Genomic DNA, 288358 nt, shown 5'->3' with positions numbered 1-288358 from the left:
AGCCACCCTCTGGCATTCTGGGGGACACCCAGTCATGTTATCCAGGTACCACTATTTCCCAGGTTGGTGGCAGACAACTGATTTTAAGAAAGTTGAAAGTGGTTTGAGAGGTGCATCACTTCCCATGGTGTATACTCACATTTCCTTTTCTCCCACTGTAAACACTGTGCAAAGCTTTTAAAGTTTTTGAAACAATACAAACTCCTGCAAAACCTGTTTATCAGAGAGTGTGTGATGATTGTATGAGCAGCGATCCCTCTTTCAAATCATCTTCAACTCTTTGGAAAAAATATCTGGCTGTTCTTCCTGTTCAGTTTGGCAACGCATATATTTTGCCATGACAATAAAGTACAGTTGATGGAACATAAGTGACTTTAGAGCAATAAGCATGGTTAAATGGAACTGTAGATTCCCAAGCTCAGTGCCTAGCTAGATGTGATGTCAGAAACCAAGCATGGGGAGTGCAGTTTGGAGGCTTCTTTGGATCAGGACCACAGTGCAGAGGGATGCTAGGTTTAACTCTTCCCTTCCCCACCACAATCCTGAAACAAATCCCCCCACCCCACTAAAAATGGTGGTAGAATAAGGCTCCTGTTGGTGCTAATGGGAGCTTTTTTTCCCTATCACTCTTTTCAGTGTGTGAAAGCAATATTTTTCAGGATCACAGCAGGGGAGAGAAAGGTTAAACCTAACATCCCTGTGCACTGTGATTCTACTCCAGATTAGAATTCTTCCATGTTTGTTTGTTTGTTTTAAAATTCTGACATCACTGCAAGCAACACATTTAATGTCCCGTGGAGTTAGGTGCTGGGTCTCCATCCTGGTGGAGACACATCTCCTGAACTTGCGTGTTTCTTTATTTGGGTGGGGGTGGAGAGATTCCGAGCAGCTGAGAACAGTGAAGGGGTGCCAGGAAGAAATCCCTGCAGCTGTTACACCACTAGAAGAACCCTGCGTCAAGCAGCCACCATGGCTCTGGCTGCACTGGACTGATAGCAGCTATTCTCTATTGGCTGTGAATTAGCTGTTTCCTCTACGCTCACACTCGCCCCTCAAGGCTACATTCTCAGCTGGTTAGGCTAGCTATGTGCCAGCTGCTGATGCCCTTTCCAGGCCTTTCTGTTCTTGGCAGCAGGCTGCTGTGTGAGTAACATCTACCTTTGTCTGGTGTTTGCTCATCCCCACACATGAGTGCAGACATATTGGCTGGAGGCTGGCTGCTCCAGGGACCATATGCTGCTTCACACATTGAGGAGGACAAGTGGGAGTCTTCTTCTGTCAGGGAAGGCAAGCTTATGGGTGGATAAAAGGAAGCAGGGTTTGCACTAAGTGTCTTGAGTTCAATAGTACATTCATTTCTTGCTCACTTTTGGTGCCTTCTGTGAATGCAGTTTTGGTGTCCAAGAGAGTCTGTGTTTATCTGTGTGCATACACATCTATATGCAGATTTTTACCTGGACTCATTTCTGGCCTCAGGTAAACACACATGGGTGTGAGTGCAAATCCCAACAGCAGCTTTGATAGTTTATCTGTGGAGACAGTGTTCTGAATAAATGTTTAAAGATTCTGCTTTTACACAGCTCAGATGGAACTCTTTATGTGGGCATCAATGCTGCCTCCTACAAAAAGGGAAACTCTACTGAATACCCCTAATATGGTTTTGCACTAGATGGAATGGCAGAAAATATATTTCCCCATGATTCCTATGTCTCTTTAAATGTCTTGCAAAATCATGCTTCATACTGTAACCATGTCATGTTAGCTTCAGGTGTACTTTCTACCATCCTGACCTGGTAAGGAGCCTGCAGTCTTTCCCCTCAGGTTAGGGGTGCTTCCAGACAAGACTTTTATTGTCCAAGCACCCTGCCTCAAACACAGAAATCTAACAGAGGTCCAGACATTGTTGTCTTCCATTTGTAAACCTCCAATGCTTTCCCACCACTTTGCCTGTCTTCTTTCTTACCACAAAAAAATCTGTCAAGGAGGGAAAGGCAGAATGGCTGCACAATGCCTTTTGACTGGTAGTACTAGGACCTGTCTTTTTAGAAGCACCCGAGGAACCAGATACCATCACTTTGTTGTTGTTGTTCAGTAGTTAAGTCATGTCCAACTCTTCGTGACCCCATGGACCATAGCACGGCAGGCGTTCCTGTCCTCCACTCTCTCCCGGAGCGTGCTGAAGTCCATATTCACTTACACCATTGTAAAATCAAGGCTCAGTTACTGTAATGTTCACTATGTAGAGATTTCCTTTAATGGCTATTGGGGCCTAGAGCACAATGGCCTATCTACTGAGGGGAAGTAGTTAAGAGTACTAGTGTCTACACTGGCTACCCCTAGTGTTTTCCACCAAGATGCTGGTGTTGACCTAAAAAGTCATATACATGTGTGATCTGTGCTTAATTTGACCAGCACGAGTGTAACCCCAGGGGCAATGCAAAATGTTGCACTGCCTGAGGTGGGAGGACCTGCCTCCTCTTCTCCGCTCCCTATTTATGTTGGTGTGTGAGTGGGGGTTGCTGTGGTGGTACTGTTGGCCTCACCCATCAATATCTTTACACCACCCCTCCTGATCCACCACCAGAGGCAAGGAACTCACCCTTCCTCATGAGATGGCCAGTCCTCTGTAACCCTATGCGATGAATCCCCCTGTGGGATGCCTGGAGCACAGCCCCTTCTGGCCTTGAGGAGCCGCCGTAGCAGGCTGAAGGGTGCTGAAGAGATGCTGAGGAGATTGGGAGCAAGATGGAAGAGATTCTGAGGGGCGTTGAAGGCTGGAGAGAGAACAGAGTTCTCAAGAAAGAACTTGAGATTTAGAAAATGTCATTGTGGAAGAAACCAGAACTGAGGGATTCATCCATCCAGGCGGTGGGCCTTGGGTGCTGAGCTCTTAAAGTCTGGGTTTGAATCCCTGTGTCTTCAGCCCTGTTTGTGGTGCTCAGTTAGGGTTGCCATCACTTTTTTCTGACAGGCTGCTCATCTTTAGCAGCTACATAGCAAGAAGGTAGAACATGGTCCTCTTCGTGCTAGGAGTAGCTGCACCTATTGAATTTGGCTGATGCAGATGAGTGAGAACATCGTTCAGTTCATTGAGTGTACCAAACATTGCAAATTTCTTCATAGGATGAGAAGTTGAGATTTTAAAAATTCAAATGTAGGAGGCAGCAAAACGGACAGATTTGCCCATTACTAGCGGAAAGTGGACTGAACATCTGTATAGTGAGCTATTGTGCAGTTTCAAAGGAGGGGGCTTTCCACTGCTTGCTTTATCTTGACATCATCCTTATTCCTAGCAGCCTCTTTTTTTCTTCTTGTCCTATCCTACTTTGCTCCCTTAATTTCCCCCCAGCCCTGCTTATCAGCTCACTTATAGACCATCTGAACTAAGCAACTTGCTTACTTTTGTCTGCTATGGTACATGTTTTTGACTCTTAGGGCATCTCTACACCAGCCTAAAATCCTGCATTTAAAATGGGGCTTTCTGCTTCTGTTTTAAATGCAGGATCACAATGATTCCCTTTTTCACGTGCTTCCTTTTCCCCCAGCCCTTTCCCCCTCCTTTTCCCTGTATCTGAGTCTTCCATTACCTTTCATTGATCTCATTCCTCTTCTTGCCGCTTTTACTTTTTCACAGAGGAAACTGAAGCGGAACACAATGGGGTAATTTGATAGCTCATTATCTGTGATCTATTTAAAAATGGAGCAAAGGGCATTTAGTGCAGGAGACGCCCTGGATGGTCACAGCGTCATGTAAACAGCCCGCAAACTTCCATGAAGGAGCAATCTCAATCACAGGATAAAAGTTCAGTGTGAAGAAAGCCTTATTCTGATGCCCCTAAACTTATCTTAGGGTGCAATCCTATGCATGTTTAGACAGAAAAAAGTCCTACAGTTTCCAGCATTCTCCAGCCAGCCATGCTGGCTGGGGAAATGCTGGTAGGTGTAGGACTTTTTCTGTCTAAACATGCATAGGATTGCACCCAAAAGACTTAAACTGGTATCTGGATCTCCCTGTGCTTTGTGTCCAGAACAATTCCAGTAAGCTCTTACTGTTGCTCCCAGATGCCTAGGATAATTGGTCTTTCCAAATGTAGCTAAAGAACGAACATATTCACTAGACTAGCTAGGAGAGTTTCTCACACCCACAACCAAAATGTTCTTGAGGATAGTTTTTTTAGGTACTTTTTTGCTCAGATTGAAGCAGCATTAGATATACACTCACTGCATGTAGCACTTGCCAAAGACACATCCAAATTGCATGCATCTGGGTCCTTGTGGTAATATGCAGAAAGGTAACCCATCACTGAAAAAGGACTGATGTGGATCTTCATCAGTCACCATGGAGACATATGGAAAGAAGGGGATCTTCACAATCAACCTCCCACCTGTGCAGAGAGGCGCTGTAATCAGCATTCATTAGCCATCTCCAGCATTATAGCATGTCTAATGTGCTTATCAGTGGGACATTAAGGTGCTAGACATATGATCCAAGTTCCTCATCCAGACTCTGCCATGGATACACTCTATAAATAAGATGTGGATTTACATCTCACCTATGCATGGGGCCTTTCTGTCCCATTAACTGGAATAGATCCCACACAAGAAGAAGATGGCAAGAAGGTGACTGCAGTTTTGTCTCTTGGTAGTGACCCCTTAGTGTTGACTAGCAGACTGGGATTTGCACATGGCTGGCCATGTGGCTAACAAGATCAAACACTTTGCTGAGGCAGAATGGAAAGAGGGCATGCTGCGGATCCTGGAAGAAAATGCCTCCATTAACAGATGCTGGTATGACTGGAGTGAAAAGAGAGATTGCTGTGGTGTAACCTAGTTTGCCTTCCTTCTCCTTCCCTCTTCTCTCCCTCCCTCTATTTAATCATCTTTGAATTAATTGTCCTTTAGAGAGTGTATGCTTCTGGTGCCTGATTGGACATAGCCAGGAAACTGCATCTCTTTTAGTGGCTTATCGTGAATTGGCTGTGGGCTGCCCTATATCACTCTGTTTATCTAGTTGCCTTCAAGCCCACATTATAGGATCAAAGTAATTGGTCACACTGCCAGCTGTTTTAATTTCTTAATCCGCCCTAAGCAAGCACAAGAACACTCTTCCATGCACTTTTCAAGTCAATCAAAATTTATGTAAATACCTAGTCACAGGCCACTTTACAATGGAATACAAAACAATAGAAGAGAAGAAAACCCTCCTGCAATACAAAAAAAGTAGATTCAAGAGCAAAGGGCTGGATGTGCCTGATCTCATCTGATCTCGGAAGCTAAGCAGGGTCAGCCCTGGTTAGTACTTGGATGGAAGACAGCCTGGGAATCAGGCTTCCTGCACTGAGCAGCAGGTTGGACTAGATGGTCTTGTAGGCCGCTTCCAACCCTGTGATTCTATGATTCTATGATCCAAGATATATTACAGTCTACCAATAATATATGGACCTCCAGTCCTTTGACTATGTGACCATTTCATAGAAAAAATAGAAAGAGAGAAACGGTATTACCAAACAACATCAAATTTTGCTAGGTTTTAATAAGGAAAAATCAAGTATTATATACAGGATCTGCTGAAACTTTTTATTTTCTTTTGGTGCCGATGAACATTGGCTAAGTAAGCAAAAAAGCAACAGTATCTCACAATAGAAGTATAGATGAATGCAGAGACATCTACACATCAAATGAAGCTGGACAGCGTCTGAGTGATTAATTATATAAATGATGTAGTAGGGACCTCTGTTATTGGTTTGAGGCTCAGACTGCTAAACAAAGAGCATTGACCTATTTAATTCCTCTGCTGCTGGGAGGGTGGCAGCTAATTACAGTGTGTAAGCAAGTGCACCAGCTTACACCTACATTCCTGGGGAGCCTCCTATGGTGTGATGGAGGAAAGCCCTGTATAGACATCTCAACAATGGGGTTAAATCAACCTTCGCTCTTGGGTGAGTGTTGCAATAGCCCAGTCTCTCGAGTTTACTAGGGAAAGGGCTGTAGTTTAGTTGCTTAACCTAGACCTGCAAATTCCATCATGGTTAGGCCAGCTGATAGAAACCCCCAAATCCCTCTCTGAAATGTGCCTTGAGCCAGGATTCCAAATGATTCTACTCAGCTCTCCAAAACTCCCCATATTTTACTGTTGTCCTTTAATCACAGACCAGGGCCATACCAAGGGTGGAGTGCTGATCCAAACCACCAAAGATTAAAAACAAACAGGCTTTAAAATCAGTGACATTTCTATTTAAAGAATGAGAGGGTGTGTGTTTGTTAGAATAGGGGAGGAAAATCAGCTTTAAAAATCAGTGGCAGCTGGTGCCCCCCCCCCCAAGTGGTGATGTCCTCTAGGACTCATGCATCTGACTGACCTGCCCAGCTCTTCCCACCCAGGATTACCCCACCCCCGGTGGATTTTTTAAAGGCTCCTCCCATGGTTATCATGCTTAAGTGATCCTGCACAAGTATCTCCTTTAGCTACAATGACTATGAGCACAGCAAGCAGGGCCAGCCCTACTGTTAGGCAGAGTGAAGCCTCAGGTAGTAGTTGCTTGAGGTGCAGTGGCAACAGCACCCCCCTCCAGCCACTGCCCCTGAGCCCCCAGCCATTCCCATCCTCCTGAGCTGGTGTCCCGAGTGGCAGCAATGGTTGCTACTTACTGGCTTGGATGGCCAGCCATCCGCCCTAGTTGCCTTCTCCCAGCACGTCACAGTTAGCACCAGTGGGCAAGGCTCCTGACCAAGCAAGCAGGCAGAGAAGCAGTCAGCCCAAGCCAGGCATTGCAGCAGACTTTGCACATCTGCACGCGTTGGTCTGCTCACAGGATCCACTCTGGAGTGGTGCCGCTGCATTGCAGCATTTGTTTCAGTGGACAGTGAGCAGGTGCCAGGCGGAACTGGCAGTGACCAGAGCTGGGGTATTGGAGACAAACCTATGTACACCCCCAGTGCTAGTCTGCTCCCCTCAGGTGCAGCGGAGGCTGCTGTCCCGGCACCAGTGTTGAGATAAGATCCAAAGCCTGTCCAGCCAGCTTCGGTATGTGGAATGGATGGGGAAGGGTTACCATCTTGTCCTTCACCTCAAGCAGCAAAATATCTCTGGCTGACCCTGATGACAGGGTGTTTGAAGAAGGTAGGGGATAGGGCAAGGAAATTATTATTAGTAGTAGTAGTATTGTTATTATTATCATCATTACTGTGTATTTATCCTGGCTTTCCAAGGCATCCAAGGCATCCAAGGCACATGATCCTCCTCCTCTCCATTTCACCCTCACAATGACCCTGTGAGGTAGGTTAGGCCAAGAGTCAGCAACTGGCCCAAAGTCACCCAGTGAGCTTTACGGCCAAGTGGTGACTTGAACCCGAGTCTCCCCAGTCCTGGCCCGACACTCTAACCACACTGGCTCTCATTTAAAGAAACTGTTCATTGTAAGTGGATAAAAGCTTCTGAACGTAAAAATAATGGTCCTTATTAAAGTTACATTTCTGACACTAAGAATTTCTAGACACAGCCTGGGTGGGAGGCTTATCGAAGTTTTAGCTGGTTATGAAGAGACCATTCAGTGCTTGAAGCCCCACCTGGAAACCTGGCAGCCCTGCCTAGGGAGGGCGGTTGGCTGTGGGCCTGCCTCAGAGTTCTGCCCTGCTGCACCCAGGATGAAAGTCTGCCAGCCTGTAGGAGCCCATTCACTTGTAAAACCCACAGTGCCACTTATTCCCTGGCCTTGGCAACTGCCACACCATGTGGATTTTTCTGAGAGGATGATTTACAGGCCAATTACTGCAGGAAATGTGCAGAGATTAATGTGATTAATCATTCGTTTGCTCCCATCATCACATGAAAGCAGTGGGAGGAGCAGTTACGAAGGTGGGTATAGACTGCATGGAGTGGGTGCTCACTCAATAAGCCAGTTTGGAGGCTGTCAAATCAATTACTACCTTGCTGGCAGTTTCCTGGTCATTTGTGTACTATTATGATGCCAACCCATTGCTGGTATGCAGGCACCAGGTGTATAGACTAGAATGCACTGCCATGCTCCAGCCCATACCTAAGACAACCTTCCATGGCGCAGATACTCCCATCAACATCCTCACATGTTCTGTGTCCCATCCATTGAAACACACCTGCTTCTTTTGCCCTCAAACTGCATTGCAAGGCAAGCTGACGTGCATTGCATACATCGTGGCAATGCTGCCAGTGCACAAAGATTGTTTTGCATTCCTATCATATCACTCACCTGTGCTTTCTCAAAGCACTTCACAAAAATTAATTACAGGTAGTTAATTATATCAAGCTGCTCTGTACCCCTGTGAGAGCAGATAACTCAAAGATGCCAACACATCACCCAGGGACAAAATTATAAAGCAGGGTGCCTGTGGGGTGGTCTTACAATTATGTGTTCCTAATGGTGATCTATAGCTTCCAATTTGCTCCACCCTGAAGTACCGGAGTGGGCACAGGGCTGAAATGTATGAGAGTGGTCAATAAAAGGCGGGCAGTGGCTGGAAATTAAAAGGACTGGTTGGTTGGTTTGTGTGTTTATGTAATGGATTTTTAAACTGCCTTTCAGGACAAATTATCTTTGCATGGCGGTTTACAAGAGTCAGATGGAAAAGGTGGTCATAATAGTATACAGTGGTTTCCTCCTATACCTGTACCTCACACTCCATCTGCTACACATTGTCTTCAGCAGAGCTTGACATACTTTAACTTACACCCACTTGCCTGAATTGTATCCAGTTCAATGCATGTGGTCATACTGGCTAAGTGATGCAATTCCCATGCAACCACCCAGTATACAATTTTTTCTCTCTTTTAAGTCTGTTTTTGGCCTGTTCTGATTCCTCCTTTAAACTAGTTTGTGCTTTCTCTCTCTCTTTCTCTCTTCTCTAAATTACACTTCTAGACTAGTTCGGCTTTCTCCAGCCTGGGGCCCTCCCAATGTGTTGAACTACAACTCCGACCATTCCCAGCCTGCCCAGCCATTGTCCCTGCTGGGTTGCATGATGGGAGTTGTAGTCCAGCACATTTGGAGGGCACCAGCTTGGGGAAGGCGGCGCTAGTTGATTCATTGATTAAGACACTCAGCGGCTGCTTTCATCACACCCATAAGCATGTTTATAGATCTCTGTTAATGAGAACCACTTCTGTCTACTGCTGTGGTGGCTTGTAAATGCTTTATATCATGCATTTAGGAGATTCTCATATGCTGCATTTGTACTAGACCAAGCGATTTAAGGCAGACGTCATGCCTCTAGGTCAGTAAATATGCATATGATGTAAGACACTTCCTCCATTTCAGAACTCAGGTCTGCTGCCTCTGGCATTCTGGGTGCTGTTCCGCATGCTGTACTGTGTGATTCTACCTAATGGTTAACAGCTCCACTCATTCTGAATGTTGCAGGAAATGCTGGAATTATACCAGGTATTTCTGCAGGAAACACATAGAAGTGTAGATGTCACAAGCGCATCTTTAAACACCCATGTACAGATGTCCTGGAAAGCTGATTGGGCCAGGGTGTAAAGATGTGGATATATATGCAGGTATGGGTATGATCCCGCTGTTTTATGTGTTTGATGTAGGTATTTCCTTCCAGTGGAGTAGCTGTATTAGTCTGCTGTATCAACCAATGCAGAGTCCTAATGTATGAAGCTGCCAAAATTCTTGGCACAGAGTAGTGTCAACTTACCACAGACCACTCTTCTTTCAAAATGTAACCTATCATTTCATCAAAGAGATTATCACTCATAAATGCAACAGGACACAGTAAATTACCACAAGGTCTCGTGCAGCCGCAGGTTAATGAACACCGCAAGATACAGAACCAGATACAGAACCTCAGGCCATTGTGCTACAAAGCGTAACATCTGAACAAGCCGTGACTGTGATATCTGTACTCTCTTTTGCATTTTATGAAGCATCTACAATATGCTTACAGGAAAATACAGTGTAGTGGCATTAGGCCTAGTTCAATATTTTTGTGCATGTAGCAATAATCCCTTAAATCTTTCAGTCTTTCATTCTCCCAGTGGCCTCCAATGCTACAAGGTACAGATTGCTCCTCCACCAATCTCAGTTGCCTCTAAGACAGAACACAGCAGTCCTTAGTCAGGAAGGAGAAAAGAGCACAGAATACAGCAGGGCTTGCTGAGAAGGTGTTTGCTGAAGTACATGACCAAGTGACAGCCAGAGACCTTCAGCTTCCGCTTGTCTTCTACAGAAGCACCACCTTACCTCATGTCCTGCTCTTGTAGGGTCAGGTCTGATACAGGGGAAGAAAGTGTGTGCCACCGGCCTAGTCTAGAATTGTGCTATATATTGTATACATTTTCTTTCCTTGGCACTTGGAAAATGCAAGCCAAAGAGGCAGACAGGGCCCTGAGGCAGCAGTATCATCATTTATTGTTGTGGTTAAACTGTGGAAAAGGAACATTTCCAGCACATTAAATCCATAGCAAAGCTTTGTATGGGGATATTGCAAGATGAAAGATGCTATTATCCCCTTGACATTTCCCTCTGACTACTGAGCATGCTTAGCTTTTGCATGTGAGACCTGAAAACCCACAATCCGTGTTTCTGATGGCCAGAAAAGCTGACATTACAATACATTCACAGAATGTGGCAAACCTTCCCTATGGCAACTATTTTTGCCCAGGCGTTGCCATGTAAATTCATGCCATCCTGTTGCAAGCATCTCCTCCATCCTTAACCTGCATTATTCTGGTGGCCACTGATGAGGCCCTGGAAATCCACATTACACGAATCCATTCGTGTAATCCATTCAGTCAATAGCACTAGATCAGGGGTGGGCAACTTCAGAGGTTCCAGGGGGGTTGAAATTAGCTGCACCCTTCTGAAATCAGAGGCGGCAACAGCAAAACAATTGGTGATTTGCTGCCAGATTTCAAAGGCACCTGCAATGGTGGCCTAAAACAAGACACATACCTTGGTTTAAAGCTAAATTTGGCCCATGGGCCTCCCCTGTTCTAAATGTTGTGGGCCAGAATGGGGATCACTTTCCACAGGGAAGCCATTTTGGTGGCATCTCATGTATGTTTTGTCCCTAATTCTGTAAAGGGGGTTCCCAGTTGACTCCTAGAGCTGTGATGTGCCTTAAAGTAAACTGTGGCTGAATTGGCTTGTGACGCACCCCTGTCTTCTGTTCTCCCTGTGCTTAGTCATCAGTGTGAACAGCCATGACTTAAGCAAGGACTTGCAAATGCAACAAACTCCACTGGCTAAACCATCCTACATTAGAGTCTCTGGAATTATGGTATCCCATGTGGCCCTTTGCATTGTTGTAAAGAGTACACTGATGCATTAATTAGGGTGATGTGAACTGGGCTTCAATTTCTTGGTAAGTAAGCAAGTAAGCACTTCAGGCAGGAGTGAACCAGTGTGAGATTAAGGCATTCCACTTGCTTTTCCCTTGACTGCCCGCCCCGGGTTTTCCTCTGATTGCTGCATCTCAGCCTATAAATTTCCTAATGCTACTTACATTATTACTGGATTATTTGGGCATAATGAGCTTTGCCCTGATCGGCTGTCCCTCTGTAAAGGGGTAATGCAATGTGTAATGCTCCCATGCAGAGGCAAGAGGGAACAGTAAGCTTCTGGAAAACAGCTGAAGACAGAGGAAAACAATGCAAGACACCTATATGAGGGGAAATTCCCTCAGGAGCCGAGGGTTAACCCTGAACTTGGGAAAGACTGTTTATTGCTGAGCGAAGACAACAAGCAGGAAAGTCCAGTTCCCGTGGGCAGATCCCGACCTGACTAAATTACTTCTGGAGGAATAGGGTTTTCTGTTGTGGGATAAGAGTCTCCTCACACCCTGCCATTTAATTTACATCTCCAGCCCATGCTGCTCACACACCCCTTATACCTCTCCTTATCATGCTCATTCTCTCCTATTATCAGACTCTGAGCTCACCAGCTTGGTGACAGGTTGCTATGGACACCAAGAACTTTCCCCTAGAGACCAGAAGCCCATAATAATTGATAGATAAATCATCCAACACAGATTTATTTATTTAGTTATTTAGTTATTTATTGCTGGTATGAATGTTTGTTTGAACACTGATTAATTCCTTGACACAAACCACCCCTCATCTTTGCTTGCAAAAGGTTCTGATGCAGCCTAATTCTGTCTGAATGTTTGTCTGATTCTTTGTTCTTGATGCGGGAAGGAGGAAAAGGAGAAGAGGTTTGCCGCTGTGCTTCAATCACCCTGAAATCCTATTTTAAAAAATGTAGCAATGATATCTAATTTTACCACATCAGACCTTGTACAGTACTTTTTATCTGTCTATATGTGCCAAACTTCCTCATCCCAGTGCTCTCCAGATGGACTGCAACTCCCACCATTCCCAGTCCAAGAGGGCACTAGGCTGGGGAAGGCTGATGTGAATAGGATTGCATAAGTGACAGAGCTTTATAGACTTGCACAGACAAAATGACAAACCCCCACCCTGGAAAACGTGTAACCAAAATTTCAACCGTATGGACACAACAGAGAGACAAGAGGAAAGGGTAACAAGGGCTGGATGCGAAAAGTGCAGTTACATTTATTTAGGCGTTGTTTTGTTGAGAGTGAGGCCGAAGTAGTTAGGCAAAAAGGTAGGATCTAAATGTAATAAAATAAACAAAAGACTTCCTGGACAAAGTCGTCTCTAAGGAAGGATCGGAAGGAAGAGAGAGGCGGCATCATGAGAATGTTTTGCCTCTGGGAGGGAGTTCTAGGCAAAAGGGGAAGGAAGAGAGAATGAGCAGCAGAGCCATTTAAGAAAACAGGAGACCATTGATTAGTGGCAGTTGGTGGAGCTGGAGGAATGAAGGTTACAGGCAGTAGTGACTGGTGGCCAATCTGGCTGGGGGGAGGGATGGGTCACCAGAGGCGGAGCCATGGGGGTCACTGGAGGCGGAGCCAATGAGGCCACCGGAGGCAGAGCTAAGAAGGTCACCAGAGGCTGAGCAGTGTTTTGAATCCCCAACAGCCAGCAACCCATACCACAGAAAGGGAAAACTGAGGCATGTAAACTTTACGGTCATACATAAAACGGAGGGGGTGGGGAAATCATACAGCCACACAAAACCACTCATTTGGACCCACATTCTCCTGTTCCAGCAACTCCTTCCATTCCACAAAGAATCAAGTGACTTTAACACCATGAGTGCACAGTGGGGGTGGGGGGAGAATTCACACAACCACACAAAACTATGATGCTGCCGCTGCTAATGATGATAACCTATGACAATATTCTTGGAGCCACCCAGCCAGGTCTGGATCAAGGATATGATTGGCCCCAGGGCTGTGTGTAGTGGGCTTCCTACTCTGTCCTAAATACTGAACTCACACAGGACATTTGTGCATACACACAGTCAACAATGTACAATAATGATGCAAAAACATTTTTCATTATGTATTTTAGTGAATGATCATCTTCCATGCTTTCTCAGAAGCAAAAGACTAATACCTCTCCCATGGTAGACAACTCAAATACAAACACAAACTTCACCTTTTACAGCATATAGCACACAGACTCAGAAAACAGAAATGCACATTGAAGCACATATACACACACACGCACACATGGAAGAGACACTGACTGACTCACTGACTCATTCAAACACAACAGCCAAACAGGACAATGCTGACCCAGGATATTTTGCTGCCTGAGGAGGACCAGTAAATGCCTCTCATTTCTCATGGGATGATCTGGGCCAGTCACAGGCTTGTTGTGAGGGTAACGATGGGGAAGTCTTTAGTTCCTAGAGGAAAGGCAAAGCATAGCTATAATAAAATGAGGTAAATAATTCTATATTAAAAAAACATAATTTTCTTACACTATGTTCATAATAAGCCTCCCTAGCATGTAAAATGGCCACCTGTGCATTGCATTACTCTATGCACTCATTTACATGCATGTGCAGTAGAGACAAGATGCAGCAAATACCCCATTTGGAAATTTATCTTCTAGAACTCCTGGGGAGGGAGCCTGAAGACTGACACCAACTCATAACTCATATTAAACAATCAAAATTTGAAAAACATCATTTTGCTTCTCATATGCCCCATCCATGTGCCTCCATCTTCTGCATGAACATCAACTCAAAGGAACTTTATTAGATCAGCCCTGGGCATTTAAAAATAAATGAAACTTTGGCACCACGCAAATAAGAATGGTTGTAAATACATACCTGTTGTACCAGATGGCTGGCTGAAGATTTTTGCAATGCCCAGGCTGGCTGGCTCTATCTCTCCATCCCTGTCCTTTAGAAAAATATTCAAGCAAGCAAAGCAAAGAACAAATATTTATTTATTTATTTATTTATTTATTTTCATTTCTATACCGCCCAATAGCCGAAGCTCTCTGGGCGGTTCACAAAAATTAATAGATTAATAAATAGAAGAAACTGGATTCTTGTACTGAGCAGGCGATTAGACTCAATGACCTAAATGGTCCCTTCCAATTCTAGGATTCTCTATGATAAAATACAGCCAGTGGAGGCTTGGAAGGGAGCTGCTGCTACTACTTTCGTCACAAGCGCCGCAACTGATTCTGGGATGGCTGCTCAGTGGCCAGCTATTGTGGCTGCTCAAACAAGTGGTAGGGTTCACCCAGACTGGCCAACAAAGGATGGGGGTTGGGTCCCACTCCTCATCAGCCTGTGGCTTGAATAGCCGCATCACCAAAACAAGTTTTGGGGGAGTGCTTCCCCCAGTCGCCCTTCCAGATATTTCCAGGATGGAATGTTCTGTACTCTCGTGGGATTGGGCAATTGGCATGCATGTGCTAGTGTTCAAGTGAGGGTGCTGGAGTAATGAAGTCACAGCTGGCGCAGCACGCAAATTGGTTTTTTATTCACTTGTGGCGGCGTGGTAGTGACAGGGGCATGGTGCCGAACCCCGAGCCCTGATTGGCACCACTGCCACTGGTTACAGGCAGGAACGTATCAGGTGATAAGAAGGACATAAAGATAAGGGTGGGGCAAGTCCATGAGGGGATTTGGAAGCAAGGACAAGGAGTCTGTGAAGGGAAGGGTCCGGAAAATCATCAAAATGATTTGAGGAAATGCCTTAAGTCAGCTCATAGTCTGTTTTAAAGGACTATGCATCTTTTCTCAAGGAAGTGTTTCTGTTGTGTGCATCTTAGCACTCATGCCACAATAAGTTGTCACTGGAACAATACAGTAATTTCCCAAGAAAGCACTTCTGTTGCAGTTGCTGGCACTGCATGGTTTATGCTGCCATGGTGAATGCCAATGACATTGCTGGTGATCCACTCCCAAACCCCCACCTCCACCGCCACTGTTGTTTCATGAACCATTGTCTTGTTCCTAGTCTTTTGAAGGCTGTGCACCCTCACCCCCTCTCTAGCATGGGACTGCACATCCCATTGAGAGGGGGCTTGTGGGGGGGGGGGTTCTAAAGCTGCAGACAGGCTCTCTGTCCACAGGAAGGCAATCTCCCCTGGCCACAAGCTTATCCTCCCCAGATGCTGCTGGCACTGTAAACTCTGTAATAACAGCACACCACTAAAGAATATTCTTGATAGGCCTCAGCGGTCTGCAGAATAGATAGTTTTGCTGAACAAGCATCAAAGAAAGAGAAACAGATGTAGGGAAATCTCTTTCCTTTGCAAAAGTGCTCAAGAGGACTCAAAAGGACTAGAAAGCCCTCATCTCACAACCAATTCTCCTGGGGCTCTCTACAATCTATGACCTGCTTTGAGAGGGCTCAGAGATGTGCGCTTCAGATGTTTCCCTGGAGAATTCTCCAGGTCTAGTGAAACTAACCCTGACAAATCTGACCTTCACTTCTGATGTGAGAATTCCCCTGAGAACTCAGGTTCTCTTTGGAAAGGCAACCCTCACCAAGAATATCTTGCGTTTCTGATGTGTGAGTGTGTTTTCTTTCATTTTCCCAAGCAGCCGTGTGTGTCAAACGGTGGCACTTTAAGTAGCACACAGATAAATATCAAGAGTTTTACACACATTGGTTCATGAAGAGATGGATGTGGGAGTCGAGGGGGAAGGCATGGCCAAAAGATAAGTTCACCCAATGTTTCTTTACTGAATGTTCAAATTTGGAATGAATGGAGGTTTAGAACAGGCCTTTATTTTTCATAGATACACCATGTCTCTGTGGTCTTTACAGGTTAGGTGTTACAGTGTTTTATAAGGTATTTTATATGAATATATAAGAAGCTTCCTTTATACGGAGTCAGGCTATTGGTCATTCATATTTATTTATTTAGAAATGTCCTATACTATCCTTTGCCCACAAAAGTAAAAACAAAATATTGTAAAACATCAATACAAAAATGTGGGGGATAAAAACAACAACTTGTCAACCAGCTAAAACCATAACACAATGTGAAAAGCCAATTAAAATGCCCAGGCAAATAAAAACACTTTTACCCAGTGCCTAAAAAAATACAAAATTGGCATTTAGGCAACTATCCCTTGGAAGGGCATCCCAGAGTCGGGTGCCGACACAGGAAAGACCCTCTGCTTTATGCTTTCATGTCTCTTACTGAAGGCGCTTGGAGAAGGGCATCCCCCAATTTACCTCAGTTCTTACCCATTCTTATGATCTACTCAGACTGGCAGCACTTCTCCAAGGCAGGGTACAGAACAGTGTTAGGGTGGAGGGAGGGAGAATCAGATGGTGTCAGTGGGTGTGGCCACATCCACTGATGTCATTGCCCTCCTCACCCCCCAACGCACACACCAGCCACTTTGCCTTTCTCCATTCTGGGAGAGCACAGGGAAAGGGACTCGGCCAGCACTGAGAGGAGCAGCCACGAGTCCATGGCTTTGCACAGTACACACCGTCCCCATAGAGGAACCAAAGAAGCTCCGTGGGCTGAATGTGGGAGCTCCAGAGGCCGGGTTAGGCCTGTGGGTCAGAAGTTCCTCATCCCTGCGCCAAGGCCTCAGGGATGTGTCTTTCCCAGCCCTGTTACCATAGGTGCCAGCTCTGAGCCTGGGCCCTTCCACACACAAAGCATGTGCTCTGCCACTCTTCTCTGCCCTCTGCATTTTGCATTTTTCTGTTTGCCTTCTCTAAGAGAGAAGGTGGCCAGCGCATGAACAGAATGTCTAACACTCTGCTTGCTAGTCTCTCTCTTCTGCTTAGCCCACCAGAGCACATGGCCTCTCACAACTCTGGCCTGGGCAGCAATATCTTGCACAAGACACTAGAAAGACGGAAAATGAACTAATGGATTTTACTCAGCTGGCTGGTCTTGAACACCCGTTTCTCTGCCCTGCTAACAAGCGGTACCTTTCCTTTTCACCAGCAGTTCCTTTTCAACAAAACCCATACAACTCCGGGGGTCGTCCCACCATAATCCAGTGCTATCGCTGTGGAGATACCTGTAAAGGGGAGGTGGTGCGTGTCCAGAGCAATCACTTCCACATCAGATGCTTCACCTGCCAAGGTAAGTGCTCTCAGGGATCTGTAGGTGTCTTGCTTAGAAAGCTTAGAGCCAGGCATTACTTCCATTCCTGCCTTGTTCCAAGCTGAAGCAGTGCTCAGCTTAGCCTTTAAGAGGCCTGCAACATCTGTCTGAAGCCTATGGACTCAATGTGTCCATTTACTGATCAAGGCAATGAGGGAAGGCAAGGAACACTAGCGTCTCTCAGTTCCATATCTTTGCCTCCTCCCCCAGTACTGCAATGCTGTGGGTTAAGGCTAGAGGTAAAACTAGTATTTGCAAACATTTCAAGTTGTCAGATTTTTCCATTCTGCTATTTAAACAAATTAATGAGAAATTTTGAATCAAAATCTGCACTTCATTTTGAATGTTTTACTTCAACATTCAAATGCTTCAGACTTCTTAGAATCTTTTGTTTGTTTATTTGTTGTTGTTTTTGGCATGCTTCAAACTATGAAATCTCATAAGCTGTTAATTGTCAAATCTTAATTACTATTGCATGTTATCTAAGAAATGCTGACAGATACCAACTATTATTGTGTGTTATCTATCAAATTCTATAAGATAGAACATTGCATGTCAACTTATCAAGCACTATCTACTATTAAATATTATTGCATACCACTGACCAAATACTCTCAGATATGATAGACCAGTGGTTATGAAACTATTTTCCATGGACCTTTGGGTCTGTAAGCTTATCAGAGTTTCCCCAATAAGGAGAATAGGTGAAAGACAGCTTGGCTACCACTACTAATCTTTTGAGAGACACAGCAACACTGAAATGTTGACAATGGTAGCAACAGGATAGATCCTCTCACCAGAATCAAGCTGGAGGTTGTGACAAGCATAGTATAGGGCAAGGATGGGAAATATCCAGCCCACGAGCCTAATCTGGCCTGCAGAGGTTCCCAATTCGGCCTGCTGAGCCTCCTTGGTTTCCTCCTTGGGTTTCTCCAGGGGGTGGGACTTGGCCTCCAAGCCCTGCCTCCTGGAGGAATCACTGCTGTTATCTCCAGTCACAGATTGGAGTTAACAGCAGGGATGCAAGTGGTGGGGGGAGGAGTTGCTGAGAGAAGCACCCCAGCTGCCTCTTGGTTGGGGTGGCTTCGCCAGCACTGCACCTTTCCCCATTGGGGAGGGTGTGGCACAGGCGAAGCAGCCCTGACTGAGCCAGGGCAGCTTTGCTGCGTTTGAGCTTTCCCCACCTGAGGAAGGCCTACATGTAGTGAAACCAGACCCCAGCTGAAGCGCCAGTTGGAACTTCAGACAGTGCTTTGGGTAGGAACCAGATGACACCAGGGGTGTGGCCACACACATTATTTAGGTATGTATTTATGTGTGTACCTATCATTTGATTATTTTAATACCTAGCTTGGTAGATTTGTTGTTGCTGCTGCTACTGCTGTTTCATTTGAATTCTTGTTTTAATGCATTTTCTACACCACCCTGTGATTGAAGGGTGGGTATATCAATATTTTAAATGAATGAATGAATTAAAATTCTTTTGAAATATTTAAACTCCACCTTATCTCTTAGGAGTTCACATTGGCTTACAACAAAAATAAGCAACTTAAAGATCCTTTTGATTTACAAGACAAACCCTAAGCATGAAAACATGGGAACAGCAGCAAAAAATAACTCTGCACAAGCCCTCAAAATATTTTATATATTCAAAAAATGAAGGCAGATTAAAAACAGCAAGTTAAAGATACATACAAAATGCTTTCCTGAAAAGGAAGGAGGTCATTCATGAAGAAGTGAGATGGCCTCCCTCAGAAAGGAATTCCAAAGCCTTGGCACAGCCACACCGAAAAGGCCCTCTCCCTAATCCCAAATAAGTGCATCTCTGGGTGTGTCAAGACATACAAGAGGGCCTTCTAAGATTACCTCAATAGGCGGGCAGGGTCATATGGGAGAAGGTCGTCCTTCAGACACCCTGGTCCTTAAACTATCCAGGGCTTTAAAGGTCATCAACCAGCACTTTGAATTGTACCCAGAAACAAATTGGAAGGCGGTGCAGCTGTTTCAACAAGGGAACTACATGTTCCTTGTACGCAGCCCTGTTAACAATCAGACAGCAGCATTCTGGACCAACTGTAATTTCCAAATACTCTTCAAAGGCAGCCCTATGTAGAGCGCATTGCAGTAATCCAGATGTGATGTGATTAAGGCAGGTATCACTCTGGCCAGATCTGCATTCTCCAGGAGTGGACATCCTTGGTGCACCAGCCTCAGCTGGGCAAAGGCGCTGCTGGCCATAGCGGAGACCTGGGCATCCAAGGCATCGAGTAGAAGTCCTCCAGGACTACTTTCTGAAGCCAGCCCTCCAGGAAGTACTGAAGCCACCATAATTCCATGCCCTCAAGTCCCATTCCTGTGAGCTGGTCTAGAAAGACACTGTGATGTTCCTGCCTGTGGTTATACCTTTTCCAGGTTCCACCTGTTGAAACTGAAAAACCCCTCAGGACGTCTCCCTCCACTTTTGTCAGTTGTCTTCACTGACACACAAAGCTTCAGCCCTTTTTACTCTCTGGGTTAAAGGAGACACCCAATATATCTGTCTGTCTGTCTATTTATTTATTTCTATGCCACCCAATAGCCGAAGCTCCCTGGACAGTTCACAAAAATTAATACAGAAGAAGTAACAAGGAAATATGTTTTCCAATGGCAGAGCAATAAGACAAACCAACATGTGGGATTTTGAAGTTAAAAACAAACTAATAAAAATATATTTAACACAAGAAGAGTTCTATATTATTATTAATCACTCTATGCCTGGTCTTAACGTACCTGTCTGCTCTACCCCTTCTAAACCCTATTCCTAAAATCCCACTAACTAGACGTAGCTTCTTCAATCCCTGAGGCCCTAACTGTCTAACTAACTGTCAGCTCTCTCCTTTTAAAACCTCAGAATCCACATGCGCACTCATGCACACGTGTGCGCAGAAGCCCCTCCCACCTTTCACTCACTCCCAAATGTTCTTTTAACCCTAACTTACCTGGGTTACACTTAACAATGCAAGCATATACATTAATATAACAAGCATATGTTACAGATACCATGATAGACAATAGTATTCAGAACCACTGAGAGGTCCAGCAAAAGCAACAGGGATGTTCTCCAGTTGTCCAGTTCCTGGTGTAGGTCCTGCACCAAGGTTGTCTCAATCCCAAAACTGGGCCTGAAGCCAGGATGCAATGAATCTAAATAATCTATTTCATTCAGGAAAAACCTAGAGCTGAGAAGCCACCATAATTTGTCATTTTCATACTGTCTCACAATCTGTTCCTTATATTGAAGCTTATTTTGGCAACCCTAATGGCTCTCTTTCCTGGCTCTATTCCAAACCTGGAGGAAAGAAGGATGGAGAAATTAGGAGATTCAAGGGATGCCACTGCATGGGGCCTTTCACTCCTGGACCTTTCTTACCCACTCTGACAAGGGTCATAAGGGGAAATTGTGAATACAGAATGCAAGAGAAACACAAATCCCCTTAACCTGAAGGTGGAATTGCAGCTGTATTGAGAACACAATTGAATCCATGAGGGACAGCTGAATTTGTGTAAGGGCAAAAGGTTCTTGCAGTGATGGGAGGTGTGGGTATATGTGTATCACAGATTTAAGCTCATTTAATCGTCATTCTTTCTCCCCAAAGCTGTAATTCCATGAAGTGATCTACAGAACATTAACAGATCTAGAGATCCCTAAGGATCTAGGTATGATTAACAGAATTATCAGCATCCTTATCAAACTACAGTTCCCAGGGTTCTTTGGGGAAAGCCATGGCTGTTAAACTAATATAAACCATAATGTGTGTGGTCCGTCTGTACCCTAATAGGCAGGGTGTGTGTGTGTATACCAATAGTGTAGTGGCAAATTCAGAAGTGCAGGGTCCCTTCGTGACAGCCACAGCCACACCCCCTTCTAAGAGTGTACAACATTGTAAGATGTACAGCCTTCAACTGGGATCCAGAAAGAGTGCAGCTGAGAGCAAGGCAGGGGTATTTCAACTGGAGTCTGAGAAAAAAATGCAGGGGTGTTAATCTTTTTCACTCGCTCATTCACTCACTCACTCACTCACTCATACACAAACATTTTAGATTTTCAAAATATGATACTCCAGGGAAGCTTCACCCTCTCAACTCAGCCCTCATGGACAGATCTCTTCTCATTTAAACAGCCCCCTTGCTCACGCCCTTGGCACCCCAACATTACCCATTAGCCTTTCCTAAACGCCTTCATTATATCTCTCCCATCCCACAACAGAAATGTCTACACACCCAGCTGGATTGAAACACACATACATACACACGCACACCTACCTTCTTTCTCCTCTCCCCCCAACCGATTCTTTTCTGTTTCCCTCCGCCAGGGTTTGTTTGCCCAGATACATGCCAACCTTGTACCAAAAATTGTAGCTGACAGAGCAGGTTGCATCTGGTAATTCTGTTTACTGTAGAAAGTAATGTTCAAGAATTAACAGTGCAGTCCAATGGATCTTTATTTCGAATTAAATTTACTTTAATTTACTCTATAGATTAAGAGATCTTGGGAAGACAGCTAAGGCTGCAGTCCTACGCACACTTACCTGGGAGAAAGCCCAATTAACAATTGAACATAGAGGGACTGACTTCTGAGTAAACATGCGTAGGACTGTGTGATAAATCCTAAAAACAGGCACAAATCAGCCATCTGCCCTGCCCCATAAGTAAATAATGGTGGCAGCAGCACCCCCATCCCCCGCTGTTGCCATGGCCAGCAGCAGCAGCCCTGAACGGTTGGCCGGAGTTGCAGGAGATGAGGGCAGCGCCGGGCGCGCAGGCACGGAGCAGGGGCGGCAGGAGAAGCCAAGAGCTGGCGGGGGAGGCTGCAGAGCTCCCTCAGGCTCCCTCTCTCACTTGCTTGCTCCCTTTGTCTGGCCAGCAGCCAAGAGGCAGCCACCCACACCCCCTCTGTCCCCTCCTCCTTCCCTTGCAGACTGCGGCCCGGCTGGGGGCTTGTTTCAAAAAAAAGTGCCGGAGCAACGCCCCGGTGTGACCCGCCACCACTACACCGCTGGTGTGTACAGTATTTAAATAGCAGCCTTGCCATACAGGGCCTTGTGTGCTGTGATGACAGACATAAACACAGTGAAGTACAGGACACAGCAAGAAAAACTTGCTCACTGCTTAGTGTGAAATGATGAGAGTGGGAATTAACGGGCAGCAGTACCAATCTCTGGTAATTCACATGGTACAATTTATAGATCTGGTTAGGAGCAGCTGTTTCCATAAATGTATTAAGGAGCCCTTTCACATCCGTTCCGGGCCATTAGCTTTTACAGCATCTCTGCTTTGCTCCTCCCCATTCACCTTTTCATCAGTAGGGCAGGGATGAACTTCAGTAATTCGTGAGAGTCAATTCTCTGCGAAACGCAACGTGTTCTCAGAAGACGCCCAACAGTGCGTGTGGCAGTTAAGAAGCCACAGGAATGACAGGAGGGCTTAGGAAACAAAGGATGATGGGAAACAGCTCTAAAGTTGGCAAACTCACTGTAGGTGAAGATTGGGTCACCCTGTAGGTCAAAGGCTGGTGGGAGGGGCAACAAAGCAGTTTAAACTGATGGGCAGAAAAATGAGAACATAACCATCATCATTAAGACAACCAGTTGGGACTAAGTGGAAATAACACATGATGGACAATACATAAATTTAAAGTGTTAACACTAATATGTTGATTCCTAAAGGGAACAGGTACAGCAACGTTATTGCCCTGAAATAAGCAAGGTGGAGCGGTATGGTTCACCAGTCTAGATGTTCGCTAGGAAAAATACAAACCAAAGAAATGGGGCATGCTTAACTCTTCAAACCCTAAGGAAAGGTCTTCAGACTCTATGGACTATGATCCATAGTCTTCCTTACCTCCTGTCTGACTCCAGCTCCTACTTACCTCTCAGCAGTTTTGTGTCCACTGCAATTCAGGACAGCAGCAGCTTAAGTTGCTCTTCACTGCGGGTAGAACTCCAGCCGCTCTTCTTCTACTCAGGCAGCTGATCACAAGAAATGCCACCATGTCTTCCACTGCAGATATCACTATACCAGTTTGATCCCCACTCCACCCTGCACCATGCTTCCTCCCTCTCCTATTTGCTGGTGAGGGCAGGAAAGATGGGCCAGCATGTACATCTCTGTCCTGAGATGTATGGCAGTTAGTTTGGCCCACACTATAGTCAGGTACATTTTTCTGACCAGTGTCCCTGTCCTTTCCCTTTGGACAGAGGTGCCCTTCACTGGGTTCTTGCAGGCCATATTCTTGGCCTCCAGGGTACTAAAAACAGAGTTTCCCTGGATGTGTCTACCCCTTGAAGCAGAATCATGCTACTTCTTGTTTGTACAGTGCAGGAAGATCTACATCCTACACAGCACTGCGCATGCAGGAACTGGTTTGACCTTAACGATCCTGAGTAGCCATTGTTACTGCAGCACAACTAACCCAGCCCTAAATCTAAATGGATGGTCTTGGCAAACAGCAATGAGTGAGTATAAGGCTCCTTTCTTGAATGCTGAGGGCCATGCGATGAAAGCTGATCCACGAGAAGGGCCTTGAGTAGGGTTGCAAAGCATGTTGCTTGAAATACAACAGGAGAGAGTGCCAAAATCAGCAAAGTGCCAAAGGATGAATGGATTGAATTGTGATGCCTTCGGATCGTGAAAGCCGACCATGCCCCATGGCTTAGACTAAAACTCTTGAGTATTTGCATGGAGAGGCAATGTAGAAAATGGCTTCTAAGAACATTTGTTCATGTGCCAAGCCAATTGTCTCGCACCTTTCTGAAAAACAGATGCCCTTATACTACAACTACAAATGTATTTCTAAGAATTTACTAGATGGTGTACCAAACTTGGAAGTGTTGTGATCTCTGCCAGAGGGTTCCTGCAAGCCCCAACCAAGTTGGGCCAAGCGACACAGGAAGGAACTCAGTCAGGACTTGCAGGAGCTGGCTCCTGCAAGCCCTGGCTGAGTCAAGCTCCTTCTTCCCATGCCATTCACATCCCAATCTGGGTGCAAGCACTGCAGGAAGTGGTGCAGGGGAACTCCCATCTTATTTCCGATCTGTCTGATGGGATGTCTCTGATCAGAGATAACAAAGGGATTCCCCCTTGCACGGCATACCCTCAGAGGGTGGGGCTTAGGGAGGGGGAAGTCTTAGGGAAGGCAAGGGGCAGGGCCCACACAGGCTGCTCAACCCTTCACGGACTGGATTGGTCCCCAGCATGGGCTGGATTAGGCTTGCAGGCTGGAGATTGCCCTCCCCTGATCTAAGTAGTGACCACAGCGGGGAACAGGAAGTACTTAATAGAATAAATCCTTCCTGTTACAGGGGGTATAGCATTACTGTGACTGCTCTGGCATGATCGCAGCACAGCTGTAACACTCATGGTGAATGACCCCCCTAGTCCAAGGGTGGGGCACCTCTTTCAGCCCAAAAGCTGAATTCAGTTTCAGAGATACTCTCAGGAGCTGCATTCCAGGGGTGGAGCGGGGTCGAAAGCAAAGGGAGTGAGGTCAAAGGCAAAAGGGAGGAGGGCCAAAATACAAAAATAAATCCCTATATTAGCATATTTTAGATTAAAGCTGTTGTTGCCAGTAACTAAGCCTTTGGAGAGGCATTTCAACCTTTTACAATGGGGAAAAACTGCTGATCCGTGTTTGGGAAAAAGAGGTTGAGGCCATCTAGGCCATGATAGAAGGCCAGATTTGGCCCCCAGGCCTAAGGTTCCCCATTCCTGTGCTAGTCCATGTGGACTAATCAACACAGACGTCAGTGATGTGAATGTGTGGGGACCAAGGCTTACATTTAGAGAAATAGTCTTTTGCAAATATTTTGCAGGTCATAACCCAGAGAACCTGACTAACCATTTTACCTTCAAGATGAACAACTCCCACATCTTCTTTCCCAGTTCTCCCACTTACACTCCTCCCTTTCCTGCTGTGGGGCAATATTAAAGTCCTGCTTACAAAGCAGGCCAAGGAGGGAGATGAACAGAGGGCCAGGGAAGGAACGAGCAGGGTTTTCAGCACCTAGACAATCTCCTGGTGCATCAGTCATGCTCAAGGCTGCATCTGGATCGGTTCAGTGGGCTACAACCTGGCAACCCTATAAAAGACACCATATCTGGAAGCACCTGCATGCTTCTACAAAGAAAGAACCTAGCAAGACGCATATGCTGCTATGTCCACCTGTCACACTCTGCTCACCCCCTTGCTGGCTCCCAGAACTCCACAGGGGAAACCTGCGTCTCCAGCCCCCTGGAGTTTTGTGTAGACTATGCCGCCAGACAAAGAGCTCAGAGTGTCTCTAGCTTCAAAAGGAATGCAGAACCACCAGAACTTGGCTGTGTTCTCCATCTGCTTCCAAAGTGAAAGGAAATCCTTGTTCCAATCTTTCTCCTCATAGTTCCCCACCCCATGCAGCCTCATCTTCTCTCTGTGTGTGTGTTCACACAACCCAATTTGATTTCAACCCCTCTGTCTCGTGGATAACCCAGTCCTATGTAGGCTTAGGCACACCTAAGTCCGTCAAAATCGATAGGTGCAGCTGCACATAACTTTGCATCAGATTAGGCTGTATGTCTCTCATGGCTCTTGCTGCTTCACTCTCACAGACCTGCTATAGTTAAGTCTGACCACGATTACCCAGGGCCACAGCAATTCACAATTTGGACTAAAATGCTGTGATGATTTGTGCATGATGAGACCTAAAAGGCAGTGATGGGCAAGGCAACCTCAGTGGACCCCTCCCTCAGTGAGGCTACCTTCTCACCACCATTGTCGCCAGATGCTCTTGCTCTGCCTCCTCTTTCTCATCATGGCCACCACTTGCTTGCTTGACAGGCAGAGAACCAGAGAGCAGCCAGGCAGTGGCATCTCCTGCTCCTCCTCCTCACCACCGCCTCTGCCTGGGCCAGAGCAAGAGGCAGGTGAAAAAGCAGGTTGCAGTGGTGAAGAGGAGGAGCGACTCCAGGGGGCTCTTGTCAATGGGGCCCTGCTGGGGTGTGGGCCCTGGCAGTTGCCCAACCATGCCTAGCCTTGATGCCAGCCCTGCTAAAAGACCCACCCCTTGCTTGGCAGCTCTACAGAAAGGGGCTCAGAATGAGATCCCTGTTATCTCACTACCATGTTCCCTCATCACTTGATCGAAAGCTTCAGCCCAAGCAGTTTATAACAATACATATTTTAATGCCCCCCTTGTATCTCCCTGATCCTGCCCTGGCTGCACCCAAAGCCTACCCACGGGATGGTTCTACATGTCAGCTGATCGGGTCACATGATTGGCTCCTGTAGGTCAGCTGACCACCTTGCTAAGGCACATAACACTCTGGTAGGTCAGCTGACCACCTTGCTAAGGCACATAACACTCTGGTAGGTCAGCTGACCACCTTGCTAAGGCACAAAACACTCTGGTAGGTCTGCTGCCTACAGAGCTGCCTCAAAAGGGGCAGACCAATTCAAAAGCTGCAGTTCAGACCTTCCCTTCTTTTAGTGGGTCTGTAAGTGAGCCGTTTGTCCACCTCATGTCAAAATGAGTTTTATTTCAGTTGCCTCACTGAGGCATTTCAGGCACTGTTGTGTCAGAAGAAGAGGAACCCCGCTGCCTATGTTTTCTGTTCTTTCCTGTGGCGGCAGCAACCACTAATGATATGATGCACCAGTGTCGGCCTGGGAAGCAGAATGGATGACATTGCTGTGACTCAACCATTGCCTCAGCAGAGGGCAGGCTTCCCTCTGCCAGGCCACTCTGTCCAGGTAGCATCTTGTGGCCTGCTAATACTCAGTCCAAGAGGGCACAGTCTGTTGCCTCCATGCACCAAGGCTCACAGACAATTCCCCTAAGCAGCAGCCAAGCTTTTTCTCAGCAGAGCCCAAATCTTCCCAAAAGGGAGCTGTGCCTTACTTTGTTTTTGCTGCACCTTGCCAGCAACCCAACAGTGACATCTTGTGGGGCTGAAAGAAGCGATCTGCCCTCTAGTTTCTTTTGTTTGTTTTTAAGGGCAGGACTAGTGGACATCATGAAGAAGGAAGGGATCCATCCTAACTGTCCACGGAAGAAGTTCTCAGTCTTACATTCCCAGTGAAGGGGTTTAGACAGTTGTGACAGAGAGATTCAAGCCTGGTTCAGGCACGTGTATGTTCGTCAATATCTAGTGATGACTTGCGTGCGAGTGTGTAAATGGAGCAACACAGTTCTGATGCCACTGACAGAGCTCTCCTAGTGCCTTGCACACAAAGCTTTTCAGAGGAGTCCATTCATCCAGCTGCCAGTCATCTTCCAATATTGTAGAATCAGGCTTACAGAAGGATCCGCCTACTGCCACTATTACTGTGTGTGGACTCCTCTACAATACGTTTTCTCAGGGCTGGTTCACACGGAACCCTTCTCCTATACACAAGCCCTTCTCTATACAATTAGCTGGAGTAACGTATGAATAAAATGGTGCTCTACAAACACAATCAGTAGCTATTCCTTCCTGTGAGGCAGTGCACAACACACAATTTTTTTACAAAACTCTTCATAAAATATATAGGCTAAAAACTAAAAGAAAAGAAAAGAACAAGACATGGGATAATATAAATAAAATAGCAGTGAGGGAGCAGATAAAAGAAATAAGGAGACAGAAATCAAATGGACTGAAGGCAAACCAGAACAAAAAAGCGTTCAGTCTTGAGCAGGATGTCATCAGGGAGGGAGCCAAACGTATCTCCTAGGGAAGGGCATACCAAAGCCTAGACAAGACAGTAGGAAAGACAATCCCCTTCCCACTATCAAGCCTTAGTTATTGGTTAGATAAGCAACAGGGCATCTTCAGAGAATAAGCAGACTCATATGGTGAGAGAGCCCTTTAGGTACCCTAGTTCCTAAGCCAAGTAGTGTAGTGATGACAGTGCTGGACTGGGAGCCGGGAGATCCGGGTTCTAGTCCCTACTTGGCCATGGAAGCTCACTGGGTGACTTTGGGCCAGTCCCAGACTCTCAGCCCAACCTACCTCACAGGGTTGTTGTTGTGAGGATACAACGGAGAGGAGGAGGATAATGTAAGCCGCCTTGGGTTCCTTGCAAGAGGAAAAAAGGTGGGGTATAAATGCAATAAATAAATAAATAAATAAATAAATGTGGGGCACAAACTTATGCATGTTTAGACAGAAAAAAAGTCCCACAACTCCAAGCATTCCCCTAGCCAGCCATGCTGGCTGGGGGAATGCTGGGAGCCGTGAGAGTATCTTTCTGTCTAAACATGCATAAGATAGCGCCCTTAGGGGGTAATGTTAATGACAACCCTTTGAATTGAGCCTGGAAACAAGCCGGAAGCCAGTGAAAACGCTACAACAGTGGAGTCACGTTGCTGAATGGCAGGCGCACACACAGGGCATACAGGTCAGGGATACTTGGCCAAATGGGCCTCCCTGGCCCGTATGTGCAGGGATGCATGACCGCTATTGAAGCCCTGTCTTTTTTGTGGGAAACCCAATTCAGATGACCGAAGGACTGACGCGTCTATCTCTGTGTGTGCTTGCACCCCTCTGCAGTGTGTGGCTGTGACCTAGCTCAGTCTGGCTTCTTCTTCAAAAATGGGGAATACCTCTGCACCCGCGACTATCAGCAGCTCTACGGCACCCGCTGCGACAGTTGCCGGGACTTCATCACTGGAGAGGTTATCTCAGCCTTGGGCCGGACTTACCACCCTAAATGCTTTGTGTGCAGCATGTGCAGGTGAGTCGGCCGTCCGATGGGGAGGCGTGAACCTGCTGCAAGCCGGGGAGGCTGAACAGGATGCTCCAGGCACTTGAACCCATGCTGGGATGGTGGAAACCTGCAGCATATCCACCACGCTCTCTTCTATTTCCTGTCACTTTATGGGGCACCAGGAGGGGTGTCTCAAACCAGGGGGGCTTAGCACTCAACTGAACTCTGTGTTTGGAAGGCACCATCTGGATGGGGGTAGGAACAGACAGGTGAATCCGCCAAGCATGATTCCGCTGGGGTTTGCTCATTTATTACTTAAGAAGTGTATATCCCACCTTTCCACCAAAAATAGCATTCCAGAGGGCTAACAATAATAAAACAGAGATTAAAACAAAACCCCGGTTAAAACATAATATAAAAACAATCAATTAAAAATACAATTAAAATGCAGCAATAAAAGACATAGCTAGCACCCAACCAGTCAAACCCCATTAAACAGCAGACCAGCTGACATGCCAAAGACCTGTATGAATAAAAATGCATTTGCCTGCTGGCAGAAGGACAGCATTATGGGTTCACCCTCAGTAGTGGGGAAGGGGAAATAGTCTTGCTTTGATGAAAAGCCTGTGTGTGTGTGTGTGTGTGTGTGTGTGTGTGTGTCCATCCGTCCATGTCCCTGGGTTAAGCTGTCACTCTGGAAAGGATTTTTAAAAATCCCCACTATAAAACAAATCTGGGGGGGGGGGATCGGAAATTGCGAAGGCATGAGGGGAGGGACACATGGTGGCCCTTATCACCAGTGATGTCAAGTTAATATCCAATAGGCTCCCATGACAACTGTACAATGACAGAAGTCCTTGAGGCAATGGAGACAGTTGCCAGGGAGGATGACCATTAACCAGCAACTCCAAATTGCTACTTGAGTGCTGGAAAAATGAGGCTTTCCCACAACATGAGGTATCGTGGCCTGGTGGGAAGATGCCTCCATCCTTGGCAACAAAGAAAAGTGACATGTGTGCTATTGTTCCTCTAAAACAGGGTTTAGGAACCTCTTTCAGCCCAGGACCCAAATTCTATTTCAGAGAAGCTCTTGGGCTGCATTCCAGTGGTGGGCAGGACCAAAAGCAAAGGGGGGGGGATACAAACTAATGCCAGCATACTGTAGCTTAAAGCTCTCACTGCCAGTACCTAAGCCTTAGGAGAGGCATTTTGGCCTTTTGGAATGGAGAAAAAGCCGCATAAAAGCCAGGGAACTGCCCCACTGTCAGTGGTTGGGGGAAAGGGGGTAGGGCCAGGAGAAGGAGTGGCCATCTGGGAAGCCCCAGAGGGCCAGATTGGGACCCCAGGAGAGCTGGATTTGGCCCAGGGGCCTGATGTTCCCCACCCTTGCTCTAAAATAATATGAAATGTCTGTACACATTCTTGGAATGGTGAATGTCTGTGCAATCAAAAGCACACACGTGTGGATATCATTATGCAGGCTCTATGACAATTATTGTGCCACAGTAATGGGGTTAAGAGCATGTTAAGGAAGGGTAGGGTTAATTCTGGTAGACAGATGTCACATTGTGTGACAATCTTATCATTAATCTGAGAGTGGATGGACTTCCCCTGCAAATGTGCAGGGGGGCAGGATTAGTAATATCTCAAGGGAGTAGTGAAGGTTTTGTCAGCTATGAGCTTCTCTAGGCCTCAGAAATATTCTGGCAGCACAGGTCTATTATTTTGTCATTCAGAGCCTTGGGAGTGCATTAGGGGAGCACTAAAATGAAAGATGGGTGTACGTGAGTGACAAGAAAAGCCAGTCTGAAATTAGCCCATGAGCTTTAGAGCAAATGCATACACACACCCACACAGCCCTGCCCCCACCACTGTTGGAACATTGTAGCTATATTATGGAGTTTGTTCCACCCACGCTGCACCAAGTCTGGTGCCCTTCTGGTTGCTCTAATGGTCTTTGTTAGTGCAGTGTCACCAGCCTCTCGGGTAGGGTGGAACTGGTGTGGGAAGTAACCCCATACCCTTCGCCCCACCTGCAGACAGATTCCTTCCAGCATTAAGAAAGCTATGCAAGCAGCTATGACACTGCGGGTAGTGCATGAGCCAGCCCCCCGTTGTTCCAGTATTGTGTGAGGCAATAGCTGAGCAAGCCAAAGTGAGGCACACATGCAGGTCAAGATGGATGCTGGGCAAGACGGAGACACAGATGCACGTTGAGCAAGGTGGATTTGTTGCTCAGGTTACAACTCTGAGGAGATCAAGGAAGCATGTACAGTTTGGAGAGTCCTTTCAGCAGTGATGCAGCTGGGGAGGGAATCAGCTGTCTAAATAAGAATGAAACCACGGTAAAACAGTGCCTCCCGCTCCCAATTCAGACTGCCTCCTCCGAAAGGATACATAGTCAACAGTACTGAAAGCTGCTAGGGGAACCAACAGGGATGCACCCCTGCCACCTTTCTCCCGGCAAAGTTCATCCCACTGGGCGACCAAGGCAGTCTCCACTCTGAAACCAGGCCTAAAACCTGATTGAAACGGATCCAGATAATCAGTTCCATCCAGAAGTGCCTGACGTTGACCAGCAACCACCTGCTCAGGCACCATGCCCCCAAAGTGGAAGATCCAGATCCAGCCGCTCCTTCTTCAGAAGAGGCTGAACCCTTCTCTCTTTTAAAGAGATTGGTAGTTGGCCAATCGCTTCCTGGATCTGTGTCCTCGGGCCAAACCTACGGGCGGTAATCCGCCAAGATGGGCAAGGGCCAAGAGCGCACTTGGTTAGATGCAGAGATTCTAGGGCTCTGTCCACGTCACCTGGCCTCAGCAACTGAAACTCACCCCATAGAACTGGACAAGACAGTGTACTAGATACCTCCATCATCAGGGAGTCTCATTCTGCTGCTAAACACATTTATTTGGGAATAAGCGCCATCATGTTGTAGAAAAGGATAATATTTTTTTTAAAGTACAAATGATGAAATGAGCATCTGGCTGGCCACCCCACCCCACCCCCACTATAAAATGTTTCTAAAAATAAGAAGAAAGGATGCTGTGGCCAGCAGCATTGGCCCCAGCATGCCTATGCCAGCCAGGCCTGTTTGCTGCTGCCCCCCATCACCTGCTGTTTGGATGGCCATTTGGGCCCCTCTGGACTGCAGAGCCCTGGGCTTCAGCCCTGAGATCCGGGCCTAGCTGCATCACTGCCTGTCATTGTAGCCTGTGGGTCACTTTCCAAAGGCTGCTTCAGCCTGGACTGATCAGCTGTCATGATGGCATAAGGGATGGAGCTGGTGTTTGTCCAGGATTTGAGACCTCGCTTGTAACTTCATTTCTTTCTATATATACAGCCTCCTTTGCTTAAAGCTTCTTGGGATGGGGACCATTGTCTCCGCCCAGTAGAAAACAGAAGGAAGTGAGCAACCAAACTAGATCACAAAGAAGAGAATCAAGTTCTCAGGATGCAAAATTGAATGTATTGTACGAAGTCCAACGCACTTTGGCCTTTTTTTCTTAATTTAGGCCTTCTTCGGGAGGTAAAGAAAAAAGTCTACAGAACGTTTTCAGCAAAGGATTGTCTCCTGTGTCAATCACCAGCAGTTTGACACAGGAGACAATCCTTTGCTGAAAACATTCTGCAGACTTTTTTCTTTAGCCCTGAAGAAGGCCTAAAATAATAATTAAAAAAGAGGCCAAAACGTGTTGGGCTTCTTACAACAAATTCAATCTTGCATCCTGAGAACTTGTTTCTCTTCTCTGTGATCTCCACCCAGTAGAAACAAATCAGCTGTTTCCCAGGTTGCAAAGTTGGCATTCAATACAAGTCCCACTACCCTGCCTAATATGTTTGTTACATTGAACTGAAAATCCTGCAGGCATATATGTTCAGGGTGTGTTCACATATGCCCCCTTTTGTAGATGAGGGATACAGATCTTTCTCTTCTCCTCAATGGCATCACCTTGGCTGCAAGCTATATCACCTCTTCCCCCAGTTAATGTTTCCAAATACCCCAATTAACTTCTCCAGTAACCTGTTTTATGAACAGGAGTAGGTACTTTGCATTCCTCAATATACAAAAGAGCATCCAACCCCAGTGTAATGCATTTGGAATAATCACCACTTTGTTCTTACTGTCACAAACCCAGATTAAAATCCTCAGTCCACACATTTACTATGGGGTGTAGAACTATTATTATAAATAACCATGATGGTAATGGTGATGCTATCTTGCTAGTCTTTAACCAGTTTGATTGAAAGTAGAAAGAGGTGGTTCAAGTGCGCTGATCAGTATTAAATGATTCTGAATTTGTATCCCCAAGAAAATTTTTCATTGTAGTACTTCCCCACAGCCTTTCATGGGATGCTCAGAAATGTAGTATCTTCCTTACATAATCAAATTGGGATGGGGAGCAGCAGGGAGGGAGGAGAGAGTAGAGCTGCTGCTTGAGATGTCAAATCCTACTGTGATGAGGTAGTTGATTCCCACAGGAACTAAACTGATTATACAAGCATGCACCTAGGCCATGTATCCACAGGCAAATAGCAGTGTGTGTGTGTGTGTGTGTGAGAGAGAGAGAGAGAAAGAAAGAATCTTCCCATGGCTGAAAAACAGTAGTATATACTGTAGTATATACCTGGGCATGAAAACTTGCCTATTGACAGCCATTGCTAAAATTATAGGGGTCCTCACACAATAGTTCTTCCCCCCCACCACCATTTTCCTTGTATTTGTAGGTGTCAGGGAAAAGGAGCCCAAGAAAAATCCCACTGTCCTTTTAACTCATATCTTCCAACAATCCTTGCATGACATACCTGACACCTTCGAAGCACAGGGAAGACAGGTTTTCACATGCCCTGGTGTCTATGTGGGGGTCTCCAAAGATATAGTGGTTGTTGATGCCTTTGGGTGTGCGTTCCTGCTCACTTGCCCTTGTGTCTAGTTTTGCACACACACATATCAGTCTTGTGTGCGTGCAAAAAGCAGCACTGTTAGCTCTCACAATATTAGGTGTTTTTCTACTTTTAAAAAACATAATCCTTCATAACTGTGAAGCAAACATTGATGTGTGCATCAAAATGTTCAAGTCCGTGGTAAGGAATCACAAGGTCTTCACCACAAACCATAATATTTGATGCTAAATGATAAATTCTGAAGATTTGCTCAACTGCAAAAAATCAGGAGTGCCATCCATAACTGTACTGCCTTCCTGTGTGGATTTAGACTTCCTGTTTTTAGAAGGGATTGGGACGTGGGGCAATGAAATGACAGAAATGTCAAAAGGAAAAATGGGGCAATCCCATGACAGGGTGGGGGGCAGGGACCATGCACTGGAATGGAAATGAAAGAAGGGATCATCTGCACTACATGTTTGAATTAGGCTCCAAATTATTTTCCAAGGACTCCTGGGAACTATTATTTCAGCACACTTCATTAGCGATCTTTGTTAGAGATCTCTAACCCCTCCATAGAACTTCATTTCCCAATGTTTCTTTCGCTCAAGGGCCTTGACATTTACACAGATTAGGAACTGACTCTGCTGGTACTGGGAAGAGCGGGTGCTCCTCCTAGCACTAGCCACGTCCCCAGGTTCGTACACCACGCGCCTTCCCCTTGCAGGCAGCACGTGGTGCTCAAACAGACTTGGCTGACATGAGAAAGAGCACCCAATCCTCCCAACACGCCAAGGGCCCCACTTTTTGCATCCCTTCGTTATCTCCAATCTGTGACTGGAGATAACTGAGAATTCCCCTGCTCGTTCTGCCAGCTGGGAGGGGGAGGCACACAGAGGAATCACAGATAACAGTAAGGATTCCTCCAGGCAATCCAAGGAGTCTGCACAGGCTGGATGGGGAACCTTCACAGGCTGGAGTAGACCTGTGGGCTGGAGGCTTTCATTCCTGGGCTAGGTCTAGAATCCTACCAGCCACCATGAGTAGGAGATGCCTGGGGCAGCAAAACAAGGTCATCTGTCCCATAGTTTTATAAACATTAAAACAGGGTGCCACAGTGGGAGATTGGGGAATAGAGCATTGGTAGATGTTCCTTTAAAGCAGCCTGACCCATGAGTTCTATCCACTACACACAGGATATTCTCAGTAAAAGAAAGAACATTACTTTCCCTCTGCTTAGTTAAAATTTTCAATATACGGTTTAAAAGCAATATATGAGGATGCGGTGGGGTGGGGATAAGACTTTAAAAATAAAAGGTGAAGAAAACAGACGACAATGTCATGGAATCCTTATACAACGTCTAGTCTATTCAACAAATAATGAAGTTTATGTCATGCATCATATCTTACTCTCAATGCAACCAGAAAGAATGGAATTTAGGAATTGTCCACATGTGTGTCATCAGAACCCATAAAAGTAACAAAGGAGAACCAGGTTGCCAGCAAATTCTTGGGTTTCCATTTCCCCAAGCAAACCAGCTTCTGATGCATCGATCTTTCCATAAAAATAAATAAATCCCAAACTTTAGCCAGCCACTGGTTTTCCATTAGTGGCTTGTTTAGAATGATAGCTAGCTGCAATGATAGCTAGCTGCAATTACAGCTTTTGCCACCATAAGCAGAAAGACGGCAAGGTCCCTGGAATGAATCAGGATAGTTGAGTCAATGTAAAAATTCAGCAAACCAATTAGGGGACCTGTAGGTATCTAAAGCCTTCCCACAGTGGTTTGAATCAATGTGTTTCTGATGTTTTCCTGTTTTTTCCCTTTGTTTCAGGAAGCCATTCCCCATTGGAGACAAAGTTACATTCAGTGGCAAGGACTGTGTTTGTCAAACCTGTTCCCATTCGCTGATCACTAACAAACCCATCAAGATTCATGGACCAAGCCGTAAGTCAAGCAGATCTCATCTCTTTATGTAACTTCTAGAATGGGTTAAGGAATAGAATTGGTTTGGATATCCTGATGGAGAGAGAGAGACAGAGACAGAAATGTCACTGGAGCTAGAAATCAATTCGGATTCTTGCCCTCTACTAGTTTCCTCTTAAGTAATTATGATTATAGAATTTCCATACCCACATGTTCCAAAATTACAAGCCCCAAGATAATAATAGTGGTTTTGAAATCCTAAGATTCTCTTTTTAATATGCCTCAAGGTTTCTCCCCCCATTGTCTTCTGGGTCATGCTGTGTCCCTTCAGGTTTACATAGGATTCTTGAGCAGAAACACCTGCCCCCCAAATCTGAGCATTTCACAAGGCTATAAATACATCTGAAATGGGGAGATGTGATCATATATTTTAACAATAACATGGTACTTATCTTCCAGTTATACTGGGCATCTGATGGGCACACGCACACTAGAACACTCAAAGTGGCTGGGGGATGGAGGAGCCACAGTGCCTCCTTTGTCAGGGCTCCTTGGGCAGGTCTTTGATCTTACAAGAACTGGCTGGAGCTGTCATCACTCCCTCCTGACAGGGGGCAGAGGAGGAAAACCCAGGTTCTTCTAGGTGGTGCAGTTACCTGATAGGCCATGGGCCTTGCTCCTTTCTTTCCCATTGGCCCATCCTTGGCCTGAAGAAGAGCTGAGCCAATGGAAAGTCCATGACCCACAAGAGTGCTGGTCCCAGGTTTTGGGGGGCCCTTGAGCAAGGTGCCCTAAGTGGGCCCTCCTCCTCTCCAAGGCACCTCTGCTCTCTCACTTGCCCTCTCCGTCTGCACAACTGCCCAGAGGGAGAGCACAAGGAAATGGATGCTGTTGCTCCCTCTCCTCACTTTGGTCATTGCTTGCATGATTGGAGGGGGCAGCAGGTGACCAGGCAGTGGCGGTAAAGGAGAGGGGCTGGAAGACCAGAAGGCTCCAGAGAATGGCAACGGGCCCCCTGCATGGGGTGTGGGCCTCAGCAGGTGCCCAAGCATGCCTACCCCTGACACCCACCCTGACTCACAAGGTCAGTGAGTGGCCTGGTGGGACATGGCTGCGTGCACTGTGGGCCCTGCCCTCAGCTTGCATAATGGAAGGTTTTTAAATGAAAGGTGCTGGGGTGGGTATATGGAGGCTCTTCTGCTTCTGGTCTATTCCTTCATCTTTTCATCTGAGCCAGGAGTGGGCAACCTGTGACCCTCCTAATATTTTGGCCTACAACTCCCATGATCCCTCACCATTGGCTGTGCTGGCTAGGGCTGATGGGAGTTGTAGGACAAAACATCTGGGGGGCCACAAGCCACCCACCACCCCTGATCTACACCTTGATGCAAGGGTTAAGGCTGGGCCTTTGGAGCGGCCCCCCTGCTAACATAGCACAACAGTGAACAGGTGGGGGAGGGAAACTCCCAGCCTGCAGCCAGTTCAGTCACGCTGAGGTTGGTTGCTGCAGGAGGAACCAAAAAGGGAAGGGACCAGGTGAAGTCATCTTCCATGTGCTACATAATGTCACCCCTGCTTACCTGCCCCTTCTGATAGGCTCTTTGCTGCTGAAGTTTATAAATGGTGACCTGCCTTTAAAAGGCCTTGTGGTGAGCAATCCACACTGGGATGCAAACCAGCTGGATGGAATTGCAGTGCAGGCCCTGTGATCTCGGAGTGGAGGCAACAGATGTTGCTGTTCCCTAGTGTTTATTCAGACTCATTGATGGCTGAGAGAGGAACAGTACAGTATTCCTCGCTATGATTACAAAGCAGTGTTTTCCTGTGACAGCCTGCTCCTGGCCAGGCTGCCGGGAGCTGCCAAACAAGACCAACACTGTGGCCACAATTCAAAGGAGTGTTAAGAGCACTTAAGCCTATTGATTTCAGCAGGCTTATGCATGCATTACACTGTGTTGGACTGTATCCTGCATGTATCAAGGCTGCAAAAGGGAGTCAACATCCACAGGAACCCAGCTTTTGTAGTACAGCAGTGTTTGGAAACATAATTCCTTTTCTGCTCTTCTTCTAAAGCATGCTTGAATATAGGACATTATGCTATGGTTGCAGGAAAGTCAAAGTCAAAAGGAATTTAACAGTATTGGCTCATCCAGTCCTCCAGGAACGTGTGTGTGTGTGTACGCGCTCACGCATGCGTGCACTATGACACTATTTCCTCATGTGATGACTAGGATGGCCACCTTTTGATACTATAGATACCTATGTTTTGTGTCCTCTTATCAGCTGAAAATCAGGACATGCTCCCTCTGTCTCGTTTACTGAATCAGCCGACTACAGCTGAGCTCCAGGCTAGCTGGCTGGCCGGCTGGCTCCCATTGATAACCTGCAGATTGGCTAGCACACCCATTCCTTAGCACAACAGGAAAGAGCTGTGAAGGTCAGCAAGGACAATATGCAGAAAGAGATGCTCTGTATAGGGAGACAAGAGTGGGAATTCACGGTAGAGTTAATTTTCATGGCCTCTTATTAATATACTTGTCTTTCCATGTCAATGAAGGGTGGAGACCACCTTGAGTTGGGAGGTGCTCTCTAGGGCAGGGCTTCTTTGCTTTTAATATTTGCATGAAAAGCAGGAGCTTGGCAGCTGCCATTTCACCCATCGCAATGGAGGGAGAAGCTGCACCTCTTGATCTTCCCTGTGCCATTAAAGGAATAGGAGGCTGTGTACAGTTCTGGTCACCACACCTTTAACAGGATATTGTAGAGCTGGATAAGATGCAGAAAAGGGCAATGAAAAGGATCAAGGGGCTGGAGCATGTCCCCTATAAGGAAAGGTTACTGTACACTGTTTGCGGCTTTTTAGCTTACTCCAAACCACAATAAACTACCAGCAGTCATGCATCCAGACTTGTTTCTGGTCTTTTCCTGATGGGTTCCAGCTCAGGTTATCAGTGGCATTGCAGCATACTCTCATTTGTGACTGAAACTGCCATTTTATGCCAAAACATTTCACATTTTAAAATCTTATTCTAAATTTTTTCTTTTTTCTTTTTTAAACTGGATCTGCAATGCCTGGTTGTCTGTTGTGGTTTGGAGTGGTTTTTTATTCTATGTGCTATGTATTCTTTTTACATACAAAAAATGTGAGTAGGAGGGGTGGGACATAATAGAGGTGTATAACATTATGCACAGTGTAGAGAAAATGGATAGGGAGAAAGATTTCTCTCACAATACTAGAACCCGGGGTCATCCACTGAAACTGGCGGGAGATTCAGAACAGCATTTCGTCACACTGTGAATAATGAAGCTATGGAATTCGATACCACAAGACGTGGTGATGGCTACCAACTTGGATAACTTTACAAGGGGATTAGATAATTTCATGGAGGGTAAGGCTATCAGTGGCTACCAGTCCTGATGAATATATGCTACCTGCAGTATCTGAGTTAGTATGCCTCTCAATACCAGTTGCTGGGGAACCTGAGCAGGAGGGTGCTATTGCATTCATGTTCTGTTATGGGCTTCCCATTGGCATCTGGTTGGCCACCATCGTAACAGAGTGCTGGATAGGCCTTTGATCTGATCCAGCATGACTCTTCTTATGTTCTCTCTTGGCTTGGAATCTTACCAATCTATGTCCACTGAAGTAAGAGGGAGGTAGCAGAAATGTGTACTTGGTGACAACACATCTTTTCTTCATCAGCTTTTGCATCACCCACATGCCTAGTCCAGGATCCAGGCATCACAGTGCCTAGCCCTCCTTGTTATGCGCTGCCTCATTAGATCATGTGGTGTCATAGAATGTGATAAAATCTTGGACGACATTCCATCTACATTTTTGGTTGAAGTTTTTGTCCCTGGCATTTTGTGGAATGATGAAATTGGCAACTTCCCTTTCAGTGTCAAATTTTCAGAGTTTCCACCTCTGAAGGAAGGTGAAATGGCCTCTTGAGTAGGCACATTTTGTGTTCCATTTGTATGGTGTCAGACATAGAAATGGTGAGATGTGGGGTGCAATCCACAGAGAAGTGCCAAGGTTCTTCAAATTAAATGGGTATGGGTAGAAGTCATTTCAAGCATGACTTCTATGGGAAAGTTTTTTGGTGGATTGTGTCCCATGTTATTTACCAGAAAAGGGATATCATTTAGATTTTCTGTCCTAGGCACCAAAATATCTTTGGCTGCTTTTGCTTCCATTCTTGAGATACCCATAACACCAAGGTACTATGTAATACTACTCACAGCACTTGAGGAAATCCCATTCCTCTCTTAGGGCACAATCTATGCTGGCTGGGGTATGCTGGGAGTTGTGAGATTTTTTCTGTCTAAACATGCATAGGATTGCACCCTTAAGGTACTTCTTGTAGGTCAATATTGTGGGTTCTGATTGTTGTCAGATGTATAAAATTCAGTTCTCAAATGAAACGGATCTCTCAGAATCCAACTTGCTAGCCAACCGTTCCTGCTGCAGGAAACACAGAAACAAGGTGCAGTGAATACAGCAGGTAGCACTGAGTCTGCTGAATAAGCACAAAGATGCTAATCTCTTCCCTCCCTGCTCGATTTCCAGGAACCTGTTTAGAGAGCCCTAAAAAAAAAAAAAACCAATGTGAAGACCACTATATGGTTTTCCCCCCCTCTTCCCTCCCTATGCACTGTACCATTGTCAGGTCACCGGAAGACCACATCCTCCCCTGAAATGCACTCCTACTCCTAGATAGATTCCTCTCCTTGGCTGCATGGCTCAGGTTACTCGAGGGCACCATAGATTATTCATAACCAGCTGCAAGCAGCATTCGGGATGTGAATGGCCAAAGGACAGCATCTCTCTGCCATTCTGTCTGCACCTTTATTAGCCACTGCTTTTAATGCACCTCCACCATTGCTGCTCATATGGCATCTAGCAGTGATTTCAGAAAGGGAGGCAGGAAGTGTGGAAAGGCTCCAGGATGAAAATGTCCATATATATATATGCTGGAAGTTTCCCTAAGCCACCCTAGCAGTGCAATGTACTGAAAGGATGAGCAGCAAACCTGGACTGGTGTTGACAAATGGGTGACGAAGGAGAAAATAAGTCACAAATAGAAGAAGCTTGCAAATCTGCCTTATGGGTTTTCAACGATCCCTCCAGTGCTTCTGCTAGGTGTGTCAGAATAAAATGTGTGTCGGTCAGGACTGCCCCCCTACGGACCTTCAGCAGCAGCTGGTATTGTTTTGTTTCATTCTGTTTGTTGGGGTGGCCAGCTGGCCTGGATTAACCTTCCAAAACCATCAGCTGGTCCTACACGCAGCCCTTGCATCAAAGTGACTGGTGGAAATCTAAGGGATTCTCAGTGCTGAAGGGACAGGAGAAAAGAAGTTGTCAGAGCAGAGTCAATGTCACAGCTTCCAGGGGCCATGTGCTTCCTGCTGCTGGTCTCAACAGGTAGCAAGGGAAATGGGAATGGAAGAGAGGCCAGTAAATACCTCCCCAGTCCAGACATGGCCAAGGTGGACAGAGGTTAGGGAACAGCTCTTTGTACATTAGCCTGTATCCAAACACATCCTTCCATTCTGCATTTGCCAGTGGGGGACAGAGAAAAGATGGGGGCTGCCCACACTAGTTAAGCCACCATGTGGCCCTGATCTTTGATCAAAATAGTGCAGCATGGCATGGAGATTAAACAGAGTGGCCCTGGATACCCTCAAACCTTGGTGGCATGTAGGAGTTCCACATGCTTTGTTTCCTTTTGCATCTGTGCCAAGATTTCCCTGCATCTTGGTTAGTTATTTCAAAGTGAATGTACTGCTGCAGAAACAGGGAAGGTATGGCCCTCCAGATGTTGTTGGGCTGCAACTCCCATCATCCCTCACCATTAGCTATTCTGGCTAGGGCTGATGGGAGCTGCAGACCAACAACAGTGTGGAGAGCCAGTGTGGTGAGGTGGTCAGGGTGTTGGACTAAGAGATCCAGGTTCTAGTCCTCACTCGGCCATGAAGCTCACTGGGTAACTTTGGGCCAGTCACTGACTCTCAGCCTGACCTACCTCACAAGGATGTTGTGAGGATAACAGGGAGAGGAGGAGGAGGATCATGTATATTGCATGTGGCTCCTTGGGGGAAAGGCGGGATAGCAAAGTAACAAATAAATAAATAATAATAAATAACATCTGGAGGGCCACACATCCCCAATCTCTGTATTACTGTAATGTCATATCAGAACTGGTTCAAACAGCTAGATCAAGAGTTTAAATGACAATATGCAATTCACCAAGAGGAGATGGCAATTAGAATCATAGAATCACAGAAGAGTACAGTTGGAAGGGGCCTATAAGACCATCGAGTCCAACCCCCCGATTAACAGCCATTTGGATTGTTGCAGTTCTGTGCACAGACATATTTCATACTACAGGCATCACTTGCCAAGAGTAAAAAATGGAAAATATGCAAAACCAAGGCAGACTCAACAAATGTGACTTATAACAGGAAGTCCCATTCCATCCTACACTCTCAATTTAATGTAGGGCTGAGTGGAATATCTGTAACTTTCATCTTGAAATATACTTTTTTTTTTTAATGGTGAAGGAAGAAATTTTTTTGGTGACTATCTTTCAAATCAATAAAAAAGTGCCATTTCTCACTACCTGTTGCTGACCTCAGCAGTGACTTTCCTCGGATAAGATCTGGTTATGAGTATACTACACACCCAATTCATTTTACAGACAGACAAGATGGTGGCCTATAATGTGGACACTCTAATGAACAACTTAAATGCTCCCCCGGGTTTCCTCACTCCATGGGCATCTTTGCTGCTGTTGCTGCTGAAAGCAGTGGTTTAATAGCTGCTTGAATCAGTGGCGATGTGTCAACACCACCAATATCAGACCCAGAGTAAGTAAGGATCCCCAGGAAGAGCATTCAAGTTGCTCCCTAGAGCGTCCGTACTATGGGCACCACCATCTTGGATGATTTGGATGTGTAGAATACCTCTTAAAATCATGCAATTGTAATTTTCCAGATTCACTCATATGGATGGTAGAGCTCTTTTCCTGTCAGACAAATAGCTATTACTTACCTGGACGGGATCCTGAATGTGGCACATGGCATCTGGAACATTGGAGTGCTTTGCTGCATTCTTGCATTCAAGCTATTTTTGTGGCTCCAGAAGGCATGCCATTTGTGGGCACAGCTGTCCTTCACTGTCAGAGTCTCAAACCAATTGGGATGCTGCTGCTGTTGCTGTGTTGCTAATTCTCTGTGTTTCCCTTGTTTCCTAGAATGTGCAGGTTGCAAGGAGGAGATCAAGCAAGGTCAGTCACTCCTGGCCCTAGAGAAACAGTGGCATGTCAGCTGCTTCAAGTGTCAAACCTGTGGAATCATCCTGACTGGAGAATACATTAGCAAGTGCGTGTTCCCCGCCCCCCTGTTCCTCCTCCTGACCCACATCCCTCATCTGTCTGCTGGGTGGGTGGGGATTGCATCAAAGCTGAGCATTTGAATGGTGCCCTTGAAGGACTCCAGGCTGCACCATCTGAATTACCCAGTTCAACTTTGCACATTACAGACAAGCAAGCAGGGCAATAGGAAATGCAAGTGAGTCATCCCTCCTCTTTTGCACTTCCTGTGTAATGTGCAAAAAGGGGAGTTTTGCATCTCTTGCTGTGGCGAGATCTGTGTGCTCTGCTTGCATCTGGAATGCATGGCTGTCAATGCAAGAGAGTGAGATGGGCCTTCTTTCACACATCACAAAGGAAGCAGGAGTTACTTGCACTTCTTTTCACCCTGTCTCTTTGTGTGAAACTGCTGCAAGATTGAAGCTGTAACCTCTTGAGGGACCTTGCCTTCTAAGGGATGGTTCAGCACCCTCAAGTTTCATTTTCAAAAGTAATTCTCTGGCTGTTGAACTTATGGATAATGCGCAACCGATATTCTTCCCAACCTGCTTAGCAAGAAGTAAAGCTGTTCTCCCCTTCCACTCTTCTTGCCAACGTGTATGAAGGTACGCAGATGTCATGGCTGAAAGCACTTGGGCACCTAGATTCATAGAGCAGGAAGGGGCATCAAAGGCATCTAGTCCCACCCCCACCGATAAGGAGATCCATGGCTCTAGCATCCCTGATAGCACTGGCATTTCTTAGGAAACCAATTAATTAATTAATTAACTTCAATAATTTTAAGTGTTATTTAGGTTTTTACCCTGATTTACAATGCTTCTCCTTCAGTGTACTATTACATCAGGGGTGGAGAATGTGTGGCCCTCCAGATGTTGGTGGATTGCAACTCCCATCAGCCCTAACCAGCATAGCCAATGGTGAGGGATAATGGGAGTTGTAGTCCAGCAAGATCTGGAGGGCCACACATTTCCCGTCCTTGTCTTAGGATCATCCACCATAACACTATGTTTGACTATGGGCCTTGTAGATATAAAGTGCAGTGGGCAATCAGGTAATGTTGGTGCCAGAAAGCAACCCTCTTTGGAGGAGCCCAGCAGGTCAGCTTTTATGCAGGTGTCATTCAACAGGGCACAGGAATGCTGCAGTGTATACTGCATATACCTCCAATGAGTGGATGGATAAGAGTTAGATACAACACTATTACAGAAGCCCAGTGCCAGGTAATATTTGAGGCTATTTAATGAGAATAACATTCTCTCTCAACTAAGTAACATGGAGAAATCACTTTTATTGGGGGTTAAACTATCTTTAATTCACTCAAGATAACTGTTGGTAAAACTGCCATCAGCTACTGAAAGTGACTGGGCAGCTTCTGCTAAAATCCAATTTAAAAGCCACATTACGTTTTCACTGTTCAATTAATGATTTAATTACTTGATCACACTGATTAATCAATGAATATGTTCAGCCCTTGAGCAATCCCTGAATGTTAGGGCAAATGGCCCTCTGGGTCATTTCACACAGACATTAATCCTTGTGCTGGGAAAGGCTTGGAAAGCATAACATGTGAATGTCTATATGAGTAAGTGCTAAGCTTCATTCCTGTATACATGCATTAGGTAACAGGCAAAAAAAATAGCATAGCAATTCAAACACAAGCATTGCATGTTTTTACATGCTTTTCTCCCTGAAACAAATATTCGTGACTCTGTAGAACAGCCTTTCCCTGCCTGGCACCTTCCAGATGTTTTGGACTGCGATTCCCATCAGCCCTAGCCAGCATGGCCAATGGTCAGGAATGCTGAGACTTGTAGTCCCAAACATCTGGTGGGCATCAGGTTGGAGAAGGCTGTTGAGGGAAATGTAATATGTGAAGCAGCTTTTCTTAGACTTGCCTGCTACTCAAAGAGCGTTCCGCTATTTGAATACATGCTTGCTTCCTTTTGAGTCCTTTACCACCTTTAACCATGTATACTTCTTTCTCGGGATACAACGTCAGGCCTCATTCCAGCCTGCATCAGGGACCTGCCCTCCCTTAGGCTCAGCAGGGTCACAGTTCTGTCCTGCCCTTTGTTAGGCCACAGCACAAGGCCTAACTTTTCCTCATCATGTGTATTTACCCATTCTGTGCATTTCTGAATTCATCTAAGCCTACTGAGAGCAGGAAAAGCGTTTCTCAAAGAGCTCACTCATTGCCCCATCCCTGACGCAGGCCCCGGTTCATGAAGAACCATCAAGCTCAAGCAGCTGCACGCTGTACTGAATGGACCCAAGCGGACTGTGAGCAGATTTACATAAGCGGGCAATAGTAGCTCCACTGTATGCCGTACATAATGACACTCCATTTCAAAATCTAGTTGTCCTATTTACACACACACACACACACACACACATTAAAGTTACATCCTACCCCCAGTAGTGACACACTTCTTAGAACTGGTGTGGTTGCAGTGAAAGATAACAAGATCAGGGAATCTTAGCCTAAATCCCTGAATGCTTTTTGAGAGAAATTCATGATACTAGGGTAATGTACCTGTTGACTGAGGGCACATTCCCTGCCACGGGGCATCTTCATGCCCTTGAAACTGCCCTCCTGCTTCTGCCTGAGCAGTGCCAGCCCCAGGTTTTTGAGGGTCTTTGGGCAAGGGACCCTCACTGCCCCCCCCCTCGGTGAGCCTACCTCTTCACTGCCATTGTCACCAGCTGCAATTGTTCCTCATCCTCTTTCTCATCATGGCCACCACCGGCTTGCCTGACAGACAGAGAGCCAGGGAACAAGCAGGCAGTGGCATCTACAGCTCCTCTTTCTCACCAGCACCATTGTCCGGGCCAAAGTGAGGGGCAGGTGAACAAGTAGGTTGCAATGATGAAAAGGAGCAACTCCGGGGGTCTCTGTCAGTGGGCCCCTGCTGGGGTGTGGCCCTGTGCCTCAGGAACAGAGGTGAAATCTGTAATATAATCCTTGCCTCCCCCCATCCTGAGCAGAGCAATAATGAACAGAAGCCAGTCTTGTGGTGGTGGAAAGACACACCACAGCATGAGAAACCAGAGGGGGAGAGAAGGAAAAGAGAAGCTGAGGTGGGAGGAAGCGCACCCCCCCCCCCAGGGTAAACACAGCCCTCATGAAGTTCCCTGGGTTTAATGAGAGCTACTAACTCACTCTCCCTTCTGAACACCAGCATACATAGCCCAAAGGCAGTTTTTCCCCTTGGTGCCCTTCACTTTCGCTTGGGTGACCTTACAACATCCTGCTGTGCAAAACAACACTGAATTTGTGCTTGGTGAAGTGGGGCGGGGATGAGGGGAGAATCTTTACTGCCCAGATCCCTCTTCTAAGCCTCACAGCCTGAATCTTTTCCCACAGGGACGGCATTCCATACTGTGAATCTGACTATCACGCCCAATTTGGCATTAAATGTGAGACCTGCAACCGGTACATCAGTGGCAGGGTCCTGGAGGTGAGTCCAGCACAGACAGGCACCCGTACGCGACATCAGTGTAATTGTTATCATGATGTCAAGGAAGTATTCAGCCTGTGCTTTGTATTCAGAAGAGGTACCCAGACCACTGTTGTCTCTCTCTAACTCCACCAATACTACACAGTGCCACTAGAACTTCTAGCACATCTCATTACAAAGGATACTTGGAAAACTATGGGATGATCTGACAAAGATAATTATTAGAGAACAAGGATCAGGGCTTCTTTTGCTCCTGCCATTTCCTAGGCTGTCTCTATGCTACAAAGGTAAAATAGAGATTGTTATTTGTATTGCTGTAAAGGAGTGGGTCCTGGGAAAGAGATGCATTATACTTCAGAATCTGAGTGACAAGAGGAGAAAAAGCAGCTGTGCATTACAAATATATAGGCAAGCCTAGAGGAAGCTAAATATAGCTGGCTATACATAGATGAAGCAGGGAGTGCTAAAAATTGGCATGGCTGCAGCTGCATTACAGAGCATGGAGTATGCATTCAAATATATAATCTGGTAGCTGCAGTGGAATCTTGCATATACCAGCAACATTGTTTTTGGAAGTATGCTTCTGGCCCTCATGACAGCAGAGAAAAACACCTGAAAATATGTGAGGACTGGAGCTACTGCTAAATATTGGGGGATGTGTGCTAATGTAGTAGTGGTGGATGTTTTCCAGTCAACACAGGTTCCACTCGCTTTCAGTGGCTCACAGGCCTTACATACCTGTTGTCCTGCCAGTGAATCTAAACCCTCAGTCTGCAACAAAGACTGGCAAAAAAATGTCCAAATGGAAACTAAATTTGTTTAATCAAAATGAAGTATGCAAATAAAGCCATGTCAGACACATGTCTCAGATTTGCACAGCACATTACATTTAGATTGTAAGCACAGAATTCCTCAGCCACTGATATGGCACCAGGCCCATATAAGAGCATAACAAAGTAGCCCTATCTAGTCCATTATCCTGTTTCACAGTCACCAACAGATGCTGTCAGGAAGCTCACAAGCAGGATATGAGGGCAATAGCCCTCTCCCACTGTTGTCTCCCAGCAACTGGTATGCATGGGCATGGTGTGTCTGATCCTGGAGGTAGCATATAGCTATGATGTCTAGTAGCCATTGTTAGCCTTATCCTCCATTAATTTGTAAACAAAAAACAACCCTTTTACAGGTGTCCAAGTTGCTGGCCGTCAGCACATCTTGTGGGAGTGAATTGCATAGTTTAACTCTGCATAAAGAAGTACTTCCTTTTTGACTGTCCTGTGTCTTTCACCATTCAGCTAGACTGGAGGACTTCATTGGGTTCTAGTAATATGAAAGAGGGAGAAAAACATCTCTCTATCCACTTTCTCCTGACCCTGCATAATTTTATAATCCTCAATCATGTCACCTTTTATTCACTTTTTTTTTTTTCCCTAAAGTAAGAAATTCTAAACATTGAGATTCATCCTCAATGGGGAATTGCCCCAGCCCCCTGTCCATTTTGGTCTCCCTTTTCTGCACCTTTTGCAGCTCTGCACCTTTTTCTTTTTGAGATGCAGCGGCCATACACAGCATTCAGAGTATGGTCACACCATAGATTTGTATAAAGGCATGATGTTCCTCTCTGGAAGAGCATGGAAAAGGACAAAACAGCTACCTTTGCCTACCATGAAGTGCTTGACCTTTTCGCCTAGACAGCACCTGAAGCCCCACTTCTGGGGTTTCTTGTTCTGTGCTTCCTAACAACCTCCAAATGCACTGGAGAAAAAGGTACTTTTCTGGCACACATTTCCTCTCCCAGTCCTAGGCATTTCAGCAACAACTGCCTCACTGGCTGCAATAACCATCAATAACTCTCCCTGCCCTCCAGGTGATACTAGCACATTTTCCAGATGCTTTCCTCAGTCCATCCACCTGAGAGAATGCTCTGTAGCCAGGTGCCACCCTGCCTTTCAATGTGGCAACAAAATCTGGCCCAGCTGCTAGCCATGCAGCAATGTGCTAGCAATGAAAGGAGCCACGGTGGTAGAAGGCTGTGACTGTAAGGGGAAACCAGAGAGCCCAGGGCAAACATTCCAGGAGCCAGCTCTCATGTAGAATGAGATAGCTAAAGTAGGGACACTCCAGGCTGCTGGGTCTAAGTGAATGACAAAACAGAAGCTTTTACTTTAATGGCGACAGTAAGTCAAGCGGATTAAAATGGAATTGGGTTTTCCTTTAAGAGGAATCAGGGAAAGTTGCTTTGTCATCCCTGCACATTTTGAGTCTTCCCCCCCCCTTTTTTTTTTAAACAGCTCAGTGGGGAATTAATGATCCCACACTTAATGCATGCAGCAGCCGCTGAGTCTGAATAGGGATTAACTTGTGCTAGGGCTCAGATTCAGCTCCAGAATCTGTTTTCAGTACCATGCCTGATTCCTGGAATATGTGAAGTCCTGTTAAAGAAAAGTGTCTCTGAGCATCTGCAGAATGTGTTCGTCCTTCACTAAGTAATTTCAACCTGCCCCAATCTATTTAGGATTAAGGAGCAGGGCAGATAGCATGAAGGCAGGCTTGAACATTGGCACAGGCTGTAAGGGAAAGAATCATACCAGCCCTGGCAGCACCACTTTTTCTTGGTTAGGTGCTTGTCAGTTTCATGTCCAGTTTTTTTTCTCCTAGACCTGCACTGGCCATCTGCTTCCAGACTTTAATAAAGGCCTGTCTCTAGAGTGAAACTGACATGAATCTGCCCTGCATCCAACCATCTGACTATTCAAAAGCCACACTGAAGGGATCTTAAGACCCATATCATGTGAAGCAGCCCTGAAAGGCCGGGAGCTTAGGCTTCAATTCAAGGCTGTAACTCAGTTGCCCCTCCATTTCCCATCTGTCTGCCCCAGGCAGTCAAGCCAAGACATGTGGTGCGGGCGGCTCTGGAACAATGTATTTGAATCATGCTGCCTGGCATAAGGAAGACAGCACTGTATACCAGAGACTGTTTTGATATTAAGCAGGGTTCACCTATGTTTTAATCTTTGTAAACTGCCCAGAGAGCTTTGGCTATTGGGTGGTATGGAAATGGAATTGAATGAATGAATGAATGAATGAATGAATGAATGAATGGTGGGTTATACGCCTTAAAATGAATAAATGATAAGCACTTGGCCAATTGAGCTGCATTAGGGATACAACCTCCTGCATGGCGTTAGAGCCCAGAGGCAGAGGTGCCCAGGTTGGAAGCTTCAGAATGTGCAGAAAGTGGATCAGAAAACATCCGATGGACTATATAGTCCAGTCAGAGGAGGCTGGTGGCTCCTATGTCAGTGGGGTGGTGAATCCACTCTGGGTTGCAGTCAGAGCCAGTGAGAACTCTAATGCTGAACCCATTTGGGGGATAGGATTCAGCACCTTGGATAGCTCCTTTGGCACTCTGGCTGGTTCACTGCCCCACTGACATAGGAGCCACCAGCCTCCACAGAGTCCAGTGCCTTGGATCTCCACTCCAACGCTACGTTCCTCAGCCGTGCATATTGGCTTAGAGCTACTTCGCTTGTGATGGGAATAATGGTGTAGTGGAGGCGGGGCTCACAGGGTCGAAATATCAGGACTTTCTGATTAGCAGGGATGATGACATCCTCTGCCACTGACCCCCACCCCCACCCCTCCCTCCCTCCCTCCCTCCCTCCGGCTTCTTGTTCCCTCTGAGCTTAGCTGCAGTCCTCACAGTAGCTGGGGTGAGGGGTGGGGAGTGGATTTCCGCAGCAACGGTATATTGTAGCGAGCTGTTGCTGTTGTAATGCAAAGTATTTTGGGGTGGCTTGGTCTAGAATGGGCGGTTAAGACCCATTGGCTTTACAAAAGAGCTGCTCCTGCTAGAACTCGTTTGGTGATATGGAGCAACACAACTGCCTGCTTTGGGGGGCGGGGGGGCGGCTACAGGGACTGTCATGATGAGCATCCGCACTTGAAGCTTTGCCACTACATCAGAGAATGGAAGGGCAAGTTCTTGTTTGCTTCATAAGAAATACTGGGGGAAGGGTTGGGGGAAGCTGCGTGTTTGAAGACTCACAGCAAACCTATGCTTCTCAGCCAATTGTGACTCCCTTGGGACACACTTTCAGACTCCTGTCTCCTGTCTACACATTATGCTGCTCAGAATGGAGATGCACAGTGGACAAACAGATTCCTTCTTTTTTTGAATTGCACCCCATTTGTCTTGGTCGGTGGGATTCCTGCAGTCTGGTCATGGGAAGCCCCTTGTACCATCAAGATAGGATTGGCTGGAAATAGGTCAGCTGGGCTTTGGCAAGATTCTCTTTGTGACCCTGGAGCTTGGCACAAGGAGGAGACCCAGGCTTGACATGTTGCGTAACGAAGGCAGCAAAGCCAACAGGCCACCCAGGAATCCCGTGGGCATGGTACGACCTCTGTTTTTGAGAAATTCAGAGCACAGTCCCTTTGCACACCCTTCCAGTCATCTCTTGGCCTGCAAGCTCAGCCTCTCAGGGTTTTCCTTGCTTGTGCTGGGAAACACCGGCAGTGTCTCTGCGACACTGAGCCAGCTAGCCACAGTGTAACAGATCAGTCAGGATGGTGAGGATGCCCAGGAGTTTGATGCCCACTGGGCAGGCCTGGGATCCTGTCACCCTCCAAGCGGCAGGCTCCCACCCTCCTCCTTGACAAAGTTTGGTCTAAGAGTGCCTTGAACAATCTTCAGCCATAATCAGCCTTCGTCTGCTTCAGCCTCTGGGTGTCCCAGATGACTTTAAGAGGTGCAGCCAGCCATAGATGATTAATGAGTCTTAAAGGAACAACACTCCCCTCCCACTTTGAATTATAATAAGCTCTTTCTTCATAAGTAGGCAGCATCAGGCTCTCACAATGACTGTAATTTTAATCAGGATAAAATACACAAGGCTGTTGTGGTTGCGTTTGTTGGGCAATTGCATCTCCTTTGTGAGAAACCTCCATTAAGAATGAGGATGAGGCCTTAGGAGCTTGCTCCACTTGTGGGCCAAACCGAAACCAAAGAGAAATCCCACAAGGTGCTTTGCCAGGTAATTGAGAGAGACCACAAGCAAAAGAGACTGCTGCTGGGCAAATGCTATTGCTGAGTGAGATGTCCACAAAGGAAAACAATTCTGTAACTACAATATCTCTATATGGAATACATTTGGTGCTTGCTTTCCATGGTTTCTTATTTTTCTTAATAAAATATGGCCAATTCTTTCCTGGAGCTGAAGGAATGTTTTTGTGCAAACTTGTCCAGATGCCCCCAGTGACAGGCATCTCTAGGTTTTTCAGTTGGAAAAATAGTGATGGCCGCCAGCTTAGAATCATTTTAAAGGTTTTAGAGCAGGGGTACGCAACCCGGTGCCCTCCATATGTTTCGGACAAAACTCCCATTTGCCCAGCCAGCATCACTAGTGGTCAGAGGTTATCAGAACTGTTGTGCAAAATGTCACCAGGTTGCCTACTCTTAGTTTAGAGGAATTTATAGAGGGTAAACCCATCACTGTCTCTTAGCCATTATAACTAAATGGCACCTCCATATTCAGTGGCAGAATATATCTGAGTACCAAGAGCTTTTGTACATGAGCCATTTATTGTGCACTGATCGTTCCCTACTTATAGTTGTTTACGGGTTCTTGAGATGACATCATGACATTCCAGTTTTGCTTCTATTATTAACCAGCTCTTCTGGCGAGTTTTTTTTAGGGTCGGGGAAATGGGGTATTATTTCTGAAAGCAAAAGAAAATGTAGTTTCCTACTTGTGTTATTGCACTATTCTGCTGTACTACAGTGCTAGCTAGAGGCTATGTTGCAAAAAAGCAGGAAAGGAAAAGCTCTTTGTGTAGAGCTTGAATCTCAATTCTGTGCTAAAACTGAAAGTAGATACAGTGGATTAACAGCCTCATGTAGAAAAGCTCCAAGTCCTGAGGCCAAACTGCAGGGAGGGCTGATGCCTCCAGATACGCTGCTTGTGAGCTTTTCAGCTGGCTGCTGTGGGATAGACATACTCTTACAGTGCAATCCTGTATGTGACTACTTGGAAGAAAGACCCACTGACATCAGTGGGACTTACTCCCAAGTAAGTGTGCATAGGATTGCAGCCTCAGTGTGATCTAGTAGGGCACTTCTTTTGCTCTAAGACAGCCTACCCCAACCTGGTGCCCTCCAGATGGACTACAACTCCCATCGTGCATGACTTTTGGCCATGCTGTCTGATGAGACCTGGAGTCCAAAATATCTGGAGGGCATCAGGTTGGGGAAAATGGCTCTAGCCACATGTTGACTCCTGCATCCCATATCTGAATACAAATGCCAAAAAATGGTATCTGCATGAGCAAACACATAAGGCTTCCAGAAGTCTTCACTGAGTGCTGACCCATCTCTAGATTAACTATAGTTCCAGTAGTGCAAGTTGTAACCTGCAGCTCTGTGGCTAAGCATAGAAAGCCTCTCTGGTGTAGTGGATAGAGTGTCAAACTAGGACCAGGGAGACCTGGGTTCAGATCCTTGGGTGACCTTGAAGCAGACTCCCTCTCTCTCTCTCTCTCTCTCTCTCTCTCTCTCTGGGCATAGCTTAGCTCTCAGGGTTGTTGTAAGGCTAAAAGTAGGGGTGAAGAGAGAGCCCTGAGTTCCTTGGAGGGACATGTGGAAGAAATTTCCTAGCTGTCAGGGCAGTCACGATGCCTAGCAAGCAGGGCGGAAGTTCTGTTTCTTAATCATATTTTATACCTCATATACACTGCTCAGGGCAGTGTATATGAGGACTCTTCCCAGACCCCCATACTTAACCTTAGATTTAGCCAGCACACATTTGCCCCAGCCTTGGAACTCCTATGAACCAGAAAAGACCATAGAAGGCCAGATGGAAGGGTGAGAGGCACCCTGATCCGCCCTTAATGAGCAGCGTAACTGCTTTTTGGTAGCACAGAACAAGGGCAGGAGGAAAGTCACTAATACCAGTGCAGTTTACAGCACCGGTGGACTCCGCACATTACTTTTGCCTTCAAAGGGGCACTGGCAGCTTAGTCCTTGATCCTATGAGCTGCTGCCTCAGTCCAGTGGCTCATAGGATTGGGCTGTAAGTCCCACAGAACCTTTTCATTCTCCTCTGAGAGTGGCATGTTGGGCTTAAGTGGCCAGCCTTCCTGACACAATTGCATTCGACAGCATCAATCTGTCATTTGGATTTACACTGGTATCGGTTCAGTGATGGGCAGATCGAGGAGAGGCTCAGCTAGCACATTCTCATAAATCTCTGTGGAGTTCTACAGGATGCATGAATTAGCAGGAAAAGTGTCTTGCTGAAGGCACCGAAATATTTATGAAAAGGGAAGGGGGAGAAAAAACATTTGTTGCTTTTGGCTGTAAGTGTCTCAATGATTCATTCCCTCCATTTGCATGATCATCATTGATTTCCAAATTTCCGCTCTTTAGAGTGAGAGAGAAACATCAGATAATGCGGCAGCGTAAGAGACCGCTGAAGCGCTGTGCTTGGATGGTTTTTGAACAGCTCAGCCTTTTTCTTTCTTTCTTTTTTAATGTGTTGAACGAGGCTTCCACTATGGAGAAATTGACTCCTGACAGTGTCTGGAATAAAAATAACCCAGCCTTTCTGGATAATGGGAAATGCAAGAATGAAGTTTCTGTCAGATCCAAGAAAACTGATGTGTGTTTTTGGCAGTGGGGATAGGGGCAGTGCTTGCATTGTCTGGAGAAAGGCAAAAACGCTATTGCATTCTTGCAGCACACAGAGATAATGGTGGCGGAAGAACAGGGGCAGGGGCCCAGTGAGTGAAAGAGTTCCTCTGTGTCTTCATTTGAAGGGGATTCCAGGGCCCACCTAGGGAAAGGTCTGCAGCTCACTGGTAGAGCACCTGCTTTGCACACAGCGGGTCTCAGGTTCCGTTCCTGGCATCTTCCGGTAGGGCTGGAAAACACTTCTGTCTGAACCCTGGAGAGCCACTACTGCTCAGTGTAGACCACCTTTCCTCAACCTAGTGCCCTCCAGATGTGTTGCAGTACAACTCTCATCTTCCCCAGTCAGCATGGCCTCTGGCCATGGTAGCTGGAGATTATGGAGTTGTAATCCAACATGTCTGGAGATGCCAGGTAGGGAAAGGTTGCCACAGGCCGGGGGGGGGGCAGATTCTGTTTTGGAGAAGCTTTCTGGGGCCACAGGCAAAAGTGGCAAGGTCACAGGCAAACGTAGGCAGGGATGAAAGATCCAACAACCCCTCCCAAATTCCATTGTTACCAATGTATAGTAGGAAGCATGTCACTCAGAAGTAAACATGAGCAGCATATCTACTCACAAACAAGCAGGACAAGCCTCTGCATGTCTACACAGAAGCAGGACTGAATCACTCAGCAGCACTTTCAAATAGCATCCCAAATATCAAATCTTATCTGGCCTGCAGGCTGGAGGTTCCCTATCCCTAGCATAGATAAGACTGAGCTAGATGGACCAATGCACTGCCTCAGTATAAAGCAGTGTCCTGTGTTCCTGTTATGCTGCCTTACAACCCCCCCCCCAAGAGCGACTAGTAAAAGAAATATGATATGACATTAGTGCATTCAGCATTTTCCCCACCCCTGCTCCAGTTCATTGGCAGCCACTTTCAAAAGGTGAGGAAACACTGAATGTCATGAAGGAGGTTACCTACAGCTCAAAATGCATTCACACTCATTTCTAGTGTTTTGTGTGCTTCACACTTCCTCCTGCCTCCTCTTGGGGAAGTGGGCTTGCCCTCAGTATAATCACAGACAACTTGGGTCTGCAGTGGCCGCTGTCAGTTTGCATCTTCTACAATGACCGCATTCACCTTGGCCAAATCTTCCGGGAGATTGGCCAAGGGAGGCAGCAACAGACAGGAAACCTGAGAGAGCACCAGGGGACCTGGCCTCAATCCTTCCTACTAGCTGGCCAAGAAATGCTGCATGAGGTGGCTGGGGCTCTGACAAATACTTAGATCACAGAACAGTGGGGCCTGATCATAGAATCATAGGGTTGGAAGGCCTACAAGACCATCAAGTCCAACCCCCTGCTCAATGCAGGAAGCCTGATTCCCAGGCAGTCTCCCACCCAAGTACTAACCAGGGCTGACCCCTTTTCCTCAAAAGTTTCAAAAAGCACAAAAGAGTGTCAAGCTGGGCAATACAAAGCCACAAAGAAGTTGCAGGAAGATTCCCAGGTGGCAACAACAGCCATCCGGGGCTGCAAACAATAGGGGAAAGCCTTGGCTAGAGCCATTGTTTACACAAAAAGGGTTGATTTGGGATGGGCAACAACCCTGAGAAATCCCCAGTCTTACATGGTGATATGGTTACATTTAGGGGAAATTACTTTGAGGCTGGCATACAGTATGTATGCATAATTACATTAGCATTCACTCATCCTATGGCTACTAAATATTTGCAGTTGTGATTAGAAGAGAGTTGCTCCTTCTGATTTTGCATACTTGACTTACAATACCATTAGGCAAGATCACTCTGCTGTCAGTTTTCCTGCCTTAGTGTCAGGAGCGCCCTTGCTGCCTTCTGAAATCCTCAAATAGCCAGAATCAACACACAGGCGATAGGGCTCTTTTCCAAGGCTTTATTTCCATTCAACCTAATGACTCTTACAGATGCTAATTGCATGAGCCTAATGAGGGAAACTTAGGAGAGCTGCCTACTTGGAGTTTCTAGCCTTAGTGAATCAGTTGATCTCCATTTGAAGGTAAAGGTGGGAAGCCTCTGAACTTAAGGGCTAGGAGGCGAAAGTCCACCCCTTTCCCGTGGGGCATCGAGGCGCAGGTATTTGACGTTGCACCAAGCGGGCGGAGTGCCTCCTCTCAGCGCCCTCCATCTCCCGCTTGTCCCTACGCCGGCGCCTAGCATCCCGAAGCTCCAGTTGTCCCTCCCCCTGCCTGTCAGGGTTGCTACCACTCTCAGGAATGTGATCAAGGAGGGGCTCTCCCTCTGGCAGTGCCTCTGAACAGTGCGCGGGTTCCTCTCCCACGGTTTCTACCTCTTCCTCAGAATCAGAACTACTTTGGGGCTCTATGGGCTCTGATCCAACCCTGACACTTAGTTCAGGCAAGGAATTCTTAAAGGAGCCACCTCCTGGTTGCCAACTCTCTATGGAGTTAGCAATGCCTGCCCTACCACTGAGCAGCCTCCTAGCATCTCTCTCTGGATTAATGTGATTGAGAGTTGAATGGGCAACAACTGCTACAATCTGTTTCAAGCAGCAGTCTTGCTGGAGATAATGTTCTCCTGCAAAGCTTGTCTGGGTAAGGAATATTGAGGGGAAGTATCCTGGGGTGCTCAGTTCCTCTCTCAAATAAAATAAACACGCAGAAGTGGAGCCCAGAAGTAATGAGGGACACTAATCACTGGAGGGGTGGACTGCACTAGGACATGTTTCAGGAAATACAAGTTGTGCAGAGACAACCCAAAATACATGCCACTCAGTTATAGGTTGTGTGGGTCAGCCTTTAATCATAGCTAAGATACAAGGTTTGTTTTGCTTCTGAGGCCCAGCAACACATTTTTCATAGGTAAACAACAGAAGAACCACTGCAGAGAAACAAACCTTAGCCCATTTTTTAATTGGGGGGGGGACAATTTTATGACAGAACTGACAAGACTGGTGCACTGTAGTTTGATACTGTGCTGACCATCTAATTATCAACTCTCTTCTTACCAGACTCAAGTCCCACCCTTCTTAGGAAAACCCTTACTAGTCTTAATTCTGACTTTTAACTTTAAAAGTTCCTCCTCTAATTAAAGGCCTTCGCTGGCCTTTGTTTCCCCACACCCTTTAATAATCCCTCATTCTCTTTTGTATTATTGTTATTATTACTGCTGTAAAAGTGTCCCTTTGGGAGCAGTGCTTTGCACGGAATGGAGCTGATTGCACTGAGGCAAGGCAGTGGCTGCATCTGAGCTCTGAAGCCCTGAAAGTGAGTCTATAATTGAATTCCTTACAGGCAGTTTTGAATGGAAGCAAGCTACCAATTAAACCTATTATCCTTGTCAAAGGGCAGGGAGGACAGCCCTGCTACATCACAAGTGGGCGAAATAGTAGGTTGCTATTTCTAATCTTGGAGCATCGTAGTCCCTGGAGCGAAGCAACAGAAAAAAGTTGTCCTCTGGTGGGGGTGTCTAAAGAGAAAACAGGGCTGGAAACTTCAACAACAGGATTGGTTTCCGTTTCTTTTTTGTAACTCTTGTTCTATGGCTGATCTCCCCACTATCGCCAAACGACAATGGTTTGCTTAGTGACAGCTTGCAAAGGAGGAACGTTGCATGGTAGTTAACAGTTCTGATGATACCCTGGGCTTGGCTGCGCTGTGACTTGTCAACCTGCCCAACTTGAGCAAAGTCACTGCACTGACATAAGCTGAAAGCTGGTGGGAAATGTGGTCCCTCTCATCGATGTGAGAGATCTGAGCTGCTGGCCTCTCCTTGGCACAGAGCTAACAGTAGGGTGGCTCCCACAACGTCTCGCTCACGAAACTTCCCCATTGATTTCAAAGGCTGCCGCAGCATTCCAACCTTGGAAAGCAAACTTTGTGTTTAGCGACTAGGCGCCATTTCAATGTCATGTTTTATTATTTTATTAAATTTGACCTATTTCTAAATTGCCCCTGCATGTAATGAGCATTCCAGGTGATTTACAATAAAATGCAACAATTCCAAACAAAAGCTGAAACAATAAAATGTTAAAATACATTACAATAGAACAGGGGAACCTGAAATCAAAGAGCAGCCTTAATCAATAAAAGCTCAATGGAGCAATATAGTTTTCACCAGCTGTCTAAAGGCCGATACCTAACTTGCACCCAGTTTACCAGGTCTAAGAGGTAACATTGGGTGCAAAGCAACAGTGGACCTTTGCCCTTTGTCTGCAGCTCAGTTCAGTCCTATTGGGAACATCCTGAGGACATGTCTGACTGACTGGTGTTACAGGAGTTTTGTGTCACAGTAGGTGCCCTGATGTAAGTCTCAGAGGAGTCCAAGAATCACGCGATCAGAGATTATATCCTTCTTGCTGGCTTTATTTGCAAAAAAACATTTCCAGAGCTGCAACTAAGCCTGGATGACATCAGGCGGGTTCTCACGTCACTTTAAGCCATGGTGGTGTATAAGCTACTCACAGTAGCTTATAAGCTTCTGTGTCCCACACAATCAGACAAATAAGCTACTTATGCATAGCTTATTTTCCCCACCCTTGCCCTCCTCCCTCTACAGTCCTCCCACTCAGCTGAGATGGTATCCCAGCTTCCTTTGTGTTGGAAACCAAATCCTAGCATCCCCTGGGCCACCACTGTGTCACCTGCATCTCTTCGATTGGCCTATCTCGCGCTAGGGGCATATTCTTCTGTCTCTGCCGGACCCCTGCCATTATCCGCGCGTTGCCAATTGTTAGCTGCTTTTCCCGCTCCTGCCTCCTCCTCCTGCCGCCCACTTCCCAGCCAGTTTTCTAAGCCCTGCCCACCTTCCCTAATCACACTATTGTGCTACCACACTACTGCAAAGTTACACAACCACAGCCTTCCCTAATTGCTTCTCTCGTGCCTGCTTGAGATTGCACAGGGTTTAGTTTGTGCCTCAGGTGCATGACTTCAAGGGGGACCTGTGTATGAAGTTGGTGGAAAGTGGGCTTTGCAGTGCCTTGGCACAGCTTGATTTTAAGAGCCCATGCTTCCCTTTGAAGTGATGCAGTTGAGGCCCAAGCCAAACCCTGTGCAACCTCAAGCAGGCACGACCGAAGCCCGCTTTGCACCACAAAGGGAGCGGGAGCTGTAACTCCTTGACAGTTTCCTGGAATGGGGCGGTGTCTCCTCATGGGGAGCCATCAAATGCTGTGCTGGATAACTGCACAACTTTGCTTTTTCAGGAAAGGTGAGCAGTTTTTCTCCCTATTCCCCTATCTTCCCCTATTTACTATTTTGTAGTTGCCTCATTCCCTCTTCACTTTTTATTTCTCCTTTGCACTATTGCGAAGTTGTGCTGTTCTGCAGTAGCAGGATAGTGCAATTAGGGAAGCATGTGCTTGTGTAACTTCACAGTAGTGTGATAAAAGAAGGCTGAGGTTGTGTAACTTGTGTAACTTTCATGGAAAAGTGACCAGAAACCAACCACTTGCTTCCCTTTCATTCCCTGTGCTGCTAGGCAGATCTCACAAACAGAGATCTGCCGGCTGGAGCCCAGTACTGGCAGCAGTTTTGTCTGCTCTTGCCAAATAACTTTGAAGGCAATCTTTAAACAACTCTTTAAGCCACTATGCAGTGCCAGATGACACAATAAGCCATGCTGGTTGAAATAAACCCCACTGTAGACCACGTCTTATCAGAGTGACTTATTTTGGCATAATAAGCCACTGTGGTACAGGAAAACCGCTCACAGATGACACAAGAAACCATGGTGGATTATAAGCTACTGTGAGTAGTTTATAAACCATCATGGCTTATCATGGCGTACAAACCCAGCCATTAAGAGGCAACAACTCCCAGGCCACAAAAGGAGGGAAACTTGAGGACATTATAATACCTTTCTGCAAAAGCATAACAAAGAACATACTATGCATAGCAAGACAATTTGAAAATATGCAAGAGAAAAAATTATGTTTTTCCAAGACCTCAGTGTAGACACACTGAAAAGAAGAAAACCCCTCTACTACCTTACCACGCAACTAAGAGAAGGCAATATTGTGTACCACTGGGGTTTCCCTTTCTGAATCATTATAATGGAGGACAACATGACACACACCATAACCATGCATAGTGAAGTGAAAAAGACCTTAGCCCCCTTCAGTCTCAACCATGGAGGGGAGGAAATAGACTCCATCAGTGAGGAGGATGAAGAAAATGAGATCAGGAATGAGGAGTCCCAAGCCTAGGGGCAGAGATTCAGAAAAAGATGGAAAGTCCCTGCCCTCCCCACAAAAAGGCACTCAGCCTGTGCAATAATGAAGATCTCCAACAGCAAATGGATCAACATACTGCCCTGAAAAGAACAAGAATAATGATGCAAGATAAGAAGAGAGTAACATAGAGATGACCAAAGGGAAATTATGAATAACAATGATTGTTTAAGGTCATTTTTATTTTGACCTTTTGACCCTTTTATTTTGGGTTAGCTACTTGTTTATGTTAAGGGAAAACTGTAGGGGGGATCCATTCTGCCAACAGTGTTTATTCCACTGGTGTTGGACACCGTTGGATACAACCCAATGAATTTAGAGATAAAAATTCAAGACCACCGGCAAGTAGATTAGGTAAATAAGAAAGAGCAATACAATTTTATTAGAAACAAAAAAGGAGACAAGCTCTACAGAAAACCAATTCGCTCTCCTTTTTTTTTATTTTTTATTGTGAGTTTTAACAAAGCAAAACAAACAGAAAACATAACAATTTATTTATTTATTTATTTATTTATTTATTTATTGCATTTATCCCACCTTTTTTCCTCTTGCAAGGAACCCAAGGTGGCTTACATTATCCTCCTCTTCTCTATATTATCCTCACAACAACAACCCTGTGAGGTAGGTTGGGCTGAGAGTCTGTGACTGGCCCAAAGTCACCCAGTGAGCTTCCATGGCTGAGTGGAGACTAAAACCTGGATCTCCTGGCTCCCAGTCCAACACTCTAGCCACTACACCACACTGGCTCTCAAACCCAAAAATAAAAATATAACAACATATTCTAAAATCCTCAGTTTCAAATATTACAATATTCTAGAAAAAAAGGGGAAAAAACATAGGTTATACATAAACATCAGTAAAAGCAGACCAGATATCCACATATAAGTCCATTCACAAGTGGCACCTATATACCACTCTTTCAAATGTTGCTAGCATTGTTAAGTCTTCAGTCCATTGCATTATAGGCGGTGAGCTTTTATCCTTCCAGTATCGTAGTATCAGTCTTTTAGCAACCAAAAGTGCACAAAAAATCCATTTACGCTGACCATGTGTTACATTCCAAGAAGCAGGTAAGTAATTTAAAAGAACATTTACATCAGTAAATATTAAAGAGCTTTCCAATACAACATTTATCCATACAATAACTTCCTCCCAAAAGGGGGCAACCATTGGGCATTTCCAAAACTTATGAATAAGAGAAGCATTGACTGCATTACACCTCCAACAATAGTTATTCCTTTAATCTGTTTGTTTATTTTTATTGTGAGCCAGATTTTGAGAGGGTGGGGCTATTGGCCAAAAGCAAGATTAAAACATTAAACAAATGTCTTATTGAATTGGTTTAACAAATATGAAGTCTGTATACAAAACAAAACAAGAACATTAAACAAACAAATTCTCATGGGAATTGTGACAAATGTGAATGGACTAATTATGTTTGTTCAACATTGTTTTCTTTTCTCTCATTGATTCTTTTAGGCAGGAGGGAAGCATTATCACCCCACTTGTGCCAGATGTGTGCGTTGCCACCAGATGTTCACAGAAGGGGAAGAGATGTACCTCACAGGTAGGAAAACCAGTTTCTGGGGTAAAAGGTCTCACTGTGGAGCAGATTGCCTACTTCCATCCAAGCCACAGGGCTGGGCAGTATTTTTGCTTCTCAGATCTACTGGGTTGTTGTTGCTGTTTACTAGAACCCCTAGATCCACCACCACAGCCAGATGCAAAAGACATTCACTTAGAATTTAAAAAAAACCCCAAAGAACGGGGTGCCTCTGAGCACATCAGTGGTGAGCAAAGCATAGATCCCCAGATGTTTGGGACTTCAACTCCCAGAAGCCCCTGCCAGCATGACCAATGGTTGGAAATTCTGGGAACTGAAGTCCAAAACATCTGGAGATCCACTCCCCCCCCCCCCGCTTACACAAATTCTATTCCTGGTTACTCCAAGTTTTCTTCTATTTCTGCAGCTGAGTTTAAGTGGGAAAAGTAATTTTGTTGGCATTATTAAATAATGGGGAGTCAGAAAATAACCCTTGCTGATCTATTGCAAATCACCCAGAGAGCTACCAGTAGATCCTGATCTACCTTCTGGCCACCCCTGATATAGACAGCCTTGTTATTCAAAACTTGCACTTAACATTTCTTAAGGCTATTATGAACATTTATTGAGAGCCATACTTTGCTTCTTTGAAGGTCACTGAGTCCTCCATTATGACAGAATCCAGATGTTCTTAGAGATACAGGGATTCATCTTCACTGCACATTGCATGATATACAGATGCATATTATCAGTCCCATTTCAAAGAGAAGAGTGTTGAGGTTTTCAGACAGAGGCCACATGATTAAGCCCCAAGTCAAACTTATTTAAATTTTCTGATTGCAACAGGCTTAACTCCCTCAGGAGGTTATGGTATATGCAGAAAGAAGAAAAGAAATTACTGGGTCTCAATGTGAGTTTAGGGTCGTTTTTCCCATTCAGGTCTATTTTCAGCTTAGGGGGAAGAGTGTTTATCATAGACAACCTCTAGGTTCTTGTCACCCTGAGTCACTAATTACCCTGTGTCTGACTGCACTAATTGCAGCTTTGGTTCCTCCCCACCCTCACACTGCAGGAACTGTGGGCTTTGGGACGGGACTGCTTTCTGTGTGGGGTAGCAATTGACAGTTGGTTCACTGTGTGGGAGTGGACGTGCCATTAGTGTCACATTGGCCCATCAGCCAGCGTGGTGCTAGCAGAAACCCCACCACTGTGATGGGGGTGTGGAGAAAGGGCAACTCCTCCAAAGTATTGCACCTGGCCATCACACTCAATGCTCTGTTGCTGGGAAGCTCCTGTTGCTATGGTGACCATGGCCTCAAAGTATGGCGCCTAAAAGTGGGAATATATTTGTGGGTAGAAGGAGGATGCTGGGGAGGGCAGTTTTCTGGCTATACAAGCTAATAATTCATACTGTGGCTGGGAGGTGACTAGCTGAATGGCCCTGTGAAAGTCAGGACTGGTTTTCACACCCAGTGCTCCAATCATATCTGAGTGGACCTGACTTTTTCATTGGTATATTCCTAGAACAGGAATAAGGTTCCTTTCCCAGCTTCACTGTAACCCTGAATTTCCCCTCTTTTGCCTCCCCTCCCTGCATCCTCTTCTTAACAAGGGCATTCTAACACTATTTACTTTACTTTTGAATCCATGCATGTGGATTCACATCCATGTCTTAAGGTTCATTTCAGTCACAACCTAGGAAGGGTAACAGATGTCTATTTCTTACGGAAAGTGGCCATTCAGAACAAGTCCCAAACCTCTATTTATAGACTATATGTCTTTCCTGGGAAATAGATGCACATATTAGCTTCCCCTGGTTACATTTATATACACATCTCAGGACACGTGTGTGCACTGATGTCTTCAAAAAAGAATGTCACAGCAACAGAAGCAGTCTATAAACGTTACTTGTTTAACAGGCATAACTTTTTCTGCAAGATTTAATGTGTTCTCTGGGAAAAGCTAGGAGGTAAACTCTGTCTTGATTCAGAGCCTGTACCTCAAAAGAATGCTTCATCTCTTGCTGTCCTGAATGCAGCACTTGGCAGGCCGCAGGGAATAGATATTGTTGGGCACCTGCTGAGGCCCACACCCATGCAGGGGGCCCGCTGCCATTCTCTGGAACCTTCTGGTCCTCCAGCCTCTCTCCTTTACCGCCACTGCCTGGTCACCTGCTGCCCCCTCCAATCATGCAAGCAATGACCAAAGTGGGAGAGGGAGCAACAGCATCCATTTCCTTGTGCTTTCCCTCTGGGCAATTGTGCAGACCGGGCCCAGAGGGAGACAGCAAGTGAGTGGACCGAGGTGCCTTGGAAAGGAGGAGAGCCCAAGCCCCCCGTAACCAGCACTGGCAGTTTGGTAAAGTCAGAGCTGACTTTTCTGCTGGAAGTTGTTGTGTTTGGTGTGTTTTGCTCTCTGCAAAGACAACTCATTCAGTTTCAGCTCAAAGCCTATAACAACTTATTATTCATATTTCAATCATCTGTCTGGCAGTTTGGATGATGTCTTTCTATGGCCAGGTAGATAAAAGCATGTCTAATTCAAACTGATTCCTAAAGGAAAAAAAGAAAAAGCCTGTGATCTTAGTTTGACCTTTACCAGCACCCAGGAGTAGCTAGCTGTCAGACCTAGGGTGATAACAGTGACCCTGGGAGGAGGATACAGCCACAAATTTGAAGCATGTGGACTCATATTACAGTGTCAGTGTTGTGTCTGTTCCTGGCATCTGTCTTTTCAGCTCCAGTTGATAGTATGTTCCTGTGACCACACCATTAAGGTGGAAGGATCTTAGGAAAGTCAATATAAACCCCTACAAATCAATGGCATGCAGGATCATCACTAAGTCTGAAAGCATGTCTCTTTCTTTCCTTCCATCAGACAATGTAACCATGAAAGGAGAGGCAAGGATGGAAAGGGGGGGGATCTGAATTTCTCTTTAAAAATGAACACCCTGCCCTGTTGAGGTCTGACTTTTATGTTTTTGTCACATTAATATACCCCCTTTCCGTCCAATCACCCAAGGTGGTTTTACCGTGCTGTGTTGTATTGGCTACCTTATTCAAAGCTGGCCCTAGATTATTAGGGCACCCTGGAGAATATCTTAGTACTGCTTCTCTATGTGATGTGTTTAGAAATCATAGAATCGTAGGGTTGGAAGGGGCCTGCAAGACCATCAAATCCAACCCCCTGCTCAGTGCAGGAAGGCTGGTTCCCAGGCGGTCCCCCATCCAAGTACTAACCACAGCTGACCCTGCTTAGCTTCCGAGATCAGATGAAATCAAACGTCTCAGTGCTGTTTGATCCACTCCTTTATCTCTTAGCATCCCATTACCGCACTCTGTTGCTACAGCTTTTGACTACCACCTGCCACAGGCAATGCTGCCAGCTATGTTACTAGTCCAAGAGAAGGGACTGGGACAAGGGTTTCATATAATCAATTAGAACGGTGATGCATTCACCCCACAACCTTGCCCCAGCTTTCCCCAACCTATCAGACCAGGGAAAACAGGAACTGCCTTGAATTGTTAAGGGAGTACCAAGCAAAGAACTCCAGAGCACTCTCTGAAGTGGTGGAATTGCACAGCACAGGAGCTAGCTGAACTGCATTCCCTTCTGTATAGGTATCCAGAAGTAATGTCCCATTTGTCCAATGAGTGGCCAATCCTTAATGTTATCTATTTCTTTTTTTAAAAAAACGTCAGTCAACATATCCAGTAGAAGATTCAGTGAATGTGAGATGAGGGTTTTTCAGAAAGGCCTGATGTTTGAACCTGCCCCCAAACATAACTCCTTTAACTCAATGGTTGAGATGCAAATTATGTTTAGGAAAATTCACACTTCTGATTTTTTTTTTTTTTAAGGGAGGCAGTGTTCCACTCCAAGAATGATCTGTCATGTTCAAACCAAGATCCACTTTTAATCCTCCTCCTAATAACCCTAGAGTCCTTGCATTTGAAGAACTGCTCACAAGGGAGGTAGAGGACCTAGAAAAAACAGAGGCGCACACTTGGCGTAACCTCACCAAAGAGGAAAATATGGCATTGTTTGCCTTTAAGGGGTTATAAAGACGTGGCATTTAAGCCAGCTGACGAAGGGGGAACAATGGCAGTCATAAATGAAGGCGATTACCTTCAAGAGGCTCGTCGCCAGCTTCATAATGCTACCCATTATGCGCTATGTCAGCACAGCACAACCTTACAAGTGAAGAAAGAAATAGGGTAGTGGATGAGGTGTTCCTCATGGGGTTCACCAGTAAGCCCAGGCATGACTTTTACTGAAGTGCAGCTGTTATCTGCCAGCTGCACACTGGGGCCTGGATTGCATAGGTTGCAGTGTGGAGCTGCACAGTCCTGACTTCTGCCAGGGGGTTAGACTAGGTGGCTTTTTAGTTCATTTCAACTCTATAATTCTGTAATGTGCCCACATACATAATCACTAGGATGGGCACCAGTATAGCATCCTTGCCTTTGAATAGTGGAGACTTGCTGCCAAATTCCAGTTTGCATTCTGGGTGAGATGGGTTTTCCTGCTAGCTAAATGATCCAAGCCCAATCAATGCTTAAATACTGGCCATGGCGTATTTATTGCGGTTTGTTGCACAAATGCAAAGTTCCCCTAGTGTTAAGAAGCTTGCAATCCAAAATATTTCTTTCCAGTCGGAGTTTCTGATGTGAAGGCAAGCAAAGTCAGGAATCAGATGGGCAGAATTAATGGGCCACCACGCAGACAGAAGAAGGTCCACCCTAGTAGCAGGGAACATCAGACCAAAGTACAACAGGAGATTTCTCCCAACCCCCTTAGAAACACAGCAACGAAACAACTGGGTTGGGCATACTGATATTCTTTTTTATAGCACAATAACAGCGTATTCTTCCTTATTGTCCTTATGTATATGTTTTAACCATATAGATAAAAAAAAATCATCAGTAGATTTTGTTCCAATTATATCTACTGTCACCTATATGCCCAACCCAGTTGTTTTGTTGCTAATATCAAGGGCCAGGCCAGGAACAAGGAGCATTGGAAGCTTTATGTAGCGTGTGTGTGTTTTAATGAACCTGGGCAAGGTATGTAAATCACATTCTCCATGGCACAGCTTGCAGTTCTGATGCATTGTCCTCTGTTTCAGGTTCGGAAGTGTGGCATCCCATTTGCAAACAAGCAGCAAGGGCAGAAAAAAAGCTAAAGGTAATACGGAGTTGGGGATGGATGGGAATGAGAACTTCAGTAATTACTTGTTGTGGTATCTAATGTAGGAATATATTTGAGACTGGAATAGAGAGTTTATTTGCTTGCTTTGAAAGTAATAACCCCTCTGCAAAGCAATTGTGGGAGGAGGAGAAGTTTGAAATGTCGCATCTGAGGGCTTTGATCCTTCAGATGGGACGTGTGCCCTTGGACTAAAATTACAGGCGCAAACATCTTTGAGGCTGAACCAGACTTCATTCCTATTTCTTAAATCTTCATACTCTACGTAGCTGTAGTGTCTGGTGCATCTGCACCAGCTTTTGTTGCAGACACATACAATGAGAAAGGGGGATCCATATCTCTAAACATTTAAGGACACAGAATGGACATTGGCTGAAGAACCACAGTTGGCCCTGGCTGTCTGGAACATGTGTACTGCATATCTGGAGATGCACAGTTGCAAACGCTGGTGTGAAATTATTCTGGCCATGGCAAACTCATTTGCTAAGTAAACTGTGAGACGTCTCTCAGCATCTTGTTTTTGCTGTGCAGCTGCCATATTTCTGGCCAGGGCCAGAAAGTAAGTAGAGCGGTTGTCCATATATCCCTGACCAAGCTTTCTTCCCAAATGGGCTATATATGTGCTTCTTACTCCTGCCCCATATTCATATTCCTATGTATTAAGTAACTATTTTTAAACCCGAGGCCCTGAATCAAGACAGAGATCACCTCTTAGTCCAGGAACTAAATCACCACTTGTATAGATTGGCCTTGCAGCCCAGAGTGATGGGGTGGGGGGCTATTAACTCTGACATGTGTGCTATTAGCACAGATTAGCTCGTGTATTGGCAAAACTGCTACATGGCTTACAGAGATCAGATGACATAATTCAGTGCATCGAAGTGCAGCAACAAAACCCTTGTGCAACTTTCCCCAAACCTGGGCCTCTCTAGGTGTCTTGGGTTACAACTCCATCAGCCTCAGCCAGCATGGCCAATTATCAGGGATGATGGGAACTGTAGTCCATCAACTTCTAGGGAAGGCTGATTTAGCATCTCAAGGCACAAGTATATATTATGGAGAATACATGGCTGCTGCCAACCCAAGTTTTTTCCCCCCCCACACACACACACACTGCATCTCCCCAGTAACGTCTAATAAAGGAAAAAGGTGAGGTCTCATCATCATCACGCTCAGCATTGCTCTTCCCCCTGCAAACAGCAGCCAGTGAAACTGAGGGAGAGGAACACTGAATGGATGACATCAAGCCATACCTTTTATTTACCAAACATTACCAGGCGGATACATTGTAGAGGGGGGGAGGTGGTGGTTGGATGGGTGGAATGAAGGTTGGTGCCAGTGCCAGCTATAGGTTTTTGAGGGCCCTTGGGCAAGGCACCTACAATGGGCCCTTTCCCTTAGTGAATCTACCTTCTCACTGCCATTGATGCCAGCTGCTATTGCCCCTCCTCCTCTTTCTCATCATGGCCACCACTTGCTTGCTTGACAGGTAGAGAGCCAGGGAGCAAGTAGGCCATGGCATCTACTGCTCCGCCTTCTTACCACCACTGCTGTCTGGGTTACAGTGAGAGGCAGGTGAGCGAGCAGGTTGCAGTGATGAAGCAGAGGAGTGGAGCCCTAGTGGGGTATGTGCCCTTGGCCGGTGCCCAGCCATGCCTACCCTTGACACCAGCCCTTGTTGGTGCCAGCTACACATTCTCTATAATGTCTCATTAGGCCCCCAGGTATATTCAGTTGGCATGCAAGTAGCTGGTGCAACACTGATGACATTTCACAGTTATTTTCTACACAGTGGCTGGTATTTGGGTCTGAAGTAAACCGTTCAGATAAACCACATGCATGGAGCAATGAGGGTCTGGATTGCGGAGTATGATCATTAGTGGCAAGTGCGACAAAACATATAGTAATTAAGGCCTTTCAGACAGAAGAACAACAGGCAGGTCGGTGACATCTTTGCCATTACCAGCGATGTGCCGCCCGCTCAGGTCAGGGTTGGTTGCCATGTTTCCTTCAGTGTCATGGATTAGGTGGAGGCCAGAAAGGTTGAATGTATAAGCCATTTTCTGTCTACACAGCACAGAAGAACATCAGAAACCTCCATCTCCCCTCCTGGCTCCAGCATCGGCTCCCCCAACCGAGTCATTTGCGTAAGTACAATTCCATGGCTGAAACAGGTGTGTGGCAGCTGGGACTGAGGCTTGCAGCCCCACAGGTACAACGTGAAAAGGCATGTCACATGGGTCCCAGGAGGGGTGAGGAGAAGAAATAATCCAAGACACCCATGTAGCTGTTGAGAACTAGATTCTTACAGACTGGGAACAGTCTTCTCAGATCCAGTGAGCAGTGCAAAGGCAAAGGTTGGACAAGTTCAGCCTGCTGTGTCTACCCCTGACCTTGAATGCCTGACTGCCCAAGGGCCCTGGTGGTTTCTTTAAGCATCATCTGACTGAAGAACGCAATGCATATTGCCAAGGCAGTTCATGATGTTTTCAGTCCCAGCCCCAATGCTCCTTTCCCGCTGTTGACTTGTCTACATAGGGAGAACCTAGTCATCTTCTCCAAGGTTCAGTGATGTAGTGATAAATTTTGAGGTGGCTCAACAACACTACAAGCGAGAAGGATCTTGGAATTGTTGTAGATCACAAGCTGAAGATGAGCCAACAATGTGATGTGGCTGCAAAAAAGGCAAATGCTCTTTTGGGCTGCATTAATAGAAGCATAGCTTCCAAATCCCGGGAAGTACTAGTTCCCCTCTACTCAGCACTGGTTAGGCCTCATCTGGAGTACTGTGTCCAGTTCTGGGCACCACATTTTAAGAAGGATGCAGACAAACTGGAGAGGGTTCAGAGGAGGGCAACAAAGATGATCAGGGGACTGGAAACAAAGCCCTATGAAGAGAGACTGAAAGAACTGGGCATGTTTAGCCTTGAGAAGAGAAGACTGAGGGGAGATATGATAGCGCTCTTCAAGTACATGAAAGGTTGTCACAGAGAGGAAGCCAGGATCTCTTCTCGATCATCCCAGAGTGCAAGACACGGAATAATGGGCTCAAGTACAGGAAGCCAGATTCCGGCTGAACATCAGGAAAAACTTCCTGACTGTTAGAGCAATACGACAGTGGAACCAGTGGGTTCTCCCACACTGGAGGCATTCAAGACGAGGCTGGACAGCCATCTGTCAGGGATGCTCTGGCTTGGATTCCTGCGTTGAGCAGGGGGTTGGCCTCGATGGTCTTATAGGCCCCTTCCAACCCTACTATTCTATGAGGTGCAGGTGGTCATCATGACAATCCTCATAGCCACAACCTAAGGAGAGTCCAAAAATGCAGGCAGCTGTGTTGATCTATATCTATAACAATATGTTGTTGCTGGGAAAATACATTTACCCCCAGCTGCTGTGAGGATTGCAGCTAAGCTCAGAGGGAACCTGGAAACCTGGGGGAGGGGGTGATGTCATCATCCCTGCCAATCAGAATGTCCTGCCACTTCAACCCTGTGAGCCCTGGCTCCGCTACACCACTGCCAAGGTTTGATCCTTCCCTCTTCTCTCCTCTGTGGTAACAATCTGGCCCCTGTTTGCTCTGATGATGCCTTCAACCTGTGTATTCCAACTTGCCCCTTCTCCCCCTGCATTCCCAGTTCCCATTTCTTTTCTCTCTGTGTTTGTTGCTCTATCTATATCTTTCCCTTTCCTTAGGCTAAAGTGGATAATGAGATCCTTAATTATAAAGACCTAGCTGCTCTTCCCAAGATTAAAGCCATCTACGAGGTGCAGCGCCCTGACCTCATTTCCTATGAGCCCTATCACAGATATACGTCGGATGAGACGCTGGAGCGATATAGCTATGGGGAGGTACAGCTTCTTGACAATTTCACCTGGGACACAGGGAGCCAGTAAGGTGGAAACAGAGCTTTATCTATCTACTATATCTGTAAACCCCATTAATTTTGATGGGATTATTTGAGATTCACAATACCTGAGATCCCTCCACACACACACACACACACACACACGTACAAAAAGCAAAAATCCAAATTGGTTACTGCTAAGCAGCCATCTTGTCAAGAGGTTGAAAGTGTCCAGGTGAGACCTGATCTGAGGTCTCACCTGCTTCCATCTTCTGCTGTTGGGGCACAGATGGAAAAAGTGGCATGCCACCTTTCAGAGACAGACTAGTGTGTTTTCTGCCCAGGGATCAGAGATGGGAATCTAGTTGTTATTAAAAATGCTGTACAAGTGGAACAAGGTGAGAGGAGGAAGAGGAGGTCTCCCTGAAAGAATTACCCTTCAGTGCCCAACATGCCCAAGGAGCTCTCTTCAGCTGGGTCCTGACAGATCCAAACCTTCTTGAGGAGCAGAAGAGAATGGGCATCTTGATAGCTCTGAAAGAGTTGTAGTTCAACACGTCTGGAGGGCGCCAGATTGGAGAAAGCTGCTTTAAGAGTGCCACAAGCCATCTGATTGATACTGCTGTAACAGACTAATGCAGCTTGGAACATGGGAAGCTGCCTTATACTGAGTCAGACCCTTGGTCCATCTAGCCCGGTATTGTCAACACTGACTGGCAGAAGCTCTTCGGGGTTTCAGGCAGGAGTTTTTCCAGCCCTACGTGGAGGTGCTGGGGATTGAACCTGGGACCTTCCATGTGCAAAGCAGCTGCTCTACTATTGAGCTATGGCCCTTCTCAGAGCTACCCCTCTAGAAAGGGTTACAGTGGAAAGTGCAAGACAGAGGTCCAGCAGATTAACCGCCTCCTTATTAACCATCAGACCAGGACACAAATATGCTAATTCCCTTAGCCCAGTGCCTCATGGAAGATACCCACTGAAATCAGGTGCAGCTGCCCCTCTGTCATAAATGTCATGGCAGACTGGAAGCATCATAGAGATAATCATGCATCAGTGGGACCTCCACTGGCCTAGGTTTCATCTTTCCGGCTTCAGTAGGAGGCCAGGCCACATTCTTCTAGTGAAGGCAGAGGCTTGTGTCTTCAGAGGTTCAAAATGTGTGTTATTAATAAGGCAGAAAATGCCTTGCAGGGGATCTCCTAGGAAGGCAACCTGTTTCCTGATGCAGGCAAGCTGACATGCTCTGGCATTTAGCAGGGACTGGCTACAAAGGAGGATGGGGCTCCTGCACCTTTAATGGTTGGGGAGAAGAGGGGCATTATGGGAAGTGCAGCTTTGTCATAAAGAGGCAAGAAAAGCTGCACCTGATGAAACTCCTCCTTCTACAAAATGTCTAAAAAACATCTCAAAGGCTTGTCCTTCTTTGCATCTGGTCACCCGAGGCAGGCAGAGGCTTGACTGGTAAGGAGAGAAGGGTGCCAAGCTTTCCTCTCAGATGTGGTAGCCAAAAAAGGAGAGCCTTGCTCTGGTTTCCTTTCCTTTATTATATTTCGATACTGCCCCATAGCTGAAGCTCTATGGGCAGTTCACAAAAATGCCTTGAATGCTTTGTACTCTCCTTTTCTCCCCTTGCTCATGCAATTCCTATGTTGCACAAAGCAGATGCATCTGTGCTGATGCATCTGGCTTGCACTGAGTTGCCCTGTGCTGTGCTTGATCCTGTATTGACTGCACTGCTACCAGGTCAGCAATGCTGTGTTGGTGCAGTCAGAAACCCCCAACAATGGTGTTGGCATGGGCTTTCTAAAAAGACACTCATTTTCTGTGGTACTTGAGACATCCCTCCTTTCCTCATGTAAATATGTGCTGAAGACACTCTTTCTGTTTTGTGGAGGAAAAGGGACAGCTCAAGATGAACCTGTAGGCTGGATCAGAACCATTTTCCCTACTGACATCTTAAAATTATGACCAAAGACTGTGGCTCAGTGCAGGCTGTTTATTGAAGGAGAGGGTAGTCAGGAGCATTTATATATTTGAGAGGGAAAGAAGTATTGGGCTCTGTTTGTTGGTTAGCTGGGTTTTTTTCCCCTCACACTAGAAGAGGAACATGTCACTAGTTTTGCCACCTTTTCATGGTCATTTTGGAGTCTCTCTCCTGGGTTTTCTCAATGCCCTGACAGCTCTAATAAGGCTGCAGTTTTGCCAAGCAGACTGTAACTTGGGGGAAGATGAACTGTGTTATGGCTCTGAGTAGTCATGTCAGCTTGTAATCACTTTTTCCTTTCTTTCTTTCCTCACTCTTCACTCCCTTGTGGCTTGTCTCTGGCCTCCTGTCACTTCTAGTCTCTTGGAACGTTGTCTCCGTATTCTCAGGTAATCATATAGAATGCCAGGCTAATGTAGGAGGACTCATTCGGCCAGGGCTTGTAGGGTTAGAGCTGACGAAGCATTTGCTAAGACCTCAGCCAAGAAGACCGCAACACTCAGTTCTGAGGAGGACTGAACTGAACTGCTACTGATCCTGGGGGTTACTCTGTAGAAGGTAGAAGTTATCCCAGAGGATATTAGATTAGGAGAGCTCATGGTAAAGCCAGTTGTTTTTGTGATTACATATGCACACACTCCCTGCCCTCCACTGTGAAAAAAAGGAGACTGCACAAAAAGTAGAGGGTAGAATTTGTGCCTTGGGCCTAATGTGCATGTACCTGCTACAGAGAGAGAGAGGGGTTGGTGTAAAGCCGTACAACACCAAAGCAACAAGGAGGCTCTGGATCCACTATGGATGCAGCCAGTCTTAAGGTAAAATATATAAGAAAGACAGAGTAACAACAGAGTATACTCTGGGCCGATCTACACTGTGCCCGCCATCGCAATGAATTCAGTGTCCCGTCAGGTTAAACGCTCTCGCATTAAAACGTGATTATTCACACTCACCCATTTTCCCCGTGGCAGTGCTTCATCGAATGCGCGAGCTTGGTTCACACTTGAGCACTGTGCTGTTTTCCTGCTGTTTTCCTGCGCATGCTTGTCTGATCTTGGATGCTAAGCGGGGTCAGCCCCGCTCAGTAGTTGGATGGGTGACCGCTTGGGAATCAGGCTTCCTGCACTGAGGAGGGGGTTGTTCTATCCCTTCAAATGAAATTAAGTTTTACCCCCTCCTATCCCCCGCTCTGGATGTTTTTTTTTAAATTAAGGCATTATCCTCGCCGAATCAGGGCTTCTCCACGATGTGTTTTTTTTTCTAATTCAGGCATGATCTTCGAAGATTCGAAGTTGTGAAGCTTCACAGCTTCGAATCTTCAAAGATCATGCCTGAATTAGAAAAAAAACACATCGCGGAGAAGCCCTGATTCGGCGAGGATAATGCCTTAATTAAAAAAAAACACACATCCAGAGCGGGGGATAGGAGGGGGCAAAACGTAATCTCATTTGAAGGGATAGAACAACCCCCTGCTCAGTGCAGGAAGCCTGATTCCCAAGCGGTTGCCCATCCAAGTACTGACCGGGGCTGACCCCGCTTAGCTTCCGAGATCAGACAAGCGCACGCACATCCAGCCCTTTGCTTGTTGCTGAGGAAACGGGGGCTGCTGAGGAAGCTATGCGATCAGTAGCCGGAAGAAGACATGGGGCCGTTGAGAACTGTGATTGGACAGGAGGGAAATACAAACACCACTGTATATGGACAGGCAGGGGAGGGGACTACGACCGGATATGGTAGCGAAGACGGAAAATCAGAGCACATTAAGGGGAAATACTGGGATATCAGGGTATTGAAAGCAGGAGCACGGAAGTGGGAAATTCCGGTTCCAATTTGAGGCGGGTACTGCGTAGTGTGAAAGGCAGGCAGTGAAACCTCATTGGAAGCGAAAAAAGGCGGTAAATGTAGATCCAGCCAGTGTTGTTAGTTTTTCTGTCTGCACTCACATACATAAAAATATAACACACACACACACACACACATGCACACACCACCTTTCCACCAAATACTAGGGCTCAAGGTGGCAAACAATTACATCCAGACTAAAAACAAAATCTTAATTACAACAGAACATAATAACAAATAATTGAAAACACAACAATAAAAGAAATAAACAGCACCAACCCATTAAAACCCCTTTCAGTAGCAGGCAGCTTATATGCCGAAGACTTGCCTGAATAAAAATATATCCGCCTGCCTACAGTTTGTGTCTTTTATTCTCAGTTCTCTTTTCCTTTTCCAGGACATTTATGAAAGCATGGACATCAGACAGAGGAGAGCCTCCAGCCCAGGCTACATTGACTCCCCCACCTACAGCCGCCAAGGCATGTCTCCGACTATCCCACGCTCTCCGCATCATTATTACCGCTCAGGTAAGGGCACGGCTCAGGATTCAGCTGAGCACACTTGCCAATCAGAAACCAGCTCCGCACCATCACCAACAGGACATACACACTTCTCTCTGAGGGGCTTTCAGTGCCAGGACATCCTTCCATGTTCCCAGAAGAGCTTGCGCCATAACATCTTCCCTCCCGGGAGAAGAAAGGAAGGGCAAAAATGACATCCCCATGGCAGGCTCCTCTGTTGCGTAGGATCACTTCTTGACAAGCAGCCAGGTACACTATGGTCTGTCCTCAGAATAGAGATCAGTTTATTACTGGGACTTCACTCCACTGTGCATACACCATTCTCCTTTTTCGGTGGCAAGTTCAAAATGATGATTCCATGCTAGACATGGAAAGGAGTGGATGATGAGGGAAGCAACCGATGCCGCAGAATTCATACGCACACCGGCAGAGGTGCTAGGGGATTCTTCTTCACCACTGGGTGTTTTCTGACATGTTGCACTAGGAAGACGGCAGAGCAGGGAAGAAAAAACACAGATAAAAGCATGTCCCGCAGAATTGTCTTATTATTCCGGTCTCCTGTAATGTATCTGCTCATCAGAACCTCGCCCTCTGCCAAAGCGAAGCCTCTGGGACAGTTGTCGCTGAACTCTGCACCACTGGTGCCAGCTAGTGCTGCTGCTGCTGGGTAAACCCTGGCATGGAGTGTCTGGTACTCCTGGAATGGGTTTAGAACTGCCACTGATGACATGCACCTGTGGAATTCCCCTCTGGCTCCTGTTCATGTGTGAACCCAACACTCTTCCCTCACCATGATGTGCAGCAGTCACCACTACATCCTCCCCTCCACCCATGCATCCCCCTCATGGATTCACAGGTGGCTTGCTACTCGTCTAACATGGCTGCTTTTAACACCAATTTTCCTCTGCCTCTCTCTTTCTTCCTCTGCTGCTCCCTCCAATCTGCTCTTTCAAGGGACAGAGAGCGGGCGCAGCTCCCCCTACTATAGCCAGTTAGATGTGAGGTCTTCTACACCAACCTCATACCAAGCTCCTAAGCATTTCCACATTCCAGGTAGGCTCTGGAGGCCTCTGGCCAGCCTGTGAAGGAGCGCCGTTATTTTTTATTTGGGGGGCATGCGTGCATGCATGTGCCAGATGTGTACCTTGCATGAGTAGTGCTATTGCCAGCCTAGAGTAAGCTAGCCAACAGCAAAAGACATCCGCATGATAGAGGCCATCCATAAACAAGATCTGTAGCCTTAGCCCCATCTCTGCCAAAGTCTGGTTTCCCCTTGCCTTCCCACTCCTCCCTCCCTCCCTCCCTCCCTCCCTCGCTGCCTCTTTCTTATGCAAGGGAAAGATTCTCCTGCTCCTTTCGTTGCTTTCTCTTCCCTCCAGGACCACAGGGCAAAGCTTGTCTGTCAGCTAAGAGCTCTTCTACACCCATCCTTGACAGATAATTTATCTTATACTCCTCCTGCTCCCCTCAGGGCCCGCTGCACCCTTCCCCCAGATTTCTCTGGGCTTGCCAGATGGCTGCTCCCCTCCAGCAGAGACTCCAGGGGCCACCAGGTAAGGGCCACTGCCCCGCCCCTCCTGCAGAGAAGGGGAGGGGGGAGTCCACACCTGTCCCTGGTCAGTATGCAAGAACATGTATGCCCTCCCCACCTGCCTGCCTGCACAGTCTTCAACCAGCTAGGCTCACACCAGGCAAATCTGGAGTCATTGGTGCACTCAAAGCACATGAGGCCCACACCTGCCCAGATGCAGGCCTGTAGGCACTGGGAGCCCTCCTCAAGCCCTCAGCCTAGAACTAGCACAAGTCAAGCCTGGGCTCCTTCCCAAGCCTTTTGAGACACACCCTCATACATGAAATGTATGAAATGAGCCTCAAACCACTTGCAAGATTTTGATCCCAGTCATCCGGCCAGAAAGGGCCAGAAAGGGAAGCACAGGTTCATTAGGGAGGAGCGTGTATGGTTCATGGTGGATGAAGTCAGGCAATAGTTTCTTTCCCCCACAACACGCACACACACCTTTGGGATTTGATTTTTCTCCCCTCCATGCTCTGTCTGTCAGAGTCGAGATTTTATTTGTCATTTGGTCCTTCTGGCAGTGGTCCAAGTTAGCACCCTGGGATAAGGCTCTTCCAGACTTGTGGGGGCTCGTCATCTCAGCAGGTTCCCCGGAGCAGTGGAGGGGGTGAAGCGGACCTGGAGTTGTGCAGTGCTGTGTTCAGCCCTCTGTGTAATCAATCCATGGCTGAAGGCATTGCCTGGACTACTTTCACCTCTCTCTGGAATCTTCCCTGACTCATTGCCCTTCTGCCATTGTCACTAGTGTTCAGATGGTTAGTCACCCCAGTAGCCTTTGCTGATGTCTTTTATGGATGGCCCTTTGCCTGCCCCACCAGTGACCAGCCCATCAGTAAGGCTTTGTGCTGATAGGATAGCTCCCGTTCCCAGCTTGCTTTGCTTCTCTCTCTCTCTGTCTCTCTCTCATCTGAAGAGACTTTGGCTGACTTGTTTTGCTCTTGGGCAAGGATGGTGTGGGGTTTACATCCCCGTATCTCTAAGGCAGCCTTCCCCAAGCTGGTGCCCTCCACGTGTGTTGGACTATGGGGTGATTATGGGAGTTGTAGTCCTACACATCCAGAGGGCACCAGGTTGGGGAAGGTTGCTCTGAGGATCCAACTCATCATTCATCTGGTGCCACTGGAAGACAAGGAGATGATGGCCATTAGGTCTTCCCTTCTCTTCAACTGAGGCAAGCTGCCAACTGGGCCAAAAGGAGAAATGTCTGCCTGACCCTGCATGCTGTTTAATGGTAAGCATGCTCACAGCATGACCTCTTGTGCACGCACACATGCTCTGTCTTATGGCTGTTTAGAGCACACATCACTCCAAAGAGAATTAATTCCTTCTTCCCCCATCAAACCAGCTCACAACCTATCTCTGTTCTGAAGATCCTTAGGATAAGGCTGCCTCATTTTATACCACAATCTTCTGGAAAAGCAGGGCACAGGGGTGGAAACAGAAGGGAATAAGCAGAGAATTTGATTATGGGTGGGTAACCTTACCTGCAAACGTGGTGGCTCCTATGACTCTTAGAATTTTACATGCTGGCTCCTATACCCTTTTCCTGTCTCCTCCTTTCCTTCATTATCTTTCTTTTTGCCTCCAGCTGCTGCAGAGAGTAACATCTACCGGAAACCTCCCATCTATAAAAGACACGGTACAGTTTGGGCATGGCTTTGGCACATATTTGGACACTCATAACCAAGTCCAGCTCTGCTTTAGCTACAGTGCTGTGCATTGAATGCGGAGTCACTCCTCCATGAGCTTTGCAAAAGTTATACAGAGGTGCCAGAATGGGACCTGATGCATCTGGAAAGAAGAGAAATGTACTGTGGGCTCTCCAGGGTAGGGATGAGAAGGACACTGTAGAAAAGTCTGGATGGACTGGACCCTTTATGGCTCATCCTAGGGGAGGGACCTTCAAGCTTTGACCTAAGGTGCATCCATATGTCAAGAACAAAACCTATGTATGCCTCCTCAATGATATTGCCTACGTAGGCAAAGCAGCAATGGGCTGTTTAGCTGACTATTCTTACCCTCTTATGAACTTAAGAAAACTAGGGGACATGAGATGAAGCAGGACCATAATGCCAATCCTGTGCATTAAGGTGCCCTTTTGAGATGATGATGATGACAGTCATCCATGCACATGGAACTTCACAGAGTACGAGAGGATAGGCCCTATGCAAAGGGGTTTAATATCTAAAGTTTGACACAGGGGAGACACAGGGTGGAATAGAAGCAGGAATGAAAAAGGGAAGACGATGTGATTGTTGCCAATACATGTACTTTGGCTTAGTTATAGCAAGTATGGGGACTACGTGGTATTATTCCAAAGGCTTTATAGAAAAAGTGGCTTTCGAGGAGGGATTTGAAGAAAGTAAGAGTAGTGGCATTACACAAGTGTTCTGGGAGGCAGCTCCAAGCATAAGGAGCAGCATGTGAAGGGGCATCACATGGTCAGAGCAATGAGAGAACTGCATGATCTTGGCAGAGATCAGATCTCTGCTGATCTTGGCAGCAGAGTGCTGGACAGATGTGAGGGCACAAAGGTGAGACAGTGCAAGACCAGAGAGGAGACAACTGCAGTAGTCAAAGTGAGAGATGAACAAGTTCTTGCTGAGGGGACGGAGAGGAAGAGCTGTAGTTTTGAAATGTTACCATATAAAGGGAGAAGTGACATGATTTGGCAATGGATTAAATATGAGGGCAAGAGAGAAGAGTCTCGGATAAAACCAGAGCTTCAGGATTGTTCGACAGGGCGGACAGTGATGTTGTTGATGGATAAGGAGGGTGTATAAGCAGAGGAGGGCTTTGAAGGGAAAGATGAAAAGCTTGGTCTTGGACATGAGATGACAACGAAGCACCCTAGTGGAAATATCAGATACGCACGTGGAGATGCAAGACTGGATGTTACATCAGTGCCATGGGAAGTGCTTTTCTGTGGGTTCATCTTACAGGACAAATACGTTTAAAGATCTGCAACCACATGGCCCAGTCACTGGCCTTTAAATGTTACTACAGCACCATGGGATGAACACTTGGAAAAGCAGCTCCCACAGCCCTGAAAGAAGATGTCAAGAGCACCTCCAACTCCTAAGAGAAGAACCCAGGAAAGTAAAAAGCCAGTTTAAAAAAAAAAGGATTGTCCCATGGGCAGCAAACTGCTCTGCTCTGTAGTGCTAAAGAGCACTACAGAGCTAAATTCATCTGTTTGAGTGCACTGTAGCCACATGCGGCCCATGGGCCACGCGTTGCCCACCTCTGCACTAGCCTTCAGCAGCATCAGTCAACATGACAAAAGAGAAGTCAGCCCACTCAGCATCCATTCTCTACTCAAACCAGGATGTATAAAAAGGGTCACCTGCTTATACATCCTCTGGGAGGCTAATACAATTCTGGGAGCCACCATTCTAGAGAAAAGATTCCTGTTTCAGGAACAAAGCTTAATGCTACGTGCTTAGCTATCAACATGCTATGCACTCAGCAAAGAGCAGAGGAGATGAAGGAATAAAAGTTGTGTCTAGGGTGGCTGCTTACATGTTGCCAAAAAAAAGGAACTGCATCACCAGAAAAAGAGGACAAAACAGGACACTGATTTGCACAATATTTGCATATGAAAATGTATGTGTATGGGTGTAAATTTAGACATTATAACTATCATTTAAACAAATACAGTACAGCTCATCATAGTGGGAAAGACTGACCAGGTGACCTGTGTGTCTGCTCAGTCTATTGTCCAGGTGATAACTGTTAATGGGCGAGGCCCCAGCTCTCCCTCCCTTCTGATAGTTCTTTGACTTTAAACCGGATTGGTCTGGACAGCCCATTATATAGAGAACACCTTCAAATAGCAGGCTGACTTCTGCCAGCTCTCCAAAACAGAGGACTCTCCTCTGTAAAGTAGAACACTTGCCCATCCTACTTGTGTCCCTAAAGCTCTAACCTGTCACACCTGAATGCCAATCTGTAACATCATTGCATTCAGTCTCACAGTCAGGTGGATTTTTAACAGGTGGAAGAAGCCAGACGTACAGTGGATCTGAATTGCAGATGAAGGAAGAGGCACTGCAAGAGGGGCAGGGCTTGACTCGCTTCAAGGCAGGATGTTCTGCACTCATGCACGGCAAGGGAAATTGCAGAAACAATTTATCTGGAGGCCTTTGGAGGCAAAGCTCCAAGGTCACAGGAGATGGCAGAGTGCCCTCTGCGAAGCAGGTCCTAGCAGTGAGGAGGAGGAGGTCTTGTTCTGTGCTCACCACTCTGCCTTTTGTTTTAGATGTCTTTTGCCTTTTCCGCTTTAATGTGGTAACTAGGTGTCTCCTCCTCTCTTTCCTTCCCCCTTCCCTATTTCGCTGTCTGCCTAACACCTTGCCCTGCTGACTATCTGCACCCCACTGCATTGTAAGTAGCTACCTTTGCCTCTCCTCTGTAGCAGCAACTGCATCGTGCATGTTTCTGAGAACCTCCCTGACTTCCCCCAACGAGCCTTGAAGGCTTTAAAACTAACATTTCTGCTCTTTTGTTAGGACATCAAATAGCTTTCTCTGAAGATTAAAAACAAACAAAACATATCCTAGTATACTTACAGTCACATAGTGCCAATGACTTCTTTCTACGTGCTCTATAAATATCCTTTTGTACACACAATCTGCAGTTTTGCCTGTTGTTTGACTGCATGTTTAAAGGCATCTCTTCAAAACAAAAATCACTAAAATCAGTTATTCCTTAATCCACTTTGTGCACTCTTGGGAGTCTTGAACCAAGGATGAGAGTTGTTTTCAGTTTCATTAAACCGCAATTAAAATGCAGGAGTGTGAGTGTGTATGTGTTGGGTAATTTAGTCTTGGTTAGTAATTGTGGGTCCAGAAGCAAGGGGTGACTGCTAGTCTGGATTCATTAATTCAGAGTTGTTGTTTTTAAATAATAGGATTTTGTGCATTTACCCATCAGGTCTACTGCTATTTGTTTTTGAAGATTTACTGCAAACAGCACCTGGGGAATAGCCAGCTGGAAGCAGGGTGGGGCTTTGGTAGGAAACTGGCACAGGGCCCAATCCAAATTGGGAGCATGTTCCGTATCAGAGCCCTGCAACTAGTTTTTCTTAAAAGTGGCCAGTTTAAGCACACTTTTGAAAAAGCATCTTTATCTTAATGTGTAGTTCGGCCCATAAAGCACCCCCAGCTTTCTTGTGAAACACTGTTTTGTGTCTCTGGAATGTGAATGCATTTAACTGTCTATTTTTTCCTTGGGCAATATCTGCTGTGGAGGCAGTCTTGGGACGACAGCATGTAGAGAGGGGGTTTAATCCTCCCAACCATGCTGTGGTCCTGTGAAAAATTATCTCCCCCATGTTGATGTTAGGACCCAGGAGGTAAGTTTCAATTGGCACTAATACAAGCTTCCCTCCCAGGGTTCATAGCAGCTTTGAGGGAAGGGCATGCAATTTTCATCAGGACTGTGGGGGTGGGCATAGGATAAAGGGTTTTAAAAACTTCCCCACATGTCACTAGGGATGTCCATTGCCCAAAATCCATTTCTTTTTTGGCTCAACAGAGCTCTGTGGAGTGCCTGACTCGTCTCACATTTGTGGGGCAAGCCATGGGTTTTTCCTGAACTCTGGGAACGTTTCGCGTATTTTTGTAATTTGCGCAAATAGAAATTTGTGTAAATTGCAGCCGAATGTGCATCATTTGGGGGCGAAATTTGTGTAATTTGTGCAGATTGCAGCCAAAATGTATGCAATTTGCAGAAAATATGCAAAATTCCGCCATAATTTTCACAAATTAAAAAAATATTGAAAATCCACAAGCTGGCCTGACTTGATGCAGATGGAGTCGGGCTCCACTGTGGAAAATGAACTGAAGTCTGGGGAGCTGAACTGAGGGAAGCTCATGAAGCTCCACCCCCCCGCAAACAGATTCCTCCAACATCCCTAAATGTCACACAGTTCTGATCCTGGTTCAGTTCTCCCCCTGCCCCACACCTACTGTTGTTAAAGGGTAAAAATAGACATGTTAAAAGCATTCAGACATTAAAGCCAGGTCTGGTTTGGCCCTTGGACACAGCTTTCTGAAGCATGGAACACGGACCCAGGGAGGATTTGTCTTTAAGGGTGCAATCCTATGCATGTTTCAACCAAAAAGTCCCCATGCTGGCTGGGGAATGCCGGGAGTTGTAGGATGTTTTTTCTATCTAAACATGCATAGGATTGTGCCCTAAATTGCTAACTAGAGGCTATGTAATCTGGCTATTTTGTGTAATACGCCCCTGCACCCCAGGCCGGTTGCCAAGCCATCCCTGAATGCAGGGGTCCCTTTCAGTATTATTTCCTGTTCCCTCTTTCTTAAGGGCCAGACTAGATGACACACCATTCAAGCCATTTGTAACTGAGTGGATGGTGCTTCAAAAGTAAAGGGTAAGCACGGAGGCCATGATCTGGACGGGGACTCTAGTGGGGGTAGGGGCTTTAACCTTCACACCCACACATACACATGCCTATGGTCCCAGTCTGGATTGGGTCCCCCGAGCCTGCCATTTGCTTGGAAGAAAAGTTTCTATTGGAGGTTTGTATTGGGTTCCAAAGTTTCTGTTGGGTTCTGTGCACTCCAAATCAGGACTGCAGCTGGGTGCAAAGAGCTAAACACATCCAGTTCTTAATCCATACTGGCCTCCTGCATCTGCTATTTAATTTTTTTAAAGGCCATCCACACAATGGCTAATTGCATGAATGGTGTCTTGTCTAGTTTGGCCCTAGAACTGAGACACTGCAGGCCCTGGAGTGCTGCACGGAGTACTGCACAGGTTGCCGAAGCTGATGCTAGGCTCTTTCAATTCACCCTGTCAGACAGAGGCTGCTCATGACTTCAGGAGGTGCCCACCCTCCTCCCCTTGCCTGGCCTCTTTCCCCTTTCCTCCACTTCTCTACCTTCCCCCACCCACTCCAGCTACCTGCAAGCGCTGCACTGTTTAAGTAGCCTGTGCCACAGACTCTCTGATTTCCTTTTGACGTAAAGAATGGGAATACAGGGCTGTATCCGGTGTTAGCCCTACTTAGAGTAGACCCACTGAAATGAATGGGACTGAAGTCAGACTAACATTGGATACAACCCATTGGAAGCTGCTGTATGTCAAATCACTGTCTATCTAGCGTAGTCGACATTGACTGGGAGAGGCTCTTCATGGTTTCAGACAGGAGTCTTTCCCAGCCCTATGTAGAGGTGCTGGGGATTGAACCGGGGACTTTCCACGTGCAAAGCAGGTGCTCTGCCACTGAGCTACAGCCCTTCCTGAACTCAGAGAATGAACAGTGTCGCGTGGAGCTGCGCTGTTTTCACCTTGGAAACTCCTGCTGGAGGGGCAGCTCTACTCCCAGCTTTACATAATGAGGGCAGGTTCCTGGATAAAGTGAGAATGCTGGGGTGCTATTACAGCTCGCCACTTGGCTGTTCACCAGGGGCGAGCATCACTGGCCTCTGCCATGCTCTGTCTAAGCTCTATGGGAGAGGCCACCAGTCATCGCTACGCCCCTTTGCCTCTGTGATAACATTGGTTGGGGAATGGATGTTTGCCACTTGATGTTTTGGAGCAAAGGCTCAAAGTACATAGCAGCAGACCCATTCATTTAAACCTGGGTCTCTCCTAATTGTGCATAAAGCGGGGAGGGGAAATTATGCTGCAAAATGGGTGGACAGGTAGGAGGTGCAAGACCCTCCCCCTGCCCTCAGCTTCCCTCCCCAAAGCCTTTCTCTCAATGTCACCTCTCCTCCCTCCCTGGGTTCTGCTACCACAGAGCAGCTATGGTGACTTAAGCAGCAGGTACAGGATGAGTTTGGCTACCCTGACCCTTGTGCCCCTCTTGCATTAAAAACTGGACCCTCCAGTCCTGTACTTGGGGCTGTCCTGGATGTGCACAAACAGATCTGTTCCCTCCCCAGGTCGTTTGAGTCAGAGCCTTTAAAAGAGCTTTTCTGTCTATCACTCTCTTTATCTGTTGCTTTTCAGATGCCCAATCTGCAGCTACAAAAAGCAAAACCAGTGAGGATATAGCCCAGACCTCCAAATATAGCCCAGCCTATTCTCCAGACCCATATTACCACTCAGAGACAGAGTACTGGACTTTTCAAGGGTCACCAAAAGGTAACATTCTCCACTCCAGGGCACTAAAACCTCTGTAGCAGGGGTGTTGAACCTTAGGCTCATGGGCCAAATCTGGCACTCCAGGAGTCCCTAGGTGATCATGCCCCCTTCTCCTCGCTCCACCCCCTTTCTACTGACCACTGATAGTTTGTTGATTTCCCAGCTTTTGTGCATTTTCCCTCATTCTAAAAGGTTGAACTGCCTCTCCTAAGTCTTAGAGCCTTTCTACATGAGACATTTGTTGTGCGCGCATGATTCCTCACTTATGGTAGTTTGTGGGTGCTTTACATGACATCATCATTCTCTAGGGCCTCTTCCATGCTTTGCAACCATTATTGTGTTCTTTTTTTCTAACAAGGAAAGTCTAGCACTTCTGTGAATGGTGCCATGAAACCCTGGTATATTTGTGCAATTCCGCTATACCACAGTGCCACCTAGTTGTTGTGTAATGGTACATATAGGACAGCAGAGGAAGAAACTCCCTGGGGGGGGGGGGGAGAACGTTTAAAGGAGCTAATCTTAGACCATTTCTACACAAGGCTTTTACTGCAGGCTTGTGATTGGTCACTCATGGAAGTTTGCAGGTCCTTTACACAACTTCGTCAACCTCCAGGGCGTCTCCTGCGCTTTCTGACCTTTATCCCGGGTTTTAAAAGATTGGGGATAATGCAGTAATAAATGTTTTTCACCTTCATGGCTGTGTGAAATTGTGCAGTTCCACTATAACACAGCACCATCTGTGTATATGTATGTATGTATTCTATATGTATAATGAAACATATAGAATTTGCAGACAAAGGGAGTCCCAGAACAAAAGCCCATGTCAGCCCATGTAAGGAGTCAATCTTAATCCCGCAAAGAATCTAGAAGCTCCAGTAAATTGCAGGATAAAAAGCCTGGTGTGGAGAAGCCCATAATTGCACAAAAAATCCGGAAGCAGAATCCTCAGGAAAATGGCCATTCGTTAAAGGCCATTAGGTACTAGCAGTAAGAGCTTTAAGCTAAAATATGCTGCTATTTTTAGAACTTTGGCCCCACCACTTTTGCCTTTGGCCCTGCCCACCACTGGAATGCATCCCCAGGAACTTCCCTGAAATTGAATTCAACCCCCTGGAGGAATCAGTGCTGAAGGAATCTCTGCTGGAGATAACAGATTGGAGATAACAGCAGGGATGTGCGGGTGGGGGACTGGGCTCCATATTTGCAGCTGTTGTCTTACTGTAATGCCATGCAGGTCTGTCCTTTGAACTGACTGCCCCTGCCTACATTCTCTTGTAGCACCACGAGTTCGGAGATTCTCCTCAGGAGGAGAAGAAGACGGGTTTGATCGAGGGATGCATAAAGTGAGTGCTCTCCTTCATTGATTCACCTTGGTCCATTTTAAGCTGAGTTTGGAAATGCTGCTCCCCAGCTTCCTTTCCCCTTGGGGTAGTGAACCTTCAAGGTCCTCATTGTGCCATCTTCCGCCACTGTACTCTAGTAGGAAACCTTTCAAGAGGAGACAGACTGCAGAGGACTTTGGCTGTTTTCTGTACACCTGCAGATGACACTCCCACTGTGAGGGATAGTCTGGCCTTCCCCAACCTGGCACCCTCCAGATGTGTTGGACTACAACCCCCATCACCTAAGGCCAGCAGGAGCTGTCTGGAATGATGGGGATTGTAGTCCAACGCGTTCGGTGGGCGCCAGGTTGGGGAAGGCTGGGATAGTCCATTGTCGGTGACTTCATGGCAGAAGATACGACATCACCAAGTTCATATCAACAAGGGCTGCTGCCTCTTGTTCCTTCTTCCTATGTTTTATTACATGTTTTACTATATTATGTTATGTTGCTGTTGTTCACCTTGGACATATTGTTTTGGAGAGATGGGATACAAATTGTTTAAACACATACATACGCACTAACCTCAGCGCCCCTGACATTGTACAAGAGAAGCTGAGTTTGTGAGAAAAGGAGAGAGGCTGCATACCTATGTGTCATATTCCTTTTCTTCACCTTTTGTGGTGGCCTAGATCCAGACAGGCATTGGCAGATTGATACTGAAGGAAGAAATGAAGGCACGATCCAATTCCTATGCCGACCCCTGGACACCACCCCGCAGCTCAGCCGGCAGTCGAGAAGCTCTTCACACCGCTGGCTACGAAAGCTCCTTGAATGGCTGTAAGTAATCCCAAGCCTTCCCCCTAGCCCCTGCCTGCCTACAGAGGGGTGGCTTCTAGGAACGCATGGCACAGGAGGGCTGCTTTTTCACAGGGCCTCAGTTGCTAGTGGGTGAGAGAGAGGATTGCTTGTGGGTGGCATCACAGACAATGCCGAATAATCCTGGCATAGTGTAAATTCAGATCAGCTGCTGAGCCTGCAGCACTGGAAAGGGCAGCTCCTCTCAACTACTACCGGAACCAATCAAGCTCTTCTATTCCCCCTGGTGGAACTGAACAGAGCTTGGCCAGATTTTCTGCGGACGTGTTGGTTCCAGCCAGATTTTATTTTTCTTGATGCAACATTCATAGCCAGGGATTGTGAGACTGAGGGAAGCAGAAGTGCAGTGAAACAAACAAAGGCATTAACAAATGGCCAGTTCAGGTTCTGATGTGCAGTGACTCTGTCTGTTTCAGAGCTACCTCATACAACCCAGCCATTAGCTCACATCTTTGCTTCTAACTCTCATGCTGCCTTCCTTTGCCTGATCAAACCACTCCCCAGCCTTTTACAGGGCAGGGAAGAGAGAGCCAGGGGCATTTGATAAGGAGTGCATGGGTATATTAATTTTAATTATTACTTTCCTGTACCACCCAATAGCCAGTGGTTCAGGATCTAGTGGTAGATCAATGGATGGTTTGCAGTAGACTAGCAAGGATTTCTGATTCTGAGTTATTTGACAATAGCAGCAAAAGAATTTTTTTCTATATTAGGCTGTGGGGGTACTTCCAGATGAGGCTTTTATCCTGCAATTCCCCTGCCTCATTCATGGAATTTTATGGAGGGTTTAGATGACATTGTCTTCCACTTGTAATCTCCTGTGTTTTCCCACTGCTTCTTCCATCTTTTTCCTTACCGCAGAAAGGGATGGAAATAGCTGCACAATGCTTTCAGATTGATAGCACTAGGAGCCCTCCGTCTAGAGGCACCCTTAGAATCCCTGGTCTCTAATGTAACTCAGATGTAAATTTGCACTTGTATATGCCAGTCACATATGGCTCATGGGATGCAGGAGGCATCTGGCTCTCTACCTGAGTCACCATTTTCCATCTGGCTCCACTGCCCACCTCAAGCCACTCCATTTCACCTACTGTGGTTAGTGAACTTTGTAGTTCCAGTAGAAAACAGATCTGAAATCTGCCCATGCCTGGGCCAAGTAGTGATGTACAGATCTTGTTTCATTTGTTCCATGTATGTTTTATGGATTGTCAGGTGTCTTTCGTTCTGTCATCTGCTCATTGGCAGAATCAGATTCCCCCCCCCCCGCTTCAGAAAAATACACAGAAACATCCACCACAATTTACATAACTTTTGCTGATGTGCAATATTTTGCTTATTTTTCTTAGTGCTACACAGTGGAAGCTGAAGAGAAATCAGAGATGTATAAAACATGGGGGGGGTTGTTGCTTTAAAAAAGGCGTATATATTAGCGTATTTTCTACCAACTTTTGTACGACTAAATTTCCGTACAATTCTGGAAAATTAAAAAAAAATGCTCCGGAAGCCTGCAGAATCTGCATGAGTCAGAAGATGCTGGTCCACTGTGGAATCTTTGGGTCAAATCCATAGAAATCTGAAGTCATCTGAACCTGTTTCAGATTTCTCTGACATCCCTAGGGCCAAGGAACATCAATAGAGAGCCTTTAGCTATATTCATTCAGTTGGTAGATGAGTGGGTGTCTGGAGAGATCCACTGTCATTTCCCCATTTGTTGTTTGTCAAGCATCTTGTACCAAGCAAGGTGTGTGTGTGTGGGTGGGTGTTTGTTTGTTTGTTTGCCAGTTCTTAACATTTCAGGGAGCCAGAATATTCAGTGTGCTGCCACCTAGCGCTTGAGCTCAGAGATAAGTCTGATGATGAAATAATGCTCATAAGAATGGTACCATGTTTCTTTCACAATCCATATAAGCCACTATTTGTGTGTGTGTGTCCATTTATCTGTGTATGTGTTCCAGGCTGAACATGTACACCTTCTAGCACACATACGCACTCCCGCTCTGGCATTCCCTGGGGCACCCTAACAGTCAGAGCCTGAAGGAGTCTTTCATGAATCTTTGATGAACTGCCACATTATTCCCACCTTCATCCCTCCCCCATGCCCCCTCAGGCAAAGGGAGTGTGGGTGAGGGGCAAGCCACAGAACTGCAGGTGTGCTCCTGCAATTGCATCAACTGGCCACCAGGTGGGACTATTGACAGTTGCGCTGTTACTCGATCAGTTTTGGTTTGGGATTTTTTTTTTTAAATACTAAAGGTTGAGGCTCAGACGAGGCATGGCATGTAATCATCTGTACCTTTTCACTGACTCTTAAGCAGCCTCAGGAGGCTGCAAGTTTGAGGAGCCCCCTGAGAATTGGGGTGGGGCGAGGGTGGGGAGCTTGTCAACTCCAGCTATTTTTCTGCTCATAGAATCATAGAACAGTAGGGTTGGAAGGGGCCTGCAAGACCATCGAGTCCAACCTCCTGCTCAATGCAGAACCCAAGTCAGAGCATCCCTGGCAGATGGCTGCCCAGCCTCGTCTTGAATGCCTCCAGTGTGGGAGAGCCCACCACCTCCCTAGGTGAAAATTGGCTCCTTCACAGTTATTTTTCTCCCCATGGGGGAAATGGTGTGAAGGGATTTTGAGCTGGAAAATCTCTAGAGGAGAAGAAAGTAAGGTTAAGCAAGCCATACTCCCACACACAGCATCACTTCTTTCTCCACAGTCAAGCATGCTGGCATATGACACATGGAAGAAAAGTTGGTGTTGTCATACGAGGCTCAGAGGACACACACCAGTCTGACAGGAAGCTAGACAAGAACTTTATTGTCTCTCTCAAACAAGAGCAGAACAGCAAGAGGACACTTCTGACCCCACCCAGATACAACAAAGTCCAGTGCCACCTAGTGACTAAACTATGCAGTGACATTATCCACACACTGTGAGCCTGGCAAAACATGGAGCTGGCTAGCAATCATTTCCACAATCCTCCCTCGTTCACACCAACTTTTCTCCCTGGGTTTGTGTATACACAGTTGTGTGGGCTTTGCATGTGTGAGGCAGCCTGAAGGATGTTTCCAGACATTTCCAGACCTGCATTCCTGTGTAAAAGTATATTCCAAGTGCATGCCCCTGACTCTTGCTTTGTCTTTCCCAACAGCACCTCGGACACATTACCTAGCCGACAGTGGTATGTAGCACCCTGTCTCCCAGCAATCTTGCTTTGAGCTCTTTCATTAATTTAGGCACAGCCAAGGCTCTGGACTTAATGAGACTCTGTGGGGCTAGAACAGCTTCCTCTTCACAAAGCTGTAGAACCTACAGTTGTGAGAGGAGAATGTAGCATCCCTGAATGCCTGGTCTCTCTCTTACTCATGAGGTGCTTTTCGGCCTTAATTGTGTTCCTTAAGGAGCAATCCTATGTATATTTAGACAGAAGAAAGTCCTACAACTCCCAGCATGCCCCTACCAGCATGGCTAGCTGGGGCATGCCGGGAGTTGTAGGACTTTCTTCTGTCTAAACATGCATAGGATTGCTCCCTTAGTTGATGTGAGGCTTCTTGTGAGTATGGTTATAATGTTCAGGGGAAGGGACTGCATGGCAGGGCCAGAACTAACATTACGCAGGGTGAGGTGGCCTACCACAGGAAGCAGATTTTGGGATACCATTAGAGAAAGATTATTGTCCATTATTTGGTTTATTATTGTATTTTCTTACCAGCTGGGGGTCGAGAATTGTTTGGATTTTCTGACCAACTTCCTTTAACATGTTTCCAGTGAAATGCTTCTACCATTCCCAGAGATGCAAACACGCTGAGAGTCAGTGTGGTGTGGTGGTCAGAATCTTGACAAGGGCCAGGTTCGAATCCCTGAAACCTCATAGGGCCACCTTGGGCCAGTCGCTATTTCTCAGCCTAACCTACCTCACCGGATTGTTGTGAGGATACAATGGGGGAGAAAAGCACCCTGAGCTCCTTAGAAGAAGGGTGGGATAAAAATGTCAAGAACAGAAATAACTACTTATGTAAAGGAATTAAGCTTTTCCTATTCATCTGCCTCACAACTAATTTTCTACTGTGCCTGGACACTAAAGATTTTTCTCACTGAAGCTTTTTATAGGCAAGTCAGTCAATCAGTCCAGCTTATGAAACCTGCTCTTTTTCTTTTTTCAGATCCCCTCATTTCCAAATCTGCCTCTCTTCCTGCATACAGAAGGAATGGACTGCACAGGGTAAGAGTGCCCATTGACTCTCAGCCACCAGGTGTTAGCATTCCAGACTATTTTATCTGCACTGGTAGGGGTCATCCCGCACACACTCTTTTGATTACTCCTTTGGGAAAAAGAAGTCCAAGGAAGAATATGGGCGATTTCCTCTCCCCAGCACTGCCACCACCTATGCAGGAACTACTCCTTCAACTAGACAATCCCACCTATGGGGTTTCTCATTTAGAGCAAATACTTCTATTTCTGGGCCTAAGGAACTCTCTGCCACTATAACTCAGAGTTCCACAAGCTGACCCTTTTCCACTGCCACCAATTCTTTTAAGATTGATATATATAGATATAGATATAGATATAGATACATACATACATACATACATATACATATATACGCGCACACACACATACACACACACACACTGCCCAATAGCCAAAGCTCTCTGGGCAGTTCACAAAAATTAAACCCTCCTAGTAGCTGGTATAAGAGGCTTAGGTATGAAATGGGCACCAGCACTAGAGGCAAGATAGACTATTAAAGAAGTGGATTTATTAAAGGGATATTTTGTACATACGTGATTATTAATATTTACTCTGGGCTTTTCAAAAGACTGCTTAGTGACAGTTCTTAAGGACTCAAGAGACACTGTTGCTGTTACAAGCCTCTAATTACTTCTTTTACCCCAGGCCAAATTGCCTAAACCTCCACCTCAGCCAAATACAGTTACAACGAGGTCCAGCTAATGGGTACAGTCTTCCTCCAACACCAGCATTCCTTCTGTTGTATTTCTGGCTACTTGGACAGTTTATCTAGGTTTTTACTGCCTGCTTTATAACTTTCTTTTGGCAAGATCTTAAGGCAGCCTCCTGGCACAACACAGCCACCTGCTCCCTAGTCCGAATCTTCACCAGCCAAGTATGGTTATCAAACAGAGAAAGAATAGCTTAATATTTAGGCCTTAGCTCTTCACCTTCTCCTCCGCTTTCTCCTAATCCTTCTAAAATACCACCCACCAACCAGCAAACCTCCTTCCTCACTCTCCACTGACTGACTGTCTAACTTAACGGTCCACAGTCAGCTCCTTTACTGTCGTTTCCTAGCTGCTCTTTTCCACCTAGCTAGAATCCCCGTCAAATCAGAATTGAATTTACCTGCTCCAGGCCCCATCTAACAATATTCAAAGTGATTGTCTCTCTCTCCTCCTTCATAACACTAAGCAACTACGATTCAGGCATCTGACAGTAACAAAATAAGACCTCAGGCCTACTCAGAGCCAGTGTGGTGTAGTGGCAAGAGTGTTGGACTAGGAGCTGGGAGATCCGGGTTCTAGTCCCCACTCGGCCATAGAAGCTCACTGGGTGACTTTGGGCCAGTCACAGACTCTCAGCCCAACCCACCTCACAGGGTTGTTGTTGTGAGGATAAAATGGAGAGAAGGAGGATCATGTAAGCCGCCTTGGGCTTACATGATCTCTTCCTTGCAAGAGGAAAAAAGGCAGGGTATAAATGCAGTAAATAAATAAATAAAATATTGTAGCCTCACAGAGGCCACACAAAGTGAACATTACATAACAACAACAGTTATAAACAGGTCATTTCTTCACAAAGGATTTTCATTATTAAGTACTGGAAGCCCTCTCAGCCGGAGTTTAGAATCCTCCTGGAACACATACACTCCCATCAAGCCAAGAGGGCAGAGAGCCAGGAGGCAGATGCTAAGGAACAGCTGTGGAGATTCCCCAAGAAGATATGAGCAGATAAGATTCCCGGTGGGAGTTAGGGACCTAGAAAGCCACAGCCACTCCTGAAAATGCAGGAGTGGCCAGTGCCTCCGAAATTTCTGAATGGTTTCCAGGCTTCTTAAGTTCAACTGAAGCAGAAGAATCTGTTCTCCTGTATAATAGTTCTGCTGTAAAGGACTGGAGAAACAGTTTCATGGCCTAGGGTTATGCTGAGGGATCACAGGTTGCTCACAGGGCAAGCAGCTGCTAAATGAGAGTAAAGTGGTCAGATGTATATGTAACTGACTAGTAATTAAATCCTGGGTAAGATTCCCCTGGAGATCAGCTGGCCCTACCATTAGGCAGATTGAGACCGCCACCTCAGGCAGCACAGATGCAGGGGGACAGGAAGTGGCAGCAACCTGTTGGAGGTCAGAGTTGTGTGTGCCATGGAGCCTGCCCTTCATTCTCTAAGCTAGACTGTTGCCCTCAGATACAGTGGAGGACACTCTGGCATTGCCAGCACTGATGTTAGATTCAACTGCCAGACCAGTCAGCTTCCATACATGGAATGGGAGGGGGAACCATCTTGTCCTTTGTCTCCGAGAGCCAGTGTCTTGGGCTAGTGAGAACCACACTTTGCATGAATATTTTTGTCACTGCACTACAATCCACAAACTATTTAACCTACTGCGTAAAGAAAATCGCCTCATACGGCTGGATGGCTTCATAAAATACAAGTAGGTACATGATCTTGGAGTGCCAGTGTGGTGATCTTCAGCCTAACCTACCTCACAGGGTTATTGTGAGAATAAAATTCAATATTCTATGCTTGCCACCCAGAACTCCTTGGAAGCAAGGTGGCATATAAATCTGATAAATAAGTAAATAACAATATTTGTCCTCTGGCAAAATGTTAGCACAATGGTTCTCACATTGGCTGGTTGTGATGCTGCTAGCATGTGGTGCTGAGGGTATTTTCCTCAAAAAGTACCTAAGGAGACTGACTTCTTGGTCTTTAGGATATAAATCTGTTGGCGCCTCCCCATCACAGACAATTTCACTGAAATTACTCCTCCTGCTCCCGCCACATGCACATTCTGGTAAATGTTTCAGAACACCTGCATCAATCTAGGCACCCATTGATGGAAGCAGCTATAAAACAGCAGAGGGTGTTTTAATAGCATTCCCTTTTGATGCCCACTCTTTCCCCTGAATTGTCATTTCTTCTGCAGCCTCCCAGTGCTGAACTCTTCCACTACGACAGCACGAATGCCGTCAACTGGGGGATGCGAGGTGAGTGGAAGGATTCAAGAACAGAAGCTTTAGGAGATCCCACTGTGGAATGTGCTCCTAGAGCCTGTACCAAAATCCTTTCCCAAGAGGATCTCATAGATTTTCTCCTACAAGAGTTAATGCTGGCTAAAGATTGTGGAGTTAGTATATAAGACAGACAAAGGTTTCTGGAAAAACGTATTCAAGAACATTAAAATAATTGGAACGAAACCATAGAATTTTTATTGCAAGCTCAGTCCCAGACCCTGGTGAAATCCATCATCGCCATCGTTGTTGTCATCATCATCATCATTATTGAAAGCAAAGGCAGGACACCACCATCATAAGCCATTTTAAGTCCCATTGATTTCAGCTTGACAGAATTAAATACATCCTTAAATCCATCCCACTGAAATCAGTGGGATTTAAAAATGCTTAATTTTGCCGGGATTGTGCTCCAGGTTTCTAGCCCTCATGGCTGTGAAGATAGGTGTGAAAGTATACACTCGGTGCCTGGTGAAATCTCTGAACCAAGAGGGGGGCTCAGTAGTGCTTTCAGCTGTCAGAGGGTGGGGCTTCAGGCCTCCATATAGTTCAATGCCCCTCCACACAGACTAACAGAAGCAGAATATATCATGCAAACTAAATACACATATGTAAAATATTACAAATATGAATATTCACTGAATTTAAGTTTCCTTGGCACAGAACTAGGATAACTCTGGTGCAGAATTTTAATTATAAATGCAGAGTACAGACTGCCCTGCGTACAGAGTGTCCTGCATCACAGTTCCATAGGACATAATGAATGAAAATACCACAGTATCAAACCCTTTCTTACATTTGAAGATTTGATCCAATAGTCTTAACTGAGTTTACAAATGCCAAAGATTCGATGATTGTAAAAGAAAAAAGAAAAGGGGTTGAGAGTCTGACCTTTGTCTATCTTCTCATCTCTTACAGAATACAAGGTAACACGTCCCCAGGAATCCTGTAGAATTCTAGAACCTTGGGTCCTCTCTGTATGGAAAGTAGGAAGCTGCCACCTCATCTGCTCTCAGATGCTGAAGCTGTATCAACTGTGGGCAAGAAGAAAATCCCATCTCCCCCTGTGGTGCTTTGGAGTGCTCCTATTGGGACAGAGCCATCCTCAGTGTTTTTTTTTCCGTATATGCCTAGGGGTAGGCCTAGGCATGCTAGCTCTTATGTTTGGGGCTTCTAAAAGTCTGCAAGCAGAAGGCACATTGTATGGTTATACATTGTGGGTTACCTTGTGAAATTCAGCACTTTGCAGGGGGAAGTAAATGGAGTCAGCAGTGGAGAGGCACTGGTTGCTGTGGGTGTTACCAGCAATGAAGCAAGAGACAGCACAAGGGGCACTGGGACATGAGTGCTTTTGAGGGACGAAGCTGTGAAAGGGGCAGAGTGGTGGGGGAGGGAGGGAGGCACAAAGGTGTTGCCACGTGCCGCCTCTAGCTTTCACCCTCATCTTTTTCTGGGAGCTTCTCTGCCTCATGCCTGGGATGTCTGCCTCCCACTCAGTGGCAACTAGAAACGAGAAATTAATCTGTTCCTGTAGATGTGGAAAGATTGTCTGCTTGGGTTCCAAAATTAGAATGCACCCACAGATTCCCGGATTCCCCTGCTCCGTGTTAGCAACAGCTATTGGGCCTTGGGCTTTCGGGCAACCTCTAACTAGAGACTGCTGTAATCACAGAGCTGTGTGAAAAGATTCCTCCAAGGCGCTATCAACCTGAAGTGAGACTGCTTATACGTTGCAATGTCTTGCTCTGCACCAAGGGGCGGTGACTGCATAGGTGATGTCAGTTTCGCTTTGGGAGAGCAGGAGGGACATAGGAAGCTGAATCAGACCATTGGTCCATCTAGCTCAGTCTTTACACTGAGTGGCAGCACCTCTCCAAGGTTTCAGACAGGGGTCTTTTCCCAGCTCTACCTGGTGATGCCAGGGATTGAACTTGGGACCTTCGGCATGCAAAGCATGTTCTTTATCGGTGAGCTACCGCCCTTCTTAGGAATTCTGTAGTGAAATTCTATACCATCTTATTCTGAAACAAATGCCATGAAATAGCTAAAACTGTTTTTGCATCCTTTGGAAGTTGAGCAAACAGGACATCACTAGTGCTGTGTGCCAGCTTGCATTGCAGTTTTGCCATGCAAATGGAAAGGGCCACTTCCCAAGAGTTAGGGTCACACTGTACATGCTCAGTGGGTAGTAACTTATATTATGTTCAGATAAAATATAAACGTGGGTGTTGTTGTTTTTAATCCTTGTTCTTCTCTTAGACGTTACAAATTGTATCTGCCTCTTCCTTCTTTTTGTGCTCATGGATCAAAACACTCTGTTTTTTTCTCCTTCCTTCTACAGATATACCCTTATGAGCTGCTTCTGGTGACAACAAGGGGGAGAAACCGCTTGCCCAAAGATGCGGACAGAACTCGGCTAGAGGTAAGTCAAATCCCCCAGCATTCCTGCCAGCACCCGGGTATGATCTGATCAGTCCGTTCCTCAAGGCCATCAGATCCTTTCCATATAAAAACATATTTCAAGCATGGGTGTGCCCATCAATTCTTGGTGTAGCCAAAGAAAGAAGTTAAATATCTCCTGCCCATTAAGGGTCATTGCACTCTGTGTGGACACTTTCATGCTTTAGGTCTCGATTGCATCTGTGTAGCACTTTTAGCGGTCAGAACATTTCACATACACGATCTCAGTAATCCTAACAATAGCAATGTATGGTGGGCTGGAATTAATATCCCCACATTACAGAAAGTGAGGCTGAGAGTGCTTCCAGATGGGGGGCTCCTAGCACCGCTAATGAGAAGCTATTGTGCAGCTACTCTGTCTTAACCTATTTTTTGTGGCAAGAAAAAGACAGAAGAAATGTTGGGGGAACATGGGAGGGTTACAAATGGAAGATATTGTCATCTGGATCCCTGTAAAATTCCATGAATGAGGCAGGGTGATTGCACAATTAAAAAGGTCATCTGGATGTCCCCTGAGAGATAGTGGCTTCTTCCCCTATGGTCACCTAGTTACTGTACTCATAGCAGAGGCAACCTATGAATGAGGGACTTCCAGGTTCACAACACGTTCTCGTAGGTACCTTGCTACAGCTCGGCCAAGCTTTATACCAGTTCGCTGCTGTGGGGAGAGCGATTAACCCAGCCACCAGCGAGGGAAGGGAGAGGACTGTGGTTCATGGCTATTCCGTACATATATATACTCCCACATGCAAACATGCTTCTGTATAAATTACCGCCATGCAATACAGTGCAGTGGTTTTAAATTACAGGGAGGTCAATTTCAGTTAGAAATATTGCATAACTATAGGGATATTTCATCAAAGGAATAGGCTACTTTAGGAGTGTATATTAGAATCTACTCTTGGACATTTTGGCAGTTAGATGCACATCTGTTGGGGTGCTTTAGGTGTAAATGGTCCATTGCACTCTTAAGGGTTTTTCTACATATGACAATTTATCAAACAAGAATTTATCGTGGTGATCATACGGTCACATAGGGAGCCAGCTCTGTATTGCAATTGGCATCCACCCTCTATGGCAGGGGATCAAAAAGTGTGATCTGTGGGCTGCAGGAACCACCATCCTGTCTGGTGGGCCTGGACCCCAGTATCTGCGGCCCCTGAAAACACAGGCGAGGGAGGAAAACACTCTACAAACAGGCTCTGTGTTGCTTGCCCTAGAGCAGAACTTCATTCCTAGAACATCCCAGGAAGCAGGGGTTGAAGATTCCTGCCTACTTCCTGCCATGCGCTAACAATAAAGTTACATAGAGCCTGTTCTAGAGCGTTTTTCCCCTCATTTTTGGTGATCGTGTTGGGGTATTGATTTTGTTGCTGTAAGATCAAGATCTGTTGCTGCTGGGGGTGGGGAGTGAGTGTGAGAAGGGTGTGTATGTGAGAGGTGTATGTACATGCGTGTATGTGTGGCCCCCACTACTGCAGCGGACACCCAATGTGGCCCTTGAGACTGAAAAGGTTGTACACCCCTGCTCTATGGTGAGCGTAATTTTTCTACATTTTACCTCACTTTTTCTGTTGTAACAGTTGGTGACTCCCAGAGATCCCTTCCCCTCCTTCCATTGGAGATCAAGAGAAGGGAGATTTATAAGTGTAAATATCATTAAATGTGTAACATTATCATTACGCAAATTGTAACCTTGCTTAGTGAAACAGATACCATAATGTGTCCTATTTTTTAATGTTTTACTTTTATTACATTGATATCCCAGCTTTCCTCTGTCCTAGAACTCAAGGTGGCATACATAGGGACATATCATAAGTCCCCTGCTTGGTAAATGATCATTGTAATCTTTCCAAATCAATTTCACTCTTCATACATGCACAAACAAAGACAAACAGATAACTGTTGTTCATGCAGCTCCTTTCTACTACACTCGGATAATTCAAGCCTCAATAATAGAGCATGAGGGTACAATGACAGAAGTTGGATGCAGCCTCAGATAGTCACAGTCGCTCATGCATTTCCCACATGGATTTGCATCCTGTCACACTTGCACATTAGCCACACTTGCACAATATTATGCCTCTTTTTTCTCCCTCCAGCGCCACCTGTCTCCAGAGGAATTTTACCAGGTATTTGGCATGACCATTGCTGAGTTTGATCGCCTGGCCTTGTGGAAGAGGAACGAGCTGAAGAAGCAGGCACGGCTCTTTTAAAAGCAGGCACGGCTCTTTTAAAAGCAGTGCATTATAAATAAATATATATACATACCTATAAATATATACATATATATAATTATATTTTATATATATATATATATATATATATATATATATATATATATATATATAAAAATAAAGATCTCTATATTGAAACTCTGTATAACTCTTTTTGTTGTACAGTAGGACCCATGGCTGCTTTCTTTCAAAGCCTATAGAGTGAATTGAAGTCTCCCAGATATTTTTATGCTCTCTGTTTCTTTTATTCCTTTTTTTTAATGTAACTGTTATTTGCAGAAAAGTTTCCAAGCGGGGGGTGGGGAGGAGATGGGATTCTGTTCTTATAACGGAACGTTTTCTTACACGAATGTCAGGCAATCTTGGGCATTATAGTATCTCACCCACAAGTCTCTCTTAAGTCCACGTCTAGCCCAAGGGAGGGAGGATGCTTGGTGGTATTGGGAAACATACTTCACAAGGAGCGAATTTCATTGCTTATGCCCAAACTATGGCATAAGACAGCCTTCCCCAACCTGGTGCCCTCCATATGTTTTGGACTTCAACACCAACCAGCCCCAGCCAGCATGGTCAATGATTAAGAATGCTGGGAGTCCAAAACATCTGGAAGACACCAGGTTGGGGAGGGTTGACTTAAGAACATTAGAAGCACTCTACTGGATCAGTCTGAGGATTTATCTTGCCTGGCCTCTTGTTCCCAACAGTGGTGAGCCAGTTACCTTATATTTCTTTGCTGTTAAGATTCCCATTACTCTGCCTTAGCCATGTCCAGGGCTGTGTATGCATTCTGCTGCTTGCTTTAAAAAAAATTAAATTCTGCACCAAGAAAAAGTGGATTATGAGACTTGTACACATTATGTAAATCAAACTTATTTGCATACCCAGCAGCCATTCAGATGCCCTGGGAAGTTAACAATCAGGGCTAGAAGGTAGTGGCCGCCCCTGTGGCTTGTCTCCAGAATCTAGTAATGAGACAGACTGCCTCTATACATGGTGCCTCTGATTAGCTACCATTGCTAGTAGCCACCGATAGACCTATCATCCATGAACATAGACTGCATTCACTTGCTTAACAGCATTGTCTTTTCCTTGTCATGGTGGCATGCACCTTGTCCCGCCTGCCCCTCAGAGACCTACTGGAAGTAGTTAACTGGAACACTTATTGAGCTCCTCTCTGGCTTCAGAGATTCTACCAGGCACTCTTGCTTTCATAAAATATGAACACTGTGATTCTTGTGATGCTGAAATCTGTGCGCATTTAAGAACCAAATTCTGTATGCCTTCTGCATTTACACAAGTTCATGGAATGTACACAGCCTGGCTGTCACCCAGGCCAACCTTCCCCAACTTGGTGCCCTCCAGATGTTTTGGTCTTCAATTCCCATCAGCCCCAGCCAGCATGGCCAATGGTCAGGCAGCACATCTAGAGGGCAGCAAATTGGGGAAGATTGGCTTAAGAACATTAGAAGCACTCTGCTGGATGAGGCTGAGGATTTATCAGAAGGCTGTGCTAGGCCCATCCATGTATGTGCCCTGTTAAAAATGGGCCTCCTTTCCATTCCTCAAGCATCACCCTCCATCAGCCAATTAGTGTGAGGTCTAGCTAGCAGCCAATTAAACCAGTAAGCACTGCCATGGGAGAACTTAATCTTACAAATCCAAGATCAACACTTTTCCTCTTTTTCTTTTTCTTTGCTAGAAATAGCCAGCACCACTATCCCATTTCCAAAAGAAACGGACATAACTCTCTCTCTCTCTCTTGACTGTGTCATTTAAATAAACTTTGTCTCTTGTTGTTAAGAAGTGATGAAACTTCACCCAGACAGGTATGATATTGGAGGCATTGCATCTGAACATTGAGGTTTGTATGAGACTTGGGTCTGTTCTAAAGAAGCATTGGACATATCTGAGGAATCAAACCCCAACATTTCAAATGGGCATCGAAAGAGGTGGATTGTAAAGAGAAAAAGAGGCAAGCTTGGAGAAGCCTTTGCACCTGCTGGAACATCATGTACATCCTTCCTTTGCATTGATTTCATTGGATGCGTCTGGCCTTTCATGGTCATTAGCAATGCCTCCAATACCAGATCAAATCAACGTGATAGCCTTCTGAATGAAGAATTGTACATGGAATGTCTTTATCTCTGTGGGAAATTGTAGGTTTGTTCTGCTTTCTTAAAAAAAAAGTTTTCTTATCTAATACACTGTTTGAACAAAACAATTGGGTATTGTCTCATGTTTTTTTCTTGATTGACATTTTTTTTTCTCTTTGGAAAGAATTGGCAAGATCATGGCCACAAAGCTCCAAACCAGGGGATTCCCTACTAGGTGAGCAGGTGTACGTCCATCCAGGCTGTATGAACTGATTCCTTTTTACAAAACAGACGATAGCAAGATACCTCTGTTTTTATCCTTTTTTGGTTGTCTCTAAAAGCTTATAAAGAGGTTGGTGGACTCTTTCCCTTGATGGAGTTCTCCAAGCAAAGCCCAAACAGCCATTGGCTGGGGATGTTCTAGCTCTGGGTTTCCTGTGCCAGGGGTGTCGTTCTAAAGAGTCCCACCTGGGCACGGGCCCTGGATCTTTTTGAGCTGTGCTCCAGATCTTTTGAGCTGTCCTAATTGCCTTTTTTTTTTTTACATTTTCCCATTGACTTGCATTGGAAAACAGAAACGGCCATATCTTTTTTAGTTTGTAAGATAAATATATGACATTTGGAGGCTTGGTAGCCCACATGGAGCTCATTGAGTCTGCCAAACTTCAGGCAGTTAGGTATAGTGGTTTTTGTGCTAGTCACAGGTAAAATTTGCTATTTTCAAGAAAATCTGTCAAAGCAAAGAGCTATATTTTTTTTATACTTCCACATACATGTATGGAATTTGGGGACCTGCCAGCCCCCATAGAGATGACTGAGCCTGCCAAATTTCAGACAGTTATGCGTAGCGGTTTTTGTGCTAGCCACAGGTAAAATTTGCTTTTTCCAAGAAAATTTGTCAAAGCAAAGAGCTATAATTTCTTTGTTCTTTCACATAAGTGTATGGAATTTGGAAAGTTGGCAGCCCCCATGGAGCTGGTGGAACCTGCCAAATTTCAGGCAGTTATGTCCAGTGACTTTTGTGCTGGTCACAGGTAAAGTTTGCTATTTTCAAGAAGATGTGTCAAAGTAAAGAGCTATAATTTTTTTGTACTTCCATATAAATTCATGAAGTTTGGGGACCTAGCAGGCCCTATGGAGCTGATTGAACCTACCAAATTTCAAACAGTTAGGTCCAGTGGCTTTTGCGCTAGCCATGCGTAAAGTTTCCTTTTCTCAAAGTCTAAAACAAAAAGTAAAAACTGTCAAGTCACCCAGGAGATTAGAGATCCTAATCAGAAGGTGTTTATGGTGACCATTAGGAGGCCACTATCCCTAATCTCTGGTGTAGGGTTTTTTTGAGGTGCAAAAAACTTATCTCCCCCTACTTTTCATTTCTGCTCTTACGTGCCCACTGTTGGGAGCTTGCCTGCAATGAAATTTTGAAGAGGAAGAAGGAAGGGAAGAAAGAGCTCCATGTGAAATACTGGTATTTCATGCAGCATCTGATTTTACTGCCCCAGTCTGGAACCTTTGGATTCTGCAGAAGTTTAGTAGCTTCAGTACAGCAAAGGATCCAATCAGCCTCCACAAACTTCTTTCTCCCCTTCCACTTTAATTTCTCCTAAATAGCTGTAGGACTCAAATAATCCCAAGGGAAGGGTTAGGACTATATGGAGTAATGATCGAGAAACTGCTAGGGCTTTTAAATAGGTTCTACAGTTTTAAAAAGGCTAGAAAAAGCCCCCAGCCACCTCACCTTATAAAGTTCATTTAAGTATGTGCAATCCTTACAAACCCTCCACAGCCTCCTAAATTCCTCTGAAGTACTACCTCTCTGAAAGGAGCCACTTGGCTTAGGGAATTCTCTCTACCCCCCACTCCTGCGCACATTTCCATTCACCTTTCTTCTTTTCTTCTTCCCTCCCCTATCCTGTTCTTTCTCTTCTTTATTCCACCCAGAGCATATCTTGGGGAATTCTTAAAGAGAATTCTCTTCAGTGGGCAAGAGAAGTTCTGAACTGTATTTGACTTTATACAAACAAAGATGGTTGGTTTTTCTCCTTCTCACTCAAGCCTTTGAGAAAAGTGGGTTCACATGGTTGCAGAGAAACAAAACTGGGGCTGTTTTGTTTGTCATTTGCCATTATCAAGCAATAGGAAGGGCTACTCAGTGGTGGAGCACATGCTTGGCAAGCAGAAGGTCCTAGGTTCAATCCCCAGCATCTCCAGGTAGGGCTACGAAAGAATCCTGCCTGAAATTTTGGAGAGCCACTGCTGCCAGTCAGTGTCAACAATACTACGCTAGATGGACCCAGGGTCTGACTCCGTACAAGGCAGCTTCCTGTGTTCCTCTGAACAGAAAGCTTTAATAAAAATAAGAGTTTGGGGGTTGTTTTTTAAGTGGAGGGGAGATAAATATTGCTAATTTATGCAATCCTATATATGCCTACTCAGAAGTCCCATTATGTTTAATGAGGCTTACCCTCAGGAAAGTGTGCATAGTATTCCAGCACAAGTTACTTTTGCAGGGAGGTTGATGTTCTGCATGTTTACTCAGAAATAAGTCCTGAGTTGTGAGCATGGTTGTTGTTGTTCAGTCGTTCAGTCGTGTCCGACTCTTCGTGACCCCATGGACCATAGCACGCCAGGCCTTCCTGTCCTGCGCTCTCTCCCGGAGCGTGCTCAAGTCCATATTCATTGCATCGGTGATGCTATCTAGCCATCTCATCCTCTGCTGTCCCCTTCTCCTTTTGCCTTCAGTCTTTCCCAGCATCAGGGTCTTTTCCACCAGCTTAATACAGTGCCTACCCAAATCTGTCTAATGAATTGACTACCCTTTCACTTCAGTCCTATGCATGTTTTGTCATTTGTGGGTTTGGGGGGGGGGGTTGTATGAACTCTAGCTTCAGTGGTGAGGAGAAGGCACTTAGTGCATGCTCAGAGTTTCTCCATAACTTAGCCCTAGTTTTGAAAACAGACTCATTGGCTGAATCCTGGTGAAGTCTTGGCACAAATGAAGTTATGGGGAGGAAGATACAATGAGAGCTTGTGCATAGAGAGGAGTTGCACAAAACAAGACATCTGTTTTTATGAAAAGTTGCTGGAGGATGGTAGGATGAGTAGGGATGGTTGCAAAGAGGGGAATAGAATTGGTAGGGGGAGAATGCAAGTGCTCAGTGGTGAAAGAAGAACATTCTGCACATGCTCAGAGGCAATCTCTATTTAAGAACATAAGAAGAGCCGTGCTGCATCAGACCAAGGTCCATCTGGTCCAGTATTCTGTTCACACAGTGGCCAATGAGATGCCCATTGGAAACCCACAAGCAGGACATTAGTGTAATAACACCTTCCCACCCATGTTCTCCTGCTGCTGACATTGGTGAAATGTAAATAAATTCTAGTAATTCTAAATTAGAATGCATGTATATCCTTCAGAAACTTTGCAGGTTTCTTGCCTGAGGGACACCTCTAATGACCTGTGCATTTTCATACAAATTTACCCAAAAACTTTTGGGGAAGGGGTGAATGGAAGGGAAAGCAAATCACTCCCTCCCCCAAACTGGAGAACTCCCCTTCCATATGAACTGCTGCACCTATCCTTCTGAAACTTTGCTGGTTTCTTACTTAGGGACAACTGCAGGCTGTCTGTAACTTTCAGAACAATGGTCCACAAGGAACATAGGGAGATAAGTATGTCCTCTTTTGGAGACCTCAACATGTCAAGGCCACCCTTGCACAAAATCCCTTGTGGCTATCATTCTGAAATTTGGCAGACATGATCTCTTCTGATGGGGCAATGAATCCTGAAATTTTTATCCAATTCTTCCAAGGAATTAAAACGTTATTGGCAGTTCCCTTGAAACGAAAATCAAAATGCAAACCCTGCACCTATTTTTCTGATGTTGGGCAGGTGTAATCCCCTTCTAGGGGGCTACTATGCCTGAAATTATCCAGTTCTGACCAAGAGAAAAAAGTTACAGGGTTGTTTTTTTTCTAATTTCCCATGGTAGTCAACAGGAAGCATAAAAACTCATTTTTCCAAACCTTGACTCAGGTTTGGTGCTGAGCTGAAGTGGTCCGACTATAAATTGGCCCGAGCAGAAGCAGGATGTTTTCCAAAATGCTGAATCAGGGTCTAAGTTGAAGTGGGGTGGGGGGTCAGTGCACACTTCTTATGTATGTATGTATGTATGTAATCTATACACACACGCAAGCACACTGCATGCATCTACCACACACACACACACACACACAATTAGAAGTGAGCTTAGATGTGTGTGTGTGCGCGTGCGCGCGCGCACAAATCTGTGTTATGGGCCTGTGCCCTGGATCTTTTAAGACCCTAGCAATGCCCCTGTCCTGCACTAAGCTCTGGGATGGACTAGATGGCCTGCAAAGTCCCCTCCAACTGTAGGATCCTAGGATTCCAGTTTTTCATTCTGATTTCCAATATCATGTTTCGGCACCACAGCTAGCTTTAGGGAACAGAGAGACATAATTTTTATTTCAGGAGGGGATTATTGGCTGTGTGGTGTTTATCTCCCTATTGTAGCCTAGTAAGGAGCAAACCCATTACATAAGAAAATGAAATTGTATTCCACCAACGTGAGCTGAGAAAGCTAGTAATCTTTCATTACCACACTGGTATCATAAACCATTTATCGTGCCTCTCTGAGACTTGCTACTTTAAGTATCCCTTTAGTACAGGGGTGGGAAACTTGTGGCCCTCCAGATGTTTTTGCCTACAACTCCCATGATCCCTCACTATAGGCTATACTAGGTAGGGCTGATGGCAATTGAGGGCCAAAACACCTGGGGGGGGGGCCACAGGTTGCCCAGCCTTGATGTAGCAGATGCCAAAAGAAGGGGAGGGGATCTCTTAGGGTGCAATCCTATGCATGTTTAGACAGGAAAAAGTCTTACAGCTCCCAGCATGCCCCAGCCAACGTGGCTGGGCATGCTGGGAGCTGTAAGACTTTTTCCTGTCTAAACATGCATAGGATTGCGCCCTTAAGAAGTAACAATGGATCTTGAGGCTTTTATACCAGCCTTTCCCAACCTGACACCTAACACCCTCCAGATGTTTTAGACCTCTCCCATCATTCCTGACATTGGCCATACTTTCTGGGGTTGATGGGAGTTGTAGTCCAAAACACTGTAAGGTCCCTGGTGTGGGAGTCCTGTTTTACGCCATCATATTGTAATGAACTGATGGTCAAAATATTGGGTCAGCAATTGCTTCAGTCTACTTCAGCATGGTAGTAAATGCAATTTATACCAATTTCACCCATGTACTTCCTACATCACCCAGCCCAACAGGGCAGTTGTATCGTCCTGCTACACTACCTGGGTGCTACACTAAGGCTTACACTGGAGTAATATAGATAATGCCTCTATGCTCAACTAGTAGGAGAGGGAGCACCCTGACTGTTGCAGAAACGAAAGCCACTGTATCAACACTGCTAGACACCCCCACAATAGCTGTAGAAACAACAGTCAATGTATCAGCTCCTACAGACGTGCCCACAACACTCCACAGTAGCCATGCACAGAACACATCAACCAACACACAGCGGTAGCTGAACAACCCCTGACATTACCCATCCAGTACACACACATATACCACACAACCAGAGAGCAAATCGAGGGGGGCAGGGAGAGCTGGACTAGAACCCAAATCCCACCCCAAACTCCTCAGCCACACAGGCAAATGTGCCAACAGTAGCAGAAGATGCTGGATTTCGCACTAAGGCTTACTTGGAAGTACACACAAACCTTGAAGTAGATGCTAAGTTTATTTATAATAGGGAAGGGGGGAAACAGGAATAAAAGTCATACAAGAATCAGAGCAACCTTTGGAACAATGCCCCAGGCAGAAAATAACAAAGAATAACTAACCCTACCCTATAAGTTACCTAAGTACGGGCCTTCTGATAGGACAGGGCCCAATCTGGGATCCAAACAATCGCAAGCTGCAAAGCAAGTTGAACCATGAAGACAAAAATGAATCATGTGAAGGGGAGGGAGAGGGTCACCCCTGCTCCCGCTACTGTAGGCAGAGAACAAAGAATAGCAAAGTAGGCTGCCACCGCCCATTGCGTCCACTTCAGCCTGAGCCAGGGGACTCTCAGGCCTTACAGGACACTCCTAGGGCGTCAGAAATAAGGGGCCAAGTCAGCACCCTCCATTTCAACTCCTAGGCCTGAAAGTTTAAACAGTAGCAAAACCACGCCAAAGACGCTGGATTTAGTACGAAGGCTTACTTGGAAGGAAGCACACACAGCTCTTAAAAGTAAGTGTTAAGTTTGTTTACATAGGATAAGGGGAAATGGAATAAAAAGGCACACAAGAATCAGAGTAACCTTTGGAAACAACACTGCAAGCAAGAAAATAACAGAACTGGATTTTCACTCACCCGCACGCTGCTGCTGCTGTTGGAGGCTTTACGGGTGGCCTGCATGGGAGTGAAGAACGTTCTTGCCTCTGGGAGCACTGCAGGACTGCCCAGTTGCCTGTAGAAAGATAAGAAATACACAGAAATTATAATGTGTGAAGTGCCACTTCTAGAACAGACAGTACTTGTAACTGGAAGGTCATTCATTGTTTGACCATGGGGACTGTCGTGCAGATGCCCTTTTAGCCCACCTCCCTGATTGCCCTGTACTTCACCCTTTGATGTCCAAGGTTGGGGAGTCACCTGTTGGGGAATAATGTGATCACTAGGACAATGGCACGATAAAAGACTTATCCGGAAGCACCCATTGCTACAACCTCAAGAGTGGGGGGGTTGTTATATCATGACGTTTTCCCCATATTGCGGGGGGGGGGAGTAGGGGACACTGTATGATAACAGATGGTTGAGTGCTCTGCACACATCAGGGTGGTCAGGGTGAGGGATGGATGGTGTTCAGGAGTCTCACTTTGAGCTTGAAATGTGGACTCCTCATCCTTGGGTGGGCTGTGAGGCCTTGTCATTCTGACAGGGGCTGTTCATATCTGGAGTCCTGTTTAGCAATGTTCCCTTCCAACATTGCTGCGATCCTTGGCTGTTTGAACAAATGGTACTTTCACCAGAGTACCCACCACCACATCCCCATCTGTGTGCTCTCTATGTTATATGAACACAGAGACAGCGTGATGTAGCCGCATGGGTGCCCACACTTTGTTATATGAAACCAGGGTTCCCTGGCTGGGTGTTAGTCACCTGTAATGTTGCCTCACAATTGGTCAAGATGCTAGTCCCTCCATTGTGGCTGTAGGAACAAAGAGGGGAGAGGTGGGGATCAGTAATCTGCAGCTGTCCATTGACCTCAACTGAAATCTTTTCATCAGGCACAACATTAACGTTCTGCCCTCACAGAAGGTGGGACCAAGCCAGGGGTGAACACAGGATTCCTCCTAAGCTCCACTCCTCTGCTCACTTTTTTACCCCACACACTCAAGCAGCCATCACCAGTCTGCTGCCCACCAGATGTTTGGGCTTCAACTCCCATCAGCCTTAGCCAGCATGGCCAGTGGTCAGCAATGCTGGGAGTTGTAGTCCAAGACATCTGGGGGACAGTATTTTGGCCATCAATTCATTCAGATATAATGTCATAAAACAGGATCCTCCAACCTGATGCCCTCCAGATGTTTTGGAGTACAACTTCCATCGGCCCCAGAAAGCATGGCCGATTTTTCAGGAATGCTGGGAGTTGTAGTCCAAAACATCTGGAGGGCACCAGGTTGGGGCAGGCTGCTCTAGGGGGAACACATTTGATCCTCATGTCCCAGACCCATGGGATTCCAGGGCCCAAGGCATGAGGCAACTGGGACCCCTCCCTGGTTTTCCTGATTGCAGCTCCTTTTTCTTCTCCCCATGCAAGTGAATGGAACAAAGTGTCCATTCACGTGTATGGAACAGGGGAAAGGAGCTGTAATCAGGAAAATCCTCAGGGAAAAAATACAATTGGCCTTCTTCATATCCTGCTATTGAGATTGGTTACTCGGGGAAGTTTGTGGGTCCTTTAGATGACATCATCAACCTCCAGGGCATCTCCTGCACTAAATGACCTTTATTCCATTTTTTAAAAGTTCGGAGATAATGAGCTATCAAATTACAGTGCCTGAGTTCCACTTTCCCTCCATGAAAAAGGAAAAGCTGCAGTAAGAGGAGCTAGACCAATGAAACATGGAAGAATCAGATAATGGGAAAAGGAGGGGGGGAGGAAGTGCGTGTAAAGGGAGTCCGTTGTGATCCTGCATTTCAAAGGGAAACAGAAAGCCCTGTTTTAAATGTGGGATTTTAGGCTTGTGTAGAGATGCTCTTAGAGCAGCAAAATACCTTGAGTCATCTCTGCCACTAAACCCAAACCATGACTGTCATTCCTAGCCCATATACTTTTATGAAGGGAAATGACCCACAGAGAGAACCTCTGTCGCATAACTCAAACACTTCCATAAGTAATCATGGGATGTGTGTGAACTGGTCTTAGGATGCTGAGGCAAGACAGGGTTTTCACTTGTATTTACAAACCTGTATGCAACACACACTTCCTATGGCCAAGGAAAAGCTTGCCATCTTAACCACATATTTCATGAAGGCTGCAATCCTAGGCACACTTACTTGCTTGGGAATAAGCCTCACTGAACTCAATGGGATTTACATTTGGATTGCATGTCTAGGGTGGAAATGTTGTCTTCCTGAAGTGTATGGATAGCAGGTACATTGCACACAAAACACAAAGAGGCCACACTTTATGTGAGCCACTAGAATATGGAGTATGTCGTCATTTACTTTGGTGAGATGTGGACTGAAGCTAGAGAGAGAATCTTCCTAACCACCTGTAGTCTGAAGGGCACTCCCATTTCACTACATTATTTAAAAAGAGATTTTTTTCCTTTGAGTAATCAAGGATGTTGGAGCCATGATGGTTCCTGGAATACCAGAGAGTATGTGTATGTAGGATTTCTAATTACTGGCTAACCAGGAAGGTCAGCGATATGTTACAAAAGTAAAAGGGGTGGGGGCTTAATTATAGATGAGTGTTTCCTTCTGATAAATCCCCCACTGGCTACACTCATATAATATTTGCCCTACTGTACTGATGTGGTTCTGCTATTGCAACTCCTTCCTGTCCTGTTCCCTTTGGCCTCCATTCAGAGCAGAAAGATTTATATGGATCAATATTGGCAGGCCGGCCGTTTCATGCACTCAGACGAAAGCAGGGGATTAAAAACCCTATCAGGGGAACCATGCTGCTAAGGAAGCAAGGTGATATATTCGTACTCACTGATTACTACTAGATACATTGGCACAAAACAGGGGCTTATTAATCCATGGGAAATTACATAAACCAAAATGTGGTAACTAACAACCTCACTCATTCCCCCGGTATAGAAAGTAGCAAGATAGGTGATAATCATCTCTCATCTCTAAAAGTAACATTAGGTAGTAACTTGAGATCATACAAAGAGGTAAACTCTTCTTTCTTAAAAATGTATGTTTGCTAGCCATACATCATCCCATTTGCATTGCAACAATCAACCACGTTGACTGTCCAATTTTAAGATATTGTAGTTTTAATCTCAGGCACAGATGTAGTTTTAATCTCATGGCACAGCAATGCCACACATGCGTACATATTCATCACAGTCCTTAGCTCTGTGTTACACTGTGGCCAATAGCTTTTAAAGTTAGTTTCACTAGTTTGCTAAAATTGCTAACAAACATATACCTACCATTCTTAACTCTTTATTCAAAGTAACTGAAGAAATATTTGAGACTTTTTCATTTTGTACATCTTTAAATACGTTGTTAGAAAACCAAAAATACTTAGTCAGTTCAGACCAACGAGACTAAATCTGAATCTCCAGGGAATATTTATTGCATTGTTAGTATAGATGCTCTGATTTTACTGTATATGGCTAATAGTAAAACAGCCAGAGTCAGTTGATGCAAATTTATTCTCCAATGTATAACATTCTTTGGCACTTTCATACACTTCAATACCAGTTGAATCTGGGTTGCACAGAAACCCCCATAAGAACCATTTAAAATCCCCAATTAAACAATGTGCTAGTGCAAAAAGTGCATGCTTTAAAATCAGCATAGATTGGCAGTTGAAATGCGATGGTCAACAGGTTGTATGCATTTTAACACTCCTGGATAGGAGCATACGTCTGCAATGGCACAGAGTCAGGCCTACACTCTTGTTGGCCTCTTAGCAGTGTGCTTGTTTGCTCCCCAATTCAGTATACTAGAGGCAGAGGTACCCAAGGCACAGGTGTTGGTTTTTAAAAATCTACAAGACAGATTCACCTTTAAAGACCCAGCCCTCCTTGCTACATTTAGAGCTTTATCTAATGTAGTTAGTCCTGTTTAGAGTAGAACATTGAAATGAATGGACTGAAGTTAGACTAAGAGCTTTTCTACACGACACATTTGTTGTGCGCTTGTCATTTCCTATTCATGGTTGTTCATGGGTTCTTCAGACAACATTGTGACCCTCCACTTTCGTGTCTGTTTGTAAACAGCACTTTCCATGAATTTTTTTAGAGCAGGGAAAATGGGGCATTATTTCTGATGGTGAAAGAAAGCTCGATTTCCTCTTGTGTATATTTGCACTATTTTGCTATACCACAGTGCGACCTAGAGGTTATGCAGTGAAAAAGCAGGAAAGGAAATCCTCATGTAGTGCTCAGATCTCAATTCTGTGACAAAACTGAAAGTAGATGCAGCAGATTAACAGCCTTGTGTAGAAAAGCCCTAACACTGGATACAACCCCTATTGTTTAAGTACAAGCAACCTCAAGCAACTCGATTCAAAAGATTACTCTCTTGAGAAGCCCTCATTCTGCTTGAAAGATGAGCAAAATGAATCCAAAACCAATGGCTAGCAGGATTCTAACTCTGAGAAAGGCATATATCCCAGCTTTGAGCGTAACACATCTTGCCAGCTGCAGCCTAGTTTGGGGGAGTAGTTCCTGAACCCATTTTGCCATGTTCCCCATCACAGCTTTGCCATTAGGCACCTTAGATTGCCACCACTGCATGGTGCTTGTCCCTAATTCCTACCATGCCCTACCAATTGCTCTGTGGATCTCCCACCCACATCCCACAAAGGATGACCTCCACATGGACAAATAAGGATGTCCTGAAGCCTCAATGTGTGCACCCACAAAATAATATCCAATCTTCATGAAATGAATTATAAAAATGTATGGAAATGGTACGATCTATTATTACTTAAGCTTGTGGCTTAGGGTGATGAAGAATGTTTTGGCAAAGGAAAATTGACAAAGGAGATCAATCACATGCACCTGTGATGAACATTTCACATTAAAAACAACAACACCCCCCCAGATGTGAACTTTTACCCCCCAGTTCTGATTCATGTGCCAGCAGGATACAACCACCAGGATGCAATCACCTCACGGGGGGGGGGGGGAGTTGTATGACTGACTACAAAGTTAAAAAAGCTTTTTCTGCACTAACGCTATTTTTTCTAGTTTGTGACAAGCCATCAAATGAATCATGAGACACAGCTTCAGTGGGACTACACACCAAGCTGAGTGGTCTGTGAATCATAGCCCAAAGATAGGGTTTGGTGTCCTTTCTGATTAAGAACTTCTGAAGTGTTTCTCTTCAGATGCTGGAGAGAAGTTAGACAAACCACTATTACTAATTCTGCCTACAAAAAGAAAACAGAGTACAGATTGTCTGTCCCCAAAGACCTCCTCATAATAATTATTTAATACTAATTATTAAATAATATTTATTTATTTATTATAATTATAATAAATAATTATTTTCTATATACTGGACACTTTAGCTTGGCTCTGAAGACTAGCAGCTCCCAGCCATTCCACACGCCTTGCTCCGGGATTATCATGAGCCCTTCTAATTTTGCTGCTGTGATCCTGGAGGATCAGAAACGGAATGGTACAGGCATCTGACTCAGGCCGGCCCTGCCATTAGGCAGAGTGAGGCAGCTGTCTCAGGTAGCTGAGGCTGGAGAACAGGGAGCTGTGGCCAAGCGTCTAAGGGAAGAGCTGCACGTGCCATGTGGTTTGCCCTGCTGCCTTCACTTGCGGTGGAGGATCTTGTTCCATCATTGCCAGTGTTGAAGTAAGATTCAGCAGCCTGCCCACTCAGCTTCTGTGTGCAGAACTGTGCATTTGTGTGCCATCTTGCGCAAAATGTCTTGGGCCAGCCCTCTCCAAAGCTCCATCAAGTAGAGAGGGTTAATTTGAGTAGGGTTATAGTCCCTAATATATGCAGGTGGATGTGCCTACTCCGTTCATTGATTTCAGTTGGCTTAGGTACATCTAACTCTGCAAGGAATGGGGCTGGCTGCACACTGGATACAGAAGGGTCTTGGGGAGATGATGCAGAGCCGGTCAGAGCCTCCTCCAGACAGATGGCTTGGCTTTCCTGCAGGGAAGTCCAGCTGAGGAAAAGGGTATACACCAGCCTTCCCCAACCAGGTGCCATCCTGACTACAACTCCCAGGATTTCTGACCATTGGCTGGGGCAGATGGGAGCTGAAGTCCAAAATAGTGAGGTACACCTTCCCACATGACCGGACAGGTGACAAAATAGACACACACACATTCCTCACATGTTGGCAATGTATGCTGCCTGATGCCCAGAGTTTCCTACACAGAAGTGTGGGAAACCATGTAGAACCGGGATGGGGAACATGTGGCCCTCCAGATGTTGATGGACTGCAACTCCCATCATCCCCCACCATTGGCTATGCTGGCTAAGGTTCATGGGAGTTGCAGTCCAACAACACCTAGAGGGCCACCCATTCCCCACCTCTGATGTAGGAAAACATGTATGAAGTGGCAGAAGAAAGAAGATTCCTAGGACTACCATTGAAATGTTGTGGCACCATAAAGATTAAGCGCACAATCCTATGCATGCTTAGAGGGGGGAAAGTCCTCCTATGCTGGCTGGGGAACGCTGGGAGTGTAGGAGTTTTTCTGCCTAAACATGCATAGGATTGCACCTTAACACATGAATTATGGCGGAAGCTTGTGTGGACTACAGCCCACTTCAGTACATGCAAGAATAGCTGTGAGTGGTGTGTATGTGAGAGGGAGAGAGAAAGAGAATGGGGGCAAGCAAGGAGGACTGTGGGGGGCGGGCACCCATGGGGAGAAAGAGCGGTCAAGGGAGGGGTTCATGCGCAGGGCTGGCCCTGGCAGGCGATGCTGATACACGGTGAGGTCATTGTGCCAAAGGTCTTGGGGAGAAACCAGCGCGCGCGCGCCAGGAGGGGCTCGCCCGCGGCGCTGAGCAGGCGGGGGCGGCTGTCATTGTGTACAGATGGGCGCACCTGATCCGGCAGGGCGGGGTGAGCGGCCGGAGCCGAGCCCCTGCCCCAGCGGAGGCTCGCTTGGCGGCGGGAGTGGAGCGGCGCGGCGCGAGGGAAGGGCGCTAAGACCCCGCGTGTCCTGACGCGGAGGGAGCGGCAGGGAGGGACGGGTCTGCGGGAGCCGGTTTAAAGGTTGACGTTTGTGAGCGGGGCGCATCCATCGGGCGAAGCGGTGCCTGAGCCGAGCGATCCTCGCCGAGAAGCGGGCGGGCGAGCGAGCTCATGCTCCGGACCATGGACAGACTCAGCGGTAAGCTGCGTCTGAAATGAGTGCTGCTCGGGGACCCGATTGTCCTGCTTTGGTCTGAGGCTTAGAAACCGTCGATGCAAAATCTGTGCTTGCGGAGGGAGGGAGGTGCGTTGGGGGGACGTGCTGTCGGATCGCCGGGGAACGGGTGGGCGGCTTGAGGCGCGGGGAGCCCTTCTGGAATTGGGAAGCTGCCGAAGACGCGCGCGCGCTCCTCTTCGGATGGTGGGGGACGGTTTAGCCCGGGATAGTCCCCGGCTGTTGCGGAATCGCCCCCCGCGCCCCCGGATCCCTCCTCAGCAAAGACCTGCTCGCCCCGGCTCAACCTGTGGCGAGCCACGGGCGGGGGCGGGGGGCGCTTATACGGACGGGGAACTGCCATTCACCCCTCGCGCGGGCGGCGGGCGTCGATCGATCCATCCGATCCGAAGAGGGCGCGTGCGCCCCGCCCACGTGCACGCGCATTCACGGCACGTTCCGCGTGGGGATGTGCCATTGTGTGCTTGAACGCGGGGAGAGGGAGAGGACGAGAAAACCGGTAACTGGGGCGAGGGGAAGTATGTTACTATGAGAGGTACTGTTTTGGAAGCGTAAAACGTAGGTGGCCAAATGGAGGAGGGGGAGGGGGAGGATTGCAAGAACAATCGGTGACCATACAGTCGTAGGAGAGCGTAGAGCAACGGGAGGCGCTTCTTGCGTGGGACAGACCTTTTGCAAAGAAAACGGCGCGGAAGAGGCGAGGCGTGCGCGCGCGAAGTGCCTTGTTTGGATGAGGCTTTGTGCAGCCTGGCCGCCTGCGGGTGGACGGGCGCGGCGGCCAAATCGCCTTCGAAGAACTTCCTTGGCTTCCTTCCAGCTTCGCTGCTGCTGCCCCGATAGCGACGACCCTGATCCCGATCAAGGGCTGGGTTTACTGTGCAGCACGAACGCCGGCCGCTCCTCTCAGAACTGCACCTGCGTTCGAAGAGGTTCGTCGGCCGACTCCTGTGCGTGCCTCCTCGCAAGTAAATCCCACTGAGCTCAGTTTTTATTTATTAAATTTATTTATTTATTACATTTCTTAATCGCCCATCTGGCCGGTCACCCGGCCACTCTGGATGATGTGCAACAGTACAAACAATGTAAAACAGTAAAATTACACATTAAAATATCATCTTCCTAAAAAATACCCTAACCCACCCCAAACGCCTGCCTGAACAACCAAGTTTTCAATGAGTGGCAGAAACTCATTAAAGAGGAGGCATGGCAGAGTTCCCTAGGGAGGGAGTTCCACAGAGGGGGGGCCACCACAGTGAAGGCCCTCTCCCTCATCCTCACCAGCCTAGCTGTCCTGGCTGATGGGACAGAGAGAAGGCCATCCGAGGATGATCTTGTTGAGCGGCCTGTCTGGTGTTGCTGGAGGTGCTCCTTGAGATAGACAGGGCTGGAACGATATAGCGTTTTAAAGGTCAAATCCAACACCTTCAATTTGGCCCAGAAGACAACTGGGACTTACTCCCAATTAAGTGTGGAGCCTCCATTACCTGAGGTGGAGAGGAAAAGCCTATAAACCCTCTAGCTTAAAGGGATAATATTAGGGGAAAATTGTCCCCCAAAAGACAAATTGTTTTTGACATCTCTGTTCAGTTTTTGGGGAGTGGGAGGGGTGATTAATTCTTCATCTAACTGAAGTCAGTGGGAGCCTTGTTTTTGAGAGCTTGATCTGGTAAAGTGGTTAGAATAGCCTTCCCCAACCTGGTGCCCTCCAAGTGTGTTTGGACTACAACTCCAATCATCCCCAGCCTGCATGGCTATGCTGGGTGGGGATGGTGGAAATTGTAGCCCAAACACATCTGAAGGGTGCCGGATCGGGGAGCATTGGACTAAGAGCAAGGAGATTTGGTTCTAGCCCTTCTCAGCCATGAAGCTCACTGGGTGACCTTTGGCTAGTCAATCTCATTTAGCCTTACCTACCTCACAGGGTTGCTGTGAAGATAACGTGTGTGTGTGTGGAGGGAGAAGAACCTTGTACGCCACCCTGAGCTCCTTGACAGAAGGGCAAGATTAAAATGTAATAAATCAGTAGTCACCATGTGAACATGGGGGGGGGGGGGTCATGGTGGCCTTGTTGGAAATAATTGAAGAGCCTTCACGTAGTATCTACCACCCCATGGTGAGCTGATCATGAGTAAGATGTGGCTTTGGCATGTGTTGGGATGGATCATGGTGAGATTAGGTTATTTATAATGGGTGGGGAACCTGGGGCCAACCAGAGGATGTTGAACCCCATCTGCCATCAGCTCCTGCCAGCATGGCCAGTGGTCAAGGACGATGGGAGTTTGAGGGCTGGGAGTTGTAGGCCTTTTCTCTGTCTAAACATGCATAGGATTGTGCCCTGAATCCCATAACATCTGGAGGGCCATAGGATCCCCACCACTGCCTCATAAGAAGTCTAAGTACCATAAGAAGAGGAGCCCGTCTTTGTTCTTCTCTGTCTCTGGGCTGATTTTTCAATCCTACCTTTGTGGTAGCTACATATGGTGCTGCAGAGAGAGGCACTTGTGTGGTGGGCAGAGCTCTGTGAGCCAGGAGCAGTGAAGTCTAGAGCCTTCTCTCGACTTGGAGTGGCATCTTGGAGGCTCACAATGGTTTGCTAGAAGACTATGGCTCTGCATGCCTCCGGCTTTCACACACACATTTCTCTGTGTCTGCGGCACCAGAAGCGGGACCACCCCGTGTGCCATAGCTGCTGTACCAAACATGATCTGGCCCATCTTCGCCCGTGCTCGGTTCTAAGCTGTTCTCAGCAAGTTTGCTATTCGCACACACTGAGTAAAGGGGGGAGGAGGCAGGAAAAGAAGCAGGATGGGAAACGAAGGTGCCAGTTCAGGTGGCCACTTGTCTTGCTTACTCACAGCAGAACGTACTTGCAGGCAGGAGCCCCTTTAAACTGTTTTGCAAGTGCTACGATGTTGTGACCATGGGGTTCTATCTAATGTTAGTTTAACAGTACCATTCATTCCAATGGGTCTACTCAAACCAGGATTGACATGGGATACAAGTCATGGTTTCTCTCAGAACAAGACATTTGTGTCCTGTTGCTGTCAACAGTAGCCTTTCCCAACCTGCTGCCCTCCAGGTGTGATGGACTACAACTCCCATTATCCCTGGCCAGCTAGGCCTGGCTGGCTAGGGATAACAGGAGTTGCAGTTCAGCACATCTGGAGGGCGCCAGGTTGGGGAAGCCTGGCCTACAGTGCCTGGAATTAAATGAACTGTAATGTTTGCTTAAATATTCTTTTAAAAAAATGAAGGATGTGGTGTCAGCAATGATAGTGGCACACTTTCCACGCCTTGCCATGATTCACTTTAGCTCCCTGCCTTTTGGGGAGAAGGCTGCATGCAAGTCCATCTGTAGCCATGTCTTCCTCCTTCTCACCTCTCCCACAGTGAAGTGGAACGCTGGTATCGAGTGGAATCCTAACTGTTCATGTCTGGAAATGCTATGTATATCTCTCCTCTATATACAGTGTACACATTCCAGCAGCAGTCTGGGCAGCTGGTGGGGCAGTCTCGATAAGTTTTTTGCTATGATATGTGGCTATAAATAAACCCTTTTCTGCGCTTAGCCACCATTGGCTTCTGCTGAGGGTTGCAAACTTTTTTTTCCTCCTGGAGAGGTGTCTCTCTACTAGACGGGAGAGAATGCCAATAATACTATCTTGCAGTGGTGCCTGCAGGGCATTGGCACAGAATTCATGGAGAAATAGGAAGGAGAAACGCACTCCCCTTTTCCTGTTCTGCCCTATGAAAGGGGTGGTGGTGGTGTGCTCTTGGGACCCATCCCATTGAAACAGTGGGTTGTGGAATCTCATCTCTATGTTGCAGACCAGTGAAGGTCAAGAGTTCTCCTTTTTCCTCCATGTAGAAAGGATGGGTGATGTTTCCACAATGGAAATGAAGTGATCTCTCTTCCCCTGTACCTCCTCCCCACTTGTAAGCTATTGAGCATTCAGAGACTGGCCCATACTCTGCTCAGGTCCTGCATCCTGTTACTCAGCCAGCTCTTGAGGCAGGCCTCGGGAACCAGTGGCCTGCCTGGATGTTGTGGGACTCCATTTTCCATTATTCTTGACCACTGGCCATAGTGTCTGGGGCTGATGGGAGCTGGGGTCCACAACATCTAGAGGACCACCGATTCCCTGACCCTGACTTGAGGCTTGGCAAAAGAGATGGCCCTGCTTCATTCTTGCATTCCTCCTGAAATAGGAAGTATTTCTGACTGACGGTTAATAAGTACTAAGAAGAGACTGCCCATAGAAATGGGAATTCCGACTGCCTTCTTCCCCAGTGGGGAAACTTCTTGAGGACTGAAAGGCACTTCTGAAATACCGTAAGCCAAGTCTGCGGGTGAACATGCGTATGCTTTGTTCACAGGCAATTCACATAAAATGTGCATATATTGTTCGGAAAATGCCTGCTGCTGAGGTGCAGCTAGCAGGCATGTTACAATTGTGAAGCCCTTGTGAAGCGCTTTCCCCTCTGGCATGAAGAAATCAGAGTCTGCCCTTGGAGACAACCTTAATTTTTAAAAATGTTTATATATTTATACATCGCGGAGTCTGAAGACCATAACGGTGGCCTTTATTTGGTGGCTTCATTTGTAAACGTGACTGAGAGTGCATTCCTGTGCTGAAGCTGGCAGGGTGGGCGGAGTGGCGGGGCGATCTTCGCCTCCCCATCCTCCAATCATTGTGTGTTTTGCCAGATGGGCTTTTTGCCCACCCAGCAAAAGCACTTCAGAAGGGGAGGAAAGGAGGCTGGTCTCCTCCAGTCTCCTCCCCTCCCCACCCACCAGAACGCCCCCTTTTCCCCTCTCTGAGATCCATTTTCCAACCTTGGAGGTCAGCTAGTGCGGTTCTTTCTGTGGCGGCTGCAAGGAGGCAGGGAATCAAATCTCCGACTCCCCATTACAAAGTCAGAACACTGTTTCTGACCTTAGAAGGGCAACTCCAAATAATCCTGTGGCCTCCCTAGCAATGTTTAGGGCCCATAGGATTGCTCCCTGATCGTGTCCTTCATACTGGAGAGGTGGCAGTATCACTGAAGTTGCCTGGCGAGGTGAACAGTTTACCTTCTCTTCTTGAGAACTCTGGCTATCCTCTTCAGTGGCAGCCTTCTCCACCTTGGTGCCCTCCAGACGTTTTGCACTTCAATTCCCATTGGCTCTAGCTAGCATGGCCAGTGGTTGGGAATGCTGGGAGTTGTAGTCCAAACTGTCTGAAGGTTTGAGGAAGGCTGTTCTGTGGTGTCTTAAACTGGTAAGGAGGGTGAACAGTTGGGCACCAGTGGCACAAACAGAGCCTTGGTGCAGCCATAGTAGCAGCATTGGAATCAGTTCTTCACCGTTCTTCTCCCCTTGCCGTCTCTTCCCTCCCCCCGCCTCCCCCAATCGGTTGTTGTACTTTCAAATCCAAAATTGGGAAAGGAAGTTTGACAGGAAAAAGGTAAGGAAGGGCAACATAGATAAGCCTGCTTCTGGTCAGAGGACTCCTAGCACTTCCAGTGAGAAGGCACTGTGCAGATATTCTGGCTTTTTTTCTCCTCAATGGATTTTCTGCAGTAAGGAAAAAGAAGCAGCAGCAGGAAAACATGGGAGAACTATGACGTCTGGACCCCCTCTAAAATTCTGTGAATGAAGCAGGACAATGGCACCATAAAAGCCTCACCTTGGAAGCACCCCTAGGAAGACCTGGGCTGGCAGCTGGAATGGTGTACTGATTGGAGAACACCTTGAACAGTGTTATTCAATCGTTTATCTTCTCCCACACAAGAGTAAAGTGGGGAACTGTTATTACTTTGGCAGCCTCCTGCTTAAGGACCACTGTTCCTAGACCTAACAAGTCTTACTTAAACACTGCAGAAATGCCTGTATTTGGAATTGCTGTGTCGTTTGAGGGTGTTCTGTGATAATCTCCACAGCCAGCACAGTTTAAAAAAAACACACCCCTGTTTATAATAAATTGCTGTTGCCACCTGGGTTGCTCTGGACTAATGTAAAGTCCTGCTGTACTTCCAAGGTCTGCAACTCTTTTTGAGAGAGGCGGGGGGATCATTAGCAAATAGAGAAGGCTCAACTATACTCCTAACTCCAGGAGAGTTTTCTTCTGAGTGAGAAGGGGGCCATGTACATGAGCCTTTTACTCCGGGCCGGGTGCGTGTTGAGGTCCTTTTGATTAGATGATGCTGTCACCGCTTTGCAGCCATCCATGGTTTTCTCCTGGAAAACGCAGATTTCCAAGGAGGCGTTTTGCTCCAATGTTTTCCACTGCTGTGCGCTCACCACAGTGGGGCGTGCTGTCTGTCCCTTCCTCGGAGTGACACCGCAGTTTGTGGTGGGCGGTGTTACTGATGGTGTCACTGTGTGACACCTTTTCCCTCCTCCCCGCTCCTTCCTCTTTCCTTACAGCTGCGCAGTTACTGAGGCACGACGAGCAGGCACACTTTCAATCACAGCTTCGCAGCTTCGCTGGCTCAGAACAGCTGCTTCCGAGTCAGTGGCCAAGGGCAGGGGAGTTTTGTGGAAACACAACAAGGTAGTCGACCTGCTAGACATATGGGGGGAACACAAGGTGCAGGACCAACTTCGGTCCAGCTACAGAAACATTGATTCCTACGAGCAGATATCCCGAGAAATGCGGAAACGGGAGCACAACCGGGGTGCTGTGGACTGCCAGACAAAAGCCAGGGCTCTCTGACTTGAATACTGCCGGGTAGTGAACCACAATTCCTGGTCCGGTAACAATGCTGCAACCTGCCCTTATTATGATGAGCTCCATAGTATCATCTAAGGGGATGCTACAATTCAGCCAAAGCGACTGAGCTATAGCATCCAAATTTGGAGGGTGCCCGTGGATGCTCCAGTGGATGCTCCAGTATGCCCTATAGCAGAGGGATCAGAGGAGCTCTTTACACATTACCTGAGGACCATGGATGTAGAGTGCTACATGGACCAAACCAGACCACTAGGAGGATGCATTATAAATAAAAAGGGCATGCATCTATAAATAGGAAGGCTCTTTTAGAGCAGCACAGAGGTGAGAGTTCACATTGCAGCAACTGCAATGTGTCATAGCATAGTGGACTTTCAGGCTGCGAGAGTCCGCATTAACTCTTCCCTGTCTACCATACCAGTTGGAGATTCACAGCATAGGTACTGTGCAGCTCCGACAGAATGAATGACAAAATTGGCGCCATGTAGACGCCCCCTAGGAAGACAATCAGGCTGTGTCCCTACATTTGTGTCATGCTCCTTGCCTATACGAATAGGGTGCGATCCTATGCATGTTTAGATAGAAAAAAGCCCTTCGTTCTGGTTGGCTGGGGAATGCTGGGTGTTGTAGGACATTTTCTGCCTAAACATGCATAGGATCGCACACCTAAATTCCCAATTAATAGTAGCTACAGTCCTAGAAATATGATGGACTTTGACATTAGTCTAAATGTGGTCTTGGCTCATAGTTTCCACACTGCCTGCTTAGCTAGCTTGTCTTAGGCTCTAGGGTCAGAGAGCAGAGACAACTAGTCTGGGCTGCAAATTCACATCACTTAATGGCCATTGTATTGATCCTTTTAGAGCCCACTGCTCTCCCATCCTATAATCTGACAGCTAAATATTTCCAGGACATGAAGGATTTATTTCCCAACCTGAACACATACCAGCTATTGTTCAAAATTCAACCCTGAAGAAAAGGTGACTTGGTGGTTCAAAGTTACATGGATTTTTGTTGTTGTCATTATCCCCCTTTTTTCCGAGATTCCCTCCCCTTCCCAATAAAAGGTTGTAACTTCTACTGCCTGTGTGCTCACTTGTGCTTGGTTGTATCCCCATTTCCATGGAACCAAGTCAGTATCACTGTGGCCTAAGTTGAAACAGACTGACTTTGCATTTGCAAGTCCTGCATTAGGTAGAATAAACTCTGGCATCTTTCAAGCATCTTGACGCAGACTACCAGTCTTTCCACAGGACACTTTGATGACAAGTCACTCTATTTTCTTTGAACACTATTTTCTATTCTGTTTATCTCATATACCTGAATTTCTGTCCTGTTGTTCCTAAATCAATTCTACCTGCCCTTGAGAAATTGAAGGTTCTGCCACCCCCAGAAAGGCCTCTTGCCACTTTGTGATGAAGCTGATCATGTGTTGCTTTGGATGTTTACATCCACAAATTTGGCTGGCCTTAGTATCCAGCTCTCATTTGTGGTCACCATGGATCTTGTCTCCTTCTCGAGTCTTCTGGTATGCACAGAAGATGCAGAGGAGAGGACCAGTTATGTCTCTGATTTCATGATGCAATGCAGGGGCCCTTGAAGTGCCTCCAAACCTCAGAACAAAGGCAACAAAGGCCTCACCTCTTGCTGAAGCTCCAGGCATCAGGAGAGAGGTGGAGTCTACTGGGAGAGTGACAATATGAGAGGGCTATTGTCTTCATGTCCTGCTTGTCAGCTTCTTCCCTGAGGCAACTGGCTGGCCACTGAGGGAGGCAGAACATTGGAGAAGATAGATCCTTTATCTGATTCAGCTGGACTTCTCTTCTGTCTTTACCTATGCCTGCACATTGCACTTCAGAGGTTTGGAGTGCCTCCAAAGTGCAGCATGAAGTCACAGGTGAGGGAGGGGATGCTTACCGAAGGGGGAAGGGAGGGATCATAGTGCATTACATAATAAGTGCAATTAGCAGTAATATTATCAATCCGTTCAGTTTGTGTTACTGTTTGTGTTAGCCAGGTATCACTGCCTACCTAGATATAGACTGTGGCAGAGTGGAGATGATTACCTGCTCCTGTTTTGGGGAGTAAGCTGTAGTTCAGGGGTGGAGCACCTGCTTTGCATGCAGAAGTCCCAGGTTCAATCTCTGACATCTCCAGGTTGGGCAGGTAAAACTCCTACCTGAAACCCTGGAGAGCCATGGCTGCCAGTCAGTGTAGACAGTACTGGGCTAGATGGACCCATGGTCTGACTCCGTATAAGACAGCTTCCTATGTGCCTATGTGAGCTGAAATGTCATCCCAGAGTGACTAACAAGGCCGTAGGTCATCCAGAATCTTCTGTAGCGCCATGGCAGTGGTGCATTTGGACTTCCAATTTGCACTTGGACTTGTGTGTGTGTGTGTGTGTGTTGGGGGCAGGGGGACTGCTACCATATTCCAGCACCATAGGAAAGAGTGTGAGAAGTTTTAACTTCTAAACCAGGGATACAGTTGAATGGGAAAAACCTGTGGCCAGCACAGTTCCCAGAACCCCTGCAGAGGCATGCAAGTTGATTCTAAGACTCAGCTTATCATTTTATTTATTAACATTTGTATACCACTTTATCTGCTAGAAAGCCATCAAGGTGGTGTGCAACAATTCAAAACAATAAAACCTTGCAACAATAAAGCAAGAATGTTAAAAACAGTAAAACAGTAAAAAAAAAATTAAAACCAACATTAACAAACATTGGACCAAGTCCAAACATTAACCAACATTGTGGAATTGGCACACAGCCCTTGTGTGAGAGATGCCTACGGGCCGAAAAGACAGGACGTGGGAGATCCATGACTAGCTGTCTTTGTTTTCATTTATACCTAAAAGTTGCAGGGTGGGGAGCAGTGTCTCCAGCAGTGATGCAGAGGAGAGGGGATAATTCTTCCTCCCTAGCCATTTTCTCATTCTAAACCCTACCCAAAGTTGCGATCAGCCCTACAGTGCAAACGATTTCCATGTGTGCAGGTGGAACCTCTGGTGTAGTCAGATGCTGTACAATGACTGACTTCAAGCAAAGGTGTACTCCTGCCCGCTGTATGATATTTGCTTAGCGTCAGGCTCTAAGAATTTTAGTTTATGAATATTGTTTGATTTTTATGAAATACTGCATATAGCTTTTCCTCTTCTGTTCCAAAGCTGTGTGTGGGTTTTTGACCCAAGAGTGGAGTGATGTAACAGAGAGAACCCCTTAAATACTCATTTGTGCTCTCTTATATTCTGATCACTTTAGACCAGTGTGCAGCTCATGGGTCTGTCTTGCCACAGGAAAAGTGTGACACTGGACTGGGTGGGAGGAATCCTGAATCATTCTTGATCAGCTGCCTAACATCCACTATGGGAATTCCACCCTCTCCTAAAACGCAGCCAAATTTAAGGGCGTGTGTTGTGGAAAAGCGGGGGAAGGGATAGAATCGCCCCCCAGCTGTTACTGTGAACAGCAAAGATCTCTCCCCCACATTGCTGCAATTCTTTCCCCCCGGAAACCGAGCCACTGTGATGAACAGAGAATCAACGCAGTGGCAGCTCTTTAACATGTTACAAAGAAGCAGAGGGAACCAACTGAGGCCATTTCCTCCATATCTACTTTGCCTTGTGCGGGTTTGGAGGTTTGTATCGAGGTGGTAACAGGGGTACTATGGAAGAAGGTGAATGTTAAATGGGGACCAGATCCATCAAAGTGTTCTCTTGCATCTTCCTGGGTGGGCTACTCCTTGCACAGCCCTACCACATAGACCCTTGATTTTGTGACACACTTGAGACCTTTTTCCTTTTAATGGGGATTTGACATTTCCTCCAGGAATTACCAAAGTGTTGCTATTCAGCATTTTCCTTCTAATGCTGTGTCTGCACTTGCCAAATTCTGGATTTTCATACCCGCAAAAGGTCAAGCCCTTTTGATCCTCAGGATTCCTTTCCCCCCTTTTGCATTCTTCCAGTAATGCCTGAACTGTAGAGAAGAATCTGTGGGGCTGTGCAAGGTATGCATAGTGTAACTTCTAGTTATTCTGGGCTACACTGTGTTTCTATGTGAGAGCACTTTTTCCTTTATCAACTATGCTGAAATGGGAACAAGTGAAATCTGGAAATAAGTCCAGATATTGATGAAGATCCAAAGCTGGGATACGCATGGGTGGGAGAGAACCTACTTTCAGAAGCATTGCTTTCTGATTATTGTTTTTATTGACAAAGAGACAAGCCATTGCATTAACCTTCAGTGGCTTGTCTCTTTAGCAGTAGGGACTGCTGGGGTGAAACTAGAAAGCAAAGCAAAGTTCCAGCCCCGGTCCCTTCTTCCTTTTCTACACTCAGGCTATTATTGAGAGATTTCTTGTCCCCCAGGGTGCTGTGCAATACAAAAGGGGGAAAGTGTTTGGTTTCCAGACAATGTGTAACCTAGAAACAGTAGTTTCCAAGGGGAACATATGACCTGATGGACTTAAATGCTGTCCAGCTGCAGTAGGTGATAGAGGCAGAACATTTTTTTCAGCTCCTCCTGATGCAGCTACAACATTGGTAGAATGAGCAGCTATAATAGTCCCTTCAGCCAAGCAAAAACGTATATTGAATGGGACTCGCACATGTTGTGTTCAATAACGAGCACCAGCACAAAAGCCAAAGAAAGGGTGCTGAATTACAATATGACAATAATATCTACATTTATGGAGCGGATGGCCCAGAAGTATTTTAGCCTTCAACCTGATAGCCTGGAGACCGATTCTATGAACTGCTGCACAAGCACGGTTGCACATATGGTTGGAGGAGAAGGGATGTGGGGTGTTACAAACGACACCTTTGTGCTGACGCTGGGACTCCGCTCATTACAGGTGGCATGTTGCCACATTTCAGTGTGGTCTGGCTTCTCATGTCATAGAGGTGCCATGACTGAGGAACTCTGCAGATGGTGCCCAGTTAAAGTTCAGCCAGCTCTATTTCTTGCCTGTCTACCTGCTTTCTTACTGTGACTGGGCTCCTGCTGGAGAGGAGAGAGTGGGCAAGGAGGAGGTCAACAATGGGATATGAAAGATAGTTACTTGACCAGGGTCATTGGGCAGCATCCAATGCAACGTGAGGGCTGACATAAATTGTGTTGTGCTAGTGTATGGGGCCTCAAGGGTGCTGGCATGGTGGCATTTTCCAGCAAATGCATTGCACCAGCTAATGCTATTGACATTGCACTAGAGGCATCCTATGCTAGCGCAGCATAATTTACATTAGTGCTCCTGTCTCGCTGGATACTGACCAGTGCTTCTAGGGCAGGGGTGGGTAGAGGATAGATCCCCAGATGTTTTGGACTTCAACTCCCAGAAGCTCCTGCCAGCATAGCCAATGGTGAGGAATGCTGGGAGTTATAGTCCAAAACATCTGGAGATCTACTTTCTGCCCACTCCTGTTCTAGAGTACTGGATATCCATCCAGGGAAAATTCCTGTAACCTTATTCACAAATCTACATGTGATTTTCTGGCGTTGCTGCTTTCCAAGGGGCTGTATAAGCCACTCTCCCTAGCAAAGGAAGGGCTGCACAGATAGGAAGTGCCGTCACATGCCATGGCCTTGGGGCTGCACCTGATTCTCCAGCAGTGCTCAGCAATGGGAGGAAATGGAGCGGCTGGACCTGGCTAAGAACCAAAACAAAACCAGCTCTTGTCCTGTATTCAGCTGCGCTTGAATACATTGAATACATTGAATACATTGTACTCCAGGAGAATTATCTCCTGGAGTACAATGTAAGGACTTCAGTGTTCCTTCTCTTTACACACTCCACCACCACATGGTGAGACAGTGGAAAGTCTCTAGTTACCACCCAGCTGTTGCAGCCATACAGGTTTCCACGCTGAGTGCCTCTCCAACAGATCACATTACAAATTGCCCAGCATTGCCAAGGAGCAACTGTAGTGCCACATCCATTTTCCAAGTTGCCATGACAAAAGGACTGTGTAAGACTCATCATCTCTGTGGGATAATTAATTCTGTCATTAATTATACGTAGTGAAAGTAAGGAGGCTTTGGACTCATGTTAATACATTTGTGTAATCATGGAAAGGTCTGATCTATTTACTTTTTTTCCAAAGCTGTGGTCACTTTTGAAAGATGACAAAAGTAATGAATTTCAAACTGACCCCGTTTGAGATTTTGGGACATGGGGATTTTGTTGCAGAGAGCTGGAGCAAGCTGGACGAAGGTCGCTTCTACCTCAGGAAAGTGTGTAAAATTAGGACAAGTAGAAAAAGCAATCCTATCATTTCTCAGTCTGATTCTCCTGAACAGTTGCTGATGGAAGGGAGGGCTTTTAACAGTAGTCCACAAATTCTGGTTGGCCTTGATAGCCAACTTGCTAACTTGCACAACGTTAACTTGTGCTCACCACTGGCTCCCCCTCCCCTGAGTCGTCTGATGTGCACAGGGAATAAGAGGGGCAGAGTATCTTGACTTCCTGCTGTGCCTCAGAGGCCATCCGCCTCAGAGGAGAGACTCCACCTCTTGCCTGAGTTCCAGGCTTAAGAGAGAAGGGGGGGATCTCTGGAGTGCACTGTGAGGGGGGGGGGAGGAGCAGGTGCTAGGCTGATAGGAGCAAGTGCATCTGCGGACCCTAGGATTCAAAATACCCCTTCCTCCCTCTCTGCCACCCTCAGCCCTGCTGTATGCACCAGGCCATAAGCCAGCCTTCCCTAACCTGTGCCGGGGATGATGTTGGTGGGCTGACGGCACCGAGCTGAGGAAGGCTGCTAGAAGCAGTGCATTGACACAGGCTGTTTGTTCTCCCTTTGCTCCAGGATCTGCCCAACCCCTCCTCCCCCCATGCCTTGAAGATCCCCTGGAGGGGCCCTGCTGCAGGCACCTCCGCCTTCTGAGGTGTGGTGCAGGATTACCAAACACAAGGGCGTTTTCCGCCAAAGGGCCCTCTCTGTGGGACTCCCCACTCAGGGGGACCCCCACTGGCCTCCCCTTTTCCTGTCTGGAAGCAGGTGGTGAAAAGCTTCATTTTTATTGCTTACTTTCAGGAAGGCTTTTATCCCCTGCCCTGCCCAGCAATCTTCCACTGCTTTAAAATTAACTGTCGGATTTATGATGCTGATGTTGCCATGCATTTGTTTTTATTGTGTTTCTATTTTATTATGTGAACTGGATGCGATTCTTACATTTATAATTGGCTGGATTGCGATCTTTTTGGGGGTGGGGCACTTTGGCTGGGAAGCAGGATACAAATATAATACAAACTTCCTTCAGGGATGACAGTGTCTTACTCTGTCCAATACATACTTGATTCTGGGACATATACATTATTGAAATAATATTAATGTACATGTATCGCCTAAGTTTGCATAATGGATTCTGTGTGTGTGTGTGTGTGTGTGTGAGAGAGAGAGAGAGAGAGAGAGAGAGAGAGAGTCAGTGAGCTACATGGGCACTGATCCCTTTCTTCACCAGGAGAATCCTTACTGAGCACCCACCCCCAGCTCAGAAGATTTCAGCAGACATTGCCCAAGTACTTTCAAGCCAATTTTTGCATCCATAAGGGCTAGAAGCTTCCTTTTTTATTTAAATGAAAGCCAAAACAGGATTATACATTCTGTGGCTTTTCTACACTGTTATATCCAGGATGTGGGTGCATGTATGTGTACACTGCTGCACCAGCAACATAGTTTTGTTTCAGCTGACCACTTTATTCAGATATGTTTCTACTATCTCATTTTCTTCAGCTTGGTCTTCAAATCAGCCACTGTTGCCACAAAAAGGGTCTGTTTTCTGTAACCTTGGAAGCCTAAACAACCTCCCCACATTCCTGGGGCTTCATCTCCCTTCTAAAATCTTACTGTAAACATGGGTCAGCGTTGTGTGTATTTCTTTTTCTCCTTTGGTGCAATCCACTAAAGCAGCGTTCCCCAACCTGGAGCCCTCCAGATGTTTTAGATAACGACTCTCATCATTCCTTAGCCTTAGCCATGTTGAATGGGGCTGATGGGAGCGGTACTGCAAAACATCAGGCAGCTACCAAGTTGGGGAAGCCTTCATTAAAGACTGCTGCCTGCACTCAAGTGATCAAACTCGCCTTTGCTTCGGGGCTGTTGTTTAGCCCCCTGCATCCAGTGGAGGAGATAGCCTCGACAGTGCAATCCTGTAGGTATATACCCAGAAAAAAGCCCCACTGAGGTCGATGGGACTTACTCCCATGTAGTGGCATAAAGGATTGCAGCTTGAGTTGGACAATACCAGCGAGCCACAGGATGAGACCACATCACTGTATGCTTTTTATCTGTATTGTAAGCCGCCTTGGGAGCAAAAGGTCACATATAAGTATTATAAATAAAATAAACTTGACAAGTTAGTAAAATTAGGCTTGATTTCTGAAGTGTGCTGTACTTGTTAGGCTGCTGTTATACTGAGTTGGAAACTGCTGTTATACTGAGTTGGAAACTTCAACTGGTACAAAATATGGCAGCCAGGCTGGTCTCTGGGACATCCCGTGGAGACCATATTACACCGGTTTTAAAATCTTACGCTGGCTGCCAATTTGTTTCCGAGCAAAATATGAAGCACCAGCTCTTACCTTTCCAGCCTTCCCTGATCTAGGTCCGAGGAACCTCAGGGAGCGCCTCCTCCCCGCGCCCCAGGCCGCCGCCTCAGGGCCTCTGAGGGCTCTCTGCTGCGGCTGCCTAATGTGAGCCTGGCGGCCACACGCACAAGGACCTTCTCCTTGGCCGCCCTCAGTGGCGGGATGACCTGCTGGCTGAAATGCACCTGCCAACCTTGCTGAAGGCTTCTGAGCAGGCACTGAAGACGTTGTTATTCTGGCGGGCCTCCCCTTTTGGGAACTCTTGTTCCTTTCCCTGACTCTTGTATCCTGTTTTTAAGCCATGTTGTTTTAAGCTGTGTTTTACTGTTGGATTTTTAAAACAAATTGTTTTTAGTTCAAAGTTGTTTTTAGTTATATGTTGTTTGTCCGTATGTTTTATGTAAATAGCTTTTAAACTTTGTATATTGTATTTTAATGTTTTACCTTTCATAAACCTCCCAGAGAGCTTCGGCTATGGGGCAGTATAGAAATGAATGAATGCATGCATGCATGCATGCATGAATGAATGAATGGGAGAAGGCTGGGCAAGTCTGAGCCTAGCTCCAGGTTTTCATGGGTAGTGCCTGGCATTTCAGGAACCACTTTGGCAACAGCATTTCTAAAGAAAAGCAAGACTGAGCTAAAGCAATCCTAATGAGTCCGGTGGAGCTCTCAGTTTAGATGCCCTGAGGAAGCATCAGCCGGAGCAGGATTTCCTGGTATTACATCCAGGTTCTTGCAGTTCCTGTAGTGGAAAGATGTTTCACTCATGTCTTGGGAGCTATTGTCATGCTTTCCAGCTCTCGCTAATTCTAGAAGGTGAGGTCCTGCAGACTCTGCACTTTCCAAGATTAGGCCATACAATGTCTGCAGAAGCACTGTAGTTTGCAAGAGCCAGCCACACTCACACTCACACTCAATTAATGAGTTAGCTCTCCCAGCACTTGAGAGTGACAGGGGCTGTATGCTTACCAAGGATGCAAAAAGTGGGAGGCAGGGGGTAAGTGACTGGAGAATATAGGCATTGACTAGAATGGTGGCTCCTTTCTGTTGGCATAAACTGGAGTATGACATTTTGATGGGTCCATTTCCACTTGCTGTCCTTGTCACAGTGAGTGTTTCATAGCCCTCTGGCGAGGGTGCTGAGAAGAGCCTCAGCCTTCCTCTCTAGCCTGGAGTTGTGGAGGGAGCAGACATCATTCCCTCAGTTGTGCTAAGCTTTGGAGGGCTCAATGCAATGTTTGGAAAGTCTTGCCATTTAGGTGGTGGGAGGCTGAGGCCAGGGCCAAAACAACCCTCCATCTTTCTCTGGAGGGGAAGGTTGGAGCTTGCCATTTTACTGGTGACCAGCCAAGGTGCTCAGAGTACCTCAGTTGTCCAACACTAAAAACATCCCCTGCATCCGCTGCCACCCCCACCCGGTGCCCGCTCCAGGTTTTTGAGGGCCTTCGGGCGAGACAGCCTCAATCGGTCCCCTCCCCCAGTGACTCTCCCTTCTCACCGCCATTGTCACCAGCTGCTATTGCTCCTCCTCCTCTCATGGCCACCACTTGCTTGCTTGATGGGCAGAGAGCCAGGGAGCAAATAGGCAGTAGCATCTGCTGCTCCGCCTTCTCACTGCCACTGTTGTCTGGGCAGAGCGAGAGAGAGACAGGTGAACAAGGCAGGTGAAGAGGAGGAGAAAGTCCAGGGGGCTTTTATCAGTGGGCCCCTGCTGGGTTGTAGGCCCTCGGCAGGTGCCCTACTATGCCTTGCCTTGACACTGGCCCTGCTCACCCCTCACCCCAGCTTCAAACATTTTGAGCATTTGTCTTGGTATCTTACCTAAGATCTGTGGTACCTGTAGACCTGGACTGTGGCTCCTAGACCCAGAGCCTTTGGCTCTATCCATCTCTGCTGTGAAGCCATCTGAAAAGCATATAAAAAGCCTATCATCACAGGTCAAATGCTACTAGTTTTCTTGGGCACAAAGCCATACCCAAGTCTACCTCAGTTTCTCCCTCTCTGGGATGGGAAATCATGATATTGACATGTGTTTTTCCCCCAAGGGAGGGTCTGGAAGTGTTGTCTTCTTTTTGTAGATGGCTGCATCTTTATGCGATTGCACTGTTCCTGTTTTGTTTGCCTGTTGATATAAATGCTCTGCTGTTTGCTGGCCACAGTTTCCCGGAGGCTCTTTGAAGCCCCTTTTTGTCTGTGGGTTTTATTCATAAGCTATTTACACTGTCCCATTTCCCAAAACCAACACCGGTCCAGGAAAGAGAGAGTGCCCCAGAGCAGGAAATGTCATTCCCTTGGGTTTGGGGAAGCTTTAATTGGGGGCAATTGGAAGCAACACCAAGGAGGCGAAGGCTTTTCCCTGTCCCTCCACATTGGCTTCCCTTTCAGCTCTGTGCCAGTGAGCTTTTCTGGGCTTCAGTCTCCAAGCTCCCAGGGGCCCTCTATCTTTGTGTCTATCTCCTATCCGTTGGTAGGGCTCAGCTCCAAGGCCAAGCAAACCTGCTGATTTCCCCAGTCTGCAGTGAATGTTTTGAAAAGGCCCACACCAGAGATTTGCTTTAAAAAGCAAGTTTATTCTAGGTTGTGAGTAATACTAACATTCTCTCCTTTGGTCTTAACATTTGTTTTTATTGGTTACTCAGCAGGTCTGCCTCTTTCTTTAAAAGGACATGATAGCTCTCTTTTCTTCCAACCCTTCGATTTCCCTTTCCTTATGCAAAATGTCTAAGGCATGTGCTAGGAATGAGCCTGCTATAATATACACACATTGATTCATATCTAAATTACGCTGGTTGAATGTGTTCCACTGACATCAGATCTACACTGCCAATGTAGCTAGTTAATATTTGACCTCAAAACCATCTGTAGCCCTCCCATAGATATAATATATATACCATGGTTGACAGACTGGAGCAAAACTTGTGGTTCAAACTTATGGTTCTGTTTAGGCGGCCAGCTTTTGGTTTAGAAAGTTCTGGAACCTGGGTGGGGCCACAGAGAGGGCCCTGGGATGGGTGAGGGAGCACAGCTAATAGCAAAGTTACTTCCTGTGACAGTTGCTGCCACGATGGGCTAAGTCTGCAATTGGGTTCTAGCACATGGTGGAGAAGCTACATAGGAGTGCGAGAGCAGACTGCCACTCTATTCTGTAGCCTCATCATCTCTTAGTCTGTGCTACCCTGCCTCCCTCAGCTCCACAGAGCTCCCTGTGGAGGAGACACACACACACACACACACACACACACACACACACACCAATCTTGCATGCAGCAGTGTATGAACTGATGTTCATGTCCATATTCATCTCAGTGACCTGATGCTGTAGTGCACATGTGAGAAATGCGAAGAGGATCTAAAGAGCCTCTTGTTGAGGGTGAAAGAGGAGAGTGCAAAAGCTGGTTTGAAACTCAACATTAAAAAAAGCTAAAATCATGGCATCTGGCCCCATCACTTCCTGGCATATAGAAGGGGAAGAAATGGAAGCAGTGGCAGATTTTATTTTCTTGGGCTCCAAGATCACTGCAGACGGTGACTGTAGCCATGAAATTAAAAGACGCTTGCTCCTTGGGAGGAAAGCTATGGCAAACCTAGATAGCATAGTAAGAAGCAGAGACATCACCTTGCCGACAAAGGTCCGTCTAATCAAAGCTATGGTTTTCCCAGTAGTAATGTATGGCTGTGAGAGCTGGACTATAAGGAAGGCTGAGCGCCGAAGAATTGATGCTTTCAAACTGTGGTGCTGGAGAAGACTCTTACGAGTCCCCTGGACTGCAAGGAGGTCAAATCAGTCAATCCTAAAGGAAATCAACCCTGAGTGCTCATTGGAAGGACAAATACTGAAGCTGAAGTTCAAATATTTTGGCCACCTAATGCGAAGAGAAAACTCCCTGGAAAAGACCCTGATGCTGGGAAGGATTGAACGCAAAAGGAGAAGGGGATGGCAGAGGATGAGATGGCTAGATAGCATCACTGATGCAATGAATATGGACTTGAGCACACTCCGGGAGAGAGCGCAGGACAGGAAGGCCTGGCGTGCTATGGTCCATGGGGTCACGAAGAGTCGGACACGACTGAACGACTGAACAACAACAACCACAGACTAAATTGGGGGTAGGCTACCTGTTGCTCTACAGACGTTTTGGACTACAGCTCCCAGCATTCCTGACCATTGGCCATGATGGCTTAGACTAATGGGAGTTGTAGTCCTAAACTGCCCAGAGAGCTTCAGCTATTATGAACTCAGAGCTATGTGTACCACACAGAGAGCTTTGACTATTGGGCGGTATAGAAATGTAATAGATAAAACTTCTTGAAGGCACCAGGTTGCCTAGCCCTGCACTAAATGAATTTGCTGCTGCTAACAAATTCTGACTTTACAGGGGTGGGGGAATCTTGCAAAACAACTAATTTCTGTCTTTACACAAACACGTTCTGGCAACTTGTTCAAAGCTCCAAAAACTAGACATTTGTTCTTATCCTGACAACCCTAATTTCTGTTGGTCCAAAATGTGCATTACCAAGATCTTGCTTCTTTCTTAGGGGAGGGGGATGTTTGGGGATGTTGGAGGCTCATCCAGTGTTCACCTGATATGGTCTGCACTACATCAGCCCTTGCACAATGTTGGTTTCCTGCCTGAGTCGGTTTCCTGCACAGTTCGTGGTGCATGGTGCTAGAGCTGGTTCAGATCATACAAGGACAAGAGTGGTACTGGTTGTGGTTCTTCTCTATCAGTTATGTGAGTGAGACCTGCAGGTAGTGATAAGAACATAAGAAGAGCCCTGCAGGATCAGACCAAAGGCCTACCTAGTCCAGCATTATGTTCACACAGGGGCCAACCAGAAGTCTGTGGGAAGCCCACAAGCAAGCCATGCATGCAATAGCACCCTCCTACTCATGTCCCCTAGCAACTGGTACACAGAGGCTTCTGATACTGGAGGTAAAGTATAGCCATCATGACTAGTGGCCATTGATAGCTTTATCCTCCATGAATTAGTCTAATACCCTTTTTAAAATGTGCCTTCTTCTAAGTTAGCTTTGTAAAACAATTCAAATTGGCTAACTATGAACTTTTTGGCTAACCTTGAACTAGGGGGTGGGGGTGGGGGTGGGGAATGCTGCTGATTATCCACCTTTCCTCTGCCAATGAACAGAAAAAGTCTTATCATAAGTGAAAACCAGTTCGGTGAGGAAACTTTGGTGGCAGCAGAAAAAGCTTAGTCCCCAGTAACCTGCTTCTTTTGTCTACAGCAGCCTTCCCCAACCTGGTGCCCTCCAGATGTTTTGGACCACAACTCCCAATATTCCCGATCATTGGCCATGCTGGCTGAGGCAGATGGGAGTTGAAGTTCAAAACATCTGGAGGGCACCAGGTTGGAGAAAGTTGGTCTCCAGCTAGTGCGTGGACCAAGGGGCAGTGAACACATAGGACCCAAAATGGGTGACTTAGAAATGTATAGCAATTATTTAATATTAGCAGCAATGCTGTACTTAGAACACAGAAGGGACATGGGGCTCCTTCATTGGAGGGTTTTTGCAGTTAAGGTAAAGTGGATAGGATACATGACGAGGGCAAATTGAAGAGCATTGAGCCATTCCTACAGAATGCTCATCTTGTAGCAACCATCGTGGAAAATGATGGTCTAGACCAGCCTTCCTGAACCTGGTGCCATCATAGATGGCACTTAGAGTGGCAGTCCAATACTTCTGGATGGCATCAGGTCAAGGAAGACTGGTCTGGATGAGGCATTGTGAGCTTTAAGGAAATGATGAAAGGGCTGGATGCGCCTGATCTTGTCTGATCTTGGAAGCTAAGCAGGGTCATACCTGGTTAGTACTTGGATGGGAGGCTTCCTGCACTGAGCAGGGGGTTGGACTTGATGGCCTTGTAGGCCCCTTCCAACCCTGTGTTTCTATGATTCTGTGATCTATGATTCTATGATAGGAGATGCAGTTGACTTGTTTGGGTTGGCTTGTTGGTTATTCAGGTGTATATGGAAGGTGGATGGATGAAAATAAAAAGAAGGGAAGTAGAGAAGGAGCTGATGTACCCATTTATGACACTGGGAAGTCAAAAGTAGGCGACTATTTGGCCTGATTTTATTGCTCAGTCATGCACAGTCATCTGTATAGCAACCAGCCAGTTATCAATATAGCAACCCATCGGGCATCTTAGAGTGTGGTATATTTAAATTTTCCCCCAAATTGCCTAGTTCAAAAGCCCTGCGGCTGCTAGCATGCCCAAGAGCTGGAAATCTTTCAATTCTGTTTGCTCCATCTTTCAAGTTCGCAGACCGCAACAATGTTTCAGAGATTCTTTTAAGCAAGCTAATAATATTTTCTTTCTCCATTGCATCCTCATTATTACAGTTCAAGGCTGCTTTCATAGAACATAGCACAGAAGCAACAATTAAAATAATTAAACAGTCAACAATAAGTGGCTCCCACTGCGATCCAGCTGCGTAGCTTGGTAGTGCCTATAATCTTGTCTCCTGGAGGGGAGTTTGTGCGCTTAAATGTTTTGTTAGATAACCAGATGGATACCTTGTGTCTTGGAGGTTTATGACTGTTCTTTCATGTGGCATCCATTGCACATTAGAATAATCATATGTAAAAGGTTACAGACCCCCAGTGGGGAGGACACGGACTGTGTTACTTAATGGCCTTTTTCCAGGTATGTTAAATGTTGCTGTATTCATATGATGTTTTTGAACAGCTTTTTCAAAGCATATTTGAAGTTGCCTTTAAAAATAATGATTTTCTAGGAATGTCATTGCTATTAATTTACTTTTGCCTTCCCTTTGTGTCTCCCAGTCATTAAAACTTAAGGCTGTAATTTCCCCATGTCACTCAGTAAAGCACTATTGATGGTGCCATTGTGGTGTACTGGCCAGAATGTCGGGCTTTGACCTGAGTTCAAGTCCCCACGTGGCCACAAAGCTCACTGAGTGGCTGGCCCATAATCACCATCTCTCTGGGGAGGATAAATGGGTGGCAGAACCACAGGGCTGCCCCAAGACATTTCACAGATGCTCCCCACCCCCATCCCATGTATAGAAGCCCACTAGCATTTGACTTTTGTTTCAACATTGGCAGTGGGACAGTGTCCTCCACCATACCTGAGGGCAGCAGGATAGCTTAGGGGACACACACAACTCTGGTCTCCAACACTTCACCAGTGTTCACCATTGTTCTGCTCCCCCAGCATCAGGTGCCTAAGGCAGCCACTAACAGTGTCGGGCTAATAGTGAGGCTGGCCCTGCCAGGTGAGCTGCCCTAATCTCCTTAGTGGAAGGGTAGTATAAATATTAATTGCAATCATCATTTATTTATTTACTTTACTTTACTTTTAAACCACCCAATAACCCGAGTTCTCTGGCTGGTGTTGTTGTTGTTCAGTCATTCAGTCGTGTCCGACGCTTCGTGACCCCATGGATCATAGCATGCCAGGCCTTCCTGCCCTGCGCTGTCTCCCGGAGCATGCTCAAGTTCATATTCATTGCATCGGTGATGCTATCTAGCCATCTCATCCTCTGCCGTCCCCTTCTCCTTTTGCCTTCAGTCTTTCCCAGCATCAGGGTCTTTTCCAGGGAGTTTTCTCTTCGCATTAGGTGGCCAAAATATTTGAGCTTCAGCTTCAGTATCTGTCCTTCCAATGAGCACTCAGGGTTGATTTCCTTTAGGATGGACTGATTTGACCTACTTACAGTCCAGGGGACTCGTAAGAGTCTTCTCCAGCACCACAGTTCGAATTGGCTGGTGTGCAATACATTAAAAACATAAAAATCAAACAATAAAATAATGAATAAAAACAGCACATGATAAAACCAAGATAAAATCGGCAGGAAAAAGTAAAAAAAACAAAAACACTGTCGCACATAAAACCAAAGTAAAACCAGCAGCAATAAAAATGCAGTGATGTCAGTGCTGTCCTTCTCCCTAGAGGGCAGCATTCCTTCAAGGCAGTTTGCCCAATGTGGGTGCGGGGAGCTACTCCACTCTGTCTCTCTTAAGATCATCACCACCACACACTGTTTATCTCTCTCAAAACTCTAAGAGTGAAAGAGAGTGAGAGTTAAGATCATCAACGCGCGCCCCCTACACTTCTCACAGCCCCCCTCCCTCTGCCCCTGCTCAGCAGGGGAAGGCTCCAGTGGAGACTGAAGAGGTGCCTCAAGCTGCTCACTCCAGGACTAAAGAGAGCCTCTGCAAGTATGTGTGCATGAACATAGGAGTCTCGCCATGCTGTGGGAATGAGAACCCTGCTCAGTCAGAATTCCTGTCCCTGTGGAGGGAGCCCTCCTTGCTTACATTTGGCCCCTTCAGACAGATGCTGATGATGCATCGGCCAAGGGCACAGCCATGTTCTTGATAGCCTCTCCACACATTCTGTTCCCACAAGGTACCCAATGCCTGAATAGGGCTTGTGTGCTAGAGTTCTTCAGTGCAAGCCTCAAATCCCCAGGTAGCTGGGGTCTATATCATTTAAATCTCTAGGTAGGGGAGATGCAGCTCCACTCTGGAGCATGCGCATGTTAATGCATGCAGTGATGCACATGAATGCCCACATGCCAGTGCCCTGTTTCCCTTCCACTCAACCATCCAGCCCCTGAACCGCCAATCTATATAAGACCCACTGTGAGTGATATTAAACAGTCTTAAGGGTTGTGTATTTAAAGGAAACTGTTGCAGTCAGTTGACTAACATGCCCTTCTCTGGAATCCAGAGCAGGATGGGCTACTATTGCAAATTAAGCGACTGCCAGTGGGCAGAGTGCAGCCTTCAGTGATGTGTAATGTCCAGGGTGGTGGAGGAATGGGAGGGTTTGGACAACAACCCTTGGTGTGAGAAGAGGGGTGTTGCAAGTATGCAAAAACGTCCCTGTTTTCATCTGTGAAATGTTAGGAGCTACACACCTGGGGCATGGAGTGCAAAATGGAGCACCTAAGGGCCAAATCAGATGTGCCCCTGCTTTTTTGTTTTCTGTTTTATTTCTGTTTACATGCCACCTTTCTACATCTAGGCCCCATTCTTGGCTGACAAGAATGGCTTGGCTATAAAGGGAGGTGAGGCAGGATTGGGGTAGTTTTTACATTAAAGGAGGGCACTGGCAGGGCAGTGAAACCCACCCCTCCACCACCTCACGCCCAAGCCCTCACCTGCTTCAGGGCTTACTCCCCTCCGGGTTCACTCCCAGACGGAGCCAGGCTAGGGGGAAATGTCTCAAAGCAGGGAGGTAATGGGGGGGAGGGGCTTTGCTCCCCTCCCCCACATGCTCCTTGAGTGTAAAACAAAGTTAACACCCCACCCCCACTTTATAGCCAAACCGATGAGTGTTTCTTTTAATAAATCGTTGCCCCTTGAGCTCCTGTTGCTAAAATGACGACGTGTGGATGCTAAACATATTAACTGGAAGGGAAGTTTCACTGAGGTAAATAGGATTTTCTTGGTTATCAGTACATTTAGGCCTGCGGCGATGCTGGTTCATTTTCACATGCCTGCTGAGAGGGCCTTTTATACATTATCTGAGCCATCCGCGAGCCGCTTTCCCACAAGCAGCTCCTGTGCAGCTGTGGTAGCTCAGATGCTGCCATGGCCTTAGCAGTTTCTGGGCATCGCAGGCAACTATGGTAGCATTTAAAGATCCCATTTTCTAAGGTCACCTTCCCCAACCTGGTGCCCTCCAGACTACAACTCCCAGCATTCCTTGCCATTGGCCATGGGGGCTGGGGCTGATGGGAGTCCAACACATCTGGAAGGCACCAGGTTGGAGAAGCCTGCTCTAAGCGGCAGACTATTCTCCTTTCTTCCTCCTCATCTTCCCCCCACCCACCCCGCCAATTTGGGGCTGTTCTCACTTCCACTAGGTTTGAAACCAAAGCTTTGCTTTCGTGTTAGGCAATTGAGCCAAAGCTGCCACTAAACATCTGCTTCTTTATTGAGGCTTCCTGCGCAGTGTTGCTGACAATGGAATGTTGCCTTTCTCTAGCCCTTGCGGTTCTCACATACCCCCACTGCAAGACCTCAGCTCCTTTCCAAGCTCCCTTGGCCAAGCCTTGCAAGATCTGAACTAGCAGACCAAATCAGAGCTCCTTGCAGCTCTGCCAGTAAGAAATGTGTAGAATGGAATTTACCAACGGAGCAGAATAACAGAAGGCTTACAGGGGCTCAAGCCTTACCACAGGACATTTGGAAATAGGATACCCAAGAATGCAAATATAAGCACATCTAGCCTGATTTTCTTGGCTTTACTTTTATCATCAAGTAGGGGGGCTTCACAGAGCAGAACCTCATTTTTTTCTTTCTCTCAAGTTTTCAAAAATTGGCAGGTATGTCATTTACATTTCCTCCCCAGGTTGGGCAGCAAGTGTACATAGGACATCCATGTTTTATGGAGTCCTGTGTTTCAGCAGATGAATAGCAGAACTCTGAATAACATCTAGCAGACACCTCCAGTATTCACTGCCCGAACTGATGAGCGGAATCAGCTTACAAGGAGTATGAAGGACCTCTCTAAAAATCCATGAATAGCTGCTGTGGAAGACAACAGTTACCCTTCTACCTTTCAGCCAGTTCATAAGGGCTTTTATGTATTTTCCCTCCCCTTGCAATGTGATGTGTATTAATTTGAATTAACAACATTAGGACCACTCCAGCTCGGGGATGGGGAGAGCAACAACAGGATACTCACTTTTGGGGGTGCTTCCTCTTGAAACCTTTTAAGGCAGGAGTAAACTTGGTGCATTCCAGATGTTTTGGACTTTGGTTTCCATAATACCTGACCAGTGGCCATGCAGGCTGGAGCTGATGGGCATTGCAGTCTAAAACATCTGGAAGGCACAAGGTTGCCTGCCCCTGCTTTAAGGCATATAATGGAGACACATCACCTTGCTCTTCTCCCCCACCCTCCCTACCCAAACACATGACCATTAAATATTTATTTATTTATTTATTTATATTTGCATTAATTCAGGTCAGTCCTAAATGTATAAATCAAAAATATTAAGGACAGATAAAATACAGTGCATTAAAAAACTGACAAGGATAGTTGTCACTTTATTGGTGACAGAGAGTAAGAGCCAATTGGACAGTACAAGTAGATATCGAGTCTCAATGCAGCCCGTACAAATAATGCTTTGCAATCCATAAGAGATCATATGTTCTGGAATCTTTGCATGGACTCCTTTGTGATTCTCTGAGGAAATTCCAAGAACTGGAATCTTCCTTGTAGACTTGATGGTAATGTTCATTCAGAAGCTTAATAGGCAGTGGTGGTAAATGCTTGTCTCCCTCTTCCTCCACTAAACACCCCCACCCCGGTATTTAAATAACTTGTTATTGTATCCACAAAGTGAGCAATTCCATGGACAGAATGCAAAACGTCAAATTAGGCGCATCTACAAAGTGGTTAGAGAGCAAACAAACAAAGATCAGAAATAGCAATGTCTGTAGAAACACCCTGTCTCTGTTTATATGAGTTTCAGCATTGTCATTGTACCAGGGAGGCAGTTTTGGAGACACTGATCCTTCCTCATAGCCAGCAGCTACAAGAGAGACAGAAAGTAAAGGAGCGCCCATGTTGTGGTTCCCCCACCTTCGATTGTTTGCACCATTGCAAAGAGCAGGGCTTTGCATCTGTACCCCCAGGCTATTCTGGAGGGCCAGGCCTCAGCTGCTCTCATGCTCTTTGTGCTCTTTGTAGCAGGAAGGTCCACCTCACAGGGGCTGGAGGGCCAAACCCAACTATATTATACTCACACACAAGTAAGAAACTGCCTTATACAAGTCAGACCATTGGTCCATCTAGCTCAATATTCTCTACACTGACTGGCAACCCTCCTTGAAGATACTGGGATTGAACCTGGGACATTTTGCAAGCAACACATGTGCTCTGCCACTGAGCTGCAGCCCTTTCCCGATCAACTCCCAACCAACAAGTTCCAGGGTCCATAAGAGCGGTAAGTCGACATGAGCACTTAACGTATGGGCAGTATTCAGGCCAGCATGAGTGCTAACGTAAATTACGTTGCTCTAGCATTAAGGGAAATTTACCGAAACACCAGTAGCATTAGTTGGTGCAATGGGTTTTCTGGTGGATTCATGTCTCAGCAGCGAACCCTATTCCCATTGCACTTGAGGTCCATTATGCTAGCACAACATAATTTATGTTAGTCCTCATGCCGACTTGGGATACTGCCCCAATTTTCACTGATTAAAAAAAACAGTTTGGAGGGATGAGCAGGCAAGTAGTGGGACCAGCAGTTAATTTCTAAAAGTATACCTTACCATCCGGTACCACTTTGCCTTCCTTCTACATAATGCCTGTCCAAATTCCTTCATCAGCACTATCTGTTCTCCCAATACTAGACTTCCCACCTAAGGTCCTGAGAACTCCTTGCAACTCCAGACTCTCCCATCTTCTAAGCCCCTTTCCCACATGCTCTTGCTTGCCTTCCAAAATCCTCTCACCTGCCAAAGCATTTTGCCTTTGCTCATCCTGCCAGCCTAAACATCTCCATTATCTACATCTCCTTTGCTGGCCACAGGCTGCCACCGTGACCCATTCAACAGGCTCCCCTGAAGGTGCTAGCAAAAGTGAGTATTCCACACTCTTTGTCACCTGCATTGATAATTCAAATGGAATGGAGGAAGAGAGGCTGATGTTGAGGCCTGTAGTAGTGGCACGTAGTAGGTCTGTTCCTTTGTCATAATTAGGTCATCCCTTCCTAATCTGAAGAGAGTTCAGTGATGTATGCAGGGTGTTGTAGGGATGTGGCAGGGAGGGATGTTCAGGGCTCAGATTTGACAGCCACACTTACTGTACTTCAAGTGTTGGACTTGAACTTGTCAACAGCAGTCTTCTTCCATTTCTCCAGATTTGAGGTATGATCCACTGGGCAGGATCCCCTATTTTAAGGATCAATAGGCATGAGGTGTCATTTTGTCATATGACATGGCCCACTGAAGGTGCTGTGGAAGTCGTGCTAGCCTGATGGCCTAACAGTGGTTTAGACAGATTCTGGCTTGTATCTTTGTTATTTAACTCTACTGGAACAGAGTGTTTTTAGAACACACATGCACTCTCTCTCGCCTTCACTGTTTTTTCTCCAGAGCTCTGTTGATGAAGCCTGATGCTCATCTTGTACTGTGGAAATTGGAAAGACTTCTGAACTTAAGATAGTCACACCAGAGTAAACCAAGTAAACAAGGAAGACTAGGGAGGCCTTACTGCCCAAAATTCTGTTGAGGGTGTGTCAAAAGAAAACACCATTTTATAGGAAGAGCATACTAAATCAACGGTGGGGGCGGGGGTGGAGGTTTGCTTCCTCTTTTAAGTTAAGACTTTTCTTACTTGGGGGTCTGACCAATAATGGAGTCAAATAATAAGCTGGGATCAAACAGTTTGTGTGTGTTTTGCTTTCAAAAGGAATGTTTACTTTCTTTGGATAGCAAGGCATCTTATGGGCCATTCCTGCTCCATTTCTTGGTCTTTTGCATTCTTGAAGCCACTTCAGACATTTATTTTTACTACACAAGGAACCTGGTCTCTGGTCTTACCCTTTCCCTCAAGGTAATCTCCTTTTTTCCCCCTCCCCTTCTCTCCAGCAGCAAAGCTACCCTCCCCCTCAATACCTTACCTGTGGACAAAATAGCAAACTACTGTTGTTGGAATGGGGCTAGCATGAGTGTAGCCGTAAAGGGGGTGGAGGGAGTTGGGTTTTTTCTCTTGAAGGGTTATCCAGATTTAAAAAACAGTCAACAAAACAGGGTCTGCTAGACATGACAGTGGAAACCTGATAACGTTTCCCCACCACCTCCTATTTTCTTTTAAATGACTGGATTTTATGCTCTTCTTTCAAGGCTGTTTTTCAGGCTTATCAGAAAAAGAACATTAATCATCCCACTCTTACAGTCATAAAAGCCCCATGAGACATAGATCTTTTCTTGTTTTACAGTGAGTTCATCATGATGGGAAAAAAATCTTTTCTTTTAATCTGGACTGAAAAATGAGGCGTGTTGATCTTTGATCTTTGAGACTGATGCATGCGTGGAGCAGTTTAATTCTTCCATGCGGTTATATTGTGGGGTCAGCAGGTCTGGTTCATCTGTTATGAACTCTTATGGTGAACTGGCTTTGTTGTTTTCAGAGTAGAGTACTAATGTGGCTGCGTTCTGGAACGGAACTGCATGTCTATCAGGACAAAGAGCTTATAAGATCAGTCAGTGTAGGACAGCCTTCCCCAGCCTGGTGCCTTCCAGATGATTTGGACTACAACTCCCAACATGCCTCAACATTGGCCATGCTGGCTGGAGCTGATGGGAGTTGAAGTCCAAAACATCTGGAGGGTACCAGAAGGCTGGGGAGGGCTGGTACAGGCTATCACCAGCTATTATTAGCTCCACCTTACCTGATGACAAGGCTGCTGACTGAGTAAATGCAACAGAGTGGTAGTGGGAAACCCTCAAATGAGATTGACCCTCCCATAGCTGAATCCAAGTACACTGGGGCAGATTTACATTTCACCCAGAACATGTGTTATTTGTGGGTGCATATTTGCTTGTCCATCATGCATCTCCCTGTGAAACATGTAATATTTGAAAGGGAGATTTGTGTTTATATACAAAGGCTGCATGCTGGGGAACAATGGAATGGCCAGTTATGTGAGTCTCACCTGTGTCGTTAGGGATCTCAGCTAATTCAAGAATGTTTAGCTGCTCAGCCTACCCCAGTCTGGTGCCCTCCAGATGTGTTGGACTGCAACTGGCCAATGGCCATACTGGCTGTGAATTATGGGAGTTGTAGTCCAATGCATCTGGAGGGCACCAGGTTGGGGAAGGCTGGTTTAGCTCATGGATCATCTACCTCAAATTGATTTAAATGTAATTATTTTATTACCAAAACTTCCTTATTGCTGTCTCTTTTTTGAAATAAGAAAACAGTTTGATAAAACAAAAGTTACTATGTGCCATCAGAAGACCAAGAGACTGTCTTTAATACTTTAGTTTTTAAACTTTCCTGTTACAGTAAGATACTAAAATCAAGAATGGCTCAAAAATAAATATATGTGCCACTAACTTGCACAAACAATTAAAATTTGGCTTTACTAATCAAATTGGCCACTACTGATTTAGAGAGCAATCCTATGGCCTCTAGATAGTGGCTAGACGGCCATAGGATATGCTGTTATCTGGGAACCGACCTTGGAGCCTGTGCTCCGAGGTTGGTTCCTGGAGAACCGACCTCCCTACACTTCCATGCTGCCTACAAGGCAGCGCGGATCTGCCCCATCCTCCATGCTCACAAGAGGAGTGCAGAGTGGCCAGAAAGGGGCATGGCTGGGGGCGTTCTGGGGCAGGGAGTGCGTAGCTGCCTGTATAACACATCCTATGTGTCGTACAGCAGCCTCCTTCCCCACTCCGTGCTCCTGCGGCTAGACAGCTGCAATCGGCTGTCTAGCAGAAAAAGCAGGGCAGGAGGAGCGCAGAGGGAACGATCCCCTCCATGCTTCTCCTGCCCTGCTTTGGATAGGTGGTCGCCTCCGAACTCAGAGGCGACCATCTATTTAGATAGGATTGTGCCCTTAACCAAGTAATGATTTAATTGATTCATCCACTAATTTTTAATGCATCCGGACCTAGTCCCTTGTGTGTCTCACAGATGTGCCCGTAACACTTGACCAGGATTAACAGGCATGACTGGACAAGTGACAGTGGGCCTGAGGTTTCAGGAAAGCACGGGGATATTCAGTCTGAAAACGTAATTCTTGAACAGGGCTGGGTGTTTACTGACTTTGCTACAGGGCTCAGCTACTGGAAGCCCTTGGGCTCTATCTGGACCTACATGGTGTGACAACCTTTCAACAACCTTTCCACACTGGAGGCATTCAAGACGAGGCTGGACAGCCATCTGTCAGGGATGCTCTGACTTGGATTCCTCCATTGAGCAAGGGGCTGGACTCAATGGCCTTGTAGGCCCCTTCCAACCCTACTATTCTATGATTCTATGATTCTAACTGATGGCCCACCCACTGCTGCTGCCAGTCTAAAGGCAAAAGAGGTGTGGAGGAAATGACAGGTATGGTAACAGAATTTGCCTTCAGTATAAGGGTGCTGAAATGCTGCCCCACATCCCTCACTCTTGTCTCAGAAGAGACTTTCATGGAAAACTACTTGCTGATCAGAGCTCTTTTGCTTTTAAATTGTTTTGAAACATGCAAGTGCTTTATCTAAATTGAGATGGAGACCAACTATGGAAGAAAATCCTGCAGGAAGGAATCCGTACAAGGCCTTGTTAAAGTCAAAGACATTGGACTGGCCAAAGGGGTGTGAAATAGCTGCGGAGCACAGCTCACTCACTGCATACATTTACCGCATTTTGCCCTCCAAAAACTGACTCTGAACACCTCCGTCATTGCTTTCCCCTGACCAGCCCCTTATGCCTATTTTTCCTTTGATCACCATTATGTACAACCAACCCAAGTGACTGCATGAGATAAGAACAGTGAAGCACACTATAGCGCTTTCAATGTATGCTACAAGACAATGGACTGCCAGAGAGGGAGGCAAACTCTTTTATTCTGCTAGCTAGAATTCCAGCCAACCTGGGAAACTCAAGGCACAAAGGAACAATTCTGGGAGAGCACTGTTTCCCTCCAGTGGAGGACTCCGAGAGAGCTGTGGCCTGTACTTCAGACTCCTCCTTTCCCATTGAAAATAAGTTATGAATGGGGCAAGCTTGTGAGGCCTGGAAAGGACAATGAATAATGCTTGAGGTCCTTGAAATGCTGGCAAACAGTGGTTGATATCCCATAGTAGCAGTGAGACTGAAGAGAGCTCTTTGGTGAGAGAGCTGGTGAGAGCTCTTTGGGGATGTCTGCAGGGCTTGATTTAAGTCAAGCCATTGGCCAAAGACAAAGAAACAACATACTCAAAGTGCAGATTTAAGGTATAAGATGAGGATAATTTTCAATGTAACAAAAGGAAAAGCTGAACGTTTCCTGCCCCCTCATATCTAGATTGTTGACTCCTTAAGCACAATTTTAAAAATCAGGGCAAGTGGCATATGCATCGACAGTTTCAAGTTTAACTGAAGTGATGGTCGTTCCTGTACAAATTAAGAAAGGCAGCATTTTTCCTGGGAGGGTTTGATGCCACGGTCGCATAATTGTCTGTAGCAATGATTGTCAGGCTTCAGGCTTGGATCAACTTTGTTTTTAATAGAACCCTGAGGTCTACCAACTGGAGTTTGGTGCAAAAGATAGATACTTAGAATTAAAGAATTCTGAGCCAGGGAATGTGTTTATGAGTATCAGAGCTGAACTGAGCTCACAGTTTCTTCCACACCCAAATCCACTCCTGGTTACCCCACGCTTTCTTCATTTCAGCAGTATAATTTAGGGCAGAGGTTGGAGGAATAGTTTTGTTGCTGCTATTGTTAAATAATTGGGGGTTGGAAATCTTTGCTGATCTGTTGCAAATCACTCAGAGCTATCAGTAGATCCAGATCTATCTTCTCCCCATTCCTGGGCTATAGGAATAACTTTCACCTGACTTATTTTCTCAGGAATACTTTGTTAGGGAATCCACCTAGCACAGCTATATGTAGAGTGGCCATAGCTCTGTCGTAGAGCACATTGTGCTCATGCAGAAGGTTGCAGGTTCAATCCCTAGATCAGGTAGAAGATATTAGGAAAGACTCCTGCCTGAGACCCTGGAGAGGAGAAAATACTGAGCGAGATAGACCAATGTTCTGACAGTTTTAAAAGGGGTTTAAACAAATTCATGGAGGAGAAGGCTATCAATGGCTACCAGTCATGATGGCTATATATTATCTCCAGTATCAGAGGCAGTGTGCCTCTGAAACCAGTTGCTGGGGAACACAAACAAGGGGGTACTATTTACAGTCATGTTCCAGAGACATCTGGTTGCTCATTGTCAGAGCAGAATGCTGGACTAGCTAGGATAGGCATTTGGGCCCCATCTACACAAGTCATTTACTCCAGGCCTGCTGCAATTCGAGGTCCTTCGGGATATATGACGTAGTCGCCACTTCGCAGCCTAACCATGGTTTTCACCTGGAAACTGCGGATTTCCAAAGACGCGTTTTGCTGTGATGTTTTTGGTTTCATCCGGGTTTCCTGCAATTGCGAGCTGTCTGTCCCTTCCCTGAACTGACTTCGCATTTTGAGGTGGGCGTGTGGTAGGCGTGCCTAGGGTTTGTGTCACTGTGACACCCCTTCACTCCTCCCTGTTCCTCCGTGGCTGCGCAGTTCCAAAGGCACAGAGAACCATGCCCATTTCTTCAACCACACTTTTGCACACCTTTGCAGCTTCGTATCTTCGCCATGACTGCTTTGGAGTCTGTGGCCAAGGGCAGGGGGGTCTTGGGGGAGCAAAAGGTCCAGAACTAACTTTGCTCCAGCCACCATTCCGGAATGATGGGTAGGCATGTAGCTCTCAAGGGCACATGCCTTGGCGAACCATCACGAGAGTCTCCAGCTGGAGAACTGCCAAACGAGGAATGGACAGACACAAAAGAACCCCTAAAATACAAAACAGCCACTAAAACCCAAAGTGCCGTACCCCCATCCTCACGTGCCTGCGCAGCTGCGCATTTAAATATACTGGGTTTTTTAAAAGGCAGCGCAACTGCCACAGTTTACTTTGTTTCAACGGCTATGTGTCAGGGCACAATGGGTTTTCCCGCTGGAGAAGTCTGCAGTGGAACGCATGTGTACCGCAGCAGAAGCTAATTCGCAGTTGCACTGCTGCGCAGTTACGACGGAATGAAGGTTGAAAGCAGTGACGTGTAGATGGCCCCCAAGTCTGATCCAGGACTACTCTCCTGGTGTTATGCTCGTATGACTCATTATGCATATAATCACAGTTTTCTCTACGTACGTGTCTGATTTTGACTATCTTGAAAGGTTGCACATCTTCTCACATAAAGAGAGCTTTGGCTAATGGGAGGTATAGAAATGTAATAAATAAAACCAATTAAAAAACGATTCTGTCTAATAATTTGCCAGGAAAACAGTGGGTGTTGAATTGCTTATTCTGTTGCCAGTTCGTACAGGCCTCTTCAGATTCATTTGTACGTTCAATATCCTAACCCCTTAAATAAATTCCTCTCAGGATTTGCTTCCTTTTCTGCTTTTGGATGCATCCATCTATTTATGAGTTTCAAGTGGATGAGATGGAAAAGCTCTCCCTAAAGGTTTGTTTTATGTCCTCAGTAGGCCTCCATTTTAGGGCAGTTGATTGTCTTGGGGCCTGAGCAACAGCAACAGGAAGTGTTTTGTATTAAGCTACAAACAATGATTATTCCCTGCCCCCCACCCTTTCGGCCTTCACCTGGAACGGGAAGGAAATGCTTGTAATGAGGAAGGAAGAGAATGGGGTGTCAGAGCTTCCCAGTTGTAAGATTCTATATCTAGAAGCCTGCAAAGAGGGATGCGGGGTAGATGAGGGCTACATGGATGCATGGATGGGGATGATTACGTAATAGACAAACCTAATCTTTTGTCTTTCCTTCCTCAGAACTAAATTCCACTAACTTTAGATTAAAAAAAGACCTCAGCCCCTTCTCGTTTCAGGAATTTAGGCGGCAATCTTGTAGCCACTTACCTGAGAGAAAGCCCCGTTGAACTTAATGGGATTAATTTCTGAGTAGACATAGACAGATTTACAGTTACTCCTCAGTTTCTTCCATATCATACTTAACCATTTAACTAGGGAAGGTTGGTCTTTAGATAACTTTCTATGCTGGAGAGTTTAACATTACTTTGCACCACCATGTTTCCCTTTGGTCTTGTTTTATTTGTTGGTTTTTGGATAGGATAGGATTTGAGTGTGGAAACAGGAAGCATGGAATATCCTACTGCTGTGCAAACACAGGGTCTGTTTACCAATCTGAAAGTAGATAAGAGAGAAAAGAGGCGCATGCCCTTTGAATTCAGTACAGTGGTGGCAGTTTGCACTGGAGTAAGCCAGAGAATAGATAAGGCTAGACTGGATGCCCAAGTGTTTCTTGCCTCAACAAAGTTCCAGGTAAAAGCATAGAATATTTACAAATTTGGAGAAATTTAGAGCAACTGGAGGGCTAGCACATAAAAACAAATAGGCTATTAAAATATGTATGGTGTCAAGACCTAGGGCTTCTCCACACAAGACTTTTCTCTTGCAATCAAGATTGGTTACTGATGGAAGTTTGCGACTCCTTTACATGATGTTGTCACCCTACAGGGCCTCTCCCGTGTTTTGTGACTATTTCCATGGCTTTATTTGCAACCAGGATAAAGAGCTATGAAAAAAAACAGTGATTTGAATCTAAGCATGTAATGACGGAGTTGCACTACAACAGCAGCACCATCTAGTGGCCATATAATGAAATGTATAGAACTTGCAGATAAAGGCAATCCCCAAAAGCCCCTCTTGCAGATAAAGGCAATCCCCGAATCCCCACATGGCAACCCTAGCAGGAAACAGAGGGAGCCTAGGGTAGCAACTTCACCTGGGATACTCTTCAGTAGACTAAAAGGCTAGGGTGGGATCCTTTTCTTGACTGCATTCACCTGTTCAGACCCCCCCCCCTTTGATGTGGTGTTCATTTCTTTTAAAGGACACAAAGATGCCTTTTGATGGTTCTCCTTTCCCTTTTGAGGGCTTTGTGGCTTCCCAGCTATAGCGGATTACACTACTATGGCTAATGCTGTTTATTGACATACAAGCTTCTTGCATCCTTGAGGGAGAACACCGGCTGGCTTGGTTCTTGGAACTTTAAGCCCGTCCCCCAGTCAGCAGGCCATTTGGTGATCCCTTTAATACCGCTTTCCCCTGAGGTGCCAGCAGTGCCTCTATCCTAAATTTCAATTTCCTAAGAAAATATTTCCTCAAACAGAAGTATTAGATATTACTCATGATGGTCTAAAGGCCACTTTAAGCAAAATTATTTCATATAGAGATATAGCACCCATGTAAGAAAGCCATGTATACATATTATGGGTTGGATCCAAAAGTGCCTTTCCTCTTATGGAAGAGATATTCTGTACCCTGGATTTTAGGAAAGCCAATTTTAATAAACTCAGAACAATGATAAGGTCCCATGGCAAGCGACTCTACTGAGAAAAGGAGTCTGAAATAGGTGGAAGTTTTTAAAAAGGAAATTCTCAAGGCACAATTACAAACAATTCCAACAAGAAGAAAAGGTGGAAGACAACAGAAGAAGCCAATGTGGCTTCACAAAAAGCTTACAGATGACCTGAAAACAAAAAAGGACACATATAGAAAGTGGAAGGAAGGCCAAGCTACAAAGAAAGGGTACAGGCAGGTAGCACAGAATTGCAGGGATGGCATCAGGAATGCCCTTAGACCATCATGAGAACGAGCTAAGGTTAGTGAGGGATGCTAAAAGCAACAAAAAGGCTTTCTTTAGATATGTGCATAGTAAAAGACAGAGGAAAGAAATGGTGGTTCAGCTATTAAATAAGGATGGCAAAATGATAATAGATTATAAAGAAAAGGCAGAAGTGCTCAATTCCTACTTTGGCTCAGTCTTCACCTGAAAGAGGGTCTATGACCCCCCTGGCAAAGGTGAAGTGCAAGCTGAAGAGGCAGGATTGCAGCTTGAGATGGATAGGCATATGGTCAAAGTAAGTCAACTTACTTTGAATAAGTTCAAATCTCCAGGGCCAGATGAACTGCCATCCTAGAGTAATAAAGAAACTGGCAGAAGAACTCTCAGAACCACTGTCTGTTCTCTTTGAGAAATTATGGAGGATGGGTGAAGTGCCAGATGACTGGAGGAGGGCTAATGTTGTCCCTATCTTCAAAAAGGGCAAAAAGGAGAAACCTGGGAACTACAGACCACTCAGTCTGACATCAATCCCTCGGAAAATTCTGGAGCAGATGATAAAGCAATCCATCTGCAAGCACCTTGAAAACAATGCAGTGATTACTCGAAGCCAACATGGATTTGTCAAGAACGAATCCTGCCAGATGAATCTGATCTCATTTTTTGATCAGGTAACCTCCCTTGTGGACTGTGGGAATGCTGTGAACATAATATACCTCAACTTCAGCAAAGCTTTCGACAAAGTGCCCCATGATATCCTGATTAGCAAAGCAGCTAACAGTGGGCTAGAGGAAACAACTATCAGGTGGATCCACAGTTGGCTACAGAATCGGCCTCAAAGAGTGCTTATCAGTGGGATTTTCTCAAACTGGGGAGAGGTAATGATAAAAAATAAACATTTTTATTAATGACTTAGATGAAGAGGTTCAGGGAACGCTTATCAAATTTGCAGATGACACAAAATTGGGTGGGATAGCTAATACCCTGGAAGACGGAAACAAAATTCAAAGTGATCTCGATAGGCTGGAGCGCTGGGCAGAAAACAACAAAATGAAATTTAATAGGGATAAATGCTAAATTCTGCACCTAGGAAAAAGAAACCAAATGCACAGTTACAAGATGGGCGATTCTTGGCTCAACAATACTGCAAGCAAGAAGGATCTTGGAATTGTTGTCGATCACAAGCTGAATATGAGCCAACAATGTGACATGGCTGCAAAAAAGGCAAATGCAATTGTGGGCTGCATTAATAGAAAGAAGTATAGCTTCCAAATCACGTGAAGTACTAGTTCCCCTCTACTCAGCACTGGTTAGGCTCCATCTGGAGTACTGTGTCCAGTTCTGGGCACCACACTTGAAGAAGGATGCAGACAAACTGGAGAGGGTTCAGAGGAGGGCAACAAACATGATCAGGGGACTGGAAACAAAGCCCTATGAGGAGAGAGTGAAAGAACTGGGCATGTTTAGCCTTGAGAAGAGAAGACTGAGGGGAGATATGATAGCGCTCTTCAAGTACTTGAAAGGTTGTCACAGAGAGGAAGGCCAGGATCTCTTCTCGATCATCCCAGAGTGCAGGACACGGAATAATGGGCTCAAGTTACAGGAAGCCAGATTCCGGCTGAACATCAGGAAAAACTGGTTATTAGAGCAATACAACAATGGGACCAATTACCTAGAGAGGTAGTGGGCTCTCCCACACTGGAGGCATTCAAGATGAAGCTGGACAGCCATCTGTCGGGGATGCTTTGACTTAGATTCCTGCATTGAGCAGGGGGTTGGACTCGATGGTCTTATAGGCCCCTTCCAACCCTACTATTCTATGATTCTACTTCATATTAGACTGTTGTGGGAGAAAACTAAACTAAACCTCACTAGAGCTGCCTTCCGCAACCTGGTGTCCTCCAGATGTTTTGGACAAACTTCCATCAGTCCCACCCACCATGGCCAGTGGTCAGGAATCCTCGGAGTTGTAGTCCAAAACATCTGGAGGGCACCAGATTGAGGTACCTGGTTGGGGAAGGCTGCATAAGAGACAGGGCTGATGTCAGTACCCAGCATGCCTGGGCAGCTGCAAGGGCAACAGAACCTTGGCAGGGCCCACTGCTGCTGTCTGCCCTGGTTCCTGACATCCTTAACTGGCCTGGCACTTCAAGTAGCACCTGGTGGCTAGATCTAGCCATTCTTTAAATTTCCCACAAATCCCCTGACCCAGTGCCACTCTGGGGGATTGTGGGAAATTAAAAGCAAGGGTAGATCCAGATCCCCAGCGCTGCTTGGAGTGCTGCCATCACAGCCAGGTAAGCCTGCCAGGGCCCAGTGAGAAACGCAGGGGCTCATCGCTTTGCTCAGGGCTCCTTGAAACCCAGACTTGTCCCTCACTGGAAGCTATTTTCCTTTTGCTTACAGTTCTTTGGTTCCAACTGACTGTGTCTATACAGACATGCAAAATAGTGCTGCTGCTTCCAAGTTCTTCTGTTTTTCAGGAATATAATACTTCATGTTTATATAGCTTTTTGCGAGTTCAAAGTACTATGCATCCATTTTGTCATGATCTATCCCCATACTGCAGACTAGGAGGTGGAGGAGCTGAGACATAGTAATTTCCCTAAGGCTACCTTCTTGACAGAGGTAAGATCTGGAAGGAGCATTTCATGCTTCATAGCATAGTATCTCAAAGGAGATGTACAAATGTAGCTACCTACCAGCACCTATGCGGATTTTTCTGCTGCAAGATAAACCCTGTTCTCTCCCCTGCTCACTCCCCACTCTGTATATACCTGATGTATATACTTGGTTCTCCCCTTCATGGATCACTGCCTTGTTGTGGTGAAGGGGCTTGCATAACTCAGTGAAGCCATAAGCTATGCCGTGCAGGGCCACCCAAGACGGCCAGGTCATGGCAGAGAGTTCTGACAAAATGTGGTCCACTGGAGAAGGAAATGGCAACCCACTCCAGTATTCTTGCCAAGAAAACCCCATGGAACGTATCACAAGGCTAAAAGAGATGACGCCGGAAGATGAGCCCCTCAGGTCGGAAGGTGTCCAATATACTACTGGGGAAGAGCAGAGGGTATTTCCAAGTAGCGCCAGAAAGAGTGAAGCGGCTGGGCCAAAGCCGAAAGGACACTCAGCTGTGGATGTGTCTGGTGGTGAAAAGAAAATCTGATGCTGTAAAGAACAATATTGTTTAGGAACCTGGAATGTCAGATCAATTAATCAAGGTAAGCTGGAGGTGGTCAAACATGAGATGGCAAGATTGAACATCGACATCTTGGGAATCAGTGAACTAAAATGGACAGGCATGGGCGAATTTAATTTAGGTGGCCATCATATCTACTATTGTGGGCAAGAATCCCTTAGAAGAAATGGAGTAGCACTCACAGTAAACAAAAGGGTGGGAAAAGCAGTACTGGGGTACAATCTTAAAAATGATAGAATGATCTCAGTTCGAATCCAAGGCAAACCATTCAACATCACAGTAATTCAAGTCTATGCCCCAACCACTGAGGCCGAAGAAGCTGAGGTTGATCGGTTCTATGAAGACCTACAACACCTTCTAGAACTAACACCAAAAAAAGATGTCCTCTTCATCATAGGGGATTGGAATGCTAAAGTAGGAAGTCAAGAAATCACTGGGATAACAGGCAGGCATGGCCTTGGTGTACAAAATGAAGCAGGACAAAAGCTAATAGAGTTTTGCCAAGAGAACACGCTGATCATAGCAAACACTCTTTTCCAACAGCACAAGAGATGACTCTACACATGGACATCACCAGATGGTCAATATCGAAATCAGGTTGATTATGTGCTTTGCAGCCAAAGATGGAGAAGCTCTATACAGTCAGTCAAAACAAGACCTGGAGCTGACTGTGGCTCAGATCATGAGCTTCTTGTTGCAAAATTTCGGCTTAAATTGAAGAACGTAGGGAAAACCACTAAACCATTCAGGTATGACCTAAATCATATCCCTTATGAATATACAGTGTAGGTGAGGAGTAGATTTCAGGGATTAGACCTGATAGACAGAGTGCCTGAGGAACTATGCGTGGAGGTCCGTAACACTGTTCAGGAGGCAGCAACGAAATCCATCCCAAAGAAAAAGAAATGCAAGAAAGCCAAGTGGATGTCTGATGAGGCTTTACAAGTAGCTGAGGAAAGAAGGGAAGCGAAAAGCAAGGGAGAAAGGGGAAGATATATCCAACTGAATGCAGAGTTCCAGAGAATAGCAAGGAGAGACAAGAAGGCCTTCTTAAATGAACAATGCAAAGAAATCGAGGAAAACAACAGAACGGGAAAGACTAGAGATCTCTTCAAGAAAATCGGAGATCTCAAGGGAATGTTTTGTGCCAAGACGGGCATGATAAAGGACAAAGAAGGCAGGGACCTAACAGATGCAGATGAGATTAAGAAAAGGTGGAAAGAATACACAGAAGAACTATACAGGAAAGATCTGAATGTCCCTGATAGCCATGATAGTGTGGTCACTGAACTTGAGCCAGATATCTTCAAGAGTGAAGTCAAGTGGGCCTTAGGAAGCATTACTAACAACAAAGCTAGCGGAGATGACAGTCTTCCAGCTGAGCTATTTCAAATCCTAAAAGATGATGCTGTTAAAGTGCTGCACTCAATATGCCAACAAATTTGGAACACTCAACAATGGCCGCAAGACTGGAAAAGGTCAGTTTACATTCCAATTCCAAAGAAGGGCAACGCCAAAGAGTGTTCAAACTACCGCACAATTGCGCTCATTTCACATGCCAGCAAGGTGATGCTCAAAATTCTACCAGCTAGGCTTCAGCAGTATGCGAACCGAGAACTACCGGAAGTACAAGCTGGGTTTCGAAGAGGCAGAGGAACCAGAGATCAAATCGCAAACATTCGCTGCATCATGGAGAAAGCAAGAGAATTCCAGAAAAACGTCTATTTCTGCTTCATTGACTACGCTAAAGCCTTTGATTGTGTGGATCACAACAAACTGTGGCAAATTCTGAAAGTGATGGGAGTACCAGACCACCTTACCTGTCTCCTGAGAAACCTGTACGAGGGTCAAGAAGCAACAGTCAGAACCAGAGATGGAACAACCGATTGGTTCAAAATTGGGAAAGGAGTACGACAAGGCTGCATATTGTCACCCTGCTTATTTAACTTATATGCAGAGTACATCATGAGAAATGCCGGGTTGGATGAATCAGAGGTCGGAATTAAGATTGCTGGGAGAATTATCAACAACCTCCGATATGCAGACGATACCACCCTAATGGCAGAAAGCGAAGAGGATCTCAAGAGCCTCTTGTTGAGGGTGAAAGAGGAGAGTGCAAAAGCTGGTTTGAAACTCAACATTAAAAAAACTAAGATCATGGCATCTGGCCCTATCACTTCCTGGCATATAGAAGGGGAAGAAATGGAAGCAGTGACAGATTTTACTTTCTTGGGCTCCAAGATCACCGCAGACAGTGACTGTAGCCATGAAATCAAAAGATGCTTGCTCCTTGGGAGGAAAACTATGGCAAACCTAGGCAGCATAGTAAGAAGCAGAGACATCACCTTGCCAACAAAGGTCCGTCTAATCAAAGCTATGGTTTTCCCAGTAGTAATATATGGCTGTGAGAGCTGGACTATAAGGAAGGCTGAGCGCCGAAGAATTGATGCTTTCGAACTGTGGTGCTGGAGAAGACTCTTACGAGTCCCCTGGACTGCAAGGAGGTCAAATCAGTCCATCCTAAAGGAAATCAACCCTGAGTGCTCATTGGAAGGACAGATACTGAAGCTGAAGCTCCAATATTTTGGCCACCTAATGCGAAGAGAAAACTCTCTGGGAAAGACCCTGATGCTGGGAAAGACTGAAGGTAAAAGGAGAAGGGGACGGCAGAGGATGAGATGGCTAGATAGCATCACCGATGCAATGAATATGAACTTGAGTACGCTCCGGGAGAGAGCGGAGGACAGGAAGGCCTGGCGTGCTATGGTCCATGGGGTCACGAAGAGTCGGACACGACTGAACGACTGAACAAATATACCTGGTTCTAGTATTGATCCAGGCAGACTTTCAGCTTAAAAAAAAAAAAAATCGGACACTTGGCATGTGTATTCAGTGCCTTGAGGGGCAGGGGGACTACGACAACAGATTGGTTTATTTAATTTGAAACATTACTCAAAGCAGTGAGAGGGAAAGTGGAAAGAGATTCATTGACCTTGTGCACCCAGAGAGAAAGTTTTAACCCCTGACGAATAGCCGTTGAGTTCAAAGTCGGGTTCCATGCATTATACAGCACATCTTGTGTGCTCCTTCCATTTTTGATTTTGCAGGAGACAGTTAATCCTGCATTTGTCCCCTTAATCCCACATTTGTCATTCCATGTGTGCACACAGAAGTTCACATGTACATGTGAATCAGGGTGCATGGCAACAGTATATGCAGCCAAATAGCACTGATGACATTCAATATTGGTTGTGCAGTTGACCTTGTATATAGTGCTCTAAGCTGCAGTCGTCATGAACTGCTCCAAAATGGCGTAACAAAATTACATTGAAATGTGTAGTTGGGAAACCAATTTTGCATTTTAACCTTCTTTATAAAGGGGTTGAAACGGGAATAAACCACAAGTGTGTTTAATGTGGTTTTAAACTAGATTGACTTATATTATAATACACATTTCAATTTAGAAAAAGCCTTGGAGATTGATGGGTTGGAAAGACCCACTAATGGGTGTTTCTCAATGGGATCATATGATTCCATCACTTGGACTTATCTGGGAGGATATACTGCAATGAAAATAATGCTTGGATATAGTTGCTCTGAACCAGCCTATACTAGACATGGTGACTTTCACTGACCTGCTGGCTTCCATTTTAATACATGTCTCAAACTCCATTTTGGAGTGAGCTTAAAACTATGCACATTTCTTGCCTGCTGCCATGATACGAAGAAGCTATCTATTTCTCTTCTGCCACCTTCCTGCCTTGTTAGTTGTGCCCCATCAACCTTGAGTTTTCTGTAAATCTCCAAAGAAATATCCTACTTCCTATCAGACCATGCTGCAGGTGTCAAGGAGCCACTGTAACCTTCTCTGGTTCTATCTAATCCAAGGCTAGAGAACCATTGGCCCTCCAGATGTTGTAATCCAACTCCCATTAGCCCCAGCCAACATGACTGGTGGTCAGGGCTGATAGGAGTTGTAGTCTAACAACATCTGGAGGGCCATAGGTTCCCCATCCTGATCTAATCACTCAACACTCAAGCTAGCTTTGTTCAGATTACCCAACGAACAAGGTGAACTCTGCCCTGATTAACTTTTCACAGCCTGCCCCTCAAGTTCCTGAGAAGATGCAATATGCAAATTTATTCAAACTTAATTGATCAGTTAAAAGCCAGGTGGTAATTGGCTAGAAAGTCTCTGTTAATCACCTTAGTACCAGGAGATTTCAAAGACTATGAGTATATCTAACATGGAGGATAATATCTTGTTTGCAACGATCTTAAATTAGCCAATAGTAGAAATGGAAGTCACTAGTCTAGGTCTCTTTCGGCTATATTTATCCTTGGCTTTTTCTTCCTCCATCTTGCTCTGATAATTTAAGGGAAAGACCCCTTCTCATACCATTTTATATCCTGATGCTACCATCTTGTAGAGCAATCATTGAATAAATTATGTTGCGTTCCACTGTGCTGTAGAGTAGACTTGATATTCTATGGCTGTTATTTGCAGTCCGAATCTTCCGGTTAAATGCTTGATTTGCTGCCTGCCTAAGGAGCTAACTTATGTACTCACAGTGGCATGGTTGCCACCAAAAAAGCTTTCATATGCTTTGGCTCCAGTCCAGTGGCTGTGGAAACAGTGGAATGAGCTTCCCACATCATGCAACCAGATTATGCAGTTTCCATGCCAGTGCCACACTTCTTACCATATGGCCCATGCAGGACACAAATTCAGATCTGCTTATGATCCTTAACCTTGCAGAAATATTTATTGGTGGCAACTGGACCTAAGAAGAGAGAGGAGTGGTGATGTGCTTAAGGTGGCTAGTCAAAAAGTTTGCTTGTTTACTGAAGCTGCCACATCAGGCCTGAAAGCCTAATGAGGTCAAACATTAAGTCTTTCCCATTCTTTTCTCTCCTGGGTGGCCTCTGCTCAGCAACCGGGTGCCCCATGTCAGATCACAGGCCTCTGATTAGTGGTTCTTTTTCCCCTTTAATTTTTGTGTATGCATTTAATGAGGCAGACTGAAGGAAGGTAAAACAAAGGCGCTTTCAGAGTCTGCTGATATCCTAGCGACTTGCACCCCAGCTTCAGAGCTGTGCATCAGGACAGCACTGCATGAGCTCACTGGCTTGCAATTTTTGGTTACAACAAGCCTGCCTTATCAGTCAAAAGGCTGGCAAACTGGGATATTTTTGCTGCTTTACCCACTCTCTTGCCTATGTTATGACCCCTACCAGAAGAGCTTCGAACTTATTCTTACCAGCCTTTTGGGACTCTGAAGCAGGAGCTGGTGGGCAGATCTTTCCATACAGGGTGCCTGATAATCAGGGCAATCAAGTCTGAGAAAATCCCAGGTGCCTGGCTCTCTGGGTATCTACAAACTGGGGACTAGAGTCTAAGAATTGAAAGTATTTTCCCATCTCTGCAGGGCATAAAGGGTGGGGCTGTGCCCAAACACATTTGATTCTGATGCCTAGGGATTTTGAAGAGCTAGTTTAGTATAGTGGCTAAGAAGAGATAGGCATGTGAACCAGATCCCTGGCTCAAATGTCAACTTTCCCATGAACTCTTTAGGTGGCTTTAGTCAAGCCACTATTTTCTTAAACTTGGCAACCACTTGGCCCCATCTGCAATATGATGATAGTAATACCAACCGACCTTACAGAGTTGATTTAGAATCCATAATTTAGCATCAAAGGAATGAGTGTGCTCAAGCCTCAGCTACCTGCACTCCTCCTCTCCCCTCCTTTGGCACAGCTGCAAGAAGGAGATTGGAAGGATCCACTTTCAGGTTTAAACTAACCACAGTTTGTTGCTATGTCTGAACCAGGTCAAACTGCCATCCGTTTAAAGTATGGCTTATTGAAACAAGCCAAGATCAAACTGTGGTTTCTGATCTTGGCTTGTTTCAAAAAATCATAGTTTAAATTAACAGCAGCTCCTAGTTTGGACATAGTGATAAATGGTGGTTGATTTAAAACAGAAAGTGGATGCTTTCTACTCTTCTTCTCACAACTGTGCCAGAGGAAGGGAGGGAACAGGAGGGGAGGGAGGAGGGCTTGCACCTAATGTTTAAGCAGGGTCATTCTTGTGACCCTAAATTACATTTTAGCATTATGTCCAAACTGGGCCAGATATTTATTATAGGAATTATTTAGGTGAAGTCAGTCATAACATCTTTACAGTAGTGAAGTACAGTAGCTGATTCAGAAGTGATCTCGCTCTGCTCAGTCCAAATATAACTATTCCTCTCTAGAGTCAAGTTCCAGGAAAAAAAAGGTTCTGCAAGTATGCAGCAGATATCAGGTGTGTGTGGTACTGATTTTATTTATGTTATTAATGTATTTTAATTTAATTTATACCCTGCCTTTCCATCAAGAAAATGGTGCTCAGGGGGGCTGACAGTAATAGGAAACAAAACCGTAATAAAAGGAATACACTGAAAGCACAATTAAATGATTGACTAACTGGCACCCATGATGTCAGCATGGAACCTTCCCCCAAACCGTGGAGTGGTTTTTAACTTTTTTTTTTTTATTAATAAGGTGCAAATGAATGGTTAACTGCACATGCAGTAATATAAAAATGAAATAAAATGGTCAGGCAACCTACTTGAAACATGAGATGAGAGAAGAGGCAAGGCTAATGGCTGAGATGTCCTTTGGTTTGTTTGCATGTACAGCTGTTTTTTCAGTTGCAAAAGAGGGGAGGAAGCTGAGGGACCCTGACTGCTGAGGGACCTGCTGTAAGTCCTCTTGTGACACTCTGTCTGGCTTTCTCCAGAAATAATATATTTGAAGTGCTTTGAACATTCTAAAGCACAATATAAATGCTAAGTATTACTGCAGTTGATATTATTGCATATCTATTTCTGGCCCAGGCCAGTTTACGTCAGCATTTGGTTGGGAGAGGAAAAGGTTTAGGAAAAGGTTACCACCTCTATCATGGGTTTTTATATATGTCTTGAATAGACAACCTTTCTAAGGGCGCAATCCTATGCATGTTTAGACAGAGAAAAAGTCTATATCTCCCAGCATTCCCCAGCCGCCTGGCTGGGGAATGCTGGGAGTTGTAGGCCTTTTCTCTGTCTAAACATGCATAGGATTGCGCCCTAATAGACCTCAGGAGGCTTCTTTTTTTGGAAAGTACTATATATGTGTATGTATAGGTCACCCCAGTGTACAACTTGTGGGATGCATTAGGTAATTCTGGACTGTGATCTGTGTGAAGCCTAGTCTCCTGCATGGATGGACTGCTTGACAATATATGTGTACAGGAACATGCAGTAGCCATGCACCTTAGGTGCAAAAGCTTTTGCTATTAGCTCTGCCTTCTGGCCTGCCAGATTCTTTTGGGCTCCACCTATTCCTCCCCCTGCCCCACTTCCCATGCCAATATTCCTGAAGTCAAAACTAGGCAACTCCTAGGTGTAACCCTCCCTGGAGGTCCCCAGAGCCCTTTGCTGGGGTCTGCTTTCTTTATATCCACCTAAGCTGAAGATCTCATATTTAGCTTGGCCGTGATGAGGGAGGAGGAAACAGAAGGCTTGGGGAGATAAAAGTGCATCAGTGGAGGCGGCAGGAAAAAGCGTACGATGGTTGCATCCTGAACATGCTGTGAACTGGGGTTAAAAACCTGTTCCCAGCAACAGGAGACCAGGAATCTTTGGATCCAAATTGAGGTGAGGGGGATAAGACAGAAGGAGTACAGGCTACCTGGATATATTAAATTCCAGTCTTGAGCTGTAGTGCTATGTCCTTAAAATTAATAAGCTACTAGTTTAGACTCCCTTCTTGCTCTCTGTCTCATACACATGTGTGCACATGCGCGCACACATCTGGTTTTGCATGGCACAATCCCATGCTGTAAGGGAGCATGTGTGAATAATGTATCCTTGTGGAGAGGGCTACTCAAGTGGGAAAGTCTATGCAGAAGTAGCTTCTATGCTGGTGACTGGATGTGCTGGGGGGGGGGTCTGTATACCAGTTGCTGGGGAATGTGAGCAGGAGGGTGCTGTTGCACTCACATCCTGCTTGTGGTTTCCTGGTCGACAGCTGGTTGGCCACTGTGTGAACAGAATGTTGGACTAGATGGACCCTGGGTCCGATCCAGCAAGGCTCTTCTTATGTTCTTTTGTAGCCCATCATAGAGGTAGGGAGGAAAAATCTATTGAGTGTTAAATTATTCCGTTTTAGCATATATTTCTGTGTAATCCCAAACACTAACAAGGCCTCCAGATTTGCTCGGTAATGAGATGGAATGGTGCTGTTACCAAATTTTGTGGTTTGCCTCCCTCTTCCCTCCTCATGAGTGTGGACATCTGCATTGCTCTGGGACAAAGCAGGTACACCTGTTTCATAGGGGTTACTGATCCCCTAAATGTTCTCCATGGTCTCTTTTAGTTCCCAAGATAGTCTGGGCTCTGGGAGACAGAATTGGGCTCCATTATGAAGAGGCCTGTATTGTTATGCCCTTCCTTGTGAAGGCATTGTGCCACATGGCTTAATAGCTTTGTAGGGTGTCGGTCACTGGCCTCTCACAAAGTAGATATTCAGAAGGGGACTGAAGTTCTTTTGTTCTCATGGGATTCATATAGGAATGTGCAGTGTGTGTCTGAACAGCCCTCCTTACTCGCCATCCCCACCAGTCAGCACTTTGGAATTCCCATTGCGGTCAGCGCTGCTGAGAGCCCTGCTCCCTGTGGCAACATTTTCCCTTGTTAAAACTTGCTGGGGGACCTACCTTAGTCAGGTTGTGACTCATAGGAAAGATTATCTGGCTAATGTTTGTTATTACTGATGTGGGATCACTGTTGGCCAACCATGAAATGATGAGATTAAGGAGCAATTCCCTATGTCTGTCTTGGCACATGACAGCCTCTGTTCAACTTCCAGCTGCAAATGCTATGCATTTAAGTGGCCATGTGAATGCAGATTCCACATGCAAATCCATGCAGGAGTTCTGTTTTTGTGTCTCCTCTGTGTGTGTCTCCTTAAAGTCCTAGCAGTGGGGGGTGGGGAGACCCACAGAGAACATTGCATATTGCACCTAGCAAGCATGGCTGGAATTCAACATAGAGGGTTGTAAGAAGGGCCAGTGTGGTGAGGTGGTTAGAGTGTTGTAATGAGACTTGGGAGACTCGGATTCTAGACCCCACTTGGTCATGAAGCTCACTGGGTGACTTTGGGCCAGTCACTGACTCTCAACCTAACTTACCTCACAGGGTTGTTGTGAGGATAAAAAGGAGAGGAGGAGGACCATGTAAGCCACCCTGGGTTCCTTGCAAGAGGGGAAAAGGTTGGATATAAATGTAATAATAAATAATAAATGAATACAAAGAATGATCCCTGAGTGGAGGCTCTTCTGACTGCACTTTTCATGTTGCTGCATGTGTGTTGGTATTTTGTTTTAAGTTTGTTACCCTTCTGTTCTTTAATTTGGTCTAATCAGAAGTTGGGAGCCCCGACACCAACGCCATCCTTTGGGAGTACATAAGTTCATCATTTAACTTCTGCTTTTGGACATGCAGAGTATCCCTGCTGAGATGACAATCACACATTCAGAGAGTATATGAAGGAAGGGAGTGGCTTCATATTGTCTGGCTCCACCCCTGACCTTATGTGTTCAGCCAAATGCCTGAGCAGAGTCTATACACACACCATCATACAGATGTAGGCTCTGCATGCATGATTGAAGGCCCTGCTTTTTTCAAGGTCCCCAACTGTGTGGAGACAACCTCCATGAATGCAAGGTCAGGAGATGCATCCCAGCCCCTCTCCCCATTCATTCATCTGATGGTGTGAACAGGGCTTATATGTTTGGAATTAGTCTACCTGCTGTAACTTAAATAAGCACACCGTCTAGCCAGGGCTTTCTGTTTGGATCCAGACTTAGTCACAGTTCGAGCAGACCCATTGAAATCAATTAGTCATTGCTGACTTTGGTCCCATTAATTGCAACGAGTCTGCTGTAAGTATGACTATGGCTCATGTGGATGGATTCTACAGTGCACCAACTTTTTCCAAGTTGTGCAGATTCTGTGGACTTGCAGACCAGTTTTTCACTGGGTGGGGGGGAATTTGCGCTAATTCACATTAGTGCAAGTGTGCATTAGTGCTAATGCAAATTAGCTCAAGTAGAACAAAATTCTGGTTAAAACAAATGGATTCCGTCAATGAGCGGATGATGGAATGAAAACATCTGACAATCTGTGAAACACAGATGGAACAGATTTAACAAAATCCATACATCCCTAGTTCCAAGCCCTCCCGCTGGAAGTAAGGGCTGATTCAGGCATTTCTTGGTGTGTATGCATCCTTCATGGTGCTAACTTTGTATTGCTACCTACCCTCCAGGATGAAGAGGGGACCTGTGTCTCCACATAGTTGGATGGTTTGGGCAAGGGGGTTCTAAGCCACCTACTTCTTCCCTGGCTTGTGTCCACACTGGCTGGGTTCACACAACATGCTAACCCCCACTCAGTGGTTGAGTGTGGGTTGTTATTGAACTGTGAGTTGTTTGTTGAACCGTGGGTAAGTATGTTGTCCAAACCCAGGACATCTTCCTCAAGGTGGCTTGTTAACCACGCAGTGTGGCTTGTTAACCTCCCTGATCAACACTCTACAAACCATGGATTCCCAAGGTGGCGTGTTCGAGAAGAATAACCCACACTACATGGTTAACAAGCTACCCTACAGAAAATGCCCTGGGTTCAGACAGCACGCTCATCCACAGTTCAACAACAACCCATACTCAACCACTGAGTGTGGGTTAGTGTGTTGTGTGAACCCACCCAATGTATCCCTGAGTGTTCAGAGATGCTTTCCATTCCATATTACTAATCCTGCTTCTCCCCACCCCACCCCTAGAGAACAAAAGACCTATATTGCCCCATGTGGCAGTCAGTAGGGCCTTTGTTACAATTAGGAATGCAACACATCCTCTTTATCACAAGCTTCTCCTCTCGTTTAGACTACTGTAATGCGCTCTACGTGGGGTTACCCTTGAAGACGGTTCGGAAGCTGCAGCTGGTACAGAACGTGGCGGTTCGCCTGATTAAAGGCAGCTGCCGGCGAGATCACATCACTCCAGTGCTGAAGGAGTTGCACTGGTTACCAGTTGTTTTCCGGGCCAAATTCAAGGTGTTGGTTTTGACCTTTAAAACCCTATATGGTTCCGGCCCAGCCTATCTTAAGGAGCGCCTCCAGCAGCACCAGGCAGGCCGCTTAACAAGATCAGCCTCGGATGGCCTTCTCTCTGTCCCATCAGCCAGGACAGCTAGACTGGTGGGGACAAGGGAGAGGGCCTTTTCTGTAGTGGCCCCCACTCTGTGGAACTCCCTCCCTAGGGAATTCCGCCATGCCCCCACTTTAATGAGCTTCCGTTGTGCATTAAAAACGTGGTTGTTCAGGCAGGCATTTGGGGTGGGTTAGGGTATTTTAGAAAATGTTTTTATTGTAGAATTTTATTGTTTTAAACTGTTTTATTGTATGCTGTACATCGCCCAGAGTGGCTGGGTGACCAGCCAGATGGGTGATTAATAAATTTAATAATAAAAAAATAAAAAGCGTACATTATGAATCATGAACCCTAGATTGCTAAGCCTTGGGGCTGTGCACTCAAGAATAGAAATAGCCCGAGAACAGCCATAAAGGAGGAGCTTTAGAGTATTGGGACTGATCTGAATCCACAGGGGGAAATGTAACTGTTCTGTACTTCATCTGCCTTGAGGCTGGCAGAGCCGGCAGAGCCTGAGTGAATGATCTTGCCTTAACTGCTTAATTCAGTGCCTTCTTGTGCTCCTTGTTAACTGAATCTAAGCCACTCCGAACTATCCGGAATTAAGATCAAGTGTTTTCTTTCTGTGCCAGGAAGGAAGATGATAGATAGCTCCAGGGATGAAGAATTAATTATTAGAAGGAAGTGTAACATGTAGTGCTGTAGGCTGTGAGGATGTCTTCAGCCATGCACCCATTTCCATTCTTAGCCAAGTTAAACACTTCTAAGTGCCATTAAGCTCAGTCAGAGAGTTAAGCATTCATTTGACTTTCCCCTGTTTAAATCAGTGCTTCATTTTGGCTGAATAATGCCCTAACTTCATAATGGCCCTTTTCTTAAGGTCCATTTAATAAAATGCATGTAGCAGTGCCATACGAAGGGTTACACATCCTTCTGTTTCACAAGAAATAGAGGTGCTTTCTCTTTTTTCCCAGCCAGCTAACACTTTGTCTGCGTGCACACCTTTGGTGTGAAATAGTGTGTAATGCTTGAATCTGAAAGCAGCCAGCCCATCTGTTTTACGAATCCTGAACATCATGCTGCTTAATGCCTTGTGCAGTAAGAACAAAAGACAGCAGCATTTGAAAGACAAGGCATTTCTTAGTGGAGATAAATCTCTAGATGAATGAAGCTTAAAAAGTTTCTTGAAATGGATCAGATGGAGAAGCAGCAGCGTACTAGTCATGGGTTGTAAAAGTGTTTTGAGGTTTTTAATGGCTATTCCTAATGCAAAAAAAGATGACATAGTAAAATTGGCATCTATTTGCTGCAGCCCAACTTCTTTTCACATTAGGAAAATAGAATAAAAGCACAGAAGATCAGGACAGGACATGATATTGGGCTGGAATGTGCAAGCTGGAAGTGTGTCATGTATTGGAATAAATTGCATGAAAACTGGCCAGTGCTGAATGCTTTACGTCTCCTGTATTAAGATAATGTAACGCATGTCTCAGCATCCTGCATCCCTGGGCCATTTGTGCCTCCTGCCCAGGCTCCTGCATCTTTTCCTCTTTGGGTTCATTTCATTCACTATGTGTTTTTCTTCAGTGAGTTTGCTACCATCTATTTACCTTCTCTGTGCAGAATTTGATATAATGAGCATCTGGACTGTGCCGCTGTTTAAATTATCTCTAAGAAATAGATGAGTATCTTGCTGCCAAGTTATTCAAATATTCAGAAGTGGATGATCTATAATTCATCAAGTGTTGATTAGGCAAAGAGCCAGCTGCTTACTGGATTGCATTGAAGTGGATAATATATGTAATGCCACCCATCTGAATAGTGATGGGACTAAAGCCACTGAGAACAGAGCACTGTTGGAAAGAGAGACTGTGCTCTGGAGAAATTCCCCAGCTCCGTGCTCAATAGCTCTTTCCTAGAGCTGGTGAGGAAATGTAACATGGTCCTGGAAGCTAAAGTTAGGTTGCTAGGTAGGAGGCTGAAAGCCAGGACTTCCAGGTTAGCTTTCTTGAAAGGTTAACTGTTGTCAGGGCCAGTGACACAGGCAGAGTTGCTGAATCTTAATGTGTGGAAGAGACTCTGCTGTTGGGAGGTGGGGTTTAGATTTGTTAGGCACTGGGGAACATTTTGGGACAAGCAAACCTGTATAAAGGGGAAGGGCTCCACTAGAACCAGAATGGAACCAGACTGCTGCTGCTGCTTAACCTCAAAAAGGTGGCAGAGCAGCTTTTAAATTGACCACCGCGGGAAAGCCAACAGGAGCTGGGGAGTATCTGGTTCAGGATGAACTAGCCCTAGGCGATGAGGGTGAAAATGTTTTTGATTGCCCAAATGGGGATTAGATAGAAATAGATCACAAGCATATATTAGAACATAATACCAGTTGAAGAGACCGAAGGGTTGTAGGGAAAAGTTCACATGCCCAGACATCTGGGGAGGGATACTGTGTATAGGTATTTCTATGCTAATTCTAAAAACCTCCAAACCAAGTTTGGGGGTTGGGATTGGGAGTGCTTGGTTTTGAAGGAGAACATAGACATAGTGGGCATAACAGAAACCTGGTGCAATGGAGAGAACCAGTGGGATATGGTAATCTCTGGATACAAACTCTATAGGAAAGACAGAGTCCTGGAGACAAAGTAGCTTTGTACATCAGGGCAGAAAGTCAAAGAAATTAGAAATCTCAAAAGGGGAACACTCCTCCACAAAATCACTGTGGGTGATAATACCAGTCCCTGAAAGTAATTTTATTCTGGCAACATGGTGTCATCATCCTGACCAAAATGCTCAGGGTGATTTTGAGATGAGGAATGAAATCAGGGAGACATCAAAAGGAGGAAATGTTATAGCAATGGGTGACTTCAGTTGTTTTCACACAGACTGGATAAATGCATGTCGCAGTCACAACAGAGATAGAAATTTTAGACACCTAGAACAGCTTGTCATAGAACCAACCAGAAAAAAAGTGACCCTGGACTTCATCTTAAGTGTTGCCCACGACTTAGTGCAACATGTGGGTGTTGTTGAATCAGTTGGAAACAGTGACCACAGTTCTATAAAATTTCATTTATATGTAAGTGGAAAATTGCCAAGGAAGTCCAGCACTTAAGATTTGACCAACATTTTTTGCCTTCAAAAAAGGAAAATTCTTTTAAAATTAGGGAATTGATAAAAGGTAACTTGAAAGGAAATGTCAAGAGAATCAAATCTGTCCAAAATGCTTGTGGTTTACCCCAAACTGCAAGAATGGAAGCTCTGCTAGAATGTATACTGCAGGCCAGGAAAGGTACCACCAAGTCCAAGAGTACACCGGTATGGTTAACAAGTAGTGTTAAGGAAGCTATTAGAAAAAAGGCTTCCTTTAGAAAATGGAAGTCTTGTCCAAATGAGGAAAACAAACTTGTACAAAAGAAATCCAAGCAAACAACAAGGGATGCAAAAAAGAATTTTGAGCATAGTCCTAAAAAAATTAAGAACAGCAATATATATATATATATATATATATATATATATATAATCAATACATCAGAAGCAGGAAACTGTCTAGGGACACTGTTGGATGACAAGGGAAGTAAAGCAGTGCTAAATGAAGATGAGATTGCAGAAAAGTCAAATGAATTCTTTGTATCTGTCTTCACTGCAGATATAGGACAGATACCTATGCCTGAACTCACACTTTCAAGAAGAAACTCTAAAGAACTGAATGAATAGTGGTGACAGCAGATAAAGTTCTAGACCTTATTGACAAATTGAAAACAAACAAATCACCAGGTTGAGATAGTATCCAACCAAGAGTTGTTAAAGAACTCAAAGAACTTGCTGAGCTTCTGATAAAAAAATATGCAACATGTCCCTAAGATTGGCTTCTGCAAAAGGATTGGAAAGTGGCTAATGTAACGTCAGTTTTTAAAAAGCAATCCAGGAAATTACAGGCTACTTAGCTTATTATCTGTTCAGGGTAAATTGGTGGAAAGTGTTAATAACATTATCAAGCACATAGAAGGACAAGTCTTGCTGAAGAAGAAACAACATCGCTTCTGCAAAGGTAAATCCTGTCTCACTAATCAAGAATTCTTTGAGAGTGTCAAGCATGTGGATAAGAGTGATCCAGCAGGCATTATGTACTTCAGCTTTCAAAAGGCTTTGACAAAGTCCCTCATCAATGACTCCTGAGCAAAGTTAGTAGTCATGGGCTAAGAGGAGAGTCCTTCTTAGGGATTGGTAACTGGCTAAAGAAGCAGAGAGTAGGAATAAAGCAACAGTTCTCACAAAAGAGGAATGTAAACAGTGCGGTCTGCCAAGGATGTCTATTGGGACTAGAGGTGACAGAGAAATCCACAACGGACTCAAATGAGTTTGGATTTCTATGAATCTGAGCCATGGATTCTGCAGAAGACCAGCTTTTCCTGAGTCATACAGATTCTGTGGACTTGCAGACTGTTTTTTTTTTTTTAAACGTTCTAGAATTTTACACAAATTTAGTCATAGAAAAATACGTAGATTAAAAAAAAACACCAGGCAAAAATACACATTTTCTCCATAGGCTAAAGCATGAAAATTTGCATTGGAGGAGGGGGTTGAAATTGGGGGAAAAATCCAATTCCATCAGTGAGTGGATGATGGAACAAAAGGCACCTGACAATTCGTAAAACACAGATGGAGCAGAATTTACAAAATCCATACATCCTTAATTGGGACCAATGCTTTTTAAGTTGTCCAACCATTATCTGGAGTTAGGCATGAGCAGTGAGGTGGCACAAATTAATGGAGGATAAAGCTATGAATTGTTACCAGTCGTGATGACTATCTATTACCTCCAGTACCCAAGGCAGTATTCCTCTTTATGTCAGTTGCTGAGAAACACAAGTGGGAGGGTGCTGTTGCACTTATGTCCTACGTGTAGGCTTTCCATAGGCTATGAGACTAAGCTATGCATAAGGAAGTCCCTGGTTCACATATCCCCTCTCTGGCTCATATACTGCTCCTGTTACGAACTCACTGCATGGCTTTAGGCAAGCAACACTCTCTCGGCCTTGTCCCCCCATCTGCAATGGGGAACTAGTAATAACAACAACAACAACAACTTAAATAAATAAAACAATACTGACTTACCTCACAGGGTTGTTGTAAGAATTACAACTAGAAAATGCATGTGAAGGAATTTGAATGCTTGAAAATCCTATTCAAATGTTAGATACTGTTATTATTAGCTGTCCTCTGCTTGCATTCACTGCAGCAGCTGGAGCCTGGAAGAGTTGTATATAGGAACCTGCCATCAAAAGCCCTGAAACAGGGCTTGTGTAATTCTTCAATCACACTGAGCAAGTGTGGAATTCAGTATTGTCTGCAGAATCCAACACACTGAGAATCTCTGTTTTATTTATTTATTTATTCATTTATTTATGTTTCTGGCCCTTAGAAATGGAAAGATAGTCTTGGAGACGTGTGAGGAATGCCTGACACAATCTCAGAAGCCAGAAGATTTTCACTGATAAGGGCTTCAATACCCAGTGTTTCTGATTAGCAGAAGTATTAGCAGAAGTCTGATTAGCATAGTATGTTACAAAATAAACTATGTAAAATTATGCAGATACGCTTCATTGGCAAATTTTATTAAAGTCACTGAACTTTGCTTTTCTTGACTCTGGAATAGTATACACAGCCCTACTTTTTAAAATAGGCTTTAAGGATAGTGACCTGCTTTACACAACATGACAATCCAGAGTATGGGTTTAGTATGGGTTGGGTATGGGTTGTCGTTGAACCGTGGGTTGTTGCTGAATCATGGGTTGTTATATTGTGCTGACCTGGCCACGCTAATAAACCATTGTTTGTCCGTAAACAACCCACAGTTCAAAACCCAACAACCATGGGTTCTCTTCGTGGGTTGTTCATAGTGAACAAACCATAGTTTGTTAGCACAGCTGGGCTCACACAACAGAACAACCTGCGGTTCAACAGCAACCCACACTCAACCCATACTCTGGTTTGTCTTGTTGCGTGAACCCAGCCAGTGCAAGGCAGTCACCATTTTCTCTTTCTGAATGTTATCACCTGTACTCATCAGCAACCCTTTGAATCAAAAGGAAAAGTGGGGGGCCGACTTTAAAATGGAAAGGTATTTCTGAACCGTGGTGGGAGAGCCAAGATTTATGCAGCACTGAGGTTGAGGTGGCTTCTTAAATAACACCCTTGTGCACAGCTTGCTGTCGAGTAAAAATGGGCCAAGCTGGGATGCCTGTTCAAAAAATTAATTGTAGCTTCTTTTCTCCTTTTATTACTTGCATAAAACTCCTTCCATTCTTCACTCACCACTGCAAAACATTTGGAAAATGTGTCATTTAATTTTGGGTAACTATATTGTCCTGTAGCTGGCCACTGTTCCCACGGGATATGCAAAAGAGCAAACGAACCTTTCAAGGTGCATATGAGGTGACTTCTGTCTTTCCCAGCCAGTTGTTCAAAGACTTCCCTCCATGTTGAACCATGGAAACATCTTCGGAAGAGCCTTTTAAAAGGAACATAATAATTAAAGGATGCAAGTTGTCAGAGCAGCGAAATGGGTGGGACAGGAAAATGTGCCAGTGCATGCAGCTGGCAGTGTTACAGCATTATATTTGGGAGATCCCTTCCTGCTTCTCCACTTCGGAATTTCTGATAAAATAGATGTTGGCTCTGAGTCTGGAGCATGTAAATGTGGTCTCCAAGGATAGCTGGCTTGTATAAAACCTCAAAAACTAATGGTCTTGGGTTATGATCCTCTAAGAAGACAGCTCTTCTTAGAGATGTTTTATCGCATTATGTGTGGGAGTAGCATTTCTATGGAAGCAGAGAGACCTGAGGCATATCTTCACATACAGTGAAGTGATAAGCTCCTAATTCATCAGAATAAAATGGTATTCCTGTTTCACTCAAGTAGCTATTAAAGCTAGTTTTTCCCCCTTTAAAGTATCCTCCATCAGTATTACAGTTGTCTATTTTGTATGTGGCCTTTAACATCTTTTTACCTCTTTCCCCCAAGCTGTATGTGTGTTTGTGTGTGTGTGTGTGTGTGTGTGTATATACAGGCAGGCAGGCAGGCAGGCAGACATGAGAGAGCAAGAGCAAGTTGTATAAGTAATACTGATCTACGGCCTTCTGATCTGATTGGTTGCATTTTTGCATATCTTCAGTTGCTGGCATACATAAATTGGGTATCATTTTAAAGGCATCTGAGGTCTTGTTTTCTAGTTTGTTGTGTATCCCACAGGGATGTTTGAGGATTTCATTTGGTCTGCATTTCAAAGTGAACCACCTCATCCGCACTTCCTTAACTGATGTGCAGATAGAAATGCAATTATTCTTCAGCTTTCTCACTTCTCCAAATTTTGTGATGCAGTTCTCAGCTCAAAAAACATACCAAATTGCATATTAAAATGTTATTTTCGGATAAAAATGCATTTAGAAATGCATGGAGAGAAAATATGTTTAGATATGAGAATTTTGTAAGAAAATGCTTCAAAAATATATATTTAAATAAGAATGTCCATGGGTTGTTTATTTTTTAATTGCAGATTCATGCAAAAATGGGATGGGTACAAAACTGACACGGACTGGAAATAGGCGAATGTGTCTATCCCTGATGTCCCAGATGTAAGATCAGCAGATCCTTTCCCAGAGATGGTGCCAATACTTTTAAATGCACTGATTGGGGCTGCAGTGGCTGCCCCCACTCTTCCCCATTCAGCCAGCAGTCCCGGCTCTTGCACAGTTTCCTCCTTACCTGCTTTTGGGGAAAATGAGAATATGATTGGCTGCAGCAGGTAGAAGACGATGCAGCATGAGAGAACTAGCTGGAGAAACGGAGTGGGAGGTACTACAGTGGTTGCAACCTCTCTCAGTGCATTTAAAGGTATAGCCAGGGACCTTCTCTGGGTGAGGATCAGGCAATTCCAACCTGCCACCTGTCTCTCTCCCCAGTCCTTTTGGTACACTTAATTTGTCCCATCTTTTGTGTTCCACACAAACCTTATGGGCCAGCATCAAGGCTAAGCATGGCTGGGCACCTGCCAAGAGCTGACACCTGAGTAGGGGTCCACTGGCAAGAGCCCCCTGGACTTGGTCCTCCTCTTCACCATTGCAACCTGCTTGCTCACTGGCCTCTCACTCTGGCCCAGACAGCGGTGGTGGTGAGAAGGAGGAGCAGCAGGTGCCACGGCCTACTTGCTCGCTGACTCTCTGCCTATCAATCAGTGATGAGAGAGAGGATGAGGAGCAACAGAGCTGGTGACAATGGTGGTGAGAAGGTGGATTCACTGAGGGAGGGGGCCCATTGAGGGAGTCTTGTCCCAGGGCCCTCACAAACCTGGAGCCAGTATTGATAGAAGTGGCTGGATTCGTAACTCTGTGCTCTCCTTTTCTGCCCACAGTGTTGGATCAGCTCCTTCCTGAGCTTAATGTACTGCTCAAACTGTTGGACCATGAATATTTGAGCTCCACCACGATGGAGAAGAAAACAGCGGTCTCAAATATCTTGCAGAAGCTGCAGCCCCCTGCAGGTCAGGAAGCCCTCACTGCCATTTCTCATCCCTGCCCATGATCAAGCACACCTTTTTTTCTTTCTCTGCTCTTTCCTACGTGCATTATTCCTAAGGCTTAAGGAACTTCAGTGTAGAAGAACGTATTCTGTACCCCCACCAGCTGAGTTGTGACACATTTCTGGCTCTTGACATGCTGGCACAGGCTTCAGTCTGTGCAGGACTCCTCTCTTTAAGCATGAGGGAATAGCATGGGTGAGCCAAACCATTTCTGGGCTGGTTGCCTCCAGTGTGACAGGTTGTGTGGCTAGCACGGCCTCTTTCTTGCCATTGTAAAAACGATCCTGTCATCAGGATCCAAAAGGCTTCGAAGAGGCTAAAGGCTAGTTGATGGAAAGGCTAGAAGACTTTATCTCTGTATGGAAGGAAATGTCAGGTCAGGCAGTTGGTGGTCTCCTGCAAACGGTCCTTCAAACTCTCTAACTGCTGCTGAACAACAGCTGCAGCAAATATAGAACAAGAGTACCCTGTGTGTTTTCCCTCATGAGAGAAATTGCAGCTTTGGAGCTGTGGCCAGTCTAAATTGGGGAAACTTATTAGGGAGGATTAAACACTCCTCCACCAGTGTGCAGTTGTGATCCAAATTGCCCCCCCACCCCCCTGACCCAACTTCTCTATAAAAGAAAACTGTGGGAGATCCTGTTCACTGATATCTCACTTCCCATCTAGTTTGGCCTATGAAGTGAGCTTAGGATGTGTTTGTAGGCCCTCCAAATGCACAGGTGGAGCATACAACATTCTGCCTCTTTTGCGTAAACAAGGAGAGAGAGACATACTGTACTACCCACACTAAACTAAACAATTCTTCTTTCTCCACACTCTGTTCTTGTTTTATATTCTCTGCAACTGCTGTCCTGTAGTAGCTCCCACATCACATCTAGTGCACTCCCTCATCATTTTTGAGAATACTGGATACATACCTGGCCCTTTACTGTTAGAGGTACACAACTCCCTCGGGTGGAGCGTTCCGTACGAAAGTAGTCCTCAAGCTGACCTTGAGGAGCAGAGATAAACAAGCATTAAACAAGAGCTGACTGTACTGCTCTTTGATTGATTTCAGCCCTATGGATACGCATGAACTTTCTCAATATTTATGATATCTCTCTGTGCATGACAGGTGAAACTGCAGGCTTTTGAAAATGGAAACTTCTCCACTTTGAATTTTTAGTACCCCATATTTTCTAAGATGGCTGTCGCACATTTACTGCTAGGGAAGCTGCTTAATTAATTCTGTAGCAGCAGCCCCAGGAGTTTTTACCTTTTACATGCCAGATAGGGTGCTTCCATGCGAGGCTTTTGTCATGTCCTCATCCTGCCTCATTCACAGAATTTTACGGGGGATCCTGACAATGTCTTCTTCATTTCATAAGCCTCCTGTGTTTTCCCACAACTTCTTCTATCTTTTCTCTTTCTATGAAGAAAAAGATGGAACCGCTGCACACTGCCTTCTAATTAGTAGCACTAGGAGCCCTACATCTGGAAGCACCCCATGTATATATGCATGTATATATGCTGGAATAGCAGATGCCTGCTACTGAGCTCCCAGGCAGTGTGAATAGTGATATTTAGCCATGCTGTAGCTGGACAGGAATTACTCTGTTTTTCCTGTGGAAATGTGTGTTTCCAGTAGCCTTCCTGCTGGCTGATTTCTGCTGAGAGGGAGGATTTCCATGGGAAGAGCAAGTGGCTCATATTCTGTCATCGGCAAGCCTCTCGGTTATCCCCCAGCAGTACCCAGCATACTTCCATGTTACTCAGCATCAATTGATGGTGGCTTTTCACCCTTGCTTTGCAGCTCTTGGGCAACAGTTCTCTCCTCTTTCCCTTGCTGGATCTTCATGGGTGGGTGAGGCATGGTCCTCCCTTCAGCTTCTTTGCATGAAATCAATACGTAGCTGCTACTGATTGAGGTTAGCTGTGTGGCTGCAGTTCTGAGAGCAGCAGCTGATTTGGGGGAAGCCACTTACTTCTAGGGAGCTGGAAAAATGAATGCAAAATGCATTCAGTACCTCTGAACCTTTACTGCTCTTCTGCCGACCTATGAGGCGGACCTACAGGAAGTGTAAGATCTCATTGATACATCCAGTTTATCCAGCCTCTGTTCTGGGTTCTGGTGAATTTGACATGGAAACATGACTGCATCTTCTGCTTCCTGTGAGTCAGCCCCACAGCTTGCTAGCAAAGTGATTGCCTTGACAGATGTGGAAATGAAGGCTCTTTGAGGGTTGAAAACCTGTATTTCTGCACCCCAACTGATTTGAGTATGGAACACTTCCCAGAGTTTTCTGCAACATGTTGGGCTTCCATGCCAGGCCATGCTGATGAAGAAAGGATTCTCAGATGCAAGGAAGGTTTGGAAGCCCACCAATCTAGTGCATTGTTTGATGTGCTCATCCCTGTCACTGGTAATGTCTTTTTTTGCCTTGCAGGGAAGGACATGAACTACATGTATATGAATACAGCAACCTTACATAATGGCACGAGCTTTGTGGAGTCACTCTTTGAAGGCTTTGGTATGTGCCGTGAACTGCTGCAGCCCTAATGCCACTTGCCCAGAGATTCTTTTCCCCCTTCCACTTGTTTGCCCTTCATCTTCTGGGGTTTAGCTGGTTACAAGTTCAAGCCCTGCATAATAAATCGGTGGTACTCAGCATTGTCCTGTTCTTTGCATGATTCCCTAAACTAAAGATGTTTCCCTCCATCTGTCCTCCTAATAATCCTCACAGAGCAAATCCATAAAGTGGGAACCTTAACAAAACAGTGAGCTAAGCTTTCCTTGCACCCCTAGTGTTTTGCAATAGTACTTTTGGAATATGCCAATTAAGAAGACACCTGTGGATTTTTTTTTAAAGAAAATGAATAAGCAGTTGGAACAAGGGTGGTTTCTATAGGGATTTGGCAACCCCAGCTGTAATTCTCACGTTTCCTAATGCCTAAACCTGCAACATCATCAATGCACCTTTCTTGCATACCCTGAAATAGTTTCCTTCCTTCCCTGTCCAGGTTGAGGGCCAAACTAGGTGATGTTAAACAAGTTTTTGTGTTTTTAAATGCAAATAACAGCCAGGATAATTATCAGGTTTGGGGGGGGGGTAATCTTTTCCTCCCCTGCTTTGCCCTTAAGGGACCATTGTTCCTTTGAAGAGGCTGTCTGTGTTGGGAAGAGATCCCCCATTAATCTCATGGTAAAGGCTCCACCCAGCCTAATACCCCAAATTATAATTTTTCCCCAAATGCTCAGATAAACAGAGCATCAGGCTGCAGGGTCATCTGCAGTTCTATAAGTTTCATTCCAGAATGCTCCCATCCTTCCTGGCTTACAGCCTCACTCTGAGAAAGGAGAGCTGTCCCTTCTTGGGGTCCCCCCCAAACCTTCCTTCTTTCCCCACCGTCACAATGGCTCAGAAACAGGGGGCTAAACAAATCCAATGCCCTGTACCCCTCTAGGCACACACACTGGGATTTGCAATTCCTTCCTTCAGGCAGTCGTAGGGAGGCATATGTCCTAGCATTAAGAAAGAAAGAGGAGGGCTTCTGTGATGCAACAGGGAAATTGCATAAAAGGGTGTGTTGTTCAGTGCATGGCTTCTCACCTTCCTCCCAGACTGTGACCTGGGCAATCTTCAGGACATGCAAGAAGATGATGGGGAAGCCAAAGAAGGCATCAGCTTGGAGCTTTCAAGGAATCAAACAGCTAAAAGCGTAAGTCCTGTCAATCCCCAGTTCCCCATTACCAAACATATGAACCGGCCTTATACCAGATCAGACCATTAGCCCATCTAGCCCAGTATTGCCTACAGTTTAGCTGCTACGGAGGCTCTGAGTGGACAAATTTAGCTTGTTTGCTGCCAAACTGACCTTTTAAACCTTTTTTCCCAGTAAAAATAAAATAAGTGAGTCAGAGGGCCATGGCATTGGTGGGGGCTACACTGGGGTTGGCGGGGGCTGCATGCCGCCCATCCCTGGTCTACATTGATTGGCTGAGTCTCACAAGGGTTTCAGACAGGAGTTGTTCCTAGTGTTGCCTGGAGATTCTGGGAGTTTAACCCAGGACCATCTGCATGAAAGCATGTGTTCTGCCCTTCCCGTCCCCTCCTACTGAAAGCTCTGAAATAGCTGTGACTGGTTATGGTGGAGCTCTCCGGGTACTTGGGGTATGGAGTATTGCTGTACAGTAGACCCTGTTCGATATGCAAAAAGGCAGAGACAAATAGTAAGAAGCACAGGGCTATGGAGCACATGCACATAACCCCGTAATGAAGGGGTGGGCGACTTTGAGGCCCTCCAGATGTTTCGTCTTACAACTTCCATCAGCACTAGCCAGTATAGCCAATGGTGAGGGATCATGGGAGTTGTAGGCCAAAACATCTGGAGGGCCACCAGTTTCCCACCCCTGTGTAATGTCTGCAAAATACAGCTTAATGTACACACTACGGGGTGCATAACTTGGAGGAGAGCCATGGAGGCATTCATTTTTGTTGTCTTATGAAGTTTCCAGAGCCATGGTTAGATTAGAACAGACGAGCAAGGAAGAGGCACATGCATGTTGGTGCCATGTGCTCTTCCATATGCATTCCATTGGGCAGTATCCAACAGGGTACTTATGCCCTCGCTGATTCTCCTGTACCCCACAGATTCCTTTCTGCAAGAGGCGCCCACTGCTTACACAAGGGAGATTTAGCACTTCCAGGGCAACCCCAAATAAGTGGAAATGCTTGTTTCTGGAAGGAGGCGTGTCCATGGAGGTCGCATGAGGGAGCCCCACTGCCCTGCCTCCTTCCAGAAACTAGCATTTCCTCTCATTTCAGGGCTGCCTCTAGGAAGCACTAAAATTCCCTTGCATAAGTGGTGGGGCCTGCTTGCGCAATGGAATTGGTGGGACCTGTTGTTTATGGAAGGGAATTGGCAGGGGTGTAAGTGCCCCGTTGGATACTGCCCATTGATTTAAAAAGTCCTAGGTGCACATATGATCTTAATCCAGTCCCTTTCAGGAATTATTATTTAGATTCATTAGATACCTTTATCAAAACAAAACAAAAAAGGACTTACAACAAAATTAAAACATACAAAATTTAAAACAGCTAAAACAATTATCCACTAAAATACAACCACCCCATCAAACAACTAAAACATCAGCGAGAACCATAAACAATGAAACTGATGCATTAAACAGCCCATCATATGCCATCAAATGCCTGGGAAATGAGGTAAGGCTTAACCTGGTGCCAAAAAGATGACAATGTTGACATCGGACAGGCCTCGCTGGGGAGAACATTCCATAATTGGGAGGCCATCACCTAAAAGGCCCTCTCTTTTGTTGCTATCCTTCAAACCAATCTCCAAGACACAGGTGCTGTCACTGAAAGGTATAGGCTGAGGCTGGAGAAATCCAATAGTTTTTTCAGAGAACCGATAAACAGATTTTGCAGGCTTTTGTATTGTCTCAAAAACCTGTTTGGTCAGAAGCAATAGTGGGGCAAAAGAAACCAGGTTACACTCTGCCATGGAAAGTGCAGCCTTTCCCAAACTGCTTTCAACTCTTACAATAAACAAAAAGATTGCCTCTAACCTAAGGGAAAGGCTTGGTGGCAGTTTGCCATGTCTGTGGAAAGAGGAGAAACTGACCTGGTTTGCATGTAATGCTAAGCCACCATGTATTAATTAACCCAGGGGTTGTTCTAGGGTCATCTGAGGGTTGTTTAACCCTTGCATAACCCACGCTGCCTGACACAAGAAGCCACAAGGCATGCCTGCCGCGGTCTGCATATTCAAAATGGTGGCCAGCCTATGGCACAAAGCCCCACAGGTTAATTCACCCACAGTGGCTTAGCATTACCGACGCACTGTAGAGAAATACACAAGTTGCCCTTCTCTTGTCCTGATGGGATTGCTTGCTGAGGTTAAGAACCACTTATATTGAACAGCACTCTCTAAGGGGCTAGCCCCATGAAATTATATCCCTGTGCTCCCCGTTGGTGCTTCAAGGCATAACCAGACCCAGAGCCAAGGCTATGTTCCTTTTTCTTGGTTTGTTTTACCCTGGCATACCCCAGAACATAAAACAAGCAACTGGCGATGAAGCTCTCCAGCTCACATTGACCCTGCAGCTGCTCCTCAGTCAGACGTGGTAGCAGAGGGCAAGCGGCATGGCCAGAAGCCCTCTGTGCTCATGGACTCTGGAGATGATTAGAGAAGTTTCCCTGCATGAGCACATCCATTTGAGAGACATGTGCAAAGGTGAATAGCAACTATGCAGCGTGACCTGTGTCATCCATGCAAATTCCCCCATTTTTGTTTCCCACAGGTTTCTGGGGAGTCTCCTCCACCACTTCCCACTACTCCTCCTCCAGAAGATTACTATGAGGAAGCCCTGCCGCTGGGCCCAGGCAAAGCCCCTGAGTATATTATATCTCACAGTAAGTCTCACTGGGGGCTGGAGAGGAAAGAAGCAGCCAGCTGTCTGAGTCTTGCCACTGCTTTGTCTTCCGGCTCTCCCATATCATCCTAAGAAAATAAAGGCTCCTCCCAGGTGTCTGACAAGTGACAAGTTTTATAATTTATAAGCTCCAGGGAGGGAAATGGCACTGTGTGTGCAGAGGTGTCACACTCCTCTTCCTGCTTCCTCGCCCTCCCCCAGTCTCACAAATGTCACAAGCAGTTGTTTGCTTGGGCTTGCCTGGAAATGTACCAGTAAACCCTGAGTGGCAGGAATGTGAGGGGGCCTGGCTAAGAACAATCTCTCTGTCTCTGTCTTTGCCTCTCAGCTTATCTGAGAGATTAGGGGAAGATGGAGTAAAGAACCTTAACACCTGCTCTCGTTTCTCTGGACTTGAATAAATGCTGAGCCCTGGTGGCCCTCTGAAACAACTTCCTGCTTCCCAGGGCATGAAGGGAAAACAATAAGATTCCTCTACGAGCTGGGTGTCCCATAGCATCAGCCTCAGGACCAATATCAGGACTGAATGAGGCCTGCCATCCAAGACTCTGGGGAAAGGCGTCCCTTAGAAAGGTCCCAGAAAAGACAAGGAGGGGAGGCTGTGGAGAAGAGTTGAGGACGGCAGGTTTTGGCTCTGGGTGTCAGTCTGCCATATGCCTTGAGCTCTGATAGAATGTAAAGGACAACCAGAGTGAAGGGGATGGAATGCAGGGCTTGTGAGCCCTGTGTCTGAAGGCAGAGTATGTCCTTCCTAATAATGGCTGTGACCTGGAGGGAGTGTCAGGAAAGGTGTCAAAAAGCAGAGCGCTTTTCCCAGGCAGAAGCCATGAAGTACGTCACTTGGCAGCCCCTGCAGGATAACCCTTCCCCTGTGGGCTGTGGTGTCCAGTGGGAACTGGCGGGTGAGAGGCAGGGAGAATACTTTGCTGTTTTATGTCCTTAGAGGCCTGTTGACCCCTCTTCTTATTGTCTCTTTTCTAACTTGAGTAAAAGCCTTCCTGTGTAATCTTTTAAAGTTGGCCTGATAACGTAGCCCATTTCTGCACTGCCTTCCAGTGAAGTCATCTCCACAGCCTTTGTGGCACAAGGAGAACCCACACACTGGATTCCTTGACGTGTGCAGTGGTCTGAAATATTCCATCTGCTTTGCATACAGACAGCTCCAGCCCCCCCAACTCAATAGAGGATGGCTATTACGAGGATGCTGACAGCAACTACCCTGTCACCAGAATGAATGGAGAACAGAAAAACTCTTGTAAGTGGCACTGCAAAGATATGTGCTGTGTAACCACGGGGTGGATGGAATCCTCTGCCTGTTAAGGACTGAGCAGTTGGCCCAGGGAATCGGGAAGAATGCAGACAGTCAGAGGATATCTGAAAGTCTTAGACCATCACATCCCTGTTGCACTAAGGCTTCTGTGTTTTGCAGGGAATAGCAAATGAAGAGTACAGAATCTGCTTGTCCTCACATGGTGTAACACACCCTTCCCCACCTGGTGCCTTCCAGATGTTTTGGACTTCAACTTCCATCAGCCCCAGCTGATGGTTTGGAATGCTGGGAGTTGTAGCCCAAAATGTCTGAAGGGCACCAGGTTGGGAAAGTTGCTGTAACAAATATAGGATGTTAGCCTATGGCAGCTTTCCCCAGCCTGGCACTTTCCCGATGTGTTGGACTACAACTCCCAACATCCCCAGCTAGCACCAGGTTGAGGAAGGCTGGCCTATGGCAAGACTGAGTAACTTGTAGAGTAATATGGGCTATATAGACAGAGCCGCAGCTGACATGCGTGTTTATCTAGAAATAATTTTCAATATTCCTGTTAAAAAAACAGTAGAGTGGAAATGTATTCCTTAAACATTACAGCTGGGACAAGAGTTTTTCAAGGGCCCTATGTGGCCAGTGGGTGACCATAGTTGCATCACCTACTCTTAAAAGCATTGACCGAACCATACCCAACTTTTAAAAAAAGAGAGGTGTTGTACCCCTAGAGCTTCATCTTACAGAAATTTCTGCCATTTTTTCCTAGAGGCTGCACAGTAGCTTAGGCCTTTCCCACATCCCTATAAAAATTATTTCAGTTGGAGGTTATCTTAATTTGCAGAACATTTAGAGAACGGTTACAGCTACCTTGAGCTTTGAATTGTATAAATATTTGAACTGGAATATCATTCTAACCTGAACCACAGAGGTGTTTTGATTTTTTTTAAACTAGAACAATTTAACTGGGAAAAATGCAGCAAAAGGTTTGAGCTTTTGTAAATTCAAATAGTACATGTAAGTAGTAAATGCAGCCTATAGCATATTGAGACATGTTAGCAACCATGTGCCTGTTTATGAAAATCTGGCTCCAGTTGAAGTAGAATGCATGTCTGCAAATTGCTTCTCTATAGATCAGCCTTCCCCAACCTGGTACCCTCCATATGCTTTGGATTCCTCCCATAGATAAACCCCTTGTGGAGATGAGCCTGAAACTTTTACTTGCTTTGCTCCAAACCCAGCAGGTTCTAGTCAGGGATTTGCAATGTTGAGAGCCCCAAATGCCAAAGTCCAGAAGCTGTTCTACATCAGAGCTGGAGCTTAGCCTGCCCGGATGGACTTTGAAAGAAATGGAAGGAAATGCACACTGTACGTGATCCAGAAACTGCCCTGTGTGGTAGAAGTCCCCACCTGCCAGACCTCTGACTTAAAACACACACACATGCAGTTAGGTGCAGTAGCCCCTTAAGCAAAGATGGCATTCTTCCACATATCAGTATTGGTGATGCTGGTAATTCCTGGCATCTCCAGGTAGGGCTGGAAAAGACTCCCGCCTGAAACCCTGGAGAGCCACTGCCAGTCAGTGTCAACAATACTGAGTTAGATGGACCAAGGCTCTGACTCAGTAGTCAGTTCCTTTCCATTCCTGTGATGTTGACAATGGCATCCTGGGTGACTAGGGTCTCCTGCTTCCTTGTAGACAATGACTCTGATGCAATGAGCAGCTCCTACGAGTCTTACGATGAGGAGGAGGAGGATGGGAAAGGCCAGAGGTTAACACACCAGTGGCCATCAGAGGAAGCTTCCATGAACCTGGTGAAGGACTGCAGGATTTGTGCTTTCCTGTTGCGCAAGAAGCGCTTTGGGCAGTGGGCCAAGCAGCTGACCGTCATCAAGGACAACAAACTGTTGGTGAGTCGAAGGCTTGCCGAGTGCCAGGGTGCGCATGTGCAGAAGAGCCAGGCATGTTTCAGGGAGGAAAGTGGGAGCATCCTGCTAATGAGCCAAAGATGGCTTGGGGCCAGTTTATTTTGCGTGCATGAGCATGACTAGGGAAAGCCCACTCTTCTGGGGACTGGCACTGGCTAGTAGATTTAGCTACTTAAAAACCGGGGGATAGGAAGGAGTTATAGGGTGGAACCGGTGAATAAGCCACATCGCTGCATGATTCTCCTCGCTGGCCAAGTCAAAGACATTGTGCGCTATGTGTTGCAGAGCCCCCAGTGTGATAGGCCGAGAGGAATATTTTTGACACATCCTTTGTCCCTGCATATAGCTGGTCTATAACTAATATTATGTGTACTTTCTTATCACATGAAGCTTTATATGCCAAGCCTCAAGCCTTGGAAAAGAACTGGGGGTGTGGAGAGTGAGTTGAACCCTTTCCGCACTGGATATTTTCCTGCTTCAACTCCCCCCACCCCATGGAGTTCCAAACGGAAACATACATTTGGAACTCCCTTTGGGGTGGGGAGCTGCTGGGATGATGATTTAGAGTGCAGAAAAGGCTAACCACCCCACTCACTGCTTTTCTGACCCTTATCACCCCTCTGGAAGTGGCATTTCCTAGCACACATCTGCATGTAACATCTGGCTCGTCCTCAAGTTAAGTGGGAACGCTTTGAGACTAGAAAGGTTTGAGCATTTCTGTACCTTTTTGGTTCTTGCTATAAAAGGCTCCAGTTTGAATGTGGTATATTTGATTGGTTAAACCAGGAGTGAGCAACTTGTGGCCCTCCAGGTGTTCTGGCCTACAACTCGCATCATCCCTAGCAAGCATAGCCAGTGGTGAGCGATCACAGGAGTTGTAGGCCAAAACATCTGGAGATCCCATCCCTGCATTAAGCAGTGGGAATGTTCTCCTTCTTTCCTCTTCTACAGTGACGCCCCCCCCAAAACCCCCCCTGCTTGTTCTTATCAGGCTGAGAGGAGCCGTGAAAAGAGCAGGAAAGCCCTGCCTGACTGAACATTGAACGTTTCTTTCCTCCCGATGTTAGTGTTACAAAAGCTCCAAGCACAGACAGCCGCACCTTGAAGTGCCCCTGAACGTGTGCAACGTGGTCTACGTGCCAAAGGACGGACGCCGCAAGAAGCATGAGCTGCGCTTCTCTCTGCCGGGAGCTGAGGCCCTGGTGTTGGCAGTGCAGAGCAAAGAGCAAGCAGACGAGTGGCTGAAGGTACCTCTCTCAGCTGCAGGGCGGGATGACACCCCCCTCCCAACCCCCTCTTTTTCTGTGGCTCCCCAGTTTTCCTACGTTTGCTTTAAGAAACAAAGCTGAACAGTGCCCTTCCTATGAGCGGCTCTCCTGCTCCTGAGATGGGCAAGAGTGGCTGGGTCCCGTGGGAAAAACGCTGTTATCTCTCCACTGGGGAGGGGGCTTTCCTACCAGGCTTCTTATCGGCCTGCAGCACTAGCTGTGGAGGGAACAAGCCAGCCAGGAGGGCAGATCCTTCTCCCCCTGCCCCCCAGCAATAGTCTGGACTTGCATGGCAGCTGGGGAGGAGCTGTTTGCTTACCCACCCCCCACGCTTTCCTGCTTTTGTTCTAAAGCAGCACAGATTCTGTAGGAAACTGTAGAGATGCTTAAGTCACCAACTCAGCCTGATGGCCGTGTCTAGGAAAGGTGGAATTTAGATATTACTTGATGGCTTGTCTTCTCTTCCCACCTCCCCTCCCCTGCACCTCTGAGGACTAGTTACTCCTACCTACCCTTTGGGGTGGGGGGTTTGTTTTTCTGTTTGATGCCTGCTGACATTCTCTCTTCCTCTCTCTCTCTTCCCTCCCACCCCAAGTCTGAACTGAAGTATGAACTACCAATTTCTATCTCACAGCAATGTGGGATTTCTCTGGCATTTCCCCTACCCTGCACCCTCCAGATGTTTTGGGACTGCAACCCCCATCACCCCTAGCCAGCACGGCCATGGGTCATGCTGGCTGGGGAAGATGAGGCTTGTAGTCCCAACACATCTGGAAGGTGCCAGGTTGGGGAAGGCTAGAGTAGAGAATATGCATTTCCTTGAGTGGGGAATTGCAGGTTTCTTACAGCTGATGTGATGTGATGGTTAGACTAGTGTCAGACTAGGAGATGTCAAACTAGCCACTGTCTCTAGGCCTAACTTAACACCTACAGGGTTATTGTGAAGATAGAATTGCAGGGGTGAAGAGAGAGGGTCATGTACACTGTCATGAGCTTCTTGGAGGAAAGGTGAGATATACATATAACAAATGTAACCCCTTGAAGAATGTATTTATTTGTTACATTTAGATCCCACCTTTCCTCCAAGGAGCTGAAGGTGGCATTCTCCCCCCGCTTTTATCCTCACAACAACCCTGTGAGGTAGGGTAGACTGAGACTGACTGGCCCAAGGTCACCTAGCAAGCTTCATAGCTGAGTTGGAATTTGAACCTGGGTCTCCCTGGTTCCAGTGCAACACCCTAACTGTGAAGGCCAAAACAGGCATGTCAGGGCCATCATTCACATGTCCATCCTGGCCATATATAAGGCAAGGGGTGAAGGATCTAACAGTAAAATGGGTGCAAGGGAAAGGAGCACTGAGCCCTCCCTCTTACTCTCCTCTGACTGTTGCTCTAGTACTTTTCTCTATCCCTGGGTCCAATACCAGAAGTGAGCCAAGAATGGAGAAAAGTGGCTGCAGTAAAGGGAGTTTAGGTATGGGAACGGGGAGGGTTCAGCATCCCTCCCCTATACATTCTTTTTATGGTTAAAGTAACACATACACACACCTCCCACTTTATATGTCCATGGGGTAGACATGTGAAAAGGAACTGTCATGTCTAGTTTGGACCTTTAGGTTCAAAAGATTTGTTAGAGAGAGAGAGAGAGAGAAGTGGTCATTTGCTCTCCCCAGCATGTGTGATCTCCTATTCCAGAGAATCCTGGCACTCATCCATGCATATGGTCATGCTTGTTCAAAATTGTAACTGGTCTCCAGGACTGAATTATTGGGGAGACATGATTGTTGCAGTAGAGAAGAGGTCATATGAAGCATACTGATGAGGGCCTACAAGAAAGGAAATACTGCCAGCCGAGGTAGATGCAGAAAGCTAGCTGCTGGGAAACTCTGTGGGTTATATCTCTGTATTGTTGGGTGTCCCCTGTGGGGGTAATTTTTGTTTAGCAGTACGGATTAGGAAAGAACATAAGGATGCAGTTATGAGAATGCCTTCTTGCTTGGAAACTCCCTTTGGGGTAAGAGGAAGTTCTATTATGGGAAGAGGAAAGTGCCTTGATTCTTAAGAAGATAAGAATAGCCCTGCTGGATCTAACCAGAGGTTCACCCTAGTCTAGGAGTTCTGATTCTAACAAAATACCAGCAAAATACCTCTGGGACATCTATAGGAAGGAATGAAGGAAACAACCCTCCCCTATTTGTCTCCTGAATCATCTGGTATCCAGAGACAGACTATTGAACAAAGAGGTTCCATTTAGCTACCTTGGCTAATAACCATGGTTAGAGCCATCCTTTATGAGTTGGTTTTCTTTCTTTCTTTTTCAATCTAAGCTAGTGGGCATCACCTTGTTGTGTGGTGGTGATTCCTTCTGTAGTACTGAACAGCTGGCAGATGTTTGCAGTTTAAACAACATAGTGGTAGTTCTGCGCTTATGCGTTCTAATGCATATCTGCCATGGACAGTGGATGGTGTTATATCTATGGAAGGTGGCTGATGGATCCCTCCAGCTCAACTTTGTGGCATAAGGGGGAATGCTGCGGCACAGTGTCCTTTTTTGGTTTGCCCAGTCTGCCTCCTGCCCACACCTTTCCATGCTCTGACAGAAACATATCCCTTATTGGGATTCATGCTGTTTGGGGGGTTGAGCTGGAAGAAACGTAATGAAATGTATAAACTAGGTCGTGTTTATTAGAATTCTGAGTACAGGGATTGAAGAGGTTTCATGTACTTTGTAGTTCAGTTTATTTTCTGTCTTGGCAGAGCAAGTGTTCCTTGGCATGAGTACTGTCAGGAACATCAGCATTTAAAAACCTCTGTTCCTCCCTGTATTCTTGGTTGTTTTTAGAATGTTCAATTCTTGCTCTCTGTATGTATGTCACTGGCTCTCCCACCCTGCTGGCCTGCGATGCAAGTCTTAAGGTCCTCCCTTCCTCAGAACATTAAATGTTCAGTTGGCCCTGATCCAGTAGACAGTCCGGTATGCTCACTAAACCCAATATGCCCCTGAGAAATTCCCTCCTCTGAAATAAAATACCTGAGCAGATAACTTCAATTCAGTTAAACCTGTTATGAGGCCTGAAGATAACATAGTGTGTACGTGACAGGGCGGGAAGTGGGTGTGCTGAGGAAATAAAGGAGAGGCGGCTGTCCAGTACCTCCAGTCCTAACTGGAATCTCCTTAAGAAAAAAGCTTGTGTCAACGTCCTTGGCTGAAATGTTATAGAAAGTGGAGACAGAAAGAGCAAAAATCATTGACATCCAGCCAGTGAATTGACTAGATGCTAATGGGCCTTTGTGATCTCTCCGTCTTGCTCTCTCTGTCTCTCTCATGCTGGTTGAGTTAAATTAGGACAAAATACTAAAATTGGCCTTATTTAAATCAGGGATAGCCAACTTCTATACTTTCAGGGGCTGCTTTATTCTCCAACAGCCATCAAGGAAGGGTATTTTGCTGTGCAAACTAACCTTGTCATGAGTGGCCAGGCTCCATAAAGGTGGTATCAGCTTAACATAGTGAAGGGTTTCATATTTATGGAGCACATGTACTCTGGAATAGCTGGGCGTTACATACAAAATCCCAAAGAGAGATGTAAAATTATGGCGTGGATTAACTCCAAGTTGAACACATTTTTTCCTTTGCCTTAGAAGAGGAGGTATAGGCAAACATTTTACAATACCCTTGGTTAATATTCAGTAGGGTCACCCGGGGGCCACATAAAATAGCTTCTGGAGCCAGCTGCTAATTGGTCACCCCTAATTTTAAGGGAAGAAAACTCTTTTACAAGAGAAGAATGTAATGAATCTGCTGTTTCGTCCCTTCTCTAAGGCAACTGAACCAGGATGAGACATCTGTGTGTGGGAAGCCATTGCAGGATGGCTTGAAATGAAGTGTGCTGAGGGACATATCAGTGTTTCCAGTGTTTTTACACTCAGGACTGTCCCCCAACAGGTGATAAAGGAAGTGAGCAGTCCCAGTGGAGGAGGACTGAGTGGAACCGAAGTTCCCACGTCTCCGATGCTTACGTGCAAGATGGACCATGACAAGGTAGTTTCTGTGGTTTTCACTCTCTTGGGGGCAAATGAGACACGATGTTAATTGTGTGAATGCTGTTAATGTGCACAGCTTTTCTTATGAAAACAGTGGCTGTGGGAGGCCCAAGCAGCATAGGAACTGGAAAGGGGGATTCAAGGGAGAGATTAAGCAACATTACAGGCATAAAAGGCCCAGTTATTTGCCTTATGGCTGCCATTTGCACAACGTTTGATATACAGAAATAAACAAGCCATCATTTTAAAAGAAAATGGCACTCCCTTGAAGAGGCTGTGGACACTTGCAGCGGGCCCAGGTAAGGAGCAGGGGGTTCGCGTGCTTGTTGCGCGTGTCTGAGGGGGTGCCCAGATCAGTCCAAAGCTATTTGGATCAATCCAACCTGCTTCAGACCGATCCCAACCTGCTTCGGATCCAGACCGATTCAGCCCAGATCACCCTGCTTTGGTTTGGAATTTGGATCAGATCCAAAGCGGTGCACAGCCCTACAAATTTGGTCCTTACTGGGAAACCTGAGGGATTTGGCCAGTGGGTCATAATATCAATGACAGAGCTACATTTTGTCTACCACGTATGAAACTCATCATGAGGGGAAAAAATGTGCTAGAGGAGCCACCTTGCTCCAACATAGTTTCTTTTGCAGGGAGGGGAGGATCTTCCTTGGGATGGCTTGAGAGCAAGGGCTGCAGGAAATGCGGGTGCTGGGTAACAAACTGCAATGCCACAGGTGGAGATTCCCAGCAACTGACCCAACGTCCATTCTCAAAGCAAAGAGCATTTGGGTGCTATGTTAGATATTGACAAGGATCACTTCCTGTGGCAATGCTGTTGGTGCAATGACGGCAGTTAAAGGGGATAAGCACTTGATTCTGCCGAGGAGGTAGCAGGCAAAAAGAGGACCAGGAAGCAACTGGACTTTTGCTCTTCTCCCTTGCCCAGAGGTCATCTCAGGACAAACATACTTCTGACTCTGACAGCGTGGTGACAGCAGAAAACTGCTCCTCCGTCGCTCGGAGGGAGGCTCACGAGCAAGGTGAGTCCCTAGCACTTCTCCCCTTCTCTAAGAGCCATGTGTTGCTTTGTTGGAGGCAGCAAGAAATGCGGTACTAACATAGCTGGCTCCTATACTGCATATAGGAGCCAGCGTGGTGAAGTGGTTAGGTTATCAGACTAGAGATCTGGGTTCAAACCCCTGCTAAACCATGAAGTGCACTGGCTGGCTTGGAATCAGTCACCATCTCTTATCCCAACCTACTTCACAGTTGCTGTGATGATAAAAGGGGGGGCAGCGAGGCCGTATACGCCACCCTGAGCTCCTTTGAGCGAGGGTGGGATATAAATGTAAAAAGAGAGAGACAGAGAAAACTACCCTTTTTACTGTCCCCACGAGAGGCAGTTAGCATTATACCCAGATGGTGTGATGCATGTACTAGTTATGTAAAGGTTGAACCACAAAGATTAAAGCACCCTGTTTCTGGATCTGCCCTGTATTGCTGCTGTTGTTCAACCAACTCTTCATACCCCTAAGTGAAGCTTCCAAGCCGGTCAGTTCTGAGTGTACCTCAGCCCAATATATATTCTCCCCACCTTCCCCCTCTTCTTCCCTTAATCTCTTCCTGGCATTGCGAACTCTGTTCTGATATATTCTGGAGGTAAGTGGGGGTGGCTGGGAGAGGAACTTCCAGTTACTGTAATGCAGGGTGAGTAACTTGCAGCCCTTCAGATGTTGTTGGACTGCAGCTTCCATGAGCCCTAGTCAACACAGCCAATAGTGAGGGATGATGGGACTTGCAATCCAACAACATCCAGAGGGCCACAAGTTCCCCATCCCTGCTGTAATGGATCTTTGCTGGGCCAGATTAACCATGTTCTGATTTTCAGCTCTGCTCCTTCTCCTGCTAGGGAAAGGCAAAAAAAGTGGTTTGGCTGAGTTAAAGGGCTCTGTAAGTCGAGCAGCTGGGAGGAAAATCACCAGGATCATCAGCTTCTCCAAGAAGAAGCCATCCCCAGAGGACACCCAGACATCCTCTACAGAGGAAGACATACCATGCTGTGGTTTGTACTGGGACATGAGATGAGGAGGGCAACTGAGCTTGGGGTGGCCAGATGCAAAGGAGGACAGCAGGTCATGCAAGCTATACCTGCTGAAATTCTCTCTTCTGCACGATGATCAAAGGGGCAGGAGCCCTGTCCTCTTTGTCACCTGGCCACCCTCACTGAGATGGAAACTGTTGGTTTCAAAAGAGGTGGCAGCTGACTTGCTTGTCCTCCCTTTCCTTGCAGCACAAGCTGATAACAAAGAGACTGCTCAATACAAGGACATTTCCGTTTTTAACACTCCAAAGGTCTTTTTAACACAGTACCCTCACTGATGGCACCCTTTTTCTTGCAACATAAGACACTGGTGGGCAACTTTGGGAGGTCCAGGAGCCAGTTTTGCTCCCTGGACCCCCGCCCCCCCTGGGCTGCATCAAAACCTCCCCAGAGGTGCCAACGTTTTTAAGAAGATTTTTTAAAAATGTTTAAAAAATGGTGGCCACAGAGCACCGAAAGCGTCAAAATTAGCTGGCAAAAAAGCTAATTTTGACCCTTTCAGTGCTCCATATCCACTGTGGATACCATTTTCCCCCACTTTTTTTAATGAATTGGGGCATGGGGTGTGTGGCATGAGTGGCATGCTGCCCATCCCGGTCATAAGACAAAGAGGCTCCATACAGGTATGCATTTCTACGGTATGCTTCCCTCTGCTGACATCCACACATTCTAAATAGTTAAATCCAGGGGTTTTTTTTCTTACTTAAGGGTGTGAATCAAATGATTCTGGCAAAGATGGAGCACCACTATTCATAATCTCTCTAAGGTATCTGTGGGGGAGAACATAGAGTAGGGCTGCTTCCAGATGAGGATTTCATTGTGCAATTGCCGTGGCTCATTCACAGAATTTTACAGGGCGTCCATACATAATCATCTTCAATTCGTAACCCTCCTGTGTTTTCCCACTGCTTCTTCCATCTTTTTTCTTACCAAAGAAAATCTGTTAAGGAGAGAAAGATGAAAAGCTGCCCAATGACTGTTCACTTATACCTCTAGGAGCCCTGTGTCTGGAAGCATCGTAAGTGACCTGAGTGATACTCATTCAGGCAAACATCTCATTGATCAAAAGCAGGGGTAGGGAACCTGCACAAGTTAGCATGGCCAGTAGTCAGGGATGATGGGAGTTGTAAACCAAGAACATCTGGAAGGCCACAGGTTTCTCACCCCTGATCTAAAGTAAAGTACTGGCCTTCTGACTGTCATACATAAGCTCAGTGATTTCTGTTTACTAGGAAACAACTTTTAGGCTTTTGATTTATTCATTATTTTTTCTGATGTGTTTGTCATTGCATTGCTGCTCAAATGCTTTTTTTGTGTGTGGCTCTCAACAGGTTACTTGAATGTTCTGATTAACCAGTGCTGGAAGGAACGTTGGTGTCGTTTAAAAGGCAACATGCTTTATTTCCACAAGGACCGGACGGACTTAAGGACACATGTGAATGCCCTTGTCCTACGGGGTTGTGAGGTGGCACCAGGACTGGGCCCAAAGCACCCCTTCGCTTTCCGCATCCTTCGCAACGGGCAAGAAGTTTCAGCTTTGGAGGTAAGTGAGCTTTCGCTTTTTGATGGCTAATAAGAGTGCCTTTCAGTGCATGTCTGCTCAGAAGTAAGTCTCACTGAGTTCAATAGAGCTTACTCCTAAGCAAGCGTTCATAGGACTGTAGCCTTCGCTGCCTTGATTAGACAAGCTGTGTATAGCAGACAGGGCCAGACATCTGGGGACCTTGGAAAATGGAAAAGTTTAATAGCAGTTCCTTGGATCCAGGTAAAACTCAGAGTCCTCCCTGTGCTGTACTGAGGTGTGTAATCCAGTCACATGGAGTGATGTCTGTAACAAAGGCATTCATTAAAGCAAGATGAGTGATATAGCTAGAGACCATTGGATGAGCCTCAGGCATTTGTGTCTGAGCACCCAGGTGATCTCCTTAATGTTGGCATTCCCTCACTGGTAACAAGTAACATTTACTCATAGCAGCAGAAAATAATTTCTGCTTCATCCTTTGTGCAGAATCAACACACTTCACACTGCTTGTTTCATCAACCATGATGAAAACTTAGATGTGTCTTATGTCACACTTTGACTTACGCAACATAACTTCACTTGGGTCTTAATGTGATCTAAGCATATGCTCAGACATATGAAAACATACACAGAAAAACTGCAGGATCGGGTCAACCAGGTGACCAAGACATAACATGATATCCAAGCAGGCTAAACATCAAGAGTCAGAGCCTGATTTGGGGCAAATAGTAAAGCAGTTCTGTTCTTTGACTGCTTGCCCGTCTCGATTTTTATTCTGTTTTTCCTTTCAGTACAGGCTGATGTTTTGCCACACCATTGCAAAGGGATTCCACCTGCGATTATATAGTAAAACCTGTATTGGGAGGGAAAGTGGGAAGGTGTATGTGGTGAAGCGATAATGTGGCTACTTTACTATTTCATGCCCAAGCTCTGCCCCATGCAGCATCAGCCCAAAGGACAACCTGCTTTCAGGATCATTTGGAACAACCCTGAACAGTTTGCTGAGGGCCTGCTCTTGCCTTGAACTGGTGCGGGGTGGTTTAGTGCAGTATGGATAATACCAATCTATTCAGAATCTAAGTTGGGTATAGGCAACCTCCAAAAGTTCTGGACTACAGTTCCCATCATCCCTGACCATTGGCTATGCTGCTTGGGGCTGACGAGAGTTGTAGTCCAACACATCTGGAGGCCACCAGGTTGGAGAGGCCGATCTAAGCATCACCGGCTTCTTTATAGAAGCTCTACTTGCATGGCTGTGTGAATCTTGTACAGAGGATGCCTTGGAAGGTGAATAGATGACAGCTGTAAATTTGAAAAACAGGGAATTGGGGGTTAAGGGACAATGAGTGTTGTAAATACATGTCCTTGACCATGATTACTATGGGAAGAGGTGGGTCTTTACTGCTGCCCAAGGAACTGTGTGTTTCCTTTCACTTTTAACTATTGTCTGTCCCCTCAGGCGAGCAGCTATGAAGATCTGGGGCGCTGGCTTGGGCTGCTGCTGGTTGAAACTGGTTCCCAGACAGCCCCAGAGGCTTTGCATTATGACTATGTGGATGTGGAGAAAATAGCCAACATCATCAATGCTGTGCGACACTCCTACATGTAAGGGCTCTTTCCAGGAGTGTTTTGTGGCATAGCTGGATGGAGAAACAGCTATCTTCTGAGTAGACTTGCCCAGCTGAGCTTCTCCTTGTTCCTGATTGAGCCTCTGACCATTGAACTTTCCATTAGGACCATCTACACCTACAAGAAATGTGCCAAGACAGATTTTTCTGGCATATGTTTCCAAAATGCAATTGAATTAAACTGACAGCTTGCTAGATTCATACTTGAAAGGTGGAACAGAGTTGGCCATCCAGGCTACACATATGGTGAAACAGAGGTGTCAGGCTAAGAAATCCTGCCTGCACTCATGACATCTGATACGTATTATGGATGGAAATGCCATGTAGTGCTAGTCCAGCTTTCTATGAGAAATCTAGGATGCATAGTCTAGAAAATATCACACTCTGCACCTCTTTGCAGGTTTAACAACCCTTTTGTCTATCTAGCAAAGATAAGCATGTACCAAAACATCCTTTTAGTTGTGGAGAATTTTTAAAATCTAAGTTAGTGTGTTTAGAGAGTAAACATTCCTAATTATACAATACTGACTGTGTAGCCAAAGGATCATTTCACCCACTATGCAGAAGCAAACCCTGATTTGTCACAGAGACAGGCATCTCGGGCAATCCTGCTTCCTTGATAAGGGCACCCATAGTCATGCTCACAAGTATCCTTTTAGATGCACACTTTACATTTTTCAGGTGTTATGACTGAAGTGCTCCCAAGAGTCAGAGCAAAGGTAGCACTTCTGTGCCTTGATTCTCACCTCCTTAAGAACCATTTCCTCTCCTGCATTACCCAAAAAACTGAGCTAGATTGAAGATATGTATGACGATGGGAACAACTATCAACCAACAAAGCAGCGCTAGAGGAGAGTGTGTGTGTCTGTATTCATTTTGTTAGCACAGGGGGTGGAAAGAAGAGCCTGATTGTTCTTGCTTACAAAGATGTTAAGGCTGTCTTTGGCAAACAGAAATAAATGACGTTTTGTCTGCTTCTCTGCCTCTTCAGGTGGGCCAGCTCCTCGCTTGAGAACCAAACAGACTCTTCCCGCGTATTATATGATGAAGTCTCCTATGAGAAGGTGGAGGTATATATAATCCTTTTACAGCAGAAATACCATCATCCTGTTCTCTTCTACTTCTTTCCCTGACACCACCCTTCTCCTCAGTTGCATGTGTCCTTGCTCTGCTCCCAAATGCTTGGCAAGTTAGTTGGAAACCATTCCCAGGCAGAGGCACTTGGATTAGCTGCTTCCATTGCTCAGGAACTTGACTAGATTTCCTGCTCATGCCCAGCAGTGATGTCCTTCACGGTACCAACTGAAACATCAACTTCTTAATGTTTTTCTGTTTTCTGTGTGCAGGTGGAAAAGTCAGGGCGGCCATCGGGATCCCAGGTGAAGCGCCACGGCTCCTCTTGCAGTGAGAAATCACGGCGTGTGGACCCACAAGTTAAAGTCAAGCGCCATGCATCAAGTAGGTTTAGATATTGTCCAACCACTGGGTGCTTGGCAAGGCTCTCTTATCAACCAACTTGGGAGGGAAGGGGAGCAGGATAGACTCAGAGCTTCCATTCCAAACTGCTTAACGTGACACAGCCCTTGCTCAGCTTGATAGCTCTGCTTCTGCTCAATTTTGGCTTGTTCGTTATTTGTGTTCCACTTTTTAATAGATGATTGCTTAACCTGTGGTAGCACGGGCAGGGCTGACGGAAGGCATTTTGCTGCCTGAGGCGGAGGACAAGATGGCTCCCCCTTCCCAGTCCATGTGCAGAAGCCAGCTAGAACGACAGTTGAATCTTACTTCAACACTGGAAATGGGACAGTGCCCTCCGCTGTACCTCAAGGCAGCAGGCAAGCTCGGGAGCACAAGGCAGGCTGTTGGCACACACAGCTTTGTCCTCCAACACTTTGCCATTGCTCCCTGCCCACCCAGCATCTGCCACCTGCGGCAGCTGCTTCCCTCTGCCTCATGGCAGGGCCAGACCTGAGCACAGGAATCCTAATTTGCAGGCCAGGATCTGAAGGGGGTTAAGCACAATGCTACCTGTTCTTCTGTGCAGTTTCTCCTTCTTAGGTGGGATTCAGGCATGTCATGGGAGAGTATAACTGAGAGAGGAGGGGCTATAGCTCAGTGGTAGGGCACATGTCATGCATACAGAAGGCCATAGGCTCAATCCCCAGCAGCTCCAGGCAGGGCTGGGAAAGATTCCTGTCTGAAACCCTGGACAGCCACTGCCAATCAGTGTAAAGACAATGCTGGGCTAGATGGACCAATGGCTTGGGCTCAGTAAAAGGCAGCTTCCTGTGCCCTAAGTATCCTGGCTCCATTCTCCTACCCACCTTTTGTAGCAGAAAAGGGAAAAGCTCAACACAAAATAAGGTATATTGGCAGTCTGTCTCCCTTTTGAAGTTATTGCTTCTGCATAAACATGTTTAGGATTGCAGAGTAACAGTGCAATCCTGTGCATATTTACTCAGGAGGAAATCCTAATTTTTGTTTTAAAATTTTCCATGATGCTCCAGCAATGCTGGGCTGAATCCATCTTGGATTTTTGTGCTGGTTATAAACTCTCTCCAAAGTTTTATCTATAAGGGTTTTTTCACAGGCAGTTCTCTAGTAGCTATAAATCTTATCGTCTATATCAGTAGTTTAAATCAATTTTAGAAGAATGCCAAGTCTGTCAGCTCTATTTACTCAAAGTCTATCAGCTCCAGTTCATAACTGGATTTGCAGTTGTGCTCCCATAAACCACTTCTCCTATGCAAGCAATACCAACAATAAGCAATCTCTGGGCCAGCAATGCAAGGGCTGGTTTGGGAGTGCATGTACATGTTTTTGTTTAGTTTAATTTTAGTTTTCAGGCTGGTATTGTGCCTAATTGAGTTTCTCCGGCCTCGAGCCTGCATCTAAATGTCCCTGTTGCTAAGGCGGAATTAGACAAGCCTCTCACCTCAGCTGCCTAATGGAGAGGTTGTCCCGTTACCTCTTTTTTCATGTGTACAGATGCCAATAACTACAAGTATGGCAAGAACCGGGCTGAGGAAGACGCCAGGAGGTTCCTAACTGAGAAGGACAAACTGGAGAAGGAGAAGGCATCCATCCGGAATGAGCTTATGAGCCTGCGCAAGGAAAAGCGGGAGCTACGAGAGGCCATGAAGAGTAGCTCAGGTATGGTCCTGCTGCAGGGGCAGGGAGCCTTTTTCTTGCCGAGGTCTGCATTACTACAGTCTAAACCTGTCAGGGTCTACATTCCCACAGTGGTTGTTACCTGAAAGTAACAAAAAGTGGAGAGCCAAAAGTGGGTGGGACCACAGATGTGACTATTATCTTAGTTCAGTATGCAATGGGGGGTAAAGATATTTGCATCCAAGCATTCTCTTTCCCCAACTTGTGCAAGGTTCCCTCCATCAGCTTTGTAGCTGGAGGGCACAGCAGGATGGAGTAAATATCAATAACTCAGAGTTTGGCCTAGGGAGAGTCCAGATGTCCAGACTGAGAAGACTGGAGGTCTGCATTTGGCCCACGGACCAGAGGTTCCCCATGCCTGCCCTGATAGGAAGAGGAAATGATCCTTCTGCCATATCCATGGTTCCCGCTTTTCTCCCCCAGCTCTGGCCACTTTGTACAAGCACCTCCACTCTGAGCTGTATTCACCTGCAGCACATAGTCCAGTATAGTATTGAGCCTGCAACGGCCTCTGCTAAATCACCTGCCCTCTTCTAATACTCCTCACCAAGCGTAAGTGCTGATTATGAAGGCCAAGAGATGAGGCATTTGTTGCAAAATGTTTACCTCCACAGCAATGTCATATCTGCTGTTAGGCGTTGCATGTGACTCCTTAGCCTCAGCACTTAGTCTTTTGTGCTGGCTATGTACCTAATACCTGCTCAGCACGACCAACTCAGCAAAGCTTAAAGTTGGCCGTAGAAAACAGGTTGTGGGCTTTCCTTGCTATGCAATAGAGGAAAGCCCAAGAGCACCACCTATTGGAAGAAGAATTTATTCTATAACAATTGCACAGCTGATGGTCTGAAACCTGGTTGTAATCCGCCTGGAGAATGTTAAGTTATTGGGCTGATTAGCAATGTACTAAATAAATAAAATAAATAAAGCAAGCAAGAAAAATCCAGATTGTTTTCATTACATTGTGGATAATGTGCAGAACCTACATGAACCTTCTTGTTGTTTATGGATGATGTGGTGCTAGAAGGAGGCCTAAACTACCCAGAAAATTTGCCCAACTCCTTTTCATTGGCCGTATGCTGGTGGGCAAGATTCCTGTGGATTCCCCTTTGCTGTGGCAAACCCTCACCCTTCCTCTAAACTCCTACGCTTTTATTCTCCTTGTGCCTCTGCTCTAAATGTGGAGCCACGTGGTAGGCCCTGGCTGACTTAGAATCATAGAGTTGGAGAGAACAGTGTGGGCCGTCTAGGCCAACTTCCTGCTCCAGATCTAGTCCAGCCTCTGCTTGAAGACCTCCAATGGGAGAACCCACCTCTCCCAGGCAAGTGGTTCCATTGTCAAGCTGTTCTTACCATCAAGACGTTTCTCTTAATGTTTGACTGAAATCTGCCCTCAGATCTTAAGCCCATTAGATCTAGGTTCTGCCTTCTCGGGCAGCAGGGAACAACTCTTTGCCCTGTTCTAAGGAAAGAGCGCTTTCCTAGGGCTGCTTCGACGTACGATGATTTCTTACATAAGCAATGCTGGTACTTTGATGTGCTTGCTGGGCTCGGGGCAAGAACTTGGACAGCTGCCCTGGCTTTGGGCTCCTGTGCACCTGCAAGAATGTCAGGGACTGCTGAGGATTTGATTGAGCCTTTGCCCCATGTGCCTGTGCTGTCAACAGGGAAAGACCTGAAAGAGCTGGAGCATCGTGTTGCAGCCCTGGAGGAGCAGTGCAAGGCCAACGAGGCAAGGCGTGTGGACCTAGAGCTCAAGCTGACCGAGGTGAAAGACAGGCTGAAGCAGTCGTTGGCAGGGGGGCCAGCACTGGGGCTCACCGTCACCGCCAAAGCCGAGAACAAGGTGAGGAAAGAGAGACTTCCCCAGATTTGGGCCACTTCAACATACAATGGTTTCCTATTGGTAACCTCGCATTTAGATTACTGTAATGTGCTTCATGTGGGGCTCCCCTTGTGCCTGGTCCGGAAGCTGCAGCCAGGATGCTGAGTGGGGCACCTGGCCATGCACATACTACACCGGTGTTGAAGCAACTGCACTGGCTACCTATTAGCTACAGAGCGAGGTACAAGGTCTTGCTGTTGGCATATAAAGTCCTGAACAGCCTGGGACCAGGTTACCTGGCGGATCATCTTCCCCAGTACAGACCTGTGCAAGCATTAAGATAATTGGAGGTGGTCTTGCTGGTTGTAGCATGACCTGCAGACTGCCATCTCACAGCAACTAGAAAGAGGGCCTTTTCCATGGTGGCACCACCTTGTGGAATGACCTCCCCCCCTACTATCTGGGAGACACCGACTATAACATGTTTTAGCTTCCGGTTAAAGGCCCATTTCTTTACAAAGGCCTTCCCTGAGTGTGCTGCCCAGTTTATTTGTTCTATAATTACGGTACTGTATTGGTTTTAATGTTTATTAATGTTTTATATAAATGTTTTAGCACTACAGGCTTGCTCAGAAGACAGAGGATAAGCCAAGCCCCACCCTGAAAGTTGTAGTGGTGGTGATGGTGGTTGCATGCTTGAGATGAACCAAAATGGCCCTTCCCATTTTATTATCCTGTTCAAAGGGGGTGGGCATTTGAGGGGAGGCAAACTACCCCAAACCGGGGGGGGGGGGGATGCGCTTACCTTTTATTATCATCTTCTCTTTCTTTTCTTTTTTGTTTAAAAAGCACTCTCTCCACACAGCAGGAGAGAAGGAGAGAGAGCTTCCTCAGGGTAGCCAGCTGCCAAGTGCCATTATTCTCTACCCACAAGGCACTGGGATGGCACTATGTCTTCTGTCAAGATGTAGTGCCATGCCAGAGAGAGCAAGAGTGCTATTTAAACTTTAAGAGAAAGAAAGAAGATAGCAAAAGGTAAGTGTTCCCACAGCTTTTCGGGGTAGTTTGCCCCCTCCCTTGGAAAGCCTTCTGTTTTGGTATTGTGTTGTTGTTGTTCAGTCGTTCAGTCGTGTCCGACTCTTCGTGACCCCATGGACCATAGCACGCCAGGCCTTCCTGTCCTGCGCTCTCTCCCGGAGCGTGCTCAAGTTCATATTCATTGCATCCGTGATGCTATCTAGCCATCTCATCCTCTGCCGTCCCCTTCTCCTTTTGCCTTCAGTCTTTCCCAGCATCAGGGTCTTTTCCAGGGAGTTTTCTCTTCGCATTAGGTGGCCAAAATATTGGAGCTTCAGCTTCATTATCTGTCCTTCCAATGAGCACTCAGGGTTGATTTCCTTTAGGATGGACTGATTTGACCTCCTTGCAGTCCAGGGCACTCATAAGAGTCTTCTCCAGCACCACAGTTCGAAAGCATCAATTCTTCGGCGCTCAGCCTTCCTTATAGTCCAGCTCTCACAGCCATACATTACTACTGGGAAAACCATAGCTTTGATTAGACGGACCTTTGTCGGCAAGGTGATGTCTCTGCTTCTTACTATGCTGTCTAGGTTTGCCATAGCTTTCCTCCCAAGGAGCAAGCGTCTTTTAATTTCATGGCTACAGTCACCGTCTGCGGTGATCTTGGAGCCCAAGAAAGTAAAATCTGTCACTGCTTCCATTTCTTCCCCTTCTATATGCCAGGAAGTGATAGGGCCAGATGACATGATCTTCGTTTTTTTAATGTTGAGTTTCAAACCAGCTTTTGCACTCTCCTCTTTCACCCTCAACAAGAGGCTCTTGAGATCCTCTTCGCTTTCTGCCATTAGGGTGGTATCGTCTGCATATCGGAGGTTGTTGATAATTCTCCCGGCAATCTTAATTCCGACCACTAATTCATCCAACCCGGCATTTCTCATGATGTACTCTGCATATAAGTTAAATAAGCAGGGTGACAATATGCAGCCTTGTCGTACTCCTTTCCCAATTTTGAACCAATCGGTTGTTCCATCTCTGGTTCTGACTGTTGCTTCTTGACCCTCGTACAGGTTTCTCAGGAGACAGGTAAGGTGGTCTGGTACTCCCATCACTTTAAGAATTTGCCACAGTTTGTTGTGATCCACACAATCAAAGGCTTTAGCGTAGTCAATGAAGCAGAAATAGACGTTTTTCTGGAATTCTCTTGCTTTCTCCATGATGCAGCGAATGTTGGCGATTTGATCTCTAGTTCCTCTGCCTCTTCGAAACCCCGCTTGTACTTCCGGTAGTTCTCGGTTCGCATACTGCTGAAGCCTAGCTTGTAGGATTTTGAGCATCACCTTGCTGGCATGTGAAATGAGCGCAATTGTGCGGTAGTTTGAACACTCTTTGGCGTTGCCCTTCTTTGGAATTGGAATGTAAACTGACCTTTTCCAGTCTTGTGGCCACTGTTGAGTGTTCCAGATTTGTTGGCATATTGAATGCAGCACTTTAACAGCATCACCTTTTAGGATTTTAAATAGCTCGGCTGGAATACTGTAATCTCCGCTAGCTTTGTTGTTACTAATGCTTCCTAAGGCCCACTTGACTTCACTCTCTAGGATGTCCGGCTCAAGTTCAGTGACCGCACTATCATGGCTATCAGGGACATTCAGATCTTTCCTGTATAGTTCTTCTGTGTATTCTTGCCACCTCTTCTTAATCTCATCTGCTTCTGTTAGGTCCCTGCCTTCTTTGTCCTTTATCATGCCCGTCTTTGCACAAAACGTTCCCTTGAGATCTCCAATTTTCTTGAAGAGATCTCTAGTCTTTCCCATTCTGTTGTTTTCCTCGATTTCTTTGCATTGTTCATTTAAGAAGGCCTTCTTGTCTCTCCTTGCTATTCTCTGGAACTCTGCATTCAGTTGGGTATATCTTCCCCTTTCTCCTTTGCTTTTCGCTTCCCTTCTTTCGTGAGTTACTTGTAAAGCCTCATCAGACAGCCACTTGGCTTTCTTGCATTTCTTTTTCTTTGGGATGGATTTCATTGCTGCCTCCTGAACAATGTTACGGACCTCCGTCCATAGTTCCTCAGGCACTCTGTCTATCAGGTCTAATCCCTGAAATCTATTCCTCACCTCCACTGTATATTCATCAGGGATATGATTTAGGTCATACCTGAATGGTTTAGTGGTTTTCCCTACGTTCTTCAATTTAAGCCGAAATTTTGCAAGAAGCAGCTCATGATCTGAGCCACAGTCAGCTCCAGGTCTTGTTTTTACTGACTGTATGGAGCTTCTCCATCTTTGGCTGCAAAGGACATAATCAATCTGATTTCGATATTGACCATCTGGTGACGTCCATGTGTAGAGTCGCCTCTTGTGCTGTTGGAAAAGAGTGTTTGCTATGATCAGCATGTTCTCTTGGCAAAACTCTATTAGCTTTTGTCCTGCTTCATTTTGTACACCAAGGCCATGCCTGCCTGTTATCCCGGTGATTTCTTGACTTCCTACTTTAGCATTCCAATCCCCTATGATGAAGAGGACATCTTTTTTTGGTGTTAGTTCTAGAAGGTGTTGTAGGTCTTCATAGAACCGATCAACCTCAGCTTCTTCGGCCTCAGTGGTTGGGGCATAGACTTGAATTACTGTGATGTTGAATGGTTTGCCTTGGATTCGTACTGAGATCATTCTATCATTTTTAAGATTGTACCCCAGTACTGCTTTTCCCACCCTTTTGTTGACTATGAGTGCTACTCCATTTCTTCTAAGGGATTCTTGCCCACAATAGTAGATATGATGGTCACCTGAATTAAATTCGCCCATGCCTGTCCATTTTAGTTCGCTGATTCCCAAGATGTCGAAGTTCAATCTTGCCATCTCATGTTTGACCACCTCCAGCTTACCTTGATTCATTGATCTGACATTCCAGGTTCCTAAACAATATTGTTCTTTACAGCATCGGATTTTCTTTTCACCACCAGACACATCCACAGCTGAGTGTCCTTTCGGCTTTGGCCCAGCCGCTTCACTCTTTCTGGCGCTACTTGGAAATACCCTCTGCTCTTCCCCAGTAGCATATTGGACACCTTCCGACCTGAGGGGCTCATCTTCCGGCATCATATCTTTTAGCCTTGTGATACGTTCCATGGGGTTTTCTTGGCAAGAATACTGGAGTGGGTTGCCATTTCCTTCTCCAGTGGACCACATTTTGTCAGAACTCTCTGCCATGACCTGTCCGTCTTGGGTGGCCCTGCACGGCATAGCTTATGGCTTCACTGAGTTACGCAAGCCCCTTCGCCACAACAAGGCAAAAAGCCTTGAGCAGAGCCTGTTCAGCCCACCCAAATTGTATGCTGTGAGTACTGGATATGGTAGACCCATCCCAGTTTCTAAATCTGACTTGTTTTTTGTGTCCAGGGGGGCCTCAGCATTGCTCTTGGCCCAGGGAGAGAGGGAGTGTGATTCTTATTTATTGAAGTAATTTATATCCTGCCCTTCCTAGTATGATGACAATGATGACAATAATGACAATAATAATAATAATAATAATAATAATACAATTAAAACAATAAAACAAAAATAACAACTAAATTTAAATCCTGTTAAAAGAATAAAAAAATAATAAAAGCACAGGTGCAGAAGAAGATAAATTCCATTTAGTGAATACCTTCAAACGTCCTGGGAAAACGAAAAGATGGTACTGAAAAGACAATGACATAAGTATCAGTTGAGCTCCTTGAGGCGAGTATTCCCAAGGCAGGATGCTGCAATCAAAGAAGCCCTCTCCCTGCTTACCACCTTAGAAGACAGGGATAGCTTCAGAAGGGGCCTCCAAAGGTGGTCTTCATCTATAGGCAGTTTGGGCGGAAGAAAGCCATCCTTTTGACAAGGGTTTGCATTACTGTTTTCCCTCACACAGACAATTAACGACTGGCAAATAGCTTCTTGTGGTAGTAATTTGCAACCTAGTTTCTCTGGGTATCTCCCAAGTCTCCAAACACTTCCAATTTCCTTATTCTTCCTCCTTACAGGAGACTGTAACCCAGCCCAACGGAAATGCCCCAGACCACTTGGTTCCAGTTAATTGTGCAGCAGAAATGAGGAAGCGAAGCCCTTCCCTCCTCCCTGCCAACAAAGGGAATGTCCTGCAGAAGGCCAAGGTAAGAGCAGAACTTTCCTAGGCAGTGATGTAGTGGTGAATACTGGAATGCAGGCACTCATCATGACAGTCCCACGACCCCAAGGAGAGCCCAAAATGCGGGCAATTGTGTTGATCCATATCAGCCACTTCTAAGTTTTCATCTCCGCCAGGAGCAGATCTTTTGTCAAACTACTGGTTCTTAATTACCCATTCAAAACCAAGCCACCCCAAATACTTTACATTACAACAAGGGACAAGATCCATTTTCTCCCCAGCTATTGTGAGGATTGCAGCTAAGCTCAGAGGGAGCAGGAAAGTCTAAGGAGCCAGATGACATCATCATCCTGCTAATAAAAAAGTGCCAGCGCTGCGTCCCTGTGAGCCCTGGCGTCGCTACACCATTCTCCCTAGGTGAACAGCAGCAGTGCACTCCTTCCTTCTATCTTGCCTGCTACTAAAATCTTCAGGGCCTTTGTGTTACATAGTCTAGCAGAAGCTAAATGATTTTGCCAAGGTCTTGTGCACAGGATATGTGTGTTTGTGTGCACTACAGAGAATATTGTGTTGCAGAATTGGGTGTTCTAGGAATATATGTTTTCAGAAGCAAGCTCCTAGTTCACGTAACAAATAATAAATAGGGTGGCAAAGACTGCCAGAGCCTCAGAAACCAGAACCAATCTAAATAGGCCTTCCCTGCATTTCACTATAGATCCTAGTTCTTGCTCTATAGACAGTCCAGTTCCTCCTCCACCACCACCCCAGGCCTTTGCCTATTATTATTATTATTATTATTATTATTATTATTATTATATTTATATCCCGCCTTTTCCCCAATACTAGGACTCAAGGCGGCTTTACAACATTAAAACTTGTACAATTAAAACCTATAAACAGAAATAGAAATAAAGTGTACAAAAGTTAAAAATATAATTAAATCATCAATATTACAATTGTAAAAATATCAAAACATTAAAAGACAACAAGAAAAATAGTATCCATCCGTCGTAATTTCACAGGTCCAGACTAGTTACCTCAAAGGCCTTCTGGAACAAAAAAGTTGTTACATGCCTACGAAAGCATATCAAAGAGGGTGCCACTCTCGCCTCCCTGGGAAGGGAGTTCCAGAGCCTTGGGGCAGCCACTGAGAAGGCCCTCTCCCACGTTCCCACCAGGCGTGCCTGTGATGGTGGCGGGACGGCGAGAAGGGCTTCCCCTGAAGATCTCAAGGCACGAGTAGGCTCATAGGGGAGAATATGGTCTTTCAGATAACCTGGACCTGAGCCATATAGGGCTTTATAGGCCATGACCAGCGCTTTGAATTGTGCCTGGAAACAGACCGGGAGCCAGTGAAGCTGTTTTAACAGGGGAGTTGCATGCTCCCTGTAATCAGCCCCAGTCAGCAGTCTGGCCGCAGTTCTTTGAACCAGCTGAAGTTTCCGAACACTCTTCTGAGGCAGCCCCACGTAGAGCGCGTTACAGTAATCCAAATGGGATGTAACTAAGGCATGTGTCACCGTGGCCAGGTCAGACATCTCAAGGAACAGGTGCAGCTGGCGCACTAGCTTTAACTGTGCAAATGCCCTCCTGGCCACCACTGAAACCTGGGCATCCAGGCTCAGGGATGAATCCAGAAGTACACCCAAGCTGCGAACCTGTGTCTTCAGGGGGAGCGTAAGCACAAGCTGGATCCCTATTCCCTGATCTACCTTTCAACTGACCAGGAGCACCTCTGTCTTGTCTGGATTAAGGTTGAATTTGTTTGCCCTCATCCAGTCCATTACTGCCGCCAGACACCAGTTCAGCACCCCAACAGCTTCCTTGGAATTCGATGGAAAGGAAAAGTAGAGTTGGGTGTCATCAGCATACTGGTGACAGTGAACCCCAAAACTCCGGACAACTTCCCCCAGTGGTTTCATGTATATGTTAAATAGCATGGAGGACAAAACAGAACCACAGGCCAATGGCCAGGGAGTTGAATAGAAGTCCCCTAGCCCACCTTCTGGGTCCGCTTCTCCAAGAAGGAATGGAGCCACTGTAAAACAGTGCCTCCAAGTCCCATCCCAGCGAGGCGGCCCAGAAGGATAGCATGGCCAATGGTATCAAAAGCCGCTGAGAGGTCCAGCAGAACCAACTGGGACACACTCCCCCTGACTAGTTCTGTCTAGAAATATTTCCAAATTCTGTCAAATGCTAAACTCTGCAGGCAGAATAAACTATATCAAATGCAGACACATTTGTTTAATACACTTAGAATTTGGATTTCCTGGCACTGAATGTAGAACTTTACCTCACATAATCACTATTGTCTGCTAGGTGACATGGACAGTGAGGCCTTGGCAAGGCCAGTGAGGCCTTAGCCCAATATGGACAAAGGCAGGAGGGAACAATGCAAGAGCGGCAAAGAGTGCTGTGATTACCTCTGGAAACATCATTAACATCTAGTTTTAATTGAAACAGATATATTAGAAACATAGACTAAAAATTATTATCCAGCTTTCTGAGAAAATGTCAATGCCACTACTGTGATAAGTCAATTTGATTAAAAGATATAAATAAAGTGCATATTCAGGATCAAATTTCTGAGAAAAAAAAGTCTCACAGTATCTCTGTTGAGAGACTTATAATATGCAATGAATGGGAGTCAGTGAAGTTGAAATAAGTTTTCTTAATTTCAGATAATGCCTTCATTTGTTAATCCATTTGTTAATTATATGTACGACCACTTCTGTAGAGATAGAGGTCTAGACCTCTGGCAATGGTGGACAATAACCAGTTATTTACACAATGAGCAAATTACGTTATCTGCAAAACTATAATCCAAATAACCCCAAAGGATAACTAATGGATCATAAGGGCAGAGGCCATCTTACACTTTCGAGAAGCACTGAGGAGACTGGAGAGCAACATGGAAGTAGCAGTGTTGCAGAAGTGTTTCTAGTGTTGCAGAAGTAATTCTGTTGCTAAATATAGAGCTTAGGCCACTTTCACAAGTACCAGGACAGGGGAATCAAAAGAGGGGAGGGGGCTGCTTTGTGTGAGGTAGAAATGCCTTTCCACTTGCACAAGCTACCTTTTGGATCTAAACCAATGCTTTTTGTTGTTGTTATCCTTAATAGGTTTTTGATTTTGAGTTTTATAAATGCAGTGGGTGCAGAACATAATGCAGAAATGTTTAAAATTCAAATGAAAAGGCCCATAAAGTAACTGCTTAATTGGCTTGATCTGGGTGGGCACCCATGTTCCTGTGATGAACCCACAGCTTTATAAAGATGTGTACTGCCCATGACTTGCTGCCATTGTTGATGCAATGAAACATGATATCATATTAATCTCTTCCCAGAGGTGGTACCATCTCATATACTAGAAAATGGCAGAGTGGTGTTTCTTAAAGTGTGTCAGATGTATGGTAAGCATTTGAACATGAACAATGCCAAGTGTGATGTCCTTGAGACCAAGGGAAATATGAAAAAGCAACATGAGCAAGGGAGCACACCAAGACATCCCTAAACAGCATCCAAAGGAAATTTAGAGAATGAAATTTACCCAGCCCATATAAGAGTGGTCCTTTCTTAGTGCCTCACCAGACTTTCACCCAAGCTTCATCTAGTCTAGGGTTGGGCAACTTGTGGCCCTCCACTTGTTTTGGCCTACAACCACCATCATCCCTCACCATTGCTATGCAGGCTAGGGATTATGGAAGTTTAGAGCAAAACATCTAGAGGGCCACACATTTTCATCTTCTGATCTAGTCCAAAGAAACCTACTTTGGATTCGGGATTCCATTGCCTCTTACCACTCAAACACTTCTTTGAGTCCCTTCTGCAACCAAGCAGTCCTCAGCACTGTTGTCTTTCCTTCCTCCTAGGAATGGGAAATGAAGAAAACATAAAGGGCCACTGGGTCCCCATCCCTGAGGAGAACTCCTCACAAGCATTGGGACACACTTGGGAAAGGCTAAAGCAGTGCAAGAGCCTTTCCTCTCTCAAGGGAACTGCAGAAGGATGCGGACGAACTTGGTTCTTCAGCAGGGAAAGCACCCACCCTCCAGCAAATGAAGGATTAACAAGCAGATGAGCTTTTGAGAACTGGTGTGGGAAATGGGGAGGGAGGGAGTTGGGGAAGCAGGGTGGGGAAGGGAAATCCTTTCAAGGGTTTTTTTTTTAAGTGTGTTCTCAGAATACTCTTATTTGAGTGGCCTACAAGGAGCACCTCAAATAGGTCTGGCCTGCCAGCTATCTGGACGGATCTGTTTTGCTCTTAGTAATGAAGCAACAGCAACGTGGATATTTTGGTTTGGTGGGGGGAGATGATGACAATGATGAGGAGAAGGTTCGGAGATCCTCATTCAGTCAAGTCTGCCAAAGACCTTGGGCAAGTCACCTTTTTAACTTTCTTGCTGCAGCTCCTCTCTCACTGGAAGCTGGATGAGCATTCCTCACCTTTAGGAAATGAGGCATGACACAGAAGTGCCTTGCAGTCAATCCTCTCAAAGGATGCTATTTACAGCCCATGATACTGTCAGCCTGTTTCTCTGTCCTGCTTTCTGCCAAGCCAGATCTGGGCAGCTACTGTTGGCCACAGTAGGCCACTTAGGCCACAGACAAAGGGCCCAACAGGGAAAAAACATTGTCAACGTGGTGTGTTTTTTTAAAACTCTCAGGGCCTGTACTAGGAGTACTCTGTCAACTCTCATAGTCTCTCTCAGGCTGCTTTCTAAGGTTTTTAATGTCTCAGTTAAGATCAGTAGCTACAGACAGACATGGAGTATTGTTTTTTACAGCCTAGGAAGTTCTGCCCAACTGTTGTTGCAGTCCATTTGTCCCATTCCACTATTTGCTGCATAGCAGAGCTGGACTCACATTCAATGTCAGGTGAGAAAGGAGAGTGAACAAATGGACTGACACAGTAAGAGAAACAGCTTCTGCAAAGTGCTCCAGAACATTTTGTTTGTTTTTTTAAAGGGCACCACTTCTGGTCAAAGGACTGCTGCTGAAGGCTTTTTCCCCTCAGTAAATCAGTCACTGGATGACACTATGTGCATTCACTAAATAATAAAGACATTTTGCTGCCATTTTAAAACATTTCTTTCTCTCTGATACAGGGGAGTGGGGGGCAGGGTGGGGGGACCAATTTTGTTTTTTTGCAGTGTATGGAGTCTAGCTGCCTTCATGTGCACAAGGTCTCCAGTCAGTTACAGGCCTGCTTCATTCCTGGAATGGAAAGAGAATTAAAACCTGAGAAGAGGTCTGAAGAAGAGAAGAGCATCAAAGGTGAACCCCACAGTAAATGCCTGCAATTATCCTCCTGCTGTGCCATTCCAACAGACCAGAAGCTGTAGCGACCTACTTTTCTTGTACAGGGGGAGGTGGGTGGGGTGCTTGTCTCTTTCTGGGCATATTGTGGCATACCTTTTATTTAAGAATTGTCTGCACTTTAAGATCTGGATCCTCCCCTTTCTGGCCCCCCAATAAAAGATGATCTTTGTATAGAGCTGTACGTGTTCTGTTGTTTTTTGCTTCTGACTTTTAAGTCACTTCTTTATTGCAAATACATGCTCTGGACTCTCCACCTGGCACCCTCCAAATGTTTTGGACTACAACTCCCATCAACTCCACCCAACATGCCAGTGATGGGGATTATGGGAGTTGGAATATACTAACATCTGGATGGCATTGGGTTGCCTAGCCCCACATGTATATATGTTCATGCATATACACATGCTATCTCCTTTTAGAGCTTTTCTACACAAGGCATTTATTGTATGTTTGTCATTCCTTACTGATGGTTTTTTATGGGTTCTTTAGACAATACTGTGACCCTCCAGTTTTGCTGTTTCCTAAGAGCACTTTCCTGAGGGTTTTTTAGAGTGGGGAAAATAAGTGTTATTTCTTCTTTTCCTACCTTTTTGTCATTCCACTATAACACAGCACCACCTAGAGGTTATATAGCAAAAAAGCAGGAAAGGAAAAGCTCTTTGTGTAGAACTCGTATCTCAGTTCTGTGATGAAATCGGAAGTAGATACAGCAGCTTAACAGCCTTGTAGTATTCTTGCATGGGTCCCTTGTGCAAGTACTCATGTGACTGCACACCTTTCTCTTGACCATCCACCACAGCAGACTCTTGGAGAACAGTTTTGTTAAACAGGTAACAAATACAGCTGGCACTGAGGCTCACAAACACAGGACTGACTGAGAGAAGGAGAAGAACAGGGAATATAAGTCCCCCCCACTGAGTTATGGGAGGAGGAGCAGCTACAGCCAACCTCCTTTTAACTCTTCACAGGCTATATACCATAAGCTTGGATGGAAGAGTGGCTGCAATATTTACACAACTACATTGGCTCATGCATGGTGCTTGTTTTTGGAACCTGCAGTTATACAGAAGAGCTCTTCAGCCTCTGAAATCAAGGTAAAAAGAGCAACATGATTATTCTCAAAATGGCCCAAGCTTAAGACAGAATTATGCCCCTTTCTGGCTTCCTGGGTAAGGGTATTATTTGTAGCTGGGGTAGCTGTCATAAGCTTCGCCATCTGTAAGGAAGCCAGCCTCTTAATCATGGGTTGAATCCAGATTTAAGCTGGATCAACTCTGCTGGTAGAAGAGTTCCCTGGCCCCTCCTTCCCACAGCAGCCACTCCAGCTATGCAGACAGTTGGGAGACCCTGCTGAAAGGGGTGAGCTGTGGCAGGAGAAGGGGGATCATCAAAAATCAGGCAGAGGGACCTTCTGCAAGAGGTGCCCTTCCTTTTGCAGAAGGCAGATCCTGGATCCAGCCTCCTTATATTTACTTAGGCATAACTTCCATTGATTTCAATAGAAAGTAAATGTGCTCCTCAGTGGTGTAATGTGGCAGCTGCTGTGCTGGCAAATAAGTGTAGCATTAGGGGAAGGGACTGTTGTGCTGTCACACTGCGATGATTTGTAGCATGGGATCCCCACCCAGGTCTTTGTACTAGCAATCAGTAGAGGTTGATGCTACTATGCCAGCAACAGCTCTCAGTGCCACAGAGCAGCAGCATACAAAGCTGTTTATATATCACAGAAATGGGAAGGGAGGGAATAAGTTGCCAGTTGCTTCAGTTAATACATAGTGGCTCTCTGCATAGGAGTCAGGGCAGAGCCTGCTGGGACCAGGAGTGGGGTCAAATGCAAACAAATCTTTCAAACCAGCATTATCATTTTACTGGCTTTTCAGGCAACGCCACTCATTACCTGGAACATGGTTTTCCTGGTTGTGCCAAGAAAATAAGAGATTGTTGGCAACCCTACAGATATTGGAGCTGGGTGGGAGGCCACTCATGCCATCCTTGATATATATTTTGCCCTATTGAGGGCTCCTGATAACTCCTTAACAACCACCAACCTTGCCTTGTTTATGATGCTACTCTAGCTACATCAGCACAAGCCACTGTCCCCCAGCTTACCCATGGATCTGGGAGGCAGAATTTGGGATGTGTACTTTCATAATAGTGGAACTTGCTGAAACCAGATAGTGGATCAAGTTCTGTGAGTCACTTATGACCAAGAATAGCTAGCCACTTCCTCCAAAAATGATGACACTCCCTCTATCTGCCCCCATTTCCTTTGCCCTAAAAAGGTAATTTGTTTTACAGCACCTTTTAATAAGACGTGTGAGAATTAAAATCCCTATAATTCTTACCACAAAAGAGAATTGTTTGAACAAAGACCCTGAGAGCTTTGAAAAACAATGGAAGCTATGTTGGTCCAGAAGAACAATTCCAAAATCAAGACCCAGGCAATACCTTTTATTAGGACCAACCAAAATGCCACAAAACAGTGAGCAAACGTTTGAGTTCTCCAGAACTCCTCATCAGGGGCTGGATGTTAAGCAAAGAGGGTAGCAGGAGCAGCAAAAAGCTGGTTTGATGCTGTAACCACAAAATCTGTGTTTGGTCATAGTCTTAAGATGGAGTGTAGGAGAAGAGAGCAGACTAAACTGCAGTAGGCTTAACTATGTCCTGTGCAAGATTCAGGTTGCAGCTTCAACTGATGAGACAAATAAACACACAATGGATGATCCCCTATTTTTTGAAAATATAAAATCCAGCAGTTACATATACCTGTCTCCAGCCTTAAGTGAAACGCGGGTTCCTTGCTAGATAGAGAAGAAAAGTAAAGAGAATCATTGCAGTTCTTATATTAGCAAATCTGGAGATTAAATTTGGGAAGCTCAAGGTGTGGGGTTGTGCTACCTACTAGAAGGGGGTGCATACTTGCACTGTTTTCACTATATGTAGCTTTATTAGATACCTTTCAATTCTATATGATTAAAATAACCTACAAACTAAAAAAACAGCCCCTCTTACAGTGCTTCCAGACAGAGGGCTCCTAGCACTAAAAATCAAGAAGGCGCTGTGAAGCAAATCCATTTTTTTCTTTAACAGATTTTCCGCAGTAAGGAAGAGATAGCAGACGTGGTGGAAAAACATAGGAGGGCTATGAATGGCAGACAAAAACATCTGGATCTGCCATAAAATTCCAAGAATGGGGCAGGGTGATGGTGCCATAAAAGCTTCTTCCAAAACATGCATAGGATTGTGCCTTGAAAAAGATATCCTCCCCCAAGAAGGGGGGGGTCTTAAGATTTACCACAAATAACTGTACTGAAAACAGACTTACAAATGGTCAGACATTAAGCACAATTGATATTTGTAGACTCAGATTTCATGATATGAAAAACTGCATTAACTCTTGATAAAAAACTGCATTCATAGCAAATATGCTTAGAGAAGAGTTCTTGGTACCTGCTTCTGGCTTTGGAAGTCCCTTTACCCAGAGGTCTGCCAAAGCTGGATACTGCTGGGTATCTTCTAGAATCTATGTAAAACTTGTTCATCTAGGCCAGCATCTGTAGAGAGGACAACAATCACACAGGTAAGAATATAAGAAAAGCCCAGTTGGATCAGCCAAAGGCACATCTATTCCAGCATCCTGTTTCCCACAGTAGCCATCCAGTGAATATTTCAGAGTGGACTTGCTATCACTGCCCAAGTGCCTGGGGTTTGCCTACTTGACTCTCAAATGAGACAAAACCCCTATACGGTTTTTAATCATGCTATTTTGGTCACATGTATACAATCACAAGTTCCCTCCTGCTGGATCACACCAAAGGTCTATGTAGTCCACCACCCTGTTTTCCACTGTGGCCAACAAGATGCTTCTGGGAAGCCCACAAGCAGGACATGAGCACAATAGCACCCTCCCATTTGTGTTTTTCAGCGACTGGCAATATAAAGGTATACTGTCTCTGAGCCTTGAGGTAGCATATCACCATCAGGACTAGTGGCCATTGATAGCCTTATCCATCTTGAATTTTCTAATCCTTTTCTAAAGCCATCTAAATGGGTGGCCATCATCACATCTTTTGGTAGCAAATGCCATAGTTTAATTATGTACTGTGTGAAGAAGTATTTTTAGTGGTGGTGTTGTGTGTGTGTGTGTGTAATTTGCAAATATTATTGATTTTCAAGATAGCAGTACATTAAATTTTAATGATTAAAACAACCATTATCATTCCTTTCCAGAGGATAGCCATGTTAGTCTACTGCAGCAAAAACAACAGAGCCTTGTGGCATATTCTGACAGAAGCTTTCATGGACTATAGTCCACTTCATTAGATGTATGATCATAAAATACATTGATCCAATCAATCCTACCCTCCATTGATCTTTCATCCATCCAGACCCAATGTCCCATTAAGAGAAAGCAGAAAGAAAGAGGGCGGGGGGTGAGGAAGGGAAAGGAAAATTCGGCTAAATCAGGAATTAACTCTAAGGTTATAGTGTAGCTCCTTTTTCTCTTATTCAAGTAACTCCAAAACTCTCCTCTGGATCTGACTGTGCTTATCTCAGGTTTTGTAAGTATTTTAATGTAATTTTGGTTAGTAGCAGAATTAATTTTAAAAATTTAATCTGGTTCTAAATGTTACCTAAAGTTTAGTACTAACATTGGGCAATTCTGAGTGGGTACCTGGTTGGCCACTGTGCAAGCAGAATGTTAGACTACATACATCTTTTGTCTGATTCAGCTTAGCTCTTCTTATGCTGTTATCTAACATTTTACAGCTCCAGCAAAGGAGATCGTTACCTTGTCGTGGTGCTGGAGCTTGAGCACCTCAATGATGCCATGAGCTAAACCGTGAAGGGACACCCAAGACGGGAAGGTCATGGCAGAGAGGTCAGACTAAATACGATCCCTGGGGAAGGTAACGGCAACCCACCCCAGTATTCTTGCCATGAAAACTGAATGGATCAGTACAACCAGAGATATGTCGGTATACCATTGGAAGATGGGACTCCCAGGTTGGAAGATGGTCAAAATGCTACTGGGGAGGAACAGGATAAGTTCAACTAGCCCCAGATGTGATGACGCAGCTAGCTCAAAGCCGAAAGGACGGCTGGTGATGAATTACGAATCCGATGTTCTAAAGATCAAGACACCATAGGAACCTGGAATGTAAGATCTATGAGCCAGGGCAACTTGGATGTGGTTACTGGGGAGATGTCAAGATTAAATATAGACATTTTGAGTGTCAGTGAACTGAAATGGACTGGAATGGGCCACTTCACATCAGATGATATTCTGGAGATGACGGACTCCAGCTTGGGGGAGCTGGGGGTGGCGATGGCCGACAAGAAGCTCTGGCGTGGGCTGGTCCATGAAGTCACAGAGTCGGAAGCGACTGAACGAATAAACAGCAAAAACATTTTACAGAGACATGGCCATGTAAGTCCATTGTACAAAAAGAGAGTGTTCTGGTCATAACAAATTCGAGAGAGGGAGAGAGAGAGAGAGAGAGAGAGAGAGAGACATATTGGTCCATTTAAAAAGACTCCAAAATCAACAGTTGGGCAATACTTTGGGGTTAGCTACCCCCATTCTGTGAATCGCAGCCTGTGCTACAGATGAAAAAAAGGAAGATGCTCAGTTAGGCTTGAACAAGGTTGACAAAGGAGGGGATAGGGTGGCACTGAAAGAGACCGTGCAGGTGGACTTGCTGCTTTTTCCCTGCTAGATTACCGCGGAACAGGCACAAAAATCGATGGGCGCGCCTTTCCCCATCATTATATCTCCGCGCCAGGGAAAGGCCACACCTGTTGGATTTCTGCCTGCGGAAGCGGCGCGCTGTCCGAACCAATCCTTAGGGCGGGCACGCGAACGCCCTCCTCCCATGCGTCAAGCTCCGTTCTCTCTACGCCCTCACGTGCGCCCACTACTTTTGCGAGGTGCGAGCTTATGCCCACCTCGTTTGAAAGGCGGAGCCTCCTTGCGGCGCGAGGGCTGCCGGGAGCTGTAGTTCGCAGGCCCACCGCGGGCGCGGTGCCTGACGGGAGCTGTAGTCGTCGCGCGCCTTGCTTGGCTCCCTCCAGTCGGCGCTCGGCGGTCGGCTGTCCGCCACGCTTCGTCCGGCGGCGGCATGGCAGCAGGCAGGCCTGTGCGGGCGGCGCGGGATTGCTTCAGCCCCTTGCTCCGGTTGAGCCACCATCAGTTCCGCTCCAACAGGTACGGGAAGGGAGGTCGTCGCTGTCGTCTTATCCGCAGCCGTTTCCTTTAGTTCTCCCACCCCCCTCTCCTCAGTCGCCCCCTGCCGAGGTCGTCGCCTTCTCGCCCCTGGGGGGGCTGGCTGGTGCCTTCTCCTGCCGGCCCGTGGTTCGCACGCTCCGACGCCGTTTCCCGCGGCTCTTGCCCCTGACCCGCCTTGCGGCGAGAGGGTGGCTTGGCCTAATGTGCCCATCCAGGGGGGTGCTGGGGAGGGGGCGCGTGCCCCCTTTTTGCGGGAGCGGGGGGCGCGTGCCCCCTTTTTGCGGGAGCGGGGCTCGCGTGCAGCGGCCCCCGGGGGGCGCTCTCCGGACTTTTGTTTCAAAGCGGCCTTCCCCAACCTGGTACCCTCCAGCACCGCTGGACTGCAGCCCCCATCTTTCCCAGCCAGCGTGGTCATTGGCCCTGCTACCTGGGGGCGGGGGGAGATGCAGATTGTAACCAGCATCTGGAAGGCGGTCGGTGGGGGGAGGCCGCTTTAAAAGCGTCCCCCCCTTTACCGCTCCCTTCAGCTCTTGGAAGATCACGAGGCGAAGCCGCCGCCTCGCCTCGCCTCCCAGATTCCCTCGCTGTGGTATCTTCTCCGATGTTCAGGAATGGCCCCGACCCGGGACGTGTATTGGCAGTTCAAGGTTGCCACATCCAGGCTCTTGAGATGCCTCCTGTGCTGTGTCTGCGCCTTTTCGAGAGCTGCACCACCACTCGCAATTTCTTCCAGCTTGTGGCTTCTCTCCCCCCCTTAATAGTGTTGCGACAGAAGCAGAATTAATGCAGTTGGTGGAATGTCCCTTTCTGTGCAGCTATTAAAGCAGCTTTCCCCAACCTGGTGCCCTGCAGATGTGTTGGACTACAACTTCCATCAAGCCCAGCCAGGATGGCCATATTGCTGCCATGCTGATTGTAGCAAGTTCATTTGTGGGTCTTCAGTTTTGAAGCTATTCTTTCCCTCTCGCTTTCACTCTCAAGTCTGCTGTGTGCACTAGGGTGTAAGCCAGCCTTCCCCAACCTCGTGCGACACTAACCATGCAGCCTAGGGGTGATGGGGATTGCAGTCCAACATATTTGGAAGGCACCAAGTTGGGAAAAGTGTGTTAAAGACATACTGGACCCCTCTGAAGTTCTGCCCCTGGACTAGGTGGATGAGTGGTCTGCCCCAAAAAGGTGGTAGAGCCTGTTGATTTAGACCAAGTGTCCAAGGGTGGAGAACGTTTTTCTGCCAAAGGGCCATTTTTCTACCCAAAGGGATACATACCAAAAGTGGACATGGCCAAAGCAAAAAGTAGGTGTGGTCAAGGCAACATTCCCTTTCTCCCACCTTCCTTCTCTCCCCGCCCCCTTCTCTCCTGCCAGGCTTATTTCCACCTTTGCATTTCAGATGATGACAGATGTATCTGCTTCCTGTTCCAATGCTAATACAGTCTTCAGGTTATATCTCCGGCACACCCACCTGATGTTTCAGGCCTTTCTCCCTTTCTCTCCATTTTCTTCTCTGGGAACTGTTAAAGGGGATGTGCCTTGCTCTATGCACAGAGAGGAATGTGAGAGGAAGGAAGAGACTGGGTTACTGCAGAAAAGGGACCTGTGAGGGGGTGTGGCCAGGAAAGGGTGTGACCTGATGGGGTAGGTTCCCCACTACTAATCTAGCATCCTGTTTTTAACAGTAGCTTGCTTTCCTATATTTATATAGCTGTCCCATAACATAAGTTTTCTGGGCAGCTCACAAAAAAAATACATTAAAAGACAATATAAACCGATAAAAACTATTTAAACTAAGACAATAAAAAACACAGATTTTAAAACTGGAAGGCCCAGACTGAGACATACTTTATTTAGAAGGCTCAGGTGAATAAAAAGGTCTTTGCTTGGCACCAAAAGGGCCATAAAGATGACACTAGGAAACCTCTCTGGGAAGGCTGTTAGTGGTTACTGGTGGTTAGTGGTTACTCGCCTCACTTCATTTCGCAGGGGCACTCGGAACAAGGATGTCTCTAGGAAGTCCATAGTTGGGGCATAACGACAACATCCTTCCCCCTTTTGCCTCCCAGCAACTAGTTTTCAGAGGCACACTGTCTCTAAACATGCAGTTCATTGTAGCTATCACGTTGATACATTGACCCCATGAATCTGTCTAATCCAACCTTCCCGAACCTGGTGCCCTCCAGATGTTTTGGATTACAACTCCCAGCATCCCTGATCATTAGCCATACTGTGTGGGGCTGATGGGAGTTGAAATCCCAAGCATTGGGAGGGCACCAGGTTGGGGAAGGCTGATCTAATCCTCTTTTAAAGGTTCTAAACTCTTGTGGCAGTATTGGCAGACTGGTATCTTGATTGCTGTGAGGGGTAAGGGATGGAGGATGTGGGGGTTGGTCCACTTATTCAAGTGTAAAAGAGGTCCGTAGGCTGAATATTTCACATCTGGAGTTGCTGCTTGTCTTATTGGCTATCCATACTTTGAAAACAAAGCTCAGCTCAAAACATCTAAAGTCCCTACCTAAACCCATGGACAGCAGCTTCTTTACGAGTACATTAAGTGTATGCATGCTGAGTGCGTTCTTCTGGTGAAGAGCCCAAATGTTTAAAATACAATTTGTCATCTTGAAAGCCAGTTTGTCAGTAGTGCTTGCATCTATTGGCTTCACCTTCCCCCTCCCCCGCCCTCTGTTGGTCCTCTATGTCATGTGCCCAATGATTGGGGGGGGGGGGGGATTTTCCAGTGCTTTATTTTTCTGCAGAAAATTTTCTATTTCATAAGTTCATTAATAACAATGAATGGATGCCAACTGCAAATACAATATTAGGCAAGCTTGACTATGCCAATATTATAATGAATATTGTTCAGGTGATTATCCCTAGCAAGTATGTGAGCGAATGTCTCCCTATCCACTTTCTCCACACCATGCATAATTTTGTACACGGCTATCATGTCCCTGCCCACTCACCTTTTCTCTAAGCTAATCAGTCCCATATGTTGTAACCTTTCCTTGTAGAGTTGCTCCAGCCCTTTTCTGCACTTTTTCCAGGTCTACAAGTGGCCACTGATTTCACATACATCACCTTTGAAGTAACATGGCCTAAATGTCAGCCACACCAAATGCTTGCACATTCCGTTGATTTCATCTTGTGTTGTAGCATTATTGTCAGTGGGGTAACTGTCTTACAGTTTATTTTGACTGTTCAAATCTAAATCACTATAAAAACCACCAACCAACAACTACCGGCAAACTATTTATTGATGTAAATGGGAGTATCTTTTATTTTTATGTTTTTATCTGTTACTAAATAAGAACACTTTGTTGACAATACCAGATTTGGTGTATTTTCTAGGGGAGCATTTTGTAATACACAAAATATATTTTGGATTTTGTCAGAATCCTGAAAACCTGTTGATTGCAGAATCTCAGTAATCCTTCAAAAACTGTGACTTGAAGGCTGCTTTTCACATTACATTTGAAAGACACAGGTACACTCTTGTGAATTATGCCCATGTCTAAAAATCTGTGGAATTGACATCTCTGAATGCGCATATCTTATTACAGAGGTGAAGTGTTTGTGAGGTAAATCCCAGGAAGCAGTCCTGGAAGTTGTAAGTCTTCTGTCTAAAATAGTTTTGAAATGAAGAAGTATTCTTTTTCATACAAGGTTTACAAGGATCTTTAGATCTCCATGAGACTCCAGAAGTGCATGTGTGTCTGTGAAATGTGATATGAAAGACCAGTGTGGTGTAGTGGCTAGAGTGCTGGACTGGGAGTCGGGAGATCTGGGTTCTAGTCCCCACTCAGCCATGGAAGCTCACTGGGTGACTTTGGGCCAGTCACAGACTCTCAGCCCCACCTACCTCACAGGGTTGTTGTTGTGAGGATAAAATGAAGGAGGAGGAGGATTATGTACGCCACCTTGAGTTCCTTGGAGGAAAAAAGGCGGGATAGAAATGTAATAAATAAATATAAAATGTAATAGTACATACGAGTGACTTTTCCGACACCCTGGAAGATGTCTGGCCCTGTTAATCTTCATCTCATTGGATCAAAGTTGCTGCTTCAAGAACACCTGTTGTAAGACCTTGGGTGGTCCTATTTGAGGAATAGGAGCAAATGTTTTTGTATTACAGTGCTTGACTATATGTGGGAGAACATAAAACAGTAATCAATAGGATTCTAGTATAAAGTTGCATGGGGCTTTTTAATATAGCAATTGTATAAAAGTTCACTTTGAAGGTAGACTTTTTTTGGAGTTAAAACACTGCTGCCTTGTTAATGATTTTTTAAAACTCCCTTCAGCTGCAGCCTCAAGGTGGGTTAAATAACCCAGGGTGGGGCTGCTGTGTCTTGTGAACAGCTACTCTACCTTAGAAGGATCACAGCTCTGTTAATAGACTTTCAAATGAATAATCAGATAGAGCACAAAAACAACAACAATCAAACAACCTGTAAGTAAATTGCTGAAATATAATTTAGTTTGACATTTAAAGAAGTGATCTCATAGTAAATTCCATAGCTAGACTTTGAACTTTCCCCATGAACTTTGCAGGGCAGTATCTCCAGTGATAAATAACCAGCATGTAAGAGATTTGTGTCCTATGCAAACAATATGATATATTACAAAGGAAACGTTAGTAAAGGCAGTATACATGGTTTTGCCAGTAATTTAGTTTTCAGCATAGTTTGAATGCTGTCTTTTTTGGTGTTGGGTTTTTTCCCCCCATATCCCCCATAACCCATATCCAGCCTTTCTATAGGAGTATTCAGTGAGGCAGCTTACAACAATGATTTTTTTAAAAAAAGCAGTACAAATGACCAATATAGAACTGAAACCACAACTTACAACCAATAATACACTAAAACAGACAACAGATTAAACAATAGCAGAAGTAATTCATCCTCATTAATAAAATTCTGATAATGTTGGTATAAAACAGTCTTCACTGCCTGCCTTAAGCATGCATTGGATAGTGCCAGGTATACCTCCCTTGGGAGGCCATTCCAGACCATGGCAAGCACGAATTAAAAGCCCCTCTCCCAGATACCCATTGACTATCCAATGGCAGGGGACCAAAGAAAGGCCTCTGAAGTGAGTGGAATGGAGTTCTTGGGCAGGCTGTTATGGCAGGAGTCTATTGCTGACATTATACTCTTAGGCCATTTAAGACTTTAAAAGTCAAAACCGCCACCTTGAATTGAGCCCAGAAGCAAATTGGTTACCAGTGAAGTCCCACCTTCTTTTAAACTTCCCCTTCCCAATAACGTGGGGTTTAGGCTGTAGATGTGGAGTGACTGACACTCTAGGCACAGGGTTTAACTGCAACAGTTTACTAGTAGATTTAAGGCAAACAAACACATCTAAAGGTATTTACACAATAGAGCTGAGAGATACAAAAGGCATTAAAAGAAAATAAAAGTTGCAAAACAAAAGTTCCTTTACCCTAGCTGCACTTCGACTTTTGTAGACTGCTTCTTCCTGCTCGCTCTTCGGATTCTGCTCTCACTTCCAGGTCTGGCTGTCTCTGCCCTTACTGGCTTTCTTGCTGGCTTTATATACCCTCCTCCCTCAAAACCGAAAGTACTGCTTCAAACCTGATGAAATTTCAGTGGAGAAATGAAACTGACACTTAACCAGAGAAATGAAACTACTCCTCTCAGGGTTACCCCTCCCAACAGAAAACTCCAGGCCTCTCCGCTTTGTCTCTGTAGGCCTCAAACCTTCACACTGGTAAAGAATCAGTACAACATCATCTGATCAAACAGCTCCAGTCAGAAACCTTGGAACTGTATTCTGAACCAGTTTGAAGCTTCCAGACTGTCCTCAAAGGCAGCTTCACATTGAGCAGTTACAGTAATCTCACCTGGGATGTGATCAGTATTGCAAAACTAGAATATAGTAATTGAAATCTTCAGTCCAAACTCAGTTTGTCCACTGTGTTTTGGCCTCCTTTAACATCTGACATGTTAATTAAACTGTGAAAGTCACTTCTCAGATTCTTTAGTCAGTTGAAGAGATTGGCTCATCCATACGTTTGTGTCACTCAGGAAAAACCCTTCAGAATCTCCTTCCTTCCTTCCTTCCTTCCTTCCTTATGCAACTTTGGCCTACACCCACAGCTCAGAGGGCAAGAGTCTCTTGAGGCTGTCAGTGTTTAGATAGGTCTTTTTATCCCCTTTTGATGCAGACTTTTAGGTTAAAATCCTAGTCATACTTACCTGGAAGGAAGTCACATTGAACTCGGTGGGGCTTACTTTTGAGTAGACATGCATAGGATTGTGCTGTTAGAGGCAAAGACACTAGACAGCTCTTCCTTGTATTTCTAGTTCCATATTAAATCTTTTCAGAACTTGGTCTTTAGGACTGAAGGTAATTAATTTTCAGAAACAGGCAAATGTAGGACTATTAAATAATGTGTAGTGATTTAGACTTCACTGCACTGGTAGAAGAGAGAGTGTGCAGGCAGAGATCTACTTCACATAGACTAGTTTCTGGCAAATATTCACTCCCACATTCCTTTCTCACTCAGACACATGCGCACATGTGCAACAAATGTAAACTGCATATGCTTTAATGCTCAAATATAAACAAACAGCCATAGAAATGTAAGCATCTAAAGTGCAACTTGTCTTCGAGGACAAGATTTATACGGTAGTATGAATGTTTATGATTATGATTTATATGGTATTATGAATGTCTTTTAAGTTCGTGCTCTCTGAGTGGTTGTTCCTGTAGCATTTTAACATAAGTTGGTGGTGTTTTGTATTACGGCTTTTATAATGTCACTAATTCAGTATATAGGGCTGCAAGCTCTATTTTATTTAATGACTGTGATAAATCAACCAAAGTTCTAATAGTAGATTTAAAATTTGCCTTCTGATTAATCAGTAGGGCTGACAACAAGCAAAGATTCTGGGTTCTTGAAAGAGCCAACTTCTGTGCAGGCTGTACAGACAAAAATCTTTCCCCCTGCCCAACCCAGCACTTCAGCATGAAGAAAGACTCCCCTCTCCTCCTAGCTTCATTAATTACTCCTGCTGACCGGCACAGCCACCACTCCCAGTCTTTGTGTGTGTTGAGCAGATTATCCAGGCGAGGAAAGAGCAGGAGGAAAATTAGGTGCCTATCAGTCAGAGATGCTAGTGGAGGGGCATTTCCTCCCTGCCCTCTGGAGCCCCTGCTATCATTTGAACAACTGCAGCTTATTCCCTGTCTTTCTGCAAGCACCTAAGCTGTAAAATCTAAATTTTGGGCAATTTTTAAGAGAACAATTACTTCTGACTATGCTAAACAGTGCTTCAGAATGGAACAAATACATTCAGGAGCAACTGTTCCTGATGTGTATTCAGGGAATAGGTTGGTGTGTCAAATGTAGCTTGCCCCCACAGGTGGTGTGGTGCAACAAACACTTTGTGGAGGAATTCATGAGCAGATGTCACTTGAGAGAGTGAGGAGGAAGTATTTGGATGTTGGCCGCTGATGCTAGGGGACATTTAATAATCTTCTAAATGTCTTGGTTCATTTTTAGAAGGTGTGAGGAGGTGACCAGCTAAGTGAAGAATTGAATCAAATTAGCCTTAACCCTCTAAGGCTGACTCAGTGAGCCATTTTAAAGGGGCCTCAAAATGTTCTCTTGGATTAAGAATTCAGCAAATGTTCGAAACTGTAGAAATATGTTTGGCAAATCCCAGAGGCCATTTTTAATATTAATATTTTATATTAAAATATTTAATATTTTAATATAAGCCTCAGAAGGTAATGTTTCCTTTCAGTGTTCTGTATTTTTCAGAGACTGGCTTTGAAGTAGAACAGGTGCATGGTACTGGATAGGAATGAACTGAAACTAGGGCAGGTAGATGTGCTTAGAGAAATTGTGTGATCTGGCACGAATTCTCTCATCTGCCAAGCTATAACATTTCTCTTAGCAATCTATAGTGCAACCCTATGCATGTTTATTCAGAAGTGTCCAGTGGGGCACATTCCCTACTAATTGTGTTTCGGACTACAGTCTTAATATTGATTTACTGCTGGAGCTATTGCTCTGTTCTTCAGAAAGGCAAATGTTCTATATTTCATGCAGGTAATCAGTTTAAAAGTAGTTTTGTTGGATGGAGGCTGTATTCATGCCCTCAATCTCTCAGCGATAATAACCACAACATTTAGCACTTTTCCTAGGAGCTCAACTACTTGATGTATATTAAGTAACTCAGCAGCCTTCCCCAACCTGGCGTTTTCCAGATGTGTTGGGGCTGCAACTCCCATACTTCCCATACTTCTATCTGGATAGTCACCAGCCTCCAAAACCGGAGGCTGCCAACTATCCTATGCAGGGCAGCTGGAGCACAGAGGTGATCCTCTCCTCCTTACTCTGGCTACCCTGCATTTTGCGTAGATGCATGATTTTGCCCATCTAGGCATGGCTTCAGGGAGGGAAGGGGCCTAGAAACTCAATAGGAAGCTGCATAAAGCAGCTTCTGCGGTCCCCGCCCTGCCCCCAGGATTTCCCCCCTTTTCCCTATCTCATCATGCCGGTCCCCGCCCTGCCCCCAGGATTCCCCCCCTTTTCCCTATCTCATCGTGCCGTTTCCAAGTGCAGAGTCGTAGCTGGTGCAGAGAGAATCACAACGGCTATGACAGGGTGGGTAGCACAGTTTCCGGTAGCCAAGGTCGGGGCCCTGGCTCTGACCTCAATTCCCAGAAACCAAACAATCCTATAGCCCTCTAAACAGTGTCTGGTAGCCATAGGATCGCTCCCTTAGTTTGTTACAGGTCCCACTTGTTTCCCTATTACCAATGCAATCATCAGTACAGTGAGTTGTGACTCCATCGTGAAATTTCTTCTCCAAATTCTGACCCATCTGCCTGCCCTGTCTCTCTTGATGCTTTGGCCTAATCTGTTCTGATGCTACAGAAGGCTTCTGTGCTGCCCTCTGGCTATCATTGGCTTAACTGCTAAAATGTCAGCAGTTGTGGGATAGGTGTTGATTATGCGATATTTGAGCATTTGAAAGGTAATTGGAGACCTAGGAATTTGAATTCCAACTTGCAATAACACTTTCTGTTAAATTCAGTCCCTTCATCTATGGCAACACATGTTGATTAATTGTTATCTTAGAGTGTTTCAGGGAAAATAGGTGCCTGCTTCTTATACTGCCCTAGGAACTGGGAAGCAAGAGTCCTTGAGAGCTTGGCCACATATAAAAATGTTGGCAAAGCTTTGAACTCTGTCCACCCAAAGCAAAATAGTAACATTCTAGGAATTTTGTTCATGGTTTTATAGCACTCAGCTTTGCATACTGGCATAAGCACAACTTGAGTGTCGCCTTCTGGGCAAAAAGAACTTGCATGTGCAAAACTGCCCCAAATACTTCCCAGGTGAGTGAATTCCACTCAGCTGAACAATAGAGTGCACAGTCTGCTATGGTACGTCATAGTCACCAACTCCCTAAATGAGCTGAGGATCTCAATGGGTCTTTGTCATGCAGAGCATTCTTACAGTCTTGCTTTAACTAGCATAGAGATGAAAAGGCCACTCTGGGTTTACATGCTGTTGAGACAGTAGCAAATATCTGGCTCCCCTAGCTCATTGAGTAATTCTAAAGCCCACCATATGCTGTAAATGCTAAAGGGCACAAATCAAGTTCTCTTCTTACCTGCCAACCAGCATTACCTGGAGCAGCCTTTGCCAAGTGGTGCCCTCCAGAAGTTCGAACTACAACTCCCATCAGTGTGGCCAGTGGTCAGGGATAATGGAGGTTGTAGTCCAAAACATCTGGAGGGTGCCAAGTTGGAGAAGGCTGGTATAGAGGATCACTTTCTTTCTTAAAAAGCCTGGAGTATTAGTCAATGAAACCTGAATCAAGTTTCCAAGCTGTGTGTGAAAGGATGTCATTTTTCAGCTCTTCTTCCTCCTCAGAGAACTGTGAGTCAGCTCAGTCTTTCCATGCTGGAAGGTGTGAATGAAATGCCCACCCAGTAGCTCAATGCTGAAGTTTGTTCCCTTGACACGGACCAGAAGGGCTGGAACCATCGCGGTCCAGTGGCTGAATCTTTACTTTTAAAACAGACAGGTGCTTTGTTCTCACCCTTGTAATCATTTTTATATCATTGATTGTTGTATCTTTTCAGAGGTTTGCTCTCTGCCTTCAGCACCGCTGCACAACAGAGGAGCACGGGGGATGATTGTGGCCCAGAAGATCCTCATGATGAACCTAGACATCTCCTGAATGAAAACAATTTAGAGCACAAAGCCATTAAATTGGAAGAACAAGTCCGGATCTTAACAGTAAGTACCTTTGTTGACCTCAGTGTTTGTCCTAAGAGATCTGAGTTTCGAGGTTTCAGTCTGTGTGTCCCAAGTGCCTGGCTCCATAATCTACAGCACACAGTGTGGTCAAAAAGTGGAATTTGTAGAAGCAGATAAAGGTTTTGAAAGACTTACTAAAGATTGGAGACATGACAGTAGTGACATGGCAGGTTTTGTCTTGCATCAAGTGACAGAAATTTAAAAGTTACAATTGAATAAGAACATGGCTTAGAAATCATACTGGCCTAAATGAAATGGCTGAACAAGAAAATATTTGAGAATGTTGCTAACCGAGGAGAAGACTATGAAAACTGCCCTTAGAAACAAGAAAGAGGAGAGATCTTGGAAGATAAAGTTAGAATTTGTCATCCACTGGTCAGAAGGTGACAGACAAGACACTTACAGGAACACTGCGAGTAGGTACCTGGTGAGTCACTCTTGGAGAGTGGCTAATGCCTCGCATTTTACCTTCCTTCCTTCATGGCTTAAACCTCAAATGCTCTTGGAAAGCACTGACCTAAGTACATGAAGTTGTTTGGTACTGTATTTTGACCAATAGTCTAGCTGTAATCTGTCCCATGTTTAATTCCATAGTAGGCCATGGTCTAATCCAAAATATTTTATTTTTCTCCTGGCCCACTTTTCTCTGGCTCATTAAATCAGTCACCCTATGTTACCTTTTGGCATTTCTGACATTTCTGCATGGATGAAGTTTTGAATAGCTAGAAGGGATTTTGTTATTATTACTTGATTTATTTTTATTACTCAAATTTATATACTGCTTCCTACAGAGGTATCAGAGCAGTGAACATAAAATATATCATCAAAACAACAATAACATATAACAGTGAAACAATTGCTGTTGTTGTTCAGTCGTTAAGTTGTGTCCGACTCTTCGTGACCCCATGGACCATAGCACGCCAGGCCTTCCTGTCCTCCTCTCTCTTCTGGAGCATGCTCAAGTTCATATTCATTGCATTGGTGATGCTATCTAGCCATCTCATCCTCTGCCGTCCCCTTCTCCTTTTGCCTTCAATCTTTCCCAGCATCAGGGTCTTTTCCAGTGACTTTTCTCTTTGCATTAGGTGGCCAAAATATTTCAGCTTCAGCTTCAGGATCTGTCCTTCCAATGAGCAGTCAGGGTTGTTTTCCTTTAGGATGGACTGATTTGACCTCCTTGCAGTCCAGGGGACTCGTAAGAGTCTTCTCCAGCACCACACTTCGAAGGCATCAATTCTTCGGCGCTCAGCCTTCCTTATAGTCCAGCTCTCACAGCCATACGTTGCTACTGGGAAAACCATAGCTTTGATTAGACGGACCTTTGTCGGCAAGGTGATGTCTTCGCTTCTTACTATGCTGTCTAGGTTTGCCATAGCTTTCCTCCCAAGGAGCAAGCGTCTTTTAATTTCATAACTACAGTCACCGTCTGCAGTGATCTTGGAGCCCAAGAAAGTAAAATCTGTCACTGCTTCCATTTCTTCCCCTTCTATATGCCAGGAAGTGATGGGGCCAGATGCCATGATCTTCATTTTTTTAATGTTGAGTTTCAAACCAGCTTTTGCACTCTCCTCTTTCACCCTCAACAAGAGGCTCTTTAGATCCTCTTCACTTTCTGCCATTAGGGTGGTATCATCTGCATATCTGAGGTTGTTGGTAATTCTCCCGGCAATCTTAATTCCGAGCTGTGATTCATCCAACTCGGCGTTTCTCATGATGTACTCTGCATATAAATTGAATAAGCAGGGCGACAATATACAGCCTTGTCGTACTCCTTTCCCAATTCTGAACCAATCGGTTGTTCCATCTCTGGTTCTGACTGTTGCTTCTTGACCCTCGTACAGGTTTCTCAGGAGACAGGTAAGGTGGTCTGGTACTCCCATCTCTTTAAGAATTTGCCACAGTTTGTTGTGATCCACACAATCAAAGGCTTTAGCATAGGCAACGAAGCAGAAATAGATGTTTTTCTGGAATTCCCTTGCTTTCTCCATGATGCAGCGAATGTTGGCGATTTGATCTCTAGTTCCTCTGCCTCTTCGAAACCCCGCTTGTACTTCCGGTAGTTCTTGGTTCACATACTGCTGAAGCCTAGCTTGTAGGATTTTGAGCATCACCTTGCTGGCATGTGAAATGAGCGCAATTGTACAGTAGTTTGAACACCCTTTGGCATTGCTCTTCTTTGGAATTGGAATGTAAACTGACTTTTTCCAGTCTTGTGGCCACTGTTGAGTGTTCCAAATTTGGTGGCGTATTGAGTGCAGCACTTTAACAGCATCATCTTTTAGGATTTTAAATAGCTCAGCTGGAATACTGTCATCTCCGCTAGCTTTGTTGTAAGTAAATGCTTCCTAAGGCCCACTTGACTTCACTCTCGAGGATGTCCGGCTCAAGTTCAGTGACCGCACTATCACGGCTATCAGGGACATTCATATGTTTCCTGTATAGTTCTTCCGTGTATTCTTTCCACTTCTTCTTAATCTCATGCTTCTGTTAGGTCCCTGCCTTCTTTGTCCTTTATCATGCCCGTCTTTGCAGAAAACATTCCCTTGAGATCTCTGATTTTCTTGAAAAGATCTCTAGTCTTTCCCATTCTGTTGTTTTCCTCGATTTCTTTGCATTGTTCATTTAAGAAGGCCTTCTTGTCTCTTCTTGCTATTCTCTGGAACTCTGCATTCAGTTGGATATATCTTCCCCTTTCTCCCTTGCTTTTCTCTTCCCTTCTTTCCTCAGCTACTTGTAAAGCCTCATCAGACAGTCACTTTGCTTTCTTGTATTTCTTTTTCTTTGGGATGGATTGAGTTGCTGCCTCCTGAACAGTGTTACGGACCTCCACGCATAGTTCCTCAGGCACTCTGTCTATCAGGTCTAATCCCTTAAATCTATTCCTCACCTCCACTGTATATTCGTAAAGGTTATGATTTAGGTCATACCTGAATGGTTTAGTGGTTTTCCCTACGTTCTTCAATTTAAGCTGAAAATTTACAAGAAGCAGCTCATGATCTGAGCCAGAGTGAGCTCCAGGTCTTGTTTTTACTGACTGTATGGAGCTTCTCCATCTTTGGCTGCAAAGCACATAATCAATCTGATTTCGATATTGACCATCTGGTGATGTCCATGTGTAGAGTTGCTTCTTGTGCTGTTGGACAAGAGTGTTTGCTATGATCAGCGTGTCTTGACAAAACTCTATTAGCCTTTGTCCTGCTTCATTTTGTTCACCAAGGCCATGCTTGCCTGTTATCCCGGTGATTTCTTGACTTCCTACTTTAGCATTCCAATCCCCTATGATGAAGAGGACATCTTTTTTTGGTGTTAGTTCTAGAAGGTGTTGTAGGTCTTCATAGAACTGATCAACCTCAGCTTCTTCGGCCTCAGTGGTTGGGGCATAGACTTGAATTGCTGTGATGTTGAATGGTTTGCCTTGGATTTGTACTGAGATCATTCTGTCGTTTTTGAGATTGTACCCCAGTACTGCTTTTCCCACCCTTTATTGACTATGAGTGCTACTCCATGTTCTCTTAAGGGATTTTTGCCCACAGTAGTAGATATAATGGTCACCTGAATTAAATTCACCCATGCTTGTCCATTTTAGTTCGCTGATTCCCAAGATGTCGATGTTCAATCTTGCCATCTCATGTTTGACCACCTCCAGCTTACCTTGATTCATTGATCTGACATTCCAGGTTCCTAAACAATATTGTTCTTTACAGCATCGGATTTTCTTTTCACCACCAGACACATCCACAGCTGAGTGTCCTTTCGGCTTTGGCCCAGCCGCTTCACTCTTTCTGGCGCTACTTGGAAATACCCTCTGCTCTTCCCCAGTAGCATATTGGACACCTTCCGACCTGAGGGTCTCATCTTCCAGCGTCATATCTTTTAGCCTTGTGATACATTCCATGGGCTTTTCTTGGCAAGAATACTGGAGTGGGTTGCCATTTCCTTCTCCAGTGGACCACATTTTGTCAGAACTCTCCGCCATGACCTGTCCGTCTTGGGTGGCCCTGCACGGCATAGCTTATGGCTTCACTGAGTTACGCAGGCCCCTTCGCCACAACAAGGCAGTGATCCATGAAGGGGAGTGAAACACTACAACAATAAAAATGTTAATCAGCAATAAAATCTCACACTCTACTATGTACTACAGACCATAACTAGAGATGAATTGCCAGTTCTAACAGGCCATACCACTGATACTAGATGTTTTCCATCTTGATACTTAAGGCTACAATCCTATACATGGGATTCCCCCATTAATAAGGCTTACTTCTGAGTAGACATGCATAGGATTGCACTATAAATTTCTTTCCACGCGTAGCCATTGTCAAGCAGACTTTTAAAGATCTTTCCAAAATACTCCAAAATGGCTGGCAGTTTGTCCTTACTAGCATTTTGCTTGATATTCTCTTCAACAAGAGAATTGTAGCATCTTCTTAGTATGAATAAATTCATCAGTTTATAGCACAATCCTATGCATGTCTACTCAGAAGAAAGTCTCATTGAGTTGAATGGGACTTGCAACCAGGTAAGTGTGTATATAGGATTGCAGCCTTAAATAATATTGTATTGACTTTTAACCTCTAGGGGCACAATCATATGCATGTTAAGACAGAAAAAAGTCCTACAACTCCCAGCATGCCTCAGCCAGCTACGCTGGCTGGGGCATGCTGGGAGCTGTAGGGATTTTTTCTGTCTAAATATGCATAGGATTGCACCCTAAGATTTTTATACCTAGACTACTTACGGTAATACCAGTTGTTCAAAGCTATGCAGGGCAGTAGTCCATTCTTGCAAATACTATGGAATGGCCAGATACCCGTCCAGTATCTGCTCTAACTGCTGCCACCACAGTGCAATCACTGCTTTCTGTCTAGGTTCTTTAAAGCTGGGCCAGGCAGCAGCAATGCCTTTTCAGCACAGGGAAAACAGTGCTCTATGTAGCAGTGCCTGCTGCTATTCCCTCTGCCTTCCATCAGATGGTGTTTGGAATGGAATGTGTGTCACTGCCTGTCATTGTCCATCAGGCAAGGAGGCAGATTAGGCCCAGTTTCCATGGACAGACACATTCTAATGATAACATGGACAATAGTGTCTAGCCCTTCAATATACTTTATCTTATGAGTAGGTTAAGGAGGGGCAATAGCATTAGGCTACGTGGAGTTGTTTATGTAAGTGATGCTGCTTTCACATTTTTCTAATTATTTTTTTCTGCATAAGTGATGAGGATGGAAGCCAAAGCATTAGCTCTAAATATATTTTGAAATTACCCTGTTGTTAGTCTGTCTTTCATTCATATATGTGTGTGTGTGTGTGTGTGTGTGTGTGTGATACATATACATACATGTACATGCGTGCAATATATATATGTATATCTTCTACCCTATGTCTTCCTTGCAGTTGTTCCCTTGTTAGAGGAAGAGGATATTGGAGGGGGGGAAAGATGTTAAAGCAGCGATGTTTTTGAAAATGACACACAATTTTAATAATTTCTACTGCAAATAACAAACCCATTACCTTTTTTCTCAAAGCAGCAGCTGTAGACTCTTATTTGTCCAACAAACTGTATTTAATCACCTTTCTCTGGGTTTGCAGCATTATGGAATGTCCATTGTTCTATTGCTTCAGATAATGTTCTTGTGTCTGACTCCGCTTCTTTGCTATGTGTGCAGGAACGATACCAGAAAGCCCTGACAGATTCTGAAAATGTCAGGCGGAGGACGCAGAAGTTTGTAGAGGATGCTAAGATTTTTGGTAAGCAAAAGGGTGCCAGCGTCATACAGATGTAGAACCTGCTGCAGCACTACCTATCTGTTTACCCAGTGTTTGTTTGTTTGTTTGTTTGTTTAAATCATTAAATATTCTTCATAATATCCCAGGGTAGTTTACAATGTGAATTAAAAAAAACACCAAGTTATACAATAAAGCAAGTAAAACCAGTAAACAAATAACACAATTAAACATTAATTAAACAGCAGTTAAAAATTTATCTCCAGCATTTAAAATACATTATCCTTCCAATACTTTACATGCAAACCTGAGAGAATAAAAATGCCTTAACCTGTTGCCTAAAAGATATTGGAGCAGGTGCTAGGTGGCCCTCATTGGGGCAGGTGTTCCCTAACTCATATGCTTCAGTTGAGAAAGCCCTCTCTCCTTTGTTGCTTTTTGCTTGATCTCATGGTGATGACACTGTGGGAAGGAGACTGGAATATCTTAGCATTCAGGCATGATAAGGTGGTCCTTAAGGTGCGTGGACCCCAAGTCATGAAGAGTTTTAAAGGTCAAAACCAGCATCTTCAGTTGGGCTCAGAAGCAAACAACAGAGAGGGCCTCAAAATAGCCAAAAAACAACAAAAGTGATACAAGATCACACAGGTGATTGATTGCAAAGTTCAATCAGTTGTGATTCTTGTGTGTTAGTAAATCATTTCGATTTAAACACAATTTTCAAAAATGTCTTATTTACCTGTGAATTCCAATCTGCTCTGCACCAGTGGGAGATTTGATAAATTGCTTTGAAGCTGATGTATGTAATTGCAGCTCCATTGCTTTGATGAGGGTGGTTCAGATTTTAAAGTTAGAGCCCTGCACACAATGAGCATCCTCTGGCACTTCTTTCAGAGATGTTGTTTACTGACAAGCTGAACTAAAGAGAACATCGTTCACAACTTTTTTGGCATGTTGAAACAGTTCTATGAAAAACACACACCTTACGTTAGAAGAAATAGCAGAATTCTAATTATGATGACTCAAAACAGTTCGCTATTTGGAGAAAATACCGTCTCTGGGCTAAGAACATGTTGGTATTGCATATATATACTATGGAAGACCAATCATGGGAACTGAGAGAAGCTGGGAGCAACTCAGTGGAAACTAATGTTCTGCCCTTGAAAACCAGCGGCAGTATTTGATGGACCCTGCTTTTTTTTAAGAGAATATTACAAGCTGTAATTCTAATGTGTTGTTGAACTGTTGTCATCCTAACCTTCTGCTTATTTATGTGTTTGCAGGCATCCAGAGTTTTTGTAGAGACCTGGTAGAAGTAGCTGATATCTTGGAGAAGACCACAGTGTGCACTGTAGAAGAACACAGTGACCCAGCTCTGACTCTGAAGAAGATCTGTGAAGGCCTGTCTCTCATAGAGTCCAAACTGCAATGCATATTTGCTAAGCACGGCCTCCAGAAAATGAGCCCTGTTGGTGGCAAATATGACCCCTATGATCATGAAATAGTGTGTCATGTGCCAGCAGAGGAAATGCAACCAGGCACTGTGGCATTAGTGACTCTGGATGGCTATAAACTCCACGGCCGCACTATTAGACATGCACATGTAGGTGTGGCAGTAGAATCACATGAATGAGGTGGACATGCTTATTAATACCTGAGACCCAAATGAACAGATTTCTCTGACCGCATGACTATTGCTGCTAGTATGGCATGTCTTCTCTTTATTATTTATTAAGCCAAGCTTTGGTGGCTGCTCAGGATGGGTGCAGTAGCTTGACCTTCGCTTCCAAGATGTACAGTTATTTAATGTTACTTTTCCTGTGTTATAAATATTTTTCTGGCTGTTTCTGAGGCATATGTAGAGTTTGAACTTTAATGTTTTCAATTTCAGTTCAGTTCTCCATTCTGCGATGGAGGGAAAAAGGAATCCTAGGGCAATATTGTGCAATGGAACTTCCCCTTCCTCCCTTCTGGTGGTACAGCTAGAGCATTTTAGATCCCAGACCTAATAGTGGGGGGGGGGGGGGGCGCTCCCTTGGGAAGGACACTTTTTACATGCTTAGAGGCACTCATATTACTTCACATATCAACATTAAAGGGGAGCTCTTCCCCCACTACCTCCTCTACTTCTACATATTTCTCCTCTCTCTTGATCCATGCCCAAAATGGCAACTTCCCAGTTTTCTCTTTTGCAAACTCCTCCACAACCCATGATCTTTCCACCAATCTCACAATTTTAAAATTCTGTCTTTCCACCAACATTCAAAGGTTTCTTCTTGCTATACAATCTGTATTGGTAAACCAGCCAGGCTAATGCGTGCAATGGAAGGTTGGGAGGGCATGCCTGGCTCTGCCTTGTCCAGCCAGTCTGCTGCTGTAGAAAGGGTGGGTTGGCTGCTGCTGCATCCCAAGGATGAGGGGGAAGGATGGAGATGTTTTTGGGAGGAGGAGGTGACTGAGATTGTGGGGGCAGTGAGAGGCAACTGGCAACGAAGGAAGAATGAGGAGGGAGTGAGATCAGTTGCTTCCAAATATAGCTGCTGCTCATTTAGCTTAGATAATTAATCAACAGTGCACACTTGCCAGTAGAGTGAGAAGGCTGCAGCGGATGATTGGAGCAGAGATCCATTCCAAATCTCACTGGTTGCTGCAGCATTCTCACGCCAGTGGCAGTGTGTATCGTCTGTCAGTTTGTCCAAGGTAAGAGAGCAGCAGTAGGGACTACATTTGGAAGTGTAGGAGGCAGCTGAGGTGTGCAGTGGGTGATTGGACTGCTGGAGGCAGTTCAGGGCCCTTCCTGTGCTGAGGACAAGGTGGGATACCAGACATTTGCCCTGAAGTTTGTGGGTAGTGGTGCCACGGCTCCCCTCCATTCCTCTGTGCCCCTCCATCTACTGGCGGGGGCTGCAAGGTGGAAGGGAAAGTCATCAACTTCACATCTGCATTCTTTAAGACCTCTTGAGTAGATACCGCTTGGATTGCCAATAAGGCCTAGAACATGATCTCTTGTCACCATTGTTTGCCTCAGTTCTTCAGACTCCATTCTGAAAATGTCATTTTAGACACTGGTATCTACCCTACATCTTCTACAGTGAAAACAAATGCAAAGTATTGATTCAACTCTGCAATCTCCTTATCCTCCTTTAGCACACCTTTTACTCTTTTTATTATTCAACAGGCCAACCACCACCCTATCCCTTTTCCTGCTTCTGATATATTTAAATCTTGTTTATTGTTGGCCTTAATGTTTAGCAATAATCTTCTCATATTCTTGTTGTTGTTGCATCCCTTATATCCCTTGTGTGCTTACACACGAGTTGTTCCTTTTTATTCGCATTTGGACAAGACTTCCATTTTCTGAAGAGCGCTTTCTAGCCTCTAATAGCTTCCTTGACTCTTCTTGCTAACCACATTGGTGACCTCATGGACTTGTTGGGGCTTTTGCTGATCTATAGTATGCATTCTAGCTGAGCTGCTGTTATTGTGATTTTGAATCAAGGTGCATCCAGATGGAGGGTTCTTAGCTGTACCAGTTAGAAGGCTTAGTGCAGCTGTTCTGTTTTTTTCTCCATGGATTTTCTGCATTAAGGAAAAAGATAGAAGAAAACATGGAAGGGTCACAAGTAGAAGATGATGATGTCTGAAATGCCAGTGTACTTTGTGAATGAGGCAGGTTGATGGCATCATAAAAACCTTGTCTGGATGCACCCTCAGCCCCAAGTATTTTGAAGGGATTTGTCCTCTTGACTTTTCTTTTCAACTTCCTTTTTACCAGTCCTCACATTTTTGAGAAGTTTCTCAAAAGTGTTGGACTTCTTTGGCAATTTTCCACTTGCAAGTAAATTGACTTTAATATCCCTGTGGTCACTGCTTCCAATCAGTTCAGGAGTACTTATGTCTCACACCAAGTCCCAGGTACCACTTAAGATTAAGTCCAGGATCATCTCCCATCTGGTTTGTTCCATGACAGACTGTTCTAGGGCACAGTCATACAGGGCACAATCTTATGCATGTCGAGACAGAATAAAGTCCTACAACCCCCATGCTGGCTGGGGAATGCTGGGAATTGTTTCTGTTTAAACGTGCATAGGATTGCTTCTTAGAGAATCTTAAAAAATTACCTCTTTGTCATGATCTGAACATGCATTTACCCTGGCTATGTGAAGGTAATTGAAATCATCCATTACTATAATGCTTTCTCCTGTGGATGCTTCCTTGCATTCATTTTCTATCTCAAGATCCTTGAGTATTTTGGTAAGGGGGGTGGGCAATAGTATGTTCCCAGCACTAAATTACTTTCGGGGCCTGGAATTTTAAATGATATCTGCTTTCCTTGAAGTTTTGGACAAGTTACTTTAACCTCTAGTTTTCTACACGTAAAGAGGAAATATGATACTTGCCTACCTCACAGGAATGCTATTGTTATTTAACAGTTGTAAAGCACTCAGAAGATGAAAGTCTCTTTAGGTGCTGAATGGAATGATGTGGTTTATGGTACCCAGCAGAATTGTTTCTGCAGCTGTTCATTTGACAATTACTTTTAGAATTGGAGGTCTTCCTCACACCTACCTGCCTATCCCAAACCTCTGAAATCTTCACTATAGTACATTTTGGGATACAGATTTGATCTCTGAAAAGTCCTGTAACTGCTTAGTTAAAAATGGGAGGAAACAAAATTCAGTGGTAGAACACATGCTTTTGCCTGCAAAAGGTTTCGTTCCCTGCATCTCTTCTGAGGTAACAGAGCTGGAAAAAGACCTTGGTTCTTCTTGGTTAACCCAGGTGGGAAAGACCTCATCCAGAGACCTTGTCACTGCCAGTTAGAGTAAGATAGTACTGGACTAGATAGCCCAATGGTCAACGTTATACCAGTATAAGAGATTCTGTTGGAACTCGTCAAGTTTCTACCCTAAAATATATTTTAAGATTAGGAGTTTTCAAAGATTTCTTGATTATTAAGCTCAGATGGTTCCTAGATACTTTATGAAGATTTAGATTTCTTGTCTAAAAATTCTTCAAATTATTTACTGCAACTTTCAAGCACAATTTGATACATTGTCATCAGTGCTGGAAGTGACTGAATAGTCTTGGCCTTCAAATGGGAAGTAGTCTTTTGTGCTGTTTGAGCTCTCAAGTAATTGATAAATAGTATTGTAGAAAAAGTTGGTTCAGGGAGCAATCCTATCTGGATCGATAGTCGCCTCCAACCCCAGGGGCAACCGCCTATCCAGTGCAGGGCGAGAGGAATGGTGAGGAGCAGATCTCCTCCCCCCAACCTGTTTTCGTGGCTAGACAGCCGATTTCAGCTGTCTAGTCATGGGACTTCAGAGTGTGGGAAGCGGCAGCCGGACGTGTCGTACTGGCATTTCCGGCCTCCCTGCCCCTGGGAATGCCCTATTTTTGCCGCTCCGTGCTGCTCTTACGAGCATGGAGCCAACCTGTGCTGCCTATGAGGCAGCGCAGGAGGGGGTAGGGGTCAGTTCTCCAGGAACAGACCTCGGAGCACAGGCTCCAAGGTCAGTTCCTGGGAACCGACTTATCCTATGGCCATCTAGCCACTAGTGGCCATAGGATTGCTCCCTCAGATACTACTTGTTTAGAAATCAAATCTATCCTTTGTTTTTAATTTAGTTACTTAAAAAAATTAAAGTATCAGAATAAACATTTGAAGTGTCCTTGAGTTAATTTCAGTAAAAATAGTGGGGAAATGATTAGATTCGGGGGGTCTAAGATTTAGTAGAAACTCAGGAACTAACTTTATGTAGCCACTTGAGAGCAATTCAGCAGAAAGATGGAAGGCAAGTGGATGTTTGGTTCCAATCACTTTTTGTGAAACAGGAAAGCTAAAGATGCATGTGTGAAAAATCCTGTTTAAGCGACGATGGAGGAGAGACAACCTGAGTCCTAGGTGAAACCATAAAGAAACAAGCCTCAGTGTGGACAGGCTTATTTCAAACTAATGTCCATTTCCTTTTTCAAAGTAAGTTTGCCCTGGCAAAATGATCTGGCTAACTTGCTCAGTCCTGGTTAGAGGTGATCATCTGAAGTTTCCAGACCCTTTGCTTGCTTCCATGTTACTTCTCTTACCTTGTACGGTTAAGGGGCAATTCTTGACTCTCTGAAACTACAAAAGTGAAACATCCAAGGTGATGTTTCTTTCCAGTAAATCTTATCATGTAACCGACATACTTCGGTTAGTAGAACGTGTTCGGAAGAAGTGTCATATGAACACTATCTTGGGTAGGTGTACTTGAACTGAATTCATTCCCAAGGGATATCTGCAGCATTAAATGGGAGGGTATAAGTAAATTTTCCTTATAGCAATATAAGAGATTCTGTTGGAACACTTCAGGTTTCTAAGGAAATATATTTTAAGATTTGGGGTATTCAAATATTTCTTGATTATTAAACACAAAGTGTTTTAGTATCACCTTTGCCAAGGCAAAAGAACAAAGTATTGCAGCATAATCCCAAGCATGTTTACTCAAAAGCAAGTTCCATTGAGTTAAGTGGTGCTTACTTCCTAGTAAATGGGTTTAAGATTGCACCCTTAGGCTGCAATCCTGTAAGTCAACATGCATAGGATTATACGGGTCTTCTATAGTTTGTTTTTTAAAAGATGGCTAGCTGTTTGTGTGTACAGTAGAAATTCACACAGTTGAATGCTGATCATATTAATCCAAAGGTTCTTTCTTGATGGCGGCGAGATAGAAAACCCATATTTCGAACATAGCAATGCCTTCAAATCACCCTGCACCATGTTCTTACAAATAAAAGTTATCTTTTTTGAACTCCTGTCTTATGAAACATGTGAATTCATTTGCTCTGAATACCCTGTGAATAGAACATGACCAGTCAGAAATTTAGAAATGTTTTTTTTCTTGCTTTTTTGAAATCAGCAGGGCTCTTGGGAGGAGGGGACTTAATTACACTGGTGTCTTGAGTTAGTCAACATCTGCTTTTATACCTTCGCAAATCCACACCAGTGGGGTGTATATTCTGCTGACTCAATGACAACAGCCACTATCTCACATTTAATGTCTTTTGTATTAAATAAAACAGAAGTGCAGCTTCAAATTCACTTTCTGCTCAGGCTGAATACTTTGATCTTTTATTATTATTGTTCTAGCCCATGAAAGCTTATGCCACAATAAATTCCACAGGAATGCTTTATGGGGTTTTGACACAACATAGCTACTCTTCTGGAAACTGGTTTCTCAGGATCTCTTGAATGTTCTTTTACTTAGCTCTGCAGCTATATATATGGGCCTACCCAGGGTTTGCACTGAGCAGGTCTTACGCAACCCAGAAATAATGAAATGAAACAGTTTATTGGAAAGGTAACAGGTGAAATGGCAGCACTGGTGATATTGTTTTCTTTTTGGTTAAACAGCCAAGAAATAGAGGAACTAGTATAGCATAATGTCTAAGAGTGTGAGGTGATACAGGAGTTGTGATCCACAAAGTCATAAGAATATAAGGAGAGCCCTGCTGGATCAGATCAAAGGCCCATCTTGTCAATGTAGTTTTTCCTCCAGTGGCCAACCAGATACCTCCAGAAAGACAACAAGCAGGGTGTGAAGGCAATAGCCCCTCCTTGCCACCCAGTGACTTTAACTCAAGATAGAGAAACATGCACACGATGTTTGCATATCTATATTATCTGTCCCCTTCAAGTTTTAATGGGTTCCAGTTGCTTATAGTGATCACATGTTCTTAGCATACTTGGGTCTGTGCTATGGAAGCTCTGTAAGGAAACAGTCTAAGTAGCATTGTGAGTGTGTGCATTTTAAAAATACCTGGTTGGTAGATGAAACTAGGGGTAATTTAGTGAAAGGAGGCAGAGTGGGGCTTTACTGGTCAGGAGCTGGAACCTGATGAGTTTTTGGTGGGGCCTGGTAGAACTTGGTTCACCAGGGAATGGGGTCAGTAGGGGGGAAATGAGAAATTTCCTATCTCAAAATAACCTAACTCTATTCAACAAATACTGAATGATGGAAAATTACCGAATGGGCACATATACCTACCCAAACGGGCAAGCTCCATCTAAGGAAGGGTGCAGGGAAGAGCTGTGAAAAGTCCTGTTTGTGCTTAGTGTGGCCTAAACTATCTCTAGCATCCAAGAACCAAGATAGTTGCTATTTTGCATACATCTGTACGGTCTTGCAGCTATCCTGCCATCACTTGAATCAGTTGTGTTGCCAATAACATGCACTGAACTCTGCATGAATATGCTTTTTGCACTTGCAATCAAATGCCAAAATACCACTACTGTTGCATTTGGCATGTTGGTGAGATGTTTAAAATCCCTGCCTATGGTGTATTTCTATGATATTTTTATAGAATGAATTGTTTTATATGCTATTAGTGATTTTAATTTTTGTAAGCCACCCTCAGTAGTGCACAGGCACTGCAAGGATGGGATGAAATTCCTATGAAAGTGAAAAGGCCAATGCTTCTAGGCAAATAGTGCCAGGCAAATAGTGCCTTGGACATTTGAATAGGATCAATGGAAAGTCAAAATGGCATACAGGCAGCCCTACCATTTGGCAAAGTGAGGTGGCTGCCCTAGGCAACGGATGCGTGACAGCAAGATGTTAGAGATCAGAGCTGTGTGTGCCATGTCGCCTGTCCTGCACCCTTCCCAGTTGGCTTCTGTCCTCAGACATAGTAGAGGATGCTGCCCCATTGCCAGGGTTCAAGATTCAGATACAGTCAGTCTGATCAACATCAGTGCATAGAATGGAGAGGAGGCATCACCTGGTACTCCTCAGGCAGCAGCATGTCTTGGGTCAGCCCCCTCCGATGACACCTCAATCTTCCTTAGCAGGTCTTTTGCAGGAGAGAAAATGGTGCCCTTGCCTCCCCTTCAGACCTGATCTGAGTGGGGCTTCCCGCAAAAGGCGAGACTCAGCAGCCAGACCAGAATTTTGAAGAGCAAGAAATGGTTCTCCTGAGGAGAATTCGGCGGCTTCGTGTGGCAAATGAGCTTCACGGTTCAAAGGGCTAGATTCGGAGCAGGACATCGGGATAATCTGTGCTGTGCGCATACACATAGGCCTACCACGCCCCGTTGTAGCCTTTCTTGACCTGGTGCCCTCCGAACGTGTTGGACTACAATTCCTAGCATCCCCAGGCCTGCTGGGGGGTGCTGGGAGTTGCAGTCCAATGCATTTGGAGGGCACCAGGTTAGGGAAGGCTGCCCTGCTGCCCTTCGAGCGCTCCCCGCGAGCGGCGCTAACAGCGCAAGGGAGAGGATGGCTCGCTCGGCGCCCCCGCTCGACAGGCGCGGCGCCTCCTCCTCCGCAAGGGAGCCTCCCGCCTGCGCGCTCCGCCACACGGAGGACGAAGGAGGCGCTGCGAGAGGCGCAGCCAATGAACAAGCTGCTTCCCGGTCCCGCCTCCCCGGGGCCTCGTGAACCGCTGCGTCCAGTGGAAAGATCCAAGAGAGCCCCGCAGCCGGGTGGCCCCGCGCAGATGGTGCCGAGGTGACCGCGCGCGCTGCCTTTTGCACGCTCGCCTTGGCCGGCCGCCGCCGCCGCCGCCGCCGCCCTCGCATCTCCTCCTTTCCCTGCCACCATGATGGCAACGTTGCCGCCGCGTGCGTCCCGGCTGTGTTTGCTCGTAGCCGTAGCGGTGGTGTGGACGGGGCCCTCCGCCGCTGCCGCCGGGGATGCAGCTCCGCCGGGCAAAATAGGTAGGCGTTCCTCTGGTCGCAGGAGGCCGGCTGACGGCGTCCGAACGTTACTGGCCGCCCAGGCAAGGCCTCCGAGAGGGGCATGAGCGTGCCCGCCGTGCGCCACCAGTCCCGGCAGCGAGAGAGGCGGGCCGGGGCGCGAGAGTAGGGGAAAGCCGGCGGCTCTGTTGAGGATGGGGCGAGCCTGGCCTCTCGAGGGAGGTGGCAGGGCAGGCATTAATGCTGCGGCGGCGGCGGCGTTATTCCTGCCGCCTGCCCGCCGGGCATCCTCCGGAGCGCTCTTCGCAATTTGCCCTGGGATGTGTGGTTTTTAAAAAAGAAAATGCGCATGAAGCCCGGTGAGCCAGAAAAGGCTAGAGATGTCTCTTTTTGCCACCGAATGCTCTCACAAATACTGCCCTCTCCTGTTTGTGTCTTTATCTTTGCACACAATAGCAGAGCTTCCACAGATCGTGGGAACTTTTCTGCTCGTTGATAGACTGCTGGTGACAGCTGTCCTCTAACCCAGGGGTGTAGAACCTCAGGCGGGGGGGCCGGACCTGACCTCCCACGGCGCCCCATACGGCCACGCCTCTTTCCCTCTGACCACCGATGGGGTGGTTTCCTGGTTTTTATGCATTCGTCCCCTGTTCTAAAAGGTTGAAATGCCTCTCCTAAGGCTTAGTGACTGGCAATAAGAACTTTAAACTAAAATATGCTGGGGGGAGGGGGAGTGTTTGGGAGAGCCCCTTTTGCTTTCAGCCCTGCTCACCACTGCAGTCGAGCCCCTGGGACTTTCTCCAAATGGAAGTCAGCCCTCAGGCTGAAAGAGGTCCAACGGCCCTCTGTCCACCCACCTCTGCCTAGTGGCCACTGGGGATGGTGCCTTCCATAGAGTATTAGCAGGTAAGGAAAGGGCAATTATTTTCTGCAGTAAGTTAGCCCTTCCTGAGATTTGTTCAAATCAAGCTCTTCGTGTCTAGTCTGGTAATGAATTCCAGTTCAACAACTTCAGGCCAGAGCCCCCAACTGAATTTTTTGTTGTTATGGATGACCAGGGAGATTAGCACTGTGAGGAATTTGGTTTCAGCTGATCATTGGAATGGCTAATAAGTACACTACAGAAAGTAATTGTCTCTCTTTAAGTGTGCATGTACAGTTCTTGCTATGCCTGTTCATCACCAATGACTGTTATCTCGAGTGGGCTGCACCCATGCTGATTGGTTCTTACTTATTTATTATATATTTAATTACCCAATAACAGAGTGTAATCCCTGGACGGATTACAAAACCTAATTGCACTGATTGGATTCTGGATTTTGTGTGCATGCTCTGCTTATTGCTGTGACACACCTTCTTCTGTCTCTTGACTTTCTTGTATCACTGTGCTTAAAAATCCTCTCTCCTCTTCCTCTTTATACTCAGGAAATGTAAACTTACCCACTTTGGTGACCACTTCATTCATCTCATGATGCTACCATTCTGGAATCAATCAAATCTTAAAATAGTTCATGATAGACTTTTTCTCTAGTATTTGCTTAGTCCCACCCCCACCTCGCTCTACACATTTGTGGGCATACAAATATTTGCCTTCAACAACAGCTATTTCTCATGTAAAGTATTTAATGGCATATTTGGCATACAGCTGCAGCTTGGGAAGTGTAGATAATGTGTACATACATGTGAGAAATGCAACCATGTTGAAAGATTCAGGTCAGAACTTCCTGTGACATGTGAAGACTTGGGGCAGGGGTATTAGAACAATTCAAGGGGAAAAAATTGTTTTCCAGATTTTCCAAAACTCCCTGGGAAAGAGTGGGGGAAAACATTACCCCCAAAATCTGGGTGTCTCTCTATTTTTTTCTGTTTTGCCCCCAGGCCTTCACATCTCTATCCTTCAGCAGAACTTTCTTGGCTGCTTTGTGTCATACCAGATTTTTTTCATTTAATTTATTTCAGAAAACGTCTATACCACTTTTCATTTAAAAATAAATAAATCCCAAAATAAAATGATTAAATACAATAAAAACAATTATTAAAATAATGAAACAATTATACAAACAATAAAATCTGATTAAAATAACCATGTTGAGAGATTCAGGTCAAAGCTTCTATTTTGCAAAGGAAATGTGAAAAGCATCAGACCGAATGACTAAGCTGGAAAATCTTTCTATTAATTTTGTGGCATCCTCACTGCTGGACGAGAAATTACTTTGAGAATCTGTGTGTGTGCGCGTGCGCGCGCATTGAGCAGCCATCTAGTCCTTAGGGGAGTAAGACCGAACGGAATAGACTTGAGCCATGTCTTCTACCCCCTTCTTTCATTTTGCCTTGGCAGCTGTGGTGGGAGCCGGGATTGGTGGCTCATCCGTGGCCCACTTCCTACAGCAGCACTTTGGGCCACAGGTGCAGCTGGACGTGTACGAAAAGGATGTGGTGGGGGGTCGCCTGGCCACAGTCACTGTCAACAAGCAGCAGTATGAAAGCGGTGGGGCCTCCGTTCACTCCCTCAACTTGTACATGCAGGACTTCGTTAAACTGCTGGGTGAGTGTGGGTACGATTCACACGTTGGAAACAATTTCATTCAGGCGTCTTTTTCATATAGCCAGTGTAGCGTAGTGGTTAGAGTGCTGGACTAGGACTAGGACCATGTGTGAACAGAATGCTGGGCTACATAGGTCTTTGGCCCGATCCAGCAGGGCTGCTCTTATGTTTCTGTGATTGAGGAAAGTCCAGATCTATCCCGCTGTCCAAGACCCAAGGCATGAGATTGTCTAGACAGAGATTTTGATTGGCTTCCTTATAGTCTGAAAAAGTCTAAAATTATAAAGTGGAAGGATCAATTGCCTGCGCACCCTGTCCCATGATGGTTAAGAAAGCCAGTTTTTCTGCCTCATTGTCCCCTTGTATAGGACTGAAGCACCGTCGAGAAGTGGCAGGCAAGAGCGCCATCTTCAGTGGGGAGCAATTTGTCCTGGAGGAGACAGACTGGTATCTGCTGAATCTCTTTCGGCTCTGGTGGCACTATGGCATGAGCTTTCTGCGCCTTCAAATGTGGGTGGAGGAGGTAATGGAGAAGTTTATGAGGTATGTAACAGGGAGGCCATCTATTCTCTGGTGCTTCCAGAGGGGTGAGAGGAAAACAGGATTCTTCTTCGTCTTCTTCTTCATACCTTGGACCTAAATAGCATTGATGGTCCAACAGCCAGGCTGGAAAAAAAATACAGAGCAACACGCTGGAGGTCTCCTGGAAGAGACCTCCAGGTTTTTCTCCCTTTTTCATGTCCTGTAGGATCTACAAATACCAGGCCCATGGCTATGCATTCTCTCGCCTCGAGGAACTCCTGCATTCACTGGGTGGTGACACCTTTGTCAACATGACACAGCGCTCTGTGGCAGAGTCCCTGTTGGAGGTCGGCATCTCGCAGCGCTTCATTGACGATGTCATTGTGGCTGTTCTCCGTGCCAGCTATGGCCAGTCAGTGCTGGTGCCTGCATTTGCAGGTGAGTGTTGCCCAGGTCCTCTCACTCCAGGAAGGCACCCACTGAAGAAAGCCGAAAGGTCCTCTTCCAAATGGCCATTGATCAAACTTAGCAGGCCAGGGCATGATGCCAGAGGGAGTGGGGTTGTGTAGCTTTGGCCAGCTTATTCTGTTGACACCCTCTGTATTTCTCTCTGCAGGGGCCATGTCACTAGCAGGGGCACAGGGCAACATGTGGTCTGTGGAAGGCAGCAACAAGCTGGTGTGCTCGGGTTTGCTGAACCTAACGAAAGCCAACATAATCCAGGCCACCGTGACGGCCATCTCCCTGCACAGCTCAGGTGAGCTGTATACAGTTGTGTCTCTCCTCTTCTTCTGGGGCTAGAAACATGGCATTTTAGAAGGAAGTGGTTCCTGGGTGTCAGACCAGACCTGAAGTTAACTGCTAAGCAGCAGCAGAAGGGAAACCTGAGCTACCGTGAGGTTTGGGGGATAGGAGAGTTTAACTCCATGAGTGCTAATGGGACCTTCCCTTGGCAAGCAAATTTCACAGCGTTGGAGAGGGACTATGAGAGGGAGAGAAACTCCCATAGTCTTGAGGTGTCTCAGGTATCCCCTCAGGTTCTGTTTATATCAGGGGTGAACAACTTGTGGCCCCCCAGATGTTTTGGCCTACAACTCCCATCAGCCATCACCAGCATAGCTAATGGTGACAGATGGTGTGAGTTATAGGCCAAAACAACTGTAGGACCACAAGTTGCCCACCCTGATTTATATAATAAAAAGCATCCATATTAATTACATCCATGCTATTAATTTGGCCCAGGAACTCTGAGCATGATGGATACTGTTGCTTCTCCAGAGTTGTTTTTATTAATACATTAAGAGCACAATCATATGCATGTTTAGACAGTAAAAAATCCTACAACTCTCGCATTTCCAAGCCAGGCTGAGGAATGCTAGGAACTGTAGAACTTTTTTCTGTCCAAACATGCATAGGATTGTGCTCTTAATGAGTGTTAGTTGGATACTGTGCTGCACCTGGTTGATCTAGGAAGCTGTAAGGTAGCAAGCAAGAATCAGGATTTGCAAATGATGGCAAGGAGGAGGCCAGGGCATGACTTTAGGAGCTTAGTAGGGACAAAGAATGGACAGGTTCCTGATTCAGTTGCGCTTCTCTTGTGGGACCTTGTGACGGACAGTTGCGGGGAGCACCACTGGCTTTAGGCAACAGGGACTACGTTGAAGAGCCACTTTGACATTATATTTCCCTCCTCATTGCTTGAAAGTGCATGCGAAGAAGAAACCAGAATATGGCTGCAGACAAAGATCTGCATAATGTGGGCATGTCAGACAGGAGAAAAGCTCTTGGGGCTTATCTCCTGTTCACATGTCTCAGGGCCTTCCAGATGATCAGTTGCACAAGAAATGAGGAATAAATGCATATTTATTGCCCAGAGTCTGTACAGCTACCCTCAAAATTACTCTTCCATTGCAAGGAAGTCATGTTTTCCAAGCACTTTTACCTGGGAAAGTATGATATTCTCTCTCTCTCTCTCTCTCTCTCTCTCTCTCTTCCCCCCACCCCTTTCCCCAGTATTGTGTTCATTGCTATTGTGATTGCTTTCTGTAAATATGGCTGTGAAAGTGTGGCAGGCTGAACATTTCGCAGGGAGGGGTTGATGTAATTACCAACACCAACACACCCTTGTTCCCTGGGTACCTGGATAATTTTGTTGTTTGATTTTTCAATTAAAAATCATCTTAAGAGCACATTCACAGTAGGGATCCTTATCAACAGTACTGGACAGCACAAGGCTAACTCCCAGCCTTTCCTTCCACTGTCCAGTCATTCCTATATATTTCTTTAATTTTGCTAATTATGTAGGCAATTTACCTATTTATTTGAAACCCATCATTCTTATGTTGCTGCTCCTGCGGTATCCACACATGCTTTTATTTCATGCCATTAAGCATTAGAATCACATGCTTGCTGTCTCCTAGGCTATTGAGCATCCTACCACTTCTGAGTCAGATCAAATGTAGCTCACAATTCTAATACTCCTTTTTGATGGTGTACACCAGGTTGTAGTGTCAATAGATGTACACCTCCGACCTCTGTTTCTTTCCATATGACAATTCTGCTCTAATAATTTGGTCTTGCCTACTATCACTTCTATTTGTGCTCATAGAACATGAGATTTTAACCCATCTTTTCTCCATCTGCTTACTTGTGACCAGTCAGGAATACTCTCTTTATGCCCTTCAATTAGTGTCCACCTGCCACTTGTACAGGATCTGTTTTGGCTTGATGTGGCTGGCCTAGCTAACCACATAGGGCTTGGAAGTTAAAACCAACAAGCAATGGGTGAGTTGCAGAGGGGATGGGATTAACAGAGAAACATGGAGAACCATAAAGCCTTGGCAGAATTATTTCTTGGGGAAGTTCTCCCACTTCTAAGTTTTGCCCATTTTGTTTCTGGAAGAGTTCAGCAAAATGTGATGGTTGTAGTTGTCTGTTTGAGTTATTGTGTTGCGCTCTCTCTCTCTCTCTCTTTCCAGAAGGAAAAACCTTCTACCAGGTGCACTATGAGGATGAGGAAGGCCAAGGTTCTAGCTTTTATGATATAGTGGTCATTGCTACTCAACTGCACGATAGCAAGAACAATATCACCTTTCAGAACTTTGACCCTCCCATTGCTGAGTTCCCAGGCACCTTTCACACTACTGTCACTTCCATTGTCCATGGCTACCTCAACTCCTCTTATTTTGGCTTCCCAGATCCAAAGCTCTTCCCTTTTGCCAGTGTCCTCACTACAGATGCTCCTGCCCTGTTCTTCGATTCCATGGATAATATTTGCCCTGTCAACATATCCAGCACCTTCAGGCGAAAGCAGCCCCAAGAGGCTGCCGTATGGCGAGTTCACTCCCAGAATCCCCTGGAGAAGCAGGAGCTGAAGGTTCTGTTCCGTTCCTACTATTCTGTCCAGGTGGCAGAATGGCAGGCATATCCTGACTACGAATCTGCCAAGACCCTTCCACCCATTATTCTCCATGACAACTTCTACTACCTCAACAGCATGGAGTGGGCAGCCAGCTCTATGGAAATGGCTGCCGTGGCTGCCAAAAACGTGGCCCTCTTGGCCTACAACCTCTGGTATCGTGACCTAGAGAAAGTAGACCAGAAGGACCTGATGCACAAAGTGAAAACTGAGCTGTGAATGTAGCAAGTACTGCTAGAGAAGACTTTCCAAGAGCCTCTCCTTTATTGCATGCAGGGTTCAGGGGTATTGATGGATTACACTGGAGTTTTAACAGGGAGGTGAGCAGAAGATGAGCTGTTACATGCATTCCTGTACGCCTTAAGTACATCCCATCCACCCCAGCGCCACACTGTTTCAGAGAGTCTGTGAACTAACATCTATGCGTACCCAGCTATTTTGGAAGCAATCTAAGATGGTTAATCTTAAGCGGTGTCTAGCTTGCAAGGTGAGAGCAGGTTTTCTTCAGGCAAAGTGCTCCTTACCTGCTGTGCCATACCTATGCTATGAGGCACGCCTTGTGTAAAGAAGCTGCCCAAGAATGGATCCCCTCTTGCCTCTGCAACAGCTGCACTCCTAACTCCCAGTTACTTTGTGCCAGACTTCCATCTTGTTCTTCGGCCGCCATGCTGAAGGGAATGACCCTTTTGGGGTGGGAATGTGCCTCTGATGTGAAACCCTTTGCAAATCTCCCCTCCCAAGCAATGTTATTCCTTTGCTTTATTACCAAACCCCATTAAATTGGCTCTTATTGTGATCAACCAGAGAGCCCTGAGTAGGGTCTTCAGGTACTGGCTAAAGCTCAGGTTTAACATCCTATCATCTTCTACTTGCCTGTACACATGTGACGCTGCATTACCACTGTCCTGATAACCCCAACCCCCTGCAACTAATGGCTGATCTAATGTTGCCTTGCCTTGTATATCATGGAGGTGATGGCTGTTTACAGGATAGACTAAACACACTCCCCTCCCAAGTATGGCAAAAAGAGTCCCATTGTTTCTAAACCAAGAGAAACTGCCGAATATACATTTGGACTCTTCCCTTACCATATGCTGATTCTGTAAGTCCTGATTCTGCAAGTCGGGGAGGGGAGGCGCTGTATGCTCCTTCTCATGCTGCTGCTAATCAAGCCGTGCTCACCTGGAATTATTTTTTATGGTAAAGAGAGGGCTTTCTTCAGTTGGTTCCACATGCAATGAAATGGTGAGGCTCCCATGCTTGCATTCTTGTTGCTGGAGAAAAGGCTAGTTTGAGGCCCAAAAGACACATTACTTTAAATCTGTATCTAGCAGCTATGTCTTCCTCTTTTATTCATTTTTTACTTTAGAGTAGGCACAGGGGATACGTTCCGTGAGGTTTTCTTGGCAAGAATACTGGAGTGGATTGCCATTTCCTTCTCCAGTGGACCACATTTTGTCAGAACTCTCCGCCATGACCTGTCCGTCTTGGGTGGCCCTGCACAGCATAGCTTATGGCTTCACTGAGTTACGCAAGCAGAGACATCACCTTGCCGACAAAGGTCCGTCTAATCAAAGCTATGGTTTTCCCAGTAGTAATGTATAGCTGTGAGAGCTGGACTATAAGGAAGGCTGAGCGCCGAAGAATGGATGCTTTCGAACTGTGGTGCTGGAGAAGACTCTTACGAGTCCCCTGGACTGCAAGGAGGTCAAATCAGTCCATCCTAAAGGAAATCAACCCTGAGTGCTCATTGGAAGGACAGATACTGAAGCTGAAGCTCCAATATTTTGACCACCTAATGCGAAGAGAAAACTCCCTGGAAAAGACCCTGATGCTGGGAAAGACTGAAGGCAAAAGGAGAAGGGGACGGCAGAGGATGAGATGGCTAGATAGCATCCCTGATGCAATGAATATGGACTTGAGCACGCTCCGGGAGAGAGCGCAGGACAGGAAGGCCTGGCGTGCTATGGTCCATGGGGTCACGAAGTGTCGGACACGACTGAACGACTGAACAACAACAAAGGCACAGGGGAACCCATCCAGATCTTAAAAGACCACTCTTCCACCCCCATGCTAGGGTTCTGGTCCAGATCAGGAGGGCCTGGTGCCTACTTTAGAGTAAAAATAAAAACAAAAACCGTAGCTGCTAGATATGGATTTAAAGTAACATCTGTTTTGGCTCTCAGCTCATTGTGTAAGGCAGGGTAGGCAGAAGGTAGATCAGGATCTACTGTTAGAATGGAGTGATTTTGAAATAGATCAGCAGCAGTTTGTTGCTGAGTCTCAATAGTTTAACAGTGGTAACAACAAAATGTGTGGAAGGACTGTGAGCTGCATCCAGTTCTGGTACTCAAAACAAATTCCTGGGCTCAGAATTCTTTAGTTCTGAGTAACAAGTTCTGGAGGGATAGCTGTGTTTGTCAGATGTTGTTTTTACTGAAACAGACTAAGTGAACTGTAGTCTATGAAAGCTTATGCCATAATACATTTGATAAGGGTGCCACAAGAATCGGTTATTTTTAATTTTGAAGGTCAGTTGGCCAGATTTATTTGGTAAAAACTGTTGCTCATCACAAGCATTCAACTTCAGAGTGGCACCCCAGCCCATTGAATCCCATTATGTATAATAAATTTGTATCTAATCCATTGGCCTTTAAGGGCAAACATAGAGACCTTATATGTAATATATTTATTTATCCCTATCACCGAGTAGATAACTAATCTTCTCCATAGTGTTCAAGAAAGGAACTCTCAAGAACCTCTTTCAGAAACCTATCCCTTGGGGAGTTATACAGATAACAATTTAGTACATAATGGACAATGTCTTCCACTTCTTTCTAGCCACATATATATACCCGGCAGTTTACAGGTATTCTAGCATATCTCCCCTCTAAATATACTGTAGGCATAGTTTGGAATCCCAAAGCAGTAAATTTTTCCTCAGCACACCAAGGGGTAATTAAAGAAATCTGGTTTGATGAGATCTAACAGAGTAGTAAAATGATGAAAAATGCATAGTTTGAAGAGGACATCTAGTTAGCAAAAGATCCCACTCTTTAACTTTATTTGTAATACCCTGTTTTGCAGCTCTAGGAGTAGCAGCCTTATGGGCATCAGGAACTGATCCATACTCAGTTATAACGGTATCACATTTATTTATATGGCTGTGAGGGAGTGGTGTCAGCCGCCTTTAAAGAGGCGATTATGTAACCACTCCTGAAAAAGCCCTGCCTTTACCCAGAGGTCCATGGTAACTACCACCAGGTTACAAATACCCCCTTTTTGGACAAGGTGTTTGACAGCTGCAGAGGCTCTTGGAGGATACAGAATATCTGGACCCATTTCGGTCTGGGTTCAGGCCTGGTTTGGGGATGGAATAGGCCTTGGTCACCCTGATGGATGACCTTTATTGGAAGAGGGATGGGGAGTGTGACTCTGTTTTTTCTCCTTGATCTCTCAGCATCGTTTGATACCAGCAACCATGGTATTCTCCTGGCCCAGCTCCATGAGGTTGGATTAGGGGGCACTGTATTGCAATGGTTCTGTCCCAACCTGTGGGGTCATTTCCAAAGAGTGACATTGGGAGATTGTGTCTCAGCCTCCTGGCAACTATGCTGTGCGATGCGACTGGGCACAGTCCTGTCAGCAGTGCTTTTTAACATCTATATGAACCCATTGGGTACAGCCATTAGGGGATTTGGGGCAAGGAGTCATCCATATGCAGATGACACTGCTCTATTTCTCGTTACATCCGAGTCCGGTATGACCGTGCACAACCTGGACCAGTGCTTGGATGCTGTGGTGGGCTGGATGAGGGCCAGACAACTGAAACTGAATCCTGGTAAGACGGAGGCTCTGTGGGTTGGCTGCTCCTGAGTCTGAGAGTTGGGTAATTTACCTGTCCTGGATAAGGTTGCATTCACCTGACAGGGACATAGTCTGGGGGTGCTCTTGGATTAATCTCCATCACTCGAGGCTCGAGTGGCCTCAGTGGCAAACAGCACATATTGCCAGCTTAGGCTGGAATGGCAGCTACGACCATTCCTCAAGATTGGACCATTCTGATGCGCTTTATGTGTTTTACCGAAAACACATTTATTTGTCCAGGCATTTCTCTGACCATTAGTATTGTCTGCCACCCCTAGTTATTTTAACGGAGATGTTATTTTTATCATTGTTTTAATGATAAGTGTTATTGTATTTTGTCATGAATTTATATTGTAAACTGCTTTGGGATTTTTTTAAAAAAAGAAAAGTGGTGTAGAATTTTAAATAAATACTTAACCCCAATTATGAATGCATCTATTAGAAAATTGTTCAAAATGGAATTTTGGACAATCTTGTTTCTGGCATGTGCTGTAATTTCAGCCAGTACAAAATGAAAGCAATATGCACGCTGGACAGTATTTAAGAAAACCTAGCCTCCAGTCCCGTTATGGCCATAGGGCTACCATGTGGTAGATTCAAGAGTGACCTCACAAAGAAGTTCTCGATAGTTTCCAACTTAACAGCGTTTTCCCATCCCACCACTTCTGTACTTGCTTTCCCCAAGGAGATCTTAAATGCAGAGGGTACTAAATTACAAATGATCAACTGATGTTTAATTAGCAACTTAAAACAAGGAAAGTCTAGCTTTATTTATAACTGAATCCTGCAAAGCTCTTTGTGACTGAGGAAGCAAATCGTCAATTTGGGGCCCCAGTTTCTTACAAATAAGCAAATCCTCCCATCCCATTCTAGCATTAAAATCAACAGCAGTAAGTGTAGCAGGGTCTGCAGTCATGGTATATCAGATCACATTTTATCCAGGTTTTCCCACATGCCTTTCCCCCAATTCGTAGATCCCCAAGGGGGGAATATAAATGTTGTTGCACAAAAAGTACTGAACACTGAGGCCAGGAATACTTGAAAGAGTGAAAGGAATACAAAGGCAGGGCCCTACCTCTTGGTTTACTAGATACTAAAGTGAGTAGCCCACCCTGAGCCATTCCCTTTTTTCTAGCCGTAAGGGCAGAACTAACTAACATAGGCCTTAAACCGGACAACTAATATTCAGCCTCTGTAATCCATGTATCTTGTAGAAATGGAATCTGAGTTAAGAAACCCTGGAAGTCTTTACCTGCAGCTTCATTTTGCCATCTGGCTATGTTGCAAGGAAGGATAGGAATAGGCTCGAATTTATCTCTTTAGCAAACTTGATTTTTTAGTCTCTATTTCAATACCTCCAGGGACAAGGCCCCTAACAGATGGATCTGATGGTTTAAACAAAGGCATCTTCCTCAAATTCCTTTGAGGAAGCACAGGGATTGTGTTGGGATAAGAAGCATCACTCTGGCATAGATGTTTAGAAGGCAAATGAGATTTAACTGCAATCCATGGTCTAAGGCCAAAAGACCCAAACCTTATTGAGCACACATCCTGATCGACAAAAGTTAAAATTTAAGAAAAGCCATGTAGGGCGCAGTCCTATCGGGATAGGTGGCTGCCTCCAAACTTGGAGGCAACCGCCTATCCAGTGCAGGGCCACTCCATCATCTCTAGGCATGACAAGAATTACTAAGGGTGCAATCCTATGCATGTTTAGACAGAAAAAAGTCCTACAACTCCCAGTATGCCTCAGCCAGCTACACTGGGCTCTGACTAGCACTGACTAGCAGCCATAGGATTGTGCCCTAAGAAAAACAAATGGAATTGCTGCACAATGCCCTCTGAGTGGTAGCAGCAGGAGTCTTCTGTCTAGAAGCACTCAGAGTATATGCCTTTTGCCATAGCAAATTAGTCTTTAAGGGCCACAAAGCTCTATTTTTAATTCTGAGTGTGTGTCTTTTACACCTGGCTCCAGTTAGTGGATTTTAGGGATTCTAATTTAAAAAACAATAGATTTTGCAAGCCTGAAATCACACACACCCAGCCCCTGGTCTAAGCTATGTATACCAACAGAGGGATGGATTTTTTAAAAGTTAAACATGGGCTTTGGTTTAAAGAATAATGTATCTGCAAAATCAGGGGAGGAACCCACTGTGTTGTCTAACAGCAATGCTGCTTCTTGAGCACAATGATCAGTGGGTGATTTCCTCCAGTTTCCGGAAGGGGCAGGGTAGTGGGAGCTGGCTCTCCTTTGATCAAGCTCTTTAGCTGTATTTTGGGTGTCTGCACCTTCCTGAGAAACAAGCAGCAAGCCAAAGGTGAAGCTACTAGCTCATTCTCTCTGATGCTGTGGCCTCACAAAGACCACCCCCTAGAACAGGGATAGACAACCTTTGGGGGCCTGAAGGCACATCTGGCAATTTGAGAAACTTGTGGCACCACCACAAAATGGCTGTCATGCTAGATGTGGCTAGCACTGTTACCTGAGATCCTGAGCTGCCAGAGATTACACTCAGAGTCTTCTGCATACAAAAAGTGCTCTGCCACCAAGCCGAGGCCCTTCTTGTCTCCACTGTGCAGAGGGATCTTGCTTGCTTTGAAATGGGGAAGGGGGATCGTGTAAATGAAAAGCAGATGGGCAAGGGCTGGAGCTTTTCAAATGGTCATGGCCCCTAAGAACATATGAAGAGCCCTGCTGGATTAGAGCAGGGGTTCATCTAGTCCAGCATTCTGTTCACACGGTGGCCAACCAGCTGTCGACCAGGAACCCACAAGCAGGACACGAGAGCAACAGCACCCTCCCACCCATGTTCTCCAGCAACCAGTGTACATAGGCTCACTGCCTCTGGTACTGGAGGTAGCACATAGCCATCAGGACTAGTAGCCACTGATAGCCTTCTCCTCCAGGAATTTGTTTAACCCCCTTTTAAAGCCATCCAAATTGGTGGCCATCACTACATCCTGTGATAGTGAACTCCATAGTTTAACTATGTGCTGTGTCAGGAGTGTAAGTCACCCCTAATCCTGGGGTGACTTGCATAACAGGTTGCCTCAGCCTCTCTTGCTGCTTCCTGGGTATACTTAGTCTCTGGGGCAAGAGTTACCCCTCTTGCTCTGCTGTCCTTTTGCCAAGCTTCCTGCTGATATCCAGGGCCTGTTATCAGGCTTGCCAGCACAGGACTCCTAGAACTGCTTGGTATTAAGATAAAGCATTTCCTTGATAGTTTTGTGTAAGGTGAACTATCGCCTACCAAGCAGCCTTGGACTGAGAGGCCACTCACTTTACTCCGCCAAGTATGACAAGTATGGAGCACTATGAAAAAGAGTAAATTGTCTACTCCTAGCGTTTAGTCTTAAGCAGAAAATGTAGGTGATGAGTTCTACCTTCGAGTTTTATAGACACTATTTCAGTAGTGTTATCCAAAAAGGTGGACATAAAAAGGCCTCTTTGAACGTTGATGCCATCCTGACCTAAGTATCAACCAACTCCAGAAGATGGATGTGAACGCTGCTTGTAAGCTTAGTGACTGAGGGAGCAATCATATGGCAGCTAGACAGCGGCTAGATGGCCATACGATATGCTGTTCTCCAGGAACTGACCTCGTAGCCCGCGCTCCAAGGTCAGTTCCCAGGAAACCAACCTCCCCCCACGTCCGTGCTGTCCCGAAGACAGCGCGGAGAAGCCCCGTCAGCACTCAGAAGAGCGTGGAGCAGCTGAAAAGGGGCATGACGGGGTGTTCTGGGGCGGGGAGAGCAGAACTGCATGTATGACACATAGGATGTGTTGTACATGCAGCCTCCTCTCCCGCTCGCCCCCCCCCCCCCCCGCGGCTAGACTGACGAAAACGGCTGTCTAGCAGAAAAAGCAGGGCAGGAGAGGCGCAGAGGGAGCGATCCCCCCCGTGCTTCTCCTGCCTTGCTTTGGGTAGGTGGCTGCCTCCGAACCCGGTGACCACCTATCCAATGCAGGGCAGGAGCAGTGCAGAGGGGATTTCAGCTGTCTAGCTGCAGGAAGTCAGGGAGGGACACGCCGGACAATGCATAGGAAGCATCGGAATGGCACTTCTGCCCTCCCTGCCCCAGCCCGCCCCCAGGTACGCCCTATTTTCGCTGCTTCGTGCTCCGCTTACAAGCACAGAGCACAGGGCCAGTCCATGCTGCCTACAAAGCAGCGCGGGAGGGGTGGTTCCCTGAGGACCAACCTATCTTATGACCATCCAGCCGCTGATTAGTGGCCATAGGATTGCACCCTAAGGTTCCCCAGACAGCCATGTCCCCTTTCCCCTAACTGCCGATAATTTGGAGTTTCACAGCTTTTGCGCAGTTTTCCCCCATTCTAAAAAGTTGAAATGCCTCTCCTAAGGCTTAGGGCCCATCTACCTGGGGTATTGCCCTTCATGGATCACTGCCTTGTTGTAGTGAAGGGGCTTGCGTAACTCAGTGAAGCCATAAACTATGCTGTGCAGGGCCACCCAAGACGGACAGATCACGGTGGAGAGTTCTGACAAAATGTGGTCCACTGGAGAAGGAAATGGCAACCCACTCCAGTATTCTTGCCAAGAAAACCCCATGGAATGTATCACAAGGCTAAAAAAGATGAGCCCATCAAGTCGGAAGGTGTCCAATATACTACTGGGGAAGAGCAGAGGGTATTTCCAAGTAGCGCCAGAAAGAATGAAGCGGCTGGGCCAAAGCCGAAAGGACACTCAGCTGTGGATGTGTCTGGTGGTGAAAAGAAAATCCGATGCTGTAAAGAACAATATTGTTTAGGAACCTGGAATGTCAGATCAATGAATCAAGGTAAGCTGGAGGTGGTCAAACATGAGATGGCAAGATTGAACATCGACATCTTGGGAATCAGCGAACTAAAATGGACAAGCATGGGCGAATTTAATTCAGGTGACCATTGTATCTACTACTGTGGGCAAGAATCCCTTATAAGAAATGGAGCAGCACTCATAGTCAATAAAAGGGTGGGAAAAGCAGTACTGGGGTACAATCTCAAAAACGATACAATGATCTCAGTACGAATCCAAGGCAAACCATTCAACATCACAGTAATTCAAGTCTATGCCCCAACCACTGAGGCCAAAGAAGCCGAGGTTGATCGGTTCTATGAAGACCTACAACACCTTCTAGAACTAACACCAAAAAAAGTTGTCCTCTTCATCATAGGGGATTGGAATGCTAAAGTAGGAAGTCAAGAAATCACCAGGATAACAGGCAGGCATGGCCTTGGTGTACAAAATGAAGCAGGAAAAAGGCTAATAGAGTTTTGCAAAGAGAACACGCTGATCATAGCAAACACTCTTGTCCAACAGCACAAGAGGCAACTCTACACATGGACATCACCAGAAGGTCAATATCGAAATCAGATTGATTATGTACTTTGCAGCCAAAGATGGAGAAGCTCTATACAATAAGTAAAAACAAGACCTGGAGCTCACTCTGGCTCAGATCATGAGCTGCTTCTTGCAAAATATCGGCTTAAATTGAAGAACGTAGGGAAAACCACTAAACCATTCAGGTATGACCTAAATCATATCCCTTATGAATATACAGTGGAGGTGAGGAATAGATTTAAGGGATTAGACCTGATAGAGTGCCTGAGGAACTATGGATGGAGGTCCGTAACATTGTTTAGGAGGCAGCAATTCAATCCATCCCAAAGAAAAAGAAATGCAAGAAAGCCAAGTGGCTGTCTGATGAGGCTTTACAAGTAGCTGAGAAAAGAAGGGAAGCGAAAAGCAAGGGAGAAAGGGGAAGATATATCCAACTGAATGCAGAGTTCCAGAGAATAGCAAGAAGAGACAAGAAGGCCTTCTTAAATGAACAATGCAAAGAAATCGAGGAAAACAGCAGAATAGGAAAGACTAGAGATCTCTTCAAGAAAATCGAAGATCTCAAGGGAACGTTTTGTGCAAAGACAGGCATGATAAAGGACAAAGAAGGCAGGGACCTAACAGAAGCAGATGAGATTAAGAAGAGGTGGAAAGAATACACAGAAGAACTATACAGGAAAGATCTTAATGTCCCTGATAGCCATGATAGTGCGGTCACTGAACTTGAGCCGGACATCCTTGAGGGTGAAGTCAAGTGGGCCTTAGGAAGCATTACTAACAACAAAGCTAGCGGAGATGATAGTATTCCAGCTGAGCTATTTAAAATCCTAAAAGATGATGCTGTTAATGTGCTGCACTCAATATGCCAACAAATTTGGAACACTCAACAATGGCCACAAGACTGGAAAAGTTCAGTTTACATTCCAATTCCAAAGAAGGGCAATGCCAAAGGGTGTTCAAACTATCGTACAGTTGCGCTCATTTCACATGCCAGCAAGGTTATGCTCAAAATCCTACAAGCTAGGCTTCAGCAGTATGTGAACCGAGAACTACCGGAAGTACAAGCGGGGTTTCGAAGAGGCAGAGGAACTAGAGATCAAATCGCCAACATTCACTGGATCGTGGAGAAAGCAAGAGAATTCCAGAAAAACATCTATTTCTGCTTAGTTGCCTATGCTAAAGCCTTTGATTGTGTGGATCAGAACAAACTGTGGCAAATTCTTAAAGAGATGGGAGTACCAGACCACCTTACCTGTCTCCTGAGAAACCTGTATGAGGGTCAAGAAGCAACAGTAAGAACCGGACATGGAACAACCGATTGGTTCAGAATTGGGAAAGGAGTACGACAAGGCTGCATATTGTCACCCTGCTTATTTAACTGATATGCAGAGTGCATCATGAGAAACGCCGGGTTGGATGAATCACAGCTCGGAATTAAGATTGCCGGGAGAATTATCAACAACCTCAGATATGCAGATGATACCACCCTAATGGCAGAAAGTGAAGAGGATCTAAAGAGCCTCTTGTTGAGGGTGAAAGTGGAGAGTGCAAAAGCTGGTTTGAAACTCAACATTAAAAAAATGAAGATCATGGCATCTGGCCCCATCACTTCCTGGCATATAGAAGGGGAAGAAATAGAAGCAGTGACAGATTTTATTTCTTGGGCTCCAAGATCACCGCAGACAGTGACTGCAGCCATGAAATTAAAAGATGCTTGCTCCTTGGGAGGAAAGCTATGGCAAACCTAGACAGCATAGTAAGAAGCAGAGACATCACCTTGCCAACAAAGTTCCACATAATCAAAGCTATGGTTTTCCCAGTAGCAACGTATGGCTGTGAGAGCTGGACTATAAGGAAGGCTGAGCGCCGAAGAATTGATGCTTTTGAACTGTGGTGCTGGAGAAGACTCTTATGAGTCCCCTGGACTGCAAGGAGGTCAAATCAGTCCATCCTAAAGGAAATCAACCCTGACTGCTCATTGGAAGGACAGATACTGAAGCTAAAGCTCAAATATTTTGGCCACCTAATGCGAAGAGAAAAGTCACTGGAAAAGACCCTGATGCTGGGAAAGATTGAAGGCAAAAGGAGAAGGGGACGGCAGAGTATGAGATGGCTAGATAGCATCACCGAGGCAATGAATATGAACTTGAGCACACTCCGGGACAGGGGGGAGGACAGGAAGACCTGGCATGCTGTGGTCCAAGGGGTCACAAAGAGTCGGACACGACTTAATGACTGAACAACAACAACCACCTGGGACATTTACTCTGGTTCTACTTCACCCCTAAGATGATCGCGGCACATGACGCATGCCCCTCTCCATAGCAAGCACGGTTTTTCATGCTGTAAAATCCGTCATTTTGCAAACTGGTTTTCTGACGGATTTCCCCCTCACGGCATCTTCAGCATGGTTTGGGAGTCTGTGTGACCTCCTTTTGGTGTGGCCTCGGCGGAACAGCGCTGATTGGTGGAAGGGAAAGTGGCATCATGAAGGGGTGGACATGAGGAGTGCAAAAACATGTCTGCTCAGCAGTAACTCATTCCTTTCTGTGCACTTTACCAAGTATGAGTAGAGAGAGGGATCGGGAGAATCCCTTGGCCTGCTCTTTTTTAAATGTCTGGGCCAGTGAATGTGTGCATGAGTCTAATGAGTTTAAAAGGTGATCATCCCCAAAGCAGTCTTCTTCCTGCCATTGAAGGGTGGAAACAAGGCAGGAAGTTGCCTACACATGTCTACTCAGAAGGAGCTAATTATCCTCCATTGCGCTTCATCGAGAGCGAGAAGAGGGGCGGGGAGCCATCCTCCACTCATTCACTGCCTTGCAGCTATGCAGCTGATGGCATTCAATTCTACTTGCAGCGCTCTGCCCATCCAACTTCAAAGGAATGCAGTTTCAGGCGCCGTTTGCCCCATGCAAGTGTGTGTGTGTTTTAATGTATACACTGCTTTACTGGCTATCATTTGCCCTGGGAGGAGCAAACCTGATTTTATGAACACCTGGATTTAAATGGAATCACCTCAGAAACTGGCTCCATATAGATGGGCCCTCAGTTACTGGCAGGAAGAGCTTTAGGGTAAGAGATGCTCCTATTCTGGCCCCACCACTTTGCGTTCAGCCAGGCCCAACACTAGAACACAGCTGCTGAGAGCTTCTCCTAAATTATCCTTGCCCATTGGGTGGCATTTGGCCAGTCACACTCTTTCACCCTAACCTACCTAGCAGAGTTGTTGTAAAGATACAGGCTGCCTTTACACCAAAGAAAACCCCCGCAGTCCCCCCCGTTCTGGAGCCTTTCCGTGTTTATTGTGGGTTCCCAGACAGTGACCACATGAATGCTGAGAGGGGAAGCTTTTAATTTTCAAGGTTCCATAGAACTCAATGAAACAGCGCCATCTAGTTGCTGTTTTAATCGCGTAACATTCTGAGTTAAAAACATGGTTCATTCGTTCCACATCTTTTTGAGATAAAATAACCAGGAAATAACTCTGGATGTGCCCTGCAGGTTAACGTCATGAAAAGGACCCGCAAACTTCCGTGAGTGAGCAATCTCAACAGCAGGATAAAAGCTCCATGTGAAGGAGCCCATAGTGGGGTGATTATATGTCAACCCATGTTCATGGGTGGAATAGTGGAATATAGTTCATCTTGTTGCTTATTTGTCTACCAATGAATGGTAACTGAAGAATCCATCCCTCTCCAACCTGGTGCCCTTCATATGTTGGACTACAATTAGGGATGCCAGAGAATTCCACCACGGATCTTGGTGAGGCCAAATGCCAGTGCATTCTGCCCCCCGAAATCCGTGGCGGAACGAAGCCCCCCACCCCCCCACCCCACGAAAGGCGCATGAAATGGAGCACTTACCTGCTGCCGTCCATGCTGACTTGCGAAGGGCGGCCGCACCTGCGGCCGCCAATCGCTTCCTCATTATAGCTATGATAGGCTACGTAAAGAATTACGTAGCCTATCATGGCTAACACAGGGACGCCATTTGCGTCGCTGAGGAGGCCGTGATAGGCTACGTAAGTATTTACATAGTCTTACACAGCAAAAAAAAAGAACCAGCAAAAGCAAATGGCAGCTACGGTGGCTGCCATTTGCGTTCCCTTTTTTTTTTTGCCGTTTTAGCCTACGTAAATATTTATGCAGGCTATTACAGCAAAAAAAAAAGGGAACGCAAATGGCAGCTGCCATAGCCGCCGTCATTTGCATCCGCTGTTTTGTGTTTTGTTTTGCCGTGATAGGCTACGTATTTACGTAGCCTATCACAGCAAAATACAGGGACGCAAATGGCGGTGGCTACAGCAGCCACCATTTGCATCCCTGCAGGCTGCCCAGCGGCCAGATGTTCGGCAGCGGGTGGCCCCAGCAGGCGGCTCTGCAGAATCTCCGCAGAGCGGAGCCAGCTGGAGAGAATTTTGGGGGGAGGGACGGAGCGCCTCCCCCCCACCGTGAATGTCACCCTTTGAAAAGGTAAGTGACTTTCGTACATCCCTAACTACGCTACCCGTCATCCCCCAGCCATAGGGAAGCTGGGCTAATCTGTATCCATACTGGAGCTTCAGAATGGAGCTCCATATCTTCCCACCTGGACTGAGTCCTTGTCTTGGAATCTAAGGATGAATACATTAATGAATGTGAAACCTTCAGATTCTGGAGTAATTGGGATGTATATAAATCGTTGGATTAAGCTAAACAGGCTGAGAGCCAATGTGGTGTAATAGGTAAAAGATAAAAGTGTCACACGTGGACTTGGTTGAAAGAGGTTTGACACCCCTGCCTTCATGAATAGATTGCTTAATCTGGGTATTAGGCACTTCCAGCCTCTCCGAGGGTAATAGAAGAGGTGGGCGCCAACCAAAGCAGCTTCAGCCTCTGAATGCACACCAGTCTTGCCTCACAGTGGCAGGAGATAGAGCAAGTGCTAACCACTATTGGCAAAAGGAGGTGGGTAGGAAGACAGGAGCAGTACTAATAACCCACAAGGGCCAGAAGCAGGAACAGGAGCTCTGTTCTTCCTGTGTCCTCAGAAGATGCAAGTGCAGCCCACAGCAATGGTCTCCATGACCGTCTTGTGCTCTTTGTGGCACCTTTTCTTCTTCCGGTGAGGCTTGCTGGGCTCACACAGCAGACGGCGCACTGGGATTTTGCTGTAGATGGGAATGCTGACCATGGTGCGGTCTTCCTGCATGGTGAAGGGATTGATGCATCCTGCACACAGGCAGTGTGCCTCGGGGATGTCGGCTGGGATCCGTGCTGTGTCGTGATTTATCCTGAACAGGAAATGTGCTGGCATTAGAATATGCATTCTCCTTTACGTAGCTAGTGAGGACAGGAAGGCGGCAGGTCATGGGCACACAGAGAGATGCCCCAGAATATGGGGTAGGACGCATCAGCCACCTGCTGTACCACCCGTCCAGTGCACACATAAGCACACCCCATGGAATTCTGAAGAGAGACTGAGAACATGTTCTGAGAGAAATGTCTGCATAGGAGAGACCTTTGCAGCGGACACCATTCTGAGTGCTCCTGCTGCAGCCTCTCTCATGTTCCGAGGGCTGTGGGTGCTCATGCTACAGCCATCGCAAGAAGACAGCCAGCGTGGGGTAGCGATTAGAGTGTTAGACTGGGATGCGGGAGATCCAGGTTGTAGACCCCACTCAGTCATGAAGCTCACTGGGTGACTTTGGGCCTGTCACTGACTCTCAGCCTGACCTACCTCACCGGGCTGTTGTGAGGATAAAATGGCAAGGAGGAGGATCACGTAAGCTGCCTTGGGTTCCTTGGAGGAAAAAAAGGTGGGATATAAATGCAATAAATAAATAAGAAGGAAAATGTACTATCTAGACAGAGAAAAGTATCTGAATGGACATAAATGAGATAACATGTCATGGCCTCCATATGTGGGAAAAGGAGCTTAGAGTAATAGGACAGGCTTGTCCTGAGTACTGTTATGCCTATATACAGGCAGCCATATAGTAAGGCTGCAGAAATAATCAGACGGGTGTACCTCAGTGGTAGTTTTCTGCAGGTCTCTGCTGCTGTGCAGCTTGGGTCAAGCCTCCTATTCCTTGCAAATAAGGTAGTAGCATCTATTCCCACCTGCAGGCTAATGAACACACGTGATCCCAAGCCCTCACTAGGACTGCTGTTCCTCTGTAAATCCTGGCACCAGAACTGTACTCAGCAACACTTGCCTGGAGATCATCCTGGAACCCCTTACAGCAGGGGTGGAGAACGTGTGGCCCTCCAGATGTTGTTGGACTGCAACTCCCATCAGCCTTAGCCAGCATAGCCAATGGTGAGGGATGATGGGAGTTGCAGTCCAACAACTTCTGGAGGGCCACGTGCTTCCCATCCCTGCCTTGCAGCTTAATGGCCAGGCTCTGCTGTTGAACATAGGCCAGAGACTGGCACTACACATAGGCACATCACGGCTGTGCTCCAGGAAGCAGCTCAGTCTTTCCACACTGGGAACAATCCTCGTGAAAGGTCACTGAGCTGGGGGAAGCCAGATGCAAGCAGAGCAATAGGACACACGAGTCCTTGTAACATGATGCAGTAAACGACAGAAGTGTGGCTGTGGTTACCATGCTGGCATGATTATACTAGAACCATAAAGAAATGGATCATATAGTGCTGGATCTGTCAGTACCTTGTAGTCTCTGGTTCTTAAAGGCAAATTAAATGGCATAGCTTACCCATTCAGAAAAATAACGTGTTCATTAACTTTTAAGAGTGCCACAAGAGGGGGATACTGCGCCACAAACTCAGGCCAGCTACCAAGGTTTTCTGCTACATCAGTAGTATTTTCTTGGCTGAGTCTTAAGATTTGGGCAGTATAAAGTATATGCAGGAATCAATTAGCATATGCTAATGAATGAGCTACAGCATGCCACGGCCACAACCTCTGGATAGGCTACAATGGGTGGAACCTACTAATCTGACAATTTAAGTATTGATTTTTATCCATTACAAATAAGTCTGACTGTGCCATTGACACAGTCTGCTAGGGGGCTTGGGGCATCTCCTGGCATGTGAGTCAATTTTTGATCATGCCCACATAGCCAGCCATGTGCAAGGGGATCTTAGACCCTGTGAAGCTGCCAGCAGCCTGCGCAGTGCAGCCCACATTCTTTCACCTGCTGTCTCCAGACAACAAGTGATAGAAAGGCCCCAATTCACAGTGTTCAGGCTAGGGCTTGATCCAGGCTCTAGGCCTCATAACCCTAATGGTTTCATTGGTATGTGTCAGGACTTAGAAACTCCCAAAGAGGATTGGGCTTGAGCCAGTTCTATTTCAGACTCCAGGCTTCTGTAACTCCCAATCCGCTCCAGAATGGATTGGGGTAGGCTGGCGGACTTGCACTACCAAATCCACCCCTGAAATCCTGGATTACTCAGGTTTTAGCACATGTCTAGGCTACAGCAATATTAACTTCGGGATCTAAGATTATAATGCATTCTCACTTTCCCTATTTCCCTTTAGCACCAAAACAAAAGTTTGGGAGGAGTTCCCTAGTGTGGCATGAAAGAACCCAGTGCCAAAAGAACGTAAGATGAGCCCTGCTGAATCAGACCAAGGGTCCGTCTAGTCCAGCATTCTGTTCACACAGTAGTTAACAAGCTGCCTGCGAGAAACCCACAAGTAGGACATAAGTGCAATAGCAGCAACATCTTAGGGTGCAATGCTATGCATGTTTGAACAGCAAAAAGTCCTACAACTCCCAGAATTCCCCAGCCAGCATAGCTGGCTGGGAATGCTGAGAGTTATAGGACTTCTTTCTGTTTAAACATGAATAGGCTTGCATCCTTAATATGTCATAAGGTCCTTGGAGCACTTGCTAACCCTGCTGCAATCCATCTCTGCTCACTCTAGCAAAGCTAAAGTGAGCTCTGACATTCCCACGACCCTTACAGGTTGACCGACTTTGAGTAAATGCACCTTTGCTACTCTGTTGGTTGCAGGCTAGATGCCTTCCCTCTAAGGTTACACTTCTGTTGCAGGAATATTACATAGTCCCAGCACTGGGATGTGCTATTATTTTGTACCTGGAAAAATCATTTTCAGTAGATAGTTCATTTGTGACTATGGCATTTGTGGAATGCAGCTGTGCAAGCCTTGTGGGCTCTTACTGGATGATGTGACATCATCAGTGACAAGTAACATAAGTATTTGCCACTCCATGCCTGTTTGGTTTTAATATGTTTGTTTCCATTTCCTTTGTGGCTTTTGTCCTTTACTGTGCAAAGCCAGCACCGGAGTGCTTTAAAAAAAGGAAGTTTCAAAGACAAGCAGGGATACGCTTAACCCTCCATTACATAGGGACAGGTGATCATGCTGTTGGCGCTGAATTGTGGATTCCTTGAACATCACACTGAAAATAAAATGCAGGCAGGGCACAATTTTTTGGATTATACGGAAAGGCCCCTGAGAAACTGCGTGTGTAAACCCCAGTTACTGAGTTCTGCTCTGTCTTACCTGTAGGCCCATGGAGACAAACTCCTCTTGTTGGACATCCAAAGTCTCAGGTTGACCTGGCACTTGCTGTCCATTGGCTCGGAGCTGTTCAGCAGCTGGTTCACCATCTCATGGATGCTCTGCTCGTAATCCTCCAGCAGGGTGTAGTCTGTGGAGGCCCCTGGACTTACTCTTAGCACTGGGTCATGTGAGGATTCCTGAGCCCTCAGGCGCTGGTCCTTGACCTTCGCTGACCCTCTCTTTTTCCCTTTGGTTCCTTTGCCTTGCCCTTTGGTTTCCGTGGTGGCATCTAGTGTGAAGGAAAGGCAGAGAGCACAGAAAACCATCTGGGGAAAAGACAGGCAAGCTGGTTATGTCATTTGTTTATTTTGTCATTTGAATTTATAAGATGCTTATAAAACAGGCTCTCTAGGTGTCATACAATTATTTTAAAATAAAAAGATACTACAATACAATACAACCTAAAAACACAACAGTACAAAACCAACACGATAAAAAAATAGATGCGAAGCCAGTCTTAAGTAAGCAGGGATATGGGAGGCAGAGAGTAAAGCACAGGTCGGGGGATTCTGTGACCCTCCAGATGTTGTTGGACTACAGCTCCCAACATCCCTGAGCAGTGGCCATGCTGGCTGGAGCTGATGGGAGTGCACACACACGCACACGTGCATGCACACATGGTTGGTGATGAAAGCGGGACAGAAGCCGAAATGAGTTTAGAAGCAGACTGAAGTTCAAAATAAATGGAGAAACAACCGCCTTAGGTCATTTAAAAAAAACAACCCTACTTATGTTTATATCCCACACTTCCTCCAAGGAGTGCAGGGCAACACGAAGATTATCCTAGACTGTGTCTCCACGACAATGGAAGGAGAAGCGAATGGAGGAGTACTGAATTTTTAAAAAGGAATCAGCTTTGCTGCGCTTTGCTCCATACAGGACTCCATGAGGGAGTGCTCTGCACCAGTAAAAATTGCTTCATAGAACATACTTCCCAGTTGGGGTGGGGGTTGGAGTGAACATCATCTGACTGGCAGGGGCTGCTCAACCAATAAGAGAGGCTTCCTGCCCCCTCTTCCCCTCCCTTTCTCTTTTCCCCTGAAGGTTCAGGTGTACCTGCATTTCAGGAGCAAGCCTCACTGAGCACAATGGGAGTTACTTCCAAGTAGACACACCTATGCTTGTGCTGGGAAAGGAAGAGGGACACAGGGATGGGAAGCCACCTCCCTTTCTAACTGCAGGATCTCTATAAGGAAGGTGTGAAGTAGTTACTTCCTATGGCAATAAACCAAGCCACAGGTTCAGTGAAGCGCTTTACAGGCTTTAAACTTCAATTCACAGGGATCTCTGTAAATTCTGATGTGGGCATTCAAAGGGCAAGCCTCATTGAGCACAATGGGAGTTACTTCCGAGTAGACACACATATGCTTGTTCTGGGAACGAGGGTGTGGGAGGATACAAGCATGGGAAACCAGCCCCCTTTCTAACCAAACCGATACTGCGCTATCTCTATATGCAAGCCGTGAAGTAGTTACTTCCTAAGGCAATAAACCAAACAACGGAGAAGCAGAGCCTCGAGATTGCACTTTAGAGCATTTACGGAATGTGTTTTAAACTGTGCCATTTCAGTTAAGGGGGATCTCTGTAAATTCTGATGTGGGCATTCAGAGGGCAAGCCTCACTGAGCACAATGGGAGTTACTTCTGAGGAGACACTAACTGGTTTGTGCAGGGACAGGAAATAGACAGGAAATGCCCCTTGACCAGGGTCAGGGTGAAAGGCACACCCCTGAGCACGGCTAGCGTACCCGAGGTCCATGCGGGGCTTGGGGCACACAGCAATTATACCAGGGAGAGCCCAATTTAAGGAAAAGAATCAGACTTTAAGCTCTCTCAGGAAATCCAGTTTTTCCCTGATAAGCTCCGGGGTGGCTGCTGGATGGCCACGACATCAGGTATCCCTAACTACCTCTACACACAGCTGGCTCGGGGTAAATCGCTGGTGGAGGCACCCCCCTAATTTATCCTTACAGTAACCTTCTGAGAGAAGCTGGCTGGGCTCTGAGCTGGTGGTTAGTCAAGGATCATTCAGTGAGCTTCATGACTGCGCAGAAATTTGATTTCTCCCTGGTCCAGGTCTGCCGGTGTCACCACACTGGATCTCAGTCTCCCCATGTGGGAAGGGGAAGCACTCTGCACATGCTCAAGAGGCACTTGGCTCAAGATGCCAGAATGTTGGGTAAACAAAAGGTGGCACCCCTTATCCCTTGAAATGCATGGTAGTGGTCAGGCTCCATGCTATACAGCACCTCTTAGATGAAGCTGTTGTACTGTGCTGAGTGGGCTCTTTCTCTGTCCATTCCTTTCCTCGTCATCCATTCTCTTCATTTCCTGTCTTATGCTACGGAGAAGCAAGAGTGGTAGTAAATAATAGCTGCCAAGATGCTCCTCCTGCACTTTTCTTCTTGGCAGGCTGCTTCCATCCTATGCTGGTGCTTTCAGAACCCTGGGGCCTAAGTGAAGCTTTAAATGCCTACATCCAACCATTCCCATGACAGGACACCTATCGTGTTGTTTGTCCCCTTCTGTGAGGGCAGAAGTACTTCGCTCTCTGGGGCCTTCTTGCTGTTTGGGAGGCCGTTTGTGTCTCCTCCTCCATGCCAGGCACTGCAAGCAATAGCTCATCCAAGCCAAGTTTACACTTCCCAAAGCAAACAAGCCTGACGGGCCATTAATAAATAGAAAGTAAATAAAAGAGGCACAAAGAAGGCCAAGCACCTACCAGTTTTGGAGCCCACTCCATCTCGGCGGATGGCTCAGCGAGGCCTCTGCAGATGCCTCCCTCTGCCGCAGAATGAAGGAGAACGAGATGGGCCGGGCGCTTTAAGAAGGAAAGCAACAGCCCCTAATCTCTTCATCGCCAGGAAGGTGGGCCTGCCTGGCACCGAGAAACAATCTCAGGGTGCCAGCAAGGATGCTGACAGATGGGACAACCGTCAGGGCTGCTCAGCAGGCATGTGGGTTTCCCCCAGGGTCAGCACACCCATACTGTGGGCCTGCTCGAAGGACCGGGTTGGGGCAGCAAAAAGGAGACTTGCCGAAAGCCAACTTCTGCGGGTGGGGCCAGATATTATCCCATTGTAGTGGATTGTAGGGATTTCCCAAACGTCTCCGGGAAGAGGAGCAACCATTGGACGCTGGCCTTGGGAAGCAGTGAAGAGAGGAGTGTTTCTCCAGGCTGAGGGAGGAGGATGAGAGCCGGGCCTTGTGTGTGTCCTGGGAGGCTTGCCTGGCTTGGAGTGGGTGAGTGGGTGGGCTGCTGAATGCTGGGCTTGTCCAAGGACTGCAAAGTATAGGTCCCTTCCGTCCGAAGTCAAGCAATTAGCATAACCAGAATCCTGGAAGGTGCCGTCCGTGGGGCAGTGCAGAGGCCAGTTAGGGACAAGAACAAAATGGAAGGGCTGCACTCAAGCTTAGACACGAATGAATGAATGAATGAATGAATGAATGTGTGGTGAGGCAATGAAGCAGGAATAGAAAGTCAATGAATGGACTCTCCTTTTGCTTGCTTGCATTTATTGAGCACCTAGAATAATCTTGGTGTTGTACAAAGAGGCAAATGATTTTTTTTTCTTTCCCTGTATTTCATTTATCAGGAAAGAAAGGGAAATGAAAGTTCCATGAATAAATAAGAGATTCAGACAGAAAATCTGTCATAAGAGTGGAGAATGAGAAAAGGGATGATGTGTAAGCCTGGGCCTTGGATGGACCAAGGAGGGAAATGAGAAACTGCAGTCTCGGGGGCAATCGCTGAGGGACGACACACACACACACACACACACACTCCAGTGATCCTTAGATGTGTGCATGCATATGTGCGTATGCGCAAGCCCCAGCTCTCCAGCCAGCTCCAGATGCAGCTCTCAGGGCTGAAGAGGTTATGCACCCCTCCTGTAGCCCATATACAGAGTAATGTGGACTTGCTCCCCCTTGCATTGGAAGCCTGCATTGGGAGCCTTCCCAAAATTTGTATTGTCCAAAGACTCATCAAACATCCTCTTGCTTTAGAGAAGAAGCACAGAAGAAGAAGCAGGAGACCAGCCTCCCAGGATTTTAAAATCTCCCGCCTACAAATTGGTAGAGCAAGAGTGAGGTGAACAATGGTGAAGAGAAGCAACTCCAAGGGGCTCTCATCAGTGGGCCCCTGCTGGGGTGTGGGCCCTTGGCAGTTGGCCAACCATGCCTACCCTTGACACCAGCCCTGCTAGTAGTCATGCAAAGCATCTTGTACATGACTAGATATAGTTTGTAGCCGGTGTTTCTAAATGTTAGACATACTCTAAACTAGCTAAGGGCTTGTCAGTCCAACAAGTCATGGGAGTCTCCCTCCCTCTCTCTCACACACACACCCTCTACATTTGGAACTAACTGCATGGGCTTTCAAAATGACACCTTGTTAGTGAGATCAGTTCAGCAGTCGCACTGGCCTTTGAAGAAAACAGCCAACAGTCCATACACCAAATGTATAGTATAGACCCGCCTCCCTAACCTGGTGCCCTCTAGCTGTTTTGGACTACAACTCCCAGCATTCCTGACAATTAGACATGCTGGATGAGCGTGATGGGAGTTGAAGTCCAAAATATCTGGAGAACAGCAGCTTGGGGAAGGCTGATACTGACCATGAAAAAACTCTCATGTGCTTTCTTGCATTTGCTGAATAAAATTCATTTATTATCTGACAGGCTGCCATCTATACACATTAGCCTGGGAGTAAGTACCATTTAATTCAATGGAATTTACTTTCAAATAAACATGTATAGGATTGTACTGTTAATGCCTGAAGCCTGATGATCAATTACAGAGCTTAGTACATTTTAGGTGTATTGGACAGTAAACATTTTCTAATAACTATAATAATGCTTAATCTTTCATTGACTTTTTTTTTTTTAACTGCTGGCAATTTTTCCTCTCTTAACTGCCTTTCCTGAGCTGCTTTTCTCCCCTTGAGAGAAAATATATGGGGACCTGTATTTTTGCTCTGGAAAAGTAGCTGGGGAGGTAATTTTGAAAGGAAAAACAGCTGGCAAGGATAGGGTTAGGCACATCCTCCCCACCCACTCTCTCTGCTTCTGTTTGCAGCCTCTAGTTGCTTCTTTTCATTCCAAAAAAACAATGGAGTGAAGGTACCTGGAAGTCTGTGTCACATGTAGCACGGTCCACAATCTAGGTCTGAAATAAAAAGCTATTTTCTCCCCTGTCTTGTTGTATCAGAAGTCTGCCTGCACAACCTAAGAAATTTATAATAATTACTTGCATTAGGGTTACCATATTTTTTCTTTCCCTAACAAGAGATTCTGCATCTTTATTATGCTGTATGACAGGCAGAAAATCAACAGATGTAGCTTCCTATTTCACTGCATCACAGTGGTGGGAAAGCTGCATCAGTAAAAATTTCTGCCTGCCAAGTAAAGCCCCTTAAAATTCTGTGCCTCATCTCATATGAGATGCTTCCTGAACCTGGTTGCTCCAGACATTTCCCACGGCTTCTGGAATCTGGTATCTCCCTGTGCTATTCATTTGTCCTGCCTGCAACAAATCAATGTTAGTTCTATTCCACTGCAGAATTCTACAGTCAGCCAGACACCAGACCTCATCCATTCAGCTCTCCATAATGCTGTTTTATCCATTCTTGCCAACTCCTGCAAATTACTCCACATCTGCCTTGTGTAAGGATCTGCTGCTGTTGGCAGAAACGGGGCACTGAGCTACACAACAGCAGAGGTTAGGCTCATGGCCAAAGCACATATGAATGGCAGATTGGTGATAAGAGCATCTGATGGTTAGTGTTCGTGTGTGTTTGTGTTTTGAGCAGCTGCAGGGGGCTCCAATTTTGACTGGAGTAGCAGTGCTGGGTGAGGAAGTTCTTAACCCTTTCTCCCCATGCCTTTTTACAGATCTAACTAATAACCCCCTCAAAGTTCCCTCATTTGGCACATTTAGCCTTGCAACAGAAAAAATACAGTTGGTTTCCTGAATGATACGCGTCTGCACATGCACAGACCTTGAGGTTATTCCCACCCCAACCATCCATTACATGTGAATTGGACATTGGGCTATGGCATTTGAACTGGAATTTGCAAGACAGCCCCACAAAATCTAAGGTGTGGTAAGTGCAGGCTAGGTCACACTGATATTTTAGCTGAGTCGCTCCTTTAGGTGAAGCTAGAGGAGACATGGGAGATTATGGTCTGATCCCCAGCATTTCACTTTTTCTTTAAAGCAGCTCCAAGGCATGCCAAAATTGGCTGAGGGTTATGGCCTGGAGAAGATGGGCTGGGAGTTAACAACTGCACAGTTTTCCTGATGTAAATCATCTCCTGAAGCTACCATTTGCCCTGCTGAGGGAAATATGCAGGTACCTGTATGGGAAAGCCAGGATTTTTTGACCCATTGCTAGACCTTCTAGAATATAGACCCCATTGCAGGATTTGCTCCACTATGTTTCTTTTTACTGCATATCAATTTTTTCTCGGGGGGTGGGGGGAAAGCCACCATCCTATGAAACCAGACTTTTATTTATCGTAGGGGAACAGAACCAGATGGGGGGGGATGATAATGGTGGTGTGGCAACGGCCACTGATGTCATTAACCACCCACCTGCATTTTGCTTTCCTCTGTCCTGAGAGAGCCATGGAATTCTGTGCCTCTTTCAGCACGGAAAAAGGGCCAAGACCTGGGGTTTTGCTCAGCATGTATTGTCGCCATGAGGGCACCATGCAAAGCAACCTTTGCAGCACCAGCTGAGTCCCCCGTGCCCCCACATCCCTGCTGTTATTTCTATTCTCACACTGGAGATAACAGCAAGGATTCCTCCAGGCCAAGCCCTGCTCTGGGATGCAGATTAGGGCCAGAGATTCCACATCCCTAAAGCAGGGGTGGGCAGAAGGTGAATCATATGTACCATTAAATGTTGGGATGAACTGAAGTGGCTCAGCAAGGATTTCTGACTTCCAATTGTTTAACAATAGCATCAACAAAATGACTCCTCCCCCACCCTAAATTATACGACTGTCCAGTTCTGGTACTCAAACTAATACCTGGGCTCAGAATTCTTTAATTCTGAGAGTGCAATCCTATGCATGTTTAGACAGAAAAGTATCCTACAACTCCCAGCATTCCTCAGCCAACCATGCTTTCTTAGGAAATTACTGGTGACATATAATTTGATTCTGTGTGCAAAAGGCAGTGCTCTGTGTGGGCACCTGTAGATTCTTTCAGCAACAAAAAACAGATTTGCAGTAACACCAGCACACCCATTTGCAACAAGATGGCATTCAGGCCCTGCCAAATCTTTCTGACTTGATTTGAAACAGAATTTCTCGCCAATTATCATTTTATATTATTAAATGTGTAATCAATCATCCACTGTGTTAAGCAATAAATGCCTCTTGATTAAAGACAAATCTCCCCTTTTCAATAACGAAGATGTTGTCTCTTTTTTAAACGCCCAAATAAGACACGGGGCGACCACATTTCCCAGGACTGCAACCTGCATACCAAAACCTCCGTAGGCCTCAGAGCCACAAGACACACAGTCAAATGAAAACCAGTCAGAGACGTTCACAAATGTTGTGTTTATTTTAAAAAATAGCGGATTATATTTGCCAACACTCACTCTCTTTTCTCTGGCGTGCGCACACAGAGTTCCTCTATCTCACTCGTGTATCCTCCAGGTAGACTTGCAACCTAGCCAGCCTTACACCAACCCAGCCATGTTTGTTTGCTTTCTAAGCTCAGCTTAAATTAGCCGTACGGGATGGATTTAAATCTGAGTGCTATAAAATTACTTAAAATGATCCAATGTGACTTAAAATTTTTGCTCCTCATTTTCTTCAACTATATTTCTGGGTTTGACATGCAGGGAGAGGAAACTCCGGCTGAACATCAGGAAAAGCTTCCTGACTTTTAGAGCAATATGACAATGGAACCAATGACCTAGGGAGGTAGTGGGCTGTCCCACACTGGAGGCATTCAAGACGAGGCTGGACAGCCATCTGTCAGGGATGCTCTGACTTGGATTCCTGCATTGAGCAGGGGGTTGGACTCGATGGCCTTGTAGGCCCCTTCCAACCCTACTATTCTATGATCCTATGAAAGGGACAAAAGAGCCACATTTTAACTGTTTGTATATGATGGATAAACCAGCTGATGGGCAGTGGACTGAGTAGCTGTTGTTGATAAAGCTGGCATACTAATAAACGTCAAAAAAATCAACAGCCCAACACAAGCATGCTGCTCTAACTAGGGGCAGACGTATGAGTACCCTTAGGAAGAGGAGGACACATTCATGCAAACGGAGACTCTGTGAGCTGGGACTCAGTGCTTAACCCTGGTCAGATAATCAGTGATAGCCCTAACCATCTGGATTTAGTCCACCCCAGTTCTCCTGCCCCTGAACAGAAGATCAGTACTCTGTCTCTCTGCTAAGCCAATGACTTGCTGCCCTCTGGTTGCACCATATTTTTGTGGGTGGAATGTATGGCATTATTACGGTGATTCCATACCATTGGCAGGGTGGGTAAGGGTAAATGTAAGGACCCTGCAGTAAAGACTCAGGTAAAGGTCCAGTTGAGACTTGGACCATGTCTCCATGACAACGGAAGGAGAAGTAGACAAGTACTGGATTTTTTAAAAAAAGAATCAGCTTTGCTGTGCTTTGGTCCATGCAGGGCTCTAGGAGTGAGTGCTCTGCACCAGTAAAAATTGCTTCACAGAACATACTTCCTGGTGGGGATGGGGTGAGTGAATGTCACCTGAGTGGCAGGGGCTGCTCAACCAATAAGGGAGGCTTCCCCCCTGCTCCCTCCCTGCTCCTTTTCCCTGATGCTCCAGATGCACCTGCACTTTAGGAGCAAGCCTCATTGAGCACAATGGGAGTTATTTCCGAGTAGACACACATATGCTTGCGCTGGGAAAGAGGGGGCGGGGACAGAGATGGGAAACCAGCCCCCTCTCTAACAGCAGGATCTCGATAACAAAAGTGTGAAGTAGTTACTTCCTAAGGCAATAAACCAAGCCACAGAGAATCACTGGTTCGGTAAAGTGCTTTACAGGCTTCAGGGAAAGTGCTTTAAACTCTATTCAATTCAGGGGGATCTCTGTAAATTCTGATGTGCGCATTCCAAGGGCAAGCCTCATTCAGCACAATGGGAGTTACTTCTGAGGAGACAATGGGTTTGTTGTGGGAAAGAGCAGTAAACACAAAGATGGGAAACCAGCCCCCATTGTAACCTGATGCTGCCCAGAATCTCTATAAGGGAGGTGTGAAGTAGTTACTTCCTAAGGCAATAAACCAAACAACGGAGAATAAGAGCTTCAAGCGCGCACTTAGGGAATTTGGGCTTTAAACTGTGCCATTCCAATTGAGGGGTATCTCTGTAAGTTCTGATGTGGGTATTCAGGGGAGAAGCCTCATTGAGCACAATGGGAGTTATTAGTGAGTAGACACTACTTGGTTTGTGCAGGAACAGGAAACACACAGGAAAATAGAGTTTAAAGCACTTGACCAGGGTCAGGGTGAAAGGCAAACCCCTGGGCAGGGTTAGCATACCCCAGGTCAATGCAGGGGTTGGAGCACACAGCAACTATACCAGGGAGAGCCTAACTTAAGGAAAAGAATCGGACTTCAAGCACTCTCGGAAAATCCAGTTTTTCCCTGATAAGCTCCAGGGTGGCTTTTGGATGGCTAGGATATCATATGTTCCTAACAACCTCCAAACGCGGCCAGCTCGGAGTAAATCGCTCGTGGAGTCACCCCCTTGGATGCCTTATTCCTTCTTGCTGTATTTCCTCAACCACTTCTGCATCACTGTGCATCTTGTATTATTTGTTTATAAGAACATGCAACTTTTCCATGGTTTCAGGGTGGGGTGGGGTTTGCAACCCAGTCCACACTTACCTGGGGATAAATTAAACATGGATAGTATTGGGCTACATGGCTAAATTCTTATGCATACTTAAAAAAAAAAAAAAAAAAAAGCTGTCCCCAACCAGTCGTGTCCGACTCTAGGGTGCGGTGCTCATCCCCGTTTCTAAGCCAAAGAGCCAGCGCTGTCCGAAGATGCTTCCGTGGTCATGTGGCCGGCATGACTGAACACCGAGGTGCACGGAACGCTGTTACTTTTCCCGCCAAGGCGGTACCTATTTATCTACTTGCAATTTCTTGCTTTCGAACTGCTAGGTTGGCAGGAGCTGGGACTGAAGACGGGAGCTCACTCCGTCACGCGGCACTCGGGTCTCAAACTGTTGACCTGCCGACCTTCCAGTCTGCAGTTCAGCGTTACCTGGGAGTAAATCCCACTGAACTCAATGGATTTTATTTCCAAGTAAATCTGTATAATACCAGGCTGTCATTCTGAAGGAATTAGTTACTTCTTCTGGATCAGCACCTCCATCCATGCCAGATATTCATTGTATTGTAAATGGCCAGCTGACCTGTAGTGCACATGCATACACACGAGGAAGGGGGGGGGGCACTTCATCGCTTCAGGTGATGACTTAGCAGTGATTTTCCCATATCTGAATAGATGGAAGCTGCCTATGTGATTCTGTATGATGTGATGATCTTTCATTACGTTATCCTGCAGTATGGCCTGCTTAATACTTCTTCACCTGCTTATTCCAAAACTAACAATGCAATCCTATACATGTCTACTCAAATGTACATCCTGTGGAGTTCAGTTGGGTCTTCTTACACCCAGGTACGTGGGTATAAACTTGCAGCAGCAGGGCCTTTTTCACACTTAAGCTCAAAATGTTGTTGGCATTTGTTTTTGCCTCAGCTGTCACCTAGTAGCAGCCATTCCTTCAGGCTGCAGGGTAGAAGAAGAGATGAGAAGCAGGGTCATTCCACTGGATCTGCTGTGGGACCAGCCCCATGGGAACGTCTCTCTTCCTTAACTACCAGACTGCAGAGCAGAGGGATGGATGGGAAGCAGGGCCACTCCATCATTTCTGCTGAGAGAGCAGCCCGTTTGACTCCTCCTCTCCCTGAACACTTTCCATTTCAGCTAGACATGATAAGAACTACTAAGGACACAATCCTATGCATGTTTAGACAGGAAAAAGGTCCTACAACTCCCAGCATGCCTCAGCCACCCATGCACCTAAGGGCGCAATCTTATCGGGATAGGCGGCGGCCTCCACACTCATGAGGCGTGGGAGGGAGTGGCTGTTGGTTCTCAGGGAACCGACCTTGGAGCGCAGACTCTGAGGTTGGTTTCCAGGAACCGACCTATCCTATGGCCATCTAGCCGCTGACTACCAGCCATAGGATTGTGCCCTTGTTGTTGTTGTTGTTCAGTCGTTCAGTCGTGCCCGACTCTTCGTGACCCCATGGACCATAGCACGCCAGGCCTTCCTGTCCTCCGCTCTCTCCTGGAGTGTGCTCAAGTTCATATTCATTGCATCAGTGATGCTATCTAGCCATCTCATCCTCTGCCGTCCCCTTCTCCTTTTGCCTTCAGTCTTTCAAAAGCTGGTGCCTAAGCTTGCTTGCCTTTTCACTCCTCATCCCCTTTTCCTGTCCAGGGACTGTCTTGCTTTTCTTTTTTTAATTGAACTTATATAAACTCCTCTCAGTGCCTTTTTGGCTGAAGAGCAGGGTAAAAATGCTTGATTACGTCCATAAACAAAGCAGTTTGCAATATGAATAATATCACACCTACACTGGTCAGAAAGTTCATTTTAATTACAAAAGTTCATTTCAATTACATTTTAATTACCTCTCTTCTGCTTTCTATTCCGCATTAAAAATGACAATCACGCCTGCGTGTAAATAGGGCATTAGAAGTTCAGAGGTGATTTATGCCTCACCTGAAAACACTTTCGACCTGGGTCTTGACAGAATCGTCGTCAGCTCTGCTTGGCGTGAATGCTTAACAGCAGGGGTACTGCCCGCCCAACTCAGTCATCCCTGCCTTTGTAGAGGGATGCCACCGGGTGGCGCTATTGTAAAGGCAATTTGTCTTCTCCCGTTTTGACCCGCCCCACCCTGGGCTAGTCCCAGTATTCCGTGTTTTTCAGGCAAGAAACATGTCGTTATTCTGTTTTAAATAATGGCTAGTGAGGAATTGCAGAGACCAAAGGATGGATTCACAAATGCCTCACCAGAGACTACCAAGCACGGTTCTGAAAAGCAGAGGCTCATCTTTAAAATGCCTGTCCCGGTTGTTAGGCAGACGCTTCTGTAAGGGTTTGGAAGGAGTGGTGCACAGCACTGCAGCTAACTTGGCGGAGAAGGCTCCACCGAGCGGGAAGGGTGACCTGGCATGCTTTTTGGCATATGCCCCACTGCTTACGGAGGCAAGTATGAAGCAGATGAGTGTGAAATTACCCTCTTCCTTGTTGGCCAGTAGCCTCATGCCTTGTGTCGATCACCTGTGCTGTGTAAGTGCCAACTATCCCTGTTCTGGAAAATCGCTGTACCCATTTTTGCCATTGGGGAATGTCTTTTTCCAGTTTGGTGAGTCTGGGTTGCTGGAGTTGTTATTCTTCAGGATTTGTTTTCCTCCCCATAGTTTCTAAAAGTTATATCTCTTGAAGCACAATCCTATGCATGCTTAGACTGAAAAAAGTCCTACAATTTATGCATAGGATTGTGCCCCTAATGGATTGGTGGTAGACACATCTTATCTCTAATGCACATGCATGTAAATGTGCGCACACATGAACATGATGGTCATCCAAAGAAGCTGAGTGGTGGAAGATTCAGGACAGTGAAAAGGAAGACCTTCCTTCTTCATACAGCAGACACATAGGCTATGGAATTCATTACCACAAGATGTAGTGATGGCCACCAATTTGGATGGCCTCAGAAGGGGATTAGACACATTCATGGAGGATAAGGCTGTCATGGTACTAGTTATGATGACTATATATTACCTCTAGTAGCAGAGGCAGTGCTGGGGAACATGAGCAGGAGGGTGCTGTTGCCCTCATGTCTTGCTTCTGGGCTTCCCATAGGCATCTGTTTGGCCACTGTGGGAAACAGGATGCTGGATTAGTTAGGCCTTTGATTTGATCCCACATGGCTCTTATGTTCTTACATAATACACAGCCTTCCATTTCACATGCCAGCAAGGCTCATTTTGAACTGCTGCTAACAGATAGAACAATTATGTCTTTCTAGTGTATAATTAACCTACAGAACAGTGTCTCTGTTTTGAAAACAGTGCAGGAAATGTTATTGCAATACAGCAAAAGGAATATTGCTTTCAGCATCATGTAACTGGAGAGAAGAGTTGGGCAACAATGCTTGGTATGAGAATACAGGTGTTACAAATGTGTCCCTATTTTCATCCATGGAATATTAGAGCAGGGGTCCCCCACCTTTTTGGACCCGTGGGCATATTTGGAAATTTGAGAAACTGCTGTGGGCACCACCACAAAATGGCTCCCATGGAGGATGTGGCTAGTCACATAATGGCTGTTGTGGGGGCCTCCCATGTGTCGGGGAGAGAAATAGCAAGGCTAAACGTTGGGGGAAATGGAAAGAGTTGCTTCCTGACCTGACCAATGTACTCCTGTCCACACAGACCTTTCCCCTTTGATCTCTTTCTCCATTCCAAGCCTCTAGCCTTGCTCTTTATCTTCCCCCAACGCCTTTCCTCACTATTTTCTCCCTTCCTCATCATTAGCCTTCTTCTTTCTCTCCCTTCCTAACCCTTAGCCTCGCTTTCTCGCCCAGTCACCCCTTTTTCTCGCTGTTTCCCCCCACTCCTAGCCTCCAGCCTTGTTCTTTCTCTACTCATACCCTTTTGCCTTCCTAAATCCCCCCTCCCTCCCTCCCTCCCAGCCTCTAGCCTCACTATTTCTCTCCACCCCTCTCCTTGCTATTTTCTCCCTTCCCCATTCCTTATCTTCTTTTTTTCTCTCCCTTCTTAGTCCCCAGCCTGGTTCTTTCTCTCCCACTCACCCATTTATCTTGCTGTTTCTCTCCCCTCCTAGACTCTAGCCGTGCCATATTTCTCTCCTCCCACCTCTTTACCTCACTGTTTCTCCCCACTCCTAGCCTCCAGCCTCTCTCTTTCTCTCCCCTTTGCCTTGCTTTCTCTTCTTGGATGCTGAGCAGCTGATCAGCAAGCAGCAGATGCAGGAACAGGAAGGAGAACCTGGCACCCTAACATTTTTCAGTTTTTATTAAAAACATTTTTTGAAGGGGGGGTAGGGAGTGGAAAGCTTCGCAAGCACCACTGGAAGCCTCTGTGGGTGCTGTGGCGCCCATGGGCACTGACTCCTGTATTAGAGGGCACTGGAAAGGCAGTACATTTTTTCCATAGCATCAGCTCGTGAGTAGAGTTGTCACCTTTTTTATTCTCTGGCAAGGCCTTAACAGCCATGTGACTTGGGCTAGATCTATACTCAAGCTTTATAGCGGTACTGAAGTGCGCTGATAACTGTTGGGGCACATTACACATTCAATATCTCACTTTTGTAGTGTTATTTCCTGCTTTTTATTCCACATTATCCAAAATACTTCAACCATTGTGTGTCCTTCGAGGTATACATGCCCAAGAGGGAAATAGCGTTTCTAGATGGGATACTTTATTTATTTATATTACATTTATATCCCACCTTCCTTCCATCATGGAACTCAAGGTGTAATGATATGATTCAAGGGGCATCTCTACACCAGCCTAAAATCTTGCATTTAAAACGGGGCTTTCTGCTTCCGTTTTAAATGCAGGGCCATGATGACTCCCTTTTTGACGTGCTGCCTTCCCCCCCACACCCTTCCCCCTCCCTCTCCCCGTATCTGAGTCTTCCATTATCTTTCATTGATCTCGCTCCTCTTCTTGCCGCTTTTCCTCTTTTCACGGAGGAAACCGAAGCAGAGCACAACAGGGTAATTTGATAGTTCATTATCTGCGATCTATTTAAAAATGGAACAAAGGACATTTAATGCAGGAGATGCCTTGAATGATCACAGTGTCATGTAAAGAGCAAACACAGGCACATGCATGTTCTATAGTACCAGCTCCAGATTTTGGAGGGGCCTCGGGCAAGATACCCGCAACAAGGCCCTGTCCCTCAGTGAGTCTGCCTTCTCACCAGCATTGTCACCTGCTGCTGCTCCTTTTCCTTATCATTGGGACCACCTGCTTGCTTTCCAGGCAAAGAGCCAACGAGCATGTAGGCAGTGGCATCTCCTGCTCCTCCTTTACACCACCACAATTGTCTGGATCAGAGCAAGAGGCAAGTGAAGAAGCAGGTTGCCAGTGAAGAGGAGGAGCAGGTCCGAGGGCTCTCACCAGTGGGCCCTTGGGGGGGGGGGTGCTTTGCAGGTGCCCAACCGTGCCAACACCAGCCCTGATCTTCTAGGGAGTTTCCAGCAAAGATGCTGAGATTGTTCCAAGACTCTGCACAGAATAAGTGATGGCCGATGTTCTTAAGTGTAGTGGAAGTCCATGTTGTCTCCCTTCCCCTGAACAGGCATCACCTCTTCTCACCTCCCCACCCCCCATTTTATCTAGCATTATAATATAATTCCAATAAGCACAATAGGCTTTGCAGGAGCAGGCTTGTTTGTTCCAGTCGCCATTATTTCATTTAATTTCATTTATTACATTTCTATACCGCCCAGTAGCCAAAGCTCTCTGTGTGGTTTACAAAGATTAAAAACCTTGAAAATACATTATTAAGCATAATGTAAAAACAGTTTAGCTACAAACATATTATTTCATTATAGAGTGTTCGGGATACTTTCCAGTAGCCTTTGTTGTGTCAACACTTGGAAATGCTGTTTACACATCACTGAGACATCAGCCATGCAGCTTGGACCTTGGCATTTTGCTCTTTTGGGGAGAGAAAAATGTAGGAGGTCTCTTCCAGCACAACTCAATTCTCTGTGTCCAGGATAAGTCTTCTCCTTTCCTGAAAGACAGACACACTGTTCTCATTCTCAAGCACCACTTTTAGGGATGGACATGCAGTACAGAGAGCAAATCTGCCTACATATGTGAAAGATGGGGGGTTGGATCCAGGATATGTTTTGTCTACATATGTGAAAGATGGGGGGTTGGATCCAGGATATGTTTTGTCTACATATGTGAAAGATGGGGGGTTGGATCCAGGATATGTTTTGCACAAGAGGAAGGGGCTCTGCTGACAGAAAGTCCCCCTGCCCAGTTTCGAGGATCCCTGTCCTCACAGCGCACCCCATTCAGTACTCTCTGTGTAGCATTTTCAGGGGGCTCACAGGGTTGCCATGGGAAGGAGGGGGTGGGAAAGTTCACTTCTGCCAGCACAGTCAATCCAGCTTAAATCTGGATCTAACCCACTGTCTGGGGAAGCAACCGTTAAACTGCTCTCCAGTTCCCTCATACACCCAAGCTTTTGTCTTGTTCCACCTCCTGTTGCTAAGATGAAGTGGTGGTGGTGGGAAGAGCCGAACTGCCTTGCTAAATGCATAGTATATAAGTGTGTTCCTTGTGGAAGAGAAGGAGAGAGTTAGCTTGTTTTCATCTACTTTGGGTATTCTCATATATTGCCTTTGAATCCTTTGCCAATGCCCATTTTCCTAGTCCGCAGACTGTGGAGTGGGCTCAGCTCCCTTGATAAACAAGCAGCCCTAAAGGCCAATAAGAAAGGACTCAAAGGAATGTAAGAATCAATCGGAGTGCAAGCAAGCAGCTCTTATGGCCAGTCTGCCCGTAGGGGAGAGACAGGAAGGCCAAGTTGGAGCAAGTCAAGAGAGAAAGTCTGTAGCCAAGCAGCCTATGAGGCGATCTGCACACACAGTGCTAAAAGAAACGCAACAAGGAAGCAATTTGAAATGGAACACACTGCTGCAAAGTATCTCAGATTAGCAAGACTTTTTGCTAAGCACTCTTCAGCCAGTGTAGTGGCGAGAGTGTTGGCCTGGGAGCCGGGAGATCCGGGTTCTAGTCCCCGCTCGGCCGTGGAAGCTCACTGGGTGACTCTGGGCCAGTCACAGACTCTCAGCCCAACCCACCTCACAGGGTTGTTGTGAGGATAACATGGAGGAGGAGGAGGAGGATTATGTACACCATCTTGGGTTCCTTAAGGAGGAAAAAGGTGGGATCATAGAATAGTAGGGTTGGAAGGGGCCTACAAGGCCATCGAGTCCAACCCCCTGCCCAATGCAGGAATCCAAGTCAGAGCATCCCCGACAGATGGCTGTCCAGCCTCGCCATGAACGCCTCCAGTGTGGGAGAGCCCACCACCTCCCTAGGTCATTGGTTCCATTCTCGTATTGCTCTAACAGTCAGGACGTTTTTCCTGATGTTCAGCCGGAATCTGGCTTCCTGTACTTGAGCCCATTGTTCCGTGTCCTGCACGCCGGGATGATCGAGAAGAGATCCTGGCCTTCCTCTCTGTGACAGCCTTTCAAGTACTTGAAGAGCACTATCATATCTCCCCTCAGTCTTCTCTTCTCAAGGCTCAACATGCCCAGTTCTTTCAGTCTCTCCTCACAGGGCTTTGTTTCCAGTCCCCTGATCATCTTTGTTGCCCTCCTCTGAACCCTCTCCAGTTTGTCTGCATCCTTCTTAAAGTGTGGTGCCCAGAACTGGACACAGTTCTCCAGATGAGGCCTAACCAGTGCTGAGTAGAGGGGAACTAGTACTTCCCGGGATTTGGAAGCTATGCTTCTATTAATGCAGCCCAAAATAGCATTTGCCTTTTTTGCAGCTACATCACATTTTTGGCTCATATTTGGCTTGTGATGGACAACAATTCCAAGATCCTTCTCACTTGTAGTCTTGTTCAGCCAAGTATCCCCCATCTTGTAACTGTGCATTCTGTGCATTCTTTTTCCGAGGTGCAGAACTTGGCATTTATCCCTATTAAATGTAATTCTGTTGTTTTCTGCCCAGCGCTTCAGTCTATCAAGATCCCTTTGAATTTTGTTTCTGTCTTCCAAAGTATTAGCTATCCTGCCCAATTTAGTGTCTTCTGCAAATTTCATCAGCATTCTCTGATATAAATGTAATTAATAAATAAATAAATAAATACTGCCGTTGCTTACAGCCATTGTTTCAGAGGAAGACATTTCGGAATTAAAAGAAGGGGGTGATGCACTTCATACTGAGCAGGGAATGCCTGATCTAAATGAGGACAAATTATTAGGGCTGTGCACCGCTTCGGCCCAAGGCCTGAGCCCCGAGTTGAAGCGGGCAGTTTCGGGTCACTTTATGCCCCTTCTGAGGCGAAGCAGAGGGGGTATGAAGCAACCTGGAGCGGGTTGGGGGCTCTCTGAAGCACTCGGGGCGCTTTGGCCCCTGGCCCAGCCCCCATGGCGCTTCCGGGTCCTTACCTGAGCCGCCGCCATCCTTGCCACCGCCACCTCCATTGCTGCTGCCGCCCTCGCCACCCCCAACTGCTGAGGCCTGGATGCGTAAGACAACTCTTACTGCAGAGAATCGCCATTTTTTAAATGCCAACCTCCAGGAAGTTCCAGGAGGTTGCCATTTTAAAAATGACAACTCCTTGCAGTAAGAGTCGCTGCGCGCACCCAGGCCTCAGCAGTTGGCAGTGGTGAGGGTGGCGGCGGCGCTGAGGATGATGACAGCAAGGGCAATGGCAGTGGAGGTGGCAAGGTAAGGGGGTTTGTGCGGGGGCGTCAGGGGGGTGCCCGAAGAGGCTCGGTACCCCCCCCCCGAATCTGCTCGAGCCAGATTGGGCCTGCCTCGGAAGCCGCAAAGCAGCTTCCGAGTCGGATTGGGCAGTCCCTGCACAGCCCTACAAATTATCCCCCACCCTGCAGCAAGAATTAGAATCGTAGTATCAGAAAGAAAGGAAAAAGATATACCAGAAACTGATCAGCAGTGCTGTACAAAAGAGATAATCGATGGAAATGGATTCCATTATTATCAAGGCATAAAGCTTGATATGAGGTTTTTTGTTTTTAAATTGAAATGCCAGAATTGGGATTATTTGAGGCAATTAACAAGAAAAAAAATACATGTGCATAGTGCCAAGAGTATACAGCGGAAGCAAAAGGGTACTCAAATAATGGGACAGTTCCAATTGTTAGTGGTATAAGAGCTGATGGAGAAGATCATTTAAAAAATTTAATGAATCACTGTCATCTGAATTTCATAAAGCTGTGAAGGTTCAGCAGAGAATGGAGCTGCAAGTGGGAGTGATAAACATCCATGGCTGGAGTTAAATATAAATTGATATGTGAGCGTGAAATTCTTTAAACCACACTTAATGTTAAAATTAGTTTAATACCTAAAATACTTTTAGTATTGTTTTATTATGTAATTGGTTTATTTTTACGAAAGGTTAAATGTGCCCCTTTACATAGTTGAAAGGGCCCCTTTGTGTTCACACACACACACCCCACAGTGAAAAGTCCTTTTAAAAAGGACTGGAAAGAACACTAATCTTGGGATGGAGGGGGCCATGGGGTGGCACACCGGTGGAAGTGGTGGGTATGGCAACAACCACAATCAAAGCTGAATGCTATCTCAGTTAAGAGTCCCCCTCCCCCCAGTAATTTTTCAGCATAAAAATCTGAATGAGTGAGATTTTCAGCACAGCCTTGAATACTCTTTGGGGGGATCTTCATGACAAGAGAAGCGCATTGGAGTATTATCTGAGTTTTCATGGAATCAGCTTTGGTCTGCCAGGGACACATGAAGCAAGATAAGCTGAATGTACTGTACCTTTAAAATCCAGTTTTCAGGGGTCACACAGTGCTTGAAAGGAACATAATTCCGACGGGGGGAGTAGAACTGAACATTATCGAACTGGCAGGGGCTGCTCAACCAATGAGAGAGGCTTGTTTCTTCCCCCTGCTACTACATTATTATGAATGGAAAGCAACAAATTCACAATTCCATACCAGCAAACTGTCACAGAGTTAGAGCTCCCCATCCCCGTTTCCCCAATATGCGCACTTTTGCATTAAGAAGCCAAAATCCCCGATTCTCCAGTGCAGCATCTGAAGGCTCCCCCTGAGAACAGCCAGTCACCCCATTCCAGCAAACCGTGGCAGAGTTATTCCTCTCCCACTCTTTTCCCCATTGTGCACACTTTTGCCTGTAGAAGACAAAATTCCTGATTCTCCAGCGAACCATCTGAAGGCTCCCCCTGAGAGCAGCCCCCCACCCAATTTCACCGCATTCCAGCAAATTGTGGCAGAGTTATAGCTTCCACCACCAGCCCTTTCTCCTTCTCTGGGCACTTTCTCCCTGCTTACAGTGAAAAGCTTCTCCGCTCCTATGATCTTGATACCTCGGCAGAGTGCTACTGCGATAAAGCCCTAATGCGCATTTGTTTAATGCCAAAGGAAAGAGTATAAGCTCACTGTTTCCTCAGTTTTCCAAGAAGAAGACAAAATCATAGATTATCCAATGCAGGATCTGAAGGCTCCCCCTGAGAGCACCCCCAACACCCCAGTTTCTCCCCATTCCAGCAAACTGACACAGAATGGTAGCTTCCAAGCAGTTTTTACTGCAAGCATCAGGGAAGTGAAGCAACTCAAAGAGAAGCAGGGAAGCGAAGCAATTCGCAAGGATCAGAGAAGCCCCAAACTAAAGCAAACATCAAAGAAGCAAAATAACACAAACGTCAGAGAAGCAGCTAAGTAATGCAAGGATCAGACAAGTGCTCAGAGAAGTGAAGTAACACAACAATGGAGAGGGGAATTAATACAACATCAGAGAAGCAAATCAACATCAGGCAAACATCAGAGAAATGCATAATGACAACTGTCTGTGGGAAAGTTGAGGCTAGTTACTCCCACTGGTGAAAAGGAAGTACAGTGTAATTCTGAAGGCTCAACGGAGTGCAGTAGTATTTTATTGAGTCAGAAAGGCAGGGTATTTTCTGTAGTTACTCTAATTACTCACCCGAGGGATAGTAGTGCCAATGGGGAAAATTAGTGAATGGGGGGGAGGGTAGCATCCCCACCCCTTGACCACGTCACTGCCAGGCCCCAGCCACATCACAAAGGCATGCCCAGGAGTTAATGCAGAGGAATGCAGCACACTGCAGTGGAACCACGTGGGAGCCGCTTTAATTGGAAAAAAATGGAGTAAAAGGACTTTCAGATAATGCGGCTTTTCAAGATGGAAGCTGCTGGTTGGCAGCGCAGTGGCCACAACATCATGTGCTGCAAACGACCTTAAAACACTCCCAATCCACAGGGCATCCCCCATGAAAACAGCCCCCCAGCCGGCATCCTTTCTGTAGAAAAAGAAAAAAAAAAGAGCTGGATCTTCCTTGCTAGATCAGGAGGCTGGAACTTCCCTCAAAGCTCCACCACCTTTGTCTTGTCCACGGTGATGCTTCGATTATCCCCTAAGTGCACCCCTTGCCCGCAGATGTATGCAGTGGTGCCAAACCAAGAGCACAGGAAATTCCTCTGGAAAAAGCAGGTCGTTTCCCTCCCCTCTTGGCAGCAGGAAGCTTTCTACATGGCAAGGCCCGTTAGCAGTTTGAAAAAGAGGAAGAGTGCCTTTGTCCTGAGTGAAGGTATCACTCCATTAATGCCCGTCTGATCCTGCAAAATGACTCATCAGAACTTGCTGGCCTCAGTATATGCGCTTTTCTACATGAGGCTGTTAATCATCAAATCTGCTTTTGGTTTTGTCTCAGAATTGAGATCTGAGCTCTACATAAAGAGCTTTTCCTTTCTAGGTGGAGCTGTGCTATAGCAGAATAGTCCAAATACACCAGTAGAAACAGCCTTTTCAGAAATAATATCTGTTCAAAAAAACCAAAC

The 288358-nt window shown here is 45.8% G+C and overlaps 5 protein-coding genes and 2 long non-coding RNA genes across 8 annotated transcripts in view; 4 read left to right on the top strand and 3 right to left on the bottom strand.

The window, feature by feature from the left end:
* Positions 1 to 99513, top strand: part of ABLIM3 (actin binding LIM protein family member 3) — a 115038-nt gene extending 15525 nt beyond the window's left edge. The window contains exons 2-21 of the mRNA XM_084838677.1: positions 17297 to 17437; positions 29003 to 29186; positions 35878 to 35990; positions 43226 to 43352; positions 46707 to 46800; positions 62184 to 62271; positions 67376 to 67434; positions 69531 to 69602; positions 71152 to 71307; positions 73647 to 73676; positions 75524 to 75653; positions 85210 to 85344; positions 86623 to 86687; positions 87358 to 87505; positions 90685 to 90714; positions 91697 to 91755; positions 94700 to 94760; positions 95703 to 95710; positions 97126 to 97206; positions 99347 to 99513. Of these exons, the coding sequence (XP_084694803.1) occupies positions 17297 to 17437; positions 29003 to 29186; positions 35878 to 35990; positions 43226 to 43352; positions 46707 to 46800; positions 62184 to 62271; positions 67376 to 67434; positions 69531 to 69602; positions 71152 to 71307; positions 73647 to 73676; positions 75524 to 75653; positions 85210 to 85344; positions 86623 to 86687; positions 87358 to 87505; positions 90685 to 90714; positions 91697 to 91755; positions 94700 to 94760; positions 95703 to 95710; positions 97126 to 97206; positions 99347 to 99460 (1895 nt within the window). The 3' untranslated portion in view covers positions 99461 to 99513. The remainder of the gene's footprint in view (positions 1 to 17296; positions 17438 to 29002; positions 29187 to 35877; positions 35991 to 43225; positions 43353 to 46706; positions 46801 to 62183; positions 62272 to 67375; positions 67435 to 69530; positions 69603 to 71151; positions 71308 to 73646; positions 73677 to 75523; positions 75654 to 85209; positions 85345 to 86622; positions 86688 to 87357; positions 87506 to 90684; positions 90715 to 91696; positions 91756 to 94699; positions 94761 to 95702; positions 95711 to 97125; positions 97207 to 99346) is intronic.
* A 15399-nt stretch (positions 99514 to 114912) lies between these two features.
* Positions 114913 to 212594, top strand: AFAP1L1 (actin filament associated protein 1 like 1). The gene is made up of 19 exons (XM_084838672.1): positions 114913 to 115170; positions 174705 to 174833; positions 177302 to 177385; positions 178477 to 178574; positions 181177 to 181288; positions 182465 to 182563; positions 184266 to 184477; positions 185563 to 185742; positions 189709 to 189804; positions 190747 to 190840; positions 191710 to 191862; positions 193233 to 193444; positions 194883 to 195028; positions 196043 to 196121; positions 196398 to 196509; positions 198040 to 198204; positions 199887 to 200065; positions 205074 to 205202; positions 209049 to 212594. The coding sequence occupies exons 1-19, from the start codon at positions 115143 to 115145 to the stop codon at positions 209070 to 209072; spliced, it is 2331 nt and encodes a 776-aa protein (XP_084694798.1). The 5' UTR covers positions 114913 to 115142; the 3' UTR covers positions 209073 to 212594.
* LOC146354346 (uncharacterized) lies at positions 171528 to 222263 on the bottom strand. The gene is made up of 5 exons (XR_014788368.1): positions 222164 to 222263; positions 220710 to 220815; positions 213949 to 214052; positions 175793 to 175866; positions 171528 to 172804 (listed from the first exon to the last, which is right to left on the bottom strand). It is a non-coding gene; the product is annotated as an uncharacterized LOC146354346 (long non-coding RNA).
* Positions 216512 to 242075, top strand: GRPEL2 (GrpE like 2, mitochondrial). The gene is made up of 4 exons (XM_084838676.1): positions 216512 to 216706; positions 226850 to 227006; positions 232691 to 232772; positions 234032 to 242075. The coding sequence occupies exons 1-4, from the start codon at positions 216621 to 216623 to the stop codon at positions 234379 to 234381; spliced, it is 675 nt and encodes a 224-aa protein (XP_084694802.1). The 5' UTR covers positions 216512 to 216620; the 3' UTR covers positions 234382 to 242075.
* Positions 242076 to 242155: 80 nt separating this feature from the next.
* Positions 242156 to 249709, top strand: PCYOX1L (prenylcysteine oxidase 1 like). Of its 2 annotated transcripts, XM_084838674.1 has the most exons (6): positions 242156 to 242445; positions 244763 to 244969; positions 245338 to 245512; positions 245718 to 245929; positions 246108 to 246248; positions 248470 to 249709. In XM_084838674.1, exons 1-6 carry the CDS (start codon positions 242328 to 242330, stop codon positions 249126 to 249128), a joined length of 1512 nt encoding a protein of 503 aa, XP_084694800.1. In that variant the 5' UTR covers positions 242156 to 242327; the 3' UTR covers positions 249129 to 249709. The 2 variants fall into 2 exon arrangements, with proteins under 2 accessions (XP_084694800.1, XP_084694801.1); XM_084838675.1 differs by lacking the exon at positions 244763 to 244969.
* An 11748-nt stretch (positions 249710 to 261457) lies between these two features.
* Positions 261458 to 269169, bottom strand: IL17B (interleukin 17B). The gene is made up of 3 exons (XM_084832401.1): positions 268911 to 269169; positions 266603 to 266928; positions 261458 to 263393 (listed from the first exon to the last, which is right to left on the bottom strand). Exons 2-3 carry the CDS (start codon positions 266926 to 266928, stop codon positions 263147 to 263149), a joined length of 573 nt encoding a protein of 190 aa, XP_084688527.1. The 5' UTR covers positions 268911 to 269169; the 3' UTR covers positions 261458 to 263146.
* An 11622-nt stretch (positions 269170 to 280791) lies between these two features.
* On the bottom strand, positions 280792 to 288302 carry LOC146354342 (uncharacterized). The gene is made up of 4 exons (XR_014787421.1): positions 287484 to 288302; positions 286296 to 286430; positions 282364 to 282534; positions 280792 to 281533 (listed from the first exon to the last, which is right to left on the bottom strand). It is a non-coding gene; the product is annotated as an uncharacterized LOC146354342 (long non-coding RNA).
* Positions 288303 to 288358: the final 56 nt, after the last annotated feature.

Source organism: Heloderma suspectum, chromosome 2 (assembly GCF_057233095.1).
Source record: "Heloderma suspectum isolate Gila_16-S chromosome 2, 16-S_ref, whole genome shotgun sequence".
Classification (NCBI taxonomy): Eukaryota; Metazoa; Chordata; class Lepidosauria; order Squamata; family Helodermatidae; genus Heloderma; species Heloderma suspectum.
This window is presented reverse-complemented; position numbering and strand designations above follow the sequence as displayed.

Excerpts from the sequence above, each read along its gene's own strand:
- AFAP1L1 (XM_084838672.1), top strand. The coding sequence starts at position 115,143 with ATGCTCCGGACCATGGACAGACTCAGCG. Across the intron at positions 184,478-185,562 it reads TCAAGGACAACAAACTGTTG|TGTTACAAAAGCTCCAAGCA; the intron begins GTGAGTCGAAGG and ends TCCCGATGTTAG. Across the intron at positions 196,510-198,039 it reads AGTCAAGCGCCATGCATCAA|ATGCCAATAACTACAAGTAT; the intron begins GTAGGTTTAGAT and ends TCATGTGTACAG.
- GRPEL2 (XM_084838676.1), top strand. The coding sequence starts at position 216,621 with ATGGCAGCAGGCAGGCCTGTGCGGGCGGCGCGGGATTGCTTCAGCCCC. Across the intron at positions 227,007-232,690 it reads AACAAGTCCGGATCTTAACA|GAACGATACCAGAAAGCCCT; the intron begins GTAAGTACCTTT and ends CTATGTGTGCAG. Across the intron at positions 232,773-234,031 it reads AGAGGATGCTAAGATTTTTG|GCATCCAGAGTTTTTGTAGA; the intron begins GTAAGCAAAAGG and ends ATGTGTTTGCAG.
- PCYOX1L (XM_084838674.1), top strand. The coding sequence starts at position 242,328 with ATGATGGCAACGTTGCCGCCGCGTGCGTCCCGGCTGTGTTTGCTCGTA. Across the intron at positions 242,446-244,762 it reads AGCTCCGCCGGGCAAAATAG|CTGTGGTGGGAGCCGGGATT; the intron begins GTAGGCGTTCCT and ends TTGCCTTGGCAG. Across the intron at positions 246,249-248,469 it reads CATCTCCCTGCACAGCTCAG|AAGGAAAAACCTTCTACCAG; the intron begins GTGAGCTGTATA and ends CTCTCTTTCCAG.
- IL17B (XM_084832401.1), bottom strand. The coding sequence starts at position 266,928 with ATGGTTTTCTGTGCTCTCTGCCTTTCCTTCACACTAGATGCCACCACG. Across the intron at positions 263,394-266,602 it reads TTGTCTCCATGGGCCTACAG|GATAAATCACGACACAGCAC; the intron begins GTAAGACAGAGC and ends TTTCCTGTTCAG.